The 288,358-nt window shown below is 42.7% G+C and overlaps 3 protein-coding genes across 6 annotated transcripts; 1 reads left to right on the forward strand and 2 right to left on the reverse strand.

The window, feature by feature from the left end:
* Window positions 1–14,477: 14,477 nt before the first annotated feature.
* Window positions 14,478–35,258, reverse strand: LOC115776834 (H/ACA ribonucleoprotein complex non-core subunit NAF1-like). 4 transcript variants are annotated; one of them, XM_030724619.1, is made up of 10 exons: window positions 35,106–35,258; window positions 33,343–33,435; window positions 30,031–30,287; window positions 29,820–29,955; window positions 27,700–27,793; window positions 27,510–27,592; window positions 27,199–27,359; window positions 23,501–23,552; window positions 15,142–15,229; window positions 14,478–14,958 (listed from the first exon to the last, which is right to left on the reverse strand). In XM_030724619.1, the coding sequence occupies exons 3-10, from the start codon at window positions 30,285–30,287 to the stop codon at window positions 14,618–14,620; spliced, it is 1,212 nt and encodes a 403-aa protein (XP_030580479.1). In that variant the 5' UTR covers window positions 33,343–33,435; window positions 35,106–35,258; the 3' UTR covers window positions 14,478–14,617. The 4 variants fall into 4 exon arrangements, with proteins under 4 accessions (XP_030580479.1, XP_030580478.1, XP_030580480.1 ...); XM_030724618.1 differs by lacking the exon at window positions 35,106–35,258 and adding an exon at window positions 35,000–35,079; XM_030724620.1 differs by lacking the exon at window positions 35,106–35,258 and adding an exon at window positions 34,606–34,830.
* Window positions 35,259–78,501: 43,243 nt separating this feature from the next.
* On the forward strand, window positions 78,502–194,639 carry vegfc (vascular endothelial growth factor c). The gene is made up of 7 exons (XM_030724644.1): window positions 78,502–78,849; window positions 125,612–125,855; window positions 126,965–127,155; window positions 157,203–157,342; window positions 177,520–177,656; window positions 187,881–188,196; window positions 194,145–194,639. Exons 1-7 carry the CDS (start codon window positions 78,733–78,735, stop codon window positions 194,251–194,253), a joined length of 1,254 nt encoding a protein of 417 aa, XP_030580504.1. The 5' UTR covers window positions 78,502–78,732; the 3' UTR covers window positions 194,254–194,639.
* A 74,291-nt stretch (window positions 194,640–268,930) lies between these two features.
* LOC115776823 (uncharacterized) lies at window positions 268,931–275,798 on the reverse strand. The gene is made up of 2 exons (XM_030724602.1): window positions 275,729–275,798; window positions 268,931–270,173 (listed from the first exon to the last, which is right to left on the reverse strand). Exon 2 carries the CDS (start codon window positions 270,146–270,148, stop codon window positions 269,234–269,236), a length of 915 nt encoding a protein of 304 aa, XP_030580462.1. The 5' UTR covers window positions 270,149–270,173; window positions 275,729–275,798; the 3' UTR covers window positions 268,931–269,233.
* Between the last annotated feature and the right edge of the window lie 12,560 nt (window positions 275,799–288,358).

Raw genomic sequence — 288,358 nt, forward strand, 5'->3', positions numbered from 1 at the left:
CATGCAGACAGAAGACATGGTCTGCTGACAGCTGGGCAGTTTCTGAGGCAGAAGTCTCAGAAAGCTTAGGCAGGGTAATGAAATGAGCATCTTTGAAGAAGCAATCAATAGTGAGAATTACTGTGTAACCAGAAGAGGGAGGCAAACCAGTCACATTTGGGTGATGTGAGACAAAGGGCATCTTGGTGTGGGAAGGTGTCTGAGTAATCTGGCAGGAGGTGAACGGGAAGACTTATTTGAAGAACAGATAGCGCAAGCAGACACATATTCTAAAATCCTTAATCAAAGGCCACCAAAACAGATGTTACATAACAGCGATATCTTCCAGGATGACAGGTGAACTTGCCTGTATGGGCCCAATGTATTACCTGGGAAGAGACGCTGGAAAGAATGAAGAGACGATTAGGTAGTCTGTTGCTGGGATCTCGCTCTTCCCACTGAACATGTCGCTGAACAATTCAAGAAGCTGATGATGCAGGTGGGTGGCAGGATCAAAGAATCAGAGGTAGAAAACTGATGGGACAAAGCATCTGATTTGATTTTGGGGATCCAAGTCAGTAAGTAATAGTGTGCAATGTCCACCTGGCTTGTTGAGGGTTTAAGTGCTTAGCTGCCTTGATATATGTAAGGTTCTTGTGGTGCGTCCAAACTACAAAGGGATGTTCTGCCCCCTTGAGCCAGTGTCTCCACTCTTCTAGGGTCAGCTTGATGGCCAACAGCTTGCAATCTCCATCATAATTGCACTCTGAGGGGGAGAGGCAACAAGAGAAAAAGGCACATGGATGCATTTTACCATCTTTCTTGGGCCAGTCAACAATAGCTTGAATCTTTGTTGGGTCTGCTCTGATCTGTCCTTTCTCAAAAATGAATCCTAGGAAGGTAACAGAATCTACATGGAACTCACAATTCTCACCTCTCACATAGAGTCTGTTTTTTAGGAGGAGCTGGAGCACTTTACAGATGTGGAGTTCATGTTTGGAAAGAGTTTTGGAAGCGGTGATAATGTCATCAAGATAAACAAAGAAAAAACTGTTGAAGTAGTCACAAAGGACATCAATGAGTAAAGCCTGAAAAACAGTAGGAGAAACAGACTGAATGGCATAGCAAGGCATTTGAGATGACCTAGGTGGGCATTGAAGGGCATGTTCCACTCATCCCCCTTGTTTATCTGGACCAGGTGATAAACATTTTACAGTTCCAGCTCGGAAAAGATGGTGGCTCCCTGTAAGAGTTCAAAAGCTGAGGACAGAAAGGGTATAGGATACTAACTGCTATGTCATTCTAACTTCTGAAGTCAGTGCAAGGTTGGAGGGTCTTGTTCTCCATCCGAGTTTCTGGGTTGAGGTGAGGCAGGCATGTGCAGGCATGTATGAAAAATCAGGTGGTTCAGATGACAAAGGGTGAATCAGACTTTCAAGGTGGAGAGGCAGATTTGAGGCAATGTTGATGAGAAAATAAACCAAAAACATTGTTATGACGCCAGTCAATGGTGGGATTGTGTATAACCTCAAACCAGAGGTGTGTTAGATGCTTCAAATAAAGAAAAGTGGATTTGCTCAGTGTGGTTACCAGAGAGAGAAAGAATGACCGGCATTGTCCTATGAGTGATGTTGGGGAGGTGAGTACAATCAAGGTTACAAGGGTTTGGATAATTCCTCCAGAGAAATGTTTAATTCCTTGACCAAATTCCTATCCAACAAACTATACTCTGCAGTCAACAAGGTCCTGGAGTGAGTGTGAGATAGTTTGAGCATGTATTTTAATAGAAACAGAAATTTTGGTAGAGAAGCATCATTTTAAATTTTGCCCAACAATGTTCCCACCATTACTCCCGGGCTCTGTCTTTTGGCCGCTGTGAGCAGGAAATTAAATGTCCTTTCTGATGACAATACAAGCACTCACCAGCAGCAGTCCTCTGTCTCTCAGCAGGTGAGAGGCCGGGTTGGCTGAGTCGCTTTGGCTGAATATCACTCTCCCCTGACTCACTTCAGCCAACATCTTCCGGGGCAACTCCTCCAGAAATGTGAACCGCTCGATGAACTCTGGGAGCTGTAGTCCTTTGGCCACTGGTGCTCCCAAATATGGTCATCCATCCTGATACACATAGAGATCAAGGAATCAAGTGAGTCAGGGAGATCTTTAGCTGCCAATTCTTTCCTTATATTGTCACACAGTCCATGCAAAAACATCCTGCAGGGCCTTTTCATCCCATCCTGCTTCTTCAACCAGAATCCAAAAATCAGTGCACACTCTGCTTACCTTGCCGAAGAGTGAAAAGCCTGAGCCACTGTCGGGCGCACCACCATGTGGGATGGGTTGGCCCACGTTGGCATGTCTGGTTGGCTCCTTCAACCTCCCCCTCATATATTATCCTGGCCCTTCCCCTCCTCCCACACAATCAAACAACACATCACACACACACACACAAACATAGGGTCTTGTGGCCTCTGGGGGTGCTCTGCTCACTGGGTTGCACGATGTCCCATCCCTCCTTTTAAATTACATCATAGACATTACTGCTCACAACACGTCACAGTAACACGGGGGTGGGGGTTCTGTTGGGGTTTGGGTGGTTCTTGGGCACCTGGGGCCTCAGGGACGCATTCTCGGCTTGTGCTGGGGGTCCAGCCTATCGGGGGCTGGGCTGCTCATTGCCTCTAGCTCTCTGGGGGTATAAACCTTTGGCCATGGGAGCTTAGTCTAGGGTCCCCCTCATTCCTCCTCTGAGGTGTGTGCCCGGTTATCATCGAGATGTGTGGCTGCGGGTCTCCTGACCTCCAGGTGGGAAGTGGATGGCCCAGGTCCCCTGGGCCTTTCCCTGTTTACTGCTAGATACTGGGGGCGTTGTTGCAGCTTCTCATCCTTATTGAGTATGTTTTATGAGAGAGACACACACATACATTAAAACATAAGAACAGGATTGTGCATGCACATACATACATACATATATATATATATATATTGGGGTGGGACTCGATTAAAAAAATTAATCGAATTAATTACAAGCTTTGTAATTAATTAATCGAAATTAATCGCATTTTAATCGCATTTCAATATTTGACATGATAAATATTAATTTAAGTTTAGTTGATGAATGAATCAATATACATAAGCTTAAACTTCAAAATTTTGTTTATTTTCCCACCAGTCTACTACACAGACCAATGAAGGGTGGAAGTGCTCCTGTGATGAGCAAACTCCTGAAATTAAAGTTAAGCATCATAACTGGATAGTTTTATTCAACATTAATGTCTCACTTGTTATAGTTGGAAATTAATCATTCTCTCAGCTGTATTCCTTGATGTTGAAATGTGTTATGCTTGTTTTAACAGCTTATTTTGAATTAAAGACTTAAAATTAAACCACAAAAAGGAGAAAAAGTTCGTTCTCCGTTTAACAGCTGTTTTTACACAGCTGTGCTTCGCACTCACGGTTGCTAGGCGACATGAGCTACGCAGAGGTGACGGCAGCTGATATGAAGGCTAGCTGCTCACTTCCGGCCTTTGTGGTGTTCGTGGGCTGCGAAAGACGTGGGCCGGGTCCTTCGCAGGATGCGGCCCCTAATTTGGACATTGTGCGTCGATATAATCTGTACGCCGGGAACTCGCGCACTGAGAAACGTTCCACGGTGCAAAGTGCGATTAAAATGCGTTAAAATTTTTAACGCGTTAATTTCCCCATAATTAATTAATCGAAATTAACGCGTTAAAGTCCCAGCCCTAATATATATATATATATATATATATATATAAAAATATCCATCCATTCTCATCTGCTTATCTTGTTCAGGGTCACAGTTGTCATAGGGCAAGAGACAGGGTACACCCTGTACAGGTTGCCAGGGCTAACATAGAGAGACAGATAACCATTCACACCTATAGACAACTTAGAATCACCAATTAACCTAACCCCAGTAACTGTATGTGTTAGGAAAGCCACACAAACAAAGGGAGAACTCCACACAGAAACAGCAAGGCGCATTTGAACCCAGACTTTCTAGATGTGAGGCAGTAGTGCTAACCCCCACACCACAGTGCTGCCTATATGTAATACAGGTGCTGGTCATAGAATTAGAATATCATGAAAAAGTTTATTTATTTCAGTAATTCCATTCAAAAATGAAACTTGTATATTATATTCATTCATTACACACAGACTGATATATTTCAAATGTTTCTTTTAATTTTGATGATTATAACTGACAACTAATGAAAACTCCAAATTCAGTATCTCAGAAAATTAGTATATTACTTCAGACCAATACAAAAAAAGGATTTATAGAAATGTTGGCCAACTGAAAAGTATGAACATGAAAAGTATGAATATGAAAAGTATGAACATGAAAAGTATGAGCATGTACAGCACTCAGTACTTAGTTGGGGCTCCTTTTGCCTGGATTCCTGCAGCAATGCAGCGTGGCATGGAGTCCATCAGTCTGTGGCACTGCTCAGGTGTTATGAGAGCCCAGGTTGCTCTGATAGTGGCCTTCAGCTCTTCTGAATTGTTGGGTCTGGTGTATCACATCTTCCTCTTCACAATAGCCCATAGATTTTCTATGGGGTTAAAGGTCAGGTGAGGTTACTGGCCAATTAAGAACAGGGATACCATGGTCCTTAAAGCAGGTACTGGTAGCTTTGGCACTGTGTGCAGGTGCCAAGTCCTGTTGGAAAATGAAATCTGCATCTCCATAAAGTTGGTCAGCAGCAGGAAGCATGAAGTGCTCTAAAACTTCCTGGTAGATGGCTGCGTTGACCTTTGACCTCAGAAACCACAGTGGACCAACACCAGCAGATGACACTGCACCCCAAACCATCACTGACTGTGGAAACTTTACACTGGACCTCAGCCAGCGTGGATTCTGTGCCTCTCCTCTCTTCCTCCAGACTCTGGGACCTTGGTTTCCAAAGGAAATGCAACATTGACTTTGATCAGAGAACATAACTTTGGAGCACTCAGCAGCAGTCCAGTCCTTTTTGTCTTTACTCCAGGAGAGACGCTTCTGACTCCGTCTCTGTTCAAGAGCGGCTCGACACGAGGACTGTGACAGCTGAAACCATGTCTGCATACGTCTGTGCTGGTGGTTCTTGAAGCTCTGACTCCAGCTGCAGTCCACTCTTTGTGAATCTCCCCCACATTTTTGAGTGGGTTTTGTTCCACAGTCCTCTCCAGGGTGCAGTTATCCCTGTTGTTGGACACTTTTTTCTACCACATCTTTTCCTTCCCTTCGCCTCTCTATTAATGTGCTTGGACACAGAGCTCTGTGAACAGCAGCCTCTTTAACAATGACCTTTGGTGTCTCGCCCTCCTTGTGCGAGGTGTCAAAGGTCGTCTTTTGGACAACTGTCAAGTCAGCAGTCTTCCCCATGATTGTGTAGCCTACAGAACTAGACTGAGAGACCATTTAAAGGCCTTTGCAGGTGTTTGGAGTTAATTAGCTGATTAGAGTGTGGCACCAGGTGTCTTCAATGTTGAAACTTTTCACAATATTCTAATTTTCTGAGATACTGAATTTGAGGTTTTCATTGGTTGTCAGTTATAATCATCAAAATTAAAAGAAATAAACATTTGAAATATATCAGTCTGTGTGTAATGAATGAACATAATATACAAGTTTCATTTTTGAAATAAATCAAGTTTTTCATGATATTCTAATTTTATGACCAGCACCTGTATTTATGTGTGTATGTGTATCTATATGTGAACATGTGTACATATGTATACCTAGGTCTGTCCCCTTATCCCCCCCCCCCCCCCCCCCCCCCTCCCTCTTTCTTTCTGTCTCTCTCTATTCTTCTCGCTCTTTCCTTTCAGTTTGACAGACCTGGCAGCCATATTTTGTGGACAATAATCAAAATAAATGAATAAATAAAAGAAACAACAAACATTAAAAAGAACAGCCTATAGGGAACTTATAGAGCTCTTCTTGTAAAATCAAATATGTTTGGTACAATAATGCTTTTGGATCATGATTCTGTTTGCGACAACAGCCAGACATGACAGTCTTAGTTAAAAAAAGAAAAGAAAAGCCTGAGCTGGTGTATTGGGGTTGGAGCTCTTGTCAAACATGCTTCTAAATTTTGACACAAAATCTGCATAGGAAAGGTTAGATTTGTTTTGAGGACACCCTGCACCCAGGTCAGGGCGTGCAGGTCGGATCACAGCCGACCACTCTCACCCTGGGCACAGACTTTTTGACCCTCTCCCCTCAGGCAGGAGGCTACGGTCCATACGGACCAGAACCTCCCGCCATAAGAACAGTTTCTTCCCCTCTGCTGTTGGACTCATGAACAATTACCCTAAGACTGTTACCACCACCCTCCACAAACGCTGATGACCCTATGTCTATGCACCTGTCTGATTGCACTGATGTACATATTAGTGGAATATAGTCTACATTCTTCTATCTTTTAATTAGTCTCTGCACTGTATATTTTGTAATTTTGTAATATTGTGCTATAGTTATAGCTCTAATATCTCTGTATATTTGCAATTTGTATACTTGTATATTGTCTTATAGTTTTTATACTTATTTGTTTCTTTCTGTAAGCACGAAGTACCGCAGCAATTTCCTAATGCTGTGAACCTGTTCACCCATATGGCAATAAAAACCTTCTGATTCTGATTCTGATTCTGATCTCAGGGCATGTCCCCACAAAAGCTCAACAAGAAAGTCTATGTTGGAACAGCCTGAAGCACATGATGTTGACTTTTTCAAAATTGTTCTTCTAACATTCCAGGTGTGTTCATGTGCCCTTTGTACCCTTTGTACAGTGGGGTAAAAAAGTATTTAATCAGCCACTGATTGTACAAGTTCTCCTACACAGAAAGATGAGAGATGTCTGTAATTCCCATCATAGGTACACTTCAACTATGAGAGGCAAAATGAGTAAAAAAAAAAAATCCTGGAAATCACAGTGTAGGATTTTTAAAGAATTTATTTGTAAATCATGGTGGAAAATAACTTATCGGTCAATAACAAAAGTTCAACTCAATACTTTGTAACATAACCTTTGTTGGCAATGACAGCGGTCAAAGGTTTCCTGTGAGTCTTCATCAGGTTTGCACACACTGTAGCTGGTATTTTGGCCCATTCCTCCATGCAGAGCTCCTCTACAGCAGTGATGTTTTGGGGCTGTCGCTGGACAACACAGACTTTCAGCTCCCTCCACAAATTTTCTGTGGGGCTGAGGTCTGGAGACTGGCTAGGCCACTCCAGGACCTTGAAATGCTTCATACGGAGCCACTCCTTCATTGCCGGTGTGTTTGGGATTATTGTCATGCTGGAAGACCCAGCCACGTCCCATCTTCAATGCTCTCACTGATGGAAGGAGGTTTTGGCTTAAAGTCTCCCGTTCATTCTTCCCTTAACACGGATCAGTCGTCCCAAAGCATGATGTTCCCACCCCCATGCTTCACAGTAGGTATGGTGTTCTTAGGACGCAACTCAGCATTCTTCTTCCTCCAAACACAAGTTGAGTTTTTACCAAAACGTTCTATTTTGGTTTCATCTGACCACATGATCTTCTCCCATCCTCTTCTGGATCATCCATATGCTCTCTGGCAAACCTCAGATGGGCCTGGACATGTACTGGCCTCAGCAGGGGGGACACGCCTGGCACTGCAGGATGTGAGTCCCTCTCGGCGTAGTGTGTTACTGATGGGAGCCTTTGTTACTTTGGTCCCAGCTCTCTGCAGGTCATTCATCAGGTCCCTCCGTGTAGTTCTGGGATTTCTGCTCACCGTTCTCATGATCATTTTTACCCCACAGGATGAGATCTTGCCTGGAGCCCCAGATTGAGGGAGATTATCAGTGGTATTGTATGTCTTCCATTTCCTTACAATTGCTCCCACAAATGATTTATTCACACCAACCTGCCTGCCTATTGTAGAGTCACTCTTCCCAGCCTGGTGCAGGTCCACAATGTTCTTCCTGGTGTCCTTTGACAGCTCGTTGGTCTTGGCCATGGTTGAGTTTGAGGTCTGACTGTTGGAGGCTGTGGACAGGTGTTTTTTATACAGGTGATGAGGTCAAACAGGTGCCATTAATACAGGTAATGAGCGAAGGACAGAAGAGCTTCTTAAAGAAGAAATTACAGGTCTGTGAGAGCCAGAAATCTTGCTTATTTGTTATTGACCAATTACTTATTTTCCACCATGATTTACAAATAAATTCTTTAAAAATCCTACAATGTGATTTCCAGGATTTTTTTTCTCATTTTGCCTCTCATAGTTGAAGTGTACCTATGATGGGAATTACAGACATCTCTCATCTGTCTATGTAGGAGAACTTGCACCATCAGTGGCTGATTAAATACTTTTGCCCCACTGTAGGTGTTAGAGCTGCATGCTGTATTGTTGTTGTGTGGGTGGGATTGCTCTGCGGTCTCTCTCTCTCTCTATCTCACTCACTCTCTAGAATAGAACAGACTGTCTTTATTGTCATTATACAGGATGTACAATGAGATTGGAGGGCCACTCCTGTTCGCCTCCTAGAGGCGTCTCCTCCTAATTAAGGACACAGGATATAAGTAGGCGGAATAGGAGGTGGAGAGAGAAGAGAGTTGTGTCGAGACCAGTTTGTACAACAGTGTTGCTCGTGCAGGTGCTTTGTTACTCCAGTGGTGGGGAGTGACCTGTCTGTGGACTGTCCACACATGTGCTCCGAGGTTCTGGAGGATTGGGTTTTATTGATGTAGCTGACTGTGAGTTTGGTGTGTTTCTTTCTCCCTGGTAGGACAGGTGGCGTCTCCCATTTGGAGATTGCTTTGTGTTCTGGCTAGTGAAGGAAATGAGTTTCATGACGTTCATGGTATGTGTGTCCTCTTACCTTATGTGCACTTATTTCCCTGAGAAATTTGTCTTAAACTGAAAATGACATAACTGATTAAAATACACAGGCACGTAACGTTTTAGGTCAGAATGTTCCTGCTATGTCGCTATTGTATCAGTAACAGAAGGAAGGACTCCTGAGTGGAGTGGTCAACGAGACTAAACATGATAAAGGAACACTTGGAGGGAGAAGCAGCTGTGGATCCTTTTTCTTGCACGTTTCTTGTTTTGTATATGATGTAACCAAGATTGATAAGCTGTGACTATATGAAACTGTAAGCTGAACTAGAATAGGCAGCACTTCATGTCATACTCATGGCATGCAGTTCTGATCCAGATTAATCTGTAAACTGTTTGAAATGGTTTTATTAAATTTAATAATTGGACTCCTTATTCCGTTATTTGTGTCATTCCCGTTCGATAAATGAACACGCAGAAACCTAAAGGCTTAAGCAGCACACACTCTTGTTATTTAAATTCCTTCGCTAGTTTTTAGCCTTTCGTCTCCTGTTTGGAGATTATTTTGAGTTCTGGCTGGTTTGAGCCTTTTTCTTGCTGCTGCTCCAAGCCTGGAGAAGTTGGAGGGCTGTAAGAAAGCTGATTTGCTGGCACTCACTAAACATTACAAGGTTCCCGTTGCTCCGTTGCTTAGGAAAGACAACGTGCGAGAAGCACTTGTTAATTCATTTCTTTTATAAGCTGTTGTTATTGAACAGAACATCTTGTTTATGATCTAATAAAAGGATAAATAGTTATAGTTTGGTTCTTCCTATGCTCAAAGCAAAACAAAGAATCTCAGTATGTTAGGAGTGCCTTCATTTAGATCAGCACTGTGATACAACAAATAGCATTAGTCAACTACCACAATAATCCATATGACCATATAAACCGTGGTGTGGCTGTTGCTCGGGACGTGGAGCAGGTCACCTTCTAATTGGAAGGTTGATGGTTCAGTTCCTGGCTGCTCCAGTCTGCGTGCCAAAGTATCCTCGGGCAGGATACTGAACCCCAAGTTGTGCAACTGTTGGAGTGTGAAGGAAGTGCTGGTGTGAATGGATAAATGCAGACATGTAGTATAAGCACTTTGAGTGCTCAGACAGAGTAGAAAAGCACTATATAAGAACTAGTCCATTTACCATTAACTGTTTGCCTTCATGCTTAAAAGTGCTGCAATAAAACCACTACTGAGATAGACCAAGAAAAACAATTAAGACAGTTCATTCTGAAATTTTTGACTCATACTTCAAGTCAAAACAAAAAAAACTTAGTTCACATCATGAAGTATGAAGGAAAAGCTGTGCTGTTAGGAGATTTTGCTGGTGACACTGATAGAATTAATTCAGAATACAAGGCAACTCCTAACCAGCATCTCAACCACAATCTCTAACACACCAGCCCATCTGGCTTGAACTCAGTGGGACCATCATTTGTTTTTCAGCAGCACATAAGCCAGTACACACCTCCAGGCTCTATAAAACCTATTTTACCAACAAGCAGATTCTGTATGTTGAAACTATGAAAAAGTTTGTGTCTTGTTATATTGGAAGACTGAGAATTTTATAGTTGTACCACAACTGAGAGTTAAAAAAAAGAAGAAGAAGCTGCAAAGCAGTGCTAGTGAGAGCATACGATAACACTCACTGTAAAACGTACTGTCTCTCTTTGACTTTCAGGTGTCTCAGGTAATTACTGGTACACCTGGGTCTTTCATGTCCATCAGTCCAGCTTGTAGTTTATGACTTTCCTAAAATAATTTACAAAAATATAAGTATGACTTAAATATGTAGCAGGAATAAAGAACTGCATGCAAGTCATACTGGGTCACACGGTGAATAGGATGAGTTCATTTGCAATTTCTGCATGTTAAATACCAAGTGAAAAAAACATTTTTACCAGCACATTAAAGATCTCAGCATTTATTGGCTGCTAAAGAGTCTCTACAATGTAAGAGATTTTGCCAGATGTAGAAGTACGCCCTTCTTCTTAATGAAGAATAAATTGTTAAAAGTTTGGTTCTGTTGGAAGTTTCATCCTGGTAAAAGGTCAGTTTTTCCCTTCTCATTTCCTGCTCAGAGGGCAGTTACTTTGGTTCGCTGTCATTTTTTTGGAGTTTACTATGGAAACTGCCCCAAGATGAGCTGTATTAAAAACAGTATTAATGAATAGTTGTTTATTTGAACATGCAGGAGAAACAAATCTTCTGTTCCAGACTTGATACTGTTGGCTTTACTCACTGATGAGCTGATTTTGTGAGGTTCATGCTGGTCCTTGGAGCTTGCTTCTTCCTGCCGGTCTTCTGCATCTCCTGAGCACTCTGGAAGCCCGAGCCACAGTTCCTTAAAGACTTCAGAGATTACTGTTTGAACTAAAGGATGATAGACTCAGGGCCAAAGACGAGGTGGGAAAATAAGTCCAAAACATTAAAACCTTAAAGGCGGTTAAGCTGTGAGTAGTTGTAGGGCGAACACCTCCGCTTGAAGGCAGCACAGTTTGAAATGTTATGATATTGCACCCTCTCATTCTTACTCCCTCCCTCTTCAGCATTTAACTCTCTCTCTCTCTCACACACACACACACACACACACACACACACACACACACACACACACACACACACACACACACACACACACACACACACACAGGAACCCTTACCCCTGACACACTGAAACAGCATGAGGAATTTTTATTATCTCACTGAACTGTCAGAAATGCATACCTAATGTTTTATGGTGGTAGACAGAACTAGCAGGATAAAACTGAGACATATGCCTTATTTTATCTATTAGAGTAAGTAAGACATCTAGGGTACTGCATTTTCATGTCTGGATAGTGTAAAATGTTATTTAACCATTTGGAAAATTTCTTTGTAGCCAGTCACTCTGGCAGCATGATGGGATATCCATCTTCTACAGGATGGCAGGCGTTACTGGGTCACAAGTCACAGCTTCAGTGTCCTGTTACACCAGACCGCTGATTCAGAGGAGCAATGGTGAAGTGCGGGTGGGTGTTTTGGAACGATGAAGGCAGAGCAACACGTGTAAAGGTAAAAGTATTCTGGGGAGTGAGAAGAGAAGGTGGGAACATCCCAAGACGATAAGCAGTAGCAATAAATAAATATAATTGGTCTGCTGAGTGTCAGGGTGGGAAATGTTGTTGGATCCTAATACAGAAATAACAAATTGTTTCAATGGCAATATGTTGATGATTCTTCAGTCATAAATATGCATTGTTGGAAAGTGAAGTCTTAATTATTACTGAGACATCGAACTAAAAATAGAAGTGCTACCACAGGCAGACATTTACAAATACAGGAAGTTATTTAACCCTTTACAGCGAAATTTCAACCCTAGAGGGTTACAGGATTGTCTGACTTTTTTCAGACTTTTCCATTTTTGTGTTGCAAATTCAATGACATTATTGTATATGGTTCTGTGCCCGTCCCGAGTTTAAGATATTCATATTCAGTTCAATTCAGTTTTATTTATATAGCACCAATTCACAACAAATGTCACCTCAAGGTGCTTTAAGTGCTTTTCCAGGAGCAAGAACTTGGTGACAGTTGAAATATACAGTGGTATGCAAAAGTTTAGGCACCCCTGATAATTGTGATTTTCCTTTATAAATCATTGGTTGTTCGGATCAGCAGTTTCAGTTAAATATATCATATAGCAGATGAACACAGTGATATCTGAGAAGTCAAATGAAGTTTATAGGATTTACAGAAAGTGTGCAATAAGCGACAACCAAAGTCATCCTGTCGGGATTCAGAAAGGTCCGAATAATTGGAACTGCAGCTGATGACGAGTCTGACGAAAGCGACGCAGAGGAGGAAGCAGCGCTTCGTCTACCTACGGAGTGTGCGGAGTTGTTTAAAAGTGACACCGAGGATGAAGAATTCAATGGATTGATGGTTTGGTGAACTTGTTAGCATGTTCTTTATGTTATGGTTATCTGAATAACTGTTAATGTTACGTTAACATACCAGACACATACTCAGTTCGTAGTGCGTCGTGTAGCTGAACGTGTTGCGTTAGCATACCGTAGGCTGTCTGCTCTGGGTCTCAGATTCTATCAAATAAATATGAACTCGTTACCTGTATAAAGACACCTGTCCACACAATCAATCACACTCCAACCTCTCCACCATGTCCAAGACCAAAGAGCTGTCTAAGGACACCAGAGACAAAGCTGTAGACCTGCACAAGGCTGGGATGGGCTACAGGACAATAGGCAAGCAGCTTGGTGAGAAGGCAACAACTGTTGATGCAATTATTAGAAAACGGAAGAAACACAAGATGACTGTCAGTCTACCTCAGTCTGGGGCTCCATAAAAGATCTCACCTCTTGGGGTAAGGTTGATCCTGAGAGAGGTCAGGAATCAGCCCAGAACTACATGGGGGGACCTGGTCAATGACCTGCAGAGAGCTGGAACCACAGTCTCAAAGATGACTGTTAGTAACACACTATGCTGTCATGGATTAAAATCCTGCAGGGCACACAAGGTCCCCCTACTCATGCCAGCAAATATCCAGGCCAAATTGAAGTTCACCAATGACCATCTGGATGATCCAGAGGAGGCATGGGAGAAGATCATGTGGTCAGATGAGACCAAAATAGAGCTTTTTGGTATCAAATCCACTCGCTGTGTTTGGAGGAAGAAGGAGGATGAGTACAAACCCAAGAACACCGTCCCAACTGTGAAGCATGGAGGTGGAAACATCAGACTTTGGGGTGCTTTTCTGCAAAGAGGACAGGACGACTGCACCGTATTGAAGGGAGGATGGATGGAGTCATGTATCGCGAGATTCTGGCCAACAACCTCCTTCCCTCAGTAAGAGCATTGAAGATGGGTCATGGCTGGGTCTTCCAGCATGACAGTGACCCCAAACACACAGCCAGGACAACTAAGAAGCATTTCAAGGTCCTGGAGTGGCCTAGCCAGTCTCCAGACCTGAACCCAATAGAAGATCTTTGGAGGGAGCTGAAACTCAATGTTACCCAGTGACAGCCCAGAAACCTGAAAGATCTGGAGAAGATCTGTATGGAGGAGTGGGCCAAAATCCTGCTGCAGTGAGTGCAAACTTGGCCTGAAGACAATCTGAGTTAATTTTAGTGATTATTGGACAAATTTTGTGACCTGTGGAAACTTTAGAAGGATCTCCATAAAATACAATATGGTGGAAAATGACATGATTGAACTCTGGTAGATCTAAGGAGTACTTCAATTTCCAAAATTGGCCACACAGGTTACAACTAAGTCCATCTTTGCCCCAATAGTGGCATTAGAGTGCTCAGAGCAGTGGCACATAACTTGGTGAAAATGATGAGACTGTCCTGAAGAAGTGTGCCATGACTTAAGACAGTTCTAGGGGATGCCACAGACTCACACTGGAGAAGAAAAAAGTGGATAATTTTTAAAAACCTAGAATCACTATGGGTACCCACAGGCCTGCTGCTTGGTCCTCAAATAATGATAATAGAACCTTAGCGTCTCTGCTTGGCATTCAAATATCATTTGACATAACATGACCTTTCATAATCTTTCAGGGTGTCTTAATGATGAACATAATACATGTGGTTATGTAACATATACCTGAAATAAAGAAAAGTGGCACACAGTACACAAATACACAGCTGAATCAGCTGCAATAACTAAATGTTTTATTTTATCATGTGACAATTTGTGCAGCGCAGGAAAACACTGACAGGTACATTACATGAAGATGTGTCCATGTGTCATATTCTGTAGAAGTGTGTGTGTGTGTGTGTGTGTGTGTACAATTTGTCACTGAGGTGGAGGTGGAGGAGGAGGAGGTGGAGGGGGAGAGGGGAAGTCAGAGAAGGCGGGAGTGTTTGGTGGCCAGAAAGGAGAGGAGAAAGAGGGATTGAAGAAAGATGGTGGAGGAGGGGGGTAGAAATGGAAGTTAGAGGGAGGAAATTGGGGAGGAGGTGGAGGGTACGGACAGGGAGGAGGGAGAAACACAGGCGGGATATTTGTGTGTCCCGGTGGTGGCTGTGTGTGTCTGAATTGTCTTGAGTGCTGATGCTGGAAAGAAGGCCTTTCGTGTCTTGGTGGGAAACCCCTCACATCATACTTCTGTTGATGTGCTTTCTGGCTAGAATTGTCTGCATGAGGTAAAAAAACAAACAAAAAACAGTGTTTAAAGATGTGCCATCTTCTACTGGGAACAGTTTAATCTGAAAAACTTATCTGCCCAAACACATGCCTCTAAACAAGCCTTATTTCAGCTGATATTATCCTTGCTACATCATACACAAGAAGCTAAGATGTATATTTTCTGGGAGTACCTGTGTTGCTAGTGTCCCTCTTCTTTTTGGCATTCTTCAGTTTCCTCTTTGCTTCCTGCTCTTTCTCATCATCACTATAGTCTAGAGCCTGAAAGGGGGGGGGGGGGGGGGGGGGGGGGGGGGGGGGGGGATTCATTATGGAAGACTGACAGAAATCACTTCATTCAGCAGTGACAAGAAAAAATAAGGCCACCAGTGCTACCCCCCAGCCTCCTGGCAGTAGAATCTTTAAGTGGCATGAATCACTGGAAGCACAAGTTCTAAAACAGTCGTTCTCAAACTAGTACTGGTGGTACGTGGACTCCCTCTAGTGGTATGTGGAAAGTTTCTGAGAAGTTTTTTTTTTTTTTTTTAAGATTTAAAATAAATTAAAAAAATTAAATAAAATCATGCCTGGGAGCTTGAGGGTCCTGTGCAGTATCTTATCTGTTCCCAGGACTGCACTCTTCTGGACGGAGATCTCGGATGTCGTTCCAGGAATCTGCTGTTCTTCTTGATGTTGCCATCACTTAATATAACAACATCTATCACTACGACCTTCTTCCTTCGTTTGTCCACCACTACAATGTCCAGTTGGTTAGCCATCACAAGTTTGTTTGTCTGTATCTGGGAGTCACACAGGATCTTAGCTCTGTTGTTCTCAACCACTCTTAGGGGTGTATCTAGGGCTGGGCGATATATCAAGTTTTTAAAAAATATCGTTATATTTTCATATGCGATATAAGCTGAGATAATATCCTTTATATCCATATAGTCTATGCAGTGTTACAATCATACTTGTAGATCCACTAGTTCACCTTTCTCTTCTCCCAGTTTGTGCGATGAGGTGACAATCGCTTGCCCTTCTCCAGCCAAGCGACCGGTGAAATTCGTGAATGTGAAATTTTGAGCTCGTCCATGTAGACGTGCACATACGGGCAGGCTTTTATCACTGTCGCATGACACTGACTGACCAATGAGTGGAGAGTATGCAACACGCTGCAGTCTGCAACCACTTTCAACATAGAGGAAAGCACCATTTTAGATTCGCAATGCTGCGGTCGCTATTGCATCCTGTGTTCAGTTTCACCCCAGTGGCGATGCTGGTCATTTGTCGCTGTCGTTTGTCGCTCCCCGTGGGTCGAGCCCCTTATCAACTTAGCAATTTTGTCCCTAGATTTAGCAGCTTTTCAGACTCCGCTGGCGACATTTTTTCCAAAAAGTGGCTAGTGACAAATTTAGCGACTTCTTCCGGTGACGTCGATGACTTGTGGAAACCTCCACTGTCGCCATGTTTCGTGTACATACAGCCTTCATCTGTCCTTTGGCATCGCCCGACCACCAACAGTCCCTGGCTGTTGGCAAGAGGGCACCACCATACCGCAAGTCCATAGCAGAAGTTGGTTTGTACCGTAAGTCACATGACCTTAATAGCCGAAGTGGGTCCTTTTTGTGTGCTTGCAGACGCCAGGTTGCTGTGATACTGAGCTGGCTAAAACCCTGCAAATGGCATTTCGTTCATTCAGTCTGTCACAGAATACTAGACGTACAGGAGTACACACAGGAGAATTAGTCAGCCTTTTGCTGTTTTTGCTCGGTATCTTTTCTGTTTACATTTTAATAGCACAGCTGTGTGTGTTTTTTATAGAGGAACTAAGCATTAATTTATATGAGAAGCATTATTATTTAAATATGCCAATAGTTGATTTTTGACCAATTTCTCACGTACATCTACAGCTGAATGTTAATAAAAATGCCCGTGTGACATTTGGGACATGTAGCTTTGACTCAGAAGTGCCTTTTTGTTTATACCTTTTAAGGAAGGAAGAAAAAAAAAAAAATATATATATTATATATTAGGGATGGCACAATACCACTTTTTTATGTCCGATACCGATATTTTACATTTGGCTATCGCCCGATACCGATATAAGTCCGATATTTAAAATTGATCCAGGCATTTAAAAACATTTTTTTTAAAAATTTTTAAAAAAGAAGTCAACAGTCTCTCACACAACAAAATCAAAGTCTTTTAGTTGTTCCACATACAAGACTAAGGACCAGGGCGGGCAGAGCTTTTTAGGCAGTGGCACCAAAGGTCTGGAACTGTTTACCAGTCCAGCTCCATTTAGCTGACTCTGTGGTGTCATTTAAAAAATAGTTGAAAACTTTTCTGTTTAACCAGGTTTTCTGGTTTCTGACTTTATTTTTATTCTTTTTCTTTTAATATGGTAATGTTATTATGTTTTTAACATAGTGTTTTCTGGGGGTGGGGGGGTGATATTGTGTTTTAATTATTGTACAGCACTTTTCTGTCTGTGAAAAACGCTATATAAATAAACTTTACTTACAACAATAACTATCACCTGAATCCTGTTGCTTCTGTGTGAGAAGGTGATGCTTATGGCATGTTGCAAATTTCATTAGGGCTGCAACTATTGATTATTTTAGAAATTGTGTATTCTATTTATATTGATTACCCAAGTACCTGGATAAGAAATGCTTTTTTTCATATTAACAGTTCATCTGCATACTTTAACTTCTGTACTGCAGTTTTTCCCTGTGTGAAACAAACAGGGTGGATGGAGCAGCTACAAAGTTCTCTTTTCTTCACTTACTGATCAGGTGGTTGATGAAGGACCTCCAGCTGTTTCCCAGTAAAGGTTTAATGAGGTTACAGGGACGAAAAGGCTTCTTTTGGACACTAGAAAAACATTTCCTTCTGCTCCATCTGAGCGCGCCGGCTCCACCTCTTTCCGCTTGTGCAGACAGACTGCACGTAAATCAGCTGACTGCTGCTGTTGCGTCATCAGTGTTCACGTGAAAAACTAGGGGCTGCGTGAGCGCAATCTTGTAATGCTTTATATTTACAAGCATTCTCCTAAATATATTTCTACTGCAAGTCTATATTTAGTCACAAATCAGGGATTAAAGTATCAAAAATATTTTGACGGGGAAGGGGTTCTTCCGGTACCGGACAGTCACCAGTGCTAATAGCTGCGCTCGCTAGCAGTATGTCCGGGAGCTGAAGTAGAGAAAGAAACAGCTGATTCTCAGCACTGCGAGCACAACACACAAACAAGGCAGAGAGCGGTGGAGGCGGAAAAACATGTCAGCGATGATCGCTCAGTGTCAAAGGGAATCCGTCGCAGCGACGGAGGATCTGAGGGGGTTGTTTTCTATCTCCTGATCCCCCACTCCATTCCAGTAGGTGGCGGTAATGCAGCATACTGATACTGAATATCGGATCGGCGCATCCCTAATATATATATATATATATATATAGTATATCACCATTCAGCTAAAAGATATTAAGATATTACTTTTGGTCCATATCACCCAGCCCTAGGCATGTCCCATTTTGACCTCAGGACTTCCAGGTCATACTTGGCACAAATGTTCCTATATACTATGCCAGCCACTTGGTTATGGTGTTCCATGTATGCCCTGCTGTTTTTTGCTGGATTGTCTCAGGGGCATCTCTGCACAGCCTGCACCTGGGGTCTTGCCTGGCCTCTACTGATCTTGTGCTTAGAGCTTGTTCCTGTGCTGCCACGATTAATGTCTCTGTGCTATCATTCAGCCCAGATTTGTCCAGTCATTGGTAAGATTTTTTTATATCAGCCTCTTCTTCTATCTCTCAGTTGTACATGCCGTGCAGAGGCCTGTCCTTCCATGATGGTTCCTGTTCTTTCTCAGGTTTCTGCTGCCAGAGGTATTCTCTAAGCACATGATCCTTTGTTGCCATCTTCCATCGTCTTTGTCGTTTCTGCTAGGATAGTGGTCCCGACACTTACTAGTTCTCACTAGTTTTCGGAAGGAAGGAGGAAGTTCTCCTCCTTTCTTCTGCTTAGTGTACAGTCTCGGGGTGCTGGATTTGGAGTGAAACCTTCCATACATGGTAAAGAGCTTTCTTGTCTTGACATCAGTGGCTTCTATTTCCTTCTTTGGCCAGCTTATTATCCCAGCAGGGTATCTGACAACTGGTATGGTGTAGGTGTTGATTGCCCAGATCTTGTTCTTCCCATTCAGCTGACTCTTCAGGACTTGCCTTACTCTCTGCGGGTACTTGGAGGTTGCCTGTGGGATTCCAAGGTACTTGTAACTATCCCCAATGTCTGCAATGTTGCCTTCTGGTAGTGCAATCCCCTCAGTTCTGTCTACCTTCACTCTCTTTGCTACCATCCGACTACACTTCTCCAGTCCAAATGACATTCCAATATCATTGCTGTAGATCCTGGTGGTATGGATCAGTGAATCAATATCTCATTCACTCCTGGAATACAGCTTGATGTCATCTATGTACAGGAGGTGGCTGATGTTTGCTCCATTCCGTAGTCGTATCCGTAGTCAGTCTTGTTGATGATGTGGCTGAGGGGTTTCAGGCCTATGCAGAACACCAGTGGGGATAGAGCATCTCCTAGGTAAATCCCACACTTGATGTTGACTTGTGCAGTTGACTTGAAGTTGGCCTCTAGTGTTGTTCTCCATGTTCCCATTGAGTTCTTGATGAAGGCCTTTTTTAGGGTCCTGTTGATCTTATACAGTTCTAGGCATTCCAGGATCCATGTGTGTGGCATTGAGTCATAGGCTTTTTTGTAATTAATCCAGGCGGGATACATTTTAGTCAATCAAGTCTTACAGTCTGGAATGACTGCTCCATCTACCAGTAGTTGGTGTTTTAGTCCCCTGGTATCTCTGCCAATTCTTTTCTGGGCCCCGTCAATGTATTGTGCCACGCTCATATTAGCTGCTATGATGCCTGACAGGAGTTTCCATATTATACCGAGGCAGGTTGTTGGCCGGTAGTTGGATGGGACTGGTCCCTTGTGGGGAACCTTGGGGATCGGGACTTAAGTCAGCCATTCTGGGTGTCTCTTAGCTTTTAGCAGCTGGTTCATTTGTGTTGCCAGGCACTCATGGAGTGCAGTTAGCTTCTTTGGTCAGTAGGTGTGAATCATGTCAGGAACTGCTGTCCAGTTCTTCACATGCAAAACTCTTTCTTGGGTGACTGTGATGGTCACTGGGGCCTGTTCAAGGAGGTTGCTGTGGTCTGCTCTTAGATCCACTATCCACTGAGCATTGGTGTTGTGTGACGCATCCTTCTCCCATATGCTCTTCCAGTGTTGCTCCGTCTCCAGCCTTGGTGGGGGTGCTGTTCTCATATTGTTCCCCTGCCACTGAGATTATACCTTAGATGGGTCAGCGGAGAAGATCAGGTTTATTCTCTTGGCTTCTATCTCTCTGGTATACTTCTTCAGTCGGTTAGCCAAGACTGTGAGTCTTTGCTTTGCTCCTTGTGGCTGTTGATCATCTTACAGCCAAACATCTCAAGGATCACTGTTGCAATGGTATATGTCAACTGATTGGTTTCAGTAATGGTCGAGTAGGGATTGTCCATAGTTCTGCATTTGCATCTTCTAGTAGACTTTCAGACCTTTGTTGTTGGCCTTGTGTGGGTCCAGGTTTCCATCTTAGCCATGATTTTATCTTTCAGGTCAGCTGCGCTGGTATTCAGCATACCAGTTGTCATTGGGGCTTGGTCCCCATTCGCATTGTGTGGGGATGATATCTCCCTCTGATCTGTCGTCCTAGCTCTCCTTAGCTGTAGCATTTGTGCTGTACCCGGTCAATCTCTAGTTGTGGTCACAGTTGCTTCTTTTGGATGTTGTAACACTGAGCTACGAGCTATTTCGAGGTCAGTGTGGATGTTGGGTGATGAAAAATCCATAGGTCCCACATCCTCTTCATGTAACCCCTTTCACTGAGATGACACATGTAGTAGCATTCCAACAGTTCCCGATTTCCACCTCATGTCCCCTTATGCCGTGTTCTACCAGTTCCAGTAGCTAGTGTTGTAGCACTCGAGATCGGTCTTGGTCTCGAGACCGCTTTTTAATGGTCTCCATCTTGTCATGGACTCGACCGCATTTGGTCTCGGTCTTGTCATAGACTCGGACCTTGCGGACTCTGGATTTTATTTCAAGACCAGTCAAGGCCCCAGTTCTGGAAATATCACTAAATTGCCAGAATACTGTCCAATTTATTTGTTAACATCTTTGCTTTTATTGGATGCAAAACGTACTGATTCAAATCCAACAAAGATTGCGCTCCTCTGCCTCTCAAAGGAGCACCTCACAGACTCCGCCCCGGCTAGGTCGCTGCTATTATCGCTGCTTACGCCTGTATCATTTCACCGCAGTTTGCAATCTACCACAGAGCACGGACAGTTTCATTCACAGTGTGTACGTTTGATCTCACTATGGTCATGCGTGTGCTGCATAAATCGAAATAACCGCATGAACACGAAGAGAAGTAAGAGGGAAAATGAAGATCTAAGGAAAATTTCAGGCTTCCGATTCAACAAAAAATCCCAGCATGAAAGGTAAATACCAACCTTCATGTATTTGATACACAAACTAAGAATTTAATGCAAGTTTTAGGGCTGCAACGATTCTTGGAGTAACGCAATTCGGTTATTAAAAATCCTCGACACAAATTTGTTGCTTTGATGTTTCGTTTCAACTCTGCAGCTCAGGTGTCTCCGTGTAAGCGGAGCGTTTCCTCCACATTAGTTCTCCATCGCTGTAACGGATTTCCGTCATTTGGAAAAAAACAAAACAAAAACGACCCTTTAACACGAGTGGATCGCTGAGATGTTTTTCCACGCCCCCACTTCTCTGTGCTGTGAGTGCGCATGTTTGAATGTGCGTGCATGTGTTGTGCAGAGGATGTCAGCTGTTATTTTTTCTTTACGTCAGCTGTAGCCACCAGAACAGACCTACTGTATAACCACAGTGTACTGGGGAAAGGGGGGCTGCCATTAGCACTAGCAATCGTTCAGTGCCCCCCCTCCAGTACAGAGGGGATCCATCAAAATGTTTTTATCAACCACCTGATCAGCAACATGAAGAACAGAGAACTTTGTAGCTGCTCCATCCACCCTGTTTGTTTCACACAGAGAAACATCTGCAGTACGGAAGTTAAAATATGCTGATGAATTGTTAAAATGAAAATTTATTTCTTATCCAATTACTTTATTAACTGATGGAGTAATCAATTGAATACTTGATTACTAAAATAATTGATAGTTGCAGCCCTACTTGTATTCAGAAAGCCATAGTCAAACATTAGTTTTCAGCACCAGTAGAGCTATGAGAGGCCTTCAAGAATAAAATACTACAGTTCCCAGCAAGATGATGTCACTTCCTATTGTTGCATTAAAAACGTGATAGTTTATGCTCACAACATGGTGGCTGATATTCAAATGTAGGAAATGCTTTTAGCAGCTGAGGAATCTGGATTATGTTTTTGTTGTGTATGTTTTTTTTATGTGATTTCTGCAAACACAGTGGAAGGAAACGGCACTCTGGGACACATTAAATACTTGATGTATAAATGTAACTTTTCTGGATTATATGCAAAAATAATCACTATCAATCTAATAAGGCCTGATTTAGAGTTCTGCATTGATCCTTTGTGCATAACTCAAAATCCTCTCTGAACCAAACCTGACATGCACCTCAAGAAATGTAACTACACGTCCAAAAAAACTAGGAAAGTGGCTCTTTCCTAGAAATTATTACATAGGAATGATTCTTCATATCTTGAATTTGAAGGGGCTGACACAAATTTAAATTTGCCTCCATGGCACGTGAACACCTATGATTTTTCTTCTCTGCCTTTGACTTTCTATGCATCTGGCAAGTCTTTAGCCTCCTGCATAAAATATGATTAGGCGCAATAGTGACATGTACTTTTAATTTTAAGTTAATGAGAATGCATGAATTTGTTGGAAGCCATAATTACACACTACTCAATGTGTATTTATAAGTACAACTTTTTTTATTAAATAAAAAAAGACCAAACCTTTAAGTGTACCACTTATTCTGTGTATTTTTAGAGTATACGTTTTTATACTTTCATTTAACTCATGCTTTAAACTGTGCCCTATAAACAAAGTGACTTCATTTGACTTTGCCCCAAAATAAGGTTTAAAAGTTTTTTTTCTCCTCTAGAAGTTATACTTCTACCAATATCTTTGTTATTAGGGTATTCTTTAGATTTCTATTAAGAATTCTTTGAGTGCCATGTCTCTGGATAAAGGCATAACAACAATTAATAATAATAATAAAATAATGAATTCAGATTTACTTGTTCTAATTTTTGGCTGACAACAAACAGACAACTCATTTGTGCGCACGACTAAAACTACTGAAGGATCCCATCCTGTGACACTCTTATAATTTCACTAAAATAATCAAATAAAAAACAACAAAACCCCAGAGATTATGCTGTTTCATTTTGGGATGTGACCAAAGTATTACATTTGAATCTGACACAATGAACTTTATTTGTCTTAAAAGGTCATTATACATACCTCCTCTGGTGGTTCTTGGTCGTTTTTCCAGGACGCATCTGATCCCTTTAACCTGCCAAATATTTTTCATTTAAACATGATTATTGGGCTTAGCCTAACAGCTTCCATTTACTGAATTAAAAGTGGCTTACAGTCTGTACACAGAGATAAAATATCAAAATGTAGCACTGAAAGTAAGGAAATTTGTATTTGTTCAGTTACATTCTTTGTAAGAAATAATCAACTTGATAATAAATCATATCCTGTTGGAAAGCCTGTTTATTTACCCCTAAATGGAGCCATATTTGTAAGGAAAATGCTTCTGTGAGTTGAGCAGCAGAGTTGAGTAGATTGTGTCCATGAAAAACTTGCCAGATCTTCTCTGCCAATGCAAAACGGTTTATTCTATTGATTCTGGTTTGGTGTCATTTATTGAATTGGATGGTTTAAGTCTGAAGAAACGAGACATATTGGCAATTTAACAATTCATTCATTCATTTAACAAACAAGTGCCTCAGTAACATGTGAAAGAACCACACACAGCCACAACAGCCTGGCACCTTCTCCTTATCCTGGCCAACAGCTTGGTCACACACGGCATCCTATTCTTCAACCAACAATGATCCTATCAAATAAGTGACACCAAACAAGAGTCAATAGCAGAATAAGCTGTTTGGCATTGGCAGAAAAGATTCTGGATGACTCTTCTTTAGCGTCGTTTATTGCATGTCCATATACACTGCTGCTTAACTCGTGAATGAATTTTCCTTCCAAACGTGGCACCATTTAAGGGAAAATAAAGAGGCTTTCCAATGACGTAAGATTTATTGCCAAGAAGCATTGTTATAACAAAGAAATAATAGATCAAACACAAATTTCCTTACTTTTTGTGCTAAATTTATATGCCTCTGAACACCACTATACTGGATTTGAGACAGAAGAATCCAGATGTGCATGAACTGAAAATTTTGAGCTTTAATTGAAAATAAAAAACCTGCAGCACTTCATTATTTTTAATACTTGGATGCAGTCAATGAACATAGTATTCTGGACATTCATCTCCTACACGTTCCAGTTCCTCCTGAGGGAACTCAAGACATTCACAAGCCAGACAAGGCATTTAATCTCTCTAACAAGTTCTGGGCCTACCCTGGGGTCTCTTCCCAGAACTCCACCAAAGGGAGACACCCAGGAGGGGCATGCTGGAGGTCCCACTTTGATGAAGCCAACAGAACCACATGATCCACAAAAAACATGTTATTCTGAGCTTCCCACTGGCTACACCTTGAGATACTGTCCATTAAAATCAAGTACAGGTTCAGAAACAAGAAGCAACCGTGGTCGAGTCCAACGCTCACTGAAAACATGCTTGACTTGTCAACACAGGATGTGGACACAGGTCTCACTTTTTAATCATACAAGGATCTAATGGTCTGTAGCAGCGGGCCCGGGACTCCATGCTCCCATAGTACACCCGAAAGATGCCCCCAGGGAACCGTGTCATAAGCCTACCAAGTCTACCGAACACATGCAGACTGGATGATCTCTCATGATCCCTATAGAACCCCTGTAAGGGTGAAGATCTGGTCCACTGTTCCAAAGCCAGGATTGAATCCGCCTTGATCCCCCTAAATCCAAGGATCGCCGATCAGGCAGACTCTCCCTTTGAGTACCCTAGAATAATCTTTCCCTGGGAAGCTGAGCAATGTAATACCTCAATAACTGGAGCACACCCTCCCTATCTGAAAAAGGGAACCACCACCACGGTCGGCCACTCCACAGCCACTGTCCCAGACCTCCACACTACATTCACAAAGTGTGTCAACCAAGACAGCCCCACAATGTCCAAAGCCTTTAGCATCTCAGGGTAAATCTTATCTAAACTTGTTGCCTTTCAACCAGGGAGGTTTTCAACTACTCCAGCAACTTCTCCCAGTGCAACTAACAAGACTTCCTGAGTCTTCAGGCTCTGCCTCCTTCACATAAGATGCGTTGGCTGGATTTAGGAGTTCTTTAAAGTGTTTTTTCCACTGCCCAACAATATCCCCAGCCCAGCTCAGCAGTTGTCTTCCCCAACCAAACACGGCTTGAGCGAAGCCCTGCTTTCCCTTCCTTAGTTGCCAGATGGCTTGCCACAGCTTCTGGAAAGTCTGCTGAAAGGCCTCCTCCATGCCCTCCCCAAACTCTTCCACACTCAAGTTTTCACTTCTGCAACTGCCAAAGCCGCACCCTCTGATACCTGTCTGCTGATTCACGAGACCCTCAGGCCAACCAAGCACAGAAAGCCTCCTTCAACTTGACGGCTTTCGTCATTACCAGTGTCTCCCCAGTGGGTCCTCAGGTTTCTGCCATGGCAGGCACTGATGACTCTATAACCACAACTCTTGCAAGCCACCTCGGCAATAGTGGTACGGAACAAGGCCCATTTGGATTTTATGTCCCTAAACACCTCCCAGATGCAAGAGAAATCCTTCTGGATGGGGGGGTTCAAGATCCTACAGAAAGCAGCCTCTACCAGACATCCTCAATTCATCCTCACTACTTGCTTGGGTTTTCCAGGAGGGAGGACTGGATTTTGTGTGTGGTGGTTGTGTGTGTGTGTGTGTGTTTAAGGTAAAGAAAAAAGAAAACCAAAGAAAGGAGAAAAATTCTGCTCCCAGTTCTAACCTCCAGCTTCTTATCCAGATGTGGGCATGGTACAGTCACTGGGCCACACCCAGCCCTTTGGTTGTCCTGAACGGCATGCGTGAGGTCAGTAGGAAGTTAGGATAACATAAATAAGTATGATGATGATGAGATAAACCCACAGAAGAATACAAGAACTGGATCAATGCAGCTTGGGAACATAAATTTGAACCTTTACTAGCAAAGCTCCAAAAGCAAGAAGGTGCTGCTTGGTAAACTATGGACTTTGAGAATGTGCCCCTCTCCGGGCACAACATGGGTCAAGGACATTCTGATCCACTGAAATCTGGTGCTTTAGTTGAAAAACAACATGGGCAATTGACCTTTTCCCCTCGGCTGGATGACAGCTGTTCAGTTCAATTCAATTTTATTTATATAGTGACAAATCACAACAGTCGCCTCAAGGTGGATGTGCTCCAACTATCGGTTGATCATGCTCCTCAAGCTACCAGGAAGGTTTATGTCAGGGAAAGTGATGTGCGCAATATTTTGTTTGATGGAATGCAGTGAGCGAGAGGGCACAAAAGTGTACATAAGACCAGGAGATAAAAGACCACCCTTGGAAGGAGAGATCCAGCAAACCAACTGGCTCAATAAGCACCCAGATTCCAAACGCCCCACTGCAACATGCAGAAATGCAGATTTGGGGCCTGCGGTGGCCAGGAACCACTGTCCCCACCACAGAGGGTAGTTTCAAGTGTGATACCCCAACACCAGTCACCCATTCAGTCAACAACAGACACAAATACTCACACACAGACACACACAAGTAAAGGGACTTTGAGCTCCTTAATTTGTCATGAATATATTCAGTAAACAGGTCACACTTGATAAAAGCGTTTATGTAAAGATGTAAGGATGTAAAGATTGAGGGACAATAAAAAAATAACTTGGTTAATTCATTCAGTGTTAAGCCTTCTGAATTAAAGCTGAAAATCTGCATTTCAGTCACATCTTGATTGAGGTAACGTACAGAGGCCAAATAGCAAAAAGTCCTGTCAGTTCAAATACTCATGGTGCTTATGTGTACCTACAGTCTTAGTTGCTGTGTGAGGATGTATCCCGTGTACTCCTTGATGGCTGGTGCATAATAAAGGGTAGTTCCCTCTTTCAGCCCTTTGCTGGAAATCTGGTCCACAGAGTTAAAACGTAAAATATACAGTGGGCTGGACACGGGGCCAAATACCTCAAATACCTGAAACATAGATAGAGCACAACACTGTCATGTCACTGTGTGTAAAAGTGCACAGACAACTTTGTGCACACTACAAAATACAAACATTATACTACCCATAAACAGTATGGGTAGTCTAACCTATCAGCGAGCATCTACTGGCACCCTCACCTTGCCCGCAGCCTCCCTGTCAGATTTAAAGATGATGCTGCCTTCATTAAGAGGGGGCGTGTCTTTCAGAGACTGGATAATAACTGCAGCAACAGAAGCAGTGGTTAAAGAGAGCTGGAAAACTCAGTGTTCTGCATCAGAGAAGCAGTCATCATTCCAGCTTTTCCTCTGAGTGTGTGTCTGTATTTACCAAGCTGCTGTATAAGATTAGACACAGATCCCAGTGGCTGTAGTTCTGCTTCTTCTGGTAATGTCACACACACTTCCTCCACTGCTGGAAGTTCCTGCACACAAACAATATGACATTAATGTATACAATAGGATTTTTGTTGAGAGATACCCTGCTGACAGTAAAATGAATGAAAACAAAAAAAAACACATGGTTATGTGATAAGACACTTTTAGTGGCAGCTTGTATTGACCATTCAAATAATAAGTGAATACAGGTTGGTATGCAGGGTTAAAAAAAAAAAAAACAAAAGAATTATCAGGTTTTTAACCAAAATGCTGGACAGCTGGTACCTGATGTACTAATGAGTCACTCAGAATCTTCTATTGTGGGCTGGAAGTCCTACTGACCCCCCTGAGACTGTCTATGCTTGTGTGTGGGGGGGGGGGGGGGGGGGGGGGGGGTCAATGTAGTTCTGCTTACTTTCATAAATGCATACTGTGTTACCCAAACATACAACAGCAGGTTATGTCCCCACTACCACCATGAAGGACCAGAGACCAAAGCAACAGGAGCGTCTGTGAGCACTGACCATCCATGCAGGGATTTCATCTCAACAACTAAAATAATATTAAGTCATCAAACCTGCCTGGCTTGGTTCATGCTTTGGCTCATACTACTGCTAACTCTGTTGGTACATCTGTTTTTGTAAGTAAAATTTCCTCCTAATCAATGGCTAACTGAAGTCTAGAACCCATGACCAAAAGTTGTGTTTCCTCCTTTTAGATGTTCTGCCAGGCCTTTACTGAAACCACGTACAGTTGCTGCTTGTTTGTGGGTCTTTCTACATTCAGCTTTGTATTTAATAACTGAAAATCATGCTAATGCTATTTGGCTGAGATCAGATGACTGAGGTGGCCCCTGAAGAATAGACCTGAGAAACTCTTGGGTTGCTTTTGCAGTATGCTTTGGGTCGTTATCCATTTGCACTGCCCTCCTTTAACTGTCTTTAATTATTACTTTGTGATGCACAACCGTATGAATTGAGGTATATTTTTATACATTAACGTTAATTTCTTTGTGTTAAAAAAATTATTTTGAATATTCCAAGCACTGTAAAACATTCTGCAATAACCATTTTTATTACTGCAGAACGTTCTTGGATGTTTAGTAAAAGTTTAAATCCAGTTCTGTTCAAAAAATAATTGCAGAAGAATTCTCAAAAAGACTGTTTTCTAATTCAGATCTCAGGGCCAAACATTAAAAACAAAGTTTTTGTGAAGTTTTCTCATGGGTATTTTTAAGAAATTGAACAGGGAGCCAAAGTAAAATGGCAGGGTGAAGTTCAAATTCATGTTAAGGAACCAAAAAAGTAAAAAAAAAAAATTAAATGGATGTTATTAAATTGTTGTTACTGTGAAATATGGGCATTTCAGTTAAACATAGTATTCAACATTCACTGGAAACTCACTTGGGATAGCTTGCACTGCACGTCATTATTGTTCATCTTTCTGATTGCTGTAGTTCTATTGGCATGAGCCTCTCTCCCGTTTATCCAATAGCAGCTCATCTTGTTGCATCACATATGTGTTATTGGTCCAGCGTTTGCTAATTAACATGTTCTTTGTAGTTTAATGCTGGTGTGCTGCATTAGGTGCATTACTGTATTACAGCGTATTACATCCTGTCAGGTACAGGTACAAATTGTGGGAAATGTACACTTTAGGACCATAACTGAATTATTTTTGGAAAATAGTGACCATCCCCAAGAATTTTGATTATTCTAAAAATTATTATAATCAGTTATTACTTTTCAAATCATATCGTCTGTATTGGGCTGCATGATGGTGCAGTGGTTAGCACAGTCGCCCAGCAGGTTGTAGGTTTGAATCCAGCCTGCGGTCTTTCTGTATGGAGTTCTCATTTTCTCCCCATGTCTGCATGGGCTCTCTCTGGGTACTCCAGCTTCCTCCCACAGTCCAGAAACATGCATGGGTTAGGTCCAGTGGTATTTCTAAACTGACCATGTGTGTGAATGTGAGCACGAATGGTTGTCTGTCTCTATGTGTACAACACTCGTAGCCCCATTACGCTAATATTCAAGTGTTAACAAGAGCACGCACACAGAATTACAGACTGACCTCCAACAGAACCTCATCTTGTGTTTTGATGGGTGCTGGTTGGCTGAAACCTTCGTCATCATCATCTTCCTCAAGCACAGGTGCAGAGGGAGAAGACAGGGATGAAGAAGATGATGAGGAAGAGGAAGAGCTGTCACTGAGTACAGGAAAAAAAAAGCACATTAGAATCAGCTGTTTCTTTTACCACACTGAGAGCTGTGTGTCTTCATACCTGTCTGAGTCCTCTGAATCCTCGTCGCTGCAGTCCGTGCTCTTACACACACCATCTACAGACACCGTTGCTGCTATTGAGTGCGTTTGTGCATCTACACTTTTTTCTTCTGAGAGTGTTTGTGTGTTTGATGCCGTCTCAGCATTGTCAGGGGTCACAAGAAGATTTTCTAGTTGAGTTGTTACTGTAATCTCCATATCCTCCTTGTCTTTTACTGCTGCCATCTGTCCATCTCCCTCTGATAGGTTCCCTTCCATCTGCAACAAGAGAGCATTTTAAGTTTTTACAGGTAGAAAAGGAGCTCAGCTGGAAAATGTCAGAACTTTAGAGGGTCGCTGTAACTCAGGAGGTAGAGCAGGTTACCTACTAACTGGAAAGTTGGTGGTTTGAACCCTGCTTGCTCTAGTCAACAAGCAGAGGTGTAACGGTTCATCACAAACCCCCCAGTCACACAAAATGAAGGACAATCCTAGTGGGAACCCTGATGGATTCTTTGTAGTGGTGTAAAGTGGGGTCATATTAACAATCCATTAAAACTTACCTTCCATCCACCAAGGTCTTCAGGGTCAACGTAACAATTTATTGGTCCAAAATTTACAAAAATCCTTATAACTTAGGAACTATGACTCAGACCCAGAAAGTCACAGTGTAGGATTTAAAATATATAATTTGCATTTTGTTGCATGAAATAAGTACTTGATACACCAGAAAAACAGAACTTAATATTTGGTACAGAAACCTTTGTTTGTAGTTACAGAGGTCAGATCTTTCCTGTAGTTCTTGAACAAGTTTGCACTCACTGCAGCAGGATTTTGGCCCACTCCTCCATACAGATCTTCTACAGATCTTTCAGGTTTCTGGGCTGTCGCTGGACTACACTGAGCTTCAGCTCCCTCCAAAGATCTTCTATTGGGTTCAGGTCTGGAGACTGGCTAGGCCACTCCAGGACCTTGAAATGCTTCTTAGTTGTCCTGGCTGTGTGTTTGGGGTCACTGTCATGCTGGAAGACCCAGCCATGACCCATCTTCAATGCTCTTACTGAGGGAAGGAGGATGTTGGCCAAAATCTTGCAATACATGACTCCATCCATCCTCCCTTCAATATGGTGCAGTCGTCCTGTCCCCTTTGCAGAAAAGCACCCCAAAGTCTGATGTTTCCACCTCCATGCTTCACAGTTGGGACGGTGTTCTTGGGTTTGTACTCATCCTCCTTCTTCCTCCAAACATAGCAAGTGGAGTTGATACCAAAAAGCTCTATTTTGGTCTCATCTGACCACATGATCTTCTCCCATGCCTCCTCTGGATCATCCAGATGGTCATTGGACTGATATGAAATCACTTTTTTCTGCTCTAGCAGTTTTAGCTGGGAGCACCATCCGGCACCTCAGTCTGTGTGTGTGTGTGTGTGTGTGTGTGTGTGTGTGTGTGTGTGTGTGTGTGTGTGTGTGTATAAATAATGGCAACAGCAAAGGCTGGGAGAAAGCGGCAGAGTCCCATATGGGATTTCTGTAAGTACGATACTGAGACAGACAGAAACACTTCTCAAAGGGAAAACCACCTCAAGGTTCTCCTGAGCAGCACACAAGGCAGCTACGGAAACCCCTGTGAACCTGCAGTACCCTACGACGTACCCTATGACGTACCCTACGACGTACCCTGACCTGCACCTCTTGGCAAATGTACTACACATCGGGTCCACGCAGCCCAGAACGATGCCATTACCCTGTCCATCACTGCCGAGTCCTCTCGTGAATTTCCGTCTACTTTTCCGTGCAGTTTTTGAACTTATCAGTGAGAGGATGACAATCAGGAATAATTATCAAGGCATCAATTTATCATCAGAATGGATGTGAAGGAATGAACAAAGTGAAAAACAACAACAACAAAAACAAGAGGGACAATTATGTTCACAGCCAAAAACAAACCGTCCACAAAGAGGGAAAAATTCCCAGCATTTTTTTATTTCTGTCAGCCGGCACCGCAGGTAAAACACTGAGACACAACCACACGGTGATAAACACCCAACAGACATTGGCCACTTGCAGCCCCCTCAAAGACCCAGCACAGAACACTGATTCAGGCTTAATAGTATCTAACCAAGCTAGCCCTCTGAGCAGCTCCACCGGAGAACCAGCATCACAGTCAGGCAGCAAAGTGACCACCATAACCGTTTTCAGCTAAAAATAACTGCTGGCTCATTAACACACAGGAACACTGTAAGATATGATATCTTTATGGTCACTGCACAATACAGTGACATTTTGTTGGAGCCTCCTCCAGGTGCCGAAATAACAAATACAAGATAGAAATAAGAAACATAAATAAAATAAATAAGGATCTGGTGTTCACAGTGAGCAGCAGTATAAATGATGCTCTGATAAATGTGTTACTGAGATTGGGACGTCCACACCACTGTGTGACACACAAATAAAAACACACAATCTGCTGTATTTGAGCTGTGACTCCTTCAGACGCTCAGATTCAGTTTGTTCTTGTTTCTAATGTTTCTGGTGTTATGAACCACATGGAGCTGATGCTAATCTGCTGCACTGAAGCTGCACCTGCATCTGCTGCTGGGCGCTCCAATTTAATGATTTTTGAGTTAAATATTTTATTTATTTTTAGATACATATTTTAAGGATAAGAATTTATTGGCAGTTCAAATTTACTGGAGTTTTCTTCATGTTTCTCCCTGTTGATGTTCATGTGTGTCCTTAATATTACACACATGTAGCACATAATGCTGCCGTCTTGTGTTGTTGAATACAATTTCTTTAATGGTTTAAATTGTTGAGATCTTATTACACAATAGTTACTCTTGCACCTGACAAAGTATGAAAACTAATGAAAACTAAACTAAAACTAAGCAAACAAAAATAAAACGAGTAAACTGAAGCAGAGAAAAAGAAGTTACAATGAAATAAAACTAAAGTATGATGTAAAACCAGTGAAGACGTCCTCTGAGCAGGCTTGGACTGACAGCAGCTGATGTGTCGGCTCATGGATGAATACACACTTCTGTGTCAAACAGGTGTAGAAATTTGTGAGGCAAATAGAAGAAGTGAAGCCATCAACAAATCCGGGTGAGCAGTATGTACCTTTCCCTGACCTTACAGTACTACAGTACCTTTAGTTGATATAGAAACATGCTCCCCCTGCTGGTGACGGTCCACACAAACCCACTGACAGGTCCTTCTCACTGAGCCATGCTTCCAAGAATGCAACCAGACACGTCTGAGTGCTTCTAGTTCATCTATCTTACTGCTCATTACAGCAGAAGAGGAAACGTGGAAGTTTGCGGCGGTCATCTAACCTGAGATTCTTGAGTCTCTGGCCTAGACCACCTCCTCTTCCCCTTCTTCCAAGTTTTTGGGACACTAGCTGGTATCAGGCCGGCTGTCGAGGTCTGCAGAGAAACAACAACAGAGTAATGCTCACATGCACACCACACTGTAACAGCCCAGCCGGACAGCCCGCCATACCATATCATCACAATACCTCCCTCACAGTACTATATTATTGTGGTTTTTTAACATTTTGAAACATACCTAGTATTGCAGTAACATATGCCCATTTTTAACTGCAAAATGACATCCTCGAAGTTAAACTTTGGCAGTATCGGTTTTATCCAATAAGATAAAACTATTGCACTTCAGTTATTCTTTTTTGCTGTAACATGAGACTGTCAACAGCACAATGTCACTAAACCCTGCCATAACTGCTGCAATAAGACGGAGTCACTCTGATATCAGTGCGTGATTGCATGTAACTGCCAACTTTACCCTATTCAGTCATCAAAAATCCCACATCTGCTGCTGTCGACACACACAGAAATTCACATTAACATTACATTTGCACTCAGCAACCTTCCTGTTCTGCAGGAATAAATCAAAATACAATCAGCTCGCAGCCAGCTGAGTCCAGTCCCCTCCAGTGACCAAGACTCGCTCAGACTGATGGCAACATGCTGGCATTTATAAAGTGGACAGCAATTACTTGCAAACCTTCGACAAGCTCCCTGAGAGTGACTGCAGTCAGTCCAGGTGAGACTGTTTGCAGATAGGTTGCCTCCTCCCAGGTGACCTGTGCAAATGCTTTGCAATCAAAAGTGGTCATTTAGTCCCAATTGGTCACAGAGCATGAAAAAAAAAATCAATACAATCACCAGGCAGCCATTTATATTACTTTTATTTGTTCATGTTGTTGGTAGAGCGAGCAGAGTTGTGTTCTATTTTTACTTGGGTGACTGAGCCATCATCGTGCTCTGAATCATTTATCTTAAGATGAACAATAAATAATCTTACAGCACAGGATATAGTGCTTTAATAAATATTTACAAAGATCTGTATTTATTACGGTTTGTTTTGTGTCCGCTGAACAACAACGAGCACAGAAGAATTACTACCATAGAACTTCGGGTAGAAGCGCAAGAAAATTTAAGCGGCCGCTGACTTGACGCCCAAATGGATCACAGTCGTAACAACACGGTGAACTGCTGGGTCGCACGCTGTGAAGCAGCGGAAGCCCGGAAGTCCAGATAACAATAATAACAACAATAACAATGCATCCCAACCACCTGCAAAGCTCAGTCCGCTGACATCTGGTCAGTTTCACGAATACAAAGTTGACACACTGTAAAAAGAAAGCTGCAGGCCGCACTAATCCAGAGGATACGTAAATGCCTCTACTGTTTACATGCAGGCGTCCCGCGAGGTTAGACTGACCGGAGCGCGTCCGCGCGCTGTCAGAACCGGAACGTGTACGCACGCGGACACATTAGAACCATAAATTATGCTGCACGTGCCTGTTCAATACGCGGCTGGCGGGTACGCAAAGAAGCTAACCATTGCTAAGAGACTTAAATGTGAACTGCCACAAAAAAGAGACCAGGACGAACCCCGGAGGTTTCCTCGAGCAATTTCGATACACAGCTTGGTTAAAAAAAAAAAGACTTTCAGTGACATTACTACCTGTTTACTTGCTCAGTTCCAGAACCACGTTGCTAAATACCTCCTGAAGAAGCACGGAAGCAGCGTCAGCTTCAGCGGAATGAAACAAGCGGCGCCCGCTACTTACCTTCAAATTAAAAGCCTGGCGATGAAAGGTCCTGATGGCGGACTCAAACCGGGACCTTCTTGCTGTGAGGCAGCCACCGTGCTGCCCACCTTTGTCAGTTTTATATTTAATTAATCAAGGATCAACCATTTTTATCTACTAAAAAAACAAAAATTAAGCAATGAACACAGTGGCGGAGCCAAAGGGTTGGCAGGGGTGGCAATTGCCACCCCCAACAGAGCCCTTGCCACCCCTACTGCCACCCCACTGGAAATGGTAATTTTAAAATATAATACTTAGGAGATCGGCAAAGATTTGCGAGGAAAACTGTAATTTCCGACTGTCCCTGAACGCATCCCGATGCAGTAGCAGCCTGTGCTGCTCACTGATGCTGTTCATTGGTTAAGCTGACACGTGGTTCCTGCTTGATCCAAAACACACCCGCGGCATTAGAGTACACCAGGGGTATTCAACTCCAATCCTAGAGGTCCGGTGTCCTGCAAGTGTGGTGGATCAGGGACACATCTAAAACCTGCAGGACACCGGCCCTCGAGGCCTGCAGTTGAATACCTCTGGAGTACACCATTGAGGAGTTCTGCAGGTATTTACAACATTTTCCCGCTGTGTTACCTTCCTAATGAGAGGCGGCACTGGTTATACATTTCTAAAAAGAAACAAAACAAACGGTTGTGCACCGCCTCGTTTATTATTTAAATTAGCCATGCTAGTGCTGATAGATCGTGTTTTAAACAAATTCTTTGAGCATATGTTTTAGTGCACATGCTGTCCTGTAATGTTTTATTCATTTGGCCAGGCTATATCTTCCAGCTCTTGCTTGAAATGTGTGTGGTAAGTATATGTGAAAAACCATTGTTGTTAGTTTTATAACGACTGAAATGTAAGTAGGCTATGTCATATGAAAGCTTTGAATTATAACCTAACTAGTTATATTAATTAATTTAATTAACCTGCTTTTAATTTAGTATTATGTTAGTTAGCTACAGAAAACTAAAAACTACAGTTTAAATAATAGTTAAAATAGTGTTGTCTCTGCCAAACAGTCATGGAGTCTAAATACCAGGCTGTCTTATTTTGTGTAGAGCCCAAATGAAGAGAAAAGGGAATATCTCCCATTTCTTCTTAAAGAAGCTAAAACCAGGACCAGACAGAACCCTGCAGCAGTGACCAACCAGCCAGGAGACACCAGGCCCAAATGTATCACCAGCAGGTTAGAGGCTGTGACAGAGAGGTGTTAAATAGTAAAATCCAATAAGCCTAAAGGTTAGCATGATGCTTTTTGTGTTTTTTATTGTGTCTGTTTATGCATTTTACAGTTAAGTTTCAGAGAGAGATGAGGGTGATATAGATTCAGAGTCAGACTCTGGGGAGGAAGACAGTGAACCAGAAGGAAATGGCACTGAACTCCCCCCACCCAGTACATCCTACTGCACACCAAAACACTGCATGAAAAGTGGGTTTTTCGACAGTTTCTTGTATGTAATATTGCTGCGCGCCTTGAGCTTTAGGGCTCTCAGCAGGAGGCTTTGGCCAGAACAATAAACTGTAGGGAAACTGCCGTGGACCCCCCCCCCTCTCCTCAGGTCTAGGGCAGGCTCTCATATGTAAAGGAGGTTTCTGTGAGTCATACAAATGCATACAAGTACTCACCAGTGGTCACCAGTACTCACCAGTGGTCTACCCCTCCCAACAGTTGTAAGCAGCATATTTGTATTTTGAGATATATATAATCAAATTTACATTATCATCTTTTAAGCCTTTTTCCATTACAATGTGATTACACATAAATTATACAGCGAAACATTCAAACAAGACTAAACTCAGAAGAAGTCATTCTATTTTATAAATTAGTATTATCTAGTTGGAAATATACTTTTGGATGTTTTCAGCTTTTGTCCCTTTTTCCAATAAGGCTGTGAGCTTCTGTCTGTGAGCTTCTGTCTGTGAGCTTCTGTCTGTGAGCCTTTGTCATGGAGTTTTTTGTGAACCCTGAACTTTAGTGGACTGAGGGAGATAAACAAAGGCTATAACTTGATGTTGGTGACACTACAAGCATTATTTTCATTGAAAAGCAAACTCAGTTTTCAGTCTAATTCACTGTAACAAAAAGTCTGTCACACCATCATCCTCTCCTGTGCAGTGGCTTCCCAGCTAGCATTGAACATTCAGACAACATCCCATGAACGCTGCCATAAACATTCAGTGAATGTTCACATGCATTAATGACATTAAAGACTACCAAGGCAGATGGAATAAGAAAACATATAAACTTTTATTTTGCTATACATGGATGTACATAAGAGATATCAGCAGTGGATGTGTGTCTTCCAGCTCACAGGGGGTCGTTTTGACTGTTGGGTTTTCTCTGTATTATTGAGGCGACTGTTTGTTGTGATTTGCTGCTATATAAATAAAATTTAATTGAATTGAAATGAAATGAATTAAATTCCATGTGGCAGCTTCCTCGCCTGTGATTGGACAATACAGATCACGTGCGGAATCACGCTGAAGGTCTGCAAGACCAAAGGAAATCAGTGCGATCGTTCTCTTCGTTCAAACTGAATGGCGTTCTTTGTCTACGCTGCTTTCCTGGTACAATGGAGGACATCGTCTATATTTTCAACACCCAGAAGCTCCTCGTGAAAGCGGGCCTCTCTACCAGCCAGCTTCAACCAGCCCCGCTGCAGACGAGAAGACACTGCTGGCTGCAATGAGTGGCTTATCTCCTGTTTTTTCGCAACTCCCGCAGCAGCCAGGAGCTCAGTGACCTCTGAGCCAAACTGCAAGACAGACTAGAAGCTCACCCTAAATACAACACTGTGCACCATAAGTGTTTGTATGCTGGACCATGATCTGAGAGAAAGCCACCACCACATGGCCCAGAAGTAGCAAAGCGCATATATATATATATATATACATATATATATATATATATATATATATATATATATATATATATATATATATATATATATATATATATATATATGGATTATATGATGTGTCTATGTGCATATTGCTTTGTAAATAAAAAAAAAAGAAATTCAAACTTGTGCCTTACAATTTGTTTCTCTTAATTGAATTCCTTTTAGTTGAGGTTATTAGCATGGCATGAATACAACATAACATACAAGGTATATCACAGAAATAATAATTTAAAATAATTTTTATTACTGGGTTATTATTTATTAGGGAGGGGCTTACCCAGGCCTGTCTTTATAAAGGTAGATGAGGGACAGATCTACCAGCCAATCACATGTGAGTGTGATTGTGATGGCATTTTTTTCATCCAATGACAGAGAAGCCACGTGGGTCTGTTGCCGCTGCTTCGGTTTGCAGCGCTGCTGTTCATATGTAAAGTAGTCAACGCCTGCCGGCTCCCCCCGTACCTTTACCCCCCGCTGCTTCTGGTGGTACGTAAACGACCATATCCGTCTCAGGCGAACGAAAATGCGCATCCCCGTATGCTGACGAAAGCTGACGTTTACTAGCGGCGCCCGCGTCAGTATACGGGGACAAATATGCTTCTTTTCGTGCAGTGAAAGGAGCAGTCGCCAGACACACACTACCCATGTTATGCTATAGGGCCTACAGAAACTTAACTAATTACAACTTAACTTATTGAGATGTCTGCCCAAAAATCCTCTTAAAATACTTAATATAATTACCTAATATTTATTCCAGACATCTCAAGAACTAAAGCGGAAGGTCCAGCTCAGCCATGTCTGACAAAGTTCCCAAGAACTCAGCATGGAACAAGAACAAGGGCTTTCAACAGTTAAAAACAATAGAGGATGATTTATCACGTTGGAATAGTTTACCTATATCACTCATGGGGAGAGTTGCCGCCATTAAAATCATGGTTTTACCAAAAATTAATTATCTATTCTCACTGATCCCTAATAAACCTTCTGTTGGTTTAAGTCACTAGACTCAAACATCTCAAAATTCCTATGGAAAAACAAACCATCACGAATTAGTTTGAAAACTTTACAAAAGCCAAAACACAGTGGCGGTCTAGAATTACCAAAGTTTTATTTCTATTTCTTAGGCAGTAGATTGCAGTACATTTCAAAGTGGATCAAATCGAATTCATTAGACAACCCATGGTTGGATTTAGAACAGGCACTTTGTGGAAAAATAAAAATCTCAGATCTACCTTTCCTTAGCCCCAGTATTAAACATCATAACTGCTTTAAAAGCCTCAGTATTAACACCTCTCTGTCAGCCTGGTGGGAATTTTTAAAAATATCTAAGTCTTCACTTATCCCCTGTAAATTAACGCCCATTTGGAACAATCCAGATATTTGTCAGAAAAAGAAAATGCTGAATTTTCCATTATGGCATGATAAGGGGATAAATAAGTTAGAACATATAATCCAAGATGGAAACCTTATGACATTCCATGAACTTAGATTAAAATATGGAATTGGCAACAGTAGATTTCTCGAATATCAACAACTGAAATCTATCCTGCAGGGAAGATTTAATCTCAATCAACTGAATTTAGAAATACCTACATGGGTATCTGAACTTCTAAACCTCTGTACCCCCAAATTGTTATCAAAATTATATAAATTATTATTAAAAACTGATGATTCAGTCTCCCTCCTGATTACAAAATGGGAGTGTGATCTTTCTATCAGCCTGGACCAAAACATCTGGACAGAGATATGCTTAAATATCTTCAAAATGACTAAAAGTCCCCCATTACAACTTATACGATATAAAATTTCCCATAGAATGCACTATACTGGACAAAGGATGTTCCAAATGGGCCTTACACACTCAAACATATGCACCCACTGCACAAGCAATTCAGAGGAGAACTATATGCACACTCTGTGGTCTTGTATTCCTGTTCAGAAGTTCTGGCAGAGGATATGTGAAGATCTATCTACATGGTTTAGCTGTCGTGTTCCAACTTCCCCCAGACTGTGCATTTTAGGTGACGTCAGTGAATTAGTGATGGAGTCAAATATATCACACGTAGTTCTTACAGCCTTGTGCATCGCTAAGAAAACTATCCTCATGAACTGGAAATCAAAAAATAAACTGTGTATTACTCAATACAGAAATCTATTATTAGATCATGTTAGCTGCCTCTCGTTGGTCGCTCCTGCGTCCCCCGCCTCCCCGGGGTGTGGGTGCCTTGGGGTTCCTGGGCTGGGCTGGATGTTCTGGCGTGGGTGTCGACCTGCTCTCCTCGGGCTGTGGGCCGGGGCAGCTTGGGCTTCTCCGGCGTGGGGGGGGCTCTGCGGTATGTCGGGAGGTTCTTGGGCACCTGGGCCCTGCTGCCGGCCTGCACGGGGGGGCTGGCCTCTGGGGGGGCCGGTTTCCTATTGCCTCAAATTCCCTGGGGCCCTTGCTCCTCAACTGGGGGGGCTCCATCTGGGACCTCCCTTTCCCCTCTGCTGGGGTGGGTATGCGGTTGTCGCTGGAATGTGCGGACACGGGTTTTCGTGGCCGTGGCTTTAAAAAAAAAAAATTTTAAAAATTGAGGATCAGGCATCAGTGAGGAAACAAGTGGGGCCACCTCCGCAGCTCCACCCACTATCCACTGTGTGGCACGCCTGCCCCCCAAGGCCCTATGTGTACTGTGACATGTCGTGAGCCAGAATAGCCACGAGTTAATTAAACTCATGCAACACAGCAAACAGAGCCAAGGGAATGGCCCTACTCACTGCAGCACGATTCCCCCCCAAGACCCTACGTGTGTGATGTGTTTTGTGATTGAATGGGAAGAGGGAAGGGCCAGGATACATATGACCAGGAGGTAGAAAACTACCCCCAGAGGGAGAGCCAGCTGACCGCTGGCTCATTAAGGACCCCAGTTCCCTACACCCAACCACAAGGCCAGGAAGGCAGGTCCGGGGTCTGAGTGACCACACCCCAGAGCACCACCGCGCTCAAGGATGGCACCCCCTCGCCCACATTTTTTTTTTTAGAAAGAGCTTTATTTGTCACATACATTTACATGCAGTGAAATTCATTCTCTGCATTTAACCCATCACACACATGGAGTATGTAGTACACACAGCACAGCATGGAGCAGGGGGCAGCCAAAGGGCGCCCGGGGAGCAACCTGGGGGGGTGGGCTTACCCACAGTGATGCCAGCCCGAGGATTTGAACCAGGGTCCTCTCAGTGACGAACCCTCTTCTTCTCCCCTAGGCCACCACTCCAGGCATTGACATTGCTGACAAACATGACACAGGTCAACACACACATCCACACACACAAACACCACAAAACACTAAATATCATACGCAACTCCACAATGGACATGGGGGGGAAGAGTTGTACTTTTGTGAGAACATTTTAATGATAGGCCATGTTCTTCTGCATTAATCTAGATACGGCAGTGTCTGTCACGACGTTGAAAGGATCGGCGAGAGATTGCAGCAGAAGTCGCCTTTAATTTATAATTGAGTGGTTACTTTTGGCCATAACCATAGCAAAACTGTACAGGCATGAATGAATGAACCTGACTGACTGTCTCACTCTCACGCCATCACTGCTTCACTCGATCACCACAAACACACACAGCGCTGCCCCGCCCCCCTCTCCTCTCAGCCACTCGGCTCAGTGATGGATGGCACATATCTGTTGGAGAGATTCATATTCGTATATAATCATAAAATAAAAGCTCAAGCTATGTGGGTGTGTGTGTGTGTTGGGGGGGGGGGGGGGGGGGGGTCACAGTGAAGCAGTGTATGAGTATGGATCAGTTGCTTTAGCATTGGACAACATATATTAATGCTTTATATTCTTGCTCTCAAAGGATGTAGACTGTACAGAGCACTGCACATGTCGTTTTGTGAACCGTAACTCATTAATAATAATTCAGACTGAACTATCACAGGCAAATCTGAAACAATGTCAATACTGCAAAAATTCCTTTGTAGAAATTTGAGTTGTCAAATATCACTATTTGGTTTCAGCACAAAAAGATTGTGCTTTGCTATTTCTTTATTCTTTATTTTGGATTACACCTGTTTCTTTTATTTTGTGGACATCAGCTGTGTTTTCACCAAACTGAGACATCAGCTGGAAACTGGACCTGATGACAGAGACAGGCAGTCAGCCACAAATACAGTGAGACTGTTTTCAGTCCTCTCAGTAAATGAAATCCTCTCAGCTCTGCACGGCAGCTGAAGAAGAGTCAGTCTGTGGCTCTTACAGTAATAATACTCATAGTAAAAGTACAGTAATGGTAGTGACTCTGCACTTTTCTATTTCTCAGGTTTCAGGTCTTCAGCTGCCTGCTGCAGATCTTACCTTCCTTGTGCTTCTAGGGAGGAAAACTTTTTTCCACTGAAGTGGGTATGCCAGCTTTGTTTAAGCAGTAAGCTTCAGTGAGCAGCTTGTATTTTGGTAGGCAGTGTGTACAGTTTGGGGGAGCGGGTGCGTCTAGCACACAAACAGGCAGACTGTAGCAGCCACTGCAACACAAATTTTGGGCCGTTCACTGAAGCCAGCGGTCAGCAGAGCGCATGCTGTGTGAACGAGCCTTTCAGGATAAATTCATTCATGTGCACGGATTAGCAGCCCAACACCAGCTTTCCCCAAATAGCTGACTCCTTGTCTTAGCTAGCTAAGGATAAGTTGTGGTCAAAGATGCTGTGGAAGCTCACAGAGCCGGGTCATTTCACATATCAAGTCTCAAACTCCAATAGTGTTGCTGATCTCAGTGAATGGAGCAGGGTTGCCTCCTTCCCTGTGCACAGATGTGCAGCTGTGGGTAAAACAGGGGTGATGAGTGAGGGGTCGATTGTGCAGTCCTGTGCTTTAACACAGACTACATGAAAAGTGGCACTGCCCAGGAACCTGAGAACTGTTTCATATTAAATTACTAGAATTCTCACAGTATAAAAGTTTTAGTATCAAATATGCAAATCTAAAGTACTAAAAACACCTTTAGTAAAAGTAGTCATAATACAGAATCATGTAAATGATATTCGACCATAAGAACTTTATTCTTGCTGCTTTAGTCATCGGTAAAATAAGGTTCGATGATTCTGCTCCTCTTTTGCACATTTTGTTACAACACAAACTGCTCTTTCAGAAATGGGCACTGGGTGTAAGTGGAAGTATGACCACTGGATGGCATCACAACACTGTGATTCATCTGAGCTACGAAAACAAAGGCTTTGAACCTTTTACCAAAATGAGCTGCTTTAACTAATGCCAGATCTTCCTTACTAAAATGATGACTGCATTTAAGTTACAACTACAGGGATGCTTCTGTAAAAATCATAAATCATTCCTGAGGGAGGGGGGCCAACACCACTCACTGATGGATGCTGAGCTGCAGAGTGTTTGTGACTGAGCAAATATTTGATCCCAAAAACGTGTTAAAGCTGTTGTTTTTGTGTGGTTTCTGTTTTGTGAGTGATGGCTGTTGCAGTGTCTCATGTTTCATCATGTCCTTTGTTCAGCTTTCCGTGACTAAGTGTACAAGCTCCTGATACACAATCCCAGAGTAATGGCATGCCTGATTACTTGTTTACAGCAGATTTTGTATCAGAAAGCCAGAACCATTTTTCAAGTCTGCTGCTAAAACAGCAAAGCCATCTACTTTGGAAGTGACTCCACTAATCACTGACGAGTTTGGAATCTACTCTAAGTCTTTCAGGCTGTTCCCGGGCAGCAGGGTCACTTAAATACGACTGCATTGTTACTGCGCTAATCAGCTGGTACTGGCTAAGTGCTGCTGTGTTAGCAACGTTTAAAGCCAACTCACACAGATACAAAGGATCTGAAAGGACTGCAGTCACGTTTACACAGATTTACTTCAGTCTCACTTCTGTCACGTCTGAGTCTGCATGAAAGCCAGGAAGATTTGTGTGCACCAAAGGAGCAGCTATTGTTGTCTCTGTGTGTGACTCACCTCACCACAATTGTGTTTATGTCGGAATCCAAGTGGATGGGAAGTGGAACAGCAATACCTCTTATTGAGATACCACCTCTGTGTCCTATGATATTTCCTACGATAACACTGTGTAACAACTATTCCCATTGTGTCACAGCACAAATCAGAAGGCAAACATCATAACTAAAAATGTTTCATGTGTACATTCAAAGACAACCTTGAACACACCACAGCTCCCTCTGTATGACAATTGCTCAGTTAAGTCCACCTGCACACTGCAGACAAAGCAGCAATGTACCAAAATAAAACGAATGCAGCCTATCAAGGTCATTCAGACATTGTTTGAGAGAACTAGGAATATACTGTAACTGCTGGGGGTCATACTTTATTATTAGCAATCCTAAGAAGCTCGTTACACCATTAATGCAGTTCTTTTTAACATGCACTATTTTGTTGTTGTGAGACCACAAGGACCAACTGTCAGTACCAATCAAGTGTGCAGAAAGCAATTTAATGAAAAAGGTTGACTATGAAATGTTATTTTGTAAACAGTGCTTTAGAGTTCAGTTCAGTTCAGTTTTATTTATATAGCACCAAACACAACAACAGTCGCCTCGAGGTGCTTCATACAAAAATGAAAACAAGTTTCAGTCTGCAGAGGGGCACTAGGCAGGGCTGCCCACTCTCTCCCTCTCTTTTTGTAATTTTCATTGAGCCGCTAGCAGCAGCAATCCGTCAAAATGTAAATATTAAAGGGATTCAAACTGAAAATATGGACCATAAACTTAGCCTTTATGCTGATGATGTATTACTTTTCCTTGGGAATTCACAAGGCTCTCTTTTGAAGACTATCACACTGATAGATAAGTTCTCATCTATATCTGATTACTCTATCAATTGGAGTAAATCAACAGTTTTGCCTCTGAATTGTAGTTTCCAGAGAACCTCTAGGACCCCACTAAAGTCAGGAAATATTAGATATTTAGGCATAAATTTTTCCGCCAGGCTCTCAGACTTGGTACGATTAAATCATATCCCCTTATTAAAAACAATAGAGGATGATCTCACACGTTGGAACAGTTTACCTATATCACTCATGGGGAGAGTTGCTGCCATTAAAATGATGGTTTTACCAAAAATTAATTATCTATTTTCATTGATCCCTAATAAACCTACTCTTCCTTGGTTTAAGTCACTAGATTCAAACATCTCAAAATTTTTATGGAAAAACAAACCGTCAAGAATAAGCTTAAAAACTTTACAAAAGCCAAAACACAGTGGAGGTCTAGAATTACCAAACTTTTATTACTATTTCTTAAGCAGTAGATTGCAGTATATTTCAAAGTGGATCAAATCCAATTCATTAGACAACCCATGGCTGGATCTAGAACAGGCGTTTTGTGGAAAAATAAAAATCTCAGATTTACCTTTCATTAGTTCCAGTATTAAACATCATAACTGCTATAAAGTCCTTAGTATAAATACCTCTCTGACAGCCTGGTGGGAATTTTTAAAAATAACTAAGTCTTCACTTATCCCCTGTAAACTAACACCCATTTGGAACAATCCAGATATTTGTCAGAAAAAGAAAATGCTGAATTTTCCGTTATGGCGTGATAAGGGTATAAATAACTTAGAACATATTATCCAAGATGGAAATTTTATCACGTTCCAAGAACTTATATCAAAATATAGAATTGGCAACGGTAGATTTCTGGAATATCAACAAGTTAAGTCCGTCCTACAGGGAAGATTTAACCTTAATCAATTGAATCTAGAAATGCCTACTTGGGTAACAGAATTTCTTAACCTCTGTACCTCAAAATTGTTATCAAAATTATATAAATTATTAATAAAAACTGATGATTCAGTTTCCCTCCCAATTACAAAATGGGAGCGTGATCTTTCTGTCAACCTGGATCAAAATTTATGGACAGAAATATGTTTAAATATCTTCAAAATGACTAAAAGACCCCAAATACAACTTGTACAATATAAGATTCTCCATAGAACATACTACACTGGACAAAGGATGTTCCAAATGGGCCTTACACACTCAAACATATGCACCCACTGTACAAGCAATTCAGAGGATAATCATCTACACGCTCTGTGGTCTTGTGTACCAGTTCAGAGATTTTGGCAGAGGATTTGTGAAGATCTATCCACATGGTTTAGCTGTCGTATCCCAACTTCCCCCAGACTATGCATCTTAGGTGATGTCAGTGAATTAATTATGGAGTTAAATATATCACACATAGTTCTTACTGCCTTGTGCATCGCTAAGAAGATGATCCTCATGAACTGGAAGACAAAAAATAAACTATGTATTACTCAGTACAGACATTTATTAGTAGATCATGTTAGTTTAGAGAGAATGTCTGCTTCTTCTAAAAACAAATTGGAGGAATTTGACTCTCTTTGGTTCCCACTGCTCAGCTCCATTACTTAGTGGGGGTGGTGGGCTGCGGGCTCTGCTCCTGATGTGCTTTGTGGGGGGGGGGGGTGAGAACTCCGGAGGCCTAGGTAGCTGGTAGCCTCCTGAGACTGGAGTCCTGGGGCGACCTTCTGGTGATGTCTGTGTGCCTGTCCTGGTTGATGGTGGTGGGGGCTTGGATGGTGCTGCCTTCGGTCCTGGGGTGTGGGCGGGGTGCTTGGGGGGGTGGTGCCGGCCCTCGGTCGGTTGGCTGGTCTTCCCTGTATGGCTTGGGGGCTGGGGTCTGGGGCCCCGGCACTGGAGCCGCGCCGGCTCCCGGTGGGCCCCCCTGGCGCAGGGGGGGGCCTCTGCTGTCCTGGCCGCGCCGCCGGGTGGGGTGGGTTGGCCTGACGTCGGGATGTCCGGTCTACGCTTTTGGGGCCCTGGGGTGCCTGCATTGCAGGGGGGTGGGGTGGGGGATGGGGCCGCGGTGGGGTGGTTGGGGGGGACTGGGCACTGCATTTCCATGCCCAGGCCAGTATGTCCTGTCGCCTGTTTGTGTCTATTGTTGAGTGAATGGGCATCTAGGGGGAGCGGGCCGCCCTCTGCAGTGGGGGCGAGGGCGCCAACCTCGGGTGCTGCAGTGCTCCGGGATGCTGTCACCGCGGCCCCGGGCTCACCTCCCCCTGCCCTGTGCTGGGGTGTGGGAGGTCGGGGTGCCTATTGAGCCAGCGGACAGCTGGCTCTCTTCTTCCAGGATTTATCCTGGTCATATGCCCCCCCCCCCTCCCCCTCCCCATACACAAACACACACACACACACACACACACAGAATACACATCACTCACAGATGTAGGATGGAGAGGCCACGTGGAGAGCTGCACCACCACTTGCCTCTCCGTTTTAATATCACTTTAGTCATTATAACTCACAACACATACACACTTACAACCTGATACACATAGGACCTTTGGGGCAGGCATGTTACTCAGAGGTTGATGAGGTGGGCCGCTGAGGTGGCCCCACTCGGATCCTCGTCACTGTCTGTCCCCAAATTTTATTTGCACTTTAGACATGGAGGGTTTTGGGGGGGCAGTGTGGGCAAGCACTGACGACAACAGTTGGTGCTTGTGGCATAACTGTCCCCTCAATTTTAACTGCACCCTATACACCTCATTCACTCACAAACATTAACACATAGACCTACAAGTTGGGGAGGAGGAGGGGTGGATGGGTCATCTTACACCCCGATTTCTTGCGTCTCGCCCGGGGTAGGGGTCGGGTGGTTCCTTGGGGACCGGGCTGGTGGCGTCCTGGGGTCGCTGTTGGCCCTGGGGTGGTTTCCACTTGCCCCGCCTTCAGAGGGTGGGTAGCTATGGATGAATGTGTGTCTTTGTGTATTTGTCACCGTCTCCGTGAGTATGGGTGGGTGAGTGAATGTGTATGTATGGCATATCTGTGTGTGGGTAAGTATGTATGGGCATGTATGAGTATCTGTGTATAAATGTGTACACGGGTGTGTGGGTGTGTTTGTATGTATGGCTGGACCTGGGTCTGGGCCTTGTGCCTTGCCTCCTGGCCACTCCTTGCTGGTTGCCTCCTCCCCCCTACCCCCCTGGGATGGGGGTGCCTCGGGGTTCCTGGGTGGGGCTGGATGTTCTGGCGTGGGTGCTGGCCTGCCCCCCTTGGGGGTGCGGTGCGGGGCTGCGTTGGCTTCTTCGGCGTGGGGGGGGGCTCTGTGGAGGGTCGGGCGGTCCTTGGGTGCCGTGGGCCCGGGGGCCCTGCCGCCGGCCAGTGCAGGGGGCTGGCCGCTGGGGGGGGCTGGCTTCTCATCGCCTTGGGTTCCCTGGAGCCCTTGCTCCTCGACTGGGGGGGCTCCGTCTGAGGCCACCCTCTCCCGTCTGCTGGCGTAGGTGTGCGGTTGTCTTTGGACTGAGTGGCCGGGGGTCTTCCTGGCTCTTGGTGGGCTGCTGGTGGCCTGGGGTTCCGGGGGCTCTCCGTACCTGCCTCTGGCTTCTGATGGGTGGAGCTGCAGCGTTTTGCCCTCATTGGTAAGTACGTTCCATGACACAGACACAAACATGACACAGACACAAACGCCCACTCAATCACAACTCAACAAAATTGTTGGTGTGCGTAACATGCTTTCTTAGTTTTGTTTTTCACACACAAATTTATTTTTGCAAGTATTGATAGTATTTTTTTATATGTTAAAGTGATGAACTATCTGATTAATAGACTTGTGCTCTTTCCCCTTTTTTTTTGCTCCCTTTCTCTCTCCCTTTTTCTTCTCTTTATTTTCCTCTTCTTCAGCCTGTCAGCTCTGGCTGTTACATAGTATGTGGAAAAATAACTCAGATAAATAAAATAAAGGGTTAAAACATCAACAAGAAGAGCCTATTGAGAACCTATAGAGCTCATCTTGAAATAGCAAATATGTTTGGCACAACAACGCATTCAGATCACAGTTCTGCTTGCAAGATCTACCAGACATGACAGGCTTTAAAAAAAAAAAAAAAAAAAAAAAAAATGAAAACAATATCAATGTTACATCATTGCATCCTGTAATCAACCAAGACCTGATGTCCACTACAACGGACAGAAGATAATATGTATACTGGAAAAAAATGATTTGTTCAATAAATTTGACAGAACTTTCCTATTTTGAAATATGTGAAATATTAATATAATCACAAAAACAAACTGAATAAACACGATTTTTCCATGTTTTCACAGGAAATCCATTTTTTTCTGCACCAAAGGACTGTAAAAATAGAGTCATAAGAGTAACGTCATTTCATGAATGTTGTGTTTATTTATAAAACTGTTCAATTCTAGTTTATTTTTGTAAATACATATCAGAAATCTGATGCACACATACCCAACCTAATTCACAGCTGTGAAAATCATCGTGTTTCTGCTGTAATACACATGTAATATGGTGGAAAACTTTATGTTCAGACAGCACAGTCATGCCCTTCTGCTCATGAGGCCGAGTTGAACCCGTTTTTCAGCTGAGCACTGAGTGCGTTTGCAGAAAGAAACGCTGAACGGTTAGAGCTATTGGCACCGGCATCCGGTCAATGGAACAAGGGCCACAGAGAAGCCCAGACCTCTCTCTCCCCAGCTACCTCCTCCAGTTTTTCTGGGGGAGCACTGAGGCGTTCCCAGGCCAGCCGTGAGATATAATCTGTCCAATGTGTCCTGGGTCTGCCCCGGGGCCTCCTCCTAGTAACACCTCACCCAGGAGGTGCCCAGGAAGCATCCTAGTCGGATGCCTCACACCTCAACTCTGAGCCCTCCCGAATGACCACACTCCTCACCCTGTCTCTAACAGAAAGGCTAGCCACCCACTGGAGGAAGCTCATTTATGCCCCTCGGTGCCAAAAGTCGCAGGAGTCACTGGAAAAACTGCTAAATTTGTCGCTTGTGACAAAACTGCTAAATTGGCAACATTGTTCTTTCAGTTACCATCCGAGGCTTGTGACCATTCACTGTTAAAGTAAATTCCCATCAAATTAAGGACATATTTCTGCAGCTGGGCTGCCAGGGAAAAAAAAAAGGAAATTTCCTGTTGAAATCACAGAAATATTCCGTCTGTCAATCTTCCGCTCCCATCTCCCCCTCACTCGTGAACAAGACCCTTTTGTAAACTGTCAGCAGCAGCGGATTGCGGCTGCTGTCTGTCGTGGTGAAGAAAGCTGAGCATGGAAGTAAAGCTGTCAGTTTTCCGGTCAGTCTACATCCGTACCCTCACCTATGGTCACGAGCTTTGGGTAGTGACCCAAAGAACAAGATCACGTCTCCTGGGCACCTCTTGGAGAGGTGTTCTGTGTCCCCCTGGATGAGCTGAAGGAGGTGGGAGAGAGAGGTCTGGGTTTCTCAGCTTAGGCTGCTGCCCTCACGACCCAGATGCAGAAGCAAATGGATGGATGGAGTACGTGACTGATCATGCCTGATGTTCTCTGAGCTCAAAGCTAAGCAGGGTCAGTCCAGGATGGGAGACCTACGGGGAGGCCACGTGCCACGTCGCCTCACTGTATCTCGAGGTGTAGATGTCACCTGCTGGTCTGAAAGTTGGTAGTTCGAGCCCTACCAGCACAAGTTGATGGGTTTTAACATTTTTGTTTTTCTTTTCCTTTTCTAACTAAAATTTTTTGGCACGCTAACTGCCGGAATATTTTTGTGATTTCATGGCACAATTTCAGCTTTTTAAAAAGGTATTCTCCTCTGAAAATGAGTGAAAAAGAAAGCATTGTCCAAAGAAAAATCTTCAGAAAGCTGGAGAATTATTGCTCCCCTCCTTGGAAATGAGGGGTGGCTTTAGACTTTTGCACAGCCCTGTAAATGCACGTATTCATGCAGTCTGCTGATTTGTGTCCAAGAATTGAATCTTTCCACATCCTAACGCTGCTTTTAGTGGCATTATCTGGTGTGGATGTGCAGATGTTTGGGCCTCAGTGGAGTGATAGCTTTTTATTACTTAGCACCGATTAGTGTGTGTCTTTGTTTTACATTTGTACAATTTATGAATGAGGCCTACAAATCATGCTTGCTGGCATTAGCTGAAAACAAAAAACTGATCACCAAAACAAACATCCAGAAACTAGCAGGTGACATCATAGTGGCTGCATCCATCTGTACCATCCAACTGTACCATCCATCTGTACCATCCAACTGTGCGGTCATCCCTGTGGTTACTGGATGACCCCTTTTAACAACTGAGGATTACCAAAGTAAGTTAGTGGGCACCAAGTTATAAACTACATGTTGCTATTCACAGAATGCTAAAAGTCTAGTTCAAATCATCTGGTTCAAAAACTCATCTTAGTCTTAAGTTTAGGAATCTGTGTGTGTGTGTGTGTGTGTGTGTGTGTGTGTGTGTGTGTGTGTGTGGGCGACTGAACAGAAACATTTTGTCTGTTTTGTGGTGGGTGGTTTTAGGATATTACAAACTATTCTGAAGTCTTTCGACAAAGAAAATAACATCGTTAGAGGCAGAGGAGACGGCACAATGGAATAATATAACATATTTCAATCATATCCATGATGAGACGCACACATTTGTCCCTTGTGTAAGTCTTCCACTTTAATGTGACATTCACCTAGTTATGAGGAAACGCTTGTTGAACCATATTTTCAGAAGTGTTTCTGAAACGTGTTACTGGTACATCATTTAAATGTCTCAGAATTGAAGGCAGTTTCTAGATTCAAAGTCGGTTTGCTCTGTCTGGTATGTTGACGAGTTAGTGAAGAACCTTCATGTTAAAGATATCAGTTACAAACACACACAAACAGCTTCATCTGTTGATCACACACTTGTTCGACCATGATGGAGACACTGGCTGACACAAAATGAGAACTTCAGTTAAAATCCAGTGCATCTGGCTCTGAGTGTAAACACTGGAACATACTGGGTTACTGTGAAAAAACAGTTTGCTCCAGTGTCTAAGCAAGCCAAAGTAAAACAATTACTTTATATCAGCTCACATTCCACAGGCATCTGTGATTACATGACAAAAAACATAGCATTCCAATTAGGGAACACACACAAACACTGACACACATGGGCATGAATACACACACTCAGAGGGAAAGACAGATTGTCAGTGCATGCAACCTTAATCTATTATTTGTGGGGGGTCTGAGCTATTAGTGTTTGGATCTACTGTGTGTATGGGAGTGCTATTAAGTGCTTGGCCATAAGGTCAATGTTGAGCCAAGGATTCATTGTTTATGTAACCGAGAGGTGGAGACGCAGGGAGAGAAAACAGCGTACTTCCTCCTACAACTCTCCAACTGCATTAAGCTAATAGAAAGCCATAATATTTGTGTGAATGACTGAAACTAATCAGAAAAAATTCCTCTTTTCTACCACAAGACTGTAACCAGTCAGTAAAATTTACCACAAATATATTTCATCAGACCAGGAGCAACATGTTTAGCCGTGTGTTGAATCGCTGGCTGTCTGAGTGGTGTCCAAAAAACAATGTGAGCTTCATAGATAATTGGGAAACTTTCTGGGCTAAACCTGGTCTTGTTAGGATTATGACATCATCCTACTTTGGATGGAGCAGCTCTCATTTCTAGAAATCTGGCCAAATGTAAAAGCCCAGGTTTGTTTTCAGCACTGTAGCCAGGTAGACAGAGTCAGAGCTCCGTGGAGCCGAGCGGCCCAGTCTAATTAATGGTGTCTAAGTGTCAACCAGCTAACAAAAGAGGCTTATCTTTCTGCTAACATGATTTCCCTCTGCTCACTCTGTGTGTGTGTGTGTGTGTGTGTGTGTGTGTGTGTGTGTGTGTGTGTGTGTGTGTGTGTGTGTGTGTGTGTGTGTGTGTGTGTGTGTGTGTGTGTGTGTGTGTGAAGGAGAGAGAGAGAGTGACAAATTTAGTTGGACTTTATGAGAAACCGATTCAGATCCAAAAAATTTCAGGGTTTGGTTCATATCGCGGTACAGAAGCTGCGGTTTGATGAGTTTGGGTTCGTTAATCTGCATCCATGAAATAGTTATTTCTGGATCAAATGACTCAGGACTCAGGAGACAAAACATGGACTCAAAAACAATTTTAATGTGTTAAAGTCTTTCAGAAACACAAAAATATAAAATATGGCAGCACTGGAGCCAGGAATTCAACACTAGGAATATAGGGGAAAACATGGAACAACGGAGCACACAACTGAGAGGGAAACACAAAACACCAAGCAGAAGAGAACACAGCATCGAGGAAGGACGCAGCAACGGGCAAGGGGACAACTGAAGCATGAGGTACACACAAAATAATGAGGCAAAGGGCAAATGGGTAGGAGACACAGCGGGGACAAATGAGGGGTAACGTGACATGGGAAGTAAGCAAAATGCGATGCACAAGAGACAAAAGACTATCAAAATAAAACAGGAAGTAACTACATAGAGACAAGCCTAAGATACAGCTTAACACAGAAGGACAAAAGGGAAGGGTTAAGAAAACAACAAGACAATACAATTTTTCTTTTATATTTACTTATTTATTTATTAGCAAAATTTCAGTGTGGTAGTCTTGCACCACACTGAAATTACAAAATGAAACAACCAAATATTGTATTAAACATAATCATCTCAACTCTGGAACCTGTCTATGTGGCTCAAAGAATAAAACAAGAAATTTGGTCAGCCCAAACACACACACACACACACACACACACACACACACACACACACACACACACACACACACACACACACACACACACACACACACACTTTTATCACCCTGCCCATTGTTGTTCAGTTCCGGTAGACCAAAATTCCCACAGTTGCACTAGGTAACAGTACACATGCACACAACACATACACACACTCAGTAAGTATAAGATTGGATTAAAAGTTATTGCCACCTTTAACTCAGAACCTAGTCTTTCAGTTTCAGAACATCACTTCTTGATTTCACCTCCAAATGTTGCAGTGCATTCCCTCCAGATTCTGCCCTTGCAGCCAAACAATCCCTGCAGAGTTGCTCTGCCTCTTCTCAGCGCTGTATGTCTGGACTGAGATATAGTGCTGTTTGTATATATGTCATGTGCACCGGCCCTACATTCAGACAGCTTCTGTGTGTTGTTGAAGGTCTGGTCACAGATTTTTGTGAAATAGCACCATTAAAATTTACTGACTGGAAGTGGAAAAATTAGATTGGTCCATCCCTACTGATACTAGTTGGCATCTATGCTTTAAATATAAAAAAGTTGTTTATGAGATCCTAATCATCTTGGAGGGGTTTGTGTGTCTCAGTGTCCCCAGGGGCTATGTTGTCTAAGGCCTTTTGCCCCCTAGTAGGGTCCCACAAGACAAATTGGTCCTGGGTGAGGGGCCAAACAAATAACATTTCCAACAAATACTATGAGAGAAAGATCAAGGGCACAGTTTACCCTGCCCAGAGGAGGGTTGCTGAGTCCACACCCTGGAACCAGGCCAGGGGAGGGTGCTCAAGGTAGAGCACCCCCACCTTCCAGTTCTTCCAGCAATTGGGATATGGAATGTCACCTCTCTGGTGGGCAAGGAGCCTGAGCTAGTGCATGAAATATCAGCTAGATATAGTCGGGCTCACCTCAACATACGGCCTGGCCTCTGAAACCAGTCTCCTTGAGAGGTACTGGACTTTGTTCCGGTCTGGAATTTCCCTTGGTGAGAGGCGGAGGGCTGGAGTGGATATCCTTGTATCCCTTCAAATTGGTGCCTGTACATCAGAGTTTTCACTGGATGACAGGGTTGCTTCTCTGTGCCTTCAGGCCAGGAACAGGTCCTGACTGCTGTTTGTGCCAAATGACAGTTCAGAGGTGCCCAGCCTTCTTGGAGTGGTTGGGTGGGGTGCTTGAGGGTGCTCCATCTGGTGACTCCATCATAATACTGGGAGACTTCAGTGCTCATGTGGGTAATGACACTAAGACCTGGAGGGGCATGATTGAGAACTGAGTCATGTTCTGTTATGGGACTTCTGTACAAACAACAGTTTGTCCATAATGAAAACCATGTTTGAAAATAAGGATGTCCAAAAGGGCATCTGGCACCAGTATAGGTTAATTCTGTAATCATATCAAGAGATCTGCAGCCGTATGTTCTGGACACTTGGGCGAAGAGAGGAGCTGAGCTGTGATATGGATCAGGTGGTGGGGGAAGGTGCTAGAGAGAGAGAACTGGTGCACCTAAACATATAGTGAGGGTGTGCTGGGAAGGCCTAGCAGAAACCCCAATCTACAAGATCTTCAACTCCAACCTCTGGCAAAACTTCAACAGGATTCCAAGGAAGGCTGAGGACACTGAGTCCGAATGGACCATATTCCACATTATTGAGGCTGCTGCACAGAGCTGTGGCTACAAGCTGGATGGTGCCTGTTGTTGTGGTAATCCCTGAACCAGATGGTGGACACTGGAAGTAAAGGAGCCATGAAGCTGAAGATGTTCACTTGGGCTTGGTTACCCTCTGGGACTTCAGAGGCAGATGATGGGTACTGCCAGGCCAAGTGGAATGCAACTTGGGAGTTGGCTGAAAGAAAAACTCGGGTGTGGGTGGACTTTGGTGAAGCCATGGAAAAAGACTTTCGGACCACCTCAAAGTAATTCTCTTAAACTGGCTGCTCCCTCAGAAAGGTAAAGTGGTGCTTACTCACGTAGTGTATAGTGCTGGTGGGGCCCTGCTGGTTTATAGTCAAACAGTGAGAGGCATACTTCAAGGATCTCCTTAAGTCTACTGACATTCTGTTGGGTTTGGGTACAAAGGGAGTGACTCGCCCATCACTGAGGGTGAGGTCACTGAGGCAGTTAAACAACTCCTTGGTAGCATGGCCCCCGGGGGTGGATAAGATTTGCCCTGAGTTCCCGAAGGCTATGGATGTTGTAGGGCTGTTTTGGTTGACACACCTCTGCAATATCAGATGGGGATCCGGGGCGGTGCAACCAGACTGGGGTGGTAGTTCCCATCTTCAAGACAGGAGACCGAAGGATCTACTCCAGCTATCAAAGGATCACACTCCTCAGTCTCACCAGGAAGGTGTATGTCCAGGTGCTGGAAAGGACAGCTCATCCATCAAACCTCAGATTCAAGAGGAACAATGCAGCTTTTGTCCTGGTCAGAGTATACTGGACCAGCTCTTTATCCTCTCAAGGATATTTAAGTGCACATGGGAGTTTGCCCATCTAATCTACATTGTGGACTTGGAGAAAGTATTCGACTGCATGCCTCAGGGTATCCTGTGTGGGGTGGGGGTGGGGGGTATGGAGTGTTACAGGCCATTCATTCCCTGTATAACTGCAGCAAGAGCTTACTCTGCATTGCAGGCAATAAGTTGGACTTGTTTCTGGTGGGTGTGGGACTCCACCAGGGCTGCCCTTTGTCACTGATTCTGTTCATAATTTTTATGGACAGAATTTCTATGCATTGCCAAGTGGTGGAAGGCTTCTGCCTCGATGGCCTCAGAATCTCATTTTGGCTTTTTGTGGTTGATGTGATCATGTTGGCTTCATCAGGTGGTGGCCTCCAGCTCACACTGAAGTGATTCACAGCTGAGTGTGAAGCAGTGAGTTTGAGGATTAGTCTGAGCCTGCTGCAACCTGCTGCGATGAGCAGTGAGAGCTGGCGTCCTTGTTTCATGGGTTTGTTTTATTTATTGTTTCATTGTTTTAATGGTTTTTAGTGTGGTTTTAAGTGTGCACAGGGCTTTTACAGACTCATGGATCCGATACACCAGGGGTAGGGAACTCCAGGCCTTGAGAGCCGGTGTCCTGCAGGTTTTAGATGTGTCCCTGATCCAGCACACCTGACTCAAATGACTGAATTACCTCCTCAGTCTGCAGTCAAGTTCTCCAGAGTCCTGCTAATGACTTCTATATGTGATTCAGGTGTGCTGGATCAGGGACACATCTAAAACCTGCAGGACACCGGCTCTCGAGGCCTGGAGTTCCCTACCCCTGCGATACACATTGAGCTGCTACTTTTACTATTCCTCCTGTTGTTTGACAGTTGGTGCAACTGAAACCAGGAGGCAATAGAGCAGGATAGAGTTGCTGGAACTGAACTGCATGAGCCCAAGTAGCATGTCAGGCATCATGCTACAGGTTCCAGAAATCATATGAAGAAGTAATGCGAAGAAATCCCATCAATTAGAAGATGTAACATGTTCTTATTTGGCCTTCTGCAGAGACATGATCATACCATATAAGAAGGTCAGAATCTTCCCCAGTAACAAGCCCTGGGTTACAAAATCTGTGAAATCCAGTTTACAGACCAAGAGATGTGCTTTCAACTCTGGTTCTGTTCCTGATTTGCATGCAGCCACTAAGGAGCTGAAAATGAGCATTCTAAAAGCAAAACAGGACTATAAAAATAACCTTGGCTCTGCTTGGTCCAGTATGAAAGCTGTAGCAGGTGTAAGTAACCCAACAAAGGCACTGTCGCTTTAGATGGTTTGGACTTAGACTAAGAATTAGCAAATGCTCTTAATTGTTTTTATTCTCAATTTGATGTACTCAATTTTAGCAAAGAGAGGCAGGAAGTGAGTCATGAACTTGAGGACAGCCATCATTTTAATATTGGATGCACAGATATTGTTGTCATGGTCCTGGGCCATGTGCCCAGTATTTTGTGTTTAGTTCTTTTTTGTTTCTGTTTTCATTGAGCTCCTGTCATGTTTTCCAGTTTGTATTGGGTTTTGTTCATACATCTAAGTTCCTGTCTTATTTTGGTACTGTCTGGTTTCTAGTGCAGTGTGTTTAGTTTTCCTTCCTGTGTCTCCCTCCCAGGTGTTCTTCATCTCCTCGTTACCTAGTGTGTTTATATTGTATGTGTTCAGTCTTTGTTGTGTCATTGTCATCGGTTTTTGTCCTGCGGTCATCAGTCAGTTTAAGTTTGCTCCCTTTGTGTTTCTGCAGCTCTGTTTCCAGCAATAAAGCTGCGTTTTGAGTTTACCACTGTGTCTCTGGTGTTCTGCTTAGAGGTCCTCACTCCTGCCAGCTGCAGTAGTTCATGACAATTGTGAAGGCCTTTTCTTTCATAAAGGCAAACAAGAGTCCAGGACCAGATAACATCTGTGGTCATCTGCTCAAATCATGTGCCAAACAACTGTGTCCGATATTTCATTATATTATGAATGTCTTTACAGACTCAGCAGGTCCCCAGATGTTGGAAGGATGCTGCAGTTGTCCCTGTCCCAAAGTTACAAACTTTGAATGATTTTAGAGCCATTGCACTGACATCCATGGTGATGAAATCATTTGAAGAATTGTTGAGGTCTGAAATTTTAAAGAAGGCAGAGAGTGACCTGGATCCTCTGCAGTTTGCTTACAGAGCACGCCGAGGAGACGCAGTCACTTTACTGAACCTGCTTCTTAAACATCTTGAGGGAAACACGTGAGGATTTTATTCATTGATTTCTCATCTGCTTTTAACTCCATCCAACCCCACGTTCTCACACAGAGGCTTTTAGAACATTTTAATCTAAGTTTTAATCTTGCGGGTTGGATTTTAGACTTCTTAACAAACAGAACTCAGAGAGTGAGAGTGAACGGCACTCTGTCTGATCAGGTCTGTTCCTCCACCGGCTCCCCACAGGGATGCGCTCTGTCAGCTCTCCTGTTCATTCTCTACACAAACGTGTCGTAGCAGCAGGAGGACAGATTCAATTTAAACCTTTAAGAATACTGGGGCCTGTATCCAGGCCCAAAACAATTTGCCAAGAAAATCCAGGATCATTAAAGGGTTAAAGTATGCAAATGATTCAGTTAATGTCAGTCTGCTGATGGGCAGAGAAACTCACCACGGTTCAGGATTTTGTTCAGAGATGAATCCTTTCTGCAGATGAACATCTAAAAAGTCAGAATATGCTCATTGATTTTAGGAAGCGTTCTCAGACACAGGAACTCACTGTTATACAGGGTCAGACAGTAGAATGTGTGGAAACATATAAATATTTTGGCACCATTAATGACAGTAAACTGACTTTTGAGGCAAACTGTGAAGCTGTTTATAACAAAGGGAACCAGCGTCTGCATTGTCTTTGAAAACCGTCATCTCTTAATATTGACAGAACAATGCTGACCCTATTTTATCTGCTTCATTGAAGGAGTTTGATCCTTTTGCTTGGTGGCCAGGTTCAGTAATCTGTCTCTTAAAAATAAGATTTTCCTGAACCAGTTAGTGAAGTGGTGCAGTATGCTGAAGGGACAGCTGCAGTTAAAGCCAAAGTCTCTGTACTCCAGGCAGGTACACTGTGAGTTCCAGCTTCTCCTGTCAGGACATAGATATAAAATGCCCAAATGTAAAACCAAGCAGTTTTAATAAAAGCAGTTTTGTTCCTATGGCCATAAGTTTGAACAAATTTTAACCCCATGCTGTGTTTTTACGCTCTTATTATGTTTTATCATGTTTTGTTTTGTTTTTTTATTCTATTTGTTCTTATATGTATTTTTTTTTAACATGTTGTGTCTGAGCTTTTTAAATATTTAATCATGTCTGTATTTTTATGAGCTGACTCACTACACTGCACAACAAATTTACATTTTGGGTACAAATAAAGGAACTTGAACTTGAACTTGAGGCCATGGTCCTCAGCCACAAAAGGGTGGAGTGCCCACTCTTGGCAAGGGACAAGTTGGGAGGAGTTTAAGTATATCAGAGTGTTGTTCATGAATGAGGGGAAAGGGGAGTGGCAGATTGACAGATGGATCAGGGCTGCAGCTGCACTGATCTGGCATGGTGAAGAGGGAGCTGATCGTATCAGCAAAGCTGTCAATTTACCAGCTGATTGACATCCTTAACCTCAGCTATGGTCATGTTAGATTGTACAGTAATCTGCCCCCCCCCCCCCCCCCCCCACACACACACACACATAGTTTCACCACGTCCCCCAGCAACAGCCACCTTACTTTATTATTTACTTGTTTTTTATTTATTTTACAGCCACTGTGTTGCTGCTACCAGCTACTATTATTGTGTAGAGTTAGTTAGTTAGTTAGTGTGTATATAGTGTTACTGTGTATATATTGTGTATATTGAACTATTGTGTACATTTTTGAGTATATATATTGTATATTTCATATTTTATATTGCACACTGTGGCTCATGGGAAACACAATTTCATTTCTCTGCCTGTTTTGTACATTCAGCAGCAACTGTCACAGTAAATAACATAAAACTACTTCAAGTCAGGATTCATTTTATTTTTAAGATTCACAGTAGAGTTATGTATGTATATATATTATTATAGTAGCTTATAGTAGCTAGGTAATGTAAAAAATATAAACTAGAATACAAAATAAAAAAAGACAAAAATATTAGAGTACAGTATTAAATGTAAAGGAAAATAAAAGTATACAAAGTGTCTTTGCAGGGAAGGGATGCAAAAATGTTTATCTTCTTGTATCTGACTGAGTCCTCACACATGAATGAGAGCTTGAAGCCATTTATAATTTTCTTGTTTGTTTCCTGTTTGTTTGATATGTGTGAGAAAATGTTGGTAGCTCCTAAAAATAAAATGACCTTTCTTTGTATTCATATGAATGAACCTCTCCTAATAACGCTCCTTTGCTTGATAAGCTTCTCTCTGTGTCGTATCATGCTGCTGATCTTTTTTTCACCGTTTCTTAATTTGTGTCTGTCTTGCTCTAGATTTTATATGAGCGACATGATGGTGACTAACTAGTAATGGTCACATAAGTTATACCATACCATACCATCTTTATTTATAAAGCACTTTAAAACAACCACAGCTGAAACAAAGTGCTGTACATTAAAACACAAATAAATAACAATTTAATAACTCTTTCAGGTTAAAAAAAAAAAAAAAAAAAACAGTTTAAAACTAGATCCCGCTGGAGTTAAAAGCCAAGGAAAAAAGATGGGTTTTAAGACGAACTTTAAAAGTGGACAGTGAAGGGGCCGCTCTAACCTGCAAAGGCAAGTCATTCCATAACTTAGGACCAACAACAGAGAAAGCCCTGTCCCCTCTGAGCTTCCTTCTTGATCTTGGTACCTCCAAGAGCAGCTGGTCTGCTGACCTGAGAGACCGACAAGGTATGTAGGGGTGAAGAAGCTCAGAGAGGTAAGGCGGGGCAAGATTGTGCAAAGATTTAAAAACAAACATAAGAATCTTAAAATGAATCCTAAAATGTACAGGCAACCAGTGAAGTGAGGCCAGGACAGAGGTCATGTGCTCTCTCTTTTGAGTTCCCATCAAAAGTCGTGCAGCATCCCAAACACTGCTCATTCCAGGTCTCTCCCTCAGTCCCTCAACTGACACTCAGTGCAAAGCCAAACGGTAATCCCTTGTTGCCTAATGAGGAGCACACACAGATGCACACGAGCAGCCTGACGTGGGGGGTGGCTGTAGCTCAGGAGGTAGTGCAGGTCATCTACTAATCAGAAGGTGGGTGGTTTGATTCCTGGCTGCTCCAGTCTGCATGCCAAAGTATCCTTAGGCAAGATACTGAACCCCAAGCTGCTCCTGATAATTCATCAGTGTGACTGTGTAGAAAGTGTATGAATGTGTGTGTGAATGGGGGAATGAGACATGATGTAGTGCTCATGTAGAGTAGAAAGTGCTAAATAAGAACTAGTCCGTTTTCTATGTGAGGTTCAGCATCCATGCACTGATATTAAACAAAAAACTCTCTCAGTTCAATCCAAGACTGAAAAGAGACCGTTCAGGCCTTTACTCTGTGTTTGTGTGTCTTGTAATACTTTGGAATGCCGGCCGTGCTGAAGGATTTCATATCCCCTAAATGTCTGTAGAGTGGCCCCTCACACACACACACACACACACACACATTCTTTAGTATAACAGAGTCTTGGCTAGACTTCAGCAAGGAGGCAGACCCCCTGCACAATACTGCCTTTACACTTCACCAGTGTTGTGTGTCTGTGTCACTGTTCAGAGCCTAAGGCCTGTTCAGTAAGTGTCACTCCATCTCTCACTGGGTGCCAAGTTATTGTGGCTGAAGCAGCTCATACTGTGGACTGGGTTCACCTCTGCACTTCTACCCATCAGGAATGTGCAGCCCTGAAATTCTCGCCTGATTTGGCCCAGAAAACAGAATCAGCTGCAGTGAACTTCTGAAGTAATAATCTGTAACAGTTTTAAAGCAGGAGAATAATTTTTGTGCTTTAAGAAAACATGAAATCAGTTTTAAAAGAGAAGTGGAGTGGTAATGCCTTCAAAGTAACACATTACAGATTACTGTAATACATTCAGTCATTGCAGAACAGTTACAATTATGCCGTTACTTGTGTTACCAGTGGTGTGCAGTGACTTTGACAGAAACCAACCACACACACACACACACACACACACACACACACACACACACACACACACACACACACACACACACACACACACACAATCATTAACATCTACATACGTATTTTGCTGCCTGTTATTCTTTTAATTATAATGATGTAGCTGAATTGTAAAATAATATTACTTATATAGTCAAATATATATTTACTATATTACTATATTATATACTATGTTATTAAAAGTGATTTCCTAAGTATTTTTCTACAGAAAAATGTGCGCCATCAGTGCTGTGTGTATTAACATTACTGCTGAAGTTCTGAGGCTGAGCTCATTAAACACATCATGCTCTGTTTAATCCTGTGAGGACTGCATATCTCTGTTAATGAGCTAAGAAAAATAATTATACATCTTCATTTTTATAAAGGATATTAAAACATATTAATAACAAAAAAAAATCATAGCTTAATTAACAGGGTTGAGCACCATGTGACCTGATTAACTGTCAGTATCTACAGGCAGATTAAAATATTAAGATTAAGATTAAGATTAAGATTAAGATAGTGTTTATTTGTCACATGCACAGTTATACACAGTACAATGCACAGTGAAATGTATTTTGTACCTGCAACCATATATACACACACATATAAATAAGAAGAATAAAAATAAAAAAAAGTAATTCACACTATACACTATACTCTATATACTATACACTATACACACTTTTACGTGGAATTATAGATTATAAATTATAGATTATAAATTATAATATTTACATTGTGCAATAATGGTCCAGTTAGGGCTCAGAGTTGAGCAGACGGATGGCTTGTGGGTAAAAACTCTTCTTCAACCTTTCAGTCTTAGTCCTCAGGCAGCGGTAACGCCGGCCTGATGGGAGCAGGGAGAAGAGAGAGTGTCCGGGGTGGCTGGGCTGTTTTAGGATCTTCATGGCCCTCAGCCTGCACTGCTTGGTGTAAATGTCCTGCAGGTTGGGGAGGGTGGTTCTGATGGTCCGTTCAGCTGAACGAACCACCCTTTTTAGGGCCATGAAGTCCTGCTTGGTGCAGTTTCCCATCCAGGTGGTGAGGCTCCCACGCATGATGCTCTCGATGGTGCAGGTGTAAAAGTTCCTGAGCACCTTGAGTGGGAGCTTGAAGTCTCTCAGCCGCCTGAGGAGGTAGAGACGCTGTCTGGCCTTCTTCACAGTGATGTTTATGTGATGAGTCCAGGACAGGTCCTGTGAGATGGTCACTCCCAGGTATTTGAAGGTGTCCACTCTTTCCACCTCAGCACCACTGATGACAAGTGGATGGTAGTCCCTCTGCTGCTTCCTGCTGAAGTCCACGATCAGTTCCTTCGTTTTGCTGACGTTGAGCAGGAGGTGGTTCTCCTGGCTCCAGTTCTCCAGGCGGGAGACCTCTCTCCTGTAGGCTGTCTCCTCATTGTGAGAGATTAGTCCCACAACAGCAGTGTTAATGACAAATGAAGATGGTGTGTTGGCAAAACAACTAATTGAACTTTGCAATCAAGTCAAAGTCAAGGTCAATCAAGTGAGTGTGTCATACAAGCGCCAAAAATATAGCGGACTATAACAAAAGACCGAACAGAGATGAATTGTTCAACTAATGATCTTTATTTCACACAGAGTTAGAAACACAGAAACAGTGTGTGGGGCACTGGAAAGACATGGTTTCATTTGTGAGATGTGAAAGGTTGGATTCAGGCATTCAGCAGAAAGACTGATAACGGAGTCAGTCTCATTAGGTCCACTTGTTATGTGGGGCTAACTTCCTGGAAACAGATTTTAGAGGAATATCTTTAGTGAATAACCAAACCTTTTGGCCGTGATGGTAGCAAGGGGTTGGAGTCCACCAGTGATTGGCCAACCGCAGTGTAAAGAAGAGCAGCCCAGGCCTGTCTCCACATCTGGCGACACCCTTGCAGATGCTGTTGCACAGAAGGCACAGGCAGTTCCTCCTTCAGAGCTGAAAACACAGAAGATCAGTGGCCCAAAAATATACCTCGAAAGGAGAAAGTCCTGTAGCACATGTAGTCAGAGAGTTGTGTGCATATTCAACCCAAGTCAGCTATAAGCTTGAGGTGGATGGGTTATTTGCAATGATACAGCAAAGGGCAGCCTCTAGTTCTTGGTTGAGCCGTACTGTTTGGCTGTTGGTTCGGAAGTGAAAACTGGAGCTGAGGCGGGTCTGTACTCCTAGTGCCCTACAGGACGCTATTCACACAACAGAAATGAAAGACCTGCATACTCCCTCCCCACCCAGCTGGAAGTTGAAATGTTGGTGCATGTGTTGGAATATGTGAGCGTATGAAGTGTAAAAAGTTAGTATGTCTGTATGAAAACTAGAGCGCTATTAAAATTGAGGGGACAGATGTCTGATGAGTACCTGAATGCATATCAGCAGCCCCCCCCCCCCCTCAAAAAAAAAAAAAAAAACCCTCAATGTCTAAAGTGTAAATAAAACTGAGGGCAGACAGCAGGGAAGTGGCAAGTGGGGACACTTCAGTAGTCTTTCTGGGGAACATGTCTGCCCCACGACACCTTATGTATATGGTGAAGTGTCGTTAGCCAAATTGTTTACAGTGTAATTGAAAGGGGGAGAGGAGGGTGGCAACGCGGCACAGCGAGCAAAGACATGTTGATGGCCCTGCTCACTGTGGCCTATATTCCAAACATGCCCCACCCCCAAGGCCCTACATGTGTGAGTGATGTGTAAGTAAGTAAGGACAGCACCCCAGAATAACACCAACCCCGAGGACAGCATCACCGCCCAGGTGCAGAAGGCAGCCCCTAACACCAGTCAACCACAGATACACACATACACACACAAGAAAGGGGACAAGACAAACTGGCCTGAGTCCGGAACAAGCTGCTCCCATCCCTCCTGTGCTGTCCTACAACTGGGGACAGCCGCTTCATCACCTGATTGCCCTGCCCCCCCAGGGGACCAGCAGGCATCCCCAAATCCCTGAAGCACAAACTGGATGTCCAACGTGGGCCAACCCACCCCACCCAGGGCTGTGGCTGAGGTGGAACGGACCACCCCCCACGCAGGAAGGGACCCTGCCAGGAGACGTGCAACCTCAGGCACCAGGGCCCCAGACCCCGCACCCGGACAGGCGCAGGAGTGGCCAGCCACCTGGCCCAGAGCCTGCATCCTCAACTGGGGTAGACCTACAGATGCCACAAAGCGGCAGTCACAGCCCCCCAGTGCCGTGAAGTCCACAGATGCCCAAAGTCCACCCCAAGCCACCTATATGGAGACCACAGCCAACCACCCCCATTAAGTAATGGAATTGATCAGTGGGAACCAGAGAGAAGTGAATTTGTTTAATTGTTTTTTTAAGGTGGCAGACATTCTCACTAAATTAATATGATCTAAAAGTAAACTTCTAAAATTAGTAACACATAAATTATTCTTTGATTTTCAGTTCATGAGGATAGTTTTCTTAGTAATAGATAATGCAGTAAGAATTATGTGTAATATATTTGATTCTCTATCTAATTCACTTACATCACCCAAAATGCACAGTGTGGGTGAGGTTGGGATATCACAACTAAACCACGTGAATAAGTTTTCACATATTATCTGACAAAACCTCTGAACAGGCGTACAAGATCATGTAGCATGCATGTAGTTCTCGGCAGTATTGCCTGCACAGTAGGTGCATATGCTTGAGTGTGTAAGACCCATTTGGAACGTCCTCTGTCCTCTATAGTGGGTTCTAGTTTTATGTTGTATAAGTTGTAAGTTTGGACTTTTTGTCACGTTGAAAGTGTTTAAACAAATTTGTGTCCAGAAGTTTTGATCAGGATTGATAGAGAGATCATGTTCCCATTTTGCAATTGGCAGAGAAACCGAAACCTCAATATTTAACAGTAGCTTATACGGTTTTGATAACAATTTAGGAGTACAGACAGTTAGCAATTCTGCTACCCATGTAGGCATTTCTAAATTTAGTTGAGTGGGATTAAATTTTGCCTGTATGATGGACCTCAATTGCTGATATTCTAGAAATTTACTGTTGCTGATTCCATATTTTGACATAAGTTCTTGGAATGGAATAATATTCCCATCTTGAATAGCATGCTCTAGATTTTTTATACCCTTATTTATGTTAAAACTTTTAAAGCAGTTATGATGCTTAATGCTGGAGCTAATGAAGGGCAGATCCAAAGTTTTGATTTTTCCACAGAGTGCTTGTTCTATCTAACAAACTTGATTTGATCCATTTTGAAACATATTGCAACCTGTGATTTAACTGAACCAAGTCTGAGACTTTGGTGGAAAAAATCATATCCAAACATTTAATGTTGCCTGACTGTAGTGTCTTCAGAAGAATGGTTTGTGAGATCTCAAGAAAAAGTAATAGATCATCAGCATGTAGTTGCAATCCCTTTAATATTTACTTTTTGTTGGATTGTTGCTGCTAGTGGCTCAATGAAAATGACAAATAGTGAGGGAGAGAGTGGGCAGCCCTGCCTGGTGCCCCTCTGCAGACCGAAGCTTTGGGAAATGAGATTATTTGTTCTAACATGTGCGTTTGGGGAGCTGTATGGTGTTCTGATCCAGTTTATGAAGGATGAAACAAATCCAAATTTGTGTCGAACTGCTAATATAAATTTTCAATTTACCCAGTCAAACACCTTCTCTGCATCTAAAGAGACAACTGTGGTTTCTAGTTTGTTAACAGTAATCTATTACATTTATTATACTGCGTGTATTATTGGCTGTGTGTTGACCCTTGATAAAACCTGTTTGATCAGGGTGTATTATGAATGGAGTAACTTTTTTCTAATCTTTTGGCAAAGCCTTTGCAAATTATTTTAAGGTCTACGGTTATGAGCGAGATTGGGCCGTAGCTGATGGGAGTGTGGGGTCTTTGCCTGGTTCTTTGCTTCCCAAAGAACACATGGTGATATTCCAGGCAGATCATTATTTTCTAAATATGCTGACCACTCCTTTTTGAAATAATTAATGAAATCTTGTTTTTAAGTAATGATGTATTAAATCTCAGTTCCTAACTGGTGGTGTGACTCTTTTCTGTGTCAGAGATCACTGATGGTGATAGGATCAATCTGAGTGTCTGTGATATCCATCATGATGGAGCTGCTGACTAAAAGTAGTCTAAGTGGGAATGTGAGTGATGTACTGGTGAAAAGAAGGTGTGATCCCTGAGAGTGGGGTGATGGGAATGCCAAAATCCTTCAAGTCCTGTTTAAGAATGTCTGCAGACTCCAGTTCCTTTGACTCAGTGCTGCACTGAATCTGTCAGTATCAGCATTAACACCAGGCTGAAGTCTCCTCCTGTTATAAGTGTGGAGTCACAGTGATCAGAGAGTGAAGTGAAGAAGGTATGAAAGAAGGAGGGGTCATCAACATTTGGTCCATATATGCTAGCAATGCATAAATCTATATTCTGAATAGATAAAGTATTATAAATCTACCTTCTGGATCCACTGTAGTGTTGCTAATGTTGAAGTTTATCTTTCCAATAATCAGTATGGCCATGCCTCTTTGTTTGGAGTTTTAGCAGGCTGAGAACATATGAGGAAACTGTGGAGAGGAGAGAGTGTGTGCAGGTGTTTTGGACACGTGTCTCCTGTAGAAACACGTCGGGCTGTAAATCATTTAACTGATTAATGATTTTTAACCTCTTTTCCCTCAAACCAACTCGTACATTCATGAGACAAACCTCAGGCATGTGTGTGTGTGTGTGCATACTGTATGTTTGTGTGGCTAATCGCAGCATTAAAGAAAATGCAGTCATATTGCTGAGTGCAGAAAACAAAGAGCAGGGTGTGAAAAGTGACATGAAAAAACAACAGGGGGGGAAAATACCAAAATAAAATAAAACAAAACAAAAAACAAAATAAAACAAATGAGCAAACAACAACAACAGTGATTGATTTGGCATTAACTGTTCTCTGTAGATGTGCCTATTACCCCAGTTACCTAATGAAAATGAGAGTAAGAGGAGAGAACCAGAAAGAAATGTGGACACAGAACACCTGGTTGATCAGTACTGCCATGGTGTGTGTTTTTGCTCTCCGTTCACAAGTTTATTAACCGCTACATGTGAACTTTTCTGGATCGGGATCAGGACTTTGCATCGCTCCAAGATTTCCTTTGGAAACTGATTGTTCAAGCTAAAGTCAGTTCCTCTCAGCTCTTCTTGTTTATAGTGTAAGAATTTGGCCACGATCGGTCTGGATCTGTGTCCGTCAGGTTGCTTTCCTCCCAGGTGGTGGACTCTATGGAAGGCGATGCTGTTCAGTGTCCTCCGGGAGCTTCAGGTGACTTTGGATAAACTCCTTCACTGTAGTTTTTGGGTCCTCCTCTGCCTTCTCCGGGAAAACACGAGGTTATCCCTCATGCTGCGGTCCTGGAGTTCGATGATGGTTTCTTTAATTTTTTTATTTCCTTCTGAGAGCTGGGTCGTTTCCTTGGTGAGGGAATTCACCGATTCCCTGAGGACGGCGTTTTCAGCAGCGAGTGTTTCCACCTGCTGCTGGCTGAACTCTATAGATTCCCTCAAGGCCTGAAACTCCTTGTAGATGATTTCCACGAGGGCCAAGTGGGTGTCAAAGCTTGACAGCTTGTTGTTAATTTCCACAATATTGGTAGTAGGTGGTGATGCCGTCTCGGGGGAATCTTCGGGGTGGCTTCTTTTTGTGGACGGAGTTCCTTTGCTGGTGGAGGGAGTCGGTGTCTTGTCCATTTTCCCCATGACGACTCGCTCAAAGCACTCGTTGATATAAAGCAGCAAACTGTCCAGGTCCTCATCACCGTCCTCTAGATTGCTGAAGATGATTGAAATTAAGCTAGAAAGCTATATATATATATTTATTACTTTTAAGGCTGTTTAGTAATGAGTTGGCAGAAAAAACTAATCATGCAAGTAGTTAGAGTCTGCCGAGATTCAGGAAGTCTTGAGGTACTACAGCACAGCGTCTGCTCTCCTTAAGCCTTTGTTAATGGAAGACGGACAGGCCCATCAAAGTGAGACACACTACAGTTTCCAGTGGCATCCAAGGCAAGTGTGCTTTCAGCCAATTGCAGCCACAGGATGGCAGTAATGTAAAGGATGGATGAAAAGAGGCTTGATGACAGCATGCTGAGATGAAACTGTTACAAAGGTTTGGGTCTTTTCCTTCCTGCACTTGCGCTCCAAGCAGCTGATTCCAGTCAATGTGCCGGGAGAAGGAAAACGGTGGAACTGTTTTCAACTTTTCTCCACAACAGAGGAGACGATCATGGTCTGTTCTGAGATATCTTTTATTATAGTTCCTGGTTTGTTTCTTTATATTTATAGACCTTATTTCTGGTTCTGGATTAGTTCTGTTCATGGGTGCGCTGATATTTCCTGTTTTTATAGCTCCTGTGTGTTCCTGCCTCCCTTGTGCTTCTGTGTCCATCTGTCTGTTTTGTCTGTGTCTTGTGCTCATGGTTGTCTAGTTTCCCTGTTTTAGTTATCTTCTCTCTCTTAATATGATTTTAAGTTTTTCATGTGTACTGTGTTTAATGTGTTCTGTGCTGTGTCAAGTCTGCATTTCTGTTTCCATGTTTACTTCCTGTTTGACTCCTTTGTATTGTGTGCTTGTGTTCAGCTCTGCTTCCCTCGTCTTGCTCTCCCCTGCTGTCTCCACTCTGCCTGATTGCCTCATGTGTCCCCGTCTGTTTTTGTCGTCTCTGGCTTCCCTCATGCTGTCTGTTCCCTAGCTCCGTGTTTTCCCATGTTCTTTCCTAGTTTCCAGGTTAATATATTTCTGGCTCCCATCCAGCCCTGTGCATATTTAGTATTTCTCCCTGTGAATAAACTAAGTCTACTCCTCGTCCTGCATTTGAGTCCAAATCTGCCAGCCATACAGCCGTCCCCTGGCAGAGACGTGGACATTACTTTTATTTTTATTGCATGAAAGGACTAGAACACAGTGGTAAAGTATAAAAACAACTGCATAATACTGCTCACACATCATTGGTTCTTTGTGTGTATCTGCACAGACAGCTTGTTAATGCCCAGAGTGATGCTGAAGCTGTTCTGTTCCAGCAGCCTCAGCTGATCTTTAAGCCTCCATTTCTACATGTGCATGTTTAGATGGGGGGGTGGGGGGACGGGGGCTTTGAAGTCTCTTTGGACTGGTTTTGCTTTTCATTGTTGGTTTTGTGTTCATATGTAAACATTAATAGAAACATCTTGTGTGTTGTCTTTAGGATAGGGATTTGTGTTGTATGTGGGACAGAAGCTTATGTGACATTTCAACTCATGGAGGAATTTACTGAGCAGAGTAACAAAGTACTTTCTCCAGGGGGTAATTAAATGATGTACTGCATTACTTTTAACAAAAGTAATGAATAATGTGGATTTTTTTCAGTAATGACCCCCCCCACACACACACACACAAACACCTGTTAGATATAAAGAATAAGCCTTGAGTTCCATAACTGAATCTCTCTATCTTCAGTGAATCAGGTTTCCTATAGAACAGGGATTTCAGTGTTTATAAGATTCATCCACACATCACTTTTCTATTATTTTACCACGTCCAAGTCACAGCAGACCTGCCCAGACTTCCCTTATCCCAGCCACCTCGCCGGTGTCTCCTCCCGTTACAACATAACCCAGGTAACTCACCGAGGAGGCGTCCTGTCAGATGCCTGACCCACCTCAACGGCTCTGAGCCTCTCTCAAATGACTGAGCTCCAGAGTCCAGACACCCTTTGGAGGAATCTTATTTCCAGTACTTTGAAGATAACTACTTGTCGTCATAAATGAGGAGAAAAAAGATGAACCAGTAAACCGACTTCTTTGTTCTCAGCTTTCTTTTCAAAACAATAGACAAGGTAGAGAATGAGCATCAGTGCAGACAGTGCACCAGCCCACTAACTCTGCAGTACAATAGCAGCAGCCCCTGTAGTATAATGAGACCGCATGAATATTACACCACATCAGGCACATATTTGAACCCATTATATGGTGTTAAATGACAAGTTGACTGCTTCCTAAATCATTTGGTGTTCTTTGCTGACACTAAGCAGAGAAATGTGCGACTTACCAGGATTTTGTGGCAGCAGTCTCAGCGTGGAGCTGCAGACTGCTGCTTCTAAAAGCTCACAGACGTGTGGGTTCATACATTTTACATGCAGCTGTAATAGCACTCAGGCTCTGCCAAGCATAACACACACACACACACACACACACACACACACACACACACACACACACACACACACACACACACACACACACACACACACACACACACACAGAGTCATAATTGCATCCTTATAAGTACCGACAGACCATTGTGGTGTAGTTAACTTATATTTGTATTTGGTTATCTGAGTCCTCAGAATCATAAGCAGGCTAATATAATAATAAAATTATTTCATTAAATGCAAACTATAAATTATTACAGCAAGAGACAGTACAGCAACCCCCTCAAAAACCCAAAGGACTGTTTTTCAGTATTCTATTCAATTCAATTCAATTCAATTCAATTCAATTCAATTTTATTTATATAGCGCCAAATCACAACAAACTGTCGCCTCAAGGCACTTTGTATTGTGGGTAAAGACCCTACAATAATACAGAGAAAACCCAACAGTCAAAACGACCCCCTATGAGCAGCACTTGGTGACAGCGGGAAGGAAAAACTCCCTTTAACAGGAAGAAACCTCCAGCAGAACCAGGCTCAGGGAGGGGGGGTCATCTGCTGTGACCGGTTGGGCTGAGGGGAGAGAAAGACATGCTGTGGAAGAGCGCCAGAGATTAATATCAATTAATGATTAAATGCAGAGTGGAGTATAAACAAAGTAAATAAGGTGAATGAAAAGAAACAGTGCATTATGTGAACCCCCCAGCAGACTAGGCCTATAGCAGCATAACTAAGGGATGGTTCAGGGTCACCTGATCCAGCCCTAACTATAAGCTTTATCATAAAGGAAAGTCAAGACCTTGTATGTGAGGAGAAGGATTTTAAATTCTATTCTAGATTTAACAGGGAGCCAATGAAGAGAAGCCAATATGGGAGAAATATGCTCTCTCTTTCTAGTCCCTGTCAGTACTCTAGCTGCAGCATTTTGGGATCAGCTGAAGGCTTTTCAGAAAGCTTTTAGGACAGCCTGATAATAATGAATTACAATAATCCAGCCTAGAAGTAATAAATGCATGAATGAGCTTTTCAGCATCACTCTGAGAAAGGATGTTTCTAATTTTAGAAATATTGCACAAATGCAAAAAAGCGGTCCTACATATTTGTTTAATATGTGCATTGAAGGACATATCCTGGTCAAAAATGACTCCAAGATTTCTCACAGTGTTACTGGAGGCCAAAGTAATGCCATCCAGAGTAAGTATCTGGTTAGACACCATGTTTCTAAGATTTGTGGGGCCGAGTACAAGAATTTCAGTTTTATCTGAATTTAGAAGCAGGAAATTAGAGGTCATCCAGGCCTTTATGTCTTTAAGACATTCCTGCAGTTTAACTCATTGATGTGTGTCATCTGGCTTCATTGATAGGTAAAGCTGAGTATCATCTGCATAACAATGAAAATTGATGCAGTGCTTTCTAATAATACTGCCTAAGGGAAGCATGTATAATGTAAATAAAATTGGTCCTAGCACAGAACCCTGTGGAACTCCATAATTAACCTTAGTGTGTGAAGAAGACTCCCCATTTACATGAACAAATTGGAGTCTATTAGATAAATATGACTCAAACCACTGCAGTGCAGTACCTTTAATACCTATAGCAAGCTCTAATCTCTGTAATAAAATGTTATGGTCAACAGTATCAAAAGCTGCACTGAGGTCCAACAGGACAAGAACAGAGATGAGTCCACTGTCAGAGGCTCTAAGAAGATCATTTGTAACCTTCACTAATGCTGTTTCTGTACTGTGATGAATTCTGAAACCTGACTGAAACTCTTCAAATAAACCGTTCCTCTGCAGATGATCAGTTAGCTGTTTTACAACTACTCTTTCAAGAGTCTTTGAGAGAAAAGGAAGGTTGGAGATTGGCCTATAATTAGCTAAGACAGCTGGGTCAAGTGATGGCTTTTTAAGCAGAGGTTTAATTACAGCCACCTTGAAGGTCTGTGGTACACTAGCCAACCTAATAAAGACTGATTGATCATTTTTAAGATTGAAGCATCAATAATTGGAAAGACTTCTTTGAACAGTCTAGTAGGAATGGGATCTAACAAACATGTTGCTGGTTTGGAGGAAGTAACTATTGAAGTTAACTCTGAAAGATCAACTGGAGCAAAAGAGTCTAAACAAATACCAGCAGTGCTGAAAGCAGCCGAACATGAAGAATAATCTTTGAGATGGTTATGAATAATTTTTTCTCGAATGTCTAAAATTTTATTTGTAAAGAAATCCATGAAGTCACTACTAGTTAACGTGAAAGGAATACTCGGCTCTACAGAGCTCTGACTCTTTGTCAGCCTGGCTACAGTCCTGAAAACAAACCTGGGGTTGTTCTTATTTTCTTCAATTAATGATGAATAGTAAGATGTCCTAGCTTTACGGAGGGCTTTTTTATAGAGCAACAAACTCTTTTTCCAGGCTAAATGAGCATCTTCTAATTTAGTGAGACGCCATTCCCTCTCCAGCTTTCGGGTTATCTGCTTTAAGCTGTGTGTTTGTGAATTATACCACGGAGTCAGGCACTTCTGATTTGAAGCTTTCCTTTTCAGAGGAGCCACAGTATCCAAAGTTATACGCAGTGAGGATGTAAAACTATTGACGAGATAATCGACCTCACTGGGAGCAGAGTTTAGGTAGCTGCTCTGCACTGTGTTGGCACCAGGGTTATTATAGTTAACGAAAACGAACGAAATAACGAAAACTGAAATTGAAAAAACATTGTCGTTAACTGAAATAAATAAAAACTATAATTAAAAGGAAAAAACGATAACTAATTAAAACTGAATTGTGAGTTTACAAAACTAACTAAAACTAACTGAAATTATCGATAAACTGACTTTCATTTACTTGTTTTTTGGGGGGTTTTTTTAAGCCTTGTGGATTGATATGAAATCATTGTTTCCGCTCTCTGAGTTTAAGCTGGGAGCGCCACAGGACAACTGTGTGAGTGCGTGCGCATGTGCGTGTGCTCACCGCGCTGGTGAGCACACGCACATGCGCGTGCGTGCGTGTGCTCACCGCGCTGGTCCGCAAAGTAATGGCTGCGGTCTGCCGAGTCCCGTATGGAGGTTCTTTGAGTACAAACACCTGCACACGACCACAAGGTAATTAACACTCACAATCCAGCTACACAAGCATAAATGTGGACATGAGGTCGGCAAGTTCCGTAGGTTGTGTACAAAGACCCTGCAAGTTTAATTAGCAGCATCTAACCAAGCTAGCTCCAAAACAGAAGCAGCTTCAGGTGGTGAGAACATCAGGATGCAGATGGATTTGAGCTTTGACTCCTTCAAAGAGTTTGTTTTTGTTTAACACCACATGTAGGCGTTATTAATCTGCTGCACTGATGCTGAAGTTTATTGTGGAGTTTATTGTAGAATTTGAGTTTGGGAGTTCATGTTTTTCTTTGTTTCTCCCTGGTTATGCTCATGTGTGTCCTTAATATTACACAAATTTAGCATGTCTTGTGAACAGTTGGTTGTTGACTATATTTCTTTAAACTGTATCTTTTGTCAAGTTTTCATTACACAATAGTCACTTTTGCGCCTTGAATCTTGCACCTGATTAGGTATGAAAATACTAAAACTAATACTGAAACTAACTGAAACTAACTAAAACTAAGCATGAAACCAAAAATAAAAACTAATAAAAATGAGCAAAACCACTCTGAAAACTAATTAAAACTAACTGAATTAGAGAAAAAAAAGTAAAAACTAACTAAAACTAAACTATAATGTAAAATCCAAAACTATTATAACCCTGGTTGGCACTGAAGAGCATAACAATGAAGGAATTAGATCCTTAAACTTAGTTACAGCACTTTCAGAAAGACTTCTACTGTAATAAAACTTATTCCCCACTGCTGTGTAATCCATTAAAGTAAATGTAAATGTTACTAAGAAATGATCAGACAGGAGGGGGCTTTCAGGGAATACTGTTAAGTCTTCAGTTTCTATGCCATATGTTAGGACAAGATCCAGAGTATGATTAAAGTGGTGGGTGGGCTCCTTTACATTTTGAGAGAAGCCAATTGAATCTAACAATAGATTAAATGCAGTGTTGAGGCTGTCATTCTCAGCATCTACATGGATGTTAAAATCACCCACTATAATCAAAACCCAAGAAGTAGAAGCCTTCACTCGTCACATTAACTCAGTGGATAAATACATACGTTTTACCAGGGAGGACACCAGAGATAACAAGGGAGGACACCAGAGATAACAAGTTACCTTTCCTGGACTGTGCGGTGCTTATCGAGGAAGATGGAAGCCTCAACATTGAAGTTTACCGGAAGCCTCAACATTGAAGTTTACCGGAAGCCCACCGGAAGTTTACCGGAAGCCCACACACACAGACCAGTATCTCCTCTTTGACTCCCACCACCCTCTGGAACACAAACTTGGGGTGATCAGGACCCTACAACACCGTGCGGAAAGTGTTCCCTCTAAGGCAGAAGGGAAGCATAAGGAACACACACACATTAAGAAAGCCCTCAAAACATGCGGTTACCCCAACTGGGCCTTCATCAAATCAGCTAAGATGCACAGGAATGAAGGCCAAACACAAACTACAGAGAATAGGAAGGACAAGAGGAACAACATTGTCATCCCATATGTGTCAGGCTTGTCAGAGAAACTCAGAAGAATTTTCTCCAAGCATGACATCTCAGTATACTTCAAACCAAGTCACACCCTAAGACAAAAACTGGTTCATCCCAAGGACAAACCCGCCAAACACAAGATCAGCGATGTAGTGTATGCTGTTCAGTGCAGTGAAGAGTGCTCGGACCTCTACATTGGTGAAACCAAACAGCCTCTTCACAAACGAATGGCACAACATAGAAGAGCCACTTCGACAGGACAAGATTCAGCAGTACATCTGCATCTGAAGGAAAAAGGGCACTCTTTTGAGGATGCCAATGTCCACATTTTGGACAGGGAAAACAGATGGTTTGAAAGAGGAGTGAAAGAAGCCATCTATGTCCACTGTGAACAACCATCATTGAACAGAGGAGGTGGATTACGTCACCAACTTTCCCCCGCTTACAGTGCTGTCCTGAGCTCCCTTCCCAGACGTCTCAACCCCCATTCACACCTTTGTTCCAGTGACCTCAATAGGCCACAGGAAACAATGGAGCGGAGTCCTAAGTTGGTTTCAACTGAAACCACTGATTAAATATGACCCACGCCCCCTTCACACCTGGGCACATGTGTTCAAGCACATGATCAATAGAGGGTCATAACCACCTCCAGGGGACTACGCCCACAGGGGTTTAAATACCTGGGTCTCTCCACCATTTGGTTGAGAACTGAAGAAGCCTTTCGGATGAGAGGTGAAACGTCTTCAAGAAACAAAAAGAAGTCCAGTCGCCTTTTTCAAGCTCCAGAGATCACCCACTATAATTATTTTATCTGAACTGAGCACTAAATCAGATAAAAAGTCTGAGAAATCAGACAGAAACTCTGAGTAGGGACCAGGTGGACGATAGATAATAACAAATAAAACAGGTTTTTGATTTTCCCAATTAGGATGGACAAGACTAAGAGTCAGGCTTTCAAAAGAATGAAAACTTTGTCTGGTCTTTGATTAATTAATAAGCTGGAATTGAAGATTGCAGCTAATCCTCCTCCTCGACCTGTGCTTCGAGCATTCTGACAGTTACTGTGACTCGGAGGTGTTGATTCATTTAAACTAACATATTCATCCTGCTGTAACCAGGTTTCTGTAAGGCAGAATAAATCAATACTTTGATCAATTATTAAATCATTTACTAATAGGGACTTGGAAGAGAGAGACCTAATGTTTAACAATCCACATTTAATTGTTTTATTCTTTGGTGCAGTTGATGAAGCTGTATTATTTATTGTTTTTGAATTTTTATGCTTAAATAGCTTTTTGCTGATTTTAGCTTTGGTTTTTGGTGGTCTGGGAGCAGGCACCGACTCTATGGGGATGGGGTTTAGTATGGAAATAATAGTGTATGTAATGTGTGCATGGCAGCTGTTTCATTCTTTTCCTTCATTTTAAGGGCTAAACAATTAATAGATCATTCACAGCCACAATCATTACATTAATACAAAGTCTTAGTTTGTAACACTCTGAAGAACCAATATGATACTTGAGTACTCACGTTTTCTGCTACTGCAAACTTTATCTGTCAGACGCTGATTTTACAAAATAAAGAGCAGCTAATAAAATGATGGAAATTATAGATTCATTGATCCAACAATGTTTCACTGAGTTAAATGCACCTCAGCCAGCTGTGTGAGGACTGCATCACATGGAGGACCTCCCGTAGATGCAGGAGCACTTCTCCTTCACATAGTGCTCTGTGCACGCATGTGTGTGTGCGCGCGTGTGCATGTGTGTGTGTGTGCGCGTGTCTGTCTATAATATATTGCCAAAAGTATTCACTCACCCATCCAAATCATCTTCTTTGTGAGCTTCATGTTCATTATATAAGACAGTAAGATCCAGTTACCCCAAAGTGCCACTTAGAAACGACGCACACGTAATAATGTACATATGCTACAATCATTATGGTAAGATTACAATATGTAACACTATATTTGTCAAAGACACTGTTATCTTTAATTCTTTTTACTGTAAAATATTATTCCTGTCAAACTTTGCTTTTTTATGTTTCAGAATGGTTTTTGCCCTAAAATAGCTACAATGTTATTAGTTATAGTTATTATTTCTTTAGACATTTTTACCATTTTTATAGGTAATGAGAACAGTGTGAAAAAAGGTTCAAACCTAACTGAAATTGCTGGTAACTATGGGGAAATGACAAATGTGTCCAAATTGTTGGATCACAGCATGTTTTTGTTTGTTTCCATGTACAGAAGTATAAACACACAGTTTAAAGCCAAAGACAGGACCACAGTGGACATTTGTTGCCTGGAGTTATTATAGATCGTCGTCCTCCTAAAATAAAAGCTTACTTTTTTAACAGAAATGTTATTTTTGCCTCAGTCATCATAATCTTCGTGTTTGGCTCAGTTTGGTTCACCTGCCGACAGAGGTCAGTATCGATGATCGACTCCTGCGGTCAGCTGTTCTTTTGGAGGCGCCGCGTTGTGGGCTTTTATTTTGAAGGCAGACCATTTTCCTGTAATTGTGCGCCTCGGCGTCCTTAATTGACGGGACGGTCTCCGCTGACCCGGACTTATCAGTTCCTATATGACCGGGCTTCCCTCCACAGGGGGTTCATATACACACACGCACACACACACGGACACACACAGGCTGGACTAGAGACAAAGAGAGAGAGAGAGAGAGAGCGCCACCAAATGAAAGCGTGTCAGCGCAGAGGGCAGCGCGCACACTGAGGAGGGTTTTTTAAATCCCACATTTTTATGGATCTCGGCTCTTAAACACTTGAAGACTTTCAAATAAACATGCGCTTCCTGGGAGTCTCTCTTTTACTCGCGTACCTTCTCAACAGCAGCCCCGCCAGCGACGTGAGCCACAACGACTATTACGAATACTACGAGCAGGAGCAGCTGGATGAGCCGGTGAGTGCCAAGTTGTTTGAGGGGCGCGCATGTCTCTGCACACATGCTGTAAAGTTTCCATGGATGGAGACCAACCTGTGGCTTCAGAGGGGGGGTCCCACTGAAGCACAGGATATCTCTGCTTTGGTCATGCTTTGAAGTTCGGGTTAGCATGTGATCAGCTGCAAAGCTCACACACTTTGTGTTATTGTCAGCGTCACGGACGGACCAGAGCTCACTCGGTTTCGTGTTGCTTACCGTTCACTGACATGCAGTTAGTCCACAACACAGCAGTGCAAACACAAGTCCATCATCTGACAGGAGCTGCCTCCAAACACAGCAGTATGTGAAAGGTCAGATACAGAAAGGCCAGACAGAGAAGGCTCAGCGCCGATAACCTTTTTCAGGTTGTTGGCATCACCTGGACAGGTGGACTGCTGAGCATCATGACATAATCCCACTGTTGTCCAGTTGAAAGATGGATTCTGGATGTCTCTCTTCTATCAGCTCGACTTGTTCTCTTTAAGATCTGCAGACTAAAACATGGAGCCCCTGATGAGGGTGTCAGAAATCCAAACCAGGCTTGGGTGAAATTTCATTGAAATGTTGTTGGTTACTGATTTAGAAATATAATATATCATTTGCAATATTTAAAAAATAAATAAATAAATGAATTTGTATTATTTTAGAGCCCCTGATATCATTGAAAATATCACTTTTTAGTAAAAATCTACTGCACACTTTTGGGCAAATTATAGAAAAGCAAGTTTACAATCTGCAGCTAGTAGTAGCAGTAGAAGTAGTAGTAGCAGTTTATTAGTAGAAGTAGTAGTTTTACTAGTTTTTTGAGTAGTTTAATACTGGTAGTGAAATGAAGGCGGAGCTTCGCTGCAGGAGTCAGTAATGAACTTTATTGCTGATTGGCTCTGAAAATGAAGTGAGCGCTCATCATCATCACCATGCATAATCGTTCATACCTCTGCCTGCTTTGTTTCTTTATAGAATCATTTTCTTTCAGTTACATGTTATTATTTTTTATGATTTTTGTGTTTTGTTTTATTTTGCAAATCTGGACTAATCAGTGTGGAATCAACACTGCATAGCCACCATTTACTGTCAGGTTGCTGGTTCAATTCCAGCCACAGACATAAATCCCCATTGGGGCGTAAGGAAGGACATCCGGCATAAAAAAAGGCAAAATCCCAAACCTGCAGTGTCCCGCTGCGGTGAGCCGATGGTAGCTGCTGCTGTTGTTGAGTGTGTGGGGGGGTGACGGTTGAGCCTAAAATTCCATCTTTCCGTCAGGTGGAGGTGTTTGTGGATTGCAGGGACTTTGTTTATAGTTATTTACAGTAAGTGTAACGTCCTGGAGAGGAATATTACAGTTCTTTCTGTACTTCAGTGGGATGTCTGTTCTGTGTACTCACGCTCTTACTTTTACTTCTTAGTAACGTTGGTTATCATAAAACAGTTTCATCATTTTAAAATGTTTTGAAGATGTAAACAAATGTAATGAAGTGCTGCATGACTGACCTGGAGTCAGAGCATTAGCGCTAATAAAAACCATGGGGAGATAAAAACCAGGATCTTCTCACCCACACACATCCTTCCAAGTATCTGTTAATTTCAGAAAATCCTGACAGAGTATCTGTGCTCGGGCTTTAGTGTCCCAGTGTGTTCGGACTCAGACAAAGAAAAGGTGTCAGAACGAGCAGCTCATTTCTTCTGTTACTTCGTGAACCATCATCACACCGTGGATCTGAGCTGCTTTGCTTCAGTTGCTATTATGTGTCTGTCAAGTGCAACAGTAACAGTTGGTCTAATACGCTGCATAAAAACTGCTTGTCTTTAATGTCCTGCCAGCACAGACTGAACTGAATGAACAGGGAACTGCAGGAAAGAGGAAAGGAATGTTTCAAAGCAGCGGGGGTGGGTAGCAGGGGGAATTAGGAAGAGGTATTTTCAAATTAGCCAGAGAAAAGAGCCAATGGAGGCAGGTGTCACAGGGGTCAAGGGTGTGTGTGTGTGTGTGGCTTTCACAGAGGCAGAAGAGGGTGAGGGGGAGAGACAAGTGCTGAGCAGGAGCATGAAGCCATTTGATCTCAGTGGAGTCTTAATTGGGATGATGAGTTTGAGCTCCTGTCCTCTGCAGGCAGTTACTCTGCTCTCAGCTGCTCTCCAGGCTTTCCTTTGTCTGCTGCTGAACACCAAACTTAACAGGATTTGATTTACAGCAACTTTCCACAATGAGTACCAGCTCAGAAAATATTTGGCTGTTTGAGCACCACCCTTATGACTGGTGCTCTGCCAAAAAACTGCCAAAAGTCACTTTTGGCAAAGTGACTTTGAGATATTCTTTATTTATCAGGGTAAAAACCTGCCAAAGGGCAGCGGCACCACAGCAGAACCACATAAATGATTAAGGACTGCTTCACGTTTGCATGCACGCACACATCCATACAAACACTGTTTCAGAGTGCTTTCTATCTAACATTCACACACATTCAACTCCAACAGTTGCATCAGCGAGCAATTCTGGGTTCAGTATGTTGCCCGAGGACACATTGGCATTCAGACTGGAGCAGCCAGGAATCAAACCACCGACCTTCAGATTAGTAGATAATAGGGCTGTGAAATGACCGTATTTTTCAGACTATAAGGCGCACTTAAAATCCTTAAATTTTCTCAAAAATCAGCAGTGCGCCTTATAATCCGGTGCGCCTTATGTATAAATTCTTGTTGGGGTGGCTGTAGCTCAGTAGGTAGAGCAGGTCACCTACTGATCAGAAGGTCAGCGGTTCGATTCCTGGCTACTCCAGGCTACATGCCAATGTATCCTTGGGCAAGATACTTAACCCCAAGTTGCTCTCCGACCGTCCCGTCGGAGTATGAATGTGTATGAATGATAGTTAATTAAAAGCACTTAGCTTAGCAAAAACATGGAAGTGCTTGTATGAATGGGAGTGCATGGGTGAATGTAAACATGTTGTAATAGCGCTTTGAGTGCTCTGACTGAGTAGAAAAGCGCTATATAAGAGCTAGTCCATTTACCATTTACCATTTGTTGTGCTTACTGACCTTGAACCAATTTTATTTGGTACACTGCACTCAAAAATCTGTCAAAATGTTTTAGTAGTTGCTAAAGGACGAATCGAGGTCCGGGGGTGTGTGTGCTGTCCCCCTCGGTGCCAAAGAGACGTCCGGACGATGCCACAGCGTATGAAGGGACGCAGTACGAGCGCTGTATGTACACAAAACACGGTGACAGCAGAGTTTTCAGGTTTCAGGTGTTGTGTCAAAAAGGGATTTCCTTTTTTTTTCTTTGCTTATATCAGTAAATATACAGGTGCACCGGATTTATGAAGGGCTTATATATAAAATAAAGAAATGACTTGTTCTTACCCTCATTAATAAAGAATATATTGTAGCGTCTGTTAAAACGTTGAAGAAGATGGTGAGAGATTGCCAGCAAAAGTTGCCCTTTTATTAACAGTTAAATGGTTGCTGTGTGCTGCAACCAAAACAAAACAGCAACAACCAGACTGACTGGGATAATGACAGAGGGAACCCGGCATGCTCGATGCTAAAACCGCCCAACTGTTCAACTCAGACACTGAAGATGAGGAATTTGATGGATTTGTGGAAGATGAATGATTTAAAATGTGAGGGTATTTTTCTGCATTTGTTACAACTGAACAATATTCTGAGTTATTGTGAATGAGTTGAATAAAGTTCGACTTACCTGACGCTTTGTTTTGCTCTGCATATGTTTTATCATGCGCCTCATAACCCGGTTCACCTTATGGTCCGTAAAATACGGTAATCGAATTTGGATTTCGATTTTTGGCTCCAAACAATCACAAAAACAGTGTAATCAACAAAAAAATCCATCCATCCATCCATCCATTCTCTTCCGCTTATCCTGTTCAGGGCTGGGGGGGCTGCAGGCTGGAGCCTATCGCAGCTGACATAGGGCGAGAGGCAGGGTACACCTGTACAGGTCGCCAGCCTGTCAGAGGGTTAACACAGAGAGACAGACAACCATTCACACCTATGGGCAATTTAGAGTTTCCAGTTAACCTAACCCCAGTAACTGCACGTTTGTGGACTGTGGGAGGAAACCCACACAGACACGGGGAGAACATGCAGACTCCACACAGAGAGGCCTGGCCGAGGTGGAATCAAACCCCGACCTTTTAGCTGTGAGGCAGCAGTGCTAACCACCACGTCACCTTGCTGCCCCCCCCCCCCAAAAAGTATTATTATTAAAATAATGTTCCATACATTGTGCTCTACAAGTATACTCTTATGCTGGAATGCTTCTGAATCAGGTCTTTGCAGAGCTCCCACTGTAACCAGAAACCCCTCTGAATGTGACGCAGTAACCTGCTGTATGATGCAACATGACATTTGTTTAGTTTTTTTTTTTTTAATCTGACCTGCAGCTCCAGAGAAATGTAACTACATGTCAGGTCGACGCAGCATGTAACGATTCTGATTGGCCCGGTCAGCACCGCTGATTCCTTCTGTGCACGTCCGACTACTTTTCCCTGGAAGTTTTGAATTTATCAATGAGAGAATAATAATCATAGCATCAATATAAGGACTCACAAACACCAGCAAATTCCTGTAGGGCGATCGCTGAAACTACCAGGATGGATGTGAGGGAAGAAAGAAGTGGAAAAACTAGGGGGACAAAAATGTTCCCACCCGAAAAACAGCTGCACCACAGGTAAAACACCGGGACACGACTGAAAGCTAATTAACACACTAATGCACCTGCACAGGTATAAACACCGGCAACATCAGCCACTTACGTAGGTTACATCATAGCAGCTGAAGTCTGAATCAGGGGTAACCTGGAGGAGGAGGCTGGGGGAGAGGGAGGTCTGGGCTCCACTGATGCCGCCCGGACAGGAGGAAGAAAATGGATGGCTGTGTGTTCCTATTGTTTTGATGTGTGTCATGAATTGTAGAGCTATGAGCATTGTTGATAATGCGCGGAACAATGCGCCACACTTTTAAGTTGCAATTTATTCATTTTTTGGATGTTATTTTCTCAGATTCAGTGATGCGTGAACATCGTTTGCAGTAATGTGTTTTCATATATTTATATCAATTGAGTTTATGGTTTTATTCTTCAGTTGGAGTGTAACGTGCAGTGTTCATAATGCGCGATGTTCCACACAGTTCAGTAGCATTTAAAGTGATTCATTATAGAAGAACGTGATTAATGGTTTCAGATGTCTGTTTAGACAGCTTTTGACATTGTCCTTTAAATGGGCATAAAATTTAATTTGATATGAGTGTTTTTAGTTTTAGACTAGTCGTTAGTCTAATTTTTTTCCTTGTTTAGTCAACTATGAAATTGGTCACCAGGAACATCCCTAATATATACACAAAGTCGTCCATCACTATATCGCGGTTCACTCATTGCGGCTTCACTGTATCACACATTTTTAAAAAAATATTACTAATTCACTAATTTCACTATATTGCGGGATTCTGCGGTATATAGGTATTTCTGTAACACCCCATAACTATGTTCATCACTCTGACAAAGTTACGCCTACTTCTTTAGTGGAAATAGAAGTAACGGCCGAGGGCGTCCACCTTCATCGTCATCCATACTGCACAGCTACATATGTAGTTAGAGTGGGAAAGGTTTATGGGAGTATTGGAATGGTTTATAAAGCCTTAAAATATATAAATAATAAAATACATATATAATAAATATAATGCTGCTGCTTTGCGGATTTTCACCTATCACTGGGGTCTCTGGAACATAACCCCAATCTAAAGAAAAAAAACGAAAGCTGTGTTAGCATAGCTGCCTAAACAACACACCTAAAGCTGGAAATTCAGACATCGCCAGCCTCGCAGTCTACCGCCTTAGATTTAATTCCTAGGTGAGGAGGTGGTTTGGATTTGAAAAGACTGACATTGATGAAAAGATGGCAGTTTGCAGACTTTTAAGAAAGTGGATAGCTCGACAGCTAACCTGTTCCATCATCTATGAACAAACGGCCGTACAGAGTATAAAGAATATGAAAATTTCTGGAGCCCGCTGTCCAAGACAAACCTACATCAGCTCAGGTGTCTGGTAAAACACACACTCAGCAAACTTTAGTCCCCTGTCACATTATCAACAAAATTACAGAAAATATTGATATCATTTTTTGTCAATATCACACAATCCTAGACATTCCACTAGAGGGAGCCACCAGTGGTACATGTACCACAATTTGCGAACAACTTGATCCATAATGTTGCATCACATAGACTTTAACTGGGCGATGCTGCCAAGGTAAATTAAAGGCTTCCCAAGTCTAATTTGCAACAAATAATCTTTTTGAAGAACATTTCAAAGTTCAGTTGCTGCTGAGCAGCTACCCCGGACTCATGCTGTCATCTGTTTCCTTGAGCTGATTAGGGCGCTCTGATGGCAGTCCGCAAACCATTTAGCTGCTGTCATTCAGACTCCAGCTGCACTCCTCTCAGGGTACTAGCCTGAAAAAAATTTTCAGCCTGGCGCACGTTTGTTTGGGGTGGGGGCTCATTAGCATTAGCTTGCACAGTACAGACAGAAAACGATTTAAGTCACATGGTCTGATCTTGCATTCCGATTGGTTCTAACAACATGGAGGCATTTACGGCCAATAGGATATCGCGGTTGAAGGCTTTTGATAATTCAGACTAGTCAAAAATGGTTATTTAATGGATTATTATGACACATGATTGATTGGCAGATAGTACCTGTGGCAGTACTATTCGAGGGGCCGGATGAAAAGCTTTGGCGGGCCAGATGTGGCCCACAGGCCACCAGTTGACGTTCCTTGAAGATAAACCTGTTTAACTTGGAGGGAATGAAAAAACTGAATGTCGCACTCTAAGCCTGTATGTGATCTTTCCCAGACTCATTTCACTTACTACATTTGGCTTGTTGTTGAAGGAAGAATTCCCCGTCAGCCTCTCCAGTGAACCTTGTTCTCATTTATCTTCACAACTTTCCAAGTGGTTCCTCTTTGTTTTTACCTCTCCTCCATGTTTTCATTGGCTTTATACACATAGTTTTCCTTTTGGCCCACAAGGTTTTTTGCTGTTATTGCTTCATTGCTTTGGATATTTTTTGAAGGTAAGCCCTATCAACCTACTGATCCTGCACCAAACACTATTTCGAAATATAATGTTGTTGCAGGGTAATAATAACACTTTGCAGAAACCCCCTCCTGGAGGAACAGAAGAAAGGGCTTTTTTTTTCCCATAAATGGAAATATTATGTGTGCCAGAAACCTTTGACAAACACATTAAAGGCCAAATTTGTTGTTACTGGCAACATTGTGGGCATTCATTTACGGTGTGCTAAATGTCAGGTATCTGAAATGAGTTGAGCTTTCAGCTGAAGCCATATTAACCCTGAAGAACTTAACATGCCTTTTGCTCATGTCTGTGCTGCACTCCCACCATGTGGCTGAGGCATCTTCTGGCCAGAGGAAGGCAGTCTGTTGCTTTTATATCAAGTAGGGCTGCAGTTAAAGATTATTTTGGTAGTCAACTGATCTGCCAGTTTTTTATTTTTTCTGGCTAGTCACTTCCCTCACTGCTTCCTGTGGACGCACACCCTTTACCAGGCTCCAGTGCGTGTTTACCTTGTTGTTCAAATATAGTAATTCATTATTGCACTGCAGTGAGGCCGGCTTCTTCTTTGAGATAATGTTCCCAGCTGCTGTGAAGAGATGCTCAGGAAGTAGAACTAGCAGGAATGTGCAACAATGACTTTGTCCATCAGGCAAGAGTGGCATGCAATCAGCACCTGCTATGGGACACTAGACGAAAATTATGAATTAAATCTGCTACGCACTATAAATCAATCTTATCTCATTAGTTAGCAATTAGTTGTCCTCTTCATTGTTCTCACATTATCCTCACTGTTGCTGTCTGGTGAGTCGCATCCAAGCTGTGAATTGAGAGCTCCAACAAATCTGTTTGGAGTTCTCTTGGTTGTTGTATACAAGTTGTACTTAATTTTGTGGTTTGCTAAATTTGTACGCCATTTTTTAAAAACGTTTCTACTCTGATTTTATGTTTTTATGTGATTTAAGGTCCTATGTGTTAAAACAGTAACTCAAAATGAACAAACTAACTGTTCAGTCACACGTGAGGTTGTGCTGGAAACAATGATACCAAACAAGGCGAGGTAAACGGTTTGTAAGGTGAAAAAGGGTCAAATAAAGCTGTTAAAAACAGACAATTAAACCCTACACTCCATACAGGACAACATTTAAATAATCATATCTCCCTCAAAACCTCAGTCATATTTTCAGTACTCGGGTTGGAAAACTCCATTTAACACTTTGATATTTTTGGCCAGAACTCAGCTGAGCAAAGACATCATCCTCATTTGTTGCAGTAAGAAGCATCTGTCCGTGGACGTGAAATATTTGATCAGGATATGATCCAGATACATGAATATATAACACAACCTTCCACTCTCTATCAGCCCGATCACTCAGTTCTCTTACGATCATCCAACTAACTGCGTATTGTCTCATTATAAGAGATGAAGCTTTTACAAAAAAATGAAAATGACCATAAAATGAAATTTATTTAACTTGAGCTTTTTAAACATTGGAAAATTGTGAGCATGGACGACAGCACCCATGTTATCTCACTGATTCAATGTTTGGAGAGCGACGTGTTTGTGAGATGGACGATGATCAAATCAGCTAAAACGTCTGCTGGGGGCGGGGTTTGCTGTGCCCGGCACCACTTCTTGTTGCTCTGAGTACTGAGTACAGTCATGGAAGACAGTACAGGTGATACTGCCCCCAGACCCAGGGTCTGTATGGATGCTGGAAATCTGAATTTGAATTGAATTTTGGATATAGTGCTTAAAAGTGCTTGAAATTGTAATCATTTTTTTTTTAAAGAAAAAAATAACTATTTGATTGAATAGTTTGTTTATGAGATGGAGAAATAAATGTCAAGTCTAAAATGAAAAATTTTCTGCCTGGGCCTCGCCTGCACGTCGCACAAGAAAAAATACAGTACATGCAAATAATGTCATTCTGTGAGCGCGGGCATTCATTCCTTGTGAGGGCTGCTCGATTATGTCCATGGTCATATATGGTCAGTCAAGACCATACCTGCATATCAGGAAGTTCTAACTGCAGACACTCCTTCACTTCCTCTGCATCTACCAGGAAGGGAGTCGAGACCAGCTTGATCTCTTTCTCAACATTAGACAAATATTGGAAGCGCTGACTAAATTCTGTCATGAGAGATTTGATAAGACAAATATTTCCCTTTCTTAAGAGAGAGACTGGCCTTTGGAAAAGCACTTTTGATTTTGGACGTTGCAGGGAAGTGCTCAAAATTGAAGCTGCGTAACTGTGTCTCAAAGAGACGGAGTTTCACGTAGAATAAAGTTGTGGTACAAGCCGGTCTTTGCCTTGTAGTCTCTTGTTCAGTGAGTTCAGATGATCAGTAAGATCAACTAAAAATGCTAGGTCGCCAATCATAAAGGGCCACTCAGCTCATGAAGAGGTTGGTCCTTTTCTTTCAAAAACTGGTCAATTTCAGACCTCAGAGCATAAAACCGCTGCAGCACGGAGCCACGGCTTAGCCAGCACACGCCACAATGTTACATCAGGTCCTCGTATTCAGCATCGATGTCTGATAGGAACGCTTGAACTTCTCTGTGCTACAGCCCTCATGCTCAAATTACATTTACCATTTTCACAACAGTGTTGATCACATTTCCAAGCTGGACTGGCTTGGAACAGGGAACTCTTTAACCTTGATGCACACCATAGAGGCAGTTCCTTTGCACTCTCCGGTCATAGCTGGGGCTCCATCTGTTGTAACTCCACACAACTTGTCCCATTTAAGTCCCATGTTGTCACCTGCATGTGATACTGCTTCAAAAATGTCCTTACCCGTCATTGTTCCCTTTAGACTCCTAAGATCAAGCAGCTCCTACAAAAATTATCATCAACTCACCTGCAAAAATTTAACAGCTCTGCGGTGTCTGTGGCTTCTGTGCTCTCATCACATGCTACTGAGTAAAAATCTAATGTACAAGCTTTACCTGACAGTTGCAGGTGGGAAGTAACAAAGTACAAATACTTCATTACTGCACTTAAGTAAATATTTTCAGGTATCAGTACTTGAGTATTTATTTTTCTGACTACTTTTTAGTTTTATTCCCTACATTTTTACACAAGTATCTGTACTTTCTTCTTCTTACATTTTCAAACAGACTTGTTACTTTAGGTTTAACGTCTGAGAGAAGTTTTTATTACCGGTCAGTGTGCCGTCAAGCATCAAATGATCTGAGCCTAAACTAAGGAACAATTACATATAAGAGACAATCGTACTGGCGTATGCTCCATCACTGGGGCTTATTGCATACAAACAGATTAAAGAGGCAAACCCGTATAATTTATGTATCATTTATAGCGCTATAATCAGGGGTTACAGTGGGCTGGACTGAGGGCAGATGTCCGGTAAGTTGTGCTTGCGGTACTTCCAGCATCTTAGCTAGTGCTACTGAAGAGAAGCGAAAATAAAGGGTGTTGAAGGTAATTTGAAATGCAACATTTCTAAATGTTCAACAAATATCAGCAGACACACAAAGTGTGTGCAGTTTGTCACACAGTGTGTCTGCGAGCTAAAAGCAGAGCTGCTGTATTTCAGGGAGAGCAAAGAGAGAGAAGTTCACTCAGAGATGGAGAAAGAGGACAGGAGAGGAAGAAGAGAGGTTAGATTTAAAGGTAAGGACTGCAAAACAAACTGAGGTATGCTGACATTGATTGAAAGATTGTATGAAAATACTGCAGTTTAGTGTGTAATAAACAGATTAGCTTGTTGTACTGTATTTACAGTAAAGCTCTGTGTTGGTGCACAGAGGCTGTGTTCATGGTCAGAGTTACAGGTTACATCAGTGCAGCAGAGATGAGCTGTTTTTAAATTCTAAACCCTTTCACAGTTTGTGTCCTACATAACAGTTTTAAGCTGAGTGCATTCATTAGATTTAAAATTTAGATTGGAATGATGTTTGCATTATTTTGTATTATTTTTTTTTTTTTTTAGCCTGTCATGTCTGGTAGATCTTGCAAGCAGAACTGTGATCTGAATGCGTTGTTGTGCCAAACATATTTGCTATTTCAAGATGAGCTCTATAGGTTCTCAATAGGCTCTTCTTGTTGATGTTTTAACCCTTTATTTTATTTATCTGAGTTATTTTTCCACATACTATGTAACAGCCAGAGCTGACAGGCTGAAGAAGAAGAAAATAAAGAGAAGAAAAAGGGAGAGAGAAAGGGAGCAAAAAAAAAAAAAGGGGAAAGAGCACAAGTCTATTAATCAGATAGTTCATCACTTTAACATATAAAAAAATACTATCAATACTTGCAAAAATAAATTTGTGTGTGAAAAACAAAACTAACAAAGCATGTTAAGCACACCAACAATTTTGTTGAGTTGTGATTGAGTGGGCGTTTGTGTCTGTGTCATGTTTGTGTCTGTGTCATGGAACGTACTTACCAATGAGGGCAAAACGCTGCAGCTCCACCCATCAGAAGCCAGAGGCAGGTACGGAAAGCCCCCGGAACCCCGGGCCACCAGCAGCCCACCAAGAGCCAGGAAGACCCCCGGCCACTCAGTCCAAAGACAACCGCACACCTACCCCAGCAGACGGGAGAGGGTGGCCTCAGACGGAGCCCCCCCAGTCGAGGAGCGAGGGCTCCAGGGAACCCAAGGCGATGAGAAGCCAGCCCCCCCCCAGCGGCCAGCCCCCCGCACTGGCCGGCGGCAGGGCCCCCGGGCCCACGGCACCCAAGGACCGCCCGACCCTCCACAGAGCCCCCCCCCCACGCCGAAGAGGCCAACGCAGCCCCGCACCGCACCCCCAAGGGGGGCAGGCCAGCACCCACGCCAGAACACCCAGCCCCACCCAGGAACCCCAAGGCACCCCCATCCCAGGGGGGTAGGGGGGAGGAGGCAACCAGCAAGGAGCGGCCAGGAGGCAAGGCACAAGGCCCAGACCCAGGTCCAGCCATACATACAAACACACCCAGACACCCGTGTACACATTTATACACAGATACTCATACATGCCCATACATACTTACCCACACACAGATATGCCATACATACACATTCACTCACCCACCCATACTCACGGAGACGGTGACAAATACACAAAGACACACATTCATCCATAGCTACCCACCCTCTGAAGGCGGGGCAAGCGGAAACCACCCCAGGGCCAACAGCGACCCCAGGACGCCACCAGCCCGGTCCCCAAGGAACCACCCGACCCCTACCCCGGGCGAGACGCAAGAAATCGGGGTGTAAGATGACCCATCCACCCCTCCTCCTCCCCAACTTGTAGGTCTATGTGTTAATGTTTGTGAGTGAATGAGGTGTATAGGGTGCAGTTAAAATTGAGGGGACAGTTATGCCACAAGCACCAACTGTTGGTCGTCAGTGCTTGCCCACACTGCCCCCCCAAAACCCTCCATTTCTAAAGTGCAAATAAAATTTGGGGACAGACAGTGACGAGGATCCGAGTGGGGCCACCTCAGCGGCCCACCTCATCAACCTCTGAGTAACATGCCTGCCCCAAAGGTCCTATGTGTATCAGGTTGTAAGTGTGTATGTGTTGTGAGTTATAATGACTAAAGTGCAATTAAAACGGAGAGGCAAGTGGTGGTGCAGCTCTCCATGTGGCCTCTCCATCCTACATCTGTGAGTGATGTGTATTCTGTGTGTGTGTTTGTGTGTGTTTGTGTATGGGGAGGGGGAGGGGGGGGGGGGGGGGCATATGACCAGGAAGAATCCTGGAAGAAGAGAGCCAGCTGTCCGCTGGCTCAATAGGCACCCCGACCTCCCACACCCCAGCACAGGGCAGGGGGAGGTGAGCCCGGGGCCGCGGTGACAGCATCCCGGAGCACTGCAGCACCCGAGGTTGGCGCCCTCGCCCCCACCGCAGAGGGCAGCCCGCTCCCCCTAGATGCCCATTCACTCAACAATAGACACAAACAGGCAACAGGACATACTGGCCTGGGCATGGAAATGCAGTGCCCAGTCCCCCCCAACCACCCCACCGCGGCCCCATCCCCCACCCCACCCCCCTGCAATGCAGGCACCCCAGGGCCCCAAAAGCGTAGACCGGACATCCCGACGTCAGGCCAACCCACCCCCCCCGGCGGCGCGGCCGGGACAGCAGAGGCCCCCCCCGCGCCAGGGGGGGCCCACCGGGAGTCGGCGCGGCCCCAGTGCCGGGGCCCCAGACCCCAGCCCCCAAGCCATACAGGGAAGACCAGCCAACCGACCGAGGGCCGGCACCACCCCGCCCACACCCCAGGACCGAAGGCAGCACCATCCAAGCCCCCACCACCATCAACCAGGACAGGCACACAGACATCACCAGAAGGTCGCCCCAGGACTCCAGTCCCAGGAGGCTACCAGCTACCTAGGCCTCCGGAGTCCCCACCCACCCCCCCACAAAGCACATCAGGAGCAGAGCCCGCAGCCCACCACCCCCACTAAGTAATGGAGCTGAGCAGTGGGAACCAAAGAGAGTCAAATTCCTCCAATTTGTTTTTAGAAGAAGCAGACATTCTCTCTAAACTAACATGATCTACAAATAAATTTCTGTACTGAGTAATACATAGTTTATTTTTTGTCTTCCAGTTCATGAGGATCATCTTCTTAGCGATGCACAAGGCAGTAAGAACTATGTGTGATATATTTAACTCCATAATTAATTCACTGACATCACCTAAGATGCATAGTCTGGGGGAAGTTGGGATACGACAGCTAAACCATGTGGATAGATCTTCACAAAATCTCTGAACTGGTACACAAGACCACAGAGCGTGTAGATGATTATCCTCTGAATTGCTTGTACAGTGGGTGCATATGTTTGAGTGTGTAAGGCCCATTTGGAACATCCTTTGTCCAGTGTAGTATGTTCTATGGAGAATCTTATATTGTACAAGTTGTATTTGGGGTCTTTTAGTCATTTTGAAGATATTTAAACATATTTCTGTCCATAAATTTTGATCCAGGTTGACAGAAAGATCACGCTCCCATTTTGTAATTGGGAGGGAAACTGAATCATCAGTTTTTATTAATAATTTATATAATTTTGATAACAATTTTGGGGTACAGAGGTTAAGAAATTCTGTTACCCAAGTAGGCATTTCTAGATTCAATTGATTAAGGTTAAATCTTCCCTGTAGGACGGACTTAACTTGTTGATATTCCAGAAATCTACCGTTGCCAATTCTATATTTTGATATAAGTTCTTGGAACGTGATAAAATTTCCATCTTGGATAATATGTTCTAAGTTATTTATACCCTTATCACGCCATAACGGAAAATTCAGCATTTTCTTTTTCTGACAAATATCTGGATTGTTCCAAATGGGTGTTAGTTTACAGGGGATGAGTGAAGACTTAGTTATTTTTAAAAATTCCCACCAGGCTGTCAGAGAGGTATTTATACTAAGGACTTTATAGCAGTTATGATGTTTAATACTGGAACTAATGAAAGGTAAATCTGAGATTTTTATTTTTCCACAAAACGCCTGTTCTAGATCCAGCCATGGGTTGTCTAATGAATTGGATTTGATCCACTTTGAAATATACTGCAATCTACTGCTTAAGAAATAGTAATAAAAGTTTGGTAATTCTAGACCTCCACTGTGTTTTGGCTTTTGTAAAATTTTTAAGCTTATTCTTGACGGTTTGTTTTTCCATAAAAATTTTGAGATGTTTGAATCTAGTGACTTAAACCAAGGAAGAGTAGGTTTATTAGGGATCAATGAAAATAGATAATTAATTTTTGGTAAAACCATCATTTTAATGGCAGCAACTCTCCCCATGAGTGATATAGGTAAACTGTTCCAACGTGTGAGATCATCCTCTATTGTTTTTAATAAGGGGATATGATTTAATCGTACCAAGTCTGAGAGCCTGGCGGAAAAATTTATGCCTAAATATCTAATATTTCCTGACTTTAGTGGGGTCCTAGAGGTTCTCTGGAAACTACAATTCAGAGGCAAAACTGTTGATTTACTCCAATTGATAGAGTAATCAGATATAGATGAGAACTTATCTATCAGTGTGATAGTCTTCAAAAGAGAGCCTTGTGAATTCCCAAGGAATTATATATATTATTGTATTATTACAATAATATATAATGAGCTTTACAGAAAAATATCAGGTAGAAACGTCCTCCAAAGAACTACTTTTACTTTTTTACTTTGAGTACATTTCAGAGCCTGTACTGTACCTGTAACTTTACTTGAATAAAGAAACTGAACCAGTACTTCAACTTTTAAGAGAGTAGTTTTGAAGACAAGTACTTGTACTTCTACATAAGTACACAATGTCTGTACTTTTGCTGCCTCTGGACAGTTGATGTTTTAAGTCAGCGGACAAGTCTTCTATGTGCTGCACAGCTTTGTTTCTGGACATGCTCACGCTACAGTCTTCCTGCAGTGTTTTTGGGCACGTTATTCCTGCAACTTTAGTGAGGCCTTGTTTTATGAAGTCTCCATCTGAGAAAGGTTTCCTGTGTTGTGCAATGAGTTGAGCTATCTTGCTTGCTAGCCATTGTGGCATTTTCTTGTGCCTTATTAGCACGGAAAAAATAGTGTTACTGAGCTAGTTGCCATTATCTTAACTTTATGTTCTTGTTCAGCACCAGTGTAGGATGTGTAGGTCTGATGTTTGGTTTAATTACATCCACGGAGCAAATATTGGTAGTGACATCACCCCGTTGTCCCTTGCAGGTGATGGGTAGGTACATAATGGACATTATTTGATATTTGTCAGGAGGTGCAGGGCAGGTTATGGTGTAGAGTTCTGCTCGATCATTATTGGTAATTAACACATTATGCACCTGCATAAGTGTAAGTGCCAGCGACATCGCTGGTCACTTACGTAGGTTACGTTGTAGGGCCACAAAAACTCAGCGCTACAGCATAAATCAGGGCTAAGAGTGTACAGAGCGTAATGGGACAAAATCTTTTTGATAAAGGATTTTTGTCGATTACACTGTTTTCATGATTGTTTAGAGCCAAAATCAAAATTGAAATCAAATTTTGATTAAGTGCACAGCCCTAGTACCATCATATTCTGATGCTTGAACAGGAACTCTTCATGCCATTTTATGACACTTGGTTCCCATTTAGCATTATTTTTTGGTGTGCAGGATAATCCTCTTAAATAACTCATTGCCAGATGAGCAAGTGTTAAAAAATCATAGGGTTGTCACACAGAAGACAGGATATTATATCCTATGCATGACCTTTTGACTTTTGCTTTGCTTTCACTTTTGGCTTTTCATTTTAAGCTGTTTGGTTTGGTTGACACCCACGGGTCCTGACCGAGCATTCTTATAACTCAGGGTGGGAGTAAGTCTGCATTGCTCCGGACTCCGCTGGGTAGTATACGCTAAGGTAATAATAGAGTGTTGCAGTGATGGAAAATGAGGCTGATGGCAGTGGTGAAGCTTCTGGTTGTAAAACCAAAATACTGAGCTGAAAGTTGAGAATTCTGTTTGTATAAATTAGTCACTACAAATAACATTTTTTCATATATATATTTTCCTGGTTCCTTCAAATTTCAGTTCAATTCAGTGTTATTTCTATAGTCACAGTAAACAGGCGCATCAAGCTGCTTTATATTATAAGGTAAAGACCATATAATAAAAATATAAGCTAAACATATTTTTAGCAACTACCCTGCTCAGTGTTGCTATTTGCTTCTACTTTATGTGTTTGCCAGGGCAGATTTAACAGAATGCTGCCAAGATGTTCAGTGCTGTTCTGATCTTTCCTCTTTGGACTCCTGTATTTTTCAGTTTCTTGGCCTGCATTTTTCACTCACCAGTTGCCTCTTTAAGCCTCAGATGTTGGCTTGATGCAGCTTTAAAAAGTCCACATTACTATAGCATTTCTTGATAAATGTGATGTCTTTAATCAGTGATGTTCATCTTCTGTCTGTGCAGGCAACATTTTAAAAATGATGTTTTTCTACCTTCTGTGTGGACAGTGGACTACTTGTTGATATTTGTACCAGGACTAAATGAATGGAAAGTCAGGGTAACTAGTAAGGCATGAAGACTCTTACTAAAGTTGATGCATGGTTTCAAATGAGTTTGTATAATAAAACATTTCTGTTCAGTAGCTAGAAGCATGCAGCTTTATAGGAACACTTATGCTGTTTGTTACGACCCGTCTAGGGTCGTAACAAACAGCTGTTATTTCCATAATTTTTTCCAAGACCACTTGAATGATGAGAAGATGTTTGAAGTTTGAAATTTCCAACCCAAGTCTGAAGCTGTCTTAAGATGCCAGTTTTTTTTTACATAAGAAAGTGGTATTACTCAGCAGTGGGTTTAGGGTATGTTTCCTGCAGAGGTCATTAAAAACATTTCATGCTCATATTACTACACTTGCTCATGCTAAGTGCTAGATTTTCCATCTGACTGCACAGAAACGGGGCGTGTTGTGCTTCTGGGAGGAATTTTCACTTTAGGCTTTCACTCCAGGAAACCTTGACAAATGATGAATAGAAATAGTGATGGATAAGCAAGTCAGATATTGCTGTTACTGTTATCTTTTAAATTAGGTTTTGGTTTACAATGATGATGATCTCTAGCACGTAATCTGTAGATGACCCTAAACTCTGAAGTAGACACGTGGTGAAATACCATTGTGTCTCTCTCACTGTCTTGCTAAATCTGTCTCAGTATCTCTCTGTGCGAGCTTGTGTTGCTCCATCAGTTACTTCATCTTAGATGAATACAATAGATAATTCTTTTTCTTTCTTTAGCTTTTATCCTGAACCAGTCACCACAAAGCTTCTGTCATCTTTGAGTTTCTGTTTAGTCTCTACCCAACTCATTCAACCTCATCTCTCTCTCCCTCCCTCCCTCCCTCTGTGCCTCCCCATCCCCCTCACTTGCTGTCTTTCTGGATCTCTCACCCATATTTCACAACCCCCTGGAGTCTGCAGAAGAATGTAGTGTGTAATTAACAACCATTTTGAAGGAATGTTCTGTGATTTATCCATGGAGCTCAGGCTCACTGCCCTGCCTGAGTGTAGAGATATGTACCGTTTGGTTCCACATATCACCTGCTGAAAATGTACATGAAATTACCACTGTGAAAAGTTCAAATGATTTTGGCAGATTTTAAAAATGGTCCATCCATCCATAAATTTTCTGCTGCTTCTCCAGGTCATATGGGCAACAATCTAAGCAGACACCTCCCTCTCCTTGGCCACCTGCACTTCAGCTCTTCTGGTGGGTTGATGATGGCATTCCCAAACCAGCTAAGAGAAAATTTCTCACCAACATGTCCTGAGTCTACTCCTGGGTCTCCTTCTGGTAGGACATAACCGAAACACCTCATTGACAAAATACCCAGGAGGTATAATAATCGGAAGTCTGACCTCACCCAGATGACCTCAACTGACACCTTTCAATGCTGAGGAGTAGCAGCTTTACTCTGAGACATTCTTGAATGGCCAAGCTCCTAATCCTATATTTAAAGCTAAGCCCAGGCACCCTTTTGAGTGAGTTCGTTCCACTCTTCCTCCAGTATTGAACAATATCCTGAGCTACTTGAATTTCTCCACTTGGGGCCCAAATTCTAGGAATTCTCCCGCTAAGGGTTCTGAATAGAATCTGTGACGTAGTGTAGCTCTGCTGGAGTCACATGACCACTGGCAGTGAGATTAACTTATTGTGAACAGTATAAACCATCTTCATTATATGGAGAATATCAAATGTTTTTGTAACCATTAAGTTGTATTTTTTATGCTCAGCTACAAGGGAATAATAATATGAGGGCAAACCCACCCAGAGCTGAAACTGAACAATGCTGAAAGAACATCAGAGAGAGAGAGGTGTGTCACAAACACCAATGCTAAGTGGCCGGTGGACCTAGGAGCAGACCACAGCAACCTACCAAGAACAAGAACCAGTCAACGTCACAAACGCAGGCATCCAACAAAGAATGGACAGCACCAGAACCTGACTTGATCCACATCTACTGGCTGAAGAAACTAATGGCACTCCACGGATGCCTGGCAGCACAGATAACGGCGCTGCTAACAGCAGGTAGTCACCCAGACTGGCAAATAGAGCAGAACCATCATCTCAGGCATCATAGCAACCAGACGGAGTAGGCAAATGAGTCAGTACATGAACATATGTCAGAAAGGCACTGGAAATAACATCAGAGGGTCAAAGCACCAGCTTCCGGTTTATGAGGACTCTAAGACCAGGCATACCAACCTGAGCACCACCTGGATTGACTACAAGAAAGCCTTCGACTCTAATAGGAATACTCTAATAGGAACTCAATGGGACTGTGGAAGACAAAACTGGAGGCCAGCTCCAAGACAATCACACAAGTTACCATCAAGTGTGGAATATACCAAGGTGATTTCCATTGCTGTTCTGCATATGCCTCAACCCCCCAAGCCAGATATGGATATAGATTCAGAGGTGGAGTGACCATCAGCTACCTCTTGTGCATGGATGACATCAAGCTATATGGCAGAAGTGAGCAAGACACTTCTTACTTACTGATCCACCTCACCAGGTTCTACTGTGAGGATATCGGGAAGTCATTCCAAGTAGATGAAAGTGGCTGAATGGTTGCAAAGACTGCGAAGGTCATCCGGACCGAAGGGATGGAGTTGCCAGAAGGCAGAATAGGACAGGACAGGACAGCTACAGGGTGTCCCATAGGCCAACGGAAACCATGATATAGGTCAGCCACGGCCAAATGCCTCCAGAAGGTAAGATAGGTGCTGAAAAACCAGTTGAGTGGTAGGAATAAGATCCAAGCCATCAATACATATCCCTTTTGGTAATTAAATACCCAGTTGGAATAACAACCTAGATACAGGGGGAGCTCGATGCCACTGATGTCAAGACATGAAAACTCCTCATGATGCACAGAGGTCTCCATTCAAAGTCCAGCAATCTGAGGCTCTATGAGCAACAAAAAGCAGGAGGGCAAGGATTGGTGAGTGTCAAAGCCACAATCCAAGATGACGTATGGAGCATTGAGAAAATACCCCCCTGAGATGAGCTGCTCAAAGACTGCCTCAGACAGCTGAAGGCAGACGATGGTGAGGAACAGGAAGACCATGGAGTAAATGGTAAAATGGTAAATGAACTAGTTATTTTCTAGTACTTTTCTACTCTAGTTGAGCACTCAAAGCGCTTTATACAACACATTTGTATTCACACATTCATACAAGCACTTTTTTCTACATCTAAGCACCTTGAGGCGACTGTTGGTATTCGGCACTACATAAATAAAAGTGAATTGAATTCTATTTAACATTCACACACACATTCACACTCAGATGAATGAATTGGGAGTAACTCAGGGTTCAATACCTTGCCTCCGAACCACCAACCTTCCAATTAGTAGATGACCTGTTTTACCTCCTGAGCCACAACCACCCCACTGGATGACCAAGCCGATGCATGGGATGTACCATCAACAGAGCTGATGGGGCCCAAGGTGAAGACTCTACAAAGGTGCCCCTTTGTACATTTTACATAGCAAAATGTAAGACGCAAGCTGGGGCAGCATACACTAAGAGGCACAACCAAGTGGCTGGGATAGTGTACAGGAATGTCTGTGCCACATATGAACGAGAAGTCCCCAAGTCCTGATGGGAGACACCACCAAAGGTGGTTGAGAACAACAGGGCTATGGTCCTGTGGTTCCAGATGGACAAGCAGCTGCTGTCCAACCAAGCAGACATAGTGGTGTTTGACAAGTTGTGATAGATGTGGCAATCCCAGGGCACAGCAACATCAGGAGAAAGCAGCACGAGAAACTAGAGAAGTACCAGGGCCTGAAATTACAACTGAAGCAAATGTGGAAGGTAAAGGTCAAAGTGGTCATAGTGGTAGGACAAGAGTGGCTCCAACAGATTCCAGGCACAACATTGAAGGTCTCTGGCCAGAAGAGTGCAGTGCTAGGAACAGCTACCCTCAGACTTTCAGGCCTCTGTTAGAGGACCCCAGCTTGAGGAGTAACACACACACACACACACATATACAGTACCAGTCAAAACTTTGGACACACGCCCATTCATATTAATGAGTGAGTGTGTCCAAACTTTTGACTGGTACTGTATGGCAGATACAAGTAATTCTACTAATGGTTGGACAAAGCTGGACTGAAAGGCACCACAGGAACAAGCTCTAAGCACAAGATCGCTAGAGGCTGGGGTCTACCACACCAGACAAGACCCCAGGTGCAGGCTGTGCAGAGATGCCCCTGAGACAATCCAGCACATAACAGCAGGGTGCAAGATGCTAGCAGGCAGGGCATACATGGAACACCATAACCAAGTGGCTGGCATAGTATACAGGAACATCTGTGCCAAATATAGCATGGAAGTCCTGAGGTCAAAATGGGACATGCTTCCCCAAAGGTGGTTGAGAATGACAGAACTAAGATCCTGTGGGTCCAGCGTGGTTATCGGAACACTCGGGGCAGTGATGCCAAAACTAGGAGAATGGCTCCAGCAGATTCTAGGAATGACATCCAAGATCATAGTCCAGAAGAGCGCAGTCTGAGCAGCTAACATACTGCAGGGAGGACCCTCAAGCTCTTCCTCAAACTTGGGTCCTCCTCTAGTAGAGGAGCACTCAAGAGGTCCTCTAGTAGAGGACCTGGACTTGAAGGACAAACAAAAGACTGCCCATGGGGCAAGTGTTTTTTTTTTTTTTTTTTTTAAACATATGGCCACTTGGCCATAACAGCTGTGATGTATTAGAGTTGTTAATCTCTGGCTTTCTTCCACTGCATGCCTTTTGTCCCATCTCCCTCCCCTCAGATGACTGCCCCTCCCTGAGCCTGGTTCTGCTGGAGGTTTCTTTCAGTTAAAAGGCAGTTTTTCCTTCCCACTGTCACCAAGTGCTGCTCATAGGGGTTTTTTGTGATTGTTGTGTTTTTTTCTGTATTACTGTAGGATCTTTACCTTACAGCGCCTTGAGGTGAATATTTGTGATTTGGTGCTAGATAAATAAAATAAAGTACATTTTAAATATCATTTGATCATATTCTTTTAATTGTGGAAACCAAGATCAAGATTAAAATTTGATTAAGTATGCAGCCTTATGATGTAAATAGATCAATAATTAAAGAAGTGCATCTGCCAGAACTTAAACTGCGGTCCCTGGGATTCTTTCTGTCTTCTCTGCCATGCCGGGGTTTTGACAGTTGGTGCTATTTGAACTCAAAGTATGTGCGAGCTCATTCAGAGTTTTTTGACTTGTGAAGGTTAGACAGTTAGTGTTAGACCCAAAATCTGACCTGCTTGACATGCTGTGTTTTAGGCTGTGTGGCACTGAATGGGAAGTTTTGGTGAGCGGTGAATGGAAGTGAATGGGGCGTGAAATTGAGGCTAGAATGCGTAATGAAGTGAGATTGTTATGGCTGATAGGCTAAGAGGTGTTCTTTTTTCTACAAACTTTAAGCTTAGCTGCTTTTCACACTCAAAATATGGCCTACTATCCAGCATAATGACATTAAATGTACTGTTTATACATTTTTCACATATATACCTATTCAAAGTAATAGTCAGGCAGTTGTATGTGAGACACATACCATGTCATTTTTAGAAGTCAGCGTGGATAATACCACAGTTTAATGAAGTTAAACTCAGCAGGTTCACCTGAGGTTAAGATTGTTGTTGTATGAATTCTATATTAATGGAGTAGAATAGATAAGAGGAAAGCCTGAAAGCATTTTGCAACACAGCCAAAGCAAACGAAAGTTTATGTATTACACATGAGAGCAATCAAAGAATTTAAAAAATGAATACATTTGTGCAGAATGAAGAAATAGTCACAAATTTGATTTAGTGAAATGCAGCTGCAAATGGAAAAGTTTGATTTAAAACAACAGAGTTGGAGCAGAGGTCGTGTTTTCTTAGAGTTTGGCTGTAGTTAAAATGAGAGTATAGTAGGCCTGTATCACACAGAAGAATGGTGCTAAAGAGGTCGTTAGAACCCAAAGACCAAATACTCTTAAGCAACCCAGTCTCAGTCCCAGCCTGTCACATAATAACTTAGGCAGCACTCAGGGGCTGTATTGGGTATGTCTTTCATTGTAGTGCACAGCACAATAACAGTTTAACAGGAGTCCTTCACTGTGTCAGTGAGACAGTCATAGTGTTTTGTCATTGGCACAGGACTCAGGCGCATTAAACTTTATAGATATTTCATAGGTCGTCAGTGACGTTTGGCTTTTAATGTGTGTTTTACGCTGTCAAAGGGTGTAAATAAACCATGATTTTATTCCTTTAACTGAACCTAATTTAAAGTCTTAATTCATTGCCTGCTGCCTCTGACAGCATGTGGTACCGGAAAATAGAGGTCACTATATGACGTCATCACCTAATTTGCATAATTGTTATTTTGGATGTACTGTATTTGCAATCGAGGCTGCAGGAGCAAAAAAACATCTTTGGAGAGACAAAAAGTGAATAAAAAAAAACACCATAAATATGTTTAGAACTACAAATAAACTTTATGAAATAACTTAACTTTAATGCTTTGCCTAGACCAGGGATACTCAACTTGATCTAGCCGAGGGCCACATTTGGAAAATGAGAAGTGGCCGAGGGCCAGTCATTAAACTACATTCATATAAAATGAGCAAACTTTAAAAAAGACTGATAGCTTGTGCTCATATTTTGATGCATTTTATTAGCTCCACTGCAATTCAGCAAGATATATTTTGAACCATCTTGAACAGCATAGCTGGAACGTTTCCTATTATGCAGGCAAATATTGGACAAATTCAAAAATGAAAATGATTATTAACAGTTCTTAGGCATAGAATGAACATATTTCAGCTCTTTTGGTGTGAAAGCTGTTTATAAAATATATTAAACACATAACTGCACAGTGCAAGCCACCAAATGTTGGAATAGTTCAGAAATACAATTTAAAAAAAAAAAACTGCTTTACTATATTTCAGTTATTTTAAAGTTTGGAACAGACAGCACAGGTATGTAATCAGATGTTTATGTTTTAACCTCTTCATGCATCACATACTATTAGTTACTGACTACATGCTTAATGTGAGGTAACACATCTCATTTCCTTTGAGAGCTTACTGAAGTTTGGTTTCTGAGAGGTCAAGGCAATATGCAAGCACTGGTTGAGATGTGAGTCGGTGAGTCTATTGCGCTTTTTGTCCTTAATTAGATTCATCACTGAAAACCCCGACTCGCATATGTAAGTGGATCCGAACATTGTCAAAATGTATATAGCGAGTCTTTTAGAGTTCGGATACTGATGAACAGAGTGTGCCCAAAATTCACACAGTCTCTCCTCTCTGAACTTGGCTTTTAGGACATCATTAGCCTGCATCTGGACCAGTTCCAGCTGGAAAGCGCCCTCACTGATAGCAGGCACAGCGTTTTTTGCCTCTGCTGGGCAGCTCCCGGTGACAGCGAACGGGTTGCGCACAAACAGTAGCAGTTGCTGTGGGATTTTGAAGTTGTGAAACCGCGATCTGAAGTTCTCTGACAGATTTTTTAACAGTGCTACCATTCGTGACAGCACAATCCCATTTGTAGGAACATCACGCAGGGTAGGGAAGTGAAGTTTTTTCCCCTCTATGTCCGTCACGAATACGCCCAAGGTTGTCTGAAAAGCGCTCACTTTTTCAAAGACCTCTCCCACATCCGAATCCCCACCTTGGAGCTGCAGGTTAAGATGGTTCAAGTGATTAGTGATATCACACAGAAATGCAACCAGAGCCACAGATTCCTGATCTTGCATAAACTGAGAGAACTCATCTGCTTTCTTTGTTTTTTGACCGGAAAGAAATTCTGTGATTTCTTTGCGCAGTGCAAAGAAGCGCTGTAGGACTCGCCCCCTGCTCAGCCATCTGACATCATTGTGCTGTAGTAGGTCTGAATATTGAGCTTCTTGCTCCTGTAGTAGCATTTTGAAAAGCCGGTGCTGTAAACTTGAAGTTGAGCAAATGTGATTTTCAGCAGCAGTAGTGGAAGTCGTAGTGGAAGACAACTTTAAGGCCTCAGTCTTGTCTTTTTGTGCAATGCTACCAACCGGGAAAGCTGCACTGAAGCTAGCATGTTTTGACTCGTAATGCCGCTTAATGTTAGCAACTTTGCATACGGCAACTGTCTTTTGGCAAATTAAACACAACGGTTTTGCGTTGGCATGAGGTGGCAAAATGAATGCAAAATCATCTGTCCATTTGTTATTAAACTGTCTGTTTTCGACGTCAACCTTTCTCCGCTTACTAACCTCACTCATTTTTTGCCAAGATATTCATTTAAGGACACGTCTTTTCCTCGCAGATCAGCAGTGATTCTTGACCTGCGCAAACTGTTCACTACCTTAAAGGCCCAAATCATTAGGACCTAAAGGGCCGTGTACAAACTAATGATTCAGAGGACTCGTCTTACAGACAGTTCCCTTTGTGAACACAAGGGGGAATTATTCAGCATTTGTTACACAATAAAAGGGAAAACGTGTAAATTATTTTAATTTTGAGCAATTACAAGAAATGGCCACGGGCCGGTCACCAGCCAATCACGGGCCGGATTTGGCCCGCGGGCCGTGAGATGAGTATGACTGGCCTAGACCCACATTACATAGATCAATTTTGTCCCGTATTGTTTAATGTTAGAATATCAAATTTAATGAAAACACTGTGGGGTGAGACTGCTAGCTACATTCAACCCTCCTCCTTTATCTGAGCCACTGTTGCCAACTTGTGTAAGAAAATTTGCTGTCGCCTGTCTCAAAGGCTGATAAAGGCCGAGGACCGTGGATGGGAGTGGAGGGAGCGGGTGGGCAGGCTCGGTGTTTAAGTGAGGTTCGGGGGTTGGAGGGTGGAGACAAAGTGAGGTCTGGGTGATGCCAAAGCGTACGAAGGGACGCAGTAAGAAGGCTTTATGTACACAGAACATGGTGACAGCGGAGGATTTCGCTGTCGCTTTATCGCTTTATGGGCAAAAAAAACCCCGCTAAGTTGGCAACACTGAGCCCTAGCGCGGATCTTTTTATGCTGCTAAACTAAACCGGAAACACGTCACCAAACTCTGTGAAAAGGGCGACCTGAGGTCCAGTTGTTTTTACGGGTTTGTTCCTGCTGTCGGCACTAACCTAGTGATAGTGACAATTCAGTTTTTTTTTTAAAAAAAGAAAATTGAAATCTGAAAATATGGGAAAATAAAATTACAGGATGACGCCGGGACAGAGGGGTAAAATACGGGAATTTCCCGGCCAAAACGGGACACTTGACAGGTATGCTCATATGTCACTGTAAAAAGTGCTGACCGATGTTTTTTTGTCCGCTGATCACTGATCAGTGTGTCATTGGCAATGCGGGAAAACGGGTTAGTGCACAGGTCTTGACCTGCTTGGCAGCTATTGCAGTGCATTGTGGGATTTGTAGTACAGTATTCCCTCACTTATCGTGGGTGTTACATTCCAGGACCACTTGCGATAAGTGAAAATCCGCGAAGTAGGGACGCTATATTTATTTTAATACTTATACATTATTTTAGTAGTTATACACTATTTTAAGTTTTTATAAACCCTCCCCACACACTTGTACAGTAATGTATATATTTGGCGTACCATATGTACTATGCACGTGAAGAACGAGTACCACAAAAACCCGCGAAACAGTGAAAATATCGCAATAAATATTTTACACTAATATTTATTGAAAACCCATGAAACAGCGAGTCCGTGAAAAGCGAACCACGATGTAGCGAGGGATTACTGTATACTGGTTGGAGTGCCATTCACCCACAGACCATTAATCAACATTTGGAAATTCCCATTATCAGAACATTAAAAAAAACAATAATAAATGTCACTAGTCTGTGGAAATAATTATTAAATGGACTAGTTCTTATATAGTGCTTTTCTACTCAATCTGAGCACTCAAACAACACGTTTACCCCATTCACCCCAGCACTTCCATGATTAACTAAGCTAAGTGCTTTTATTATCTAACATTCACACTCCAATGCTTGCGTCAGATACATTGCCCAAGGATACATTGGCACGCAGCCTGGAGCAGCCAGGAATCAAACTGCTGACTTTCCAATCAGTAGGTGACCCGCTCTACCTCCTGAGCTACAGCCACCCGCAATATTAATGAACTGCTTATGTTCTTTTTCTTTTTATCTCTCTTCTTTCTGCTGTTCTTCATCACAAATCAGCATTGAACCTCATCCGGGAGTTATTAGGCCATCTCAGAAGTACCTACAACAGATTAGGTGCTACGTTCTGTCCCATAAACAGAAGTCCTAGAAGAGGGTTTCCCATGCCAGGAACACACAAATAGATGTGGACCACTAAAAAAACTGCCTGACAGTTCCTGTGGTGGAAAATGGCCTATTGTTGTTGGATTAACTGAAAAAGCTAAAGGCAACTGGTAAAGCCCCAGAATGCTTAAAGCTACTAAAGTAGAAAGACGAACACACTTTAATGTCACAAAGTGCATCATTACCTTCAAAATATATATTTAATATGAATGGTTACTAAGGCAAACATCATAAACCACTCTTACTAACAGCATGCTGTGACTTCTTTTGTCTGCATCTTCATCACATATGCTGGATTCTGGAACAAGAACATTATTATTGCACTATTCTTCTCATTTTGTTCCATTGTGATGTTTTTGTAGTTTGTTTCTAATGAATCTTTTTTGCATATGTGATATAGCAGCCTGGATTTGGACTACAGGAAGCATCATTAGTGTCTCATCCTAATAACTCATATGGAAAAATGATTGTGCTGCAAACAGATCAATATTTAGCTCACATCACTTTTTGTATACCTAGCATGTTATGGATTTACCATACCATTTTGTCATTTAATTCCAGAGGCTGGTATTGCAGTAGCCCACTCTCATGTGTAGGGGGTATTGTTTTTGTCCTCCTGTTTACTTGGTAGCATAGATCAAGGGTGTCCAAACTATGGCCTGCGGGCCAAACATGAGCAACAAGCATCGTTCATAATGCGCGGTACAATGCGCCACACTTTTAAGTCACAATTTATTTGTTTTTTGGGTGTTAATTTCTCATACTCAATGATGCGTGATCATTTGCAGTACCGCATTTTCATATATTTATATCAAGTAATTTCATGTTTTTATTCTTCAGTGTTTGGAGTGTAACTGTATAACGTGCAGTGTTCATAATGCACGATTTCGTACAGTTGAGCAGCATTTAAAGTGTGATTCATTATAGAAGAATGAGATTAATGGTTTCAAATGCTTTTGTTTAGCCAGCTTTTGACATTTTCCATTAAACAGACACAAAATTCAATTTGATATCGGAGTGTTTCTTAGTTTTAGACTAGTCGGTTAGTCTATTTTTTTTTCCTTGTTTAGTTGACTAAGAAATTAATTGCCAGGAACATCCTCAAAAAAGTCCTCAACAGCAGAGATGACCATCATCATCGGGGAAACATGACCCCCTTCGTCAGTTTTCTAGTTTTCGTCAGTGAACAGAAAATAATCAGATGTGCCAAATCAGGGTATGATGGAGGGTGATCAACCAGCTCAAAGCCACAGTTGTGCACAGCAGCACAGATTTGTGTGCAGGAGCATCATCCTGGTGAAAGGACCTCCTTCATCAGTTTTTTCAGGCCATTTTAGCTTAATTGTCTTTTGCAGCTGCTTCAGCAAGTTGGTATAGTATTCTCCATTGATAGTATGGCCTTTTTGAAGGTAGTTGAATAGCACAGTGTTCTGTGACGTGACCAGCCTGGTGTGCTTTTGAACAGGTATCAAAAGTCGTGGCACCCACTGAGCAAAAACCTTTGACATGCCAAGTTCGTTATGCACAATATTCTCAACTTGTTCACGGGAGATGCCTACAGCATTCGCTGATTAACAGTTAAACGTCTGTCATCCATCACCATGTGGTGAACACAGTCAGTGTTTTCTTTGGTGGTGGCTGTGGCAGGACGTCCGGACCTTCGGTCATCTTCAAGGCTCTCCCTACCCTACTTGAATTCAGCTGCCGACATTTGCACAGTTAATAAAGCTGAAGCATCATCCCCTAATGTAGCAACCAAGTCAGCATGAATGTCCTTGGGGGCTAACCATTTTTTTCTGGAGATATTTGATAACAATACGGTGCCAAATTCTATCCATTTTCAAAAAATGTCTCTAGTACTACTTTTCCAAGTCCTCAATTCTGTATCTAATGTGGGTTTATCTGGAAAAAACATGCAGTTGGCATCAGTAAAGGTTGAAATTAAGGCATGCCAAATTTAATTACTGTATGAGAATTCCTTTTTAGTCAGCCTATGAACTTTTCAGCCCACCATTGTGTAGTCTGGATATATTATATTCAGTTTATGTACCCTGATAGCATCCTCTAAAAAAACTAAATGAAAAAAAAAATATTTGCAGAGTTATGAATTGTATATGTGTGATTTTTGTGGTTTGTAGTTCATTTTGCATTTTGTGAGTATTTTAATTTAAAATAGAAAAAATAAAACAAACAATTATCATCAGTAATTGTTTATACTTGTATCCTAGGAACCACGAGTGAGCCAGCAGTCTGAGAGCGAAGTGCTCTATTGGGGTGATATGGTACTATGAGGTCTTTGAGATAAGATGGTGCCTGATTATTCAAGACCTTGTATGTGAGGAGAAGAATTTTAAATTCTATTCTAGATTTAACAGGGAGCCAATGAAGAGAAGCCAATATGGGAGAAATCTGCTCTCTCTTTCTAGTCCCTGTCAGTACTCTAGCTGCAGCATTTTGGATCAGCTGAAGGCTTTTCAGGGAGCTTTTAGGACAGCCTGATAATAATGAATTACAATAGTCCACCCTAGAAGTAATAAATGCATGAATTAGCTTTTCAGCATCACTCTGAGAAAGGATGTTTCTAATTTTAGAAATATTGCACAAATGCAAAAAATCAGTCCTACATATTTGTTTAATATGTGCATTGAAGGACATATCCTGGTCAAAAATGACTCCTAGATTTCTCACAGTGTTACTGGAGGCCAAAGTAATGCCATCCAGAGTAAGTATCTGGTTAGACACCATGTTTCTAAGATTTGTGGGGCCGAGAACAAGAATTTCAGTTTTATCTGAATTTAGAAGCAGGAAATTAGAGGTCATCCAGGCCTTAATGTCTTTAAGACATTCCTGCAGTTTAACTAATTGATGTGTGTCATCTGGCTTCATTGATAGATAAAGCTGAGTATCATCTGCATAACAATGAAAATTGATGCAGTGCTTTCTAATAATACTGCCTAAGGGAAGCATGTATAATGTAAATAAAATTGGTCCTAGCACAGAACCCTGTGGAACTCCATAATTAACCTTAGTGTGTGAAGAAGACTCCCCATTTACATGAACAAATTGGAGTCTATGAGATAAATATGATTCAAACCACTGCAGTGCAGTACCTTTAATACCTATAGCAAGCTCTAATCTCTGTAATAAAATGTTATGGTCAACAGTATCAAAAGCTGCACTGAGGTCCAACAGGACAAGTACAGAGATGAGTCCACTGTCAGAGGCTGTAAGAAGATCATTGGTAACCTTCACTAATGCTGTTTCTGTACTGTGATGAATTCTGAAACCTGACTGAAACTCTTCAAATAAACCGTTCCTCTGCAGATGATCAGTGAGCTGTTTTACAACTACTCTTTCAAGAGTCTTTGAGAGAAAAGGAAGGTTGGAGATTGGCCTATAATTAGCTAAGACAGCTGGGTCAGTGATGGCTTTTTAAGCAGAGGTTTAATTACAGCCACCTTGAAGGTCTGTGGTACACAGCCAACCAATAAAGACTGATTGATCATTTTTAAGATTGAAGCATCAATAATTGGAAAGACTTCTTTGAACAGTCTAGTAGGAATGGGATCTAACAAACATGTTGCTGGTTTGGAGGAAGTAACTATTGAAGTTAACTCTGAAAGATCAACTGGAGCAAAAGAGTCTAAACAAATACCAGCAGTGCTGAAAGCAGCCGAACATGAAGATCAATCTTTGAGATGGTTATGAATAATTTTTTCTCTAATGTCTAAAATTTTATTTGTAAAGAAATCCATGAAGTCACAACTAGTTAAAGTGAAAGGAATACTCGGCTCTACTGAGCTCTGACTCTTTGTCAGCCTGGCTACAGTGCTGAAAACAAACCTGGGGTTGTTCTTATTTTCTTTAATTAATGATGAGTAGTAAGAAAGGTCCTGAGCCTTTTGCCCAGTGTTTTGTGTTTTTGTCATTGACGTTGTTTAATTTCTCTAGTTCTCAAGTTTTTAATGCCTCTCCATATCTTTTAAACTAATTATCAGACTCTGAGGGCAGCAGGTCCCAAAAATGAAAAAGATGTGTATATTATTTTTTTTTTGCATTTTTGGCCACAGCGGCTTTTGCTAGCAGTGGAGAGAGACAGGAAATGGGGGAAAGATACAGGGGAAGACACGCGGGCAAACTAGCGACAGGCCGGAACGCGAACCCGCGCCGCCCGCACCGCAACGCGGCACATGTACGTGGTCGCCGGCTTCACCACTAAGCCACCCAGGCGCTCCGAAGATGTGTATATTTAACAAAATTATATTCTCAGTAATAATTAGAGTAGCGTATGTTGACTCCAGAATTTTTTTCTATTCAGATTAGACTGTCTAGTCATGTTTTTATTTTTGTGGTACAACTTGTGACAGTTGCTCAAGTCAGCATGGAAGCTGAAAGAAAATAAGATTTTCTTCATTTTTGTGACTAAGAATATTTTATATATAGAGAGAGAACTTTGATTGAAATGGTGACATAAGTGGAGATTTAGTTTTTTTATTGCCTGATCAGTCAGCTCAAACTAAAAATAACTCTACTCATTTTACAGCCTGCTCCCATTTTAGAGAAAAAACAAAATAAAACCTACAAAACAATCATTAAATGGGAGGATTAATGACAGTCTTCACATTGGATTTTGATCTGTCCTATATAGTAGATAACATCTGAACCTCGTGCTATACAAAATATTTGTGTTTTATCAACTGAGCTCCAGAAATCCAGTCATTGGCTTTGCAGCTATGAGAGAGGTGAAAACTAATGTAAAGTTTTCATGTCTTCATGGTCTGCTGGCTCGTGTCCATGTGAGTCACTAACTGTTTATTGTTGTGAGACATTTAAGGACTGAAACTATTTCATGCCACAGTGAATGATATCAGTGGCTTTATCTTCCACGTGTGTAAACTACCAGACAGTGTTAAACAAACACGGAGCCGTGATGAATTTTTAACTCCAACAAACAAAGAAATGCAAAACAACCGTCTGACGCTGAGACACTGAGAAAATGGTTTGTTTGACAAAGGAAATGCAACACACACACAGACACACAGACATACACAGAATGTTCATGAGCATAAAACTTGAAGTTTTATCTGTACAACACCAGCGGTGTCCACACTTTTTTCAAGGAGGGCCAGATTTGATAATGTGAAAGTGCCTGAGAGCAGACCATTTAAAGAATCAAAGATGCATCTAAATATTATTATTTAATACCTTCATTTCCATGCAGCAACAAACAGGAAGTAACCAAACATTAGAACAGTAACAAAACAATTTTCCCCATAGACTGACATCTGGATTTTTTTCTTAAATAAAGTGTACAAAATGATCACTCAACAACAATGAAAACTTTATTCCAGGTAGAGTGTTCAGAAAGTACAATACAAAAATGTAATAAAAATATCCGATCATGTTTGTGTGGATTAAATAAACAAGCTGTACAAAATTATCACTCCACAACGTTATAAAACATTTACGCTTCCGGCCCCGCCCCCTACTTCCAGCCACGCCCCCTACTTCCAGCCCCGCCCTCTACTTGCAGCCCAAGATTTGATGTCAAAAATTTGGCCCTTTCAGTTACTGGATTGTCATTTCACTAACTCCTCTTAATTGGAGGGGAAAGTGAAATGTCAAAAAAAAGTCACATAAAAGGGCCAAATTGTCTTTTATTTTTGACATCAAATCGTGGGCTGGATGCAGGGGTGCAGGGCCGGAAGTGGCCCGTGGGCCGGGAGTTTGAGAACGCTGGCAAATTCCTTTTTTTCCCCAGTAAAATATGTTACGTGTCCCCACACTGTGGGGAGGGGAGGAGCAAAGTGTGCCTGCTCTGTGCTGTGACAGGAGCAGCACTCAGCTCGCATCGTTGATGAAACTGCAGCACTGCATACAGGAGAGAAACTGAAGCTACAGTATCGACCTCATTACACTGGTATTGATCAGTATCAATACCAATGTTGGTATCGATATTTGGATCAATCTGCCCACCACTAACTGACACTAATGTGAAGGGCACACAGGTACACAGGGCAGGTGTGGCTCCAGAGCAGTGGGAGGTGTGTGTCAAAGGTCACGTAGGCGGAGTCACTCAGTCTGGATCTCTGCAGTTCTTGTTGAAGTTCAGCACAGAGAAAATCTGCTCACATAAACAAGCTGAACATTTTCTTTGTTCATCTCTGGAAGCTTGATCTGATCCAGCTGCCAAAAACTGATCTCTGAGGTTTTCATGTGTCTCTGACCTATCATGTCTCTGCTTCTGTTGGTAAACAGACTGCAGTCAGCAGCATTTATGAAGACCTTAGAAATAAAATAATGAGCCGTTTGGATCTTTATGACTGTGTTACTGTATCTACATTAGAATCGATCCAGTCCTTTTTGGCTGTGATGTTAGATTTGTTGTTGGCCACATCTCTGAAAAAAGAGTTTTACCTGATAAATAAAGAATATATTAAAGTCACTTTGCCTAAATGCGACTGCAGCTTCTACCTGTGACAAGAGAGTTCTTTCTCCCTCACAATGAACTGATCTCATTCATCAGAATTATGGGCCAAAAACTCATTTACACCAGTTTAAACACGACACCGATAAAAAGGTGAGAGAGAGATGCTGGTGTTCCTGTCACCCTGAAGCTCCGTCAGCTCCAGCTGCAGGTGTACATTTATAATTTAAATATAATTTGGAGCCACATCCCAACAAATTACTGAAGTGAATCATAAATTCAGCAGAAGGTTATGGAATGTAAGCTCATTAGGACGAACCGCAGAGCATTTGGTAAAAGGAGAATGCTGAGGACCTGTGACAAAGGCACTGAGTAAATCATAATGGACTGGTACTTTTATAGCACCTTTCTACTCAGTTTGAGAATTCAAAGTACTCTCTGCTTCCTTTCTGTGTTCTCATTCACCCAGTCACACATTCATACAAGGCTTTTAGGGGTGGCTGTGGCTCAGGAGGTCAAACAGGTCAGTTACTAATTGGAAGATCGGCGGTTTGATCCCTGACTGCTCCAGTCTGAATGCCAAAGTAAAATGCCGAACCCCGAGTTGCTCCCGATGCATTAATTCGTATGTGATTGTGTGTGTCAGTATGAGGTAGAAAGCACTTAGTGGCAGAACGTGCTTGTGAACAGGTGAATGAGGCATGCTCGATGTAGAGTAGAAAAGTGCTGCATAAGAACCAGTCCATTCCTCATTTTTATCTATATCTAAGCACTTTTATCTAACACACACACACACACACATGCGGATTCATTGGGGTTCAGTATCTCACCAAAGGATACTTTGACACATGGACAGGAGGAGCTGGGGATCAATCCCTGACCTTCTGATTGGTAGACGACCTGCTCTACCAGTGATGGCAGGGACAGAGGAAATTCAGTAAGTTAAACTGTCTCTTAGAACCTGTTCGACCAGCTTTAAAGGTTTGCAGATGTTGAGGTCTGAGGTTTAAAGCCAGGTTTGACCAATCACATCACGGTCCATGACCATAGTATTATGGGCTAAATGTGGTCAGTCAATCATTGCCTTTACTTGGACTAAAAATCACTGCCATTGGTCCAAATTTAAAAGTTAGACTGTTTGTGGAGGCCAGTGCAGCAAGCTAGAAAACCAAAGTAAATATAGCTCCAAGCAGCAGTGGTGGGCCCCAAGCAGACTGGAAGCATTTGAGCTATTGTCATTTATTACCTTAATGAGTACTTTAAAACTCAGCACATTCATGAAGTGCAACATTTGCTCGGTGGTGGATGCGTTGTCACACACAGTGATGGTGCTGTTTACAGCTACTACCAGCTGAGAGAGCTCTGGATAAACTGCCATTCACCTGTTTGGCTTCTGCAATCACTGGATGCTCTCACTCCTTTGAAATGCAAATAGGGTTAAAAATAACATGCTTCAGTTTTTTATTGTCTGTGATATATTCAGACATATCCTATACTTTGAAACTACTAAAGCTGTGACTGTGTTGTGAATATATTTTCTTTTTTTTTTTTTTAGCTGAAAATTGTGAGCAGAAAAACAATTGTTTTGTTATGGCAATTAAAGTAAAATAAATCAGTTAAACAGCATAATAACACATTTAAAATGGCTTACCAAATTGAAGGGGTTCAGTATAATGCAGTGCAATAATTAAATGTCTCAGTGTGTAATAAAAGTTGTGACTGTGCAGGGTGGACGTGAGCACAGAGGATCCCCTTCTAGACTGTGATGTGTTGCACTGTGGAGAATTACAGATTCTCTGCATCAGTCCCTGTGGCAGCAGAGCGCCCAGCAGGTGGTGCAGAGGGTGTCACATTTGCAGCCGGTCACAGAGCCGGCCGTCCTAATCCGCTGCTGTTACCGGCTCCTGTGCCGCTCCCCTAGCAGGCCGCAGCAATACCTGCTCAGGACAACTGACAGAAAAATCTACAGCTTTTTGCTGCACACATTGAAGGCTCACAGCTTCCTCTAGAAACAGACCAGGCTCATCCCCCTTTTCTGATATTGCCTCAAGTGTCTTTTACTCCAAATAAAAAATAAATAAACCAAATAACAAAAATTAAATCAAAATTGTATCATTTATTTTGACATATTTATCTGCCACACCTTAAAGGCCGGTCCGTGGAAATATTGCCTAACACTAAATGGGTCTGTGGATCAAAAAGGTTGGGGACCACTGATCTACACCACTGCATCGACGCTCTGCATTGAGCTTGGTGGTGGAAGGCTTGGATGCAGCTGCCATGGAAGCCCATCCCATGAAGCTCTCTACACACTGTTCTTGAGCTGATCTGAAGGCCACATGAAGGTTGGAGGTCTGTAGAGACTGACTCTGCAGAAAGTTGGTGACCTCTGTGCACTATGACCCTCAGCATCCTCTGACCCCACTCTGTGATTTTACGTGGCCTACCACTTCATGGCTGAGCTGCTGTTGTTCCCAATCACTTCCACTTTGTTATAATCCCACTAACAGCTGACTGTGGAATATTTAGCAGTGAGGAAATTTCAGGACTGGACTTGTTGCACAGGTGGCATCACCTGTGCAACAAGTCCAGTCCAGTGTGGTACCTGTGCTATCACGGTACCACACTGGAATTCACTGAGCTCTCAAGAGTGACCCATTCTTTCAAAGTCTGCATGCCTGGGTGTTTATACACTTGTGATCATGGAAGTGGTTGGAACACCTGAATTCAATGGATGAGTGAATACTTTTGGTGATATAATGTAGCATCAAATCTCAGCAACAGTAGCCTCGTGGTGCTTTACACTGTAGGGTAAAGACCCTATGAGGAAAGCCTCGTAGGCTCAGAAAAGTCTTATTATGTACTAGTATATTATTGTGATAAGGTATGAGCCAGCTATGGGCAATGTATGCACAATAGGAGTTTTCCCAGAGGTCTTGTTTGGACAAGGTAGTAAATAATCATATATTACAATGACAAATTAATAAAGTATGATTGTTATGTCTAAGAATAATAATTTGTATTGTCTCAAAGAAAATTTAGCAACAATAACAAGATCTCAGATGGCTGTGAGTGGCACATGAAACAGTGTCCTAGATCTGATATATAATTTATAATGAACAAAAAGGCTCAGTGAATTTCCTTTCTGTGACAGGCCTTTCCCTCTCTGCTGTGTGTCTGAGTGTTTTACCATCTGCTGCTCAGGCTGCAGTTCTGCACTTCGCTGGCACGGCCTCCTCTTTGGAAAATCCAGTTAGCTGACTGCTTCAGCTGCCAGTCCTCCAGCAAAACAATCGCCCATTTTTGTGATATCATTGGGTCTGTTTGTGTGTGTGTGTGTGTGTGTGTGTGTGTGTGTGTGTGTGTGTGTGTGTGCATATAATTTTTTTTCTAACAAATTATGAAGTCTGCAGATAGGAAATGAGATATTAAACTACATTTTTTACATGACTGCACTGCAGTGGGTTATTTTTTATTTTAATAATTCTGATGATTTATTTAACAGCTGCAGTAATAGTAGTTGATCTGCAGCTTTTGGTGATTTCAGCACTGTGACTAGGGCTGCAACTAAAGATTATTTTGGTAGTTGACTAATCTGTCAATTATTTCATTGATTAGTTGATTAGTCAGCGATTATTTCAATCTTACCTCACCTGTTCAAACCTGCCCACCTATTAACATCACCTTGTTGTCTCTTCTCACAATTAAAATAATGACCTGAAAAATATGAGAAACTAATCCAGTGTGTTTATAACATTAACGTGACCATCACAATAAATATCAAACAATGCATATTAAAGTAATGCAGTATGTGTTCCAAGTTCTGACGCATACTTTATGATATTCACATCCAGTTTTTTCTAGTGGGTAAAGCAAAGTCCTGACTACATACGTGTCTATTCTGAAAGCTCTCAGGCCTTCTGTTATTAATCTGCATCAGTTTTTGTGTGCTAACCTCCACGCCAACAGGCTGTACTTGAGCTCTTTTGTAGTTTTGGGGTATATAACAATATCTATCAATTTAACCATCTTGGCAGTAAAATATTTTTGTCCAAGAATCCATTTCATATAGAGGAGACCTCAGAGATGAGAAAAAACATGGTTGGGTTTAGTTCTGCTTCTGGTAGGGCTATCTCGAAAACTAAAGCACTTTTTGGCAGTTTGTCACTGTACATGTTGCAGAGTCCTGTGACAACACATTCTGTCCTTTGTTTTGAAGGGGACGGGACATACTGGGGGGAGTATGGACAGAATTTACAAACAAAAACCCAAAATAAATGGAAAAGATTACATTGATTAAAGATTCTGAATCTTGAATTTGATCGATTTTCAAGTAATTGTCCAGCCAACTCAAGACTTTTGCACACTAGTGTACAACTAATTTTAAAAATAAAAATTTTCCATTAATACATAAAGACTTTTTATAAAAATGTATCTGTATGTGACCCGATCTGACAAAAGGAGCCTTAATTTTTAGCCCAATAACATAAAGCGTGCTATATTGCAGGTCATTTCAAAACACACTCAAAACATGTAAGCAGGTTCTCCCGTGACATTAAGAACGTCCCTTGAACCTGGAAATGACCCGCCATACAGTGTGTTATTGGGCTAAGAATTACTCCTGTCAGATCAGGTCACATATGAATAGTAATATAAGGCTTAAAAGTTGCAGTCATGTTTTTTTTTTTTTCTGTATTATTCTACAGAAGGAAGCTTACATCTATCAATAACTAGAGGATTATTCTTATCCTGTGACAGGATGTACCTGTTAACGTGCCCTTCTTAGCTGTACACCTTCTTGGTTGATTGTGAATTAAGTACAGGGAGATGCATTGGGTGTTGATCACTTTGAAAAACTACAGCATACTCATACATCACATGTTCAGAATAAACACAATCCTGTCACAAAAGTTCTTTTACTTAGTTAATTAGTAATTAGGGTAATTAATTTGCTTCAAGTCTTGGAATTTGCAGTGTGAGTTAGGTTTTAGGTCAGCAAAGTGGACTATGATGGATATTGGGTGTATTGGGTATAACCGAAGTTTTGAGGTTTTAGAAATGTTGAATAAAATCCCCTGTTAAAAGCTGAAAAATACCATGTCTATAATGTATGCATAAATAACTGCTGTGAGCCGGTCACTTTGTTGGATAATTGACCGCATGTTTCCAGTCAGATATGAATGGTTGAGTTCAGATATGAATCTAAAAGCTCGTTCCATGCTTTGGGAAATTGCAGCAATTTACCACATGCATATTTAGAAGTTAATAGGCTACAACAAGGAAAATAACCAGTAGGGTGCCTTTAATATAATGCCAACCATATTAAAATGTTTGGTTAAGTATGGTAGTCTCACTCAAATTCAACACAGTTTCAAAGCATCAAATGTTTAAAAGTTCAGGAAACACTAAACAGCAGGAAAGACCAAAATGGGGGCTGATCTGATTTCAGCTTTGCTCTGAAGTCAGAGCAGGAAACTCTGCCCTCCATCAGGCGACTAACGGGTCCTATTTAGAGCTACTGCATTCTCAATTGTTTGACTTCTTTGAGTCCATCGTGACAGCAGAGGAAAGGATTTTTCCCACGTAAGCGGAGTGTGTGTGTGTGTGTGTGTGTGTGTGATACAGCCCTGCCTGCATGACAGGAACAATATGCAGTATTGTTCCTGTCATTCTGATTATTTAGATGTTAAATTGATTCTTATCATAAGTAGCACAATATTCTTTTAAATGTATTGAAGGCCAGGAAGTGAGACAACGTTCAGTAACCTGCCCATCAGTAAACCAGCATCTGTGATGTGGCTTCAGACTTTTGGTCCTGTTGGGTCAGCAGCTCAATGTTTGAAATCAAAACTAATACAAGCTACAATATAGTAGAGCACCTACCACTGAATCAGTAGGTCTCAATCTTTATCCTTGTTTTCCCTACTTCAGAAGAAAGTTCACGGCCCACAATTTTTATAAGTCATTAACAATAAACAAAAAAAATACAATCTGAGTGGCTTCTTTTGTTAAAAAAACCAAGACTGTGAACATAAAGTCATGACTAACTGATCACATCAGGATTGAATAAAAAACTCATCTGGTCCTTGAGGAGCAACATCAAAACCCATTAGACAACCTTTTGTTATTTATTTAACAAGGTAGAAACAGTGTAAGTGCATCCTTACAGCTTCCAGAGGTAATGAGATGGTAAGGAGAAGCCAAAAAAGGACTGCAGTAACTCGTGTGGCTACAACACAAACCCATATCATCACCTCTCCACCACCATCCTGTTTGTGTTTGTAATGGGGATGTCTGGCCATGATGGCCAGACATCCCCATTGTGGTCTTGTTTGTCCAGAGGATATTCCAGAAGTTGTGTGGTTTGTTCAGATGTAATTTTCCAAACTCAATCCATGTTGCCGTGTGTTTTTTTTTTTTTTTTTAAGAGAGATGAGGCTTTCTCCTGGCAAACCTTCCAAACAACCATACCTGTTAAGTATCCCGTTTTGGCCGGGAAATTCCCGTATTTTACCCCTCTGTCCCGGCGTCATCCCGTATTTTAATTTTTCCGTATTTTCAAATTTTTTAAAGCATTCCTGTGCTGCTCCAAACTGAATTGTCACTATCACTAGGTTCGTGCCGACAGCAGGAACAACCCTGTAAAAACAACTGGACCTCAGGGCGCCCTTTTCAGAGTTCGGTGACATGTCTCCGGTTTAGTTTAGCAGTGTAAATAAAGTTAAGCGTTTTTTGTTTTTTTTAACCCCATAAAGCGATAAAGCGACAGTGAAATCCTCCGCTGTCACCATGTTTTGTGTACATAAAGCCTTCTTACTGCGTCCCTTCGTACGCTTTGGCATCACCCAGACCTCACTTCAACTCCACCCTCCAACCCCCGAACCTTCACTTAAACACCGAGCCTGCCCACCCGCTCCCTCTGCTCCCATCCTCGGTCCTCGCTTCGGCCTTTATCAGCCTTTGAGACAGGCGACAGCGAGTTTTCTTACACAAGCTGACAGCAGCGGCTCAGATAAAGGAGGAGGGTTGAACGTAGCTAGCAGTCTCACCCCACAGTGTTTTCATTAAATTTGATATTCTAACATTAAACAATACGGGACAACATTGATCTATGTAATGTGGGTCTAGGCAAAGCATTCAAGTTATTAAGTTATTTCATAAAGTTTATTTGTAGTTCTAAACATATTTATGGTGTTTTTTTTTCTTCACTTCTGCAGACTTGATTACAACTACAGTACATCCAAATAAACAATTATGCAAATTAGGCAATGACGTCATATAGTGACCTATTTTCAGCAGCGAAAAATTTCCCGTATTTTTAAATACAAAACTTGACAGGTATGAACAACCCATACTAGTTCAGTGTGTTTCTAATGCAACTGCCACAAACCTTCACAGATACACTCCTGATCAAAATCTTAAGAGCAGTTAAAAAATTGCAAGAATTTACATTTTGCATGATTGGATCTTAAGAAGGTTCTAAGTAGAGCTTCACAATGCTAAAAGAAGAAATCGGCACAAGAGACAAAAACCTTTGAGCAGGGAATTTATTGAAAACTGCATTTACACTCAAACATGATTTTCTTTGTCTGAGATGTTGCTCTTCTTTCTTTTTTGCAGTTTCTCTGAGCATTGCATGGTCTGACCTTAGGGTGCATTTTCCAGGATGTCTAGTCCTGGGAAGCTCAGCAACTGTCTTGAATGCTTTCTACTTTTGTTGAAAATATTCAAACAAGTGTCTATGAAAACTTCTGCTTTTATGGAGATGGTCACGTTTGATGGTTATCATTTAATCAAGAGCTTTTTGATTAGCAGCACCGGGCTGCATCTTATCCTCTGAGGGTCTATGTAGTTTTTCACATGAGATTGGGTTTAAAATGTGTTATGGACTCAGATCTTGTCACTGTGTTTTAATAAAGGTACCTGTAATAGCAAATTATTTCACTGCTTTTATCAAAATGAGATTAATAAGAAGGTATGCGTAGGTTAAGCAGGTCAAAGATCTGTCCTGCATCAGTCACAAACTATCTGAACAGAAATGTATAATTTAAAGGCTGTGCCTCTTGTAACTTAAATAAGCCACTGACATGATATAAAGGAAGTAAATCTCAGTAACATCGGTGACAACACTGGTTTTGTCTTAGGCAATATCGTAGATATAATGAGCATGCAAACAATAAAATGTTACATAAGAGTAACAAGTTTATCTCTGCACAATCTACTTTTCAGAAGTGTTTTTGTTGTTGATTTTTTTTACATGAATATAGAAACATGAAGAGTTCAGATGCAAAACCTTCTAAATCTGCCTGGATACATTTCTATTTAAAGGGCTTTTTTTTTTTTAATGGTAAATATTTTTTATGGTAAATTTTAGTCATTTCATTTCACAGGTGAGATGCCTTTTTGTTCAAAAATATAGTAATTTACCTACATTTAAATAAATAATATTTTGTCTTTAGTTTGTCTTCTGCCCAGTGTGAATGAAGGCAAAAGGCCCAAATATCAGACTCTGATAAAACGATTTCAACATAGTTCGCACGGTACAACCACATTGGCACAAAATAGTAGATACTAGGCCTCGGGGTTCAGGCACAGACACATAAGGGGGGCTGTGACCACATGTCGGTAGATGTCCGGTCCCCGCCATGAGCAGACCCACTGCAAAAGAGACGGGAGCCCCGCCCAGGCTGGGGGGTAAGCTCGGCAGTCGGTAACGATCCTTCTGCAGGTTCACCGATCCAACGCCGGCTGCTCAGTGCAGCTGTGCTGAAAATACTTGCAGTCACATGGTCTGATCTTGTATTCTGATTGGTTCTAGGGACATGGAGGCATTTATGGGCTATGGGAAATTGAAGGCTTTTGCTAACTCAAAGTAGTCAGATGGGTATTTTATGGATTATGACAATTGATTGGTGTATGTTACCTGTGGCAGAACTATTTGGGGGGCCGAATGGAAAGCTCTGGTGGGCTGGATGGGGCCTGCGGGCTGCCAGTTGACGTTCTCCCCCTTACGTATTAAGAATGGGATGTTCATATACGTGTGAAGGCGGACAAATGAATACATTTGGAAATATTGTCTGTTTATGTTACAGATGGGCAGGGCTGATGATACTTGCTGCTGCGCTGCCACATTAAAGTTAACTTTTATCTACTGTGGCTATAGGGTAAATGGTAATAGTTTAGTGGCTCATGTTCACGTGTGTGCCGGACAGGTTAACACTAACAGTGTTATTGAAATGGGAGCTTTGCTGTCCTCTCAGAATTGCTCCCCAAGTGTTGTTCAGTGTTGTGAATGTCGTCTCCTGTTCATGTATTCAGCTGTTAGTGAGGAGAGGGGCTGTGCTGTGTGGAGCTGTGTGTCTGCAGGAGCACTCTTCGTACTAATGGTGCTGCAATAAGTTATCTGATAGTAGTTTTTAGTGTAGTTTTCTGATAAGCCTACTTTTAACATCAGGTAATATGTATGCACGTGTGTGAGACACTGCACTGCAGAAATCTCCCAGTGTCTGAAACAGAGAGATTGTGATATCTGTGTTTATGAATGCTCATGTGTTCTGATTCCTGTTGAATATGAGTTTAGATATTTGGCTACATCACATCAACAAGCTGTTAAACTGCCTTCCTGCTGCAATCATTATTTACCTGTTAAAATTTTAAATACTACAACCATAAATTCTCATTCAACATGACCCATAGCCAGATATCAGGGCTACTTATTTTTCGGACCATAAGGCTCACTGCATTATGAGGCGCACTATCAATGGACAGGTTTATTTTCATACATAAGACGCACCGGTTATAAGGCGCATGATAAAACATGTAGAGCGAAACAAAAGTTGAACTTGAAGTTGAACTCCATCAAATTCCTCATCTTCAGTGTCTGAGTTGAACAGTTGGGCGATTTCAGCATCGAGCATGCCGGGTTCCCTCTGTCATTATCCCAGTCAGTCTGGTTGTTGTTTTTGTTTTGGTTGCGGCACACAGCAACCATTTAATTGTTAATAAAAGGGCAACTTTTGCTGGCAATCTCTTGCCATCTTCTTCAACATCTTAACAGATGCTACAATATATTCTTTATTAATGAGGGTAAGAACAAGTCATTTCTACATTTTATATATAAGCCCTTCATAAATCCGGTGCACCTGTATATTTACTGATATAAGCAAAGAAAAATATTTAAAAAAAAAAAAAAGGAAATCCATTTTTGACTCGACACCTGAAACCTGAAAACTCCGCTGTCACCGTGTTTTGTGTACATACAGCGCTCGTACTGCGTCCCGTCATACGCTGTGGTATCGCCCGGACCTCTCTTTGGCACCGAGGGGGACAGCACACACACCCCTGGACCTCGATTCGTCCTTTTTCCAACTTTTGAGACAGTCGACAGCGAGTTTTGTTACACAAAAGTTGGCAACAGCGCCGGCCGCTGATCGCCAGATTACACACAAATATCCGGGCCAGCATAGATGGAAATAGGCCGGAACATGTATAATAAAATCCATCATAGTTTTCTGCGGTTTACTGCGTACAGGTTTCTATTTTTGGAACAATGCTTCCACTTCTTGTTGAATTTATCTCCGGCGGCTTCGGCTGCTTTCCACACCTGCTGCGCTGCACTCACAGCTTGTTCCTGTCTAATATCGTCAGTAGAGTCATTTTGTGAATCGATGATGGAACATTTTAGAGAATTCAATGAGGCCTTTGAACTGATCTGCAGACCATGCAATGGTGCAGTGGTGTGGATGCCTCAGCCATCGGTGGTCAGACGGCAGCGCACAACTAATTGAACAGCGTACGCTGGGTGTTACAGCCCCCCCCCATTGTACACTTTGTACGCTCTGGAAAATTTTGATATTTATTAAACGTCCCTTACCAAAGTCGCACTAAAACATTTCGACAGATTTTTGAGCGCAGTGTACCACATAAAAATTTTTCAAGGTCAGTAAGCAAAACAATAATTTATACATAAGGTGCACTGGATTATAAGGCGCACTGCTGATTTTTGAGGAAATTTAAGGATTTTAAGTGAGCCTTATAGTCTGAAAAATACAGTACTTTTTATTCCGAAATAAATGTTTCCACTGGATTTATTCAGGAGTCTTCTCTTCCAGGAAGAATCAAAATATCTAAACCATAATCATTACCTGAAGTAGAAGGTGGGGTCTGCACATACACCCTGGTTTGGAGAAGCATCCAGGAGAATGGGCAATGCACTGCTGAGAAGGGGGTATGCAGCTAAATGGACTTTAGCTGCTTAAAAATGGCTCAACTGAAGTCTGATGCAGTAAAAAGTCAACCAAAACACAAAAAGTGACTGATGGTGGTCTAGCAGCAACAGTGTTCTTTGAGGTAGAATTACCAGACATGGAGTGTGTGACAATGTGCTGCTAACTGTGGACATATTAACAGATGCTAACGCTAGCTCAGCTCTCTGACTCTTTCATAAGAAAATCAGTAGACAGCAAATCACATATCCTGAGGCAGTTGACATCACAGCAGAAGATTTTAGTCATGTGGATCTAAAACCACTGCTTCACAGACTTCATCAGCATGTGAACTGTACAACCAGAGGACTGAATATACTGGACAAAGTGTACACGAACTTCCACCAGGGCTACAAGGCGAACTACTGACCACTTGTCCTCTATTCAAAAGACCAGCTGAACAGCAACAACACCAGGCAGTTACAGCATGGGGTCCAGAGCATGATCAGCTACAAATACAGCAATCTTTCAGCTGATGGAGGTCATGCTTCACTGGCAGAGAGTTGGAACCACTTCTTCACATGGTTTGAGGTGAATCCAGCATCTTATCCACCTGTCCACAGTGGTCACACACTCATGGTGGAGGAATAAGGCGGTGAGGCATGCATTGAGGGCGGTGAGCCCACAAAAGTCTGCTGGATCTGACTGGGTCACAGGACGGGTGTTCAAGGACTGTGTGGACCATTGTCTGGGGTCTTTACTAAAATCTTTAATCAGTCACTGTTCCAGTTTACTGTCCCACCCCGCCTGAAGTCCTCTATCACAGTACCACTGCCCAAGAAGAACAGCATCAATGGACTGAACGACTACCAACAACACTAAGAGCATAAAGAAGGCACAGCAGAGACTCTTATTTCCTTAATGTTCTCAGGAAGAACCAGCTGGTGGCCTTCTGCTGCTGTGTCATAGAAAGCATTCTGACTTACTGTCTGGATGTGTGGTACAGTAGCTGCACAGCGGCAGAGAAGAACAAGCTCCAGAGGGTCATCCCCTTGGCCCACAAAACTGTTGGTTGCTCTCTCTCAACCCTAGAAGAACTGTATGAGGCTGGATGTTCCCGAAGGACAAAACAGGACACTGCCTGTCTGAGCTGCTGCCCTCAGGCAGGACAAAAGCCAGAACAAATGGACTGAAGAGCAATTTATCCAAAAGCAGTTATTGTACTGAATACAAACGTGTAAATAAGAGAATGCTGCTCTTTTAAATATGAATGGGATTATGTGCAGTGTTGGATGCAGCATGTGAGGTGTGATGTTTGTGTTTTTCATTATTTTTATTATGAATTTTTAATCATTTTTTCCTATGTTTTCTATTTATTGTACTTCTTAAATGTTTTTGTTATAGAAATGACAAAGAATCCTTATGCTTAGCCTTATCCTAAAGGACTCTGGTAGCTTTGAAGAGAGCATAGATGCATATAGAGGCTTCACTTCTCCAGTTGTTGTTTTTTTTTAATTAACATAGGCTTTTTTTAGGTGGATGAAAAATGTTTTGCTGCTGCCTTAATCTATTCAAGATATTCTCCATCAGACTGGATCAATGATGCATACTGTAATCCTGAACTTTGTTGACTTGACATTAGACCTGGGCCTTGACTGTTACCTCATTGAAAAACTGTTTTATCAGTTCTTTACCTCTGTCCCTGTCAGATTTGAATATTAGAAAATATGTAATGATTTAAGGTGCCATTTGTCTCTTTTAGGACTCTCCACCTAAGCCAGACATGGAACAGAGGTTGCGTTTAGCCTCCAGTGTTGATGAGCTGATGGGTCTCATCTACCCTTCGTACTGGGCTGCGCTGAAGTGCAGTTCCAAACTCTCTGCTGCTGCTGCCTCTTCGTCCTTCAAACTCTCCCAGCGGTCACAGGCTCGTCCACTCAGGCCGCTGGTTGATACAGAGGCGCCAACATTTGCTGCTGCCTACCTCAACTTGGATATCTTGAAAAGTATGTTTGCACTTTGTCTTCTGTTCTTTCTTCAAAGTCTTCTTATTAATTGTTCCAATTTCATAAAGAGAGTGACATTAGATTATTGCCGTGTTCTTTGGTTCTGGATCAGTGAGAGATGCTATAGTCAGGCTTTAGTGAACATTAAGTACTTCATTCAGATTGAACAGGTGGACCTTTACGGCTGGTGATGAGCAGCTCATTCTCAGAGAAGCATCAGAATTTTTTTACAGTGACAGTTTTCACTATTTTGGATTTGTGCACCTCTACCATAGATGGGAAAGAAACAGTTCAAATGCATTTGAAGTGCAGACTGTCTCAGCTTCAAGGGTTGAAAGTATTTTACTAACCAGAGTTACTGCCATTCTTATACGCAGTCCCCAATGTTCACATGTTTGGACATTTGACGCAAAAGCAGTTTCAGGGTTAAATGTGGGTTATTTCTTTCATAATATCTTCACAAATGAAGCAGTTTAAGGGTGTGTAGATATTTCTTAATGTGTGTTATAACAGTTCAGTGGTAAATGGTAAACACACTGGTACTTATATACTTATTTAGCACTTTTTCTACTATAACTGAGCGCTTAAAATGCTTTTTAGTCCATGTTAAGAAAAATAAATGTACTATTGAGCTTGAAGCACAAAAAGGCTCCAGATGATTACAGTACTTTTTACATGCTAAAGAAATAGCCTTTCACACTATTCAGCTCAGTGAATAACAGTGTTTAGAGCTATGCTTTCTGTTCAGGTTCAGGAACAGCACTTCACTGTACATGTGAATAATGACACAAAACATACCTAAAAAACAATCTAGTAGTTTTTGAAGGTGAAAGTGAATATTCTGCATTGGCTGAGTGAATCAGCTTATCTAGTTTCAAAAGAGCTGCATGTAAAGGTCCCTGACTGGTAATTGACATCCAAGTCATAAATGCAGTAAAAGCACTAATCTGCTACGCTGCTGCAAGAGCTGCATGGCTCAAACAGCACTAAACTACGTGCTTTGAGGCTATCTTGCTGACATGTTTATGCCTACATATACATAATAAATACTAGATTAGGAAGAACAGCACATCACTGCAGCGGTGGTCTGATGATCTCTCTGTGTGCAGGTATAGAGTCAGAGTGGAGGAAGACTCAGTGTGCTCCCAGAGAAGTGTGTGTTGATGTGGGAAGGGAGTTTGGTGCTCCTACCAACGTCTTCTATAAGCCGCCATGTGTGTCAGTCTACAGATGTGGAGGATGCTGCCATTCTGAGGACAAACAATGCAGGAATATCTCCACTGGTTACCTCAGCAAAACTGTAAGCACATTGTTTTAATTTCATCTTTTAAACTACTTTTTCTATTTTTATTGATAATCACTATTATTATGTCTACAAATGGCACATGTTATTTACCATGAGCCTGCCGGCTGGCTCATTACCTTCAAAAATGCCGCCATTCGTGGACTTCCAGCAACCATTACCATAATAACCTAATGTTGGGTGTGAAGAGCAATTTCTCAGCTTTCAGAAACCATTTGCATTTTTCCAATAGGACAAACGATTGTGTAATTACAGTAATTCAAAATGCGTTTGATCAGCGGTGAGGCGCTCGGTGTCAGTCAGCTGTTCACTACAAGTAAGGGCAGGTAACAGGTGTATCTACAGCGACTGCTGCTGTTAAAGGGCTAACTCAGAGGTTGGACTCACTAGACAGACTTGGTGCACTGACAGCAGTTTAAAAGGTTTATTATTGAACACTAAATGAGTGGATTTGGGTAACTGGTGGTATCTGTGAGAAAAGACGGGGTTTGTTCCAGGCTAAGGTGGTTGGCAGGTGGAGGGGTGGCTGTGGCTCAGGAGGTAGAGCAGGTCACCTACTGATCAGAAGGTTGCTGGTATGATTCCTGGCTGCTCCCGTCTGCAAGCCAAAGTATAAAGCACTTTGAGTGCTCAAAGTAGAGTAAAAGAGTGCTATATTAGAACCAGTCCATTTGCCATCTAATTTCATTTTAATGCAGATAGACACAATATCAACCAAAAATCCAGAAAAAGCACAACATAAACACACAACACAATACATAAAAGTTATAAATTGATTTGCCTGTCATTGAATGAAATAAGTATTTGATCCCCTGCAATCCAGCCATAACTGTGACTCTCACAGACAGGCTCTGTGCATGTGGCACACATTGCAATCAATTACAGATACTCCTGATCTTAGTTGTATAAAACCCACCTGTCCACAGGATCCATAGCATCTATTCCAACCTCTCCACCATCATGGGCAAGACCAAAGAGCTGTCAACGGACTTCAGGGACACGATTGTAGACCTGCACGAGGCTGGAAAAGACCCATGAGCAAGAAGCTTGGTGCGAAAGTGATGGTGTTGGTGTGATTATTTGGAAATGGAAGAAATCTAAAATGACCATCAATATATAATCACAATTAATCTGTTACCCTTGGTCTGGAGCTCCCTGCAAAATTCTGCTTTATGGGAAGAAGATGATTATAATAAAGATGGTGGATTAGCCCAAAACTACATGGGAGGAGCTTGTTAACCCCTTAACTGGCAGCAAAAAAATCACCTGACAAAAACTACATAACACCCTCTGGTTATTATTGGCTCTGAACAACCCATTTCATAGCCTATTAACTGGCTGCGTCTGGTCCGCCGGCCGAATGAAGTGCATTTATATGGCAGGCTAGACCCGCCCATTTTGACTGACACCTCATTCGGCCAATCATGTTAAGAAATGGGTTTCCCAGAGCCAATAATACTCAGAGGGCGTCACGTAGCTTTGTCAGGTGATTTGGTGCAGCCAGTTACATGATTGGCCGAATGACGTGTCAATAAAAATGGGAGGGTCTAGCCTGCCATATAAAAGGGACTACAAACGGCCCGTCACCGGGCCCTTGCCAGTTAAGGGGTTAATGATCTGAAGGCAGCTAGGATCACAGTCACCAAGGACACCATTGGTGACACACTACACTGTAATGGGTTGAAATCTTGCAGCACTCACAAGGACCCCTGCTCAAGAAGCCACATGTACAAGCTTGTCTTAAATTTGCCAGTGAACACTGAAATGATTCAGAGAAGGTTTGGGAGAAAGTGCTGTGGTCGAGCTCTTCAGCATCATTTGACCTGCTGTGTTTGGAAGAATCGAAATGATGAGCGTGACCCAAAGAGCACCATCCCCACAGCTCAGCACAGAGGTGGAAATATGCTTCGAGGCTGTTTTTCTGCTAAGGATACAGAACGACTTCACCACACTGAGGGGCAAATGGATGGGGCCATGTACCGTAAAATCCTCTACAGAACCGCCTTCCCTCAGCCAGGACACTGAAGAATATCTGTAGAGGGAGCTGAAGCTTCTAGTTTCCAAGTGCAGCCAAGAAACCTAAAGGATTTGGAGAATTTCTATAATTCTATATTCTATATTTCTATAATTTCTATAATTCGCTTAACCCACGTAATTGGAGAGGAAGGCGAAATGTCAAAAAAGTAACTTAAAGGGCAAAACTGTATGTTATTTTTGACATCAAGTCGCGGACCGGAAGTGGGCGGGGCCGGAAGCGGCCCATGGGCCGCAAGTTTGGGCACCCCTGAACTACGAGAAATGTCTTACCACTGTGCTTGCTGTTACGCCCCGTGGGCCTATGGGACAAGGGGGCAACGTACGATCAGGAAATCAAACCAAGAAAACAAAATCATCAATAAAATAAATAATGTTTATTTACAAGAAAAAAAAGAAAAACACAAAATCATCTCCAAACAGGAGACACCACCTGGCTTGACAGGGGAAAAGACGCACACCAAACTCACAGTCAGCTAAAGCAAAAAACCCAATCCTCCTGAACCCCGCAGCACATCTGTGGACAGCCCACAGACAGGTCACTCTCCACAGCTGGAGTAACAAACCATCCGCATGAGCAACACTGTTGTGCAAACTGCTCTTGACACTCTCTTCTCTCTCCAGCACCGCCTCCTATCCTGCCTCCTTATATCCTGTGTCCTTAATTAGGAGGAGAAGCGAGACATCCCGCCCACACAGCAGTAATACAGGACTACAGGAGGAGAATAGAGTCCCATCTGTCCAGCAATAACACACGGGAGGTGTGGCAGGGCATTCAGAACATCACAAACTTCAGAGGCTGTGATGTGACTGCAGGAGACCTGAGTGTGTCACTAGCAGAGGAACTTAACTGTTTCTTTGCTCGCTTTGAGATGCCTCAGGACCACCCATCTGCTCCAGTCCTGCCCCCCCCACCAGGCTGCACCCCACTCACTGTCCAGGAGCATGAGGTAAGGCGCGTGCTCCTGGCAGTGAACCCCAGGAAGGCTACCGGACCAGACGGAGTACCTGGCAAGGTGATCAGAGCGTGTGCCCACCAGCTCACCCTGATTCTCACCAGGATTTTCAACCTCTCCCTGGCCCAAGCAGTCATCCCCCCCTGCCTAAAAACAGCCACAATCATCCCCGTGCCCAAAAGGTCATCTGTCACCAGCCTAAATGATTACCGCCCTGTGGCCCTCACACCGGTAATCATGAAGTGCTTTGAGAGGCTGGTTCTCCAGCACATCAAAGACCATCTGCCCCCCACTTTCGACACCCAAGGACTTCATCCTGATACCTGATGGCAGTCAGGGTGTTGTTGCTGAGCCTGTAGAGGTGTGTGTGTTCCTCTATGGATATGCCTCCCAGACCATCACTGACTCACCACCAAACTAGTCACACTGAATGATGTTACAGGCAGCATAACGTTCTCCACGGCTTCTCCAGACCCTTTCATGTCTGTCACATGTGCTCAGGGTGAACCTGCTCTCAACTGTGAAAAGCACAGGGCACCAGTGGTGGACTTGCCAAGGCTATGCTTGGCATGGTATTCTATGCTAAATGCCAATCAGGGTCCACGGTGCTGGGCAGTGAGCACAGTGCCCACTAGAGGACATCGGGTCCTCAGACCACCGTCATGAAGTCTGTTTCTGATTGTTTGGTCAGAGACATTCACACCAGTGGCTGCTGGAGGTCATTTTGTAGGGATCAGGTAGTGCTCATTATATTCCTCCTCACACACAGGAGTAGATGCTCTCCTGCTGATAGATTAAAAACTTTCTATGGCCCTGCCCAGCTCTCCTAAAAAGACTGATGGGGTATTGTTTTCACCCCGCCGGGTGGTTGGGCAGACAGCACACTTTAAACTTTGTGAGCATGAAAACTCAAGAACAATGTCACCTAGGATGTGCAAATTCATATTAGAGATGCAGCTCATAAAGATCCTGGGTACGTTCAAATCTTGGTGACCTTGTCCTCAAGGTCAAGATCATACACCAAGTTTTCTGAAAATCTTGTGAGCACAATAACTCTAGAACAATGTGACCTAGGATGCTGTAAATGATACCATAGCTGCATCTACTAAAAATCTCAGAAGAGTTTGAATCTCAGCCACCTTGACCTCAAGTTCATTGATTGATGAAATTTTCACCATGAGGAGATTGGGGAAAGGAGAACCCTCTTATCTGATTGACATACCCAGCTGGCTACATTATGGATTCCTGTGGAGGGTAGAAGATGACGTGCCTGAGGATGTGCAGTGGCGGTCCTAGCCTGTTTGGCGCCCTGGGCGAGCATCCCCGCTGGCGCCCCCCCCCAGCGATCGCTGCAGTAGCACCTACCACACTACTCCACTTGGGGGGTAATGAGCGCCTGCTGTGTGGTGTATGTAGCTTTCTGCCATGGTCTGACAGACATGGAAGAAACTGAAATATTACACAGCTTCTGCTTACCTTTATCTTTGCTTGGTTCTCCTCTTATTCTTTTCCTAAACTGCGCACCTGATGGCTTTGACCTTTTCCTTTCCATCTGCCGTAATTCGCACTGAAGCGGAATAGGTTATAACCACCGCCCATCCCCAGGGTTGTCAGATCTGACTGACAGTTGCCAGACCAACACAACAAAACCTCCATTGAAACTCACGTTAATAGCACCAGGTGTGACATATATTTAAATATACACAGCTTTGGTTGAGTTGTTTTCAACATATTTGGTAGGTTTTTAGAAAGCTTTTATTGTAAAATTATATATCTATAAAATATTACAATTATATAGATATATCTATATAATTTTCCAGCCCAATGTGTTCACAAGCTGCCCAATCTGGCAACACTGCGCCATCCACCAACATTTGTCTGAACCGTCTTGATTCGTATTTGTGTTTTTTTTTCATCAGGATTCAGGTTCACACAAATACTGTGAATTAATGACCATATTTACAGTATTATAAATGAACTGTGCTTTGTGTTCTATCAGTTGTGTGCATCTAATTTTATTAGATGCACAGATTAATTCTATACGGAACCCTGCAAGGAACACGGGGAAAAAAAAATCATGGGAGGAAAAAAAAAAGAGGCAGTTTTGTGAGATCTTGCAAAAGTTTTCAATATTAGTACATACACTTCTGCGTTAATCTTGATATGGCAGTGTCAGTGAGGAAGAAAGGTTTGGCGAGAGACTGCCAGCAAAAGTCGCGGTTTTGTTACTGTTGGCCGTAACCACGCCAAAACTGTACAGGCATGAGTGAATGAACCCAGCTGACTGTCTCGCTCTCACGCCATAACTGCTTCATTCGACCCGCACCCCCGGCTGAGAGGAGAAGGGGGCGGGGCAGCGCTGCTGCAGCGATCGCAATGTGTTGGGGGGAGGGGGGCGGTCATGCCATGCCACATATCTGTTTCTGCAAAGCGAAGGAACAAATCAAGAAATTTGGATGATTAGATTTTTTGCCATTGAGAGGTGCCAGAAAGACTAAAGGCTGTCAACAAATTAATCAGTGACAGCTTGGACCAAAACAATTGTAGAATCTGAAATTTGGCTCCCTGACGGCCGTGGATAGCTAGTTATCTCATTCTTCTCCTGGATGTTTTATAAACAGATGCTCTACCCCCCACTGTCCTGTTTTCTGACCTGTGTGAACTGATATTCCCAGACCAAGCTGCTGATGAACATTTCATCTCTTATCAGGAACTGTTAGCTCAGGGGGGAGTTGAGTCAGCCACAGTAGCCTAAACCCCTTGCCTCCGCTGGCTTCCTCCCATCCACCACCTTTACCCACCCTAGTGTTCCCATGCTATTTGCTATATGTGCTTACTATGCAGAGTTTTTTAACCTCATGCTGTGCCCCCTTTATGAGGCAAAATATGAGATGCTTTTTTATCCTCACCTATCCCATTGTGTTCATTTTGTCTTCCTTTTATCTTGTAACGGCAGCGCCGCTCAGTGATGGCAGCAAGGCCGCAGACATTTATCTCACTATGTTTGTCTGGTTGTTTGTCTTTTCTTGGATGGGTGTTCTGTTAACTATAATTTCCCCATTGTGGGATCAATAAAGTATCATCATCATCATCATCATCACCATCAAGATCAAGGCCAATGGTCAAGTTTCTGAAAAATTTTTAATGTGATACCTCGAATGATTTGACCCATGGTTTTCAGATAATGCCACAGATGCATCTACTAAAAATCTTGGGCAAGTTAGTTTTTAATATAATGCCAGTTACAGAAGTAGTTTATATTTATTATTAGGGATGGGAATTGATAAGAATTTAGCAATTTTGATTCCATTGTCAATATCACTTATCGATTCGATTCCTTCTTGATTCCCTTATTGATTCTCATTGGGTTAGTGAATAAAACCACAAATGGGTTGGTTTGCATGAACTCTTTTTAATGTAAAGTAGAACAAAATTAAAACTGGTCTAAAAAATAAGAATTCCTCTTTCAAAATTAATACTATTAATATTTTAACATTTTAACATAAAATACAACTGCAAGGTGTGCGAGTACCAGCCTCTGAGCCAGCCAGACTCTGGCAGTCCTCATCAACTAAATGTTACATGAGATGGAGATTATTCATACAGTGTAGTGAAAGCAGTACAGCAAAATAGGGTTGCAACTATGGATTATTCCGTTGATTAATCGAGTGATCTGATTAGAAATGCTTGTTTTGTATTAATAATTCATCCATTCATTCCTTTCGCTCCACCTGAGCTCACCGTCTCGGTAACGGCTCCGCCTTTTTGCGCTTGCTGCGTGTGCACAGACTGCAGGTGAAACAGCTGCTGCTGAAACACTGTGAATATAATTTTGTGATGCTTTTTATCTTGTTGCTTCTGTCTTCATGCTGTTGGATATATTATGAACCAAATATAACCAAAGAAAGCATTTATTGTGACATTTATTTTAAGATTTGAATATATAGCACTGTGCAAAAGCCTTGACCCACCCCGTTTCTGTACATTTCACTTCCAAAGAGCCAGACTGTCGTAATTTTTCTCCAGTTCTCCTGAGCAACAGTTCTCCAGGTTTGGGCGTCTGGGTGGCTTAGTGGTAAAGCCGGCGACCACATACATATGCCGCGTTGCGGTGCGGGTTCGAGTTCCGGCCCGTCGCCAATTTGCCCGCGTGTCTTCCCCTGTATCTTTCCCCCATTTCCTGTCTCTCTCCACTGCTGATTAAAGCCGCTGTGGCCAAAAATGTAAAAAAAAAAAAAAAACAGTTCTCCAGGTTTTCTCAATATCTTTTAATTAACAATCCTACGGCCCATCCTGCAGTTTTCTGACTCTACAGCCAAATTTCTCTGTCCCTGCCTGGCAAACACACACATGCGACACATCAAAAGAAAGCTACGGCTCTCCTCTTTCCAACCATATATGCCATTCTCAGGTACAACAATCACAGGATATACACCACAGGGTATTTTAAACTAATACCCGAAACTAGTAATTTGACGTTCCCTACCTTTGAAGGCTGTCTCGAGTCCAAATCTTGATAATTCCCCACAAATTTGGCATCATTCTGTCCATAACAGTCCAGTGAATATAATCCAATACATCCATGAGGTCAAAAACACGAGTCGCATTCACAAGGGCACCAAAAACAGAGCCTAAACTTTTCCTGAAAAAAGTAAAGACACTTTTTTGCCGACTTTACCTCCTGTAGAAGCTCGGATTTACTGCTAACACGAACCATTTTTGTTCAAAATGACTGTCCAGAGTCTTAGGCTTTGATTGACACCTAACTTGACCAACTGGGACACTCAGCTCACAGAATAAAAATGATGCTACAGACGTTTAGCCAATGAAGTTCTGAACATGCCAATGTGTAGTTTGTGTGGGTTTTGTTGTGTTTTGTGAAGAGAGGACCGTGCCTAAGAGAGTTTAGTCATCACAGGATTTCTGTGCGCTCATGCATAAAAGTTGTTTTCTGTGTGCTATTGCTGTTTTGATGGGTTTTTAGTTCAAAACAATGCCAAAACACAAAGAAAAGAACAGAAAAAGGATAAGTGCCATGAAAAAACTCCAGTCAAGCGTGCAAAATGCAACACGGCCTTGTGTTTTGTTGCAAACTGTGACTGCTACAATGACTGGCACAGAGAAAACAACATGTAAAATAATAATGTGCCAATAAATATGTAAATAGTTAAAAATATTTGTGTTTATTCAAATGTTTGTTGACTAGAGCACTGGTTTGGAGTACTTTTTATAATGCACACGTTTAGTTTACTCTTTATTGTTTTTTATGATAAAATATGAATTTCTAAAACAGGAAGAGTTGCTTTGGCTCTATATTCTAATTCCTCTAAGTGTAAGCTTTCATTAGAGCCCTCACTGATGTCTGTAGGACGAAGCATTCAAAAGTTTTTGCATATTTCAGGGTTATCCAAATTTAATCTTCAAATCTGTCTGTTCCAAAGAGTATAACTTTCTGATAGTAACACTTAGAGTAAATCTTACTTTTGTGGTAAAAAATACAGAATGTTACCTTTATAAAATGCCCAAGCTTTGTCACATAGTCCTAAGAGTTTAGGAACAGCTTTAACTTAAAAGTTTTATTACATTTTTAGGCGTTTTTGCCAAAAAAATCCCGGCTTGTTAAAGGGTTAAACTCTTTGATTCATTACTTGCTTCACTCATTTTCAGTCCAGTCCCTGTACCTGACCATTTTCAGATTGTTTTCTTTTGTTTGTTTGTTAAGCCACTTAAAACTGACCTGTGAGTGGTTCAAGCATGAAAAAGGCGCCTGATTTCAGGGATGAAACAGTGTTGTGTCTACACATACTGAAACAGACAAGTTAGCAGAGAACCAAATTTAAATCACATCTTTGGGTACTTTGTTGCATAAACACATAATTTGTTCCCATTTCTTTAGTTGAATCAAGTTAAAATGCCAAAGATAATACAGTTTGAAAAGCACAGAATAGTACTTTAATACCAATAAGATGATTCCTATAAAGCTATTAGCCAAAAACTTGGCATACTCCAGCATGGTTTGTAGATTGTCCTTAAACAATTTAATGGACAATTGAAGAAAAAAACTAAAACAAAAACAAAAAAGCAAAGCAACACAAAAAGTATTGGGCCTAAAAAAACGAATATAAATAATAACTAATTAATAACTATCTACAGCAGATGAACAGTATCTGAAAGTTATGTCCTTAAGAAAGAGGAAAAACACTTCTGTGGAACAAGCTGGAAAACACTGGAGAAGCCCCCACCTAACATCCTGGATCCTGGACTACCTCACTAACTGTGAGATCACGTGGCTGTGTGTCGGAAATGGCTGTCTGCAGCATGGGGGTCCCACAGGGAAAGGGCCTAGCCCCGTTCCTCTTCACCATATACACCGCTGACTTCTCCTACCATTCACCCACAAAGAATACAGAGAGCTGATACAGGGATCCTCTGACTGCTGCCAAAGGAGCCACCTCCAGATTAATGCAGGAAAAAGAGGAAAACAAGGTGGCAGTGGATTTCTGTAGGCACAAGCACACTTTCCCCACACCGGTGAATATTCTGGGAATGAACATTGATAGGGTTACATCTTATAAGTACCTGGGTGTTCACTGGAACAATAACCTGGACTGGTCAGACAACACAACTGCACTTTATAAGGTCAGAGCAGACTCTACCTGCTCAGGAAACTGAGGTCCTTTGGAGTGCAGGGGGCACTCCTGAAAACATTTTATCACTCTGTGGTGGCATCAGTCCTTTTATACAGTGTGGTGAGCAGTACTGCTGCTGCTGACACGAAGAGACTCAATGGGCTCATCGAGAAGGTCACTTCTATCCCGAGCTGCTCCCTGGACACTGTGGAGGTGGTGACGGAGAGGAGGATGATAACAAGGCTGTGCTCCGTGTTGTCAAATGGAACTCCCACCCCATGTGTGACACGTGCTACTTTCCCACCGCTGAGGAGCCGGTGCTCGTGCCAGTGCTGGTGCTGGTTTCAATCAACCGGCGAAACTCTTAAGAACGGGCCGGTGTTCCCACTACGTTTCTGTGAACCGCTCCTTTACATATGAGTGTGGGCGGGTCCTCGTCTGGACACGGAAGCCGAAGCGCACAAACGTGGGAGAACACGCTCTCCTTTCTTGTACTGCAAATACGTTTTAGGGTCCAAACCAAACTACTGCAGCATCTGTGTGCAGCACAGAGGGAAACACAGACAGAGATTATTTTTATTTATATAGCGCCAAATCACAACAAACAGTCACCTCAAGGCGCTTTGTATTGTGGGTAAAGACCCTACAATAATACAGAGAAAACCCAACAGTCTAAACGACCCCCTATGAGCAGCACTTGGTGACAGTGGAAAGGAAAAACTCCCTTTAACAGGAAGAAACCTCCAGCAGAACCAGGCTCAGGGAGGGGGGGTAATCTGCTGTGACCGGTTGGGCTGAGGGGAGAGAAAGACATGCTGTGGAAGAGAGCCAGAGATTAATATCAATTAATGATTAAATGCAGAGTGGAGTATAAACAAAGTAAATAAGGTGAATGAAAAGAAACAGTGCATTATGTGAACCCCCCAGCAGACTAGGCCTATAGCAGCATAACTAAGGGATGGTTCAGGGTCACCTGATCCAGCCCTAACTATAAGCTTTATCATAAAGGAAAGTTTTAAGCCTAATCTTAAAAATAGAGAGGGTGTCTGTCTCCCGAATCCAAGCTGGAAGCTGGTTCCACAGAAGAGGGGCCTGAAAGCTGAAGGCTCTGCCTCCCATTCTACTCTTAAGTATCCTAGGAACCACAAGTAAGCCAGCAGTCTGAGAGAGAAGTGCTCTGTTGGGGTGATATGGTACTATGAGGTCTTTGAGATAAGATGGGGCCTGATTATTCAAGACCTTGTATGTGAGGAGAAGGATTTTAAATTCTATTCTAGATTTAACAGGGAGCCAATGAAGAGAAGCCAGTATGGGAGAAATCTGCTCTCTCTTTCTAGTCCCTGTCAGTACTCTAGCTGCAGCATTTTGGATCAGCTGAAGGCTTTTCAGGGAGCTTTTAGGACAGCCTGATAATAATGAATTACAATAGTCCAGCCTAGAAGTAATAAATGCATGAATTAGCTTTTCAGCATCACTCTGAGAAAGGATGTTTCTAATTTTAGAAATATTGCACAAATGCAAAAAAGCAGTCCTACATATTTGTTTAATATGTGCATTGAAGGACATATCCTGGTCAAAAATGACTCCAAGATTTCTTACAGTGTTACTGGAGGCCAAAGTAATGCCATCCAGAGTAAGTATCTGTTTGACACCATGTTTCTAAGATGTGTGGGGCCGAGAACAAGAATTTCAGTTTTATCTGAATTTAGAAGCAGGAAATTAAAGGTCATCCAGGCCTTAATATCTTTAAGACATTCCTGCAGTTTAATTAATTGATGTGTGTCATCTGGCTTCATTGATAGGTAAAGCTGAGTATCATCTGCATAACAATGAAAATTGATGCAATGCTTTCTAATAATACTGCCTAAGGGAAGCATGTATAATGTAAATAGAATTGGTCCTAGCACAGAACCCTGTGGAACTCCATAATTAACCTTAGTGTGTGAAGAAGACTCCCCATTTACATGAACAAATTGGAGTCTGTTAGATAAATATGATTCAAACCACTGCAGTGCAGTACCTTTAATACCTATAGCAAGCTCTAATCTCTGTAATAAAATGTTATGGTCAACAGTATCAAAAGCTGCACTGAGGTCCAACAGGACAAGCACAGAGATGAGTCCACTGTCAGAGGCTCTAAGAAGATCATTTGTAACCTTCACTAATGCTGTTTCTGTACTGTGATGAATTCTGAAACCTGACTGAAACTCTTCAAATAAACCGTTCCTCTGCAGATGATCAGTTAGCTGTTTTACAACTACTCTTTCAAGGATCTTTGAGAGAAAAGGAAGGTTGGAGATTGGCCTATAATTAGCTAAGACAGCTGGGTCACTGATGGCTTTTTAAGTAGCGCTTTAATTACAGCCACCTTGAAGGTCTGTGGTACATAGCCAACCAATAAAGACTGATTGATCATTTTTAAGATAGAAGCATCAATAAATGGAAAGACTTGTTTGAACAGTCTAATAGGAATGGGATCTAACAAACATGTTGCTGGTTTGGAGGAAGTAACTATTGAAGTTAACTCTGAAAGATCAACTGGAGCCAAAGAGTCAAAACAAATACCAGCAGTGCTGAAAGCACCAGCAGAGCAAGATGACAAGTATGCACTTTGTGTCCTTTTATCTGTGATATGAACTGACACAAAGCAGCAAGTTCAGCCTTAGAGCCCAACCTAATTCACAGCCGTGAAAATTGCTTCTCTTTTCTCCTGTAATACACATGTAATATGGTAGAAAACTTGATGTTGAGACGGCAGAGTCACGCCCTTCTGCCGCTTTCATCACACGTTCGTGGTTCGAGACCTGCTAGTTTGCGGGGCCGGAGTTGAACCTGTTTTTCGGCCGAGCACCGAGTGCTTCTGCGGTGGAAAACCCACCTAACGGTTCAAATAAAGGCACCGGCTCCAGAACCCTGTTGGTGGGAAAGAGGCTCATGTGACAGCTTTGTGGAGCTTGATAGTTTTTTTTTTTTAATTTGAGAAGGAAGACATCTAAAACTCTTTACCGTATTTTTTGGACTATAAGTCGCTGCAGAAAATAAGTTGCACCAGCCAAAAAATGCATAATAAAGAAGAAAAAAACAAATATAAGTCGCATTTAAAAAAAAAATAATAATTTTTTGTGGGCGGGGGTTATTTGATAGAATCCGAGACCCAGAGCAGACATTCCATCTTGAAATTTAAAATAATAATGGATTAAAAAACAGGCCGAACTTGGTTATGCCTACGGTATGCTAACGTAACACATTCAGCTACATGACGCACAACGCACTGAGTACGTGTCTGGTGTGTAAACGCAACATTAACAGTTATTCAGATAACCATAGCATAAAGAACATGCTAACAAGTTCACCAAACCATCAATCCAATGAATCCTTCATCCTCGGTGTCACTTCTAAACAACTCCGTAGGTAGACGAAGTGCCGCTTCCTCTTCTGTGTCGCTTTCATCAGACTCGTTGTTAGTTCCAATTTTTCCGGCCTTTCTGAATCCTGACAGGATGGTTTCGGTTGTCACTGAAGCCCATGTTTTGTTGATCCATCCAATGACTTCCAGGAAAGTTGGGTGGAGCATTCTCCCAGTCGCCGTGAGGCCGTGCTCTCCATCCATCATCCACTGCTCCCACAGGTTACACAAGACTGCCTTAACGCTCTGGTTCACGGAGATGTCAAGTGGCTGGAGTATTTTGGTTAATCTGTTAATAATTTCACATATAAGTCGTTCCGGAGTATAGGTCACATCCCCGACCAAACTATGAAAAAAAGTGCGACTTAAAGTCCGGAAAATACGGTAGTTTAAAATTAAAATATTTAGTATATTAAAGAGTCAGAAGATATCACATGTATATCCACAAGTACATATACATGTACATGTGGACTCTTGGTTCAGGCAGACACAGGCCATCCCAGCAGCTGGCTGTGACCCCCCCTCCCCAACAAGATTCTAGGCTAACCCTAAAATTTTATACCGCCACTATCTACAAGCAAAACAGATACGGTGAGCTGTGGTTTGGCCTTCGTCACCGGGCCATCCAGTGGCTGGCTCTCATGACTCAGATTTCTACCATCAGCGATAAAAGGCTCTGTAAAAAAAAAAAGCATTCCTGCTCTGAGGTTTCACTAATCATGACAAGGCAGTTTTATCCAGATTAATAACAGGACGGACATGGTGACATCTACTCACTCTCCTGTACATACTGGTGCAAAACCTTCAAGGATAAGATAAACATATTCTTCCAAAGGCCGTGGAGTTAGTCAGGTGACCACTGGTCCACTATCTGTCTGCTCTCTATCTCTATTATTTATACTGGTACATATTGTGTATACTGATTTTTTTTTTTTTTTTTTTTTTTTTATCATTCTACTTTCTACTTATACGATTTTATTTTATTGTATCCTAGTTAGTGTTTATCCTCTGTACAATACCTTTGCTGCTGCTGCACTGAATTTCACCATCGTGGGACTAACTAAGGGATTTCTCATCTCATCTCATCTCATCTCAGGTCTGATGGAGTAATGAATGAAAAATTCTCCAGCCATCTGTAAAACATGATGGAGACTCTGTTGTGGGTTGCTGCTGCATGATGGGGATCTTGTCTGTGCCAGTACATTAAAAGCATACCAGTGGAACACTGTCAGTCATGGGTTTGCCTCCCCAGATCCTGGATCTCATCATCATTGAAGCAGTGTGGAATTATCTTGACAGATGACAGGACAAAAAGTAGCCAGTAGCTAACAAAGACTTTGGAATTTTCTTCAAGAAGCTCGAGAACTTCTCCTTAAAGAACGCTTGCCTAAGAGGGTTCAGGTTGTGTTAAGAAACAAAGGTGGTCGTGTCGTGTTATGCAGAGCACAAATTTTTCTGTTGTGTATTTCACCATTGAGGGCAATGAATGCACCTGTGTATCTCATTTCCTCCATCTTATCAGAATGACGTCCAGAGTAGCTGGGGGCCGCAGAAGACATTTGGAAATTTTCAAACTCCTGAGAATAACCTAATCTGTATCTGATGATGTAATGTTTGGGTCCTGTTATTTTAATTGTTCATACTTCTTATAGAAATAGGTGATTATTTCTCATGGTAGCTAGAAGACATCAGCAAACCATACATATGGGACACACGCACAGTGACTTGCTCCGTTATTCAGCAGCACTGTTAAACTAAAACACATTCAGTACACAAACTGATGATGTTCTGCATGTAAGAGGGGAGGCATGCAAGCAGTAGTTTGATGATGTCTCGGGGTGAGATGCTAATGTTTACTTTGGTGTAAAGTAATTGCTGCTGCTTGCTGTTGACCCAGGCCAGTGTTTCACAAAATCTTGGACGATGTACTGTACAGAGTAGAGCACGTGTTTTCTATAAAGATTCCTGAAGAGGAAGATCGCGCAGTGTGACGTCCTCTAGCAGCTGGACCAGGAGCCAAGTGAAAACATTAATACACCATGAGGACATACCACAGTAACACTGCAGACAATCCTTGCACAGCTAAGCTGATGATGAGAATGTATAACACGTTGTGTTATTGATTTTTTGAGGTTCACACTATTTAGTTTTGAAAGGAAACAATGTGGGTTAAGGTGATGCTCTTCTGTGGAAATACTACTGTATTCTCTCAAATAATTAAATAAGCAGTGATGACTTAAATACAAGATTAGCTGCCATTTCAGTTCACTGGATTAGGAGGAGAGTCCATGGGTTGGAGTTATTAGCGGCAAGAGTTTTGTTTCATGTAGATTTTGTTCTATAAAACTTTGTGAATTGATTTCATGGTGGCTGCCTTGAACATACAATAAGGACTCACTACCTGTAGTACAAAATGCAGAGTGCTAATTAACTGGCTTTTCATCTTTTACAGTCACAAAAATAGCCAACTAGACAGTAACCTACATGCATCCCAGGAAATGCCTGATCACTGGATTGATGTGGGATTCACGACAGAGTGATTGGAAAAAGTCCACAATTCCTCACTACATAATAATTCTGTGGTTTCTTTGGCAGGTAGATTTGTTCAAGTATAAAGTAAATCCAGGAGGTATGATTTTCTTGGCTCTAAAGAAAAAAAAATGGACACTGCTTACCATGATCTTACATTACATTACATTTATGATGGTGCCAGTACTGCAAATACTTTAGATCTCAGAAGTGTTTTTTCTTTTAGGTAAAAATGCTCTGGCATAAGTTCCAACTATGAAAAATGAGCTGATATAAGCCTGTTTTGTATTTCTTAAACCAAAGATTGCGCATATAATTCCTGCTGTTGTATTCAGTCAACTTTGTCAGGACTTCTGTGGGTCTTCTGTTGTCACTGAATATAATCCTATCCCACAATCTTAAATATTTAAAATATTGGATTTACTCCCCAAAGAGTAAAACAATTAAGTGTGGATTATTAAACATTAAGTCTCTCTCTTCTAAGTCCCTGTTAGGAAATGATTTAATAATTGATCAACATATTGATTTACAGTGGTATGCAAAAGTTTGGGCTTTGAATACCTTTAGCTTTAATTATTGGAACATAAAATTTGTTTTGTAAGCTCATTGACCCTTGACCTACATACACAGGTGAATCTTTACTTAGACTTACTTAGACTTAGGTCCTCCTGCGCCATTCGGCGCATTGGGCGGCAAATTGTCTCCATCGGGATCAATTGCTGGCTACAGCCAATGTCCAGGGCCCGTAGATCTTGAAGGAAGGTGCAGCGCCACGTGATTCGGGGTCGGCCCTGTTTCCTCTTGCCCCGCTCAGGCGTCCATGTGATGGCGATCTTAGGGAGGCGTGGATGCTTTTGCCTCAGGACGTGTCCAGCAAATCTGAGGCGGCGCTCAGTCACGACATCGTTGAGGGGGCGGTCCCGGTATGATTCATCACAGCCACCGCTGTTGCGCCATGTTTATCCATCTCGCAATCTTGGCGTTCGTCTTCCACGTTTCAAATGCGTATATGGCCGTCGGGACAACGATGGTGTTAAGGAGGTGGATCTTAATCGCGGTGGAGATGGTCTGGGTTGTCCAGATCGGCCTCAGTTGCTGAAATACGGCCCCTGCTTTCCCGATTCGGCACGCAACGTTATGGTCCGCGTCGCCGTTGCTGGTGATAGTGCTGCCAAGATAGGTGAACTTTTGCACCTCCTCATTTCGTGACTGCCTGATGGTGATGGGAGGGTCCGCTGCTGCATATCCGACCCGCATGACCTTGGTCTTGTCAATGCTGATCTGAAGGCAGACCTTAGAAGCTCCTCCATTGAGGCTTGTTGTCATCTCTTGTATGCTCTTGGTACTAGCCCCGAGGAGAGCGATGTCGTCAGCAAAGTCCAAATCTGTGAGTTGGGTTGGCTCGCACCATGGGATCCCAAATCCGACACCGCCCATTGTCTTCCAAAGTACGAAGTTGATTGTTAAGAGGAACAGGAAGGGGGAGAGGATGCACCCCTGTCGCACACCGGTCTCAATGGCGAAAAAATTCCATTGTTCTTTGTTCTGTTCGGACGCAGCGATCTGTATGCAGCGATCCATACAACCTTGCGATCTTCCAGAGCGAATCCCGATGAACGCTGTCAAACGCCTTATTGAAATCCACGAAACTGATCATCAGCCACTGTTGGTACTCCAGGCTTTGCTCGATGATGGTCCGCAGGACGAAGATCTGCTCCGCTCATGATCTGCCACATCGGAAGCCTGCCTGCTCCTCTCTGAGCATTTCGTCCACCATGTCCTGGAGCCGTCGTAGAAGAACGATGCTGAACACCTTGCCTGGGACTGAGAGGAGGGTAATTCCTCTCCAGTTGTTGCAGTCCGCCAGGTTGCCTTTCTTGGGGAGTTTCACCATCACTCCTTTCTGCCAATCCTCGGGGACCTCCGCCGTGCGCCAGCAGAGGTTTAGAAGATCCGTCACTTCCTTGACAAGGCGCTGTCCCGTGCTTCAGCATTTCTGCTGACACCATGTCCAGCCCTGGCGCTTTGTTGTTCTTCAGGAGCTTGATCGCCACAAAAGTCTCCGCTGTTGTGATTGATCGTCAATCAACCTCCATGTGCGGTCCTGGATCCATCGCTCCTTGTACAATCCTCTTCTCCTGCCAATGACCTCTTCATTCGATGGTGGCGCTCTTGAGCCCTAGCCACCTTTCTTCTAGGGTTGGCGCTTGCGCAAGGGCTTCGAACCGATTTCGCAACTCGGTCTTTGAGCTTGTCCACTGCAAACGGGCGGGGTCACGTTGTTAGCAGTTGTTGTTTCTTCAACCGAAGTCGAAATTTTCTGCTAAGGAGGAAGTGGTCGGTGCCGATGTCTGCTACTCTGCGGGTCCGCACGTCCAGTAGCGACGATTTCCACCGATTGGAAATGCAGATGAAGTCGATTTCGTTGAAGGTTTCTCCGTCAGGCGATCGCCACGTTTTCTTGTGGATAAGCTTGTCGTCAAAGTACGTGTTGCCGACCCACAAGTCTCCCATCAGCAGAATAAGATCGTGTCGAGGGATTTCATCCAGTGCCATTTGAAGTTGATCGTGAAAGGCATCGTCATTGGCATCTTCGATCGGAGCATAGGTTTGGACGATGATAATCTTCGTTTGGCTTGTTTGAATTCGGGCTCAGATGATGCGGTCACTGATGGGTTTCCAGGCGATAAGCGCCGCCGCCGCCTCTTTGGACATAATGATGCCAATGCCACAAGCGTGTTCGGTGTCGTGGCCCGAGTAGATGATCATCTTGCCCTCACTGACCATCCGTCCATTTCCTGTCCATCGCATTTTGCAGATTCCCAGGGTGTCCATCCGATACTTTTGAAATTCTTTGAGCAGCTGCGCCAATTTGCCACACTGGTACAATGTCCTCACGTTCCACGTTCCAATTCTTGTTAGTTCCTTCGTGCTGAATGGTTGGCCATGCATCGGGTGTTGGATGACCTGGTGGTTTTGTTCCAATGCCGTCATCATGGGATGGCCGCCTTCGTCGCGTGTTAGTCGGTCTCGTTGGTTTCGTCTTGCCGTTTCCGTAGCAGTTTGGATTTTCCAGGGTGGGGTCGCTAGCCCCACGCCCAACCCTCCTCCTTTCTCATACGGGCTTGGCATCATCAATGGCGGAGTTACAGAGGTGAATCCAATTATGAGAAAGGGTTAAGGTGGCCAATTACAAGTGTTTCTCCTCTTTGCATCTTCTCTGAAACGTGGCAACATGGGAGCCTCAAAACAACTCTCAGACGAGCTCAATACAAAGACTGTTGAACATCATGGTTTAGGGGAAGGATCCAAAAAGCTCTCTCAGAGATTTCAGCTGTCAGTTTCCACTGTGAGGAACATAGTGAGGAAATGAAGACCACAGGCACAGTTCTAGTTAAGGCCTGAAGTGGCAGGCCAAGAAAAATTTCAGATAGGCAGAGGTGAAGGATGGTGAGAACAGTCAGAGTAAACCCACAGAGCAGCTCCAAAGACCAACAACATCATCTTGCGTTCCATACATGTTGCATAGGGAGTTGTTTGATTGTTGTTTCTCTGTATTATTGTAGGGTTTTTACTTTACAATATAAAGCACCTTGAGGCCACTGTGATTTGGCGCTATATAAATATTATATTTGTATTGTTCCCTTAAATATGGCAAAGGGTTGACGTTATTTCCCTTCTGTTCAGCTTCAGCAGAATTTGATTTTACTTTCAGCTGGTACTGGTACTTGTCCATCTCCATCTTTCTGGTGATTGTATCACCAATTTGTTCTCCTGCCCATCATTCACCGCAGTAGTTTCAGGTGTGTCATGTAGTTCACTTTTTTCCTGCTTGTTTTTTTTTTAACTCATTAATGGATGCAATTTTAACATATAGCTAAATAAAATACTTCAAAGCAAAGCAAAAGTCAAATTACAGACTTTAAAAAATACTTCAAAAATTACAGGTAAACAAAAAATGAGTCAGTGTCTAAAAATGCTTTTATATTGCTGTTGAACTTTGCAGAAACTTTATTTTGTTGTTGCTAGGGAAAAATATCTTTAAAAGACTTCTTTAAGTCTTATTCAAGATAGTCTAACTGTTCTACCTTTCAGCTGAGAGAAGGGCTCAAGGTTGATGCTGAGAGGCTATCATGTGGAAGCAGAGACATTGGTCGTTTTGAAGAAAGAACAAGATGTTCTTTCATCGATAGTTTTTCTTATTGCTGTTTTTGGCTATAGTCTCATACTACTGACAAGAGTTTGGATATTTACATTGGCTACAGAATATGTAGTTCAAACTATGGTTCATTAAACAGACAATTTACAGTTCACTTGAATTCTAATGACTTTATGAAAGTGATTGAAAATAATTCGTCCTCCAGTTGACATATGAAAAGGTTAGGAGTCAGATGTGGCTGTTTTTGCTATCAGCATTTTGTGGTTAGTTTGGTCACCCTGAAAATTTCAGTGAGATGATTTGCTTTGGCAGTTTCTCGAAGCAGCTGGCATTGAGCTGCTCAACACTCAGCAACTAATAGAAGTTGTGTTAAGCTACATAATTTATTCTTTGACTGACTCTAAGTATCTTTAAGCCTGTCTGGAGGTTTTCTGTAGAAGGATTTGTCTCAGCACCTGTGCTGTCATGTATTTTAATTCTTGTCATTCAACACCTAGTTTCATTTCTTCTTTCATTCTTCCAGTGTGCTCTGGTTTTGTTGCTGTTAGCTGAGTTACTTTTTGTTACCTTGCATATGCTTTATTAAATACATCGTTTGTATCATTTTTTCCCCATAAGCAAAGGAGCCCAGCAATAGTAATGTCAGTTGGTGTGTCACCTTGTGATGTGGTAAAAGCTTTATGCCAGAAGACTATGTAATATGCTTTGCATATGCTTGAACATTTTTCAAGGTCTGTGACTTGTTTGGTGAGGTCCTAATTAGGGATGTGCGCAGCTAGTCGACTATTTGTCACTATTGTCACTAATCAATACCAGACGTAAGAGTCGGTTAGCCTAACTGTTAAGATTTTTATTGATGCCCAGTACCGTAAATGTTTGTCTTAAATGTTATACAGCCATCTGCCACCAGATGGCGCTGCAGCCCTGACATCGTTTAAGAAAAATGCCATAACTCTGTAATCTTGGCCTGATATTTTTGTTAGGCCTAATATAGTTAGGTATTTTTGCAGTGTAACCTGAAGCACACCTCCTGGGAACAGTCGTTTCCTTCATTTCTGTCTACTTCCCCCCAAGTTTGTACAAAGAAGCAAAAAAACTACAGGGACAGATGAATTTGCACCTTTAAAAAAAAAAAAGAGTACAACCCAGGAGGGAAAAAGTCTCAGCATTTTATGTTTCTGTCGGCCAGCACCGCATGTATAAAAAAACCCCAGGACACAGCAAAAAGTGAATTAAAACACATAATGCATCTGCACAGGTATAAACGCAGGAACAACATTGGCCACTTACATAGGTTACATCATAACTCCACAAAGACCGAGTGCTGAAGTCTGAATCAGTCAAAGCTGGAGGAGGAGGCTGGGGGAGAGGGAGGTTTGGGCTTCACTGCTCAGGCTGTGGCCCCGCAACCCGGCCTCGAATAAGTGGAAGAAAATAGATGGATGTGTAAATATTGTTTGCAGTAATGCATTTCCCTGTATTTAACATCAATTTATGTTTGGCGTGAAACTTGCAGTGTTCATAATGCGTGATGCCATAACTGCCGCACAGTTAAGCAGCATTTAAAGTGCGATTTATTATAGAAGAACATTATTAATGCTTTCAGATGTATTTGTTTACACAGTTTTTGACATTGTCCATTAAATAGACATGAAATTTAACTTGATATCTGAGTGTTTCTTACAATCAAGAAGTGTTTTTATAAATGTAAATACAGAGGTTTGATAACAAACCACTGGTTACATTCAGGGAGAGTAAGGCCAGAGTGGAAACTGCCAGAAAACTGAAGGCAGCAAGAGTAGAGGCCTAACAGAGGATCTCCAGGGAGGAAACACAGCATTTAGTAATGTCCATGGGCTCTAGACTTCAGTCAGTCACCGAGTCCAAAGAATTGTTTCATCAAGTAAAAATGATCCTTATATTCAAAATTATGTTAGTTTGTCCAGTTAATTTGAGCCTCTGAAAATAGGGAACTATGTATAAAAATGCAAAATTTTTGTTAAACCCTTGAATTAAATCTGAAATTCTGCACATCAGTTGACTGGATTAAAATCCACTCCAAAAACTTAAAGACCAAAATGTTTTTCCTTCATAGAAAGCCTCATTTTGATTTTTATGCACTCACAATGCAAAATAAGAAGGTATTGCTTCTGCTGCACTAGTTGTGGCAGTGTTATCTTAAAATTTTCTACACCCTTCCCCAGACTTTGAGCTTTCAAACAATGAACAATCAGGGCAGATCCCATTTCAAAGTGTAGCAGAATTATCACCTATTCAGGCCAATGAATCTTAAAGTGAGCAGCTATATTATCGCTTTTGTCATCTCACAGTCACATTGCAACTTTGTGCATTGACCTTGGCAAAAGATTCTGTAACTGTCCCTTCTAAGTTGTCACTGAATCTGAAATGTTATCCAACTCGTGGAAAAGTATTTATTGCTCTAGCAGAATGCTCACCGAAGCCTGACAGTCCCATTGAATCCAAACACGAGTTAAATTGACTGTTTAGTGAAGTGAAGTTGGCTGAAGTGCCTCGCCCAGCATTACACAATGCCACAATCAAAGGAAGTTCAGAAAAGATTAGGGATATGGTGATGGAAATGCAGTACCACTCAAAGACTGGACACACCTACTCATTTCTACCCTCAATGAAATAGCACATATACTGATATATAGTGATTTAAATTGAATAACAAAGCAAAATATGTTTTGAATTTCTGATATTTCAAAGTTACTGTTAGCAGCAGATTTGCACTCAACAGAAAAGTGTTTCATGAGGTTGTTGCCTTTAATCATTTACAGTTAACAGTTTGGCCTTGTCAGTTGAAAATTCATGTCTTCTTAATGTGTAGTTTTCATATTTATGACAAAAAAACAACAACAACAACAAAAACAAGTACAGAAAAACTGGAGCTTACCGTTTAAGACAGGAAGGTTACTGACCCTCAGAAGTTTCCAAAAAATCTGAAAGGTCCTTCAGGTGTGGTGGCAGTAATCATCAAATGTTGTGATTTGCTGTCAGAGTAAAGTGGGAATGAGAGAGTGATGAGGTGTTGATTGAAGAAGAAATGGTCAATGCATCATGGGAAGCCCCCAGCAGTCTATAGCAGCATAACTAAGCATTTGTTCAGGGCCACCTGATCCAGCCCTAACTATAAGCTTGATCATAAGCTTGATCTTGGTCTGTCTCTGGAATCCAAGCTGGCAGCTGGAAACTCTATGAACCACAAGTAAACCTGTGGTGAGCAAAGTGCTTTTGTGTGACAATATGGGACTATGCGATCTATAAGATATGACGGGGCCTAATGACTTAAGACATATGTGAGGAGAAGGATTTTAAATTCTATTCTAGATTTAACAGGGAGCCAATGAAGAGAAGCCAATATGGGAGAAATCTGCTCTCTCTTTCTAGTCCCTGTCAGTACTCTAGCTGCAGCATTTTGGATCAGCTGAAGGCTTTTCAGGGAGCTTTTAGGACAGCCTGATAATAATGAATTACAATAGTCCAGCCTAGAAGTAATAAATGCATGAATGAGCTTTTCAGCATCACTCTGAGAAAGGATGTTTCTAATGTGGCACAGCAAAAAATCAGTCCTACATATTTGTTTAATATGTGCATTGAAGGACATATCCTGGTCAAAAATGACTCCAAGATTTCTCATAGTGTTACTGGAGGCCAAAGTAATGCCATCCAGAGTAAGTATCTGGTTTGACACCATGTTTCTAAGATTTGTGGGGCCGAGTACAAGAACCTAAGGCTTGTCTGACTTTAAAAGTAGGAAACTAGGGTACATCCAGGTCTTTATGTCTTTAAGACATGCAGGTAGGTTAACTAAATGATTTGTGTCACCTGGTTTCATAGATAAATTTAGATATAGCTGGGCTCTCCATAGCAATGAAAATGTATGCAGTGTTTTCTAATAATATTACCCAATGGAAGAACGTATAATGTAATAAATAAAGGTCTCAGCACGGAACCTTGTGTACCTCCATGTCTGTTGTGTGTGAGCTGATTTGAGTTTTGTGACATTATTCTGTTGGAATAGAATAGAATAGAATAGAATAGAATAGAATAGAATAGAATGCCTTTTATTGTCATTATACAGGATGTACAATGAGATAGGAGGGCCACTCCTGTTCAGTGCCATGCAATAGAAAATCAAATTCTCTAAAATAAAAAATAAAAATATTATAGTCTAGTATAATCAAGAAATATACAGAAAATAAACAATGTATAAAATATACAAAAAATAGAATGTATAAAAATATATACATACATACCTACATTGGTGCATCTGTACATTGTAAGAAAAGTAAATAAGTGCATACATATAAAAATGAAGATGATGAATATTGCACTTGGTGAATGAATATTGCACTAGTGAATGAATACTGGATATTACACAATATAGGAGTGATAGATATTGTTCAGTATGACTGATATAATATTGCACAGAGATGTGGGTGTTGCACAGTTACAGTGGGTGAGTGTGTGAGTTCAGGGTGGTGATTGCTCTGGTGAAGAAACTGTTCCTGAGTCTGTTTGTTCTGGCTTTGATGCTCCTGTAGCGCCTGCCAGAGGGCAGCAGGTCAAACAGGTCAAAGCCAGGGTGTGAGCTGTCCTTGATGATGTTCCTGGCTCTGCTTATGCAGTGGGAGGTGTAGATGTCCATCAGGGAGGGAAGAGGGCAGCCAACGATTCTTTGTGCTGTCTTGACTACCCTCTGAAGCCTGACCCTGTCTGCCTCAGTGCAGCTGCCGTACCATACTGTGATACAGTAGGTCAGCAGGCTCTCAATGGATGAGCGGTAGAAGGTCAGCAGCAGGTTTGAGTCCAAGTTGTTCTTCCTGAGGACCCTCAGGAAGTGAAGTCGCTGCTGAGCCTTCTTGATAACAGCTGTGATGTTATCTGACCAAGAGAGATCAGCAGAGATGAGGACACCGAGAAACCTGAAGGTGTGGACCCTCTCCACACGCTCGCCGTTGATGTAGAGGGGAGCTGGGTCAGTCCTGTGCTTCCTGAAGTCGATGATGATCTCTTTGGTTTTCATGGTGTTCAGTACCAGGTTGTTCTCTGAACACCAGGCTGTCAAGTTCAGGACCTCCTCTCTGTAAGCTGCCTCATCTCCCTTTGAGATGAGTCCGACCACTGTGGTGTCGTCAGCAAATTTGACGATGAGGTTGTTATTGTGGGCCGGACTGCAGTCATGGGTGTAGAGGCAGTACAGGAGGGGGCTCAGCACACAGCCCTGTGGGGAGCCAGTGCTCAGTGTGTGGGTGGAGGAGAGATGGGGGCCAAGTCTCACAGTCTGGGGCCGGTTGGTTGAAAAGTCCTTGATCCAGGAACATGTGAGAGGGGGGAGGCCCAGGGTGTGCAGTTTGGTGGTGAGAATGTCCGGGATGATTGTGTTGAACGCTGAGCTGTAATCCACAAAGAGCATGCGAGCGTAGCTCTGCTGCTGCTCCAAGTGGCTTAACACAGCAGGCATCAGAAGATGGATACACTGTGGTCATAAAGTGATGGACATGAACAACAGCAAAAATATCACCTACACCATTACATCACCACCCAAAGTGTCAGTTCAAGGCAGGGTGCTTTCATTTTGCTTATTCCAGATTCTGAGCTTACCATCTAAATGTTGCAGCACAAATCAAGACTCATCAGACCAGTCCAATCCTCTAGTGTCCAGTTTTAGTAAACCTGTGCTAACAGTAGCCTAAGTTTTGTGTTTTTTTAGCTGACAGGAGGGGCTTCTGATGTGCTGCTCAGCAGTATGGTAGTGGAGTGTTTAGCACTGTCACCTCACAGCAAGAAGGTTCCCAGGGCCTTTCTGCATGGAGTTTGTATGTTGTATCTGTGCTTGTTTGGATTTCTTCTGGGTGCTCTGGTTTCCTCCCACAGTCCAAGGACAGACATTAGACTGGTGATTCTAAATGGGCCATGGATATGAGTTAGATAAAGTGCTTGAAGTGTATAAAATAAATTACTGTATGAATGAATTTTTAACCACATATGGCTAAAATGTGACTTGTAGCTTACAGTGCTATAAGATTAGAGCACTGTAAGATTAGATTAGATTAGATCTCTAAGATTAGAGATTGTTAAATCTAGAATAGAATTTAAAATCCTTCTCCTCTCCTACAAGGTCTTGAATAATCAGGCCCCATCTTATCTCAAAGACCTCATAGTCCCGTATCACCCAAATAGAGCACTTCGCTCTCAGACTGCTGGCTTACTTGTGGTTCCTAGGATACTTAAGAGTAGAATGGGAGGCAGAGCCTTCAGCTTTCAGGCCCCTCTTCTGTGGAACCAGCTCCCAGTTTGGATTCAGGAGACAGACACCCTCTCTATTTTTAAGATTAGATTAAAACTTTCCTTTATGATCAAGGAAAGGTTTCTTCCTGTTAAAACGGAGTTTTTCCTACCCACTGTCACCAAGTGCTGCTCATAGGGGGTCGTTTTGACTGTTGGGTTTTCTCTGTATTATTGTAGGGGATTTACCCACAATATAAAGCACCTTGAGGCGACTGTTTGTTGTGATTTGGTGGTATATAAATAAAATTGAATTAAATTGAATTGAGACTAGGAAAGTGTGATTTAAAAATGTGAGGACATTACATAGTTGTAGCCCATAGTGCTTCATGGTGTGATGTATTTTGCATTCTGGGATGTTCTTCTGCATGCCTTGGTTGTAGTTATTTTAAGTATTATTGTCTTCACATGAGCTCAAAGCAGTCTGGCATCAACAAGGCATTTTTGCACAGAAAACTGACACTCTGGATATGTTCTCATTTTTGGATCATTGTCTGTAAACCTTAGAGTTGGTCGTGCAGGAAAATCCCAGTAGATCAGCAGTTTCTGAAATACTCAGCCTGTCTGGCATCAACAACCATTCCATATCCAAAGTCATTTAAATCAACTTTCCTCCACATTCTCATGCTCAATTTTAACTTTAGCAGGTTGTTTTGACCATGTCTGCACGCCTAAATGCATTGAGTTGCTGCAATGGACTAAATGGTAAATGGACTAGTTCTTATATAGTGCTTTTCTACTCTGAGCACTCACCCAATTTATACAACACGTTTACATTTACCCCATTCATACAAACACTTCCATATATCGCCGAGCTAAGTGCTTTTATTGTCTAACATTGACACACATTCACATTCCAACACTTGCAACTTGGGGTTCAGTATCTTTCTCAAGGATACTTTGGCACACAGCCCAGAGCAGCCAGGAATCAAACTGCCAACCTTCTGATTAGTAGGTGACCTGCTCTACCTCCTGAGCTACAGCCACATCAACAATGTGATTGACCGATTAAATAGTAGCTTTAATATGCAGTATAACGGCATAAAATGGCAAGTGGTCAGTGTAATTCAGAGCCCAGAGAGAACAGAGGTCTTTGTTATTTCTGGCCAATGAAAACCAGAACTCAAAATGAAACCAATTAATGGGAGTGATGTGGTTTCTACAGGAGCTCTCCATTCAGCACCACAGTACATCCACAATGCATATTTCAAAATGGAAAAGGATTCATAATAGAAGCTAAATGTAATAATCATTTCTAATAAAACTACAAGGGCCTAGCTAGTTATAAATGTGTAAAATAATTATAAAATGAGAGCTGTTTTAACCATCCAGTCTGACTACATGGTGTTAAATGCGATATAAGTGCTGCTCTTTGTTTGTTGAAGGCAGCAGCTAAAACAGCAACACGTCATTTCTTTTGAGTCCTGACACGTCAGCTGTTCACTGGTTTCTTCAATCAGTACTTTAAGATAATTAACAGCTTTTGCAGCCTGTTCATACATCTTAAACTGCCCCACACTGTTAATTTATTAAATAATCTAAAACATTTTAGTGTTATTTAAGCTATTTTCATGGTTGTTGCATTTGACTGAATTTGTATCATGTTACCAGATTTTCTCAGCTTTGGGTTAAATAAAATATGTCTTATCAGCATTTTATTCAAATGACTGGGAATGTACCTACTGACAACATAAATATTGTAACTAATTTACTAAACTATAGGAGTCCCTTACTGCTTTGTCTTAAAATGTGTGGTTACTATTTGTGGCTGCAACATACAAAATACCTCTTAAGGTCAATAAAAGAAACTCACTGTTTGTCAGTCTGTTTGTCTTGTGAAATGCTGGTCTATCTTGGCTAAGCAGTAAGCTCTAGAGCTGGGTGTTGGTTTAACTCAGTTGAGCTGATGACCGCATGCTGAAGGCCAAATGTGGTGGCCCAGGTTTGGCTCTGACCTGAGGCCCTCTGCTGTGTGTCTTTCCTGCTTTCTTGTCTCCACTTCATTGAAAACAGTCTAAAAAAAAGGCAAAAAGTCTCAAATTTTCTTCAAAACAAACAAACAAAAAAAAAACATGAAATCATCACAGACGTGCCAACAGCTGTATTCCCTTTAACCCATTAACCCTATAATGTTACCCTACAATTTAGAGAATATCTGTAAAACCTGGTGACCAGCTACAAGAAACTTCTTACTGCTGTGCTTCCCAACAAGTGTTTCTCCACCAAGTACTAAGTCATGTTTTGCTTGGATATCAAGTACTTATCTACCTCAAAATCTTGCAAATCAATGTATAACTTCTATGTACTGTGTTTTTCTGGATTTTTGGTTGATATTCTGTCTGAGACTGTTAATTTCTTTGGAAGTGTGCAAACTTAAACATTCAGCAGGGGATCAAATCATCATTAACACCATTGCACCCCTTTGTGACCAATTTTACAATAGCAACTCACCAACCACAGTACACACTTTTCCCTAACAATGAGCAGTTGCCAAGCGGTCAGCGTCGGTCTTTCTCACGTAGGTTTTGTAGGTTTCCATTAAACTGTGAGCATACGACAGAGGTGGAAAATCCTCTTTCTGAGGAGTGTAAACTGAGGAACCATACTGTTCTTTTAACATGATGTAATTAGAAAGAAAAACTGTCAAAAGTGCATAAAAAAGCTCCCAACCTTGCAGCAGTGATGTTTTATTTTCATTATAAATTACATAATTATAGTACATTTTTGATGGTTGTGACGCAACTGATTCAAAATTCATCTGAAGTCCTCACGTACACACAAGTAATATTCATGCAGACAGCAGCAGCGTTTTACTCATAATACAGTAAAATGTTAAATTTAGTAAAAATACACATTTAGTATTTGTATTATATAGCAGACTCCTATAAACGGCTGAGTGCAGATGAACTTTTCAACCCAGGAATGATCAGTGCTAACTAAGAGAGCTGTCTTTGTATTTTCTGACCATTGTGAAGTTAGTTTAAATGATGACAGAGAGTAAGTAGTTTAAAGGGCTCAAATAGGAGTCATTGAGACTAATTACTTCTTACTCAGGCTGAAAATTCCTGATAGAAAGAAGTGGCTCTCTCAAGGTCTCGGCTCTGTTCTCTGCACACATCTTCAGTGCCATGGGAAAAGCCCATCTCTTTTTTTTGCCCTTCAATTGGTAGTCCTTTACAATGTTGCTCATTATTTGCAGTTTGGTGCATTAGTGCTTGATATTAATGATGATTCTAGATGAATGCTGAGTGATTCAAGCTTCAGGTTAAACTCAAAGCTGAGGGTCCTTGTTTAAAGACTGTTTGAAATATTAGCTTCTTTTGATGTACTTCCTTTATCAACTCAAACTCAAATTTAAGCTGGTTAAATGAGCTCCACAACTTTTGCAAAACAACATTCAAATATATCGTGGGTGGCTGTAGCTCAGGAGGTAGAGCGGGTCACCTACTGATTGGAAGGTCAGCAGTTCAAATCCTGGCTACACCAGGCTGCATGCCAATGTATCCTTGGGCAAGATACTTAACCCCAAGTTGCTCTCTGACGCAAGCATTGGAGTGTGAATGTTAGGTAATAAAAAGCACTTAGCTTAGATAATCATGGGTGTGGATGGGGTAAATGTGTTGTATAAGTGCTTTGAGTGCTCAGAGTAGAAAAGCACTATATAAGAGCTAGTCCATTTATTTATGCTCTAAACAGTGGACAGGCCATCAGTGAGCAATCTAGAGTTGTTTTTATAAAATAATAGATATTTCCTTTAAAATAAATTCTCATATATTAATTTCAGCATATATGTTTTATGTTGAAACCCTTTCCATTTAGGTGTTCCAAATAAAGAACTGTTCTATAAGTTATCACACTTTTTGAACCTTTATCATGAAACAAATATGCCTTAAACTCACAATCATAACTCTATTTCATATTTTGATGGGACAGAATGAGTGTGCAATACATTCCTCTCCGCGTGCTGTACTTTGTTGTAATTCACTTTGCCTCTCTGTGACTCTTGGTTCTTTTTGCAGCTCTTTGAGATCAGAGTGCCAATCACCCAAGGGACCAAACCAGTGACCATCAGTGTGGCCAACCACACCCAGTGCAGCTGCCTGTCCAAACTGGATATCTACAAGCAAGTACACAGCATCATCAGAAGGGCTTTGCCTGAGTAAGTGTTTCAGTTTCACTGTACCTGCACACACCCACATGCACACGCGCACACACATTCACACACACACACTTCATAGCCTTAAATTAAGTCTTTAAAATTGACTGTTTTACAATAAATTGTAGACACCTATGTTTCTTTTTTGACTGTCACCACACACCAAGACGTGTGTGTGTGGGTGTGTGTGTTGTGGGATTTTGCAGCAGAGGTGTTCACAGTGGCAGCAGAAAGCTGTGTTGGTCTGTTGTTACCGTGTTTCCTGTGCTGTGTGTATATACAGCAGATGTTACTTTGGGAAACTTGCATGTGTCCAATCACATGCAGACTGTCACGGTTGTCATTGATGTGTCTCTGAATGACATTAGCATAGAAGTGGCAGAATGGCACAGGAGCCTAACTGGAATCCAGCATCAGGTAAAACTTTGCTGTGAGCCAGCAAAGCAGTCCAAAACAACGAAACCACATGTACCCAGAGGGGTATGTTAGTCAACATGAACTGAACCAAAATAATGTAGTCAAGTGATATTTATTTGAATAGCACATTTAAAACGCAACATAAGTTGAGCTGCAATTGCTTTCCATTGATTTAGCATACAAAGGTCTAATAGTATGGTTGGAACTGTGGCCTATGTTAGTCTGAAGTAGACTTTGAGTGGTCAGCAAGATTAGAGAAGAGCCAGAAAATGCCATTCCATTCCAAATAACTGTGAGAAAACAAAATCACATAATTACATTGACATCACCTAACACTATTACCCTGGCTTAAATAATTATCAGCTGGTGACGTGGGATGATACGTAAGATGGCGCCGGTGTGTGTGGCTGCTCGTCTGTCATTCTCATGTTTGTTTGTGTTTATATTGTTTTTAACCTATGTCATTTATGGAACTGAGTCTCTGCTGGTGTATGATCGCCGAACACTACTGGACCTCCAACCTTCGGTCCAGGACATGGTGATATTTGGTGTTGGTGGACAGCAATCCTTGCCCCCGTTTCTGTCGGAGATTCCGAGTCATCTGTGGCGGGTTCCTGCGCTGCCTTCCCGGCGGAGACGTCATCGTCGTCGCGGAAGAAGAAGCGGCCGGCTGGTGAAGCTGAAATTTTACCTGACGCACTCTTCTGCTTCTACCCGATCGGTGCATGGATCGTTTCTAGGATCTCGTGTGCCTCGGCGTTTCCTGGATCCCGTTGATGCCTGTTTGGTGCCCATTGTCGGCTTTGAAGCCCTTCGGCCCCGCCGCCCATGCCCTCTCCGGCTCAACATGCGCCGACAATGTCTCCGAAACCTGAGACCGCTGTGCCGGGTTTCCCGACTTGTTGGAGCCCATGCTCCAGTTCCTGTCAGGATTGGCCTGGTAAATGCCAGGTCGCTGGCGAATAAAACTTTTATTCTTCGGGACTTTTTTAGTTCCCGTAACCTGGATCTTCTGTTTGTGACTGAGACGTGGCTGAGTGTTGGTGAGTCCAGTGCTCTGTCTGAGCTTTTACCAGAGGATTGTTGTTATTTTAACTCACCGCGGGCTTCAGGGAGGGGCGGAGGCACAGCGACTGTTTACAAACAGGACTACAAATGTAAGCAGTGCTTTCTACAGTCGTCATTCTCCAGCTTTGAGTTTACCTCGTTTGAGATGAGGCACATTAACCCGGTTTTCTGCGCTGTGGTTTACCGGCCCCCCAAATACAACAAAAACTTCATAAATGACTTCTCTGATTTTCTAGCAGGGATTATACCTAATTATGAATATGTTCTTATTGTTGGAGATTTTAATATACATGTGTGTTGTCCTGATAAGCCACTGGTAAAGGACTTTTTAAGCCTTCTTGACTCTTTTAACCTGGTACAGGCCGTACCCGGCCCTACACATGAGCACGGACACACACTGGACCTGGTTCTTTCCTGCGGTCTGCCTGTGACTAACCTGGAAATCTGTGACTCTGTATTCTCGGATCATCTGCCTGTGTTATTCACTGTTAGTTTGACACGTACTGCAGTTAAAACTCGCGCTCCTGTTCGGCGCTGTCGGGTTATTAACCCGTCCACTGCCGCTCAGTTTTCTACTGCTTTTTTTCACCTCTGTGGTTCGTTTGACTTTCTCTCCTCTGATATAGAAGAGCTTATTTCTTGGCTCTACTCTTCCTGTCAAACCATCCTGGACTCGGTGGCTCCATTAAAAACCAGGCAGCCAAAGACTAAACCTGAGCCGTGGTTTAATGACAGAACTCGTGCTGTGAGGAGGGAATGTCGCCGAGCTGAACGAAGGTGGAAAAAAGATAAACTGCAGGTGACTCTTCAAATTTTAAAAGACTGCTGGCGTCACTACCAGAGCACGGTTAAAGAGGCAAAAAGGGAATACTTTGCAAAAATTATTTCCTCCAACAGCCATAACCCACGGGTTTTGTTTAACACTATTAACTCTGTGCTTAATGCTCCCCAGAATGCCTGTTTGGAAGCTTCTCCTGATACGTGCAATAATTTTCTGCGTTTTTTTATTGAAAAGGTTGCTAGTACCAGGGCTCTTATCACAGCTCCTGGTTCTGACCCCTCTGTTTCAGTCCCTTGCTCTGCTGTTTTCACTCAGTTTGAGTCTGTGACTCTCTCACTTTTAGAGGATGTGGTCGGCCATATTAAGCCATCAGGTTCCCCCCATGATCCTGTCCCTCCACGATTTTTTAAAGAAATTTTATCTAGTATAGGGCAGCCTGTTCTTACCATTATAAATAGCAGTCTGTCCTCAGGTGTGGTCCCTGCTATTTTGAAACATGCAGTAGTCCAGCCACTGCTTAAGAAACCTGGTCTTGATCCTGCTGTGCTGGCTAATTATCGGCCTATTTCCAAGCTGCCTTTTCTTTCTAAGGTTTTAGAAAAAATTGTGTACTGTCAGCTGAAACAGTTTTTAGATGAGAATAGCACCCTGGAGGTTTTTCAGTCAGGTTTTAAAACCCTTCATAGCACAGAATCTGCTTTATTAACGGTTTTTAACGACATCCTTCTTGCATGTGATTCTGGGAACCATGTTGTTCTGGTTTTACTTGACCTAACTGCTGCCTTTGATACAGTAGATCACAACATTTTAATATCTCGTTTACACCACTTAGTAGGCATTGGTGGCACTGTTCTTAAATGGTTCAGTTCTTACCTGGCAGAGAGAACTTTTTCTGTGAGCATTCTTGATGCTGAATCATCTGCTGCTTCTCTGCCATGTGGTGTCCCACAGGGCTCAATTCTGGGCCCACTGCTTTTCTCACTGTATTTACTGCCTCTGGGTTCTATCCTCAGAAAACATGGAATCTCATTTCATTGTTATGCTGACGATTGTCAAATTTATTTGCCCTTGAAGAAGAAGGATATCCATTCCATAAAACATCTCCTGGCATGTCTAGGTGATATTAAAGCTTGGTTGGCCTTGAACTTTTTAAATTTTAATGAAAAGAAAACAGAGGTAATGGTGTTTGGACCCAGTGGCTCCTGTGAGTCCTCCTCTGTTGACCTGGGACCCTTGGAGGTATATTTTAAACCCATTATTACTGATCTTGGTTTTAAGGTGGACAGTGATTTTAAATTGGACAGCCAAATCAGAGCTGTGGTTAAGTCCAGTTTTTATCATTTGAAGCAATTGGTATCAGTAAAAGCATTTCTATCTAGGCAGCATTTTGAAACAGTGATCCATGCTTTTATTTTATCTCGACTGGATTACTGTAATTCACTTTATTTTGGAGTCAGTCAGTCGCTACTCTCACGTCTGCAGCTGGTTCAAAATGCTGCTGCACGACTTTTGATGGGAACTCAAAAGAGAGAGCACATGACCTCTGTCCTGGCCTCACTTCACTGGTTGCCTGTACATTTTAGGATTCATTTTAAGATTCTTATGTTTGTTTTTAAATCTTTGCACAATCTTGCCCCGCCTTACCTCTCTGAGCTTCTTCACCCCTACATACCTTGCCGGTCTCTCAGGTCAGCAGACCAGCTGCTCTTGGAGGTACCAAGATCAAGAAGGAAGCTCAGAGGGGACAGGGCTTTCTCTGTTGTTGGTCCTAAGTTATGGAATGACTTGCCTTTGCAGGTTAGAGCGGCCCCTTCACTGTCCACTTTTAAAGTTCGTCTTAAAACCCATCTTTTTTCCTTGGCTTTTAACTCCAGCGGGATCTAGTTTTAAACTGTTTTTTTTTTTTTTTTTTTTTTTTTTTTTAACCTGAAAGAGTTATTAAATTGTTATTTATTTGTGTTTTAATGTACAGCACTTTGTGTCAGCTGTGGTTGTTTTAAAGTGCTTTATAAATAAAGATGGTATGGTATGGTATGGTATGGTGAATGCATGTCTGTCTTCACTGTTTAGTCCAAGTGTCTAATTAGGGCCCGAGCACGAACTGTGCGAAGGCCCTATTGTAATTGCTTCGTTTATTATTATTATTATTATTATTATTATTATTATTATTATTCAGGCAAATGAATTGGCTTTTTGGGGGCTTTATCATATTCAAAAACTCATGAAACTTTGCACATGCATCACACCTGGTGAAAATTTAAGTATTTTAATGGGCTCGGGCAAGGGCGCGCCCAAATGGCTCGCTAGCGCCCCCTAAACTGGAGCCCCACCGCTGTGTTTCACGTACATGAATGAAACTTCATACACATGTATATCATGTCCACGCGCACAAAAAATCCTCTTGGAGCCATGCCCTAAACCCAACAGGAAGTCCGCCATTTTGAATTAATTATGCAAATTTGGCGATTTGCAGCCCTCACACTTTTTCTAATAACTCAGAGGTTTTAGACGTTATCATCTTCATATTTGGTTTGTCTAACCTACACCCCCAGGGGAATCTAAATCTCGAAAATGGTGAGTTTTTGCCAAGGGGGAGGGGTCCTTATGCCCCTTTGAACTTTGATCATTCGCCATGAAATTTTGATTGCCTCTCATTCATACCTACATGATCCAATGTGCATCAAACTTCTCCAGTAGGATGAGGGTGCCCCCCTGAACACATACATATGACAATATTTAATATCAGTCGCAGCGCCACCTAGTGGGAACAGGAAATGTCATATTTTACACTTGGAGGTCCAGCTCCAAGGTGGTTTAGCAGAACCATCTCAAATTTCACCTGGAAAGCCTTAAGAAGTTGGACTTACTGTGTTTTCAAAACTGTGACTTTTTGACAAAAGGGCGTGACCCTTATGGGACGGCAAAGTTCGATGATTCGCCATGAACACAAAAATGGCTGTAACTCAAAGCCAACTTGCCCAATCTGGCTCAAACTTCAGTGGTGTGATACGCATGCTGCCCTGAACACACTCATATGCATAAAGTCCATAAACGTTAGAGCGCCGCCTAGTGGCAGCTCGGAATATCTTAAAATAGCAAGTTTTTTGAGTAGCCCCGGAGCTACGTTTTATCTACATGTATGAAACTGTACATGCTCATGTAACATACTAAGACGTACAAAAAAGTCTCTTGGACCCATACCCCAAACCCTACAGGAAGTCGGCCATCTTCAATTGAAGGTGTCAATTTTTGCGATTTCCACGCCTGCTATTTGAACGAACTTGTCCTAGGGCATTTCACCCAGTGACACCAAATTGGCTCCAGATCATCTACACAAGTAGCCCATCAAAAGTTATTCAGGGTTTTGTAGAATATTGAACGGTGTTGCCATGGCAACCCTCTGAATTTGGACTTTTTTCAATTTCAAATTCACAGAGATTCTAAACATCAGCCCCTGGGCTGTGCTTTCTCTATGTACCTGAAAATGTGCCTGCTGATGTAAAATGCTAACATCTACAAAAAAGTCTCTTGGACCGATAGCCGAAACCCAACAGGAAGTCAGCCACGTTCACTTTAAAGTGTCATTTTTGCAGCATTTTTCGCCTTTTCCAGGCCTTTTTGCCTCAACTCCTCCTAGGGCATTTGACCCAGTGAGACCAAAATGGCTCCAGATCATCCACACAAGTAGCCCATCAAAAGATATTCATGGTTTTGTAGAATATTGAACGGTGTTGCCGTAGCAACCCTCTGAATTTGGACTTTTTTTCCATTTCAGGCCCAGATAGGTTCTAAACATCAGCCCCAGGGCAGTGCTTGGTCTGTGTACCTGAAATCGTGCATGCTGAAGTAACATCCTAAGACGTACAAAAAAGTCTCTTGGACCGATAGCCGAAATCCAACAGGAAGCCTGACATGTTCTAATTAAGGTGTCATTTTTGCAGCATTTTTCACATTTTTCAGGCCTGCTATTTGAATCATCTTCTACTACAGCTTTTCATCCAGTCACACCAAAATGGCTCCAGATCATCTACACAAGTAGCCCATCAAAAGATATTCATGGTTTTGTAGAACATTGAACGGTGTTGCCGTAGCAACCCTCTAAATGTGGGACTTTACTCATATACCACAGTGCACCAAATTGTTACATCTCTGACATACATTGTCCGATGTGCCTCAAACTTCACAGGCTTAATGGGAGGGTAAGGGAGACTGGACACACCCATCTATCAGCTTTGTTTCACACTCATAACGCCACCTAGTGGTGACATGAAATCAGTAGAATACTGATAACCATTATCCTATGATCATTATAATTTCATTGATGGCTGCGGGCATTACATAGAGCATTGTGATACTTTCATTAGTGGGCACTCACCGACGCCACCTAGTGGAAGCGGGACACGAACGACGGGAGGTACAGCTAGCCTGCTGAGCCGTCAGCAGCCGGGTGAGCCCACTACTCTCTCGTCTGCGAGAAACTCAGAGCGCGGCTCGGCTGGAGCGTGCCACGGGTCGACGCGCGGCTTGGCTGGAGCGCGCCACGGGTCGACGCGCGCCGGGTGCGAGGGCCCGCTCATCGCCGCTTGCGGCTTTAATTCTTGTTGTATTTGCTCTTATAGCATGGTTAAAATTGTTTTGATTTAATGAGTATTGTTAATATAGAAAACATATTTTTGCTGGAATATGGATTATCATTTTACTAACCCAGGGTGACAAAAAGCATTTGGATAAAGGAGGCCTCCAAATTAGAGTCAGTAAGACATCTGCTGAAGGGTTTCCATTATGAAACGGGGCTGTAATGATATCCTGACTTCTCCATTTTTCTTCTCTGTGACGGGCCGGTGGCCCAGTGTTCTGTTGGTGACCTTCTCTTTTTGTTGCATGTTTCTGGTTGTATTTAGCTTTCTTGCTGTTTAGTTTCTCAGGTTGTTGTATTGTTGTTTTGTTTGTATTCTGTTGTTCTGCTGTCCCAGTGTCTTGACCCCTTTTTGTATTTAGCATCACTTCCTGTTTTATTTTGGCAGGTCCTGTGTTCACTGTGTTTTGCTTCCTGTGTTATTGGTTTTATTGGTTTCACCTGTTGTTTCCACTTACCCTGATTTCCTAGTGTGTGTGTGCGCGTGTGTGTGTAAGGTCTGTGTTGTTTAGCTCCTTGTTGTGTTCTCGTTTGTGTAGCCTTGCCTGATGGCTTCCTGCTGTGTGTTCTGGTGTAGCTGGCTGCCGCCCAGTTCTGTTTTTTCGGTTTGTTAATAAAGTCTAAGTTAAACATTATTCGAGCCTCGAGGGTCTTGCGTTGGGGTCCTCTGCCCTGCCTGCCACAGCAGAACGTGACAGATCCTGCTGAGAATGAAATCTAAATAGAACTTCGAAGAAGCCCTCAGCATGCGTGTCTGCACAGTTGGAGAGTAATGAGCTGCTCAAACATGGAATGTGAACTTTGGAATGGATCCTAGACCTTAACACTAGATTTAAACTTGGGGAAGTCAGACAGTTAAGAGTATGTGCGCATGTAGTAATATGTGTAATATGATGATGTGACCATAGAGCTATTAACAGAGTGGAAATGAGATCTACTTAGACTTCAAACCCAATAACTGACTTATATTCACTCCGTCAGTATCATCTCAGTGTCTTAACAGCAGATGGTGAGTGTTTTCTGTCTGGAACAAATGTGGAGACACACACATGCACACAAACACAGTGAGGTTAAACACAGGTTATGGCTGCATTATAGAGATTTTCACACCTACAAATCATTCAACAAGTCAGAACACACACACAAGCATGACGCACACAGAGATGTTTTACATTAGGTGAAGTGCAAGAATACACCCTGGCCAACCGCCTGCTTCCCCAGAAAGATTTCTCTCTTTGTATCTTCACCCCCCCCCCCCCCCCCCCCCCGATTACTTTGTATGTGTGCTTATGTATCCAAGCCACTGCAGCTCTAATTGAAACCACGTTGTGTCTTTTCACTGCCAGACTCTTTCACAACTTCAAACAATTTGTCTGTCTGCAAACACACCGCCCGCCGTCTGTCTCTGAGTCCAAGTCAGTGGTTCTCCTAAATATTGTGTTTTAGACCAACTATTTTCACATTGAGATGGTTTATATAACTGACTGTGAGTTTCTATGTGCAGTATTTTCACAGGAAATATATTTCTGTTGGCATTTTGTAGAAATCAAAACTAGGTATCTAATTTCCAGAGTAATTCATGTTTGAGTTTGTTTTCATTTGTGTGAAAGTTTTATTTTAATATTTGTAAACTGTATTTTAATTTACAGCAACAGTATATAGTTACTTATGAGACAATGTATCACAAAGCTCCTACATTAAATGCAGGGGGAGCATCCTTCTAAATGAATACAGTCCCTTACAGCCAGGAAAAGGAACACAAAACATCTGCATATGATGCTTCTTAGTATACTCTGTTATACAACCCCAATTCCAAAAGAGGTGGGATGCAGTGTAAAAATGTAAATCAAAACTGAATGCAATGATTTTCAAATCCCATAAACCCATATTTTATTAACAATAGGACATAGAAAAAATATTCAATTCAATTTTATTTATATAGCGCCAAATCACAACAGTCGCCTCAATGCACTTTGTATTGTAAGATAAAGACTTTATAATAATTACAGAGAAAACCCAACAGTCAGAACGACCCCCCATGAGCAGCACTTGGTGACAGTGGGAAGGAAAAACTCCCTTTAACAGGAAGAAACCTGCAGCAGAACCAGGCTCAGGGAGGGGGGGTCATCTGCTGGGACTGTGTAGGCCACGTGTCAGACTCAAGGCCCGCGGGCCAAATCCGGCCCGTGATGTAATTTCATAAGGCCCGCGAGATGATTAATGGCCAACGGTAAACAGCGTTCCCACCACTTATACTACAGATCCCACAATGCACCGCAAAAGCTGCTGCAGGTCGAGACCTGTGCACTAACCCATTTGTGTTGCCAGTGACTCATTGATCAGTGATCAGCCGACAGCACTTTTTACAGTGACATATAAGCTGTCTGACCCCCAAAAATTATGGGAACTGGAGAAAATCATTAAAGTCCTGTGAGTAGTTTTTTGGCCCATATGCTGTGAGATGTAAAGATTCCCTGAATTCCTCTTCAGCATTGTGTTTAGGTTTCCCTTTGTGTGAGGTATCACTTGTGTAATATCATCTTCTTCCACAGAGCCTTGTGTGTTTCCAGCTACATAATAGAAGCTGAGGACAGAAAAAAATCACAAAACCTGATAAACAGGCCTGTGTACACTGTTAAAATGTATGCAAGTCTAAATTTCTACCATTGCTGATTAATTTTTTTATAATGAACAAGCTAGACACACACACACACACACACACACACACACACACACACACACACACACACACACACACACACACACACAGACACACAACACACACACACCCCACAAAACCAGTAAATGTTCTGGCCTAAACCTGGCTCCTACTGTAAGTATGGTTGTTAACTTCATGAGCTGATAGCTGTGACTAAGCTACCACTTTGGAAGGGCTATCATACCAAAATATCATCTAGAGACATGTAACTTTTCAAAAATTATGCTTAAGTTTTGCCACCCTGAGGTGGACCAAAAAGTGGTCTGGGCCGTGGACTAATCATGCTGGCACTGAGTTCCAGGCTTGGCTCACTGTGTAAAGAGAGCATGATAATACTACCTATCTATTAGTGGCATGTACTTAAACATGGACTTAATGTCAGTCCTGTTGGCCTCTGAAACGATGCTCTGTTTGAGGACTACTGTTAGATAGCGCTAGCAGAAAGGACTGTATAGGTGATATTGGGTGTCTTCCCGGTGTGTCGATCAGAACACTCAGCAGCCCATCACATGCAGTTGTGTACTTTAATCAGGCTTTGGCATATGAACAGCACAGTAACATCAGTAGGCATGCGTGATAGTATGTGTGGTCTGAAAAAGGTTAATAAAGAAATAATATTTACATTAATAAACTCAATAAACAGATAAATCTGAATAAACATCATCAACTTACTAAACATCTGACAACAGGTCAGGAAGTTGCACTATTCTACCTATTTCTCCTACTTCACTACAGTTCTACAGGTATTAGGGCATTCACATTCAAATGTAATGCAACACTACCATCTAGTGGCTACAATGGCTCATAACATGGAGACATGTCGCTACATGCCCCTCGGCAAATGGGTCGGCAAGCCAACCGCTAGCTTACAACTAGTATCACCATAACATGCATGGCACAAGCAAGGTAAACATTCTAACATGTATGTGAGCTGAAGGGTGAAGTCTGCCCACAGTTTACACTGGGAGAAATTGTATTGGAATACAAAGGGAACATTGTTCCTGCTCATCACAGATCGGACTTAACTGTAAGTTTATCACACTACGTCACCTCAGGCTACTCGTAAGTACGACACACAATAAAGAAAAAGGCAGTTAAATGATCACTCACATCCTCAGCAATGACGCACACTACACACATTAAGGTTTTCCCTCATAGTCCACTCCGGCACTCGCCATCCACTGCCGATCTTACTGCTACGTTGCTGCTATACTGCTACTTGGCGCATGCCCAGTAGGTCGGTCTTTCCAACATTGCCGCCCCCAAATTTGAGTCCAAATTTGCTCCCTGGAAAGGCCGACTTACTGTCCATCTTGCTTGTCGGGGTGGTCCTCTTGATCCGTTATCTCTGGGAGCACTACTAAGCGGGTGATAGGTCTGGTGTACACGCGGTCCTTTATCTGTACCTCCACTGTTCTGACTCGTCCATCCGGCCCTGGAAATACATTGACCACTCTCCCAATCTGCCACAATGATCGAGGTAACTGGGGGTCAACCAGCATCACAACCATTCCTACTCTGATGTCTTGCGTGGGACTTTGCCACTTCCCTCTGGTTTGCAGTCCAAGCATGTAGGTTCTTACAAAGGCCGCCCAGAATCTGTCTGCCAGCACTTGTGTGTGTTTCCAGCGTCTCTTACTCAGGAGCTCGGACTTGGGGTACACAACCTGGGGAAGTGAGCCATCAGGCCGCCCCATCAACAAGCAGTTGGGGGTCACAGGATCAAGGTCTGCTATGTCTGCCGAGACATAGCCGAGGGGTTTAGAATTGAGGATGGCCTCAATTTCGATGAGGACTGTCCTTAGGACTTCTTCAGTGACCGCCTCTGAACCGAGGGTGGTATAAAGTGCCCTCTTAGCTGAACGGATCTCCCGCTCCCATACCCCACCAAAATGTGGTGCTGCAGGAGGGTTGTAAAGAAAGCTGATCTGTTGCTTAGCCAGGCGCTGTTGTAGTTCCGGACTGAGCTGATTGAAAGCCTCTCTGAGTTCAGTGTCTCCACCTCGGAAGTTGGTCCCTTGGTCTGAGTACAGTTCCGCAGGTTTCCCACGGCGGGCAATGAATCATCGAAGGGCCATTAGGAAAGCATCACTGTCCATTCCCGCTAGTACCTCCAGATGCACGGCCCTAGTGGTCAAACATTTAAACAAGAGACCCCATCTCTTTTCATTACGCCGTCCTACTTTGACGATGAAGGGACCAAAACAATCTATGCCGGTAGAGTGAAATGCTGGTTTGAACAGCCTGAGGCGTGGAGGTGGAAGATCTACCATCTTCTGGCAGGCTGGTTTGGATCTCCATTTGCAACATTCCAGGCAAGTTCTTTGGTGTCTGCGTACCGCCTCCCTGCCTCTTAGGATCCATACCTTTCGGCGGAGCTCTGCAAACACTCTCTCAGGTCCAGGATGACCAAGTTGGCAGTCATAGTCCTTTATAAGGAGTCTAGTGTTCGGGTGGTTGGAGTCCAAGACAACGGGGTGTACGGTATCCCGATCAAGGTCTTCACTCCGTCTCAACCGGCCTCCAACACGGATAAGTAGGCTGGAGTTGTCAAACTCAGGAGAGAGGCACAATAATCGGCTGGTATGTGGAATGGGTTTACCTGTCTTTAGGAGCTGATAATCCTCTGGGAAACTGTCAATCTGGACTCGCCTCATAGCCAGGATCTCAGCTTCTTTGTAGGTATTAGCTGGAGGCTGTCCCGTCAGACCTGTGGCCCCGTGGAGCTCCTCCGCTATTGCTTCTACTAAGTCCTGCCAACTACGGTGCTTACTTCCATCAGTCCCAGGAGGTGGTGAGGTTATCACTCCACAGAAGGCGGGTTTCCTTAGCTCTGCCTCATAATTGCCGGCGGATTCAGAGGGACTCAATGGCCATTCACTGGGAGGCTGTAGGAGGAACTGTGGGCCCTGTGTCCAGCGGCTGGCTCCAAGTAAGTCTCTCAGGCTCTTACCTCTGGTGCGGTCATCAGCCAGGTTTCTGGCTGAGTCCACATATTGCCATGCCTTCAAATTGGTCAGTTCCTGAATCTCAGCCACTCTGGTGCCCACAAATACCTTGAAGTGGCAGGATTCTAAGTTCAACCAGTGTAGGACTGTGGTGGAATCTGTCCAGTAGGTGACCTCCTGAATTGCTATGGGGAGCTCCTTCATGAGCACCTTTGCCAGCTGAGCTCCGGTTAAAGCTGCACAGAGTTCCAGGCGGGGCACAGAATGCTGCTTCCGCGGGGCTACCCGGGATCTGGCCAGAAGAAAGGACAGGTGCACTTGGCCTGCCAGATCAACTGAACGCAGGTAGGCTACCGAACCATAAGCCTTCTCAGAGGCATCTGAGAAGACATGAATCTCGTGGATCACCTCCGGATGATCCATTGTACTTGGGGTGTAGCACCTAGGTAATTTCATCTGTGGCAAGTACTGAAGTTCAGCTTCCCAAACCTTCCATGCTTGGAGAAGGTGATCAGGGAGTGCAGGGTCATCCCACTCCCTCTGTTTGTCCCACAGCTGCTGGACGATCACCTTTGCCTGGGTGGTGAAAGGAAGGATGATCCCCAGGGGGTCATACTGCATGGCCAAAACCCGGTATATATTCCTCATTGTAGGGGCACCATAAGTCGCCCTTCGGCCCTTGAAGCCTAGGTGATCAGTGTCGCAACACCAGCTCAGACCCAGGGTGGATTCCGTGGCCTCTGGTTTGTCGTGGGAGAGCCACAGTTCCAACTTAGGGGACTTAGCCTCTGGTGGAAGATGGCTAATGACCTCAGGTTGGTTGCTGGCCCACTGCCTGATATCAAACCCGCCAGATGCTAGGAGATCTCTTAGTTTATCAAGGAGATGACGGGCTTCTGTAGCTGAGGGAAAGCTCTGTAGACAGTTGTCCACATAAGTGCACCTCTCCACCGAGAATCTCACATCCTCCTCAGGCCGACTGTGTGACAAAGTGTGCTTCTGGAAAGCAAAGGATGCGCAACAAGGACTGCAAGTGGTCCCAAATGGCAGTACTTGCCACTCGTACACCGCCGGGGGTTCTTCTCTATTCATGTGGCGCCACAGGAACCGTAAAAGAGGCTTGTCTTCCGGCAAGAGTAGCACCTGGTGAAACATACCACGTATGTCTCCACTGATGGCGATGTTGTGCTCCCTAAACCGAAGGAGTACACCCAGGAGAGAGGGACTCTAGGTGGGACCAGGCAGTAACCATTCATTGAGGTTGAGGCCACCGTACTGGAAGGAACAGTTAAACACAATGCGGTCTTTGCCATTGTGGTTGACCATATGATGAGGGATGTACCAACGTTCTCCAGTCGATGTGGTGTCTGAGGGAAGCTTGGTTACCGCGCCTGTGACCACTAACTTATCAATCTCAGCATTGTATGTGGCTGCCTTGACAGGATCTTTGGCCAGGCGTCTTTCCATGCTCCTAAGACCGGGCATCACCGCTTCTTCCGGGGCCTGGAAGCAAGGAAAGTCCTTCTTCCGCAGCAATGGTGTGGCATAGCGAAAGATCCCATTCACCTCAATCCTGGTCGTCTTGGCCTCTAGGAGGTTAAGGGCTTCTTGATCCTCTCGGGATCTGGTGGCCAGCTTCTCACTACGATAGGGTAAGACATCAAGCTGCCACAACCTTTCCACGTTCTTCTTAAGTTCGAGCTCTGCAGGGCTGAGGGAGAGGAAAAGGCACTGTTGTGGTGACAGCTGTCTTTGCACAAGCTGAGTTGGTCCTTGTAGCACCCATCCCAGCCGAGTCTTAATGGCTGCTGGACCCCCAGGTGGTCCAAGACGAACTGGTGCAGTAGGTGCTATGAGGTGGGTGTGGTCTGCCCCAATGAGCAATAAAGGATGGACCCGTTCAAATGGCTGCAGAGGAAGTCCTTTGAGGTGCTTATACTTAGCTAGAACGGTGGCTGGGTAGGAGTGGTCAGTCAGCCCAAGACCGTTAGCTGTAAAGGCTGCGGTAATCTGGAAGGTTGTATGCGGCCGGGATACAGGGGATATCTGGAAGGATACAGAGGAGCCACTAATGGTTTGGACATCTTGGCGAATCGTTCTTAGGGCTAAGCTTTCATCAGTACCTTGAATACCAAGGGTCAGGGCAGCACTGGAGAGAAGGATGGTACATTCTGACCCATCATCCAGCACGGCATAAGTGTCAAGACTCTTTCCTTCGTGATGGAGCAGGACTCTGACAACATTGAGGAGGACTCGTCTGTACTCGTTGGGCTTGTCCAGATATAAGACATCGGTCGCTGAGCTTATCAGGCAGGAATCCTCCCGAGCACTCTTAGAGTTAACCTCATGTAGGATCTGAAGGTGACGGCCCTTACAGATACTGCAGGGTTTCTTCAGTGTGCACTGGGCTGCCTGATGCTTACGTCCGCAGCGCCAACAGCGATGATGCGTCTGGATCCACTCAGACATCTGATCCTTACTGAATGCCTTAAAGGTGGTGCATTGGCTGAGGTAGTGATCCTCTTTGTTGCAGTAGGGACAAAAGGCCTTAGATGAGACTTTCTTGTTGGCTGGCTGATTCAGGTACGAGGAGGCTGGCTTAGGAGCTTGATTCCCCCCTGATTCCTCCACTCCATGCAGAATGGTAGTTGAACGGGTTGGTGGCTTGTGTTCCCACTTCCTATCTCGTCCCTGTCCTCGTTTCTCCGTAGGGGGTATCTCTGAGCTCTGACACCAGGCTTCATACTGGAGCCATTCCGAGAGGTCAAACAGGGTATACATTGTTCCACGTTGGCGACCCATCTGTCTGCGAAACTCCGACCTCATCTCACCTGGCAACTTGCTCAGAAGTCGCTCTACATGCGACCCGCATCGTAGCTCCGCTTCCCCTTGTGGGCCAAGAGTGTTAAGCATGCCAACGAGGGAGCTGATCTGTAAGGCGATTCTCTCAAATGCTCCAGTATCTCCTCGTCGAATACTCGGTGAATCCATCACCTCCGCAATCTTCATGAGAGCCAGTTTATGTGGCTGGCCATACCTCTCATTCAAAGCTGCCATGGTGTCGGTGTAGGGGAACAGAGAGTTGAGGTAGGAATCTGCGATAAGGCGGGCTTCTTCCAACTTCAGGTGATCCATTAGAATCTGATATCGGAATAGCTCTGTAGTATCAGGTGGTAGCAGATTATCCAGAGCTATCTTCAGTCTCATGAACTCACTCGGATCCTTAGACACAAAGTCTGGTAATGTGGGTGTAGGACCACGGTAGGTATATTCTCTAACAGCCGGGACCGTTTTGGACTGCCTGGAAGCTTCGTAGTGAGGTCTGTGAGGCTGAGGCCTCTGTAGGGGCATATACTCCAGTTTGGGTGGACCTATCTGTGGTTGCTGGTGCCCGGAGTGAGTGGGTTCACCAGCATGTGAGGCAAAGGGAGGCCTCTCCGACTGAAGAGTGAAGGAGGAGGTCGGATATACAACAGAAGAGGGGTCATGAGAAGAGGGGAAGGCTCTTTGTTGGCTCACTGATGGTGGGGGCTTACTGGGTGTCAGGGATGCTACCTGGTCTTTCACGATCTGCAACTCACTCAACATCCTTCCCATAAACTCAGATAGTAGCTGGTCCCTGTCTATACTTTCGGATTGTGGCCCGTTGGGATGTGGCGGGTAGGATTGATTAACCGGGCCTGGAGGATCATGGAGCTGAGGTGAACACTGATGCTGTGTTGCAGAGGTTCCGCCAGTAGCAGGTATGTAAGACGGTCGACCTTCCCTGTTTAGGAGGAATGACTGAGGGCTCACTCTTGATGCATAACTAGTTGCAGGATGATCAGGATGGGATTTCTGTCTGCTCTCGGGAACCATAGGCAACCCATACTGACTGACTGCCTCCTGAGGTGCCTGCGAGGGCCCTCTCTCCCATGGCCGATGGTAAGGGGATGACTGCGGTGGCCGACCAGGCTGTGGGAATGGGCTAATAGGGCGGAAACCAAGAGGTTGTGTGTCCACTTCAGGCCCCTCCCCCTTTTGCCCTACCTCTTCCAGGGATGCACTAAATGAGTCCATAATCTCCCACTGACTTTGGCTGATAGGGCTTGAGATTCCAGAGTGTGATGGAGTCACCTTCGCTACTCCCTCCAAATGAGGCTGGTCCATCTGATGGTCGACTAGTGCTTGATCTGCTGTGTGAAGAGAGGCAGGTCGCTCGACGTGTCTGTAGCCTCTAGTCAGATCGTAATCTTGAAGATGGGATGGTGGCTGTACCTGGCGACGTGGCCTGACCACTTCTGGCTGGGAGGTATATGGCTGCATGCTGGAAGGCTGCTTCTCAATCCAGGAAAAGGTGCCCTATCCGGCTCGAAGGACCTCTGTTAGATAGCGCTAGCAGAAAGGACTGTATAGGTGATATTGGGTGTCTTCCCGGTGTGTCGATCAGAACACTCAGCAGCCCATCACATGCAGTTGTGTACTTTAATCAGGCTTTGGCATATGAACAGCACAGTAACATCAGTAGGCATGCGTGATAGTATGTGTGGTCTGAAAAAGGTTAATAAAGAAATAATATTTACATTAATAAACTCAATAAACAGATAAATCTGAATAAACATCATCAACTTACTAAACATCTGACAACAGGTCAGGAAGTTGCACTATTCTACCTATTTCTCCTACTTCACTACAGTTCTACAGGTATTAGGGCATTCACATTCAAATGTAATGCAACACTACCATCTAGTGGCTACAATGGCTCATAACATGGAGACATGTCGCTACATGCCCCTCGGCAAATGGGTCGGCAAGCCAACCGCTAGCTTACAACTAGTATCACCATAACATGCATGGCACAAGCAAGGTAAACATTCTAACATGTATGTGAGCTGAAGGGTGAAGTCTGCCCACAGTTTACACTGGGAGAAATTGTATTGGAATACAAAGGGAACATTGTTCCTGCTCATCACAGATCGGACTTAACTGTAAGTTTATCACACTACGTCACCTACAACTCAGGCTACTCGTAAGTACGACACACAATAAAGAAAAAGGCAGTTAAATGATCACTCACATCCTCAGCAATGACGCACACTACACACATTAAGGTTTTCCCTCATAGTCCACTCCAGCACTCGCCATCCACTGCCGATCTTACTGCTACCTTGCTGCTATACTGCTACTTGGCGCATGCCCAGTAGGTCGGTCTTTCCAACAACTACCCTTGGTTTGGGTCAGAGGATGTCGATGTCACAGATCTTGTGCGCTTGCTCGGCCCTCTTAGGTCGACCTTGACTCGGAGCTCTGCGTGTGATTTTGTGTAATGGAGAGAATACAGACGCTGACCAAACACAAGCTGAGACTCTTCAAAAAGTGGCACCTGTTTGCACTGAAACACCTCAGCACATGACTGAAAGCCAAAGAAATCTGTACTCTTCATCTGTATGACTTCATATGGGCTGTTCCTGCTCGCCCTGAGTAAAACACCCACAGAGGGCAGTGGTGAGAAGAACTCAGATACTGCCATCATCTTTTCAATATGACTGTGCATGTTATCTACCTCCTGTACTGCAGAGGGCCCTGGAGTAGAGTACTTCATTGTAATCTTTTTTATTTGAGGACAGTAAAGGATTGTAAAGGAATGTGCCATGGCAAAAGCCATTATAGAGTTTAGATTCTGTGGCACACAGCTGTCACTCCATGTTACAGTCTCACTGGGATCTGGATGATCACACAAAACGTGTTCAAGTATTTTCGTCACTGTGCTTGCAATGTTGTTACCTCCCCTCCCTGACATCGCCTCTGACCACAAAGTGCCTTCTTAATTTTTGAGCTGTGAGCAGTAAGATTATACAAGTTAAATGTGCGTTGGTAGAAAAATGAGCTAATTTCAGCTCGTGGACATGAAATGAGATTCTGTAACTGAAAACAGACTGTCAGGGTGTCTTTGTTGTACTCTTGATGCATCTTGTCAGCAGTATGCTTCCTTTGCATGTCTTCATCACTTTGGCTTACCAAGTTTTGCTTCCTAGTTATGCTTCAAACTGATCACATCTGTCTTATTTGAACTGTGTGTTAAATATGAATCTATAAAAAGATTCTTGAACAGGTATATTCTCAGTCTCACTGCACTTCAGCCTATACAGATCGGACGTTCTTGAAACATTCAGTGTTGGCTCGAGGTGCTGCCTGTCTGTTGTGGCAGCAATGTGACTCAATCACTGCCCTTTTTATTTATTCATTTGCATGTTATATTTTCATTTCAAAATAAAAATTGCATTCACTTTAATATGCATTGTTTATTTCATATTTATTGTGATGGTCTCAGTGTTAAAATACATTTCATTAGTTTCAAATTCATATTTTTTGTGGATCATTATTTTAATTGTGAGAAGAGACAAGGTGATATTTACAGGTGGGCAGGCTTGAACAGGTGAGGGACGATTAAAATAATCGTCGACTACCAAAATAATCTTCTAGTTATTCTAGTTGCATCCTTCTCCCATATGCTCTTCCAGTGTTGCTCCGTCTCCAGCCTTGGTGGGTGTGCTGTTCTCATATTGTTCCCCTGCCACTGAGAGTATATCTTGGATGGTTAATCATTAATTGATATTAATCTCTGGCTCTCTTCCACAGCATGTCTTTTCTCTCCCCTCAGCCCAACCGGTCGCAGCAGATGACCCCCCCTCCCTGAGCCTGGTTCTGCTGGAGGTTTCTTCCTGTTAAAAGGGAGTTTTTCCTTCCACTGTCACCAAGTGCTGCTCATAGGGGGTCGTTCTGACTGTTGGGTTTCTCTGTATTATTGTAGGGTCTTTACCCACAATACAAAGCGCCTTGAGGCGACAGTTTGTTGTGATTTGGCGCTATATAAATAAAATTGAATTGAATTGAATTGAATTGAATTCTGTGGAGAACATCCAGTTTATTCTTCTGGCTTCTATCTCTCTGGTACACCTCTTTAGGCGGTTAGCCAAGGCTGTGAGTCTTTGCTTGGCAGTCTCTGAGGCCTCAGGGTATGGACAGCCTGTTGTGCTTCTTAGGCACCACCTTCTTCATCACACCTTTCTGCAGCTCTGAGAGCTGGCTAACTTCCCTCTGTGCTGCCTTGATCTTAGCATCTACTTCTCTTTCCATGGAGGGTACTGCTCCTGGTGGCTGTTCATCTTATAGCCAAGCATTTAAATAATTTTTGCACACTTTCTGTAAATCCCATAAACTTCATTTCACTTCTCAAATATCACTGTTTGTCTGCTATATGATATATTTAACTGAAATTGCTGATCTGAACAACCAATGATTTATAAAGGAAAATCGAGAAAATTATCAGGGGTGCCCAAACCTTTTCATACCTCTGTATGCGCTAATGATTGGGTTTACCTGACCACTATTTGTAAATAAATTACAATGAACATTTATGACTGAATATTTTTGAATGTTCAGTCATATTTTCTAAAATTATTCACAAATTCTAGTATTGTATGAGCACAACCGTACTACCCAATAATGTATATTTCAGATTTTTCCTTTTTTTACTCAATGTAGTGAAAATAATAAAGGAAGTGGAAACCAACTTTCAGAGTATGAGGATTAACTAAATATTCTAAATCATTTTGTATCTATCTGTTCAAGGTGCCTATTAGCCAACAGGACGTGTCCTCCTGATCAGACCTGGAGCAGCAGGCAATGTCAGTGCATCAGTGTCGCTGCCAATATGCAGCTCAATCCTCCATCATTGATGCCCCCAAGGCCCACCCAGCAGCACAGCGGTGAGTGAAAAAAAGAATAAGAGAGGAAGAAAAATAACTACAGCTGCTTACAGACACACAGTAGGTCTAATACCAGGAAATTATCCTGTGCTTCCACAAAGTTAAATCTGCAGTATTAATATGCAATATGTGAAATCTAATCACCTAATTCATGTGGAATGGAGTATTTAAGGTTTAAGTCTTCTTAATAAGAGTACTTTTAACTTCTATTCACCTAATACTGCAAGCTGTCCTTGAATTCACCAGCTTTTTAAGCCCAGCTTTGTTCCATGGTGTTCCCCTTTCTACTTTGAGCACTCAAAGCACTTAAACAAAATGCCTCATCCACATCTATTCATTCAAGCACTTCTCTCTAAGCTTAAGTGCTTTCTATCTAACAGTCACACACAGTCACACTCTGATGGACACCTCGGGAGCAAAGGTGTTCATGGATCAAACCACCAACCTTCTGACTGGTCAATGACCTGCTCTACCTCCTGAGCTACAGACACCCCATTTCACGGATATTTTGTTCTGGCCCTGTTAAACATGCTATGTTAGTTTTTATGTATGTCTGTGGAATCTGCTGCACTGAGGCGTCTGCAGTCCTCTGTTTCTCACCAATTCACGTTATGCACTTAGAAATGTATTCATTTTTTATTCATGTGATTTTTGCTGCATTTTATCTGTAAATACAGTGAAACTGGTTACATGCTGTGGAGAAAATGTCTTTGCACAAACTCATTGATGCATTTTAGCCTAGCCTACATTAAAATGTATACAGCTGTCTTCAGTTTCTGCTTTGAGAAGGGCTTCAGACATTTGAATGTCTCACAACTGTTTGGTATGAATACACATCAGCAAATTTAAAATATATAGAAAGACCTTGCAGATAAGGGTTTAGTAGTGAAATGTCTGTTTTGTAGTTCATCTAGCATCACTTACTGTAACTGTTTTACTATAGCAGTGAAAGTTCTGTCAACACTATACTTTCTGTAGCTCAACCAGTACAGTGTAGGACAGGAAAAATAGTTTAGAATGATAAGTGTGAGCTATTGCTGTATAACGTTAATAATGACAATGTGACCCTTCAGCTTGAAGTAACACATACACACCAAACGTGCTCTGTGGTAGTGTTTCTTACAGGGGAATGTGTGAGCATTTATGGCTGCAGTGTGTGTGTGTGTGAGAGAGAAAGAATTCATCTCTGTGTGTTTTGTTATGATAACACTCTGTAAACAACTGAGAAACAAAGGAATGTGGAGACCTCAGAGGAGCAGATTCCACAAACACTGACACATCCACTAACACTGCGTGTTTAAAAGGGTCAGAACAAATTACACCACTGTGATAATTGACTTGTGTCAAAAGCAGCAGATGAAGGCTTAGTGGCCTCGTGTGCCACCATTAGGCCTAATCCTCCAATCATATAAAAGAAATTATATTCATGTTCTCCATGGTATGAACCTTTTCCATACTGGGCAAGCTTTCTACTCTACTCTACTGCTGTTCTACCAATGCTGCTCCATTTTGTTGACAGGACCTAATTGAGGTTGTTGGCGTATTGTATTGTGATGCCTCAGTGGGACCTCCCTTTAGAGGCTTTCTGGCCATTCCCAGTTGGGAGGAGACCCCCCCGATGGATCCAGGACTCACTGGATCTGTACTAATTTGGAAAGAAGCTAAGCCATCACAGGTAGTTAATAGCCTGTGATCAGGGGGTGATCATCCATGGTTCATGGATGGCCTTACTCTGAGGGAAGATGGTTTGTAACAGAGCTTGATCGCATTTTCACCAGGGCGAAGATGATATTCAGTAAAATGGTTTGGTAAATGATAGAACAACTCTGACAACAATGGCATATCCCAGATTAAAAAAAAAAAAAAAAGCTGGTGGAAGAATGAAGATTGAAGGGTTGGGTTTGCATGGATGAAGATGAGATCTGAGTGGAAATGGGCCACTAGCACTGCAGTTAACTAGGCAGAATGCTCTCTAAACATCAGAGGATGAAGAGGGAGAAGAAAGAAGAGCTAAGACTGTAGGGATCGGGATGCGTGGTCGAGGTGGGATCTCCTTAAAAGAACTTGGGCTGAATCTCATTTTGAATTTCCTTCTTGCTCGGAGCAGTCTACAACACCATTGGCAGTCAACCCTGTACTATGGCATCCATCATGGACTTTGGCAGGGCTCTTCAACTCCAGGCCTCGAGGTCCAGTGTCCTGCAGGTTTTAGATGTGTCCCTGATCCAACACACCTGAATCAAATGGCTGATTACCTCCTCAGTATGCAGTCAAGTTCTCCAGAGTCCTGCTAATGACTTCTATATTTGACTCAGGTGTGGACTTGAATACCCCTGGACTATGGTATTCATTCTTTCAGGATGTCAAATTGCATCGGCACCAGGGAGGTACAGATGGCATCAGCAGGCATCCTAGAGGAATAAAGGAGAAAGAAGCTTTTAGCAAGAGTCATTGCTGAACACCATCATTTTTGTTAAAGAGGGGCAAACACTTGTCACTTAGAGCTGTCATGGGGTGCTGTGTGGCAGGAGCAAGTAGACCCCTAAATGCAGGACTCACAGGTAAATGTAGGTGTTTATTGGGAAAATGATAAATGAACAGAGCTATATGGGTGTGGATGAGTGCCAGAACTAAATACAACAAAATTAGTGTCCAGGTGACACACAGTGAAGGGATCAAAGCTGACAACGCAACAAAGAACAGAGAAAAACTGAGGGCTTAAACACACACTAGGTAATCAGGGTGAGTGGAAACAACAGGCACAACAGGTGAAAGAAGTGAAACTAATCACACAGGGGAAGCAAAACTAAACACAAAGTACAGGGAACATGAGACTGTCAAAATAAAACAGGAAATAACCCAACATGGTACACGCAGACTTGACACCATTGGGGACTGTCACACAGAGGGAACTAAACAGGGACCAAGACACGGGGAAACAGACAACGAGAGAGACACACATGGATAGAGAGGTCAGACTAGACAACACGCGGTCAGGGACATGACAAAACACACAAGACACAGACACAGGGGAGACAGGGACAAAGGGAACAAGGGATCAAAATTAAACTATGACTATTAAAACAGAAAACTAAGATGAACAATGAAAACCAAAAAAACTAGGACATACAACTCAGTGAAAACAGAACTACACACAAAAGGCTGGGCACACGGCCCAGGACCAAGTGCTGCGCCAGACTGTGTGTGTGTGTGTGTGTGTGTGGTGTTTTAACCTGTCTTGTCCGGCAGCTTAAGCAAGCAAATTATTGTCTGCATGCTTTGTTGTGCCAAACCCCTTTGCTGTGCCAAGAGGAGCTGTATTGTAGGCTCCTCGTGTTGTCTCTAATTTCTTTCTTGTTCATTATGTACAAGTTTAAACTGCTTGGCCCAACAACACCAGAGCCAACAGGTGAGAAATGGCAGAGGCAAAATTGAGGCATGCATGATGAGCTCCCCACTGCGATCAATAGTGCCAACCACACCCTCCCCTAAAAGCCTCACAGCATATCATGGAAGTTAATTTTTGAGGGTAATATACTCCAGTATCACAAATCATAATTTAAGGAAACAATAAAAAATAAGAAGGAAAATATCTGAGGGCTTTTAGTCATCTGATCTGAAAAAATATTTATGCATAAAACTTTTACAAATTATACATTACAATTACAATTCTCATCCATCCATTTTCTTTCCATTATCCGGGCTGGGTCGTGAGGGCAGCAGCCTAAGCAGAGAAGCCCAGGCTTCCCTTCCCCAGCCACCTCCACCAGCTCATCCAGAGGGACCCCAAGGTGTTCCCAGGCCACCTGAGAGATACAATCTTTCCACTGTGCCTGGCTCTGCCCCGGGGCATCCCAGAACACCTCACCCAAGAGGCGGCCAGGAGGCATCCTAATCAGATGCCCGAGCCACCTCAACTGGCTCCTTTGTGGGAGGAGCAGCGGCTCTACTCTGAGCCTTCCAAATGCTGCACTCCTCACCTTATCTCTAAGGGAGAGGCCAGCCACCCTTCGAAGGAAACTCATTTCTGCTGCTTATATTCGCGATCTTATTCTTTTGGTCTCTACCCAAAGCTCGTGACCATAGGTGAGGGTGGGACGTAGATCAACCGGTAAATCAACAGCTTCGCTTTTACACTAAGCTCCCTCTTCACCACGACAGACTGGTGCAACATCTACATCACTGCAGACGCAGCACCGATCCATCTGTTGATCTCCCGCTCCCTTCTCCTGTCGCTCGTGAACAAGACCCTGAGATAATTAAACTCCTCCACCTGGGGCAGGAACTTGTCCCTGAGCCAGAGAGGGCTCTCCACCCTTTTCTGGTTGAGGACCATGGCCTCAGACTTAGAGGTGCTGATTCTCATACCAGCCGCTTCACACTCGGCTGCGAACGTTTCACTACGAGCTGGAGGCCACCCCCTGATGAAGCCAGCAGGACCGCATCATCTGATTAAAGTTTTTAATAAACAATAAGATCTACGTGGAAACTCTGAAGGTTAAAACCTGAAGCTTCCATGAGATGTCTTAAAGTCCACTCCTTTAAATGTGGAAGGAGTGGACTGTGACTTTGTCAAGAAGCAGTTGGGAACATTGGCTCACAAAGTTAAGTCATTAAAATATTAAAACAAAGACCCAAGAGGGGTTGCTGTGGGTTTGATTTGGGTTGAGGATTATATTTAAATATTTGAATTTTATTTAATACTGACAGAGGCTTGCACATAACAAAGAAATATGAAAAAAAAAGAAAATGCTTTTTTTTTATGAACGATTGCATTGTGCTGCTGCATTGTGGGTTTGGCTAACAATCTTTGTTTAGATTCATTGTGACAGTTATGGGCAAGGACACTCTGCAAAACACACACATACATAAAACACACATACAGTGCATGAGTGGTGTTATCATTTAAGGATACTCTGCCCTTAAATACCCATGACATCACATGGAAGCCTTGTCTGAAAAATGTTTTAACTGCTATTATTTTTGGAGGATTCATTTCTTCATTGTTAGTGGTTTGGATTAGAAAAAGTGTGTACTGCACTACAAAATAGAAGTAATATAAAACTGCCCACAGAAGGGTATCAAATGCAGTTTCACTAGGGGGCCATACTGGAAATTAATATGACGTGAAGGGCCTGAGATATAGATTTTAATACATAGTATACAATCAGAATACATTCTGATTAGATTTCTATAGGAAGGATACCATACAGCCAACTCACAACAACCTTTTTTCATTTTTTACAAGAATCAGCTTGACCACTACTGCTAGTACAGGACATTTAAGCAGAAAAATGTCTTGACTTGGTTCTTGGACACGGCAGCATGGTGGCGAGGTGTTCAGCGCAGTTGCCTCACACCAACAAGGTCCTGGGTTTGACTCCAACTTGGCCTGGACCTTTCTGTGTGGATTTTCCCCATGTTTGCGTGGGTTTTCTCTGGCTACTCTGGTTTCCTCTCACAGTCCAATAACCTGCAGGCTGGTGACCTGTACAGGGTGTACCCTGCCTCTTGCCCTTTGACAGCTGAGATAGGGTCCAGCAACCGTGCCCCCTAAAAAAGGATAATCATAAGTAAATAGATGCTGAATGAATGGTTCTTGGACATACAGTAGTATGCAAAAGTTTAGGCACCCCTGATAATGTTCATGATTTTCCTTTATAAATCATTGGTTGTTCAGATCATCAATTTCAGTTAAATTTATCATATAGCAGATGAACACAGTGATATTTGAGAAGTGAAATGAAGTTTATAGGATTTACAGAAAGTGTGCATAATTATTTAAAGAAAATTAGGCAGGTGCATAAGTTGGGGGCCCCCTTCTTGTATTATTGATTTGAACTGGAGATGTTTTGGAAAAAGAATGGTCCAAAATCCCTTCAACCAGAATCCAGACTCTCATTGGAAGCTGTGGAAGCATTTAGAGGCTGTTATTTCTGCAAAAGGAGGATCTACTAAATATTGATGTCATTTTTTCTGTTGGGGGGCCCAAACTTATGCACCTGCTTATTTTCTTTAAATAATTATTGCACATGTATAGTGTGAATAAAATTGGTCCTAGCACAGAACCTTGTGAAACTCCATAATCACCTTAGGTGGTATAATGAAAACTCCCCATTTACATGAACAAATTAGAGTTTATTACATAAATATGATTCAAAACCACTGCAGCACTTTTTAATACCTATGGCATGTTCTAATACTGTGATGAATTCTGAAACCTGAAATTCCTCAAATACTGTAAACCGTTCCTCTGCAGATGATCAGTTAGCTGTTTTATAACTACTATTCAAGGATTTCTGAGAGAAAAGGAAGGTTGGAGATTGGCCTATTAATCAATTAAGCCTCGGATGTCACTCCAGTTAATATGCATGTGAAGGCAGCCAAGCAAATACTTTTGGCAATATAATGTAATACCCCCCCACCCCATCTATCATTTGATATCAAGCCTTTCAAAGCCATTTCTAAAGCTTTGGGACTACAGTGAACCACAGTGAAAACCATGAACCACACTGGAGAAACCTTGGATCAGTTAACCTTTCCAGAAGTGGCTGACCATCAAAATTATTCCAAGAGTGTATCGACAACTCATCCAGGAGTGCACAAAAGAAGCCAGAACATTTAAAGAACTGCAAGCCTTACTTGTCTTGGTTAAGGTTAATGTTCATGATTCAACAATAAGAAAGAGACTGGCCAAAAATGGCATATTTGTGATCGTTCCAAAGCAAAAACTATCACTGACCAAAAAGAACATGAAGGCGCATTTCACATTTGCCAATAAACATCTCGATGATCCCCAAGACTTTTGGAAATTTAAGTGGCAAAACCATGAATTCTGCTCTCTATGGGGAAATCCTGAAGAAGAATCTCTGGCAATCAGTTAGTTAGTTCAAGTGCAGCTATGCTGCAGGACAGCGATCCAAAAGAGACCAGAAAGTCCAAATCTAAGTGGTTAAAAAAATAAATCAAAATGAAGGTCTTGATTGGCCTAGTCAATATCTGGACACAAATCCAATTGAGATGCTTTGGCCTGACCTTAAACAAGCTATTCATGCTTGAAAACGCCTCAATTTGGCTAAATTAAAAATAATTCTGCAAAGAAGAGTGCACCAAATTTCTGCCACAGTAATGTGAAACACTCCATTTATTGCCAGTTATCGCAAACACTTGATTGCAGTCCTTGCTGCCAAGGCTGGCACCACTAGTTATTAGGTTTAGGGGGCAATTATTTTTTTTATATTAAGCCAGAGTCGTTTGGATAACTTTCCCTTAATAAAATATTCATTTAAAAATTGCATTTTGTGTTTACTCAAGTTACCTTTGTTTAATATTAAAATTAGACCTGCAACAATTCCTCGAGTAACTCGTATAATTTGATCATTAAAAATCCTCGACACAAATTTGTTGCTTCAATGCTTCATTTAAACTCTGCAGCCCACTGTGTAAGTGGATTGTTTCATCCACTTTAGCAGCATTAAAGTTGTCCATTGCTGCAACAGATTTTTGTCATTTGGAAAAAATGAGCCTTTAACACTGAGTGAATCATTGCTGACACGTTTTTCCATACCTCCACACCTCTCTACAGGGTAGATATGGATGAGTGTGTCTCTTTCTGTATTTGTCACAGTCTTCGTGAGTGTATTTGGGTGTGTGTGTGTGTGTGTGTGTGTGTGTGTGTGTGTGTGTGTGTGTGTGTGTGTGTGTGTGTGTGTGTGTGTGTGTGTGTGTGTGTGTGTTGTGCTCACTGGGCTGAGAATTTCAGCTGTTAGATACCAGAACAGATCACTATCACCACAGTTTGCTAGTGGGCGCCACCATTAGCACCAGTGATCATTCAATATCAACAGAAACCACCCTTTTGGTACAGAGGGGCTCTTTATTCTTGAATCCCTGATTAGCAGCCTGCAGTAGAAACGTATTTAGGAGGAAGGTTGTGAATACAAAACATTGCAACAGTAAGCTCATGCAACCCCCAGTTTTCCAGCAAAAACACTGATAACACAACAGCAGCAGCTGTTCTACGTACAGTCTCTCTGCACACATGTGGCAAGCGCAAAGAGGCGGAGCCTTTACTTAGACAGTGAGCTCAGGTGAAGTGAAAGGAAATGTTTTTCTAGTGTCCAAAACAGCAGCACTTTCCCCTGTAACCACTATTAAACCTTTACTGGGAGACAGCTGGAGGTCCTTCATCAACCACCTGATCATCAGGTGAAGAAAAGAGAAATTTGTAGCTGCTCCATCCACCCTGTTTGTTTCACAAAGACAAAAAAACTGCAGTAAAGCTATGGAAGTTAAAACATGTATTAGTAGCTTGATTTACGAGTGTCCCAACTAACAAGTTTTTTGAGATTTTGAGATAAAGCAAAAAATTGGTCAAATTTTTGCTTTATGTTGCGAGTGAATGTCGGAGTTACGAGTGAGTGAAAATACACCATCCACACGTTCCGGTCATTTTTTTTTTTTCTTGCTGTGCACTCGTTTTTGTCGAGGGTTGTTGCTGTGTTTATTTTTCGCATTTATTTTGGAACATTTCCTTTTTTTAAACCATGGGTCCAAAGAAAGCGAATGCTGAGATGATGACCATGGATATAAAGCATAAAATTATCAAAAACCATGAGTGAGGTGTGTGCTGCTGTCTTGGTGAGGGTAAGAGTGTGCCAAAAAAGGCAAAAGAAGGAGGAGAAGATTACATGAAGTTTAGCAATCTCCTCCACTTCCATCTCTGCCAACATCTTTGTCTTTCACTTAAAACCAGTTTATTTCTTTACATTCTCTTGTTATACTGTATACAGTATTATTTTTCTACATTATTTGTTTATAAAGGCATTTTCTTATTAATAAATGTAATAAGGGGCGGGAACAGATGAATGACATTTCAGTTCATTGCTATGGGAATATTAGATTTGACAAACGATTAAATTACGTTACGAGCTAGGTCACAGAATGAATTAAACTCGTATGTCAAGGTACCACTGTATTTCTTATCTGATTACTCAATTGGAATAATCAATAGAGTTCTTGATTACTAAAATAATTAATAGTTGCAGCCCTAGTTAAAATGAGTTTTATCTAAAACGTGGAAAATTAGGTTTTAAAAAAAGAAAAAAAAAAAATCAGGAAGGCTATAAAGGGAAGCTATAAAGGCTGAAGGAGACTTTCAGGACTTGGCTGGCCCGGGGGCCTCCTTAAGTAGCAGATGGGTGTCAGAGGTCATGAAGGAGAACTTTTGGCTGGCCTCAAAGAAGTTTTGCCAAACTAGCTGGTGACTCGGGAAGGGAAAGCAGGCCTTGGCTAAGACTGTGTTTGGTCAGTGAGGAGAACTGCTAAACCTGAGCAGGGAATTTATTGGGCAGTGGAACTCAATTTAAGGAACTTGTTAAATGACACTAAAGTGTCTCTAGGGTGGTTGGAAAGCTCCCTAGTGACAAGGCACCGGGTTTGAATTGTGGGGGTGTCTTTGTTGACATGCCTTTTTAATGTAGGCCTGTCATGGATTATGTAATGGAGGCCTGAGACAATACCTGTGTGGCATTGGGGTGGTGGGAGCTAGAGGGTGTAACAGAGTATCACACCTCCCTGTATTCTAAGGTGCAAGAAAGAAGGAAGGCTCCAGCCAATTACCAAACCATCCATTGCTGCAGGCCATTAGTTTCTTGTAAAAGTGAGAGCAGTGTCCACGTCTTTGGCACATAGTCATACACATTTCCAGCAGGTGTTGGACTCTTTTGCCCCTTGTCTCCCATCCTGTTTGTGATACTAATGGACAGGATGTCAAGGTGTCCATCTAGGTTCCAATCCTCATCTATGGTGATGAGATCTGAGAGTAGGGTCACTAAAGGAAGCAGTCAAAATGGTTTTCATTTGTAGAGTGGCTTAGAGAGAAGCTTGGATATCTGGAGGGGTCTCTGGGTAGAGCTGGTAGAGACGGTTGAGGTGGTTCAGGAACACACACTCATACACGTGTGGGGTTGGGAAACCTATTGTACTTTTTTCTAATATCAATACAATATTTAATACATTTTTAATGAATTAAATCACAATATGGTTGACACATTATGCTTATAAGTGCTCAACTCACATTTACACAATGGAAGCATAAGAAAATGTTAAAAGTGACAAAGTGGGTATGAGTAAACTGAGTTTACCTCCTGTTTCTAGTCTTGTGACCAGATTCCTTCAGTTGACCAACTTCATCAATGTCTTCCTCTCCTTCCAACCCTACAGACATATTCTCAGCAGATGTTTGTGGCCCAGATAAGGAACTGGACATGGAAAGTTGTCAGTGTGTGTGTCGCCAAACTCATGACTGTGGCCCTAACCGACACTTGAACCGCAATACCTGCCAGTGCGTTTGCAGCTTGCCACCTGGAGCATCCTGCCCACAGAACCAAATCTTCAACAAGGAGACCTGTCAATGCACATGCAACAAGACATGCCCGAGGCATCAGCCCCTCAACAAGACAAAGTGCTCCTGTGAATGCAATGAGTCACCAAATAAGTGCTTCCTAAAAGGAAGGCGGTTCCACCAAGCCACATGCAGGTAAGGAAAGATGAGAAGTTCAGTACCATCTGCTGTTAACTCATTTAAAATTCCATTGTTTGCAGTGATAGATGGTAGTGGAGTAACCTTTACAGATATAGAACCTTGTCTTCAGTCAACATGAACATAAAATCTACCTTTGTACATACATGATCTAAGCCTGATTAGATACACCCAAAACTCACACTATGCCAAAACCTGAAGAAATGCAAACGTGATAGGAGATGACTGAAAATAGATCACTCTGGGAGCCTACTGGTTTCCTTAACTAACTGAATAGTGTGAGTTCCATTATATAAAGTACAAACCAAACCCAGAAGTCCAAAAATAGGATACTGTACCTACAGTTGATGTGAGAGATGGCCATGTAAGTTGGAATTCAATTCAATTCAATTCAATTTTATTTATATAGCACCAAATCACAACAAACAGTCGCCTCAAGGCACTTTGTATTGTGGGTAAAGACCCTACAATAATACAGAGAAAACCCAACAGTCAAAACGACCCCCTATGAGCAGCACTTGGCGACAGTGGGAAGGAAAAACTCCCTTTTAACAGGAAGAAACCTCCAGCAGAACCAGGCTCAGGGAGGGGGGGGGGGGGGGGGGTCATCTGCTGAGGGGGGGCTGAGGGGAGAGAAAGACATGCTGTGGAAGAGAGCCAGAGATTAATATCAATAATGATTAAATGCAGAGTGGAGTATAAACAAAGTAAATAAGGTGAATGAGAATAAACAGTGCATTATATGAACCCCCCAGCAGACTAGGCCTATAGCAGCATAACTAAGGGAGGGTTCAGGGTCACCTGATCCAGCCCTAACTATAAGCTTGATCAAAAAGGAAAGTTTTAAGCCTAATCTTAAAAATAGAGAGGGTGTCTGTCTCCTGAATCCAAGCTGGGAGCTGGTTCCACAGAAGAGACACCATTCCCTCTCCAGCTTTCGGGTTATCTGCTTTAAGCTGTGCGTTTGTGAATTATACCACGGAGTCAGGCACTTCTGATTTGAAGCTTTCCTTTTCAGAGGAGCCACAGTATCCAAAGTCATATGCAGTGGGGATGTAAAACTATTGACGAGATAATCGACCTCACTGGGAGCAGAGTTTAGGTAGCTGCTCTGCACTGTGTTGGCACTGAAGAGCATAATAATGAAGGAATTAGATCCTTAAACTTAGTTACAGCACTTTCAGAAAGACTTCTACTGTAATAAAACTTATTCCCCACTGCTGTGTAATCCATTAAAGTAAATGTAAATGTTACTAAGAAATGATCAAACAGGAGGGGGATTTGCTGCTTCAGGTTTCACTGAAGAATCCAATTAATGTTGCTTTCTGACAGAAGATCTTGGAAGAAATCATCAGGTGATTAGTCTTAGGGGTTTGACACACAGGGAGCAACGTCGCTCGCTCTCCATTCATTTCCTATGCAACCTGTGAGGTCACTTGCCCTCCTCCAGCCAAGTGACCGCAAAATTCGTGCATGTGAAATTTCGAGCTCGTACTCGTAGACGTGCATACGTGGGCAGGTGACGCGACACAACAAAGCTGAAAAATGTTCTGCTTTTGTCACTGTCGCGTGGCACTAAACCAATCAGCGAGGGATTCATTGACTGACCAATGAGCGGAGAGTATGCTACACGCTGCAGACACTTTCAGCATGAAGGAAAGCATGGTTTTAGCTGTGTTTGACTTTCCTGTATTATATGACACTTCACGCAGTGATTATTGAGATATACATAAAAGGCAGCCATGTTGGTGCCGGGCTGACCTTAAACAGACGAATAGAGAGGACTTTTGTGCTAATATAGGATGAACCCAAGGTTGTCTTTTTCTTTTGTAGAGCAGACTTTCTGTCAATTCCAGTAAAATCTTCTGACTCCTCATCTTTATTGCTGTGTCTGACACAGACTGCTCTGAAAATGTCAAATTCATAACCAATCACATTTCTTGGAGACGAGTGACACAACAGCGCGATTTGCAATGCTGCCGTTGCTATCGCGTCCCATGTGTTCGGTTTCACCCCAGTGGCGATGCGGCCCATTTGTCGCTGTCGTTTGTTGCTCCTCGTGTGTCGAGGCCCTTAGTAAGGGATTCCCAGTAAGTTCATCTGGATGTACCGTTTTCGGTGGGAGAAATTTCGTCACTCGTCTTTTTCCGTCTCAGCTGCCTCAGGTTTGCCCAACTTCATAAACAGTCCAGTTGCATAATGACTGAAACTAAACCTATTGCCTAACAATGAGTCTCAAGCTCAGTTTCACAATTGTTAATATGCAAATTGTCATGACCATTGATCAGTGGCCATGGATACTATTCACACAGAGTTGGAGAATGGCTTCAGTAATTTAGTAAAAGTACTTATTCTGTAGTATTTCTTAGTCTGCAGTAAGATGCATCAGTGTTATATGGCAGATGTTTAACGTTGAGCTTATGTTAAACACTTCCTTTTAAACATATTCTGTTTAATCTACAGTAATGCATCATATTTTATAAATGGTTATGTTTTGTAGTGGTTTTCCTGTGAGGACCACACAGCTCTCAATAAATAGCTTGTAATCAGCTGAGAATGGATGAATCCTTTAAAACGATATTTATGACACAATGCACTCTGGGATGTCACGAGTTCACTTTGGTGTGTTTTTATTGTCTAGTAGATTTCACAAGACAATCACTGTTTGCCTAACAGACAGAACACCGTGTAAATGTAATGTTTGAAAACATGTATTATGTGTTTTGGTTGTTACATTTAAAAGTTGTCCTTTCACAGCCACAAAAGAAAATTAATTTCAAATTTTTTTTCACAGTAATATAAACAAGGGCATTCTTGAACTAGTGTTTGCTGATCAATGTGGAAATTCCTACCTGATTCTCTGCTTTTTCCTGATATCTGAAAACAGGAATGATCATGTTGATCGTTGCTGAAACTGTTCACTAACAATGAACCATTTTTCAAATTAAGCTCTGAGATATGGACCTATTTCTGTCACAGGAGCAACTGCATTGCTGTTCTTGTTTGCTTCAGTAGTATTGCTCACACTGTCTGAAAGCAAGAATGGAAGATTGTTTTGCTATTTGTTGTTAGGGTTTTGTGACTCTTTAGTTTATTAAATGTGTCCATACTTTAATTTATCAGTTTGGTCATTGATCTGTTTATTGATTTTTATCTGATTATCCATCCAGTACACCCAACTATCACTTGTAATCCATTCACACAAGTACCCACCAGTTCACTAAATTGTAATCCGTTCATCCATATCATCATCAACCCATTACTATCTCTCTTACAAGTGGCAGGTGAAACATGTTTGTAGATATTTCAGCAAGTTTACATTATTTGCCAACCAGTTTGATTGGTAATGTAATGAGTAAATAATTTTTTCACCGGAGAGTTGCACAGGTACTCACACATGGACACATTCAAATGCTCGGGATGTTAGTGGCGCTGTGTAACCAGAGAAAAGCACTGGTCCCACACCAGCACGTAGATGGTTATTGTAATGCACTCAGTGTGTAATGCAAGACCCCGGTGTACTAATTACTTCTTCTAACTGTCACTTAACCATTTCCTCTACTGCACAGGAGGAAACACACACACACATCCATCCGTCTGTCGACCCATTGTGACCCATTTGAGGGTGATTTATGAGTAGAACATACCAGCAGGAATTTGTAGTAAATGTGGGAGTTATGTGTTTGTGACTATAAGTGTGTGTCTGAAAGACAATGTATTTGTCCATTTGAACTTTTGTGTGCATTTTAGCAGGGGTTCATAGGTCTTATTAAGTAACCACAATTAAATATTCTGTCATCCACCATGTGACACCATGTGCAGCTGAAAAAGCATGAGCACTCACGCAATTCATGATAAGGTATGCATAATAAAGGATTAGATCATTATGTGCTCTTCAGATTTTCCTTTTTCACTGTCCAAACTTCTGTATTTGAGGTTGGGACAGTGAGGCCCACACTTCAGGTTAGAGTTAATCAGACGTGAGCCAAGACTAATGTAAGCTCTTTTTCTGTGATTAGTTGTGACTGACATGAACACTTTTCCCAAAAAATCCAAGTAGTCATAATTATTTTAAGTTTTAAGTTATTTTAAGTAAAAAAAACTGCTGTGTCTTATGATGCTGAAGAAGAGTAATTTCATCAGAATGGAAAATAAAGAAATCCATCAGCATTCTTACATTCTGTTCTGATGAAACCTCTGATTTATCTGCCACTGCCAAGTCATTCGGTAGAGCTAAAGGTGGCAGTTTTTACTACTGTGAACTCTAAACTCTAATTGTAACCTTTGACCTTTTGAACATACAACAAAGTAGTTGGTGTTTGCCTTTGTCATGGCAGCAGTCAGTTTCAACTTTGACCATGTAATCTTTAATGTAGTAGATATGGGCAATGATGGTCTGACAATTCAGTGTTCTCCTGCTTTTGTTTAGCCACAGGCACCTGATCAGTTAAAAAAGAACTATAAAAATCTTACTGTATTTCTACTTTAGCCCTATTTTTAAAAAATATGTAAAAGACTAACTCATTAATCAGTGGTAGACATTCCTAATCACTTTTCTTTTTCTTTAAAAAACTATTTTAATATTTCTGCTTATAATGAAATACCAAATTCACCCAATTTCAAGAAAAAAAGGCTACTTTTTTCTGGAAAATGTCCTTGTTTGACCTATGTGAACTGTAATGCTATGATTAAAGCGGATGATTTAATTCTGATTAGTACCTCCTCAGCTACAGCCACCCCAAGAGACTTTCCAGGCTCTCTTCACTATGCTCTACCTAATAAATAATATATATCTATTAGGTAGAGCACACAGAGGCTCTTGCACCATCTAGTGTTTTTGTTACGTAAAGCATATAATGTCACTACAAGAAATGGCGCTATGAGTCAATCTGCAGGGAATTTAGTGGCAGAAATCCTAAATAATGAGTAGCTAATTAACACCCTGGTGAATGCTTGTACTGGCCAACATAATGCTAGCAGCAGTGTTCCTCGTCGTACTATTGATGAAGAGTTTTATTCAGTGAATCTCTCAGGTCAGACAGCTCCTGTGTATCAAGCTAACATTAAGCAGAACATGCCTTCCACATCCACATCTCAGATTGTAGACAGGGCCTGTTGTTGTGGAGGGTGCCTGTGCATGTTCTGTGTAATGTTAGCGTGTATGCAGGAGCGGTCCGACCTGAGAGGTTCGCTGCATTTGGTCTTCCACGGTGAATACAAATTTAACATTTATATTTTATTATATATATATATAATATATAATAAATTATATATATAATTTATATTTCTATAGATATAAATATAAAAATATTATATAAACACACAATCTTTGTCTGATCTGACCATAAAACTTTTCTTCCAGTTTCAGTCAAACTCGAGGGTGTTGGTTTTGGAGCAGGTGCTTCTTCCTTAGTTGGGCCTGATTTTCAGTTCATGGCAGATTTGAACCTTGATGATTCCTGGCTTAATTCTGAACATCCTAACCATCCTGGAATCAGCAGTTGTTTTGAAATGGCTACAAGAGACCTTCCCAGTCACATTAAACTTGGTTGGAATAGTGAGTGGTTAAATATCCAGCCAGAAGGATGTCAGAAGCTTGTTGGTGGGTACCAAAAGCCTCTGGTTGGGGTGCAAATTGCTAAAGAATATTTAAGCAAGCATTAGTGGGGGTGTCGGTATATATTTAAGCCTGTACTTTTAACCCTGTGTGGATTAGAGATCCAAAGCAAGCTCAAACTGGTGCCCCTAATCAAAGATGTATGCTGTACCATCATTCCACCTTAAAAAATAACCTCAAAAACATGACATTCATATCCATGATGAGTGTATGTAAACACACACACTCATCATGGATGTATGTAAACATCTGACTTCACATGCATATCCTGACCTTCACTGGACTGTTATTGGCTCTGAAGCTAATGGTGTTTTTCCCCCCGTTGCAGTTGCCTCAGGGCTCCCTGTGAAGTACGAAGGCGAAGGTGTGAACCAGGTTTCTTCTTCAGCGAGGAAGTATGCCGCTGCGTTCCATCCCACTGGAGAAGGCTAGACTAACTTTCAGCTGATGGGACGTTAACGAGATGTTAATAAATTATATAAAACTTAACCAACAGAATTCATTACCCATCCCCTTCAGACCTGCTGGTCATAAGTATCCCTGTCTGATGTGAGGGCAGCTACGCGTGTGGACCCTGGTGAATGTGGGAAACCTTAGTGATTAGAATGGAGATGTGGGAAACTGGTGATTTAGAGGGGAGAAATGCACTGATTTTGATATGAAAACATTTTTATGGGAGAGTGACTGATCTGAAATGAAAATTGGAAGGAAGGACTGACAGAAGCAGAGGACACTTGTTTTAAAATATTTTCTAAAGAATTTCTTCAGTTTTGGGGGATCAATTATGTCTGTATTCACATGTCAGATATTGATTATATAATTTATTAAAGGTTATTTTTCAACTTTCTTGCAATTTCAGTATTTTTCATAAAAATACACTGTGATCAATATTTTTGTATCAAGTACATGTGTAAAATAAAGTATACTGGATGCTGTACATTGTTAACTTAGCTTGTTATCCAGTCTGTCCTGTGAGTGCTGTACAGTACTGATTTTATTCTTATATCAATCCTCTTCAGCTTCAGAAGTTTTAAAAAGAAATCTAATGATCTGGCTGTTCCTGCAAGTTGACTTACTATAATGACTAGTTTTGAGACCTTTAGACCCCCCCGCCCCCCGAAGCCATTCTCAAACTGTCAGTTTAATCCAGAAAAACTCTGTGGGATGAAAATGGCAAATATTAGAAGAGAACTTCATTTAAAAAGACAGTTGTAATAAGAGCAAAGACTACAGAGACAAACACTCAGATGTATTCATTTAATTAAATTAATCACTGACACCCTCCATCCATCCTACACCCACTGTCTTAACTACTTGTCCAGTCAGGATAGTGGGGGGGAGGGTGTCTCTGCAAGGATAACACGGAGAGATAGATAACAGATAGCCATACATGCTCACATTTAATTTAACATGACCAATTAACCTAACGTTAACGAGGAAGCCTGGGTACCCAGAAGAAACCCACACAGTCTCAGGGAGACCATCCCATCTCCACACTGAAGGGCTCCGGCTGGCTGCTGGAGTCAAACCCAGGACCTTCTTCCTGTATACTGTAAGGTGAAGACTCCAATATGCAGGGTAATGTCATAGTTTCAGTTTGTGTTGTCTTACTGTTACAGCGCCTAAACCCAGTCATTATAATAGTCCATGGGCCAAACCACTTTTTGGTCCATCTCAGGGTGGCAAAACTTAACTATAATTTTTGAAAAGTTACATGTCTGTAGATGATATTTTGGTAGCTTACTCACAGTTAACAGCTCATGAAGTTAACAACCCCTTAAGAAAAATTTTTGGTTTTGACACTGTGTATATCTGGTTTAGGCTCATGGTACAGACATTTATTAAAGGTCTAGAATATAGTGTTTGGTATCATTTTAAAGGGAACCCTTGTGGCTTTCATTTGAGCCAGTTTTGGATCTCTCTGACCGAGGTCAGTAGAGCTCTTTAACCCACAAATAATACAAAATTTCCCATAATTTTCACCTGAACTAAATATTTTCTTTTAGCACTGTGGCATCCAGGAACATCAGGGACACAAGACTCAACCACTCCAATACTTACAGGACTCTAAGGATTCAGGAAATGTATAATATTCCCACACTGTCTCTTTGTGGGAGGTGATTGTGAGCCATATTTACAGTGTGAGCCATACAGGTTTAGGCCAGAATGTTTACTGGTTTTGTGGGGTGTGTGTGCCTGTCTAGTTTTTTCATTATAAAAAAAATAATAATCAGCAATGGTAGAAATTTACACTTGCATACATTTGAGTTTTTTCTTTTTTTACTTTAACAAGCTTTTTTTGCAACTTAAAATTCAAATATAAGTTGTAATTTTCAAAAACCCATGTACAACTATTTACAGTAAAATGTAGGCTGTGGCTCAGCTGTTTCTTGTACGACTATTTACAGAACAATCAGGAGACACAGGAAGATGCCACAAACTGTAGGCCTTCTTGTACTGGGCTTAAAAAACACAAACACCCCGTGCAGTGATGAAAACGTGACACTAGGATGGACGCTTTTCTGTCTCAATGCTATGACAGGGTAAATGTTGGTAACTTCTGCAGGTCTCTGTCAGACGCATGTAGCTACAAAGTATGTAGATCATAAAGTCAGTGTCATGATGATGGCTCTCTTTCTACCTGGCAAGGTCTCCATGGTAAATCATGCTGATCACATAACCTGTATGTTTTAGAGTTCTGGAGGCAAATGTCATTAAACATTGTTCACTCAGCATCAAGTGAGAAAAGACTTAAGTAAAAGACTTTTATGAAATATCTCTTATTAACCACCACAACATGGGTCTCAGTGCTGATTTACAAACACCAATAAAGCAGTTAATCATTGTTTGAAACAACTGTACAGATGCACTAAAATGTTGGTATAAAAATGGTGTGTGCATTCGTGCCACCAAGCTATGAACAGGTCTCCAAGTGCCTTTGTGCAAGGCATTTAACACTTTCTTCAAGTAAGTTTTATTCACCAATTTGTATGTTTTCTGCTGCAGATTTTGGCATAGACTCTATACAAAAGAGTGTAGCTATGGTTATGTTAACCATTGGTCAGTGAAGGTGTGAATCTTAGGCTACATAAATATCCATAACTGTCGTAGTTTTCATAAACATAAATCAATTAAACAGAAGTAGCTCATACAGTTGTTTCCCTTTTTGATACATTAGCTATTATGTTGTAGATTTTTTTTCTTTGCTTTTGCTGTGGTCTCCAGGAAGTAAAGGCGGGACAGTTGGAACGGCTGCAGCAAACAGCCACAGTGCAAACAAACGTGAACATGACTCCATAATGGGGAAGGAAACTAATGGAACTACCCACGTCTGCTGATGAGGCGATAAGATGTTGGCACATACCATTTGTGATTGTGTGTGTGTGTGTGTGTGTGTGTGTGTGTGTGGGGGGGGGGGGGGGGGGGTGTTAAAGCTTGGTAGCACAGAAAGTTGTTCACACCATATATTACTGTAAAGTCCAGTATTAACAATCCCACTCCCTTCCTGCCATTGAAAATCCTCTTTGACTTATGACATTTGTGTGTTTGTCAGTTGTGCTAATGGCAGGGAGAGTGCAACCATGTAAAAGGGAAATGGGGGTGTTGGGTGTGTCAGTTGCTTAGATAAAACAATAGAATGAAACAGTTCAAGTATGTACACAGCAAATTGTGAAGTATATATTTAACACTTTAAGAGTGAAGTTTACACCAAATTCAGTGATCGTTTGAGTCCAAATGTCCAGTGTTGAAATAAGTTAAATAAATAACACCAGAATAGTGTAAAATTCTTACACTTTGAGAGTCTAAATGAACTCGATTTAATTTGACTCTTTCCAGACTGACAGAGAATACAAATAAACTCTGATAGGGTGTCTAATCTATATGATATGGAGTACCATGGAAAAGAGAGTCTATTCATCACCAAAACAGAGTGAATTCTAGCCTTATTGAGCTGATCTTTGACACTTGTGTCATTGCATACTAAAGCTTTAAAATTCAACTCCCTCTATCATTTATGCACTCTTACAAAGATACAATTTAATATTAATTAGAAACATTTAAGGCCCTTTCACACCGGACACGTAAATTCTGTGCGAATGTTTCGTGCGTTAAAAATATATTTCGGACTCTCCTGTTCTTAATGCAGTCGTTCACACCGACCGCGTCATTTCACAGGACGAATTTGCGGCATTTATTTTTTCGGATCAAGTTCGATTTTTCTGACTTTCGCAAGCGAACAAACAGGACTGACCAATCAGAGCGCTGCATTTAGCAGCATGCGAGGTCATAGCTCAAAACACGAACCGATGTACTGAATATACAGTGATGTGGGAACAATAAAATCATAATATTTTACCTCAGACACACAGCTACACGCTGCTCCGGGTCAGTCGGCTCTCTGATATTATCCTCTGCCTCCTCACATGTGATCCCAACTCTGCCAACAAGAGCTCGAACTGTCCCACTGACATCCTGAAATATGCGCGAAAGCATCCGTGATGCAGCTTCAGCTCCGGGATCAAACCATGAAACTCTCCCTGCTGCTGCTTTCTTATGAGTTGGATGAACCCAGAATCTGTTTCTTCCTTCTCTTGTTTAGAAACATCAGGACCATTACATCATCACTTGATGTGGACTGCATTTTTTTTTTCCACCGTGCGTTATATAGGGAGGATTTAGTCGCAATAACGCAACGCGTCCGGTGTGTATATAGGTTACACGACAGGTTCGCATCCGAAAGATTCGGAATTTCGTGTCGTTTTTACGCAACGCATCCGGTGTGAAAGGGCCTTAACTCTCAATTTAAAGATAATTTTACACACAAACGAGCAACCACAAGGTAAAGAGTTAAAACTGCTAAAACAGCTGTTTGGTCAATCCAGTTGGGTTATTGCCAAGATAAAATACGGTGAATCTCTCCTCCAGCTGTAGCCTGGTGAGCAATTTAATTGTCTTAATCACTTTTGTCTAGTAGGAAGAAATCTTAGGACAATCCCCCAAAATGTGGAAATGGCCAGCTGATGCACAACCACATTTCCTCCAACATTTGCCATGTTGCGATTGTTACTTTGGAGTTCCTTAATTCTGGGAGTAATAAAAAAAACCTCACTACATTTTCCCAAGTAAATTCCCTCCATAAATCAGAACTGGATGCTACAGTTTTATAAATGTTTAAGAAATGAAGGTCAGTCAATCCAAAAAATCTCAAGAACTATGAAAGTATCCTCAAGTGCTGTCACAAAGACCATCAAACATTAGCTCTCATCAGGACCGCCCCAGGAAAGGAAGACCAAGAGTTCCCTCTGTGTTTGGTGAACATGAGCTGGATCATCTGAAGGATCACATGTAATTCTTATGTACAATGTTTTTCCCCATTTTTTAAAAAGAGATAACTATCAGACACTGCTGCGTTTTTGGGCCCAGCACTCATTCTTTAGCAAAATAGCAAAAATACTATTTTATGCCTGTTGAACTCTGTTATCACTGGCATTCTTCGTTAACTAGAGAAATGGAAACATTTCATTATTAACAGACACAATAATAAATTGAACTTGTTTCTATTTTTGCCCAAATATGCATTTTTCCTGAATGACTGCAGGTTGCCACAGGGTCACTGACCGTCTCTAGGCCCGTGTGACTGAGGCTTTGGGGCAGTTTAACTCTGCCATAGCACCTGTAGAATTTGGGAATATGTGGGCATATGGTTCACAAGTTCAGTCTGCAAACACAGATCCAACCTCACTGGTTTGAGGAGAGGACTAATGGGTCCCCTCCACAAACCTTTGGGCTGGTAGTCTTTATACTTTAATGCTACTAACAGAGAATTCATCTCACCAGGCTTCAAGCTCACTTGAAAAATCCATTTTAAGTGAGGTTTATTGAAAGCATACAAACTGGGTTTCAAGTGATACAACACAGAGAATTAAACTTCCCACAGCAAACAGAGAGAGATGCAAAAACCAAAGATGTTTTTTACTTTGACAGAATCTAATCACTCAGACACATGCAGCAGCACGCAGTTATGATGAACAAGGAAACGAGTGGTTCTAGTTCTATTAGCTGCTTTTTGCTAGAGGCAGCGTGAGCATGTCAGTGTGATCCTGTTTCTAACCCTGTTCCTTTACAGCAAATCCAGACATGCTCTTTCCCAGTCTGTCACTCATCTTTTCTAAAACTACATAAAATGATGTTCTCTTCAGAAACGCTGAAGTGTGTTAGCGCAGGCCCCATTCTGGAAAATGTGGGCCTGGCAACTGACAGGAGACAGAGGAAACTCAGTTCTTAGCTATGATGGGAAAAACAGCCTCTGGACTTGACAACATGATCCTGCAGTATGAGGTAAAGATAACCATACGTACCATACCGTACATTACATACCGTACCTACCATACATACATTATAAATTTTTATTGATATTTTTATATTTATTTTATATATATATATATATATATATATATATATATATATATATATATATATATATATATATATGTAAAGTATATATACTTTACATATATATATATATATATATATATATATATATACTGCTCAAAAAAATAAAGGGAACACTCAAATAACACATCCTAGATCTGAATGAATGAAATATTCTCATTGAATACTTTGTTCTGTACAAAGTTGAATGTGCTGACAACAAAATCACACAAAAATCATTGATGGAAATCAAATTTATTAACCAATGGAGGCCTGGATTTGGAGTCACACACAAAATTAAAGTGGAAAAAAAGTCCATAGCTTCAGTGCCTTCATCTTGCAGGAACTGCTGACACACTCCAGCCACATGAGGTCTAGCATTGTCCTGCATTAGGAGGAACCCAGGGCCAACCGCACCAGCATATGGTCTCACAAGGGGTCTGAGGATCTCATCTCGGTACCTAATGGCAGTCATGCTACCTCTGGCGAGCACATGGAGGGCTGTGCGGCCCTCCAAAGAAATGCCACCCCACACCATTACGGACCCACTGCCAAACCGGTCATGCTGAAGGATGTTGCAGGCAGCAGATCGCTCTCCACGGTGTCTCCAGACTCTGGCACATCTGTCACATGTGCTCAGTGTGAACCTGCTTTCATCTGTGAAGAGCACAGGGCGCCAGTGGCGAATTTGCCAATCCTGGTGTTCTCTGGCAAATGCCAAGTGTCCTGCACGGTGTTGGACTGTGAGCACAACCCCCATCTGTAGACGTCGGGCCCTCATACCATCCTCATGGAGTTTGTTTCTAACCGTATGTGCAGACACATGCACATTTGTGGCCTGCTGGAGGTCATTTTGCAGGGCTCTGGCAGTGCTCCTCCTGTTCCTCTTTGCACAAAGGCAGAGGTAGCGGTCCTGCTGCTGGGTTGTTGCCCTCCTACGGCCTCCTCCACGTCTCCTGGTTAACAGGAAGAAACCTCCAGCAGAACCAGGCTCAGGGAGGGGCAGTCATCTGCTGAGAGGGGTTGGGCTGAGGGGAGAGAAAAAAAGACATGCTGTGGAAGAGAGCCAGAGATTAATAACAATTAATGATTAAATGCAGAGTGGAGTATAAACAAAGTAAATAAGGTGAATGAAAAGAAACAGTGCATTATGGGAACCCCCCAGCAGCCTAGGCCTATAGCAGCATAACTAAGGGATGGTTCAGGGTCACCTGATCCAGCCCTAACTATAAGCTTTATCATAAAGGAAAGTTTTAAGCCTAATCTTAAAAATAGAGAGGGTGTCTGTCTCCTGAATCCAAGCTGGGAGCTGGTTCCACAGAAGAGGGGCCTGAAAGCTGAAGGCTCTGCCTCCCATTCTACTCTTAAGTATCCTAGGAACCACAATAGAGCGAAGTGCTCTATTGGGGTGATATGGGACTATGAGGTCTTTGAGATAAGATGGGGCCTGATGGGATATATAATATGGGCCAATATGGGAGAAATCTGCTCTCTCTTTCTAGTCCCTGTCAGTACTCTAGCTGCGGCATTTTGGGATCAGCTGAAGGCTTTTCAGGGAGCTTTTAGGACAGCCTGATAATAATGAATTACAATAGTCCAGCCTAGAAGTAATAAATGCATGAATGAGCTTTTCAGCATCACTCTGAGAAAGGATGTTTCTAATTTTAGAAATATTGCGCAAATGCAAAAAAGCGGTCCTACATATTTGTTTAATATGTGCATTGAAGGACATATCCTGGTCAAAAATGACTCCAAGATTTCTCACAGTGTTACTGGAGGCCAAAGTAATGCCATCCAGAGTAAGTATCTGGTTAGACACCATGTTTCTAAGATTTGTGGGGCCGAGTATAAGAACTTCAGTTTGATCTGAATTTAGAAGCAGGAAATTAGAGGTCATCCAGGCCTTAATGTCTTTAAGACATTCCTGCAGTTTAACTAATTGATGTGTGTCATCTGGCTTCATTGATAGGTAAAGCTGATATAAATAAAATTGAATTGAATTGAATCTGCATAACAATGAAAATTGATGCAGTGCTTTCTAATAATACTGCCTAAGGGAAGCATGTATAATGTAAATAAAATTGGTCCTAGCACAGAACCCTGTGGAACTCCATAATTAACCTTAGTGTGTGAAGAAGACTCCCCATTTACATGAACAAATTGGAGTCTATGAGATAAATATGATTCAAACCACTGCAGTGCAGTACCTTTAATACCTATAGCAAGCTCCAATCTCTGTAATAAAATGTTATGGTCAACAGTATCAAAAGCTGCACTGAGGTCCAACAGGACAAGAACAGAGATGAGTCCACTGTCAGAGGCTGTAAGAAGATCATTGGTAACCTTCACTAATGCTGTTTCTGTACTGTGATGAATTCTGAAACCTGACTGAAACTCTTCAAATAAACCGTTCCTCTGCAGATGATCAGTTAGCTGTTTTACAACTACTCTTTCAAGAATCTTTGAGAGAAAAGGAAGGTTGGAGATTGGCCTATAATTAGCTAAGACAGCTGGGTCAGTGATGGCTTTTTAAGTAGAGGTTTAATTACAGCCACCTTGAAGGTCTGTGGTACATAGCCAACTAATAAAGACTGATTGATCATTTTTAAGATTGAAGCATCAATAATTGGAAAGACTTCTTTGAACAGTCTAGTAGGAATGGGATCTAACAAACATGTTGCTGGTTTGGAGGAAGTAACTATTGAAGTTAACTCTGAAAGATCAACTGGAGCAAAAGAGTCTAAACAAATACCAGCAGTGCTGAAAGCAGCCGAACATGAAGAATAATCTTTGAGATGGTTATGAATCATTTTTTCTCTAATGTCTAAAATTTTATTTGTAAAGAAATCCATGAAGTCACTACTAGTTAACGTGAAAGGAATACTCGGCTCTACAGAGCTCTGACTCTTTGTCAGCCTGGCTACAGTGCTGAAAACAAACCTGGGGTTGTTCTTATTCTCTTCAATTAATGATGAATAGTAAGATGTCCTAGCTTTACGGAGGGCTTTTTTATAGAGCAACAAACTCTTTTTCCAGGCTAAATGAGCATCTTCTAATTTAGTGAGACGCCATTCCCTCTCCAGCTTTCGGGTTATCTGCTTTAGGCTGTGCGTTTGTGAATTATACCACGGAGTCAGGCACTTCTGATTTGAAGCTTTCCTTTTCAGAGGAGCCACAGTATCCAAAGTTATATGCAGTGAGGATGTAAAACTATTGACGAGATAATCGACCTCACTGGGAGCAGAGTTTAGGTAGATGCTCTGCACTGTGTTGGCACTGAAGAGCATAACAATGAAGGAATTAGATCCTTAAACTTAGTTACAGCACTTTCAGAAAGACTTCTACTGTAATAAAACCTATTCCCCACTGCTGTGTAATCCATTAAAGTAAATGTAAATGTTACTAAGAAATGATCAGACAGGAGGGGGCTTTCAGGGAATACTGTTAAGTCTTCAGTTTCTATGCCATATGTTAGGACAAGATCCAGAGTATGATTAAAGTGGTGGGTGGGCTCCTTTACATTTTGAGAGAAGCCAATTGAATCTAACAATAGATTAAATGCAGTGTTGAGGCTGTCATTCTCAGCATCTACATGGATGTTAAAATCACCCACTATAATTATTTTATCTGAACTGAGCACTAAATCAGATAAAAAGTCTGAGAAATCAGACAGAAACTCTGAGTAGGGACCAGGTGGACGATAGATAATAACAAATAAAACAGGTTTTTGATTTTCCCAATTAGGATGGACAAGACTAAGAGTCAGGCTTTCAAAAGAATGAAAACTTTGTCTGGGTCTTTGATTAATTAATAAGCTGGAATTGAAGATTGCAGCTAATCCTCCTCCTCGACCTGTGCTTCGAGCATTCTGACAGTTACTGTGACTCGGGGGTGTTGATTCATTTAAACTAACATATTCATCCTGCTGTAACCAGGTTTCTGTAAGGCAGAATAAATCAATACGTTGATCAATTATTAAATCATTTACTAATAGGGACTTGGAAGAGAGAGACCTAATGTTTAACAATCCACATTTAATTGTTTTATTCTTTGGTGCAGTTGATGAAGCTGTATTATTTATTGTTTTTAAATTTTTATGCTTAAATAGTTTTTTGCTGATTTTAGCTTTGTTTTTTGGTGGTCTGGGAGCAGGCACCGACTCTATGGGGATGGGGTTTTGGGGGGATGGCAGGAGGAGAGAAGCTGCAGAGAGGCGTGTAAGACTGCAACTCTGCTTCCTGGTCTCAACCCTGGGTAGTCAGGTTTTAGGAGGGTTAATAAATTTGGCCAGATTTCTAGAAATGAGAGCTGCTCCATCCAAAGTGGGATGGATGCCGTCTCTCCTAACAAGACCAGGTTTTCCCCAGAAACTTTGCCAGTTATCTATGAAGCCCACGTCATTTTTTGGACACCACTCAGACAGCCAGCGATTCAAGGAGAACATGCGGCTAAACATGTCGCAAACATAAACAAACATAACTTAAAAATATGGTTATTGCAAAACAAAAACCAAAATGCAAAAATCCTTGTGGGAGCCAGATGAAGAGCATAAGTCAAAACCAAGCAAGGCAACACACGAACACTCCAACATAACAACACCAACAACGCAACAACAAGCAGAGATATCATAAATGGATGTGTCTGTGCCTCTGTGGGGGTTAAATAAATATAACATCCATCAAATAATTTAGGTAATGCTAAAAAAAAACCCCACAAACCATGGTTAGTTTTAATTGTGTTTATTTAGCAATCGGTAGTTTTCCCATTTTTTTGTGCACTTCAGTTACCAGTTTTGAATTTCGCTCGCAGCAACAACGAGAATACTACGGAAGTTTCACGATAACAGATGGAGACCTTCACGCTAACCGCCACCAAACCCACAAGAACAAGATTGGAGACCAGTGGTCCGCCATGTGTTCGCACGGTTGATACTGATCGAAACTACAGTGTGCAGTAAGTTTATTAATCACTGTTTCTATTTTGACCAAAAATGTAGTTACTAGGGTGTAAAATAAAATTGGCTACCGGTAAATACCATGCTTTGTGTGAACGTGATGCACACCACGGCAGAGTCACGTTGTACATAGGACCCATACATGTACAGCCATACATTATTCAACATGAATGTGGAGTTAATCATGCATGTAATCCATATAGTGATGCATTAATTGTTTGATCTGCCGGTGGTTAGTTTAATTTTATTTTGGTTTTTATTAGGTATGGCTTACTCTGTAATGGAGTTCCAGCATAAACAAACTACTGATGGTGAGGAGCAAGTTACAACCGAGGTTGGTCTTCCTGGATCCATGGCAATGATAAGCTCTGCTGGTGGCCAGGTAGCTGGCTGATTGCTTTGTTCTGTGACCATGATGATCCATAAATCATTATAAACAGAACACGAAGGTAAAGACAATCTTTCTTTCACATCTCTCCTTCTTAAATGTTAATAAGTTAATCTGCTACATTGGACAAGCCCAGCATTTGTAAAATTTCACTGCATGCTTGCTAACCATAAAGCCAAGAGAAGACCCTAGATTTCTTTGGAAAATGTGACAGTTAAACTACTGACTGCTTTTTATTTAAATTTTCTTTCAGACGACCTGAAAGCAAGACAGAAATGTCACTTGGCCGAGGATGTTTCGAACCTGGAAACAGAACTAGAACCCGAACCCCGTGAGGGGTAAAAGAAAAACAAAGTAGGTATTTTTTATAGCTGTCATTGTTTGAACTAATTTGAAAAAAACATTACTTTGTCTTTTAATTAAAGCTAATATCAACATTGTTCACTGCTATGCAGAGACTGATTTGTGGTTTCATTGAGATGGATATCTTTGTGTCTTCAATTTGATAAGAGTTTAAAAAAAAAACTGCATTTACTACATGTGACCAAGCAACATGTGACTATCAAAGGTGACTCTTTCTGAGAAATCTCCTGCATCATTATTCGTCCCTGACCCCCACCACTCACTATAAATATATTGTTTAATGATGATTAAGGTATGAAACCTTCATGGATGGAGACACTGGCCGTGACGCAGTGTCCACAGCAGTGTCCACAGATGGCTGTGGCAGCTCCGGGATTGGTTTGGTGTGTTTGGTGGTGAGGATGAGGGTGACTGGGGCTCTAACTGAGACTCTGACATGAGTGGCTGGGGGGAAGCTAGGGGAGCTGACTGTGAATCTGACTGGGGAGCTGACTGAGGCTGAAAGAGAGCAGCTGGAGCTACAGCTGACTGAGGCTGAGGGTAAACTGAAACAGCTGACTGGGACCCTGACTGAGGTGGATCTAAGGGTACCGAAACTACAGAGGGATCGGGAGCTGAGGGGACTGAGACCACTGACGGGACCAGAGCTGGGGGACTGAAACTGAGGGGTCAGCTGAGGGAACCAAAGCTAGAGGGCTATCTGAGGGAAATAAAGGCACTGAAGCTGAAGTTGAGGGGCCTGAGGCTACCAAAGACTCTGAGGGGACAGAAACTAAAGGCTCGGAAGCTGCGGGCACTGAAGCTAATGCTGAGGGAGCTGACGGGAACAGAAGCTGGCACTACTGGGACTGGACGGAGGATGGAGCAGCTGACTGAGGCCCTGAGTGAGGTTGCTTGGAGGCTGCTGCAGCAGGCTGTGGCAGTGGTGGTGGCTTGGCTGCAGATGGCACTGAAGACAGAGGCGGAGGCTGAGGAGGTGCTGCCTCTGACGACGGAGACTGAAGCTGTAATGGAGGCGACTGGAGAAAAACTGAGGGCACTGATGTCTGACGAGAAGGCTCAGTGCGGGCGGCCCCCACCTGGGGAACAGGAACAGGTGCAGGGTGCTTCAACTGAGCTGAGCTTATAGTCTTTACAGTGTCCAGTTTATTAGGAACAGGTGCCTCTGATCGGATTATTTTAATAACAAAGTCTTTAAATAAGGGAGGCGAAAAGTCCAGGAGCCAGGGATGATCACATAACAATCTGAACAGCTTGTGTGCTATGGCTTCCACTAGCCCCTCACATGCTACTTTCCCACCGCCAAGGAGCCGGTTCATGTGCCAGTGCTCCTGCTGTTCCCAAGGAACCGGTGAAACGCTTAAGAACGGGCCCGTGTTTCCACCGTGTTTCTGTGAACTGCTCCTTTACGTATGAGTGTGGGCGGGTCCTTGTATGTACACGGAAGCCGAAGCGCACAAACGTGGGAGAACACGCTCTCCTTTCTGTGCTGCAAATACGTTTTAGGGTCCAAACCAAACTACTGCAGCATCTGTGTGCAGCACAGAGGGAAACACAGACAGCGATTAGAGCAAGACGACAAGTACGCACTTTGTGTCCTTTTATCTGTGATATGAACTTATAAAAAGCAGCAAGTTCAGCCTTAGAGCCCAACCTAATTCACAGCCATGAAAATCGCTTCGCTTTCCTCCTGTAATACACATGTAATATGGTAGAAAACTTGCCCTGCTGCCACTTTCGTCACGCATTCTTGGTTTGAGACCAGCTAGTTTGCGGGGCCGGAGTTGAACCCGTTTTTAGGCCGAGCACCGAGTGCTTCCGTGGTGGAAAACCCGCCTAACGGTTCAAATAAAGGCACCGGCTCCGGAACCCTGTTGGTGGGAAAGAGGCCACAGGGATCTTTTAGCCATAAATCACACAGCTTGCAAACATAGTTACAAAGTTCTGGCCGGGGTTCCTCAGCAGGCAAAACGGTTCTTTTTTAGTCTTTTCAGGTGGTTTAGAGAAAACCTCTATTTCACTTACTGCTGATAATGTCTCTAATGGTCCAGTGCCAGCATACCGGGGGGGAAAGGCAGAAGCGGGTGGAATCTGCACAGTATTTAAAGCATTGCCAGGCTGGGACTGTGCAGGGCTCTTACTGGCAGCAGACAGGGGCTGCTATTTTCACTGCTGAAAACTGCGCTCCCTCCCCACAGGAGTGGGCTGTGACAGCAGCAATGAAGCCGGTGTGGAAGTCTGCGGCTGTGGCGTGGAAAGGCTGCGATAGCCCATGAAGCGATCAAAAGCTTCTTGTGGTGTTAAACCGCACGGCTCTGGAGAAAATTCTCTCTGCTGCCGACAGGAATCCTTCCTCCTCCTTGCCTGTGTTGTTCGCAGTTTTAGCGGAGGAGGTGAGCAGCTTTTCCAAAATGCAGGTCCTTCTAGAGCCAGGCGAGTGCCACTGAAACGATTGGTGTCCACCACGTGGTTGTGTCGTTTTGTCACAGCAGGCGGTGTGAAAGGCGGAGATGGACCCATATGCAGAACATAACCTAAAATATGTTTACTGCAAAACAAAAACCAAAATGCAAAAATCCTTGTGGGAGCCAGATGAAGAGCATAAGTCAAAACCAAGCAAGGCAACACACGAACACTCCAACATAACAACACCAACAATGCAACAAGCAGAGAAAACACAGGACTTAAATACACCAGGGGATAACGAGGGAAAGTGTAAACAGCAGGTAACACAGCTGACCACAGTGACACTGACGAGACAAAGGGAAGCAATAACAAACCGAGGACCAAAATCAAAAGAGAACCAAAATCACTGGGCCACCGGCCACCAGCCCAGGACCATGACAGAAAGGACCTTTCTCAGATGATATCTTCCAGTAAGCAGTCAAGCCTCTTCTGCTCCAGTGTTTAAATCTACTAGTTATCTTTACAGGGAGAAACTCCGTATCATAGGCTTTGCAACGTCCTCCAAACCTTTGTCCCTAAGTTCTTTAAACCAAATAGTCAGTGGTGCCTTAATCCAACCAGACATTTTAAATATTTGTGTTTTATGTAGGTTTACTTTATAACCGGAATAAGATCCAAACCTGTTAAGTAAAGAGAATAATGGTGGGAGGCTACTGTCTGGATTAGTGATGGTTACTAACAAATCATTAGTGTATAAACAAAATTTATGTTCTGTATGGTAACATGTCGCATGTTCACATTCCCTAATGGCCTGTGCGAGCGGTTCAATAAATATGGCAAACAATCCCATGGCCTAAAAATTAATTTGATATCTGAGTGTTTCTTAGTTTTAGTCTAGTTTTTTTTTTTTTTTTTACCTCATTTAGTGGACTAAGAAATTAGTCACCAAGAACATCCCTATATTCTATTCTAGTGGAAAAATTTATACCTAAATATTTAATATTACCTAATTGTATTGGAGTAGTGGAGAGATTCTGAAATATAAAATTCAGAGGCAGAACTCTTGATTTATTAAGGTTGATGGAGAAGTCTGATATAGATGAGAACTTAGTGATGGGAATTCCGGCTCTTTTCACAGAGTCGGCTCTTTTGGCTCCCAAATGGCTCCTTAGATTTTAATTAAAAAAAAAAGTGTAAAATGAATTACTAATGTAAAAACATACATTAGGCCTATATCAAACATTTCTTTATATACTCAACATATAATAGAGTGCTCCAAATACAATTTATAAAACAAAAGATTAGAAATCAGAAACACCAAGGGCCTTTGAGGAGGTGATCCTGTTTCTCCTGCCTGATGACCTGCCCTGTTTTGTTCTTCTAATTACACTGAGGGATGAACAATTTGTATATGTTGTGCAGGTTGTTTATGGAGCCTGCTCAATATTAAATTTTAAATTTGCAGTCTACACTCTGTCTGTCTATCATATTAATCCTTTAAACCAGGCGATCGCTGCTGAATCTTAGGTTTCCTGACCTTACTAGCCATGAACAGCTGATTAAGACGTAGCGTCTCACCGCAGAGTCAGCTGGTCAAAGGAACTTGATCAGATTACCGTAACTCTGCGACCATTCTTGCTATTGAAAAAATTCAAACGGTTCCTAAAAGCACAGAAATTACACTTCACAGTCATGTAGTGGTATTACGGTATTTGTTGCCGGAAGTCCGCAAACGCCGGCACTTTTGAAGTACGTTGTGTCTCCTTTGACATGTTTGGAGGTATAAGGTTAAAATGTGTCCAGTCTTTGCTACGCTTTCCGTCACTCATTTTCATCACCGTTCCCGTATGTAGCCTCTATGTAACTTCCTTTGGCTCTTTCCTGTCTCTGAGCCAATTTTGCAGGAGCCCCTCCCTCTTTGGTGTTTGTTTACTCACTGTGCAGTGTGTCCGTGGACCCTCCCCTCCCGCTAGATGATCATATGCTACCATTCATCTTAACCAATCACGTGCGGCTTCCACAAAAAAAGAAAAAAAAAAAAAAACGAACGAAAAGAAAATAGAAATGGCTCACTATCAGGAGCCGGCTCCCGTCGTTCACTTCAAAGAGCCGGCTCTTAGAGCCGGATCGTTCGTGACCGACCCATCACTAGAACTTATAATTGTGATGGTTGTTCTGGCGGATGTTGCCTCCCAGCAACAGGAGGTGCTATTGTTTTGGTGTTCATTTTAGGTGTGTTGTAACAATGAATAGAAATGATCCAAGTGAGCCAGCAAGCAGGAACTGGATGATAGATAGTTATGCTGGATAAAAGGACAGATGTTTGAAGTGTGCCTGAATCGGCATCCATCCATCTTTGTTGCTTTACAGAAAGCATTGTCTGTAAGTAATATTGCTGTTTAGCACAACTTCATGCAATATTATTCATTGGGTTTAGAAATGTTTAAGATAATCACAGTTACATTGTGATGCTGTGTGATTTTGGCATCTTTGCACCTTGGTTTGCCCTTTATAACAAATATGCAGCTATGTTTGTTAGTGAATTTCTCCAGTATGTTAAAGGGTTAATTACACAGTACCTATTCAAGTATTCATGTTTATATGCTATATGCAGCTCGTGTTTTAATTTTTTATATGTAAGGATTGTATTTGAATGTGTAATATTCACATTGCAAGCATCTGAAAAACTGTGTTTTATTTGTCAAAGAGCTTATCTGCCTGCTTAGCTGCAGTCAGGTCGAACAGTGAGAGCAGGACAGTGGAAAGACATTCAAGATTAAGATTAAGATAAGATAGTGTTTATTTGTCACATGCACAGTTATACACAGTACAATGCACAGTGAAATGTATTTTGTACCTGCAACCATATATACACACACATATAAATAAGAAGAATAAAAAAAAAAAAAAGTAATTCACACTATACACTATACTCTATATACTATACACTATACACACTTTTATAAATTATAATATTTACATTGTGCAATAATGGTCCAGTTAGGGCTCAGAGTTGAGCAGACGGATGGCTTGTGGGTAAAAACTCTTCTTCAACCTTTCAGTCTTAGCCCTCAGGCAGCGGTAACGCCGGCCTGATGGGAGCAGGGAGAAGAGAGAGTGTCCGGGGTGGCTGGGCTGTTTTAGGATCTTCATGGCCCTCAGCCTGCACTGCTTGGTGTAAATGTCCTGCAGGTTGGGGAGGGTGGTTCTGATGGTCCGTTCAGCTGAACGAACCACCCTTTTTAGGGCCATGAAGTCCTGCTTGGTGCAGTTTCCCATCCAGGTGGTGATGCTCCCACGCATGATGCTCTCTATGGTGCAGGTGTAAAAGTTCCTGAGCACCTTGAGTGGGAGCTTGAAGTCTCTCAGCCGCCTGAGGAGGTAGAGATGCTGTCTGGCCTTCTTCACAGTGATGTTTATGTGATGAGTCCAGGACAGGTCCTGTGAGATGGTCACTCCCAGGTATTTGAAAGTGTCCACTCTTTCCACCTCAGCACCACTGATGACAAGTGGATGGTAGTCCCTCTGCTGCTTCCTGCTGAAGTCCACGATCAGTTCCTTTGTTTTGCTGACGTTGAGCAGGAGGTGGTTCTCCTGGCACCAGTTCTCCAGGCGGGAGACCTCTCATTCAGTCCATGGCGACAAAATCTCAGAGGGATACACATGCCAGCCACACTCAGAACCTGAACATGTCTCAGCCAGGAGATGATGCCACATCAGTCTGTACCCATGAGTCAAGATCATCAAAGGGCTCCAGTAAGTAACTGTCAGCTTTGCTGCAGTTAAGGCACGGGCCAAGGCAGAGGTGGCACGAGCAAAGCAGCTTTTTCTCAGAAATAAATTGAAGTGAGAGTTAAGCAAGCACAGCTCAAAGTAGAAGAAACACGTCTTGAGGCCACTTTAGACACTTTCATCAAGAACGCAATGCAGAGGCAGCCCTCACTGAAGCCGATGTCCATGAGGCTGCAGAAAGTGAAATGGAGGCTGGTCACACAGAGATCTCTGTTAAGACGTATGATAACTCACAAAGTACCAGTGAGTATGTGAAAGACCAAATTTATAAGTTTAAAACAACTCCAAAAGAAGATGCAACACCTCCTACACCTTCCTGGCTCAGAGCCTCAGCGCTCAGAACGTTGGTGTTCCTCAGCCATCCCAGGGCGAGCAACCAGCGCTTCAGCTGCAATCGCCTGTACTTAAAGGGTTCTATGCACATGTGTCTATTAAACACGTGGACTGATAAAAAGGAGTTCAAAAAAGAAAGTATCAGAAAAAGGCATGTGTGTGGATACAGGCTACAGGATACAGCCACGGAGTGGTGTTCTAGTCACGACAGAGCTGTCCGCTGATGTACAGTTTATCAACCTGGGACAGCTCGAGAGCCTTGGATGAACCATTTTCAGATTGGGAGCAGGAACTTAAGTCACTCCAGGATCTCTTTGGGAAAATGCTCAATGAAACCGAAGTCCATTCCTCTCAGTTCCCGGCTGCGGCTCTTCAGTTCTTTTTGTTTAAAGTGTTCCAATTTTGGCAGCACGGTGGCGCAGTGGTTAGCACTGCTGCCTCACAGTTAGAATACCATCTGGAAGGCCTGGGTTTGATTCCACCTTGGCCCAGGCCTCTCCCTCTCTCTGTGTGGAGTTTGTATGTTCTTCCCGTGCTTGCGTGGGTTTCCTCTGGGTCCTCCGGTTTCCTCCCACATTCCAAAGACATGCACTTACTGGGGTTAGGTTCATTGGCTAATCTAAATTGCCCATAGGTGTGAATGAGAGTGTGAGTGTGAAAGGTTGTTTGTCTCTCTGTGTTGGCCCTGCGACAGGCTGGCGACCTGTTCAGGGTGTACCCTGCCTCTTGCCTTATGACAGCTGGGATAGGCTCCAGCACCCCCGCGACCCTGAACAGGATGAGCGGAAGCGGATGGATGGTGTTCCAATTTGGCCACCCTTGGTCTGTGTCTGTCCGGTTCCTCCCAGGTGGTGAACACGATGGAAGCTGATGTTTTTCACTGAGTCCTCTAGAATAAACTCTTTCATCATTGTTCCTACTTCTACCACGTGCAACAGTTTCTTTGATTTAAAAAAACGTTCCTCTGGGAGCTGGCTCATTCCCTTGGTGATTGATTTCACAGACTCTCTCAGGACTGCATTTTCTGCAGCAAGTGTTTCTACTGACTCCCACAAAGCTGGAAACTGTGTGGTGAATTTCCAGTAGGAACAAGCATGTGTCAAGCATGTCACTGTTAAATGGAGAGGCCACTTCTTCAGGCCGGTTCCTCTTGGTTGATGGAGTGCCTTTGTTGCTGGAGGGATTTTGTGTCTTGTCTGGTTTCCCCATAACTATGCACTCATAACACTTGTCAGTATAAAGCTACACACTGTTGAGATCCTCTTCACCATGCTCCAGAGTATTGAAGTTATTGGAAATATAGCTAGAAATATTTTTTATCTTTAAAGGTTTGTGGAAATAACTTGGCAGAGAAAATTAATCAGTGATGAGCTGCCATCTTCAATGTTGCCATTAAAGTCTTGTGTCACTATAGCATAGCATCCATCTAAAAATGTGATTTAAACAATAATCGAAAAATCAGACAAAACTTCTGTGATTAATTATATTAAAGGACAAAGCACAACAATGACAAACACTGAGAAAGTTCTACAGACAGGCAGAGATGAGGGTTGCTTTTCTGCAGGAGTAAGGCTATTTCCCACTAATTAACCCTCTCAGCATGATGGTCCACAATTGTGGCTTCCCTGGCTCAGTATGATGGGCCATGATCATGCTTCAGATTGATCCTGTGACACTGAGTGTATCATGCCGACATGTTTCTGCGAGGCATTTGCATTACCAGAATTACGGAACAGTCTGTCCTATCAGAAAAATTTGAATGGTTTCTGAAAGCTGAGAAATTACAGCCAACATGTGGTTATTATGGTAATTTCATTTGTAATGTTGCAGGAAGCCAGTGAAACCACTCTTTTATTCTTTATATTTTTACTTAAGAGTAGAATGGGAGGCAGAGCCTTCAGCTTTCAGGCCCCTCTTCTGTGGAACCAGCTCCCAGCTTGGATTCAGGAGACAGACACCCTCTCTATTTTTAAGCTTAGGCTTAAAACTTTCCTTTATGATAAAGCTTATAGTTAGGGCTGGATCAGGTGACCCTGAACCCTCCCTTAGTTATGCTGCTATAGGCCTAGGCTGCTGGGGGGTTCCCATGATGCACTGTTTCTTTTCATTCACCTTATTTACTTTGTTTATACTCCACTCTGCATTTAATCATTAATTGATATTAATCTCTGGCTCTCTTCCACAGCATGTCTTTCTCTCCCCTCAGCCCCCCCTCAGCAGATGACCCCCCCCCCCCCCCCCCCCCCCCCCTGAGCCTGGTTCTGATGGAGGTTTCTTCCTGTTAAAAGGGAGTTTTTCCTTCCCACTGTCGCCAAGTGCTGCTCATAGGGGGTCGTTTTGACTGTTGGGTTTTCTCTGTATTATTGTAGGGTGTTTACCCACAATACAAAGCACCTTGAGGTGACTGTTGTGATTTGGCGCTATATAAATAAAACTGAATTGAATTGAATTGAATATTCTTCCCCTCATGCACACGGTGTAGAGGGCGGTGAACTTGTGTAACCATGCCACATTTTCTTTAAACCTTTCGATGATATGCTCATTGTTAAAGGGTTAAGTTTAACCAGTGTTTTTTCTCTGAGGTTCTGTTTTTTTGTTTTTTTGGGGGATTTCTGATGTGACCCTAAGTTTGTTTACAGTTTAGATCCCTGGCTGTTTTAGTTTTCTGAATTCTGCTTTTAGTTATTGTTATTGTATCCCTGTCTTCCCTTGTTCTGTGTTCCAGTCTGTTCGTCTCTGTGTCATTGTTCCTTGTCTCTTATTTGGTCCACCTCTTTTTCCCTGCTGTCTTCACTCTGTCTAATTACCTTGTGTGTATTTAAACCCTCAGTTTTCTTCTGTTCGTTGTCGTGTCATCATCTGTGTTTCCCACAAGCTGTGCGCATTCCATTCAGAGTTTTCCCTTTTGGTATTCCAGGTTTTTGTATTATTGACTTAGTTCAAGCCTGGACTTTGGGATTTTGTATTTTGCATTGTTGAGTACTTCAGTAATAAAGCAGCACTTCAAGTTACATTTGTGCCATTGCATCCTGCATTTGGGTCAAATCCTGCTTACCACACAGCCTGACTCTGACACTATGACACGACCATGATGAATCCAGCGGATCAGGAAGAACTGAACTTGATTTAGATCAGGGATACTCATTGTGCGGCTCCTGAGCCACATGCAGCTCACCATGCTTCATTGGTGGCTCTTGTGACCAGGTACAACAATATGCCAGCCAATACATTTTTAAAGCATGCTACAGAAACATATAATGCGCTCTACATTCCAAGCACTTGCATTTTATTTCTCATTGTGCCTCAATTAAAGTCGGTTCCAAATGGGGTATACTGTGGAAACTGGCAACACAGACTGTTTCAAACAGCACACTGCCGCAGCCACAACGAGACAGCAGAGCACACTACACAACAGCAGCAAGCTAGCTAGCACAATATATTCAGCATGCAAAATGTAGCTATTTATAATCAAACAGACAAAAAACAGACGTGAGAAATAGTGAGCATTAGGAATTTGAAGAAGAAAACAAAAATGCTGGGAGAGGGGACAAGCACATCAGTGACGGGTGTTTCGACTTCAAAACAAACGGTACGATGCATACAAGATGAGCACAAAGTTTATTTGAGTGACTGGGGTGATACTGTGGCTCTCCTCTTGACTTTGATCTGTCAGTGTGGCTCTTTTAAAAAAAATAGTGAGGATCACTGATTTAGAGGATTAGGACTTGCATCAGTGCAACCATGGACACAAGAACCCCCTCCGTTGGGTATCTGCTGGGGACGCTCTGTTTGAGAAAAATCCTCAGCTTCTCCAGTTACCGGTAATGTCTCACATGTACACAAACCTGACTTTTGTAAGGGAGAAAATCCATGCCCAGGAATTGGCTACCTCCATCGTCCGATCTTCCCCACTCGACACGCCTTTCAAATGCAGCCATCTCCAGCTTACCTTCCTGCATACATTTCTCTTCTACTGGAGCTTCAGGAAGTTTGTGTAGGCAGATTTAGTCCTTCACCAGCCACTTCCTCTTCTTTGCAACTACCTCGGACCAGTTCCTCCTTGCCTTTTACACGTCCTGGCTGCCTCTCTCCAGCTTCCTTTCTGGCAGCAAGGTTGTCAGAGGAAGAGGAGCCTGCTGACATGACTGCTAGCCCCCTCTACCCCAAGGAGGCGGGGGTCATCACTGCTGGCATTGCTCACTGCAACCTGTGCCTGACAATGACAGGGTAGATGAAACTGACATTTGTGTAAGTAACTCTGTCTCTCTTCAGGACAGTCATTCTGTGCCAGGAAACAAAGACTTTTCATGCTCTCTTTCTGAGCTGAGGATAAAAGACATTTTCAATCCAGTGTTCAAATCAAATTCCTGCTCCTCAGGTGAGGGTGATCCCTGCACAGCCTCAGCCGTCAGTAGAGTCAGCAGTGAGCCCTGTGCAGCTCCAGCCCTCGCATCCAGTCCACACACTGCAATCAGTGTCACTTCAGTCTTCGAAGTCACCCACCTCATCTGGTCAGCCTTTGTAGTCTCCATCATATGCATCGTCATCTTCATCAACTGCAGCTTCAGCTTTAGTATCTGCTCCGTCATTCTCCTCGTCTGGCCAGCTTCCAGAGTTGCCTGCAGAATTTCGCGCAACCTGCACAGCATCATCTGCTTCAGAATCTCATTCGCCTTTAGTGTCTGCATCATCATCAGCTTCAAAGCCACCTCGTCAGTCTTCAGGGTCTTCAGCATCACTTGAGTGGTCAGGGTCTTCAGCATCCGCTTCTGGTCAACCATTTGTATCTGCTTCGTCACCTACGTCTCGTCAAGCTGTACAAGCACTAAAACAAGAAAAGCAAAAACCCCTCATTTTAACATCATCCTGCAGTTTGAGAAAATACAATCAGGAGAACTATTTTTATTGGTTCCTGCAAAGAGGGCCATGTAATGTGTTAAAAAGGCACAGGCGCAGAGTGATATTTGGGCTGGGGTTTAGAAGGCGTTCTGTGGGAGTGTAAGAGCTGTTTGTCGTACTTTATGGGGTCACTCAAAATAATCTGCTGTGATGCTAATGATAGTCTGGGCTTTCTTACCTGTCTGCAAAGGCAGTTTCTTTGCTCCTAAAATTACTGTAATGACTTACCACACTATTTTCCACTATTAATTTATTTCATCCAAAGGTACCAGCCCGGGTGTCACTGTGGATGATGCCTCACCATGGATACACTGAATCTCCACCCACTCTGCTTCTGACAATGACCCAGGCTGAACCAAGGTAGGGTGGACCAGAGTCTGTGTGAATGAGGCCATCATAACCCAGTGTGTACTACCTTGGCAGCTTACCGGCATGCTGAATATCCCTCCTGGACTGGGAGCTGGGAGGCCGGCAACCCAGATCGCCTGGCGCCCCCTCCATCAGTGGACAGGTCTGGCAGAAATGACCTGGCCACCGGCACTTCCAGCAGTCCTGTCCTGGTGATTGTCTGGTCCTCTGCAAATGGGAAGTGGCATCTGTTGCAGCTGGAGCCTGCAGAGCGAGTGCAGAGGAAATAGGATTAGCCTCTGGGACCGCAGGCAGCCATTCCTGGGTTTGACCTGGGCAAAGTCGACCCATGCTGCCGGTGTAAGAGAGTAGGGGCAGCAGCTGCATCGCGCCTTCCGTTCCAGCAACTGGCAAGCCTCCACTGTAACCTGGAACATGTCCATGAATGTTTCTCCCTCATTTTGTTAAATACAATGGCCTGGCAGGGGGGCAGATGGTGGTGTACTCAGACCGAGCCACCAGGATATCCAGCACGTGTGCCACTCGGCATGCGCCTGTAGCACTTTAAGCTGCTGTCACTGTACCATGCATCGGCCATGCATTGCCTGCTCCTGATGCATGGCCACAAGTTTCACCACCACCTGGGCCAATGCTTGCACCAACTGTCTGTCTGTCTTCACTGTGTCGGGGACACTTGGGCATCAGTGTGACAAATGTCTGTCTATATTCCCCATCAGTGTTAATTTTGATAGCAAATTTTGATTTAGTTTTAGTCATAGTATTTTGATGAAAATGTAATTTAGTTTTAGTCATAATTTAGTATCTGAATAGTTTTAGTTTTAGTCACTAAATCTACAGTCGATTTAGTGACTAAAATATAAAGGGTGTAAAATGTAAATGCTTTTTCTTCAGTTCCCTTGAATTAGTCATTATACACACTTACACAAAATTAAACATTTATTAAAAGTTATGGAATATTATTAATAATAATAACATTAGCGTTTCACCTGCATCCACACACCTGATCATTCACACCACCTTACTGAGATAATCTGAGCGTTTTACAGCAGGACACTCTGAAAGGTACAGGGCAGTGTTCAGGACTAAGATTATAAATAATCCACCGCGGTGTGGAGATTTTCTCTAAACACAAACTGGGAAAAACACTTTACCCTGCATGACATTAAAATGCTGACCTTTGCATGGAGATCTGGGTGACTGGTTTGCAGATGTCGTTTAAGATTTGTCGTGGTTTTTACCCGAGATAGTCGCCCCACATGGTTTACACATCGTTTTGTTTGTCACGACGTCAAAGGACAAATGTGTCCATACATCGGCTGTTCTCTTCCTCCCTGCTGACATTGGTTACATCACTTAGTTCTATCGGAAGGAACGACCAATCACAGGCTAGTTTGGTCTTCCTGGGTTTAGAGCAAATTTGTGCAACTGTGCGTTTGATTGGATGTTTTCCTAACTTGTCCCGCCCCTTCACAAAATTAAATCAGTTCTGATTGGATGTCGTCCCCGCCAAGCATTTCTGTCTCATTTTCATTCGTTGACGAAAGTGGCAATTCATTTTGTCATCGTTTTTATCCTTTTAGGTAGTTTTTATTTAGTTATTATCTCATTATCGTCGTGAAAAAAGGGTCGTTAAAAATGAAATTAACACTGTTCCCCAACACACACCATGGATACGATGGGCACTGTTTCAGAATCTACACTTTCAAGATGGCGCTGGTGAGGTCAGCAGCCGTCGTACCTGCTCCTACGCTTTGTTTGTATATATTAGGTTTAGCTCTAATTTTGGACTTTATAATTCCGCCTGCTCTGTGTCATATCACGTATGACAGACAGACTCTTTTTAATATCAGAATACAGCACTCTGGCTGTATTCTGACACCTTTTTCTCCCGACCCGACTTGGCCTCGGGAGATCCAGTGTTTCCAGTGGGCCAGCTCAAACAAAGGACGCGGAGCACCCAGGTCACGGACAAGGCCCCGAGGGAAAAGAGCCGGCGTAAGAGAGAGGCTGAGGCGCAGAACGCACCAAACGCCACTGCCGAGCATCCTGTTGGCTAATGTCCAGTCACTGGATAACAAGCTGGACGAACTCAGGGCCAGGATACAGTTTCAGAGGGACATAAGGGACTGCAACATCATCTGTCTCACGGAGACATGGCTGACCCCCCTCATACCGGACCACGCCGTACAGCCGTCGGAGTTCTTCAGTGTTCACTGCACGGACAGAACGAGTGAGTCTGGAAAATCAAGAGGAGGAGGTGTGTGCCTAATGATTAATAACAACTGGTGTGACAGTAGGAATGTTGTCCTTCTGAAACAATCATGTTCACCTAACCTGGAGCTCCTAACCCTGAAATGCCATCCCCACTACCTGCCCCGCGAGTTCACTTCGGTCATCTTCAGCGCCGTCTATATTCCACCTCAGGCGGACACAAACACTGCACTATCCGAGCTACATGAGGCGATTTCCACCTATCAGGCTAACCAGCGTGATGCGGCTCTCATTGTAGCCGGGGACTTTAACAGTGCAAACTTGAAAAAGCTGATACCGGAGTTGATTCAACACATCGACTGCCCCACCAGAGGAGAGAGGACCCTAGACCACTGCTACTCTCCATTCAAAGATGGCTACAAAGCAAAGCCTCTTCCGCCTTTTGGGAAGTCTGACCACACCTCTGTACTTCTCATGCCGAAATACAAACAACGGCTCAGGCAGGAACCCCCTGCTGTGAGAGAAGTGACACGGTGGTCTGATCAAACAGAGGCCGCTCTGCAGGGTGCGTTGGATTCAACCGACTGGGACATGTTTCGCAGCAGCGCGGGCGGAGACATCGAGGAGTTTACGGAAACTGTTGTGGGATTTATTGGGAAAGTTGTTGAAGACACTTCACTTAGGAGGACCATCAGGACTTTTCCCAACCAGAAGCCGTGGGTGGATAAATCTGTCCGCGACGCCCTGAGGTCCCGCACCGTTGCCTACAACTCCGGCCTCGCCTCTGGGAACATGGAGGACTACAAGGTTGCATCATACAACGTCCGCAGAGCGGTGAAAGAGGCTAAACATCGCTACGGCCGCAGACTGGAACAGCAACTACAACAGTCTGACCCCAGGGGACTGTGGCAGGGACTACGCACCATCACGGACTACAAAGCACCACACACACACCCGGTGAGTGCCGACGCTTCTCTGGCTGATGAACTCAACATCTTCTTTGCGCGCTTTGAGTCGGGAAGCCGACAGCCCGCTGCGCTCCCGGCCGGAGGGGCGGAGACACTCACTGTGACGGAGCGCGACGTGAGGAGGGCGTTTAGACGTGTAAACACCAGGAAAGCGGCTGGACCAGATGGTATTAGTGGACGTGTCCTTAAGACCTGCGCTGACCAGCTGGCACCTGTGTTTACACTGATATTCAACCTCTCACTGAAACTGTGTGTGATTCCCACCTGCTTTAAAAAGTCCATCATAGTCCCTGTCCCAAAGAAACCACACCCCAGCAGCCCCAATGACTTCAGGCCCATAGCGCTCACCTCTGTGGTGATGAAGTGTTTTGAGAGACTCATCAAGACATTCATCACCTCCTCACTGCCCACCACCCTCGACCCACTACAGTTTGCATACCGGCCAGACAGATCCACAGATGACGCCATATCCTTCCTCCTCCACAAGACCCTTTCACACATAGATACTGGTAAGGGGAACTATGTGAGAGTGCTGTTTGTAGATTACAGCTCAGCATTCAACACCATAGTTCCCTCCAGGCTGGTCTCTAAGCTGCTGGACCTGGGCCTGGGCCCATCCGTGTGCAGGTGGGTTCACAGCTTCCTGACCAGCAGACCACAGGTGGTACGAGTGGGTCACCTCACCTCATCCTCCCTCACCCTCAACACTGGATCCCCCCAAGGCTGTGTGCTCAGCCCTCTGCTGTACTCACTGTACACCCATGACTGCGAGGCCACGTCAGAGTCCAACGTCATCATCAAGTTTGCTGACGACACTGCTGTTGTGGGACTAATCTCACACAATGAGGAGACAGCCTACAGGAGAGAGGTCTCCCGCCTGGAGAACTGGTGCCAGGAGAACCACCTCCTGCTCAACGTCAGCAAAACAAAGGAACTGATCGTGGACTTCAGCAGGAAGCAGCAGAGGGACTACCATCCACTTGTCATCAGTGGTGCTGAGGTGGAAAGAGTGGACACTTTCAAATACCTGGGAGTGACCATCTCACAGGACCTGTCCTGGACTCATCACATAAACATCACTGTGAAGAAGGCCAGACAGCGTCTCTACCTCCTCAGGCGGCTGAGAGACTTCAAGCTCCCACTCAAGGTGCTCAGGAACTTTTACACCTGCACCATCGAGAGCATCATGCGTGGGAGCATCACCACCTGGATGGGAAACTGCACCAAGCAGGACTTCATGGCCCTAAAAAGGGTGGTTCGTTCAGCTGAACGGACCATCAGAACCACCCTCCCCAACCTGCGGGACATTTACACCAAGCAGTGCAGGCTGAGGGCCATGAAGATCCTAAAACAGCCCAGCCACCCCGGACACTCTCTCTTCTCCCTGCTCCCATCAGGCCGGCGTTACCGCTGCCTGAGGGCTAAGACTGAAAGGTTGAAGAAGAGTTTTTACCCACAAGCCATCCGTCTGCTCAACTCTGAGCCCTAACTGGACCATTATTGCACAATGTAAATATTATAATTTAAAAAGTGTGTATAGTGTATAGTATATAGAGTATAGTGTATAGTGTGAATTACTTTTTTTATTTTTATTCTTCTTATTTATATGTGTGTGAATATATGGCTGCAGGTACAAAATACATTTCACTGTGCATTGTACTGTGTATAACTGTGCATGTGACAAATAAACACTATCTTATCTTATCTTATCTTATCTTATCTTATCTTATCTACTTTAGTCTTCCTTTTTTATTTTGAACCCTTCGGTCCTCTTCTAAAATAACATATCATCATTATCTCGTGTCCATTCACCTTCCATGCTACAACACTACCTAATAAAAAATGCAAAACAAAATCATCACCCTCATGCTGTCCAGTTGTCACTGACCTCCCGTGATGCTGACCCTCAGCCACACCCCATTACCACAATGCACTATTGTAGCGCAATCCCAATGCTCTCTGTCTGACTCACCCTTTTGTATCATATGTAAAATGGATCCTTCTCCAACAGCACCCAGCAATAATCAATTTTACTTTTTTTGTATGAAAACATTTGCAGTGCAATTAAATAATCATTTTATGTTTTCATGTTCAGAAACATTAGTCACCAATAACCACAGAGTGCAAGCATCACTATCTGTCTTCTGTTTTGCTTGTTCAGTGTGCACAACCCCTGCTTTATTTGCTGCAAGCAAATATCTACATCAGTTTCAACATTAAGAAAGGTTCAACATTAAGATTCTGTTAGAAATAAAGAAAGCCTGAGTAAACTTAACATGCATGAATATAAAGTGTAGAAAGCTATAAATGAACGTGTTTCCATCATCACTGCTCTCCCTGGTGCATACAAAAGACGTTACCATTAGTTTTCCTAAATGTTGCTGAGGGGCATTACTACTTGATACTACTCCCACTGCCATGTCACAGGCGAGGGATCTCATTATGGTCAAGGATCAGCCAAGGATCAGCCAACCATTTTTAGAGGGTGTATCTGAAGTCCGGTACATTCCATTCATCAGAAAGGAGACATGTCTGTGTAAGCAGCGCTCCACTCACACTTTGCTCCGTCCCCTCCTCCCTGCTCTGCTCTACCTATAGCCTATATTCAGACATTCAAATAACATATTCAGCTCATTGAACTGTGTTAAAGTATTTTATTGAAACTGAAAAAAAAAAATATACATATACTCCAAACATGAACTATGAAAAATGTGCTGACATCTTTTTCGATTTATATAGCACATTTAAATAACAGGCATCAACCCAAAGTGTTTTAAAGACAGGAGGATTTACGTCACAGGTCTCCAAAAAAAAAAAAACAGCTTCAAAATACACAAAAAGCTGAGAGGTATGTTTTATTGTGTTAACTAATTATTTAGTAGTTAGTAAAATGTGTTCAGATTTGGTAAATTGATAATTATTCACATCATAAGTCATGACACACTGCTCTCTTCTATATAATTCTATATTCTTAATCCAGAGGGTTTAATATGATGTGGGCCCACCCTTTGCAGCTATAACAGCTTCAACTGTTCTGGGAAGTCTTTCCACAGGTTTAGGAGTGTTTATGGGAATTTCTGACCATTCTTCCAGAAGCACATCTGTGAGGTCAGACACTGATGTTGGAGAGAAGGCCTGGCTCACAGTCTCACTCATCCATGTCATTGTAGACCTGCATTATGGGCCGGTGTAACCCCAGACTCCTCCATCAGATTGGCAGATGGAGAAGTGTGAGTCATCCCTCCAGAGAACACATCTCCACTGCTCTAGAGTCCAGTGGCGGCGTGCTTTACACCACTGCATCCGATACTTTGCATTGAGCTTGGTGATGTAAGGCTGCATGGAAACTCATTCATGAAGCTCTCTACACACTGTTCTTGAGCTGAGCTGAAGACCACATGAAGGTTGGAGGTCTGTAGTGATTGACTCTGTAGAATTCTGGCAATCTCTGTGTGCTATGTTCCTCAGTATCCGCTAACCCCACTCTGTGATTTTAATTCAATTCAATTTTATTTATATAGCGCCAAATCACAACAAACAGTCGCCTCAAGGCACTTTGTATTGTGGATAAAGACCCTACAATAATACAGAGAAAACCCAGCAGTCAAAACGACCCCCTATGAGCAGCACTTGGTGACAGTGGGAAGGAAAAACTCCCTTTAACAGGAAGAAACCTCCATCAGAACCAGGCTCAGGGAGCGGGGTCATCTGCTGAGGGGGGAGAGAGAGACAGGACAAAAGACATGCTGTGGAAGAGAGACCGAGATTAATAACTAATGATTAAATACAGAGTGGAGTATAAACAAAGTAAATAAGGTGAATGAGAAACAGTGCATTATGGGAACCCCCCAGCAGACTAGGCCTACAGCAGCATAACTAAGGGATGGTTCAGGGTCACCTGATCCAGCCCTAACTATAAGCTTTATCATAAAGGAAAGTTTTAAGCCTAATCTTAAAAATAGAGATGGTGTCTGTCTCCTGAATCCAAACTGGGAGCTGGTTCCACAGAAGAGGGGCCTGAAAGCTGAAGGCTCTGCCTCCCATTCTACTCTTAAGTATCCGAGGAACCACAAGTAAGCCAGCAGTCTGAGAGTGAAGTGCTCTGTTGGGGTGATATGGTACTATGAGGTCTTTGAGATAAGATGGTGCCTGATTATTCAAGACCTTGTATGTGAGGAGAAGAATTTTAAATTCTATTCTAGATTTAACAGGGAGCCAATGAAGAGAAGCCAATATGGGAGAAATCTGCTCTCTCTTTCTAGTCCCTGTCAGTACTCTAGCTGCAGCATTTTGGATCAGCTGAAGGCTTTTCAGGAAGCTTTTAGGACAGCCTGATAATAATGAATTACAATAGTCCAGCCTAGAAGTACATTTTACCAGGCTGTTTCTTGGTCTGCCAAAATCTGTGCCCCCTGCTATAATGCACACTTATTGTCAAACGTCATAAAATGTGTATCCCCTCTAGTTTTTGGTAGGGAAAAGGAATAATCGCCAAAATAACCCCAAATTTTGGAAGAAAGTGTAAGGCATGGCAACTGGCTCCGCCTCCTCGTTCTCCTCCTCTGTGCGCTCTCCAGGGTGGGGATACAATTTATGTCGGGGATAACTACTTTTGGCACGACACCGGCCGCCAATCACCAGATTGCACACAAACATAAGCATAGATGACAACACGCCAGGAACATGTAGAATTAATGTACATACCTTCTGAATAAAATCCAGCATCGTGATTTAGTGCGTACGGTTTCTATTTTTGATTCAGCTTTTTTTTTTTTTTCTTTTTTTTTTAGCCTGTCATGTCTGGCAGTTTTCGCACTCAGAATATGATCCGAATATGCTGGTGTACCAAACATATTTGCAATGCAATGCATATTTACAAGTGAACGAGAGCGCCTCCGTGGATGCATGCTGCTGAAGTTACTCGCGAGGACTGAATACCTGCGCTCGTGGAATGACATTATTTGCGCGGGTTGTTTTTTTTTTTTTTTCTCGCGCGTGACTTTTTACTTAAGTATTCCATATTCGTCTGATCCATAATTGGAATTTGCAGTTTTTGTGAACACTCTTAAAAAGGCGACTCACTGTTTTCGGGGGGAGGGGCGTGGTCACAAACAGACTGACAGGCCACATGCAGACGGGCAGGCAGGACCCACGGGGAGAAATTTAATTTTAGACTTTACGACTCATTTTATTTCTCCATTTCATAAGTGAACTATTCAACCAAATAGTTATATTTTTATTTACAAAAAAAAAAAAAAAAGCAGTTACAATTTCAAGCACTTTTCAAACCTTGAATGGACAATATTAATATTCAAGAATTCTCAAGGGTTTCCAGCACCTATACGAACTCTGAGAACTTCATTTGTCACCAGTTCACTGGTCAAATCCTGAAAAGTAGTGTTAGTGGCCTTCAGTTGTGGGAATATCTGTGTAGCGCTCCCCGTAAATAGGAATATTAATAGGGGTAGGGCTTTTAGGTTCTTAGGATGTATTCTGCTATATTTGAACCCTAATTAATTTTAACCCTGTCAATTTAGGCCTTGGATTTATTTTACACTGTACATATAAAACCTTTTGAAACACACTTTTTAGGAACTCACCTTTAAAGGTCACCTTTGGGGTGGCCGTAGCTCAGGAGGTAGAGCAGATCACCTACTGATCTTAAGGTCAGCGGTTTGATTCCAGGCTGCATGCCAATGCATATCCTTGGGCAAGATACTGAAGCCCAAGTTGCTCTCTGCCGCAAACGTTGGAGTGTGAATGTTAGACAATAAAAGCACTTAGCTTAGTTAATCATGGAGGTGCTTGTATGAATGGGATAAATGTAAACATGTTGTATAAGTGCTTTGAGTGCTCAGACAGAGTAGAAATGCGCTATATAAGAGCTAATCCATTTCATTTCTCCAAGAGTTTTAACTAAAAATCTGTAAACACACTTTGCAGATGAAATGGTTTCCACTTATCTATAAGCTATAAACAAACTCACAACACTCAAGTTTTAAGAAAATAGTATGAACTGATTAACTTAAAAATATTAGTTTGGATTAAAGATAGAAAGAGCAAATGCAATTACAGTAACATTCCTTCAAGCTTTAAATGATTTGTACCCATTTGTTTAAACTCAAAACCAATATAATTTGTGGGTCCACACACGCACACACCTAAAGCTGGAAAAACTCAAAATTACTTAAAACCAAATAAAACGGTGCAGGCCTGGTTCATGGCTAGCATACGTGGAGGCCCAAAACACACTGGCTGTTTCACTCCTTAATGAGCCAAAATCAAATGAGTGGTACATTAGTATTATGGTTGGCTTGTTTGTAATCCAACGTCAGGTAAGTAGAGGTGGGCGATACTGGGAATTTTGGTATCTGTCCAATAAGTAAATGCAGGGCCAGTATGGCAATACCGATACTTTTTCATATTTAAGCTTCATAGATCCAAAGGATGCAAAAGACCTAGGATAGAATCTGGCCAAACATTCTACGTGACAACAAAATACTTTATTATCACAATTAACATTTTTGTTTAGAAACAATGGAACAGTAACAAAACAAAGGTTGCCTTAACATGAGGAAAATAAATCTTTTTTGAGGTAGAAAAGGAGAAACCACAATACAAAAATAAAATAAAAATTCTCCCCTCACTGGACAACTTTTCTAGTTCTTTCTTTCTTTGTTTCTTTTTCAAATAGAATTGTTCTTAGGAAAAACAATAAAAAATAAGGAATTTTCTTCCTTTCAGTGCAATTCTGTTTTTTCTAAAATACAGTGTGAAAAAATATCACTCAACACAACTTAAAACAAAATCACCTGAGGTAGAGGGCTGACAAACCACAATACAACAAAATTAACACACCACAACAAATACTGTAACCTGTTTCAAACTTATTCTGTTTTTCAAGTCAAACAATACAAGAAAATAATACAAAGAATGAGGAATTTCTTCCCTTCAGTGCACTTCTGGCTGTAAACAAAATAAAAACAAAAAGTGAAAATTAATTAAAGAAAGTATAAATAAAGAAAAAATATGTTAAGGGCCCACAGCTTTGGGGTGGCTGTAGCTCAGTAGGTAGAGCAGGTCACCTACTGATCGGAAGGTCAGTGGTTCGATTCCTGGCTACTCCGGGCTACATGCCAATGTATCCTTGGGCAAGGTACTTAACCCCAAGTTGCTCTCCGACCGTCCCGTCGGAGTATGAATGTGTGTGAATGTTAGCTAATTAAAAGCACTTAGCTTAGTAAAACATGGAAGTGCTTGTATGAATGGGAGTGCATGGGTGAATGTAAAAACATGTTGTATAAGTGCTTTGAGTGCTCATACTGAGTAGAAAAGCGCTATATAAGAACTAGTCCATTTACCATTCACCATTTACTGCTACAAAAATTTAATCTGACATAAACCGTAAACTAATTAGACCAATAAAAATTCTTTCTGTACCATTTTGTAAGTCAGTGAGTGTCAGGTGTTCAGCCAATGATACGATACGGTTCACTTACGCTACGCAGCCAATCATCACATACTATTGTGTGTACGTGCCTTGCCCATATGCACCGTGGCGCCGTGCAGGTTAGCTAGGTAAGAACAGTGTGGTGGAGTTAATTAAGAGACACGAATGCTAACCCATTATCATGGCTAAGCGAACGGGCAGTGGGACATCCACTCACAAGCCAAAATAAAAAAGAAATGCGCTTCTTTGAAGATGGAATGGCTGTGGGAGTTTGTGCAAATAGAAGAAAAATCGGTGAAACTGGGTGAGATCTTTTCTTTTTCCAGTGAGAAAGGTTTGCTCTGCAAAACTGGCTGTAGCTCAGTAGGTAGAGCAGGTCACCTACTGATCGGAAGGTCAGCGGGTCGAATCCTGGCTACTCCAGGCTACATGCCAATGTATCCTTGGGCAAGATATTTAACCCCAAGTTACTCTCCGACCGCTCTGTCGGAGTATGAATGTGTGTGAATGTTAGTTAATTAAAAAGCACTTAGCTTAGTAAAAATGGAAGTGCTTGTATGAATGGGAGTGCATGGGTGAATGCAAACAGGTTGTATAAGCGCTTTGAGTGCTCATACTGAGTAGAAAAGCGCTATAAGCGCTGTCTGATTTCTCAGACTTTTTATCTGATTTAGTGCTCAGTTCAGATAAAATAATTATAGTGGGTGATTTTAACATCCATGTAGATGCTGAGAATGACAGCCTCAACACTGCATTTAATCTATTGTTAGATTCAATTGGCTTCTCTCAAAATGTAAAGGAGCCCACCCACCACTTTAATCATACTCTGGATCTTGTCCTAACATATGGCATAGAAACTGAAGACTTAACAGTATTCCCTGAAAGCCCCCTCCTGTCTGATCATTTCTTAGTAACATTTAGATTTACTTTAATGGATTACACAGCAGTGGGGAATAAGTTTTATTACAGTAGAAGTCTTTCTGAAAGTGTTGTAACTAAGTTTAAGGATCTAATTCCTTCATTGTTATGCTCTTCAGTGCCAACACAGTGCAGAGCAGCTACCTAAACTCTGCTCCCAGTGAGGTTGATTATCTCCTCAATAGTTTTACATCCTCACTGCGTATAACTTTGGATACTGTGGCTCCTCTGAAAAGGAAAGCTTCAAATCAGAACTGCCTGACTCCGTGGTATAATTCACAAACGCACAGCTTAAAGCAGATAACCCGAAAGCTGGAGAGGGAATGGCGTCTCACTAAATTAGAAGATGCTCATTTAGCCTGGAAAAAGAGTTTGTTGCTCTATAAAAAAGCCCTCCGTAAAGCTAGGACATCTTACTATTCATCATTAATTGAAGAGAATAAGAACAACCCCAGGTTTCTTTTCAGCACTGTAGCCAGGCTGACAAAGAGTCAGAGCTCTGTAGAGCCGAGTATTCCTTTCACTTTAACAAGTAGTGACTTCATGGATTTCTTTATAAATAAAATTTTAGACATTCGAGAAAAAATTATTCATAACCATCTCAAAGATTATTCTTCATGTTCGGCTGCTTTCAGCACTGCTGGTATTTGTTTAGACTCTTTTGCTCCAGTTGATCTTTCAGAGTTAACTTCAATAGTTACTTCCTCCAAACCAGCAACATGTTTATTAGATCCCATTCCTACTAGACTGTTCAAAGAAGTCTTTCCAATTATTGATGCTTCAATCTTAAAAATGATCAATCAGTCTTTATTAGTTGGCTATGTACCACAGACCTTCAAGGTGGCTGTAATTAAACCTCTGCTTAAAAAGCCATCACTGACCCAGCTGTCTTAGCTAATTATAGGCCAATCTCCAACCTTCCTTTTCTCTCAAAGATTCTTGAAAGAGTAGTTGTAAAACAGCTAACTGATCATCTGCAGAGGAACGGTTTATTTGAAGAGTTTCAGTCAGGTTTCAGAATTCATCACAGTACAGAAACAGCATTAGTGAAGGTTACAAATGATCTTCTTACAGCCTCTGACAGTGGACTCATCTCTGTTCTTGTCCTGTTGGACCTCAGTGCAGCTTTTGATACTGTTGACCATAACATTTTATTACAGAGATTAGAGCTTGCTATAGGTATTAAAGGTACTGCACTGCAGTGGTTTGAATCATATTTATCTCATAGACTCCAATTTGTTCATGTAAATGGGGAGTCTTCTTCACACACTAAGGTTAATTATGGAGTTCCACAGGGTTCTGTGCTAGGACCAATTCTATTTACATTATACATGCTTCCCTTAGGCAGTATTATTAGAAAGCACTGCATCAATTTTCATTGTTATGCAGATGATACTCAGCTTTACCTATCAATGAAGCCAGATGACACACATCAATTAGTTAAACTGCAGGAATGTCTTAAAGATATTAAGGCCTGGATGACCTCTAATTTCCTGCTTCTAAATTCAGATAAAACTGAAATTCTTGTTCTCGGCCCCACAAATCTTAGAAACATGGTGTCTAACCAGATACTTACTCTGGATGGCATTACTTTGGCCTCCAGTAACACTGTGAGAAATCTTGGAGTCATTTTTGACCAGGATATGTCCTTCAATGCACATATTAAACAAATATGTAGGACCGCTTTTTTGCATTTGCGCAATATTTCTAAAATTAGAAACATCCTTTCTCAGAGTGATGCTGAAAAGCTCATTCATGCATTTATTACTTCTAGGGTGGATTATTGTAATTCATTATTATCAGGCTGTCCTAAAAGCTTCCTGAAAAGCCTTCAGCTGATCCAAAATGCTGCAGCTAGAGTACTGACAGGGACTAGAAAGAGAGAGCAGATTTCTCCCATATTGGCTTCTCTTCATTGGCTCCCTGTTAAATCTAGAATAGAATTTAAAATTCTTCTCCTCACATACAAGGTCTTGAATAATCAGGCACCATCTTATCTCAAAGACCTCATAGTACCATATCACCCCAACAGAGCACTTCGCTCTCAGACTGCTGGCTTACTTGTGGTTCCTAGGATACTTAAGAGTAGAATGGGAGGCAGAGCCTTCAGCTTTCAGGCGCCTCTTCTGTGGAACCAGCTCCCAGCTTGGATTCGGGAGACAGACACCCTCTCTATTTTTAAGATTAGGCTTAAAACTTTCCTTTATGATAAAGCTTATAGTTAGGGCTGGATCAGGTGACCCTGAACCATCCCTTAGTTATGCTGCTATAGGCCTAGTCTGCTGGGGGGTTCACATAATGCACTGTTTCTTTTCATTCACCTTATTTACTTTGTTTATACTCCACTCTGCATTTAATCATTAATTGATATTAATCTCTGGCTCTCTTCCACAGCATGTCTTTCTCTCCCCTCAGCCCAACCGGTCGTGGCAGATGACCCCCCCTCCCTGAGCCTGGTTCTGCTGGAGGTTTCTTCCTGTTAAAAGGGAGTTTTTCCTTTCCACTGTCGCCAAGTGCTGCTCATAGGGGGTCGTTTTGACTGTTGGGTTTTCTCTGTATTATTGTAGGGTGTTTACCCACAATACAAAGCGCCTTGAGGCGACAGTTTGTTGTGATTTGGCGCTATATAAATAAAATTGAATTGAATTGAATTGAATTGAATTGAATTGAAATTGAATTGAATTGAATTGAATTGAATTGAATTGAATTGAATTGAATATAAGAACTAGTCCATTTACCAAAACATGCAGCAAACCCAAAGTAGCAAGTGAGTTTGCAGAGGGAAAAATGTGGACTGAATGGAAGTTGGACTACCTTAAGCGTCACATTCAGCAGAAAAGTCATTTGAATGATGTTGAAATTGTAAGAAGACTCAAGATGGGAATGGGGATTGGTCCGTTATTGCAGGTGAGCGCAAAAGACTCAGAGAAAAGGAACGAGCTGTCACACAAAAAGAAATCTGACCCTGGACAAGTTAAAGTTCTCAGAATCAGAATCAGAATCAGAAGGTTTTTATTGCCATATGGGTGAACAGGTTCACAGCATTAGGAAATTGCTGCGGTACTTCGTGCTTACAGAAAAAAAAACAAAAAAAAAAAACAAATAAGTATAAAAACTATAAGACAATATACAAGTATACAAATTGCAAATATACAGAGATATTAGAGCTATAACTATAGCACAATATTACAAAATTACAAAATATACAGTGCAGAGACTAATTAAAAGATAGAAGAATGTAGACTATATTCCACTAATATGTACATCAGTGCAGTCAGACAGGTGCATAGACATAGGGTCATCAGCGTTTGTGGAGGGTGGTGGTAACAGTCTTAGGGTAATTGTTCATGAGTCCAACAGCAGAGGGGAAGAAACTGTTCTTATGGCGGGAGGTTCTGGTCCGTATGGACCGTAGCCTCCTGCCTGAGGGGAGAGGGTCAAAAAGTCTGTGCCCAGGGTGAGAGTGGTCGGCTGTGATCCGACCTGCACGCCCCAGTGTCCTGGAGGTGTACAGGTCCTGGAGAGATGGGAGGTTACAGCCAATCACCTTCTCAGCAGAGTGCACAACGCGCTGTAGTCTCTGTTTGTCCCTAGTGGTGGCTCCAGCGTACCACACAGTGATGGAGGAGGTGAGGATGGACTCAATGATGGCAGTATAGAACTGCACCATGGTCCTTGCTGGCAAGTTGAACTTCTTCAACTGCCGCAGGAAGTACATCCTCTGCTGGGCCTTTTTGATGACAGAGGTGATGGTGGGCTCCCACTTGAGGTCCTGGGTGATGGTAGTTCCCAGGAAGCGAGAAGAGTCCACTGTGGTGATGGGGGTGTCAGTCAGGATGATGGAGGGTAGAGGGGCTGTGTGCTTCCTAAAGTCCACTATAATCTCCACTGTCTTCTGGGCGTTCAGTACCAGGTTATTGTGGCTGCACCAGGACGCCAGACGTTTGACCTCCATCCTGTAGGCCGACTCGTCCCCGTCTGAGATGAGTCCGATGAGAGTCATGTCGTCTGCAAACTTAATAAGCTTGACAGACTGGTGGTCAGAGGTGCAGCAGTTGGTATACAGGGAGAAGAGCAGAGGAGAGAGGACACAGCCCTGAGGAGTGCCAGTGCTGATGGTCCGGGAGTCCGAGACATTCTTCCCCAGCCTCACGTGCTGCTTCCTGTTCGTCAGGAAGTCAGTGATCCACCTGCAGATGGGATCAGGCACGTTCATCTGGGACAGCTTTTCTTGGAGGAGATCAGGGATGATGGTGTTGAAGGCAGAGCTGAAGTCCACAAACAGGATCCTGGCGTAGGTTCCCTGGGAGTCCAGATGCTGTAGGATGAAGTGCAGAGTCAGGTTGATGGCATCGTCCACAGACCTGTTGGCTCTGTAGGCAAACTGCAGGGGGTCCAGAAGGGGGGCTGTGAGGGACTTGAGGTGGGACAGCACCAGACGCTCAAATGACTTCATGACCACAGAAGTCAGTGCCACAGGTCTGTAGTCATTTAGTCCAGTGATCCTTGGCTTCTTGGGGACAGGAACAATGGTAGCGGTTTTAAAGCAGACAGGCACGTGGCAAGCCTCCAGTGAGGAGTTGAAGATGTTCGTGAACAATGGGGCAAGCTCGTTAGCACAGTGTCTCAGTGTGGCAGGTGAGACACCATCTGGACCTGGAGCTTTGCGAGCTTTGACACTCCTGAACTGCTTTAGCACCTGGTCCTCCTGAATACAAAAGACTGTGGGGGTGGGGGAGGAGGGGGACTCTGGGGTGGGAGTCCTTGATGGTGTGGGCTTCTCTGAGGTGTGGGGAGTGGGGGAGGTTGGGGGGTGAATATTTGTGTTGGCTGTATTGTAGTTGGGACTGGTGGAGGTGTGAAGGCTGCTGAACTGACCATCAAAACGACAATAGAACTCGTTCAGTCTATTTGCAGTTTGTAGGTCGTCTGTGGAGTGGGGGGTTTTAGGCTTGTAGTTGGTAATCTGCCTAAAGCTTTTCCATACAGAGGCCGCGTCGTTCTCTGAGATCTGCTGCTGTATATTCTCAGAGTGATGTGATCTAGCAGTGGCCACTTCCTTGCTAAACCTGTACTTGGCCTCTTTGTAGCAGTCTTTGTCCCCACTTTTAAAAGCCTCCCTCTTCTCTATCCACAGCTGCTTCAGTCTGGGAGTAAACCAGGGTTTGTCACTGTTATAACTCACCCTGGTGCGTGATGGCACAATGCTGTCCTCGCAGAAGTGGATATACGAGGTTACAGTGTCCGTGTAGTCATCCAGACTGTCACAGGCAGCCCTCATTGAGTCCCAGTCTGTAGTTTCAAAGCATGTGCGGAGCTCCTCCACAGCCTCACGGGTCCACTGCTTTGTTGTCCTCACCACAGGTTTTGAGAGCTTCAGCCTCTGTCTGTACGCGGGGATCAGGTGGATCATGTCGTGGTCAGAGAGGCCGAGTGCAGCGCGGGGCACTGCGTGATAAGCCCCGCTTATCGTGCTGTAGCAGTGGTCTAGTGTCTTCTCCTCTCTGGTCGGACATGTGATATATTGTTTATATTTGGGAAGTTCCTGTCTCAGGCTGGCTTTATTAAAGTCCCCAAGTACGATGATAAGAGAGTCCGGGTATGTCCGCTCCATGCACAGAATCTGCTCTGTGAGCGCGCACTGGGCCTCGTGCACGTCCGCGTCCGGCGGGATGTAAACAGCAGCCAGTATGAATGAAGCGAACTCCCGCGGAGAGTAGAACGGTTTACAGTGAATGAAAAGATATTCCAGTGAGGGAGAGCAGTGCTTAGCAATCACTGTCACATCCGTACACCAGCCACTGTTTATGTAGAAGCAGACTCCTCCACCTGTAGCCTTGCCGGAAAGCGCAGCTTGCCGGTCTGCGCGGAGGAGATGAAATCCCTCCAACTGGAGCGCGCAGTCCGGTATCTCCTCACACAGCCATGACTCCGTGAAGCATAACACACAGGATTTGGAAAAGTCTCTATTCATGCTCCTCATCAGTATCAGTTCGTCCATTTTGTTCCTAAGTGAACGCACGTTGGAGAGGAAAATCCCAGGTAAGGCTGTGCGTAATCCACGTCTCCTTAGCCTCACAAGCACGCCAGCGCGCTTCCCTCTCTTTCGGCGTCTCACTTTCTGGGCCAGAGTGTGTAATAAATCCGCCGCAGATGCGACAAAAACAGGAAATAAATCCGAAGGTGTTGTGGACCTAATGTTGAAATGTTGACAATATTTTACTTGCCATCAAAATGAATGCATCAATGCTGTCAGTTCAACAAATCCATGATCACATGGCAAAGTATGTGAGTATACCAGAAAGCTGGGTAAGCAAAAACTATGCCTTTGAATGTGTGAACTCAATCAATGAGATGCAGAATGAGACTATGTGCAATGTTAAAAATGCACCCTGGCATACCCTGATAGTAGATGAGAGCACAGACATAACAGTACACAAAATGCTAGCCATATATATTAAATACAGGGAGGAAAATTATGTCAGCTATAAAACTGTGTTTGGTGGCATCATCCAGCTGACAGCATGCACTGCTCAGGATATTGTGCAGGCAATAACTCAGTTTTATTTCAAACATGGACATGCAGAGTATGTGATGCTGACCTCCGATGGTGCCTCAGTGATGCTAGGAAAACACAATGGAGTTGCGGCTTTGTTAAAGCATCAAATACCACACCTAACTGAACAACATTGTGTGGCCCATAGAGAGGACTTGGGCATTGATGATGCCTGGAAAGATGCGAGACGTGGAAACTCTTCTTAGAACTGCATATTCCACTTTCTCTCGGTCCACTGTGAAGAGGGGCAAACTGGAGGACCTGGCAAAGATTCCTGATGAACTGTTGTTCAGGCCTCTGAACGAAGTGCGATGTCTGTCGCGGCATCAAGCTGTGAATGCTGGTTTGAGGAACTACACTGTGCTTGAAGAATACTGCAAAAGAGAATTAACTGATAACAAAGATCCAGTGGCAAAGTACTGCTGAGTGATTCAAAGTTCAAGGTTACTGCTCTGGGAGATGTTTTGGGTGAGCTGGCACAACTCTGCCTTTCTTCTCAACGACACAACCTGACTGTGATGCAAGGACACTGCCTTGCAAGAGCAAAGATTGAGAAGTGGCGTTCACAATACTTGAAGGAGAAGGATGTGCAGTGGAGTGACCGTGTCAAAGAGGCAATGGGGACCTCATCAGCTGATGGCAGAAATACTGGTGAGATTACTCTTTTGATCAGTAAGCTCTGTGATCACATGGATGCTCATTTTCCAGAGGATGAATTAAAGGAGTGGTCTGCATCTGACATCAGTTTTGACTATGGATCAGCAGACATTTCTACACTGGCAAAGAGGTATGAGGCCATTCTCCACCACCCACAGTCTATGGAGGCCATCAACAAACAATATGCTGAATTCAAGTACATAATCAAGCAAAAACTTAAACAGGGGACAATCAGGACATTCTCAGATATGGCTGCTGCAGCATTAGATGTGAGGAGCTAAAGGAGATCTCACAGCTTGTGGATATTTGTGCTACATTTCAAGCATCCAGTGCTGATTGTGAAAAAGGATTTAGTTTAATGAATCGTATCAAAGTGGCACATTTGGACCAGCTGATGCGCATGAAGTCAAAGCAAGAAGCAGACGGAGCCATCGACCTGGACAAAGTGTACAACCACTGGAGAAGTGAGAAGCACAGACGTGAAAATTAGGTAAAATTTAAGTCAGATTCGTGCATATTCTAGTGACATTTATTAAGATTTTTTATTTATGGATATTAATCATGAAATGCTGTTACTATTACATAATTTATGGGTAGTAGAAATGCTAAAAAACTGTGTAATTAAATATTTTACAGACAAAGAGTTAGAGGAATTTATACTGCATCACAAGCTACAGCACACATTCCACTGTGCAAAATGTGAATGTTTTAATGTGAACAAAAAGTTATGCCTGAAAGATGTAATGTCTCATTTCTTCCAGAGCAGGACTCTCACATATAATACACATCTCATGAACAACAAGATTTTTGTTTTTTTCATTTTAGGTGGGCCAAATCACTAATATTAAAAGCAAACTAATGGAAATGCTGTAATCTGATTCTTTTAATAAGCCATGTAACTATGATCCCTGGTTTCTAACAGGTGTAATGCTGGTGTGTGGCCACAGCGTGCACATCTGATGTTGCTCATAGTGGTCCTCAGTGTGCTCAGGGAGCTTTTGTGTATGCCCAGACACATGAAAATTAGAGGGAACACTGCCCACATGTAAAATACTCAGTTCCATCTGGTCTTGACTGAGTGAAGCAGGAAATTTCTGCTGCTGTGGTGAAAGAAAGAAACAACTGCACTTGTTTTCTTTGGGATCTCAACCAAGTCCAGGACAGCTTTGAGCAAGTCTTTTACGACCAAGTTTCAGGTGTGAGAAAAACATGGGTAATGTGCCCAACCTGCCTTGGCCCCATTATCTGTGACCACTGCCACAGTCTTGTCCTTTATGTCCCGTTCTTCCACAATTCTTGTGAGTTGGGAACAAATATTGTCAGCTGTGTGTTGTCCGGGGAAAGCACATGTTTCGAGTACATATGCTTGCATCTGCCAGTACTCATTTATAATGTGGGATGTTACAGCTAAATAACCTTCTGTGGCTCTTGATATCCACATGTCAGTGTCAGTACAACATTATCCACTTCACTCAATGCCCTTCTAACCTTGGAAGAGCAGTCTTCGTAAAGAGCCGGCAGTTTCCCCTCCTGTAAAGATTTCCGACTTGGAATTCTATACCTCGGGTCAAGGGTCTTCACCAAATCCCGAAAGCCCTGATCTTGCACAATGGAGAGAGGTTGCAGGTCCTTCACTATCATTCCTGCCAGGCTCCTGGTGATCTCCTCAGCTCTTGGGGAATCGGCTAAGGGAAATAATAATATAGTAAGTCTTTAACCTGTATGTAATCATTCTGTATTTATTTCACACGTAACACAAAAGGGTACTTAAATGCAATCAAGTCTGAGCTCTATCATATTTAGTATATTTGTTTCAATTTCAGAAAATCATTCATATAATGTTTTTTTTTATTTTTTTTTATCTCTGTTATGTTTAAAGTCTCTATAAATTTCATGTTTGTATGGCTGTGTAAATATTCCTTGGAGTTAAATTGTTCTGTTCACCTCTTATGATATTATATCTTTCAATCCTAATGTAATTTGGTTTGCATCCTGTGCACTTGCCTGTTGCTTTAATTCTATAAAATTCCCTGTTGTGGGATAATTAAAGCTTTATCTTATCTTAGATAACACGTTGTAGTGGAATAAATGTACTAGGTTATTTCAGTGTCTTAATGTCTTTTTTTGAGTTGGCTCCAGTAACATATGACTTAAGTAACATGCACTTTGAAAGTTAATATGAACTGATGCTGAAGATGAGCACTCTTATCTACCTGGATATTCTCTGCTGCTAGACTGAAAGACGTCTGCAGGCTCTTTCCCACCAACAGGGTGCCAGTATTCGAACCGTTAGGCGGGTTTTCCACCACAAACGCACTCGGTGCTTGACCAAAAAACAGGTTCAACTCTGGCCCCGCAAGCTAGCTGGTCTCGAACCAAGAACGCATGACGAAAGTGGCAGAAGGGCGTGACTCTGCCGTCTCAACATCCAGTTTTCTACCATATTACATGTGTATTACATGAGAAAAGAGAAGTGATTTTCAGGGCTGTGAATTAGGTTGGGCTCTAAGGCTGAACTTGCTGCTTTGTATCAGTTCATATCACAGATAAAAGGACACAAAGTGCGTACTTGTCGTCTTGCTCTAATCTCTGTCTGTGTTTCCCTCTGTGCTGCACACAGATGCTGCAGTAGTTTGGTTTGGACCCTAAAACGTATTTGCAGCACAGAAAGGGGAGCGTGTTCTCCCACGTTTGTGCGCAGTGTTGCCAGATCTTGCGACAGAAACAAGCAACCAGCTCTATGAAAACAAGCCCAAAACAAGCCCAACTGGCAACCCGCAACACTGTGTAAATCTGAGGCCGAGTTTAAACAGCATAGCTCTATAGTAGTATAGCTCACGTCTTTGTTTTGTCTCATTGTGTTTTGGAGCAGTCAAACCCATGGTTCTTAGCCTCATAGAAGAGAAGGATGCACAGTTTTTGTGTGCTTCTTTGTATCAGCATGTTGAACTAAATCAGCATGGTGAGCACATATTTCACACTTGCAAAATCTGGGGAATGTCTTTGGTACGTCTCCCATTAGGACCGCAGCTACTTTCAGAGGTGTATGCGGACACAATTTTTTTTTGGGGGGGGGGGGGGGGGGGGGGGGCGACAGGAGGAGGGGAGGTGAAGGAGCACAGGGGTGCCTAATCAGCGCCGCTCCTCTTTTATTGATCATTTCATATGCACAGCTGTTAAATACAGAAAATGCAACTAGAGAAATAATTTCGTCGCATCGTTTTGGCGCAGCCCTCTTGTGTGGCGCCCCTATGCACTGCATATAGTGTATACCCACTTTTAGCGCCACTGTCTCGGATCCATTCTGTAAGTGCGCTCTCTTTCTCCCACTCTTTATTATATATTCTTTTTTCTATATTTTCCCCACTTACTGGAGCTCATTCTTGCGCTGCCTCCTCACTCTGGGCTGTTTGTTTGAGTTTGCGCCCCGTCAACTTGTGCAGGAGCGATAAACAGGAAATGGGGGCTTGGAAGGGACAAACTACCTACCACTCTCTTTTGCTTTATTATAGGGCGCAGATGGTATTATAGGGAGAGATAATCAATGAGTTTCACTCGGAAAGAAAGTCAAGCCCAAATAAGCAACTCCACGTTCAATAACAAGCCCAAAAAACCGCAACTCGCGAGATTTGCAAGTGACTTTAGAAAAAAACAAGCCCAAAGTCGCTTATAATAAGCGGACTTGGCAACACTGTTTGTGCGCTTCGGCTTCCGTGTCCACACGAGGACCTGCCCACACTCTTACGCAGTTCACAGAAACGCGGTGGGAACGTGGGTCTGTTCTTAAGCTCTCTCGGGAGGCCATAACAGCTCTATGGAGTATGTTGGAAAAGGTGTTCCCTCCACACATGGCCACTGCAAAAAATCTCTGCACACAAGGCCAGACTACAGGAGGTCAGGGGTTATTATGGTCATGTTGTGAATAACCACAAAGCCCAGCAGAAGAAGGTGAAAATGGAAAACGAGCTCCACGTGGTATACCCCTAACCATGTTCTATTTTCTCCTTTTTCTGGAGGAAGAGGTCATCCAAGCACCACAGGCTGCAATTGCAGGGGCGGTGGGGTGGGGTGGGGTGGGGGGGGCAGGACGATATGACCAAAATGTCTGTTTCTGGGGGCACTAGACTAAAGACTGTCCCAACAAGAACAGTGCTGCTGGCATGGCTGTGCTCTACTGAGCAATAATAAAGCCTATCACAGTGTATTTTATTGCAATATTGCTGAAATATAAACAACAGAGCCTTCAGCACCGCTTCATCAGCCTCCAGAGCCTGCAGCACGTCTTTTCAGCCTTTGAACCCTGCACCACCAGAGCCTTCACTGTCACCCCAGTCAGCCTCAGCAGCACCATCTGATACAGTTCCTCTTCAGTTGTCTGCTGCGTCACAGTCCCTGGGTCTGGGACCCAGAGTTTCTGAGTTTGTGGACTTTTGAAGTTTTGTTGCTTTGTCATTCTGCTGTCCCTGTTTTTGCTTTTTGATCCTTTGTTTTAAGTATGATTAATCACATTTACAGTTAGTTCCTCCCTTTGTCTTCTCTCATGTGCCTTCCTCCCCGTCTCGTTTAAGTTTGCATTTCTGTTTTCCTGTTTACGCATTTCCTGTTTTGTGTGTTGTGTTCATTTTTTCCTCTTGTCTCTGTTCCTATAATTAGTTTCAGCTGTCCTTCCACCTGTTGCTTGTTTCCTCTTTACCTTGTGTGTATGTACTCCTCAGTCTTCCCTCTCCTCTTTGTCATGTGCTCCCTCACGGCTGTGTCTCTTATTTATGATTAGTTCTTCTTACTGCTGCGGTTTACAGTTTTGTGAGTTCTCAGCAATAAAGCTGCTCATGAGCTCATCTTGGCCTCTGAGTCCTGCATTATGGGTCCACTCTCTGTACTCTGCACAGCCGTACATGAAAACTTTGACTTTATCAACTATAGCACAAGCCTGCAACATAACGCAGAGCAAAGCATTTAATTTGCAGTTGCACCAGTTGAGTTTGTGTACAGAGTTAAAGAAGGTTGAGGACATGTGATTGGTCAATCAATGTTTCACTTCATTATGTTCATTATGTAATAAATCCAACTGTGTTGCACGATGAAACCTTTCCAGCACCTGGCCTTCCACTAACCTCTGACATGCCTGTCATATGAAGTGCGTATCAGCCAAAATACAGGTTTATGTAACACCTTTGCTGTAGTTAGTGTGTGTGTGTGACAGAGAGACAGAAACAGGGAGTTACTCCTCCAATCCTCTGCTTATGAAAACACAGTGACCGCCAACGCTGTCAGACGCTTGGACCGGCTAATATTAAATCCCTGAAAAACACATTATTCTATAGAAGGTAACTTAATCTGACATCTACACATGGAAATGAAACAGTCAGTCACACGGGACATGAAATATTTAATGAAAATCGGTCTGTATTTATGGCAGATCACCTCTCACATCATTAGAAACTGTTTTCAGAGGGTCTGCTGGAGTCCTGGGGGATGTAAAGGTTCAAGGAGGCCTTCATATCAAATATTCGACATCTTGATTCACTTTATTAAAATACTGTGTGTTGTTCATTGTGTTTTTCAGCATATATTTTCCAATGGTGCTGAAGGCTACAATGTTTCACTAACTCATATCTATTTTTACATCATGAAAATCTAGATTAAAGTTCTGAAAGGGTGTGTGGGACTCACAGAAAAGAAAAAATGAACACTGCCCAGATTTCTCCTGCAGATGGTGTCATATGCAGCCTCTGCCTTTGTAAGCTGTAATAGTACATCTACAAGTTTAATGAAAGCCACAGCAGCGATTGAAGGCATCCATTTGTTCTGTAGTTTCAGTTTTTCTTACCTTGTGGTATGATGATTTAATTACAACAATTACAGCTGAGTGACTAAAACTGATTGTGGTTCTGGAAGCAACAATTTCCACACTAATCAATATGTATTTATAAGTACAACTTTTTTCTCTAAGAATTATTATTAATTATGAAAGCATACTAAAACCTCCTCATTAGGTTAGGAAAGCAGAAAAACAACTGTACTGTAATTTTTAAGGTATTTAAAATGGCTGATGTTACACAGTCATGGCAAAAATAAAGTACTTCTATCAGTTCTAAGGTTTACATACATAATACATATGAAGGAATAATAAGAACAAAGTCCTTAAAAGGTCTTAGAATACAACCGTTCATGAACAGAAAACGGGACGATAATGAAATCCAGCTCCTGGGTTCTGCGGTTTCTCTCAGCATTGACGTGGATCTGCTGGACATCTGCTTGATTGACAGCTGGTTTGACTGTTTTCTACTTGTGAATAATATTTCTCACTCTACAATGATGGACTTCAGATTCTTTGGAAATGCCCTTATAACACTTCCCAGATTGAAAGATTATTGATAATATCTTTCCACATTGGCACTGCGTTAACACACACGTGAAGGCCGGACCGAGCTACAAAACATCTGCTTTTATAGAGGTGCTCAGACTCACTGATGATCAGTTAATCAAGTGCATTTAATTACCAGCATCTGGCTGCTACTTATCTTAATGTCTGTGGAAACAGCATGAGTGTACTTAGTTTTTGTTAAACAAGTAATGACACAGTGCAGTATGTTCTGTTTGGTAGTATATCTGAGTTTGTAGTTACCTATTTTTATAATTTAGATTATTTTTATTATGCCCTGTTACACAAAAATTTAGAGTGTGCACGTACTTTTCCCGTGACTTGTAGCTGACAGTGCTGAGTTAAAAGGTCTTGGTCACTTCTGTTGTCTTAACCAGCCTGAACAGTCCTCATAATGAGTTTTTCTGAGGAGAAGGTGGCTGATATATTGTGTTGCTCAGTTTGAGTCGGATCGTCTCTGTGAGGCACACCCTGTTAGTTCTACAAGACGGTTTTTCATACTGTCAGAATGCCACGATTCACCTGGCTTTACAAAAGCAATGCTTCCAGAGAGTATAAGTTACTGCAAAAAGAAAAAAAAAGCTATGAAAACTGCGGTCATACTGCAGTACTCTTTGTTATCACCGTGTTCTCCTCGTTAGGAGGACCCTGACATTTCTGGAGGGGATGTTCAATAACTTGAAGGCTCCAGATCACACAAACTGCCCGAGCCAGGAAGCTGTTGTAGCTTTCGGCGCTTAGCAACAGGCTGCCGCTCAAGGAAACAAAGGCTGGACCGCTCAAAGTCTAAAACACTTCCAGACACTTCAGTGTCACAATGCTGACTCACACAAAACTGTGGCCAACACAGTTTGACTGGCCTTCCAGTGGAATGTCACATGAATAGGTAAACAGTCAGCTAAATTCAATCAATTAAATGTAATACTTAATGGTCAAATATTTATGCATTAGTTGATGATGGTGCATATAATCTACCAGTTTAACACTGCTACTTATGGATCTGAACAAGTTCTTTCCCGGGCTTAAAAATCTACTCTCTCTATGGATTTATATATGAGACATTTATGTAGAAACAGAGCAGGAGTGGTCAGAGAGCAGCAGTGTTGTTGTGCTGCTCTGCTCCCAGCAGATGCAGCAGTGCCAAACTACTGAGTAATAATAACTAAATGCTGCCATCTTGTGGTCTGAGCGAGACGTACACTATGACATGATCACCCTTGTGGGAGTCATCAAAAAAAGGAAAAGAATGATTGTCACTGTTAACAATGAAGGCTGTCATGCTTAATATGATATCTATAATATTTAAATTAATATTGGGCAGCAACTCTTAATAGGTTGTATTAGTGTCATAGAAGCTGTGGGCCCCTTGTATTGAGCCCCAAAAACACTCCCAAAACCCGTGCTGCACAGAGTCACAGGAATTTGTCAGAATTTGTACACTGGAGTATTTTTTATTCTTAAACTTCCAAACTGCAATCTGACCACTGTATGACAAACACTCGAGATTAATTTAACATCCAGGAACTTTATTTGTACAGTTCCTATTATACACACACAGAGTCTATACCTCCTTTGCCATGTTGCTACCTCTTAAATTGCTTTTCCCACTTGTCAAATAGAACTTCCTGTTGTTTACTCTGTCAGTAACAAAAGGGGGCTGAATTAATTTTTGAGAACCTCCAACCCATATCAGCTCTGGAAGACTGAATCATCTGACTAAGAGCTTTTAGATTCAGACTGCTGTGTAGCAGCAATAACCTCTTCTATGGTTGATTGGTGAAAGTTAATAGACTGAAGGAAACTGGCCTTCTGGGACTGTGTTTTCTGTTAAACAACAGGTGGTATCCCAGTTTGTACATTTGTACTAACATTTCTTCATCTGACCCACTGGGTTAATTAGCAGTGTCAAAATTTTTAGTGTTTGTTTTAAACTATGGGGAATAAATGCCACATGTAAGGGGTTCAGTGAAGCAGCCAGATTCACATAATGCATAATGGCAGTCACACGGGTACAGCCAAACACTCTCCTAGTCTGAAAAAGCAGCTCTGCTTTTCATCTAACTTTCTTTCTGCAGTGGAGTCATCCCTAATGTTACTGAGTGTTTTACAGAGAGATGATAAAGAGCACTGGGAAGCATTAAACAGCTATCCTAGCTGTTCACCTGCAAGATAATACAATTAAATAACCAACCCAGCTCAAATCTGAATGTAAATTATGCTATTTCAAGGACACACGTGTATTTTAGTTTATTTTAAAATAGCATTAGCAGCACAAAAACAGACGCTCACCAGGCTCTGCTTAAGTTTGGTTCTTTAAACTTGCTATTAAACACTTACTGTACATACAAATAGGCCTATAAGTATTTGTACACAATTTTAGTAGTTTTGCCTCAGTAGTCTATTTTAAATCAAACAATCATGTGTGACTACCCAGAGCTCATGACCATAGGCTTAATGTATGGATGTCGATCAACTGGTAATTCAACAGTTTTCTTTACACTCAGCTCTCTCTGCACTAAAATAGACGGTACAGCATCTTCATTACTGTAGATGCGTGGCCCTAATCAGTGATGTGTGGTGAGGTTTGTGACGGATGAAGCACTGACTCATCTGGAGTCAGACGCGCCAACCGCCTGCTCCATTTATTGTATGTGACACAGTGCCACCAGAGGTGAGCCACAGCACTGCACTGCCTCACCCCACATTTCTTCCATGTGTTTGAACAGGCGATGCATAAATTCAGCAGTTCTGACCATTAAAGTGTTGAAATAATTCAGAAAACAGTTTTATAAAACAGTCAAGTGCTCAAATGTATTTCCTCTTATTATTGTTGGTATTTTACTTGAAATGATGACAGGGAAGGCACTGGCCCTAATCCATCTGTCAATCTCCCGCCTCCCTCACCCCTCACTTGTGAACATGCCCCAAAATATGAAAACTCCCCCACTTGTGGCAGCAATTCTTCCCTGACCCAGAGTGGGCACTCCATCCTTTTCTGGCTGAGAACAATGGCCTCAGACATGGAGGTGCTAAGTCTCTTTCCCACCACTTCACACTTGGCTGCAAGCCACTCCAGTGCAAGCTGCAGGTTACCACTTGATGAACCCAACAGAACCACATCATGCTCAAAAAGCAGAGATGAGATCTTGTGGCCACCAAAGTAGAAGCCTTCAACCACTTGGCTTCACCTAACCCAAGAAAGAAGAGGAGAAAGAACAGGAACCAACATGGAAGGACAGGCCTCTGCATGGGATATACAAGCAATAGATATAAGAAGTGGCTGACGTAGAGAAATCCTACCAATGACTGGGCAAAGCGGGGCTGAAAGACAGCATAGAGGCACTAATCATGGCAGCACAGGAAAAAGCTCTGAGTACAAGATCAGTAGAGGCTGGGGTCTACTACACCAGGCAAGAACCCAGGCTGGGCAGAGACGCCCCTGAGACAATCCGGCACATAACAGCAGGGTGCAAGATGCTAGCAGGCAGGGCATACATGGAACGCTATAACCAAGTGGCTGGCATAGTATACAGGAACATCTGTGCCGAGTATGACCTGGAAGTCCCGATGCCAAAAAGGGATACGCCCCCAAGGTTGGTCAAGAATGAACGAGCTAATATCCTGTGGGACTTCCAGATACAGAGAGACAAACTTGTGATGGTTAAACAACTGGACATAGTTGTGGACAAGCAGAGGAGGAAAGCCATAGTAATAGATATAGCAACAACAAGAAGAAAGAACCTCAATAAATACCAAGGGCTCAGAGAGGAGCTGGAAAGGATGTGGAAGGTGAATGTAACAGTGGTCCCTGTTGTAATTGGAGCACTTGGGGCAGTGACCCCCAAACTAGGAGAATGGCTCCAGCACATTCCTAGAATGACATCTGATATCTTCCTGCTCTCTGTGGAGACGGACGCCTGTTTTCTCTCTCTCCCAACCCTCTCCTTATTGCTCTCTGCTTGCTGCTTGGCTTGTGCCTCAAGAGCCTTTCTTTACACATCTCCGAACCGTAAATTAAAACTATGGATTTAGTCAGCTGGTCTCTCAACGCTATTGATCAGATTTTTTTCAACAAAGACACTGGGAAATGGAGAACCATCTTGTCCGACTGGAACTTACCCAGCTGGCTACAATACGGACTCCTGGGGACACTGGAGGATTACGTGCCTGGCGGGTCTGTCCATTGAAGATATGGAAGACACTTACATATTTGGCTTATTGGTAACAGGATACTTTCTGATTGGACTTCGAGGGTACCTGACTTATTGGGAAATTTGGAACGTCTGGGCAGCCGTTTGGGCCTTGGTAAGACTGCCTGGTCAACATGAAAGTATGTGCAGAGCATTACACACTCAGACTGAGAATCTGCTGGAACTGAACCGGAAGCTGGAAGCGAGTCTTGTGGCTCATAGGCCAGTTTCAGTCATGACTGCGGAAGAAATGGTTTAATCTTGGAGAACTGTCTGTTCTGAAGGCGAGGAAAAACCAAGAGAATCCGGCTGATTGGAATTCGCCATTGAAAGGCTTCAGTAAGACTCAAGGCAACTGCCTGCACCTAAACAATTGTATAATCTAGAATTTGGCTCCTCTGCCTGGCCTTGGATAGCTGGGAATCTTATCCTCTCCTGGAGTTATGTAAACAGATGCTCTTCCCTGGCATCATCCGTCTTGTGATCTGTGTGAAGTGGTACTCCTCGCGACTGTTGATGATGAACATTCCACCCGGGCCAGCTACACAGTAACCCTGAACCCACTCGCCTCCACCGGCTCCCTCCCGTCCCTTAGATGTGTCTCTGCTTCAAAACACCTGAGTCAAATATAGAAGTCATTAGCAGGACTCTGGAGAACTTGACTGCATACTGACAAGGTTTCAGGTGTGTTGGATCAAGGACACATCTAAAGCCTGCAGGACATCGGCCCTTCAGGCCTTGAGTTTGACACCCCGGCTAAGATACTGCACAGGACCCTCAAGCTCCCAGGCCTCTGGCAGAGAACCTGAGTTTGGAGGGCAAAAAGATGGCCCATAGGGGGAAACCAATGATTCTAATGACCCACGCCTTTTTGCACACCTCAGCACATATGATTATGCACATGACAGTTGTGTGTCCACAACCATCTCCAGTGGGCAAACACCACTAGGGGTTAAATACTTGGGACTAGCCACCAATTGGTTTTTGAACTGAAGAAACCTTTCAGATGAAAGGTGAAACATCTTCAAGCAAGGGCGTAGGAATTAGTTTATTATTGGGGGGTAGGGGTGTGTGATGTAGACAAAAAATATCTCAATATTTTCTGTAATTTTGTCAGTAACGATAATGAATGATATTTTGGACTATTTAAAAATGTGTTTGTAAAAGAAGTGCAAGCTAGTAAAATATAAGACTTAAATCAGTGTTGTTGACACGTTAACTTCATCAAGTTTTTCAAAAGCAATCACTCAGCAAAAATGAAATAAAAAAAAAAAATCACAGAAAGACACACCGTTTGCCGGTTGCAAAGAAGGCACTGCAGCAAAAACCTCCCAGGGAGACTATGCTGTAGTCACGCGAGACTTTGTGAATCTCGGCAGTATCGTTAATGGCGGCGTGACTCTATCAGCAAACATTTGCGTGATTAGCCTTTTTTTTTTCGCCAATTTATAACTAGACAGGCTTAAAACTAAAAAATATAGATAGTTTCTTAGCCTAACTTAAATTATTTTCAACAATCTGGAGGACGGTGAAGAGGACCTGGATAGTTTGCTGCGGTACATCGACGGGTGTTTTGAGCGAGTCGTCATGGGGAAAACAGACAAGACGCCAACTCCCTCCACCAGCAAAGGAACGCCGTCCACAAAAAGAAGCCGCCCAGAAGATTCCCCAGAGGCAACTTCGCCACCCACCACCAATATTGTGGACATTCTGGAGTCCATTAATAACAAATTGTCCAGCTTTGACGCCCGCTTGGCCCTGGTTGAAATCCTCCACAAGGAGTTTCAGGCCCTGCGGGAGTCAGTCGAGTTCAGCCAGCATCAGGTGGAAACACTGGCTGCTGAAAATGCTGTCCTCAGAGAGTCGGTGAATTCCCTCACCGAGGAAACGACCCGGCTCTCAGAAGAAAATAAGAAAATTAAAGAATCGATTATCGAGCTTCAGGCCCGCAGCATGAGAGAAAATCTTGTGTTTTCAGGTATCCCGGAGAAGGCAGAGGAGGACCCGGAGGCTACAGTGAAGGAATTTATCCAAACTCACCTGAAGCTCCCGGAGGACGCCGTGAAGACCATCGCCTTCCATAGAGTCCACCGCCTGGGAGGGAAGCGACCCGGAGCACGCAGCCCCAGACCGATCGTGGCCAAATTCGAACACTTCAAAGAAAAAGAGCTGGTGAAGAGCCGCGGCAGGGAGCTGAGAGGGACGGACTTCAGCGTCAACGACCAGTTTCCAAAGGAGATTCTGGAGCGACGCAAGGCTCTATTCCCCATCCGGAAGAAGTTCATGCAGGGAGGCTCCCGGGCTGTCATCGCCGTGGACAAACTGTATGTGAACGGACAGCTTTACCGAGACAAAAACACCACGCCATGGCTCTGCTGATCGATCAGGTGATCTGTGTCCATATTAACGTTCTTTTCTGAGTTTTTTTTTCAACCATCTAAACAGTACCATTAAATAGTCTAAATCTGTCTAAGTAGTACCATTAACGCCGACGAGTCAGCATAGTATCGTGATCGTTTGTTTGTTTGTTTGTTCTGTTTTGTTTTCCCCTCATCTAATTTCATTCTTATGTCACTTAGGTCACTTTTTACACGTCTTTTTTCTTTCTGCACTCAGCAATATGTTTACGTCACTTACAATGCTACAGTTTACTACACTAACATACAGCGCACATACACACGCACACATCAATATAAAGGGCACACGCCAACATACAGAACATATGTACACACACACACACATCCTTAGTGAGCACACAACAGTCCATCAGTTAGTTTAAATATGAGCACACTCAGATTTGTCTCATGGAATGTGCACGGGGCTGGTTCGAGGGAAAAGAGACTAAAAATTTTTAATCGGTTAAAAGACTTAAAAGCAGATGTTGTTTTTCTACAGGAGACACATGTGTCCAAAACATCTGTGCTCACTCTTTCCTCTCCACAGTTCCCTCACACGTACTCAGCCTGCTATAACTCCAAACAAAGAGGTGTAGCTATATTGATTAACAAGAAGATAAACTTTAACATTAGCAACAGTACAATAGACCCTGAAGGTAGATTTATAATACTTAATTTATCTATACAGAATACAGATTTATGTATTGCTAGTATATATGGACCAAATGTTGATGACCCCTCCTTCTTTCATGCTTTGTTCACTTCACTCTCAGATCACTCTGACACCACACTTGTAATAGGAGGAGACTTCAACCTGGTACTTAATGCAGATATTGACAGGCTCAGTACAGCAGTGAGTCAGAGGAACTGGCAGTCTGCAGACATTCTTAAACAGTACATGAAGGATTTTGGTCTTTGCGATGCTTGGCGTTCACATCACCCCACTCTGAGAGATTATAGTTTTTTCTCACCAGTACACAAATCTCATTCCCGCTTAGATTACTTTTTAGTTAGCAGCTCCATAATGATGGATATCACAGACACTCAGATTCACCCTATCACTATTAGCGATCATGCACCGGTGTCTATGTCTCTGACACAGAAAAGAGTCACACCACCAATCAGGAACTGGAGATTTAATACATCATTACTTAAAGAAGAAGATTTTATTAATTATTTCAAAAAGGAATGGTCAGCATACTTAGAATATAATGATATTCCAGGAATATCACCATGTGTTCTTTGGGAAGCAGGAAAGGCAGTAATGCGGGGCAAAATAATATCTTACTGCTCGCATAGGAAAAATAAAGAAAAGCACTTGTGTTAGAATTAGAACAAAAAATTAAATCTTTAGAAACTGCCTATGCCGCTTCACCACAAGAACATACAATTATCAGCCTGAGGAAACTGAAACTGGAGCTAAATGAAATAATTGATAAAAGGACACAATTTATGTTGCAGAGGCTGCGTTTGGAAAACTTTGAGCATGGAAATAAATCTGGAAAATTCCTGGCTAAGCAATTAAAACTGAATAAAGAAAAAACAGCTATTTTTTCTATTAAAGACTCGACTGGTATTATTACTCATGACCCACAACAAATAAATAACTCTTTCAAAGACTTCTATGAAGCCTTATATTCACCACAGATTAACCCATCTGATACTGAAATTGAAGAATTTCTTAATAATATAAATCTACCAAAACTAAATGACAGCCAGGCTGCAGCTCTGGATTTACCTCTTTCATTGTGTGAACTTAGTGAAGCCCTACAGCATCTCCCAAATAATAAAGCCCCAGGCCCAGATGGTTTTCCAGCCGAGTTTTATAAAGAATTTTGGTCTGAGCTAGCTCCCATTTTTTTCAGAATGGTAACTCAGATTCAGAATGACCACATCTTATCTCCAACCTTAAACTCTGCTAACATTAGCCTGCTTCTTAAACCAGGCAAAGACCCCACACTCCCATCCAGCTACAGGCCAATCTCTCTCATTAATGTAGATCTTAAAATAATTTGCAAAGCCCTTGCCAAAAGATTAGAAAGTATTACTCCATTTATTGTACATCCAGATCAAACAGGCTTTATCAAGGGTCGGCACTCAGCCAATAATACACGTCGACTGATAAATATAATAGACTATTGTTCTATTAACAAATTAGAGACGACAATCGTGTCTTTAGATGCAGAGAAGGCATTTGATCGGGTAAATTGGAAATTCTTACTAGCAGTTCTGCAAAAATTTGGATTCGGTTCATCCTTTATAAACTGGATCAGAACACTACACAGCTCTCCGAATGCACGTGTTAGGACAAATGATCTCATTTCACAAAGTTTCAGTCTGCAGAGGGGCACTAGGCAGGGCTGCCCACTCTCTCCCTCTCTTTTTGTGATTTTCATTGAGCCGCTAGCAGCAGCAATCCGTCAAAATGTAAATATTAAAGGGATTCAAACTGAAAATATGGACCATAAACTTAGCCTTTATGCTGATGATGTATTACTTTTCCTTGGGAATTCACAAGGCTCTCTTTTGAAGACTATCACACTGATAGATAAGTTCTCATCTATATCTGATTACTCTATCAATTGGAGTAAATCAACAGTTTTGCCTCTGAATTGTAATTTCCAGAGAACCTCTAGGACCCCACTAAAGTCAGGAAATATTAGATATTTAGGCATAAATTTTTCCGCCAGGCTCTCAGACTTGGTACGATTAAATCATATCCCCTTATTAAAAACAATAGAGGATGATCTCACACGTTGGAACAGTTTACCTATATCACTCATGGGGAGAGTTGCTGCCATTAAAATGATGGTTTTACCAAAAATTAATTATCTATTTTCACTGATCCCTAATAAACCTACTCTTCCTTGGTTTAAGTCACTAGATTCAAACATCTCAAAATTTTTATGGAAAAACAAACCGTCAAGAATAAGCTTAAAAATTTTACAAAAGCCAAAACACAGTGGAGGTCTAGAATTACCAAACTTTTATTACTATTTCTTAAGCAGTAGATTGCAGTATATTTCAAAGTGGATCAAATCCAATTCATTAGACAACCCATGGCTGGATCTAGAACAGGCGTTTTGTGGAAAAATAAAAATCTCAGATTTACCTTTCATTAGTTCCAGTATTAAACATCATAACTGCTATAAAGTCCTTAGTATAAATACCTCTCTGACAGCCTGGTGGGAATTTTTAAAAATAACTAAGTCTTCACTCATCCCCTGTAAACTAACACCCATTTGGAACAATCCAGATATTTGTCAGAAAAAGAAAATGCTGAATTTTCCGTTATGGCGTGATAAGGGTATAAATAACTTAGAACATATTATCCAAGATGGAAATTTTATCACGTTCCAAGAACTTATATCAAAATATAGAATTGGCAACGGTAGATTTCTGGAATATCAACAAGTTAAGTCCGTCCTACAGGGAAGATTTAACCTTAATCAATTGAATCTAGAAATGCCTACTTGGGTAACAGAATTTCTTAACCTCTGTACCCCAAAATTGTTATCAAAATTATATAAATTATTAATAAAAACTGATGATTCAGTTTCCCTCCCAATTACAAAATGGGAGCGTGATCTTTCTGTCAACCTGGATCAAAATTTATGGACAGAAATATGTTTAAATATCTTCAAAATGACTAAAAGACCCCAAATACAACTTGTACAATATAAGATTCTCCATAGAACATACTACACTGGACAAAGGATGTTCCAAATGGGCCTTACACACTCAAACATATGCACCCACTGTACAAGCAATTCAGAGGATAATCATCTACACGCTCTGTGGTCTTGTGTACCAGTTCAGAGATTTTGGCAGAGGATTTGTGAAGATCTATCCACATGGTTTAGCTGTCGTATCCCAACTTCCCCCAGACTATGCATCTTAGGTGATGTCAGTGAATTAATTATGGAGTTAAATATATCACACATAGTTCTTACTGCCTTGTGCATCGCTAAGAAGATGATCCTCATGAACTGGAAGACAAAAAATAAACTATGTATTACTCAGTACAGAAATTTATTAGTAGATCATGTTAGTTTAGAGAGAATGTCTGCTTCTTCTAAAAACAAATTGGAGGAATTTGACTCTCTTTGGTTCCCACTGCTCAGCTCCATTACTTAGTGGGGGTGGTGGGCTGCGGGCTCTGCTCCTGATGTGCTTTGTGGGGGGGTGGGTGAGGACTCCGGAGGCCTAGGTAGCTGGTAGCCTCCTGAGACTGGAGTCCTGGGGCGACCTTCTGGTGATGTCTGTGTGCCTGTCCTGGTTGATGGTGGTGGGGGCTTGGATGGTGCTGCCTTCGGTCCTGGGGTGTGGGCGGGGTGCTTGGGGGGGTGGTGCCGGCCCTCGGTCGGTTGGCTGGTCTTCCCTGTATGGCTTGGGGGCTGGGGTCTGGGGCCCCGGCACTGGGGCCGCGCCGGCTCCCGGTGGGCCCCCCCTGGCGCGGGGGGGCCTCTGCTGTCCCGGCCGCGCCGCCGGGTGGGGTGGGTTGGCCTGACGTCGGGATATCCGGTCTACGCTTTTGGGGCCCTGGGGTGCCTGCATTGCAGGGGCGTGGGGTGGGGGATGGGGCCGCGGTGGGGTGGTTGGGGGGGACTGGGCACTGCATTTCCATGCCCAGGCCAGTATGTCCTGTCGCCTGTTTGTGTCTATTGTTGAGTGAATGGGCATCTAGGGGGAGCGGGCCGCCCTCTGCAGTGGGGGCGAGGGCGCCAACCTCGGGTGCTGCAGTGCTCCGGGATGCTGTCACCGCAGCCCCGGGCTCACCTCCCCCTGCCCTGTGCTGGGGTGTGGGAGGTCGGGGTGCCTATTGAGCCAGCGGACAGCTGGCTCTCTTCTTCCAGGATTCTTCCTGGTCATATGCCCCCCCCTCCCCATACACAAACACACACACACACACACACACACAGAATACACATCACTCACAGATGTAGGATGGAGAGGCCACGTGGAGAGCTGCACCACCACTTGCCTCTCCGTTTTAATTGCACTTTAGTCATTATAACTCACAACACATACACACTTACAACCTGATACACATAGGACCTTTGGGGCAGGCATGTTACTCAGAGGTTGATGAGATGGGCCGCTGAGGTGGCCCCACTCGGATCCTCGTCACTGTCTGTCTCCAAATTTTATTTGCACTTTAGACATGGAGGGTTTTGTGGGGGCAGTGTGGGCAAGCACTGACGACCAACAGTTGGCGCTTGTGGCATAACTGTCCCCTCAATTTTAACTGCACCCTATACACCTCATTCACTCACAAACATTAACACATAGACCTACAAGTTGGGGAGGAGGAGGGGTGGATGGGTCATCTTACACCCCGATTTCTTGCGTCTCGCCCGGGGTAGGGGTCGGGTGGTTCCTTGGGGACCGGGCTGGTGGCGTCCTGGGGTCGCTGTTGGCCCTGGGGTGGTTTCCACTTGCCCCGCCTTCAGAGGGTGGGTAGCTATGGATGAATGTGTGTCTTTGTGTATTTGTCACCGTCTCCGTGAGTATGGGTGGGTGAGTGAATGTGTATGTATGGCATATCTGTGTGTGGGTAAGTATGTATGGGCATGTATGAGTATCTGTGTATAAATGTGTACACGGGTGTGTGGGTGTGTTTGTATGTATGGCTGGACCTGGGTCTGGGCCTTGTGCCTTGCCTCCTGGCCGCTCCTTGCTGGTTGCCTCCTCCCCCCTACCCCCCTGGGATGGGGGTGCCTCGGGGGTCCTGGGTGGGGCTGGGTGTTCTGGCGTGGGTGCTGGCCTGCCCCCCTTGGGGGTGCGGTGCGGGGCTGCGTTGGCTTCTTCGGCGTGGGGGGGGGCTCTGTGGAGGGTCAGGCGGTCCTTGGGTGCCGTGGGCCCGGGAGCCCTGCCGCCGGCCAGTGCAGGGGGCTGGCCGCTGGGGGGGGGCTGGCTTCTCATCGCCTTGGGTTCCCTGGAGCCCGCGCTCCTCGACTGGGGGGGCTCCGTCTGAGACCACCCTCTCCCGTCTGCTGGGGTAGGTGTGCGGTTGTCTTTGGACTGAGTGGCCGGGGGTCTTCCTGGCTCTTGGTGGGCTGCTGGTGGCCTGGGGTTCCGGGGGCTTTCCGTACCTGCCTCTGGCTTCTGATGGGTGGAGCTGCAGCGTTTTGCCCTCATTGGTAAGTACGTTCCATGACACAGACACAAACATGACACAGACACAAACGCCCACTCAATCACAACTCAACAAAATTGTTGGTGTGCGTAACATGCTTTGTTAGTTTTGTTTTTCACACACAAATTTATTTTTGCAAGTATTGATAGTATTTTTTTATATGTTAAAGTGATGAACTATCTGATTAATAGACTTGTGCTCTTTCCCCTTTTTTTTTTGCTCCCTTTCTCTCTCCCTTTTTCTTCTCTTTATTTTCCTCTTCTTCAGCCTGTCAGCTCTGGCTGTTACATAGTATGTGGAAAAATAACTCAGATAAATAAAATAAAGGGTTAAAACATCAACAAGAAGAGCCTATTGAGAACCTATAGAGCTCATCTTGAAATAGCAAATATGTTTGGCACAACAACGCATTCAGATCACAGTTCTGCTTGCAAGATCTACCAGACATGACAGGCTAAAAAAAAAAAAAAAAAAAAAAAGAAAGACACACCTTCTCATCACAAACCCGCTTTTTGGTGGACCGCTTCAGCATATTATCTGAGGCTCCAAACAGGTGAGCTCAGAGAACATTGCTAGGTTATGATGCAGTGATTGTAAGATACCTACTTTAACTTAAAGGATATTAACATCATCATCTTCCTCTTTATCCCGCTAGTCGGGGTCACCGGGGAACCACCTCCTCACCAAGGAATTAAGGTGGTAGACTGAGAGGCTGGTGATATGTGAATTTCTTCCCCTGGCGCAGTGTGTTCACTCTTTTCCAGCTTTAGGTGTGTTGTTCAGGCAGCTATGCTAGCACACAGTATGAGAACACTCAATGCACACGCGCAGCAGCCTGTAGTAAAGCAAAAAGTAGTGAATGCGTGGAGCCGAGGTGTTTGATTGTTGTTTTTTTTCCCCAGTTATTATCATACTCGATAATGTCAGCGTATACATTGTTAACACTGTAATTATGATATTATCGTAGACAATATATATCACACACCCCTATTGGGGGGGGGGGGGACACATATCGGAAACCTGACAGATACGTAAATACTCTGAGCAAATCATAAAAAAAATGCTATTTGATCTTTTACTTTTTCCTTTAACAAATGTTTCTTGAAAAAAGTATTGTTGTGTACACCTATATTATTGCATGTATAATTTACACACACACACACATATATATATATATATATATATATATATATATATATATATATATATATATATATGGGGTGATATGGTACTATGAGGTCTTTGAGATAAGATGGTGCCTGATTATTCAAGACCTCGTAGGTGAGGAGAAGGATTTTAAATTCTATTGTAGATTTAACAGGGAGCCAATGAAGAGAAGCCAATATGGGAGAAATCTGCTCTCTCTTTCTAGTCCCTGTCAGTACTCTAGCTGCAGCATTTTGGATCAGCTGAAGGCTTTTCAGGGAGCTTTTAGGACAGCCTGATAATAATGAATTACAATAGTCCAGCCTAGAAGTAATAAATGCATGAATGAGCTTTTCAGCATCACTCTGAGAAAGGATGTTTCTAATTTTAGAAATATTGCACAAATGCAAAAAAGCGGTCCTACATATTTGTTTAATATGTGCATTGAAGGACATATCCTGGTCAAAAATGACTCCAAGATTTCTCACAGTGTTACTGGAGGTCAAAGTAATGCCATCCAGAGTAAGTATCTGGTTAGACACCATGTTTCTAAGAGCTGTGGGGCCGAGAACAAGAACTTCAGTTTAATATAGAACTGCAGAGAATCCTGTGAGTGTTTTTCACTTCAACATAATGCATAGATATATTGGACATAAAGTCATAGTGTTTGTTTTGTTGCATTCTGCTGATAGCTTTAGTAAGTCTAAAATGTTTTAAATTACTTTCAAACATAGTAAATTACTTTTAGCAACTTTAATTGTTAGAGACCTGCAGTAGGAACAGGTTCAAAACTTTTGTTAAAGCTGATATCAATGCAGTAAACTTGATTATTATAGCAAAGTTAGAGTCAATTTGGAGAGCGTTTGAGATTCAGCACTGAACAGATGTCTGGTGTTGTGGAGAAGAGAAGTGGAGATTGGGCTCGATCTGTCTGTCTGGGTTTGTGTAAAACTAGGGAAGCAAGTCATGTTTTCCTGCTTCCTCAACATTCCCATCCCGGAAGTTTTTGATTGATCCAAAGAGCTGTCGGATAGGAGGCTCAGTGTGCAGATGGGAATGAGATAGGAATGAGAGGCACCTCGTCACGGCCTGTCAATCACAACCACCACCCACCCATCCACAGTCAGACACACACTGGCTCTGAGCAGCTTACACACTCCATAGGCTTGCTTTTTCCCTAAGGGGAGAATAACCACAAGAATATTTAGTTCCCCCACATTACCAACCACCCACAGACACACTTCTTTGCACAGACACTCACACTTACAAAGGCAAGTTCAGTCACCCCCACCCCCACACCCCAGGCTCTCCTTGTCTCTCTTTCTTCTCTCATGTGGTAAATCTTTGAGGTTTTGACAGCAACAAAAGTAGTTTTTTTTTCTTCTTCTTTTTCTAGTTTCATCACCATCCTCCTGATCATGCATGAAAACATGACGGCACACTGCTGTAAGATGTTTCTAGCTAACCAAAAAGGCATGGAAAAGCTAACACTGTGCCTGGAAAAACAAAAGAACAAGCATGTTAGATTCATCCCACTTAGCAAACAAACATTTTACTGGTAATACTGGTATCATCAGGATGAATTACATTCTGATAAGCAACTAAAAAGGACTTCACTGTTTTCAGACTATCAGTATTTGATAATCTTGTGAACACATGTAAGGTTCTACCTGTAAGATAAGAAATATGATATTTTACAGTATGTGTATATTTACACATAAATTATGCATAAATTATTCTTATCCGACCAATGACGGTGAAGAGATCTACAAAAGGATCCTGAGAAATTGGGATAGAGCTGGTATCAGATTGAGACAATGGCTCAAGACTGAGCACTTTGGAGGACCTTTGTCGACAGCCTGTACCCAGGAGAGGTGTTAAGCATAAGTGTGTAAGTGTGAAAGATCATTCTCTGCCTGAGAGATATATTGTGTTATAGTGACTTATTGCAAGTGGTATGATAGATTTCCTTCATCTGGTTTGTGGCAGATGCAGGGTTATTATAGTTAACGAAAACGAACGAAATAACGAAAACTGAAATTGAAAAAACATTGTCGTTAACTGAAATAAATAAAAACTACAATTAAAAGGAAAAAACGATAACAGACTAAAACTGTATTGTGAGTTTACAAAACTAACTAAAATTATAGATTAAATTACCTTTTTTCTTTTCTTGTTTGTCACTTTATTTAAAAGCCTTGTGGATTGATCATTTTTCCGCTCTCCGAGTTTAAGCTGGGAGCGCCGTCGGGCAGCTGTTTGCTGAACCAACCTGATGTTCACCTCTGGAGAAATGTGACTACTTGTCGGGTCCACGCAGCCACAACATTGTGATTAACCTGTTCTGTCCTCCTGCGTTTCCGTCTACTTTATCAGTCAGAGAATAATAATCAGGAATAATAATCAAAGCATCAATATTCAATTCAATTCAATTCAATTCAATTCAATTCAATTTTATTTATATAGCGCCAAATCACAACAAACTGTCGCCTCAAGGCGCTTTGTATTGTGGGTAAAGACCCTACAATAATACAGAGAAAACCCAACAGTCAAAACGACCCCCTATGAGCAGCACTTGGTGACAGTGGAAAGGAAAAACTCCCTTTAACAGGAAGAAACCTCCAGCAGAACCAGGCTCAGGGAGGGGGGGTCATCTGCCGCGACCGGTTGGGCTGAGGGGAGAGAAAGACGTGCTGTGGAAGAGAGCCAGAGATTATTATCAATTAATGATTAAATGCAGAGTGGAGTATAAACAAAGTAAATAAGGTGAATGAGAAACAGTGCATTATGGGAACCCCCCAGCAGACTAGGCCTACAGCAGCATAACTAAGGGATGGTTCAGGGTCACCTGATCCAGCCCTAACTATAAGCTTTATCATAAAGGAAAGTTTTAAGCCTAATCTTAAAAATAGAGATGGTGTCTGTCTCCTGAATCCAAGCTGGGAGCTGGTTCCACAGAAGAGGGGCCTGAAAGCTGAAGGCTCTGCCTCCCATTCTACTCTTAAGTATCCTAGGAACCACAAGTAAGCCAGCAGTCTGAGAGCGAAGTGCTCTGTTGGGGTGATATGGTACTATGAGGTCTTTGAGATAAGATGGTGCCTGATTATTCAAGACCTTGTATGTGAGGAGAAGAATTTTAAATTCTATTCTAGATTTAACAGGGAGCCAATGAAGAGAAGCCAATATGGGAGAAATCTGCTCTCTCTTTCTAGTCCCTGTCAGTACTCTAGCTGCAGCATTTTGGATCAGCTGAAGGCTTTTCAGGGAGCTTTTAGGACAGCCTGATAATAATGAATTACAATAGTCCAGCCTAGAAGTAATAAATGCATGAATGAGCTTTTCAGCATCACTCTGAGAAAGGATGTTTCTAATTTTAGAAATATTGCACAAATGCAAAAAAGCGGTCCTACATATTTGTTTAATATGTGCATTGAAGGACATATCCTGGTCAAAAATGACTCAAGAACTTCAGTTTGATCTGAATTTAGAAGCAGGAAATTAGAGGTCATCCAGTCCTTATTGTCTTTAAGACATTCCTGCAGTTTAATTAATTGATGTGTGTCATCTGGCTTCATTGATAGGTAAAGCTGAGTATCATCTGCATAACAATGAAAATTGATGCAGTGCTTTCTAATAATACTGCCTAAGGGAAGCATGTATAATATAAGGACTCAATGTCAGCAAATTCCTGGAGGGAGCTGCTGAAACTGTCAGAATGGACGTGAAGGAATGAAGAAAGTGGAAAAACAGGGACAAATATGTTTGCAGCCAAAAAACTGAGCACAAAGAGCGAGGACCAAAAAAGAAGTCCCAGCCTGCACCGCATATAAAACACCAGCACATGACCACAAGGTAATTAACACACACAATCCAGCTACACAAGCAGAAATGTGACATGAGGTCGGCAACTTCCGTAAGTTGTGTACAGAGGCCACAAAGACCCTGCAATTCTAATTAGCGAGCTTCTAACCAAGCTAGCTCCAAAACAGAAGCAGCATCAGGTGGTGAGAACATCAGGAAGCAGCTGGATTTGAGCTTTGATTTGTTAATCTGCTGCACTGATGCTGAACTTTATTGGGAGCTTATTGTAGAATTTATTGAGTTTTGGAGTTCATATTTTTCTTTGTTTCTCCCTGTTTTTTTCATGTGTATCCTTAATATTACACACATTTAGCACGTAGTGCTGCTGTCTTGTGAACAGTTGGTTGTTCAGTATATTTCTTTAAACTTTTTATTACACAGTAGTCACTCTTATTCCTTGAATCTTGCACCTGATGAAGTATGAAAAACTAAAACTAATACTGAAACTAACAAAACAAAACTAAAACTAAGCAATAAACCAAAAATAAAAACGAATAAGAATGAGCGCTCTGAAAACTAATTAAAACTAACTGAATTAGAGAAAAAAAAGTAAAAACTAACTAAAACTAAATGATAATGTAAAATCCAAAACTATTATAACCCTGGGCAGATGTTATAGAAGGTGTGCTGCTGCATGTCCAGTGAGCATGCAGAGTGTGGTCAGGATTATTCATGACTGATAACAATTTCAGTTCAGTTCAATTCAATTATATTTACATAGCACCAAATCACAGCAAACAGCACTTTATATTGTAGGTAAAGACCCTACAATGATACAGAGAAAACCCAACAGTCAAAACGACCCCCTATGAGCAGCAGTTGGTGACAGTGGGAAGGAAAAACTCCCTTTAACAGGAAGAAACCTCCAGCAGAACCAGGCTCAGGGAGGGGGGGTCATCTGTAACAGGATAACAAAAAGATAACAAAAAGACAGGAGGCCAAGCTGAAGGTGACAGAGATGAAAATGCAAAGATTAGTGTATTATATTAGTATATTATATTATAATATATATATATATATATATATATATATATATATATATATATATATATTATATTATATCCATCCATTTTCTTCCGCTTATCCGGGGCCGGGTCGCGGGGGCAGAAGCCTAAGCAGAGAAGCCCAAGCTTCCCTCTCCCCAGCCACCTCCTCCAGCTCATCCGGAGGGACCCCAAGGCGTTCCCAGGCCAGCCGAGATACATAATCTCTCCAGCGTGTCCTGGGTCTACCACGGGGCCTCTTCCCGGTGGGACATGCCCGGAACACCTCACCCAGGAGGCGGCCAGGAGGCATCCTAATCAGATGCCCGAGCCACCTCAACTGGCTCCTTTCGATGTGGAGGAGCAGCGGCTCTACTCTGAGCCCCTCCTGGATGGCCGCACTCCTCACCTTATCTCTAAGGGAGAGGCCAGCCACCCTTCGAAGGAAACTCATTTCTGCCGCTTGTATTCGCGATCTTATTCTTTCGGTCACTACCCAAAGCTCGTGACCATAGGTGAGGGTAGGAGCGTAGATCGACCGGTTATTATATTATATTGGCAGACCGGGGTGGTGGTCCCCATCTTTAAGAAGGGAGACCGGAGGGTGTGCTCCAACTTTCGGGGGATCACACTCCTCAGCCTCCCCGGTAAGGTCTATGCCAGGGTGCTGGAAAGGAGGGTGCGTCCGTTAGTCGAACCTCGGATTCAGGAGGAACAATGCGGTTTTCGTCCTGGTCGTGGAACGCTGGACCAGCTCTTTATCCTCTCAAGGATATTCGAGTGTGCGTGGGAGTTTGCCCAACCAGTCTACATGTGCTTTGTGGACTTGGAGAAGGCATTCGACCGTGTTCCTCGGGGTGTTCTTTGGGAGGTTCTGCGGGAGTATGGGGTGTCTGGCCCATTGTTGCGGGCCATTCAGTCCTTGTACAACCACAGTGAGAGCTTGGTCCGTATAGCCGGTAATAAGTCGGATTTGTTTCCTGTGGGTGTTGGACTCCGTCAGGGCTGCCCTTTGTCACCGATTCTGTTCATAATTTTTATGGACAGAATTTCTAGGCGTAGCCAGGTGGCGGAAGGCTTCTTCCTTGGTGGCCTCAGAGTCTCATCTCTGCTTTTTGCAGATGATGCGGTTCTGTTGGCTTCATCAGGGGGGGGCCTCCAGCTCGCAGTGGAACGGTTCGCAGCCGAGTGTGAAGCGGCTGGCATGAGAATCAGCACCTCTAAGTCTGAGGCCATGGTCCTCAGCCGGAAAAGGGTGGAGTGCCATCTCCGGCTCAGGAACGAGTTCTTGCCTCAAGTGGAGGAGTTTAAGTATCTCGGGGTCTTGACCTGCCAAATATATTATTATATTATATTATTAGTAAATTAGAAACTAGTATATCAGGTTGAGCATTTTTGCTTTTCACAAAGCAAGGTTGAGATGGTTTGGACATGTGCAGAGGAGGGATAGTGAATATGTTGGTTAAAGGATGTTAAATATGGAGCTGCCAGGCAGGAGGAAAAGAGGAAGACCACAGAGAAGATTCATGGATATAATGTAGGAGGACATGCAGAAGCTGCTAGTGACAGGGTGAGATTATTTGCTTTGATGACCCCTAAAGGCACCAGCCAAAAGAAGAAGAAGAGATAACAGTTTAAATAACCTTGTCTCTACCACAGCTTCAAAAGTATCTAGTCTCCAGCCAGTCACAGAGTCAACGTTTTGCTGCACATGATGAAACAGAACCTGCTCATCCCCTTCATGTATACAGCCTCTGAGTAGGTCATCAGTTCAGCCTGTTGTTGATGTGGATGCCCAGGTACCTGTACTCTCCCACCACATCAACATCTTCTCCCAGTCACACATCGTGAAGCTATCCCCTTCCTTCTGAAGTTGATCACCATCTCTATGGTCTTATTCATATTCAGAAGTGAATGGTATCATCTAGACCATGATACAAAATCATTCACTAGTGGTCTGTACTCCTCCTGCTCATCACTAATATTTCCAACCACTGCAAAATTCAAAATCCTTGAGTAGTTGTAAAACAGCTCACTGATCATCTGCAGAGGAACGGTTTATTTGAAGAGTTTCAGTCAGGTTTCAGAATTCATCACAGTAGAGAAACAGCATTAGTGAAGGTTACAAATGATCTTCTTACAGCCTCTGACAGTGGACTCATCTCTGTACTTGTCCTGTTGGACCTCAGTGCAGCTTTGATACTGTTGACCATAACATTTTATTACAGAGATTAGAGCTTGCTATAGGTATTAAAGGTACTGCACTGCAATAGTTTGAGTCATATTTATCTAATAGACTCCAATTTGTTCATGTAAATGGGGAGTCTTCTTCACACACTAAGGTTAATTATGGAGTTCCACAGGGTTCTGTGCTAGGACCAATTCTATTTACATTATACATGCTTCCCTTAGGCAGTATTATTAGAAAGCACTGCATCAATTTTCATTGTTATGCAGATGATACTCAGCTTTACCTATCAATGAAGCCAGATGACACACATCAATGAGTTAAGCTGCAGGAATGTCTTAAAGACATTAAGGCCTGGATGACCTCTAATTTCCTGCTTCTAAATTCAGATCAAACTGAAGTTCTTGTTCTCGGCCCCACAAATCTTAGAAACATGGTGTCAAACCAGATACTTACTCTGGATGGCATTACTTTGGCCTCCAGTAACACTGTGAAAAATCTTGGAGTCATTTTTGACCAGGATATGTCCTTCAATGCACATATTAAACAAATATGTAGGACCGCTTTTTTGCATTTGCGCAATATTTCTAAAATTAGAAACATCCTTTCTCAGAGTGATGCTGAAAAGCTAATTCATGCATTTATTACTTCTAGGCTGGATTATTGTAATTCATTATTATCAGGCTGTCCTAAAAGCTTCCTGAAAAGCCCTCAGCTGATCCAAAATGCTGCAGCTAGAGTACTGACAGGGACTAGAAAGAGAGAGCAGATTTCTCCCATATTGGCTTCTCTTCATTGGCTCCCTGTTAAATCTACAATAGAATTTAAAATCCTTCTCCTCACCTACAAGGTCTTGAATAATCAGGCCCCATCTTATCTCAAAGACCTCATAGTACCATATCACCCCAACAGAGCACTTCGCTCTCAGACTGCTGGCTTACTTGTGGTTCCTCGGATACTTAAGAGTAGAATGGGAGGCAGAGCCTTCAGCTTTCAGGCGCCTCTTCTGTGGAACCAGCTTCCAGCTTGGATTCAGGAGACAGACACCCTCTCTATTTTTAAGATTAGGCTTAAAACTTTCCTTTATGATAAAGCTTATAGTTAGGGCTGGATCAGGTGACCCTGAACCCTCTGCTACATCCGACTATGACTCTCTCGACCTGTGTCAAGACACTTATCTCGGTCATGTGATAGTCACCGCTAAAATTAAACCCACAAGCTTTGCTGGTTCCCATACCTGTCTAACCAAATAGGTTCGTTGACTTACATTGTGCTCATTTAAATGTTTGAGTGTTCAACAAGAGTAGAAAAGCACCATACAAGAACTAGTCCATTTACATTTTTATTTAGCAACACATCAATAGCAGTGAGGCAGACCCAGCCATCAATCTGACTCTCCTGCACACAGCACAGCGGCTCTGCAGCCACGCTCCCTGTGAAATCAAAGCTTGTATTGGTGTGTGCTGGCCAAACCCAGCCAATCCACAGGCTAGCAAAAATGAGCAGCAGAGAAACAAGCTCAGGGCTCACACTGATTCAGCGTTTTTTTTTTTTTTAAAGCCTGTCATGTCTGGTAGATCTTGCAAGCAGAACTGTGATCTGAATGCGTTGTTGTGCCAAACATATTTGCTATTTCAAGATGAGCTCTATAGGTTCTCAATAGGCTCTTCTTGTTGATGTTTTAACCCTTTATTTTATTTATCTGAGTTATTTTTCCACATACTATGTAACAGCCAGAGCTGACAGGCTGAAGAAGAGGAAAATAAAGAGAAGAAAAAGGGAGAGAGAAAGGGAGCAAAAAAAAAAAAAGGGGAAAGAGCACAAGTCTATTAATCAGATAGTTCATCACTTTAACATATAAAAAAATACTATCAATACTTGCAAAAATAAATTTGTGTGTGAAAAACAAAACTAACAAAGCATGTTACGCACACCAACAATTTTGTTGAGTTGTGATTGAGTGGGCGTTTGTGTCTGTGTCATGTTTGTGTCTGTGTCATGGAACGTACTTACCAATGAGGGCAAAACGCTGCAGCTCCACCCATCAGAAGCCAGAGGCAGGTACGGAAAGCCCCCGGAACCCCAGGCCACCAGCAGCCCACCAAGAGCCAGGAAGACCCCCGGCCACTCAGTCCAAAGACAACCGCACACCTACCCCAGCAGACGGGAGAGGGTGGTCTCAGACGGAGCCCCCCCAGTCGAGGAGCGAGGGCTCCAGGGAACCCAAGGCGATGAGAAGCCAGCCCCCCCCCAGCGGCCAGCCCCCTGCACTGGCCGGCGGCAGGGCTCCCGGGCCCACGGCACCCAAGGACCGCCTGACCCTCCACAGAGCCCCCCCCCACGCCGACGAAGCCAACGCAGCCCCGCACCGCACCCCCAAGGGGGGCAGGCCAGCACCCACGCCAGAACACCCAGCCCCACCCAGGAACCCCGAGGCACCCCCATCCCAGGGGGGTAGGGGGGAGGAGGCAACCAGCAAGGAGCGGCCAGGAGGCAAGGCACAAGGCCCAGACCCAGGTCCAGCCATACATACAAACACACCCACACACCCGTGTACACATTTATACACAGATACTCATACATGCCCATACATACTTACCCACACACAGATATGCCATACATACACATTCACTCACCCACCCATACTCACGGAGACGGTGACAAATACACAAAGACACACATTCATCCATAGCTACCCACCCTCTGAAGGCGGGGCAAGTGGAAACCACCCCAGGGCCAACAGCGACCCCAGGACGCCACCAGCCCGGTCCCCAAGGAACCACCCGACCCCTACCCCGGGCGAGACGCAAGAAATCGGGGTGTAAGATGACCCATCCACCCCTCCTCCTCCCCAACTTGTAGGTCTATGTGTTAATGTTTGTGAGTGAATGAGGTGTATAGGGTGCAGTTAAAATTGAGGGGACAGTTATGCCACAAGCGCCAACTGTTGGTCGTCAGCGCTTGCCCACACTGCCCCCCCAAAACCCTCCATGTCTAAAGTGCAAATAAAATTTGGAGACAGACAGTGACGAGGATCCGAGTGGGGCCACCTCAGCGGCCCATCTCATCAACCTCTGAGTAACATGCCTGCCCCAAAGGTCCTATGTGTATCAGGTTGTAAGTGTGTATGTGTTGTGAGTTATAATGACTAAAGTGCAATTAAAACGGAGAGGCAAGTGGTGGTGCAGCTCTCCACGTGGCCTCTCCATCCTACATCTGTGAGTGATGTGTATTCTGTGTGTGTGTGTGTGTGTGTGTTTGTGTATGGGGAGGGGGAGGGGGGGGGGGGGGGGGGGCATATGACCAGGAAAAATCCTGGAAGAAGAGAGCCAGCTGTCCGCTGGCTCAATAGGCACCCCGACCTCCCACACCCCAGCACAGGGCAGGGGGAGGTGAGCCCGGGGCCTCGGTGACAGCATCCCGGAGCACTGCAGCACCCGAGGTTGGCGCCCTCGCCCCCACCGCAGAGGGCGGCCCGCTCCTCCTAGATGCCCATTCACTCAACAATAGACACAAACAGGCGACAGGACATACTGGCCTGGGCATGGAAATGCAGTGCCCAGTCCCCCCCAACCACCCCACCGCGGCCCATCCCCCACCCCACCCCCCTGCAATGCAGGCACCCCAGGGCCCCAAAAGCGTAGACCGGACATCCCGACGTCAGGCCAACCCACCCCACCCGGCGGCGCGGCCGGGACAGCAGAGGCCCCCCCCGCGCCAGGGGGGGCCCACCGGGAGCCGGCGCGGCCCCAGTGCCGGGGCCCCAGACCCCAGCCCCCAAGCCATACAGGGAAGACCAGCCAACCGACCGAGGGCCGGCACCACCCCCCCAAGCACCCCGCCCACACCCCAGGACCGAAGGCAGCACCATCCAAGCCCCCACCACCATCAACCAGGACAGGCACACAGACATCACCAGAAGGTCGCCCCAGGACCCCAGCCTCAGGAGGCTACCAGCTACCCAGGCCCCCGGAGTCCCCCCCCACCCCCCCACAAAGCACATCAGGAGCAGAGCCCGCAGCCCACCACCCCCACTAAGTAATGGAGCTGAGCAGTGGGAACCAAAGAGAGTCAAATTCCTCCAATTTGTTTTTAGAAGAAGCAGACATTCTCTCTAAACTAACATGATCTACTAATAAATTTCTGTACTGAGTAATACATAGTTTATTTTTTGTCTTCCAGTTCATGAGGATCATCTTCTTAGCGATGCACAAGGCAGTAAGAACTATGTGTGATATATTTAACTCCATAATTAATTCACTGACATCACCTAAGATGCATAGTCTGGGGGAAGTTGGGATACGACAGCTAAACCATGTGGATATGTTACACCCTGAGAAGGGGAAAGGAAATCAATAAATACACTCGAACGCGATGCTTCTCCTTCAGCAGCTTCATTGAGAATGTATAATTATTTTGAAGTATACACATAGATACAAAACATTAATATGAAACACTATAACAAAAGTACACATCAGTCAGTTCTAGGACAATATCACAAAATGATCTTCCTTCATCTGTCTTCACAGGTAAATAATGATTTCAACCAAGGTACAGTATAATTTCCCCGTCCTCCCTTGCAGGTGAACCCAAATATGACATAAATGCCCAAGCAAATTATTAAACACAAATTTAAATCATCAAACTCCAAAGTATTGAAAATAACACTTATATACACACATCAACAGACATTTTTCCTTATTCCTATTCTCTCTACAATAGTTGTTCAGTACAAACAGAACTAACACGCACATGCATCGCCATCACCGTATGCACACATTCTGGCGGCGCAGTGCACTATGCTAGCGGCAGCATAGAGCACTTAGCTCAGCTAGCTAGCCAACAGTATGCTACAAGAAATGCAAAAGAAATAACACTTCAAAACGTCTTGAACAGGTAGTGAGTCAGTCTACAGAGAGTCAAACAAGACTCGGCACATATCTCCACAGCTTAGGAGCACAAACACTCATCACATACCTGAGAAGGGGAAAGGAAATCAATAAATACACTCGAACGCGATGCTTCTCCTTCAGCAGCTTCATTGAGAATGAAGCACCGCGGCCGGAGTGCCCCCCTCCTGCAGTGCAAGGTATGACTAAACGATCACATATCCCACACATTAACAAAAAGGCTCAACAAGTAGATCACCGATGGAAGAATGATAGGTTATATTCTTAACAATTCCCATGGAGATATTTACCTCAATTATGAACTTTGATTAATAATCAATAGAATAATAAAATCAACCTATCACACTCTCCCCTACAAAGTTAGATGTCGTCCCGACATCACAGCACTCATGACCCAAGGGTTCTTAAGTCATTATATCCTAGTTGGCTCAACCACGTGATCGGTGGGAGGGTACCGCCAATTAATCACCCAAATTTAGTGATCTGTTCTCTTCATTCATCATTTTCGGCACTGAATCTGTGTCTAGTATCCTTGCATAATTATAGGTTGGTAGGTCTGGAATGGATTGGTCCACAGTGTCACTGGTCGAATGTGTTGATATTGTATGGGCTGATGTTGGTAGAGCCTTTCATTTCCATATGCTGTACTATAGCATGTTGGAGTCCCAAGTTGATCATAGGTGAAGACTTTAGGGGCTCGTCTTTCCCTCCTTGGTGCACCATCTGTCTGTTCTTTTTCTCCTCCAGGTGGCTCTGGATGTTGGAATGCTGGAATTTCATCCACTGCTTTTTCAACTAAGCTCTCATCCCTGTCCTGATAGTTCTCTTCCTGTGGCACATTTTCCTGCTGTGTTTCAGGCTCATCTGTGTTTGCTATGAGCCTTCCTTCAATCAATTCATCATCACTCAAATTTTGTTTCTCCTGACCACTGTCCTGTTGTGTGTCTGCACGCTCAATCACTCCGTCTGCATGGGGCATTTGAGAGTGTATTACTGGTTTGTAACAGTACACCCATTCCTCTTCTTCATCTTCCTCTTTCTGATCTGCATTTTCTGTCTCTGTCTCCTTCACCCTTCTTTTCTCTTGCTTTGGTGGTGCTTTTGGCTCAGTTTCCAGAGGTAAGTAATCACACGGCAGCAACAAGTTGCGATGCATGGTTCTTGACCTTCCTCTTCCTTGCTCAGGCTTGACTTCATACACCGGGAGGCCTTCTGCAACCTGACGGATCACAACATGAATATCCTGTTCCCAGTGATTACGAAGCTTTCCAGTTCCTCCCCTAGGTGTCAGGTTTCGAACAAGGACTCGATCGCCAGGACATAGCACAGAGCTTCTTACTTTCCCATCATAATGTTTTTTACTTCTCTCTGCTGCCTTCTTTGCGTTCTCTCGTACTATTTCATGTGCCTCCTGCATTTCTTGTTTCCATTTCTCCATGTATGCTCGGTGGTCTGTTTTCCCTGTCCCAGTGGTGAGACCGAACAGGAGATCAATAGGTAACCTTGGGGACCTTCCGAACAGAAGGTAGAAAGGGGAAAAACCAGTTACCTCACATCGCGTGCAGTTATATGCATAGATCAACTTGTTCAGGGATTCTTTCCAGCTTGTTTTCTGCTGATCAGTAAGTGTCTTTAACATTTGTAATAGTGTTCGGTTGAAGCGTTCAACCTGCCCATTTCCTTGTGGGTGATAAGGTGTCGTTCGGGATCCTACTATGCCACAGTTCTTTTTCAACTGGGAAAAGAGTTGGTTCTCAAATTCGCCACCCTGATCATGGTGTATCCGTGCTGGCAGTCCAAACTTCAAGGCATAATCGTTAAATATACGATCAGCCACTGTTTTGGCAGACTTAGAGGTGGTGGCATAAGCCTGTGCAAAACGAGTAAAGTGATCAACGATTACCAAGATATACTCGTATCCACCTTTACATTTGTCCAAGTGAAGAAAATCTATTGACACCAGTTCAAATGGCTGTGTGGTAACAATACTTGTGAGAGGGGCCCTCGTTTCTCTACATGGTGGTTTTTGTTTCAGGCAAGTACAGGTCTTTGTCACATAATGTTCAATGTCTTTTTGCATGTAAGGCCAAAAGAATCTATCCCTGACCAACGATGTTGTTCGATCAGTGCCTTGATGACCCATTTCATCATGCAATTCTCTCAGTACAGTGGTTTTATACTTCTCAGGTAGTACAAGCTGTGTCTTGTTTGTTGTCTTCCTGCAAAGAATGCCATTGTTATCAATATGAAGTTTTTCCCATTCACGCAGTAGGCACTTACTGTGGGTGCTTAATGCATTGAATTGTTGTCTTGATGGCCTTTCATTCCTTATTTTGCACTGCATTATTGGGCTAATGTTTTCATCATCCTGCTGTGCTTGCCTAATCTCTGCCACTGGGAATGGTTTGTGTGTCTCTTCACTGACTGCTGTACACTGGAGAGGGGAAAGCATTGCACAGACATTTGCTAAGGTAGATTCTTGTGTCTCAACAGCTTGGGTTATTGTTGCCACACAATCTGATCCCACTTCCTCTGTGCAGTGTGTGATCATTTCCTCTATTTTAACATTTATTCTTGACAGGCTATCAGCATCCACATTCTCTCTCCCTGGACGATATCGGATGGTGAAATGGAAGTCTGCGAGCTCTGCCACCCATCTACATCCTGTTGCATTGAGCTTGGCACTTGACAGAATGTAGGTGAGAGGATTGTTGTCAGTGAACACTGTGAACGTAGGCGCATAATAGAGATAGTCTCTGAATTTCTCTGTGACTGCCCACTTTAGTGCAAGGAATTCCAATTTTCCTGAATGTAGGTGATAATTCCGTTCAGCTGCAGTCAATGTTCGGGAACCATAAGCTATTACACGGAGCTTATCATCCTGTTGCTGATAAAGAACTGCCCCGAGGCCCTGGTTTGAGGCATCGGTGTGGAGGATGAATGGTTTAGAGAAGTCTGGGAACCCGAGGATTGGTGGTTCAACCAAACAATCTATTAGACGTTCCAATATGCACTGGTGTTTTTCAGTCCACACAATTGGCTTATGGGATGGCACAGCTTTGCTCCTTCTTGTAGACTGTCTTGTGTTTGTCCTGTTTTGCGGCACATTATTGTCTTCTGCTGTGCCTTTCAGTAAGTCATAAAGGGGCCCTGCGATACGGGAGAAGTCCTGTATATACTGTCTATAGTAGCTTAACAAACCCATGACAGTCCGCAGCTCTCCCACATTGCTTGGCGCCTTATCTTTTAAAGCTCTTACTACTATGGTGTCACTTGGGTCGATTTTGCTACCTTCTGCTGAAACAATCCTTCCCAGGTAGCGAACCTCAGGTTTAAATAATTCGCACTTACTGGGTTTTAGCTTGACTCCATAATTCCTCAGCAGTTGGAGCACTTTCCTAACATGACTGACATGATCCTCAAATGAGTGACTGTACACTAGAGTGTCATCCAGGTATGGTACACAGATGTTGTCTCGCACCTCTTCCAGACACTCTTCCATGCAGCGTTGGAAAGCTGCAGGTGCATTCATTAGTCCGAATGGGATTCTTATCCATTCGTACAGGCCCCATGGTGTCACAAATGCAGTCAAAGGCCTGCTCTCTTCATCCATAAAGCCCTGATGGTAGGCCTTTCCCTGGTCTAACAAGGAGAACCACGAGTTGCCACCAAGACTGTCGAGGATGTCCTGCACTCGAGGAATTGGCTGTCTGTCAGGGTGAGTCTTTTTGTTGAGTTCTCGGTAGTCTATACAAAGACGTAAGCTACCATCTTTTTTTCTCACACAGACAACTGGTGAGGCATAAGATGAGTTGGACTTCTCTACCCATCCTTGTGCAATAAGGTTGTGCAGGTATTCTTTCATCTCCTTATACAGTGGCTTCGGTACTGACAGGTAAGTGCGTGCCACAGGATCCAAATCCTTGAGTGATATTTTCAGTTTCAGCTTTTCGATACGCCCAATGTCATCATCTGATTTAGAAAAGGAAGCGCATTCATCACGAAGCATCCCTTGTACCACCACTCTTTCAGGTTCACTCAGATGGCTCAGATCAATTGGTGGATCCCATGGAGTGTCAGGAACCCGCCCACTCTCTGCAGCCACGTGATTGACTAACACTGGGGGACACTGATTTGGTTTCTCTAAAATTGTAGCTGGATACACAGCTTGGACTTGCTGTAAGGTGCCCACAACAGTTTTTCCTGATAACTCAATGTCATGATCAGTGGGATTTTGCACATCGAGAGCAATGTAAGGAGGAACACCCTTTCTGAGTGTTATCAAAGTCTCACAAAACTCAAGCCCTTCAGCCCACTGAGGATTTATGTCAGGCTCAAAGAGAAGGGTAGTGTCTTTATTCGGTGGCTTGGTCTGCACCCTACAGTCAATCTGCACAGAGGTGTGTTTGGGTACAAGGATTTTCTCTTTTGACGTTCTCACCACATAGTCATGTGATCGGTCAGCAGTCACCAGATCAACGAAGGTAGTGACATTTTTCTCTCCAAGGCATGGGAAAGCCACTCTCAATGACTCATGCAGCTGCTCTGTTCTTGCGGTATCCATTTGCTCTACAGTACTGGTCTTCACTATTTGTTCAATGACATTAAAGCCTATAATGGGCTGTGGAAGGTTTCCACCTTTCATCACTAACATGGGAATAACAAGTTCTTTAGAGTTGGCTCCCTCAGCAGCCAAACTAAAATTGACTTCAATGAAACCCTTATAAGGCATGTTCTGTCCATTGGCAGCTGTGATTTTCAAGTCATCAGGTGCATCAAGTAACTCAGAGATGTCTTTTAATTTTTCATGTGGTAAATGTCTCTGTTTCCACTTTTCATCAACAATACACACTTGGGAGCCTGTATCCCATAACGCTTGAGTTCTGCAGTTTTGTATATAACATTCAACCATACACTGCTTCCCTACAAGAGCAACAAGACGGGATTGGCTATCCACCTTTATGGGGCGTACAGAACTTGTTTTTGGGTGAATGTGCTGGTTTACCTGAGGTTTTGGTTGTTTATTACAGTTTTTTCTGTGTTTTGGCCAATGTTCAGCTTGACAGATCTTAGAACAATAAATGCTTTTTTTACAGGCTGCACACCTGAGTCTTTTGAGTTTCCCATGAACACCACAGTGGGAGCAAAGCTGTTGGGACATTACACTATTACTAGTTACTCCCTGTCCCGCGGGGGTAACCCTCTTCCGTTTAAAGGACCATCCCTGTCTTGTCTAGGGATTCTCACCCTGCAACCTGCGAGGAAGTGCTCGCTACTACCACATCTATAGCAGTGGGTGCAATATTCAGTTCCACTTTGCTGGCAGCCAACACACTTTCTGAGGCGTGCACGATTTAGAGTGGGATACTGGCGTTGTGGTGCAACTCTCGGCTGATTCTGAGCTGTATCACCTCTTTGTCCCGACCCTGCAGGAGACCAGTTTTGTGGCCAGTGCTGGAGCGGAGGAGGAGGAGGAGCACATTCTGGCACCATGGGTAAGGCAAAGTACTGTGTTTGTGCTGAATTGGGCTGTTGGATTGCCTCTCTGATTTGTGCAACTTCAGCGCCCAAGTTTTTCAACAATGCCATATCAGAACGTATTTCTTTGAGTTCATTCAGCAGGTCGGACTGGGGTTTGATGTTGGTTTCAGGATTTTGGGTTTTTCCTTTTTTATCTGCAGGAGTGTCAGACTGGAGTGAGTGCACAGTGGTTGGCCGCCCCTGGGAAAGTGTTTTCTTTTTCTTTTGTCTCTCTGCTTCATTTGCACAGGCAACATTGAGTTTCTCAAGAAGCAGCTCATCACCAGTTGTTGCTTGTTGGAGGTATGGCTGCAGGTCACTTCTGATGTTGTCATTCTGCAAGCCTGTCAGAATTGTGTGGAGAAACATGCTTTGCACAAGGACAGGATCATATCTTAAACCAGATTCCTCTTCCTGTGAAGCAAATAGGATTTTTTGTCTCAAATCCAGAGCTCGAATTAAAAAGGTTTGTGGGGTTTCCTTACTACTCTGGACCTCTGATGTGAGCTGTTTGTACAGTTCTGTTGCACCTTTTTCTTGATAGTGGGACCTCAGAATCCTCCTCAAGGTAGGCAAGTTAAGGTTGGTTCTGCCCTCCAGATAACTGCGTAATTGTAAGCCTGGTGCTATTGACCTGATTACTGCATCAACTATTTCTATTTCAGGAACTCCTTTGCTGATGGCTTGTTCAATTTGGTGTGCTAGACTGGAGAAGGTAAGTTTGTCCTTTTGGCCTGGCTCACCAATCTGGCCAGCTATTCTGAATTCTCGGCCCCATGGTAATGATAGGCAGGGCTGGGGGACCTGTTTGGCATGGTTATCCTTCCCACTCACAGACTGTTTGGCTCCACTAATTGGATTTGTTTTTTCCAGTCGTGATAATGCTAAAGCCAACTGGAGTGTCTCTATCTCTCTTTTCAGTCGCTCTTCTTCTGAAGGCTGGGTGACCTGCTTTTGTGTCTCATTTGTCAGGTTAGCATCTGAGGTTATGTGTTCTAGTGCACTATTCTGAGTAGCCTGTTGCAACTCAGCGATTTTATCTTTCAAAACCAGGAACTCAGCCATACCTTGATCCTCAAGCTCGCCCAGCTCCTCTCTTTCTAAGTGCCTTATGACATATGAAATTAGGGAGGAGCGGCTTCTACCTGATACATTTTCAAGTTTTGAACCACCAATACACAGAAAATCACAAACTTCAATCAAAGTGTCCTTGTTCAATGTGTACAAAGCTCCAAAAACTTCTAATTTCAAGTCCTCCAACTCTGAAGAATCCATTTCAGTCTCTAGTTTTTGCAATGTATTAGTGTGATGCAGGACCTTCTCTTTGCAGAATAGACAGTGTAGCTCTCCTGGTACCAGTAGATGACCTCAGATTGCATGCGGATCCCTCTGCTCGGTCGCGGAACCACCACACCGTATCTCTCAGCCCGTTTGTAGATGGAAGGGGTTGAATGATGACCAGGGCATCTATCTGGGACATCGGACCCTCATCACATTCATCCCAGCGGTGCCTCCAAAATGTTACACCCTGAGAAGGGGAAAGGAAATCAATAAATACACTCGAACGCGATGCTTCTCCTTCAGCAGCTTCATTGAGAATGTATAATTATTTTGAAGTATACACATAGATACAAAACATTAATATGAAACACTATAACAAAAGTACACATCAGTCAGTTCTAGGACAATATCACAAAATGATCTTCCTTCATCTGTCTTCACAGGTAAATAATGATTTCAACCAAGGTACAGTATAATTTCCCCGTCCTCCCTTGCAGGTGAACCCAAATATGACATAAATGCCCAAGCAAATTATTAAACACAAATTTAAATCATCAAACTCCAAAGTATTGAAAATAACACTTATATACACACATCAACAGACATTTTTCCTTATTCCTATTCTCTCTACAATAGTTGTTCAGTACAAACAGAACTAACACGCACATGCATCGCCATCACCGTATGCACACATTCTGGCGGCGCAGTGCACTATGCTAGCGGCAGCGTAGAGCACTTAGCTCAGCTAGCTAGCCAACAGTATGCTACAAGAAATGCAAAAGAAATAACACTTCAAAACGTCTTGAACAGGTAGTGAGTCAGTCTACAGAGAGTCAAACAAGACTCGGCACATATCTCCACAGCTTAGGAGCACAAACACTCATCACATACCTGAGAAGGGGAAAGGAAATCAATAAATACACTCGAACGCGATGCTTCTCCTTCAGCAGCTTCATTGAGAATGAAGCACCGCGGCCGGAGTGCCCCCCTCCTGCAGTGCAAGGTATGACTAAACGATCACATATCCCACACATTAACAAAAAGGCTCAACAAGTAGATCACCGATGGAAGAATGATAGGTTATATTCTTAACAATTCCCATGGAGATATTTACCTCAATTATGAACTTTGATTAATAATCAATAGAATAATAAAATCAACCTATCACAGATAGATCTTCACAAATCCTCTGCCAAAATCTCTGAACTGGTACACAAGACCACAGAGCGTGTAGATGATTATCCTCTGAATTGCTTGTACAGTGGGTGCATATGTTTGAGTGTGTAAGGCCCATTTGGAACATCCTTTGTCCAGTGTAGTATGTTCTATGGAGAATCTTATATTGTACAAGTTGTATTTGGGGTCTTTTAGTCATTTTGAAGATATTTAAACATATTTCTGTCCATAAATTTTGATCCAGGTTGACAGAAAGATCACGCTCCCATTTTGTAATTGGGAGGGAAACTGAATCATCAGTTTTTATTAATAATTTATATAATTTTGATAACAATTTCATCAACAATTCAGCGTTATTTTGAGTTGTATTTTCCATGCACTTTATACAGTAAAAATTGCCTCAGTTGAAGTCACAGAAATCGTATTTTCGCTCTAGTCGGATGGCTTCTGCAGGTCTCAGTTTTTCCTTATGTTAATTCCAATAAAATCATCACCTAAATCAGTCAGCTATTTACCTACCTCGGATGAAAAATCTGCTCCCATTGTAATACATTTCCAATTAAATGTGATCCATAAATTGGATGAGTGTAGCGCTAAAGCCCTCCTCAGCTCCTTTCCCCCCACTTCCATGCATTGGCTCCTTCATGTACAACTACACTAACAACTCCTGGAGACGCTTTAGGGTCTCTATCAGTTAATTTCACCGGAGACAATCATGGCAAGCGTAAGTTACAAACTCGCACTTACATGCAAAAATATGAGATTATAAGATTTGCAGAAGCAAATCCAGAGACGAAGCCGGAGCAATTGCAGTGAAATTCGATATTAGACCCTAAACTGTTGGATATTTTGAAGAAACTGATTTTAACTGACTTACACTTATGATGTTTTTTTTTTTTATACGCTGGATGAAATTCCATGGGGCATTTGAACCCGACTGAGGAGATTTCTACTGTATGCATGTTTTTAAGGTGTATCTTATTTTGAAGGCGTATTTATCCGCCACACCTTAAAGGTCCGTGGAAATATTTTCTAACAGTAAAGCGGTGCCTGGCTCAAATAAGCTTGGGGACCACTGATCTAGATAAATCGAGCTACACAGACTATACAGTTAACAGATACAGCAAAACACCACTGTGCTCCAGAATAAATAGGAAGTTATGCAATACTGCAGTGAGAACAAACGGTTAGTGAAGTGCATGTTCTAAAAATGGCAAAGCCACCAAAAAGGAAATGAGCATATATCTTGGCAATGCTTCATAGTAGGGGTGGGACTTGATTAAAAAATTTAATCAAATTAATTAGAAGCTTTGTAATTAATTAATCAAAATTAATCGCATTTTAAGCACATTTAAATATTTAACATGATAAATATTAATTTAAGTTTGGTTGATGAATGAATCAATATACATAAGCTTAAACTTCCAAATGTTATTTTCCCACCAGTCTGTTACACAGACCAATGAAGGGTGGAAGTGCTCCTGTGATAAGCAAACTCCTGAAATCAAAGTTAAGCATCATAACTGGATAGTTTTATTCAACATTAATGTCTCACTTAATATAGTTGGAAATTAATTATTCTCTCAGCTGTATTCCTTGATGTTGAAATGTGTTATGCTTGTTTTAACAGCTTATTTTGCATTAAAGACTTAAAATTAAACCACAAAAAGGAGAAAAAGTTCATTCTCCGTTTAACCAGCTGCTTTTACACAGCTGTGCTTCACAGTCACGCTTGCTAGGCAACATGAGCTACGCAGAGGTGACGGCAGGTGGCGCTGATATGAAGGCTAGCCGCTCACTTCTGGCCTTTGTGGTCTTCGTGGGCTGCAAATGACGTGGGCCGGGTCCTTCGAAGGATTCGGCCCCTGAATTTGGACATTGTGCATCAATATAATCTGTATGCTTGGAATTCGTGTACTGAGAAACGTTCCACGGTGCAAAGTGTGACTAAAAGGCTTGTCCTCCTGGTAGGGTCTCCCATGGCAAATTGGTCCAGAGTGAGAGGCCAGACAAAACGTAATTCAGAAGACCCCTATGGAATGCCAACAAAGGAACTGTTTATCCTGACTGGGATGGGGCTACTGGGACCCCACCATGGAGCCAGGCCTGGGGAGGGAGCTCAAGGGAGAGCATCTGGTGGCCGGGCATTAACCCGTGGTGCCCAGCCAGGTGCAGCCTGAATATATGACATGGGCCCGCCCTCCTGTAGGCCTATCACCTGCAGGAGGCGTCGTAGGGGTTGGGTGCAGTTTGTATCAGGCGGTGGCCAAGGGCGGAGGCCCTGGCAGACCGATCACTGGCTATCGAGACTGGCTATTGGGATATGGAATGTCACCTCTCCAAAAAGGGTGGGTACTCTCATCTACCGGTGATAGCTCAGGCTCCTTCCCCACCAGAGTCACTGGGTGGGGTGCTCGAGGATGCTCCATCTGCTGACTCCATCTTCCTACTGGGAGATTTCAATGCTCACGTGGACAATGACAATGAGACCTGGAGGGGCAAACTTGGATCTGCCTTCTGTGCAAACCACAGTTTGTCCTTAATGAACAACATGTTCGAACATATGTCCACGATTAATAATAATACATTAGAGTTATTCAAGGTACTTAAAGATGCTTTACAGTTTCATGCACTATTCATTCACACCTCAACTATACCTGGTGGTGGTAAGCTACTAATGTAGCCACAGCTGCCCTGGGGCAGTCTGACAGACGCATGGCTGCCAATTCACACCTATGGCCCCTCCAACCACCAACCACATTCACACTTAGGCAATGTGTCTTGCCCAGGGACACGACGGCAGCATGCGCTCAGACAGGGACTAGAACCAGCAACCCTCCAGTTGCAAGGAGGGCATCTACCCACTGCGCCACTGCCATGTGGTGCCAGGACACCCTAGGTTGCAGGTTGCTGATCAATTTTGTAATCATATCACCAGATTGGTGTGAGTGTGTGCTGGGAACACCTGGGAGAAGGCCCAGTCTGCAAGATCTTCAGCTCCCACCTCCAGCAGAACTTCGACAGCATTCTGAGGGAGACTGAGGACATTGACTCCGAATGGACAATGTTCTACACCTGCATTGTTTTTTTTTTTTTAAGCCTGTCATGTCTGGCAGATCTTGCAAGCAGAACTGTGATCTGAATGCATTGTTGTGCCAAACATATTTGCTATTTCAAGATGAGCTCTATAGGTTCACTATAGGCTGCTCTTGTCAGTGTGTGACCCTTTATTTTATTTGAGTTATTTTTAACATACTATGTGACAAATTGTGCCAGAACTGACAGGCTTAGGAAAAAGAAAAAAGAAAGAGGAAGAAAAAAAGGGAAAATAGAGAGAAAATAGAAAAAAGAAACAGGAAAGAACGCAAGTAAGTAAACCAAATAGTTCATCACTTGTTAAACATAAAAGACACTGAAAATATTTGCAAAATTAAAAATTGTGTGGGGAAAACAAAACAACAAAAAAAAAAGAAGCATGGTTACACAAACCAACCATTTTGTGTTATGATTACGTGGGTCTTTGTGTCATGAAATGTATTTACCAATGAGGGCCTAGCTTTGGGGATTTTTCCTTTAATGCTTGATTTAATATAAAATTGTTCAGACATTCAAAATTCAAATGTTCTCTGCTTTTCTCTTATAGTCTTAGCTTTAAACAAATCTACCAAATAAAAAAATGTAAATGCACGAAAGAGTAAATCAGGTAATTTTTTTTATCCAAAATTTTCATAAATAGGTTTTTTAGTTCTCTATGTTTTGCTTTGATTAAACTGTTGTCACAAAGTGTGCACACAGACTGATTTATTTTTTCCCCTAACTTTTCTTTTTAAGGTTTCACCAAAACTGTTTTCCTCACAGAAATTGAGTCAAATAAACCAATAAATAAAACAAAAATATCTGCTTTTTAATGTTTCTAAGGGGTTTATGTCAATGCTTGCAATCAATTAGATCATTGTTCTATATATTTATGTATATATACGCATACATATGTTTAGACATACATATGTTTATGTAGACACACACATATATATAAATATCCCCACCCCAAATTTTCCCAAGATATTCAGGATTATTTATCAAACCACTCTGTTAAGAATGTGCAAAAATAAAAATAAAAGAAAATGAAAGAAATGAAATAAAATATTTTTCTCCCCAGGGGAACAAAAGAACTAAGCAAAGCCCCAGACAACCCAAAAATCAGGAGAGAAAAAGGAATAAAAAATAAAACTGAAAATGCATCTTTTTAAAAAAAATAAAAATAAATAAGTTTATGATATTCTCTAAAAACAATGAACTCCCAACTGTTTTTTTTTTTAAGTCCTTCAGTGGTAGGCAATACTCACTTTGTATCAGGGGTAAACCTTATCCCTGAGTGCTCTTGACCCCCACTCCCTAACTCTACAATTCAAACCAAAAACAAACAAATAAACAAAAACAAAAAGGAAAAACAAAAACAAAACAACTTAGCATCTTGCACCCTGCTGTTATGTGCTGGATTGTCTCAGGAGCATCTCTGCACAGCCTGCACCTGGGGTCCTGCCTGGTGTGGTACACCCCAGCCTCTATTGATCTTCTACTTAGAGCTTGCTCTTGTGCTGCCATGATTAGTGCCTCTGTGCTGTCTGTCAGTCCAGCCTTGTCCAGCCATTGGTAGGATTTCTCTATGTCAGCCACTTCTTCTATCTGCCGGTGGTACATGCCGTGCAGAGGCCTGTCCTTCATGATGGTTCCTGTTCTTCTTCCTCTTCTTTCTTGGGTTTCTGCTGCCTGAGGTACTCACTAAGCACATGATCCTTTGTGGCCATCTTCCTGATGTATTCATGGATCTTCATTGTTTCATCTAGGACAGTGGTTCTGACACTCACTAGTCCTCGGCCAACTTCCTTCCGTTTACTGTACAGTCTCAGGGTGCTGGATTTGGGGTGAAACCCTCCATGCATGGTAAGGAGCTTCCTTGTCTTAACATCAGTGGCTTCCATCTCCTCCTTTGGCCAGCTTATTATCCCAGCAGGGTATCTGACAACTGGCAGGGCATAGGTGTTGATAGCCTGGATCTTGTTCTTCCCATTCAGCTGACTCTTCAGGACTTGCCTTACTCTCTGCAGGTACTTGGAGGTTGCAGCTTTCCTAGCAGCCTCTTCATGGTTCCCATTTGCCTGTGGGATTCCAAGGTACTTGTAGCTGTCCTCAATGTCTGCAATGTTTCCTTCTGGTAGTGTAATCCCCTCAGTTCTGACTACTTTTCCTCTCTTAGGTGCCATCTGGCTACACTTCTCCAGTCCGAACGACATTCTGCTATCATTGCTGTAGATCCTGGTGGCATGGATCAGCGAATTGATATCTCTTTCACTCTTAGCATACAGCTTGATGTCATCTATGTACAGGGATTCAGGCCTATGCAGAACAGCAGTGGGGACAGGGCATCTCCTTGGTAAATCCCACACTTGATGTTGACTTGTGCAGTGGGCTTGGAGTTGGCCTCTAGTGTTGTTCTCCATGTTCCCATTGAGTTCTTGATGAAGGCTCTTAGGGTCCTGTTGATCTTATACAGTTCTAGGCATTCCAGGATCCATGTGTGCAGCATCGAGTCATAGGCTTTCTTATAGTCAATCCAGGCGGTGCACAGGTTGGTCAGTCGGGTCTTACAGTCTCGAGTGACTGTTCAATCTACTAGTAGCTGGTATATATACCGGCTACTAGTATATATATATATATATATATATATATATATATATATATATATATATATATATATATATATATATATATTAGGGGTGGGACTTTAACGCGTTAATTACGATAAATTAATTATGGGGAAAACAAAGAATTAAAAATTTTAATGCATTTTAATCGCACTTTGCACCGTGGAACATTTCTCAGTGCACGAGTTCCAGTCATACAGATTATATCGATGCACAGTGTGATGAGCGTGATGAGCTGTGTCCAAATTCATATCTCTTATTTGCAAAAAGTGCTCCACTGTTTTCGGAGCTGTCCGTTGCCGCTGCTCTACCAGCAGCTCGCCTCGTTAGCTGTCAGCTGACTGGGCTATCAAGGCTCACTTTAGCCGGAGAGAACATCTGACTGCCGTAACATCATTTTCAACCCCCCACTGTTTTTCACCGCTGAGTGGAAGTTAAACACAGATGTAACTCACTCAGAGGATCTCTAACAGCTGGTGTTTGGTTTGTTTCAGTGTTTCATTTGTTCCTGAGCAAATCGGTTTGGCTGAAATTAAAATTAAGCATCAGAATGTTTATTAAAAATTTTTAATTAAACATTAATGTCTCACTTAATATACTTGGAAATTAATCATTGTCTCAGCTGTATTCCTTGATGTTGAAATGTGTTATGCTTGTTTTAACAGCTTATTTTGAATTAAAGATTTAAAATTAAACCACAAAAAGGAGAAAAAGTTCGTTCTCCATTTAACCAGCTGTTTTTACACAGCTGTACTTCGCACTGTCACGGTTGCTAGGTGACATGAGCTATGCTCAGGTGAGGGCAGGTGACGCTGATATGAAGGCTAGACCATCCAATTTCACAGACGCTCACTTCCGGCCTTTGCGGTCTTCGTGGGCTGTGAAGGACCCAGTGGGCTGGGTCCTTCAAAGGATGCCGCCCCTGAATTTGGACACAGCTACGGAGATGATGGAAGAGACTACACTGGAGGATGGGAAATTTAAATACAAGAAACTTCCAGATGGAAGTACAAAAAACAATGCTGAGTTTGCTTATCACAGGAGCACTTCACCCTTCGTTGGTCTCTGTAGTAGACTGGTGGGAAAATAAACAATATATTGATTTATTCATCAATCAAACTTAAATTAATATTTCTCATGTTAAATATTGAAATGCGATTAATTTCGATTGATTAATTACAAAGCTTCTAATTAATTAAATACCTTTTGTTTTTCGGAATGATGTCCAGAATATCTGTATCCAAGGTCCTACATTTAGGGGAAGCTGCATCTTAAGCTCTCCATATAAACCCAATGCAATGTTTGGGGGGTGCTCACGGCTGCAGCGTGTGAAATAGGGCATTTGCCTAATTGACTTTTTTGATTGTCATCATGTATAGAATGTATATACCCAATTGTATACATTTCTACATAAACGCAATGTAATGCTTGAGGGGTGCTCAAGGCTGCAGCATGCGAAATAGGGCATAGGTCTCTTTGACTTTTATGATTGTGACTGTGTATAGAATGCATACACCAAATTTTATACAATTCTGTGAAACTAAGAATTTTGCTCTCCATATAAACCCAATGCAGTATTTTGGGTGTCGTCGCAGCTGTATCGTGCAAAATAGAGCATGGGTCTCATTCACTTTTTTGTTCAGGATGATGTCAAGAGTGTTGACACAAATCTTTATGCATTTTAGAGAAACTAATTTTGTGGACGCCATACAAATTTTCATTTGCTTCTGTAGGGGGCGCTCTTGCATCTATAGCCTCGAATCCGTAGTTATGGCTTCAGCCTGTGTGTGTACATGAGTGATTACATTTTCAGGCAGATCGGGCAAAGTATGTGTTATAGAGTGCCCAAACAAGTCTGTGGCGATGGAGAAAAACGAAGGCCAAATTCAATGGCCTGGTGTGACAAGGCCGTTTAATATTTTGTAAAACTTTCCACAATATTTGATGGGCTCCTTGTCTAGATGATGTGGAGCCAATTTGGTCTCACTGGGTAAAATGCCCTAGGAGGAGTTTGTTCAAATACCAGGCATGGAAATGCCAAAAATTGACACTTTCGATTGAAGATGGCCAAGAGACTTTTTTGTACGTCTTAGGATGTTACACGAGTCTGCAAAATTTTAGAGCTGTAGATAAAATGTAGCTCCAGGGCTACTCAAAAAACCTGCTATTTTATGATATTTCGAGCTGCCACTAGGTGGCTCTCTAACGTTTATGGACGTTATGCATATCAATGTGTTCAGGGAAGGAGGCTTATCAAACCACTGAAATTTGAGGCAGATTGGGCAATCTGGCTTTGAGTTACTTCCATTTATGTCTTCACAGTGAAACATCTGCCTTTGCCATCCCGCCAGGGTCACGCCCTTTGGCAAAAGCTCACAGTTTTGAAAACAGTGTAAGCCCAACTCCTTAAGGCTTTCCAGGGGAAATTTGAGATGATTCTGCTCTACCACCATGGAACTGGACCTCAAAGTGTAAAACATGACATTTCCTGTTACCACTACGTGGCGCTGCGACTATCAGTAAATATTGTCATATGTATGTATTCAGGGGCAGATACTCATCCTACCTAGAAAGTTTGATCCAGATTGGAGTATGTAGGTATGAATGAGAGCCAATCAAAATTTCATGGCGAATGATCAAAATTCAGGGGGGCATAAGGGCCACGCCCCCTTGTCAAAAACTCACCATTTGATAGATGTAGATTCCCCTTGGTGTGTAGATGAAACACACCAAATCTGAAGTTGATAACTTTTAAAACCTTTGACTTATTAGAGAAAGTCTGAAGGGTGCAAATCGCCAAATTTGCATGTTTGAGTCAAAATGGCAGACTTCCTGTTGGGATTAGAGCATGGCTGCAAGAGGATTTTTTGTGCGTCTGGATATGATACATATGTGTAGTAAGTTTCATAAATGTACGTGAAACACAGCGGTCGGGCTCAACTTTAGGGGGTGCTACTGAGGCATTTTGGTGGGCCCTTGCCTGACACCATTAAAATACATAAATTTTCACCAGGTGTGATGCATGTGCAAAGTTTGATGAGTTTTTGAATATGATAAAGCCCCGAAAAAGCAGATTCATTTGCCTGAATAATAATAATAAACAGAGCAATTACAATAGGGCCTGAGCACATTTCGTGCTCAGGCCCTAAAAAAGGACATGAAACAGTTCAGCTTACTCAGAATTAACAAGTAAAGCTCACATATTAGGCAATTTTAAGTAATATGAAGTCAGTATTTTTAAGTTGAATCAAAATCTGGGTTTACAGTGCACATTTCAGGATATTTTTCTGCTAACACGGCGTCACCGCTGTGGTACCCGTTACACTACAGTCAGTTCTGCCCAGAATCACATATATGTGCTCCCTAACAACTTAGTAAAATGTTTAAGATATCAATGTTTATTGGCTTTTTTTTTTTTTTTTTTTTACAGATGCACCCATCTGTTATTCATACAGGAAGCAGTCTGGGGAGCAGAACCCTCACATCGTCTGAGCATGGGTGTGTGTTATGCTCCAGATTCAGACAGAGATGTGGCAATGCCATTCAGACAGACGGAGAACCACACATCAGAGTGCATGTCCAGGGTGTGTGGATTAGAAGCTTTCACATCTGAAAATACGTTGACATTGACATTTGTGTTTGCATGTATAAGTTAGTTACATGCTAACAAGTGTTTGATTGAGTGGCCCTGCTTTGGGAAGGCCTGCTGCTTCAACTGATCCTCATTTGTAGCACTTTGTAGAGTTTCATCAATTCACACCTGTGGTGGTGTCCCCACGTTTACACTGCACAGTAAGAATGTTCAGTGGTCACCTTCATCCTTAGTCATCTGCAGACCACACATCAGAGTCCCGTTCATTAAATCCATCTTTATCTTCAGCACGTGCAGCTAATTTAACATCCTAGTGTTTGTGTTTCTGTGTGTTACACACATCAAACTTACAGCAGAAGCTGCACCAAATGCCAAATGGTGCAGCGGTACCAGGAGAGGAGCGATGGTTGCATCACTTCCGTGAGCATGTCATGCTAACTCTGCAGCTTTGTCTGGACCTGAGGCTTCAGGTGTGTAGAAAACAGGGCTGATAAACAATACAAGGTGTTACTTATGTTGCCAGAAATATTTATTATTAAATTTTCATGGTTCTAACATTGTTGCAAGATTCCAGATATTATCTTACTGTTTCTTCAGTCATTACTTGGATTTCTGCAGCACATATCACATTTAGCTGGACAGTTATTTCATGGTACCGTAAATGGTAAATGGACTATTTCTGATATCGCACTTTTCTACTCTGAGCACTCAAAGTGCTTACACAGCAGGAAATGGTTACTAGTTTCTACTCATCACTTTCTTTGTTAATATCACATCATCATTCATTCTCACCTTGAATCATGCGTCTGTGTCTCGAGTCATCGGCTCTCTGAAGAATCTGTGGAAGTTGTTTCCTGCCACCAACTTAAGTTTTCAAGGATGCTGCCAGTTTGAGGCACTTTGTAAACCTGTACAGTCATGTGATACATGCTTGACTTAATGGGATATGTAAATCCCACTGACTATGAGAGTGAGGAATTTGTAGTATTTAAAATTTTGTTGTGTCTTTATAGAGGGAAAAGTCTTTTCCCACTGAACCAAAGAATGTGGAGCTCCTTCAGGATACTGAGGTTAGTTATCAAGAAGGGCTTAATACACATTATTGATGTTTTAAGGATTGAAGTATTATAGAAACTTAGGTTCCATAATTTAATTTATAATTTTAATTTATACTTAGATAAAATGTTTTTAATTGATTTACTCTGATATGGAACGATGGTGCACGGCCGACACTTTGAGGTTCTGTTTTTTGCAGACTTCAGAGAATGCCGGTTTAAAAGTGAAGTAAACTGAAATGTGGAAGGGCTTTTCAATGTTTTTGAGACAATGACAAGAGGATGATGTCTCTCACACACAGGCTCTGTGAAAAAGCAGCAACAGCATTGTCCAAGGATAAGTGTCTAATTTCAATCAAAATTTCAACATGTTTTTTATGTTGTAGATTCTTATACCCAAATGAAGCACTGGAATGGTGCAAAGGCTGGCTGCATACAGGTGGTGCACAGAAAACCCCTGAGCATCTGAGAAAGGAGTCCTTCAGCTGTGGATGCACAGCTTCAAATGATGTACTAGTTCATTATGTATGTGTCACACAAAGAGGATGACTGAAGCAAAGATCAACACAAACATTTGACTGACATACTTAGTGATTGTTTAAACACTTTGAAAAAATGCCAGCTTGGAGGGAAATATAAACCTCAGATATTAGTTGCTTTATCAGATAATGTGGAAAACTGTCTGACTGCTGTCTAAAACATGTCCTGTTAATAGCATTATGTTCCAATGAAGGCTTTAAAAGACTGTAACAGTTTTTATCCACAAGCAGTACAATCACATTTTCACTGAAAAATGTCACTGAATTTTTATTCCTGTCTTCCTGGAGATGCTCACTGATAAATGATTGGATACAGAGTCTGAGCTGAGTGAAGTCTGGTTCTTGCTGTTGCTGCCGGCTGTTCTCTTTGTCCATCTTTATCTGCAGGATCATCAAGGCTGCTGAAGATGGACGAATTCTAACAGTGATTTCAATAGGTCAGATCAAGGTATGTATTTATATTGTGCTGTTGGTAATTAAATTTTTAAAAGTGATTTCATGTTCATCCTTTCAATGCTTACACCAAGGGTTTCCAAACTATTGCCCACAGGCCAAACATGACCCGAGCTCAGATTATATACAGCCCACACGTCTTGTCCATACATGTTATTTTTGGCCCACCGGCCCAATCAATGAATACAACTCAGCCTGCAATTCCTCTTTTTAACTCATGGAGGCATCTGCCAGCTGCTTCAAAACCTCAAAAAGAAGAAGACTGAATGATTAACCAATCACAGTCCATGCTGTGTGATGCTGTGCACCTTCGGTTGGGGGTCATGGGTG

Source organism: Archocentrus centrarchus, unplaced genomic scaffold (genome assembly GCF_007364275.1).
Source record: "Archocentrus centrarchus isolate MPI-CPG fArcCen1 unplaced genomic scaffold, fArcCen1 scaffold_38_ctg1, whole genome shotgun sequence".
Lineage (NCBI taxonomy): Eukaryota > Metazoa > Chordata > Actinopteri > Cichliformes > Cichlidae > Archocentrus > Archocentrus centrarchus.

What these genes read in the sequence shown, in the direction of transcription:
- LOC115776834 (XM_030724619.1), bottom strand. Translation starts at nt 30,287, where the DNA reads ATGGAAGGGAACCTATCAGAGGGAGATGGACAGATGGCAGCAGTAAAA. An exon ending in TAATCTTATACAGCAGCTTG is followed by an intron (nt 27,593 to 27,699) that starts GTAAATACAGAC and finishes CTGTTGCTGCAG; the next exon opens with TTATTATCCAGTCTCTGAAA. An exon ending in CTCACACAGCAACTAAGACT is followed by an intron (nt 23,553 to 27,198) that starts GTAGGTACACAT and finishes AATATTTGGCAG; the next exon opens with GTTAAAGGGATCAGATGCGT.
- LOC115776823 (XM_030724602.1), bottom strand. Translation starts at nt 270,148, where the DNA reads ATGGAGAAATGGAAACAAGAAATGCAGGAGGCACATGAAATAGTACGA.
- vegfc (XM_030724644.1), top strand. Translation starts at nt 78,733, where the DNA reads ATGCGCTTCCTGGGAGTCTCTCTTTTACTCGCGTACCTTCTCAACAGC. An exon ending in ATCAGAAGGGCTTTGCCTGA is followed by an intron (nt 157,343 to 177,519) that starts GTAAGTGTTTCA and finishes TATCTGTTCAAG; the next exon opens with GTGCCTATTAGCCAACAGGA. An exon ending in TTCCACCAAGCCACATGCAG is followed by an intron (nt 188,197 to 194,144) that starts GTAAGGAAAGAT and finishes CCCCCGTTGCAG; the next exon opens with TTGCCTCAGGGCTCCCTGTG.